This window comes from Trichosurus vulpecula, chromosome 9 (assembly GCF_011100635.1).
Source record: "Trichosurus vulpecula isolate mTriVul1 chromosome 9, mTriVul1.pri, whole genome shotgun sequence".
Classification (NCBI taxonomy): domain Eukaryota; kingdom Metazoa; phylum Chordata; class Mammalia; order Diprotodontia; family Phalangeridae; genus Trichosurus; species Trichosurus vulpecula.
This window is the reverse complement of record NC_050581.1, coordinates 35698375-35962862: the sequence shown is the minus strand read 5'-3', so window position 1 is coordinate 35962862 and position 264488 is coordinate 35698375. Positions and strand designations below refer to the sequence as shown.

The window sequence follows — 264488 nt, the reverse complement described above, 5'->3', positions numbered from 1 at the left end:
TATTTTTTGAAATATTGGCTCAACACTTTTATGCTACAGTGGTTCAGAGATCAGGCTCTAAATTCATTGCCCAGAGAACTGAGATGCTATGGAAAGAACCACCTGAAAAGTGAATAGATCTTTTACTGTTGCTATCACTTCTCTTGGATGTACAATGTACAGTAAGACAACTAGTTAAAAGTATAAATAGCTAAAGAACAGTTTTTTCTCTTTTTTAATGAATTCTTTTAAGGTTACAGGAATTACATAAATATACTCATTTATTTTTGAGAAACTTGAGATATGGAGAGTACGACCTCTTGATTAGAAGCTACATACTGACCACCAAGAGGTCAGATCCTTCTGTTTCTGTTGGCATCTGTCTTAGAGTCTTCACACACACACACACACACATTCTTACCATTATTTCTTACATATGCATTATTATTGTTATTTTATTATTAATTTTCCTCATTCTGATATGTTGGCTAATGACTATGAAGGAAATTGAGGGAGGTGGGGTGTTGACCAATTCTTTATAAGCATTTGTATTGAATTGAACAGAATTCCTATTGTTTTCTTTTTCACATCTGAGTGACAGCTGCTACTTGCTTCAGCCCACAGCCTTCTTTTTCTATGAGTACCCATCCCTGCCTGTCTTCCCTGCCATTGTGGGATCATCCAAGCTTGAATCAGTGACCCAGAGGTGAGTAGGTAGCAGGAGGAAGGTATTGATGAGTTAGAACAGGGATGGGGAACGTTGAGGCCACATGTGGCCTTCTAGGTCCTTGGGTTGAGTCTTTTGATTGAGTCCAAGTTTTACAGAACAAATCCTTTTATTAAGAGGATTTGTTCTGTAAAGTTTGGATTCAGTCAAAGGGCTGCACTTGAGGACCTAGTGGGACACACGTGGCCTCAAGGCTGCAGGTTCTCCACCCCTGAGCTAGAAGAATACAATGAAACTAGAAAGCATGAAAAGCCAAGAAAAAAACTGGAAATAGTTACATGGCCTAGAGTACAGTTAGGTGGCACAATGGATAGAGTTCTGACCCTTGAGTCAGGAGGACCTGAGTTCAAATCTGTAAGAGCAAGTCAATATCCAATTTCAGACATTTACTAGCTGTATGATCCCGGGCAAGCCACTTAACCCTGTTTGCTTCAGTCCCTCATCAGTAAAATGAGTTGTGGCAAAGCACTCCAGTATCTTTGCCAAGAAATCCCCAAATGGGGTTGTGGAGAGTTGGACATGACCAAAATGATTCAGCAACATCAAGATGGCCCAGCAGATGGAGTGCTGGACCTGAAGTCAGAGAGACCTAAGTTCAAATCTGGCCTCGTACACTTAATAGCTATGTGACCCTGGGAAAGTCACTTAACCTCTATCCTCCTCATTTTCTTCATCTGTAAATGGGGATAATATAGTACCTACTTTCCAGTGTTATGAGGATAAAATGAAATTCCAAAGTTTAAAGCCCTTTATAAATGATAGCTTAAATAGCTAATAATGATAATAGCCATTATTACTAAAATTGGGAGAAGTAACCCCTCCAAGGCTGCTGGTGGCTAGTTTGAGTGCTGCTTTCTCCATGGCTTCAACTCTGCAGCTGCAGAGACACTGAGAAACAAGATCATCTCATCCTTGAACTCGGGTCTAGGAGTGTAGATTCAGTTACTAGTAGGTATTGCTGCTTGACAGAAATCCCCCAGCCACTAGAATACTTATAACTGAGACCTGGGCACACACTGGCACCATTGGGAAAATTTCTTTCTCATTCCTATTGTACAGGCACTCACCCCACGCCCCAACCCCTGTTCATCTTGTGACCATTGTGGCAAACCTACTGAAGGGAGTAGTGGGGTTGGTTTTGAGTTGTGAGGGTAGGATATAATCCATCTTCAGATTGGCTTGTCCCACAAAGTGCACCAACTTGGGTCATCTCATGCATCTCTTGGGGTATGTACATTTCACTTGGGAGACCACTATTCTAAGCTGATGGAGTCACAGGTAAGATTCCCTGCCTCCTACCCCAAAAAGAAGGGATAGCAGAGTCTTTCCCAAATGAAAGAACATCAGAGTTTTATGTAGTACTTCATTTTGGTACATATTTGAAACAATGAAAAAGAATTTTCAAATAATGATTAACTCATTACTAGAGGTGAGAAGGTAGAGGGAGTTTTCATTTTATGAGAGGAGATAAAGAAAACAAGGTTACATGACATTTGCTGTGTCTCACACAGTATTAGCTTTAGAGCCAGAAGGGGCACCAAGATCTCTTGAAAGTGCTATTAAGCACTGTCATCCAGACCAGATTCTTCCTTTACTGTCCAATTAGTTAGGGTCCCTTAATTTCTAAGAACAGCACCCAACTGACTTGAAACAGAACTGTGTCAGTACTGTGGAGGAGTCTTGGGTGCTAAATGGCTGCTGCTAATTGGAAGGAGCCTAATTGACTGCACTTCAGAGATCCCAGTTCTGATGGTGCCTCTTCCCTCTAGTCCCTGCTGTGCTCTGATTCTCTGCCAGGCTCAGTTCTCTGCAGCATGCATGGTGATTTGGGGTTTCATAAACACGCACTGCTGCAATTATACTCACACACATGTCCAAGAGAAGGAAGTCTAGAAATTACAAAGGAAGGAAAATGGGAATTTGTAGGGTGAAGGAAGGATGTGTTTTTAGGACAAAATTAGTTTCATCAAACTTGTTTCCAATGAAGCAGTAAGATAATACACTTGCTTCCCTTTTTTGCAGAGGAGGGGGATCTATGGGTAAGTAACATTGCATACACTGTAAAACTTGGTTGAAGATGACATAAAAACAAGAGGAACCAATAAAAATTTTCAAACACTAGCTTGGTCAAACATGCAAAGTAATCTGTCCCATGATTCTGGGTTCTATGTAAAGAAATGATAGTCCTTGACTCAACCATTCAAATGGATCTGTCATCTCATTATGCTCTTGAACAATGGAAGCTAAAACTCACCCAGATCTACCCAACCTGGGCAACTCTTGTTTTCTGTTGTCATGTGTTGTCATCAAGATGATACTAGTGGAGCCTAGAGACTGGGCATCACTCATATACCCCTCTGTAGTCCATTGTTAGTTCCCTTATTGATTCTAAGTCCAGCCCTATCCACTGCATCACACTGCTTCCAACACTTACGGTGCCTGGCACATAGTAAGCACTTAATAAATGCTTGTTGACTAACCAAATTTAGCTAAAAGCATTGGTTCAATGATCATAGGAAGGAAAGCAGGGAATTTCTTCCAGCAGTGCCAACTCTCTGCTCATCTCTGCCAATTAAAATCCTATCCATCCTGTCTGTCTAGTATCCTCCTTTAAATTTTAAATGCCCTGAGGGAAAAGTCTATGCTTTCTATAGCCCCATACGGTGCCCAGTCTAGTGGCATGTAAACAGACAATTAGCTTGCAGTAAACATCTTTATTTATATGATGATGAGCATAATGACAGAGTACAGCATCTTTTTTAAAACTTAATTTCAGATCGCAATGGTATTTTTGATGGAAAAAAGAAGAGAGTTTGGGAAAAGAGCTCTTGAGGGATAAGATGACCTCCACAGATGTTCTTTTAGACATCATAGAAGACTTAGGTGAAAGTGTCCTCTTAAAATAACAGAGTTCAATCTGGAGAGCTTCTGCCTTAACACTTGAATTTTCTGAGAGTTTTATGTTTTACAATTGCATGGGAAAATTTGCTTTTTAAATCTTTGATTTGCTTTGTAGACAAAACGAAATCTATTATTTGGATGGAGACTATTCTAGATAGTCTAGAACTATAGAAGAGATTTGACATTAAAGATATTCTACGTGCTTTTTGTCTAAGACTCACCTTTTAATCACTGTTATCATTATCAACTGTTCCTTATAGATATATAGTAGATGATTAAATGTTTGCTAAAATGAATTGACCTGTGGAATTAACCATCTACTTTATCTTAATTAATCTATAAAGTTTATAAAAGGTTAACATCTGTGCTAGGCATGAATTAGTTAGATAATATAATATAGTTAATTATCCAAATTCAGATGACAGGCAGTGTAGAGTTTCAATCACAATTCTGCTAATTACTAGCTACGTGACTTAAGGGAAACTACCTTTCCTTTCTAAACTCATTTTTCTTCAACTAGAAAATATGAGTAATGATATTTTTCACTACCTACCTCTCAGGGATAGTGCGAGGCTCAAAGGAGATAATACAATGATTTATCTATAAACTATCTTAATATCAAGTATCATCTACCTCTACAGTCTTATCCTTATATGGTTCCCCTACACACAATATATGTCTCCATGCATGTGTTGATATCATTGGCCATGCATGGAATACCCTTCTTCCATTTATGTCTTTTGGCCTGCATTAAATACCATACTCTTCCATAAAGTCTTCACTACTCCCTCCAGGTGGAAATGATACTCCCTTCTTTCAGTTCTTATTGTGCTTTGTGTCTCACTATTTTCAATACTTTAAAGATCTGTGGTCTCCCCTAGTCAATCAACTGCTGTAGCTTCCTATGACCTCTAGATTTACATCTAAACTCCTGTGTTTAGTTTTTAAAGCCCAACACACTCTACCCCTACCTATCTTTCCAGAATAATTGAATATCACTTCCCGTCCTACATTCTGCAAACCAGTCAAACTAGTCTTCTCTTAGTTTCGCATACAGGACACTCCATCTCCTGTCTCCATGACTTTGCTTTGGTGGTCTCATATGCCTAGAATGCATTCCCTCCATACCTCTGAACCAAAAGGTCCTTCTCTTCCTTTAGGAAACAATTCAACCATCATCTTTTGCACAAAGCTTTTCCTGTTGTCCCCAACTGCTAGAGTCCTCTCTCCCACTCTAACCTGTATTTAACTACTTTGTATAAATTTGCATTTATTTGTTATATAATTATGCTCTGTGTGTGTGTGTGTGTGTGTGTGTGTATGTGTGTGTATTTGTACTCTTCCTCCAGTAGACTGTAAACCCCTTGGAAATAGGGATTGTTTCATTCTTGGTATTTGTATGCCTAACACAATGCCTGTACTTTGTAACTGCTTAATAAATACTTATTGGTGGATGAATGGATTGATTCATCATTGTGAAGGTATGTCTGCACTGATATAGATCACACATTTTTCACGAAATCACCTGGTTCTTAGACCATCTATAAACATTAACATTTTTAATTTTACCTGTTTAAGTTAAGATCTTTTCTCAATGAGCAAATGAATACATTACTGGAGGAACTGAACCATGCCCCTGTTTATATTCTCATTATAAGTAAAATCAGAAAGCCTAAAAAAAATTGTACTACATGGAAAAAATTCCTTCATCAGTGAATAAAACAGATGGCAGTTAGTTTAAATGGATGCTTCTGTCAGCACTCTGGACAGAGGAAATGAGGCCATTGTTCAGTCATTTCTAATTCTTTGTGACTCCATTTGGGGTTTTCTTGGAAAAGATACTAGAGTGGTTTTCCATTTCCTTTTGTGGCACATTTTACAGATGAGGAAATTGAGGCAAACAGGGTTAAGTGACTTGCCCAGAGTCACACAGCTATGTGTGCGTGTCTGAAACCAAATTTGAATTCTATCCATGGACACCTAACTGCCCTATGATGAGGCCATTAAGAGCTGTCAAATATGTTAGTACTCGCAAGGGAGGGTTGAGTCCTCAACTGGGTAGCATCTCACCATCATTGTGGGTGTGTGGGTGTATTTCTTCTCAGTAGGAGAAGAAACAAGTTAAGGAATAAGAAGAGCAGATTTTCCTTCCTCCAGCCAGCACCAAGAGGCTTGCTACTATCATGAAGCTCGATAGTTGTTTTGGCTGTCTTTAGAAGCTGTGGCGGACTCAGGTAAGTTTATGGAGTTCATGAAACTTACACTGCCAGAAACCCCAGGAAATTTCCCTGATATGAGTATGCTACTGGATGACTTCTAACCAGAGACTGGCCCCCTGTGCCTATCTACCCTAGCTTGGGCATGTTGTGTGCTGTGCTATGCTTGGTTTTTCTATTGGTTGGAGATCAGTCTTCTAACATTAAGTGAGTATGTAGTGATAATAAGGCCTTTATGAAACAGTTCAGGGATGAAATTCTAATGCTATAGCTAAGACTCTGCTCCGTCAACCTTGGGGAGTAGGTTGAGAGTTCCAAACACAACAATTCAAAAGCAAATCAAAAAAAGCAAGCAAGCAAACAAAAAGCTCCATGGGACATGATTTTATGAGGACATGAGTCATCTTCAGTGTTCATCATGATGAAAAGCAAAAAGACCAACATGGAAATATTCGCAGTTGCTATGCCAACATCTGATTACAGGAAGAAGAAAGAGAAATAAACTATAAAGACATTGACAGGATCCTCCAAAATAAGGCAACGTACATCTGAATATTTGATGGCTTGAGTTCAATCTTTGATCCTATTACTACCTGTGGCCTTAAACAGATCCTTTTACTTTGGGTCTTAGGTCTCTCATCTGTAAAATAGGGAGGAGGTGCATTAGATGATCTCTCTGGTTCCTTCCCACTCTACATCATCTGAAAAGGGACAAAGAATGGGGACACCTACTTCAATGAGAAGGTGGAATGAGGTGGAAATGGTGAAAAATGTTTTAGAACAATGAAATGAAAGAGACCAATGGATTGAAAATTCCTCAGAGACACAAGAGTCTATGTCATGCTTACGTAGGTGGTACAGTGGATAGAATGCAAGGCCTGGAGTTGAAATTCAAATTCTGAATTCAGATCTGGCCTCAGACACTTACTAGCCATGTGACCTTGAGCAAGTCACTCGACGGCTATTTGCCTCAGTTTCCTCATCTGTAAAATGGAGTTATAATAGCACCTACCTCCCAGGGTTGTTGTGGGGATCAGGTGAGATAATAAATGTAAAAGTGCTTAGCATAGTGCCAGGAACGTAGTAAGCACGATATAAATGTTAGTTGTTATTACGTAGCAAGTCTCAGACAACACTACAAAAGATGAAACTCTCTCTTAACAAATAGGAAGTGGATGGTGACCAAAAGGGGAGCAACTTCAGAATAAGCTCTGTGTAAGTAAGATCACTGCCTGCTTAGAGAAGAGATTCTTAACCTTTTGGTGTGTCATGAACCCCTCTGGCAATGTGGTGAAGCCTATGAACCCCTTTTCAGAATAATGTTTTTAAATTCATAAAATACATAGGATTAGAAAGAAAACCAATTATCCTAAAAATACAGCTAGCAGAATATTTTTTAAAAACAACTTCATAGACTTCAGATTAAGGACCCTTAAGTTAGAGGAAAGGTCCAAATGAATTCTACATTAGGAAAAGGGTTACATATAAGGAGAAACTTCATTCACTGACTGGGGCTCTAACCAACTGTCAGCTTATTTAAACAAGCTATTATTAACTGTGAAAAACAGGAAATGGACCATGATTCCTGAGAGAAATTGAACCAATACAAAGCATTTCTCACAATACATTGATTAAAATAAACAAAAAACCCCTCCAGAAGCCATCTCAGTCAGCAGACATTTCATCTTCTTGCCAAGAAACATGGCAGCAAAGAGCCATGCCTTTAGGAATATAAAATCTTTTGCAAAGATTATGGAAGTTTGGGGCAGCTAGGTGACACGGGATAGAGCAGGGCTCTGGAGTCAAGAGGACCTTAGTTCAAATATGACTTCAGACACTCGACATTTACTAGCTGTGTGACCCTGGGCAAGTCACTTAACCCTAATTGCCTTGTGTACACACAATTTTTTTTTAAAGATTATGGAAGCTTTTGAATAGCATTATAGTGAAAGCAATAAAGAGAAGAGAGTCCTACAGAAAACTTGGGGGGATCCCCAGCTAAACCATGTCATCCTCCAATCACTTGCGGATTAAATTGGAAGGAGGCTGACAAATAGATTTGAAATGAGAGAGATATGCCAATGTTTCCAAAGTGACCTATTATAGTCATATTTGATTAGAGTGAAAGAATCACATTTGGACTCCATTATTGCCTCGGTACCTGATGTGCTATGTGAGAAAGGGGAAATGATATTTAATAAGAGAAGTCCAGCAGAACAGCTGGACTGGAACACAGAGAACATACAAATGAAACATGAGCTGAAGGTGACACTTTTAAAAGCACTCTGGCTCTTTGCCAAAAGAATGCAACCAACCTCCTGACAAAGAGGTTGGGACACATTTTTAGATGTGGCCAATTTGTTTTGCTTGACTAGGAATATTTATTACTAGGGTTTTGTTTTGTTTTTCTTTTTCCATTGGGGATGGAGGAGGGACAGAAAATAAATGCTTGTTAATTAAAAAATAATGATTAAAAAATTAAAGCACTCTGAGATAGAATTTTCAAGATGCCTCAAAGAAGGGAGACTATTTCAAAAGTATAAAAAATATGGATGGTATTTATTAACCAAAAAAGTAATCAGCAACTATTAATCCATAAATCTCTTTTCTAATCTCTAAAATCTTTATAATATAAATGCTCACATTTATATTGCTTTTTAAAGATTGCAATGTACTTTGCAAATATTACATTATTTTATCCTCACAACAACTCTGAGGAGTAGGTGCTATTATTATCTATCCCCACTTTATAGATGGAGCAAATGAGGCTTGTAAGAGGTTAAGTGACTTGCCTGGAGCCATACTGCTAGAAAGTGTCTGAGATAAGATTTAAACTTGGCCTTCCTGACTCCCCAAGTTCACTACCATATCCACTGTACCACTTGTCTGCCTGGAATAATCTATGCTCAGAATCCTCTTGCTGACACTTATTAGTTATATCACTGTGCACAGACAACTCAACTTTGCTGAGCCCCAGCTGTCTCATCTGTGAAATGGAGGACATCATTTATGCTAGCTTACCCTACCTCACAAGGTTATTGTAGGGAAAACTCTGGATAAACCTTAAGACAATTTATAAATGTGAAGGATGTTGATAATTTAGCAAGCATTATCTTTATTTTCTTCAAGAAAAACAAAACAGGTGGGCTGCTAGGTGGCGCAATGAGTAGAGCACCGACCCCAGAGTCAGGAGGACCTAAGTTCAAATCTGGCCTCAGACATTTGACACACTTACTAGCTGTGTGACCTTGAGCAAATTACTTAACGCCAGTTGCCCTGCTTTCCTCCCTCCAAAAATAAAAGTAAAACAAAACTAAGTATTTTGGTTGAGGATATGAAAGCATTTTTTTTTTGTTGTTTTTGAGTCATTTCAGTTGTGCTTGACTCTTTCTGACTCCATTTGGGGTGTTCTTGGCAAAGATAGGGAGCAGTTTGCCATTTCTTTCTCTGGTTCATTTTACAGATGAGGAAACTGTGGCAAATAGGGTTAAGTGACTTGCCCAGGGTCACAAAGCTAGTAAGTGTTTGAGGCTGGATTTGAACTAAAGGAGATGGGTCTTCCTGACTTTAGGCCTGGCTCTCTATCCACTGTGCCACCTAGCTGCCCTATGTGAAGGCATAGTCCAAACCAAACTCAGGTTTCTACTTTCCCAGTATGTCTCAGAACAATAATCGTATAAAGATTTTGAAAATCAAGAGAGCTAGAGTCATTGAGATGACCTCAAATCTGAAAATCCTTTCTCTTACGAGCTAGTAAATGTCTGTTGGATCTTGGACCCCCATCTGCTTCTGTTCAAGTATGACTGCCTGCACCAAACTGATCTCTCCAGTGCGGGTATATGACAAAACAATGTTGGATCATGGCCTTTGCAGTATCAATAATTTTTACGTTAGATGGTGAAAAGCACAAAGCAGTGGAGTTAGAAGAGGAGGGAGGGATGCTCTAGGAGTTCAGCAGTGTCCATTGGTCTACCTTCAGTCTCTCTCTTCCTGAATCCTCCTTCCACATGGCTGCTGAAATAATCTCTCTAATGAACAAGTTTGACCATGTCAACCTTCAATGGCTCCCTATTGTGACTAGGATAAAATTCAAACTCCTTAGCCAGATCCTTCATGATTTGGCTGCAATCTACTATTTCAAACCTAATATCTCCCCTTTCATTAACTCTACCTTTCAGTCTATTTATTCTTTATTTAATCTCCCTTTCAGCATTAGAAGGGAAGAATTAGAGATCCCTCAGAGACACAAGACTATAAAGGTCATTGTTATATAGGTAGTTAGAGTGCAAGGCCTAGAGTCCGGAGGACCTGGGTTCAAATCCATCCTCAGACACTCATCACCTATGTGACTTTAAGCAAGTCACTCAACCCTGCATGCCTCAGTTTCCTCATCTGTAAAATGAGCTAGAGAAGGAAATGGAAAAGCACTCCACTATCTTTGACAAGAGAACCCCAAATGGGATCATGAAAAGACAGAAATGACTGTACAGCAACAGACCTTATAGTCAGAATCTCCATGGGCAGCATCAGATTCAGGATATGTACAATCTAATGTGTTTGTTGCTACTTGTACTCTCACAAATTACTCTTACATTTTTCAGGGGGAAAAAAAACCAACCAGACTTGTTTTCTTACCATATAATGACACCTTCTGTCTCTAAGCTCACGCAGGTGACTTAGAATGTTCTTGTCCCTCATTTTGGCCTACTGAAATCCAATTCAATTTAACAACTATTTATTAAGTGACTACTAGGTAGTACAGTAGGGGCCAAATGCACATAGGGAAAGTCCCCAGAAAAGCAATGGACAAATTGCAGATAGAGCCAGTTTAGGCAAAATGCCTTACTGAGTTTAACTATACCCAATGTGTGTAGTTCTCTTTTGGGCGGGGGGAAGGGGGGTGTAACTTTACATTTTGTCAATAGAAAACCTGTATCCAGTTAATTTGTCATTTTTTTCCAAGTTACTAGTATTCAGCTCAATTAAATCAGTCTGCTCTGATGCCACCTGGTGGAGAAAAGAAGTAAGTGCAGGTTATAAAGATTTGAAAATCTTTCTAAACCACCCTAAGCGACCCAAGTCATCCTGCTTGCTTTCAGGGAACACACTGAAGCTGAAATCAGCGATTATATTAATTTAGGCAACTTGCAATATGAGACTAGTTGCTTCTTGGATCCTACCATATACCACCATCATGCTCTCCGAAAGATATTAATGGAGGCCAGTGGGGCAGAGCAGGAAGGGAGCTAGTTTTAGAGTAGTAAGATAGGATCAAATCCAGGCTCCATTGCTGTCAACCTGTGTGACACTGGACAAGTTGGTTTACCTCTCTGGGCCTTATGTTTCCTATTTCTTTTTTCCCGTAACATTAATAAAAAAAGATGATTGCACACAAAACTGCAAATCTATTATGTGCAACTTGCCATTCCTTTTAAATATATACTAATGTTATCATGTAAATTTCTTTTTTTCCTCTCCTCCCCTCCCCCACCCTAGAGATGGCTACCATTAGACAAAAATAGGCATATGTATGTAAAATTATTCTATACACACTTCTATTTATCAGTCCTTTCTCTGGATGCAGCTAGTATCTTTCTTTGAAGTAGGTTAGGCTAGATAATTGCTGAGGTCCCTTCTAACTCTGAATCTTGTATGATTGCCTTTTGTTCCCTAGTTCTAACCGTAAGCAGGTTGCACCATAATGACTTGTGTACAAGGAATGGTACAGAGAGCAGCGTAAAGAGTATGTACAACCAACACAAGTAAGCTGGTCAATATTGTAAGACCCAATGATTCATGTAAGGAAGAAAGTGTTATAAAATGAATAAAGGACAGGTGATGGGATGGAGGGGGAAAGGAGAAAGGAATATCTGCATGTGCTTAGGAGTTTTAGTGAACGTTATAGAAGTCCTTACAAGGATTAACAAAGTTATGCTGGGCTTAAAGAATGCACTGACCTACTCCTTTGGTGGCCCACACATCAAAAGTGACCAATAAGACTGCTAAATGCTCAAATGATTTATGGAAAGACAGGGATAAGAGGGTCACCTGTAGGGTTGCAATCGACGTTGACAGAAGGTGTATTCTTACTGATTAGAGATGGATCTACCAAAACATTTGAGTGAGAACTTGGAAGTATGATGTTGGTGTTTGACCCAATAATTAAAGTATTGTCTAGAGTTTATCAAAAGGCTGTGTTCCTAATGTACATTTATAAGATGCTACTTGGAATGAGGAAGATTTAAGTTCCAATCCTGCCTTGAACACTTGCTAGCGTCTGTTTCTTCATCTGTAAAACGGTAATTATAAAAGCACCTACTTAACAGGGTTATTAGCAGGGTCAAATGAGATAATGTATAAAGCACCTGGTGAAGCTTAAAGTGCTATGTAAATGCTAGCTATTATTATTATTAGCTATTATGAGTCAGTTGTATACAACTCAGCACTCATTTACCCACTTAAATAATGAATATATCAGGTCTTAGACCTGACCATAGATGCCTAGGTAGGATCTTCATGCACAGAAGGTGCTTTAATATATGGTTGTTGTTTTTTAAATTGTATTGAATATGGCTTAAGTATAGGTCTACTTCAGCTAAAGTCAAAGATGCCACAAAGACAGTGATTCTGTTGAGGGGAAGGAAATGGGAGGACTGTGATGGCTAACTCACAGGATAGATATTCCAATAATTTATCAAGTCTCAACAGTTGGATTACATAACTAACTCATTTGCATCAGAGATCACAACTCCTTGGTCAACGATTCCTCAGTATTCTGAATTAGGGAATAAAAGGTAATAAGAGGTGGGGCGGAGAGGGGAGAACTTTGTTCCCCCCAGACTGATGCCTAGTAAGCATTGCTTCAGCAAAATACAGAAATTGACAATGGTGGAATCATGTCAAGAAATTTCAATGGCTCAACAAAAGTATTGTTGAAAAATGTTATGAGGAGCAAAGACATGGATCCAGAGGTGAATTACCAAGATTTCACAATACATTTGAAGGAGAAGTTGTTGGGGCATTCATTTACCTGAAAGACAGAGAGGAAAATGAAGAAATATAAAGAGATGAGCTCATAAGGATGTCAGTCTGTTGGCAAACAGTCCTTTGCAAAAACACACAAAGGGGAGAGGCATCATGGTAAGAGGATAAAGGGTGATTAGAGTCAGGACCAGGTGGGTTCAAGTTCCAGCACACATGCTGTCTGTATGACCATGGGCAAATCACTTAAACTCTCAGTGATCCAAGCAACAATCTAAAATTCTAAGTTACAGAACAGTTTCCAATCCAAACTGGAAAAAGTAATGCTCAGGGGCAGCTAGGTGACCCAGTGGATAGAACATGGGCCCTGGAGTCAGGAGGATTGGAGTTCAAATCCGATATCAGACACTTACTAGCTGGGCAAGACACTGGGCAAGTCACTTAACTGAGATTTCCTCCAAAAAATATCCCTCATTGGGAGCTCCTCTACCCATAAAAATATAGATCTAGACCAAGCCACATATACACAAAAACAGCTCACAATAAAGTTTAACATCTTTCTCCCTTAAACTATTATGTGCATTCTAACATAATAATTTTTATTGTTACAAATTGATCAACAAGTATTTTTTGAGTTCATACTATATTGCCAGGCACTGTGTAGAAACTATGTATTACAAATAGGAAAAAAAGAAAAAAAGAAAGCAAAAAACAGAAAAGAAAAAATTGTTCCTGCCCTCAAGGAAATTATACCCTAATAGAAGCTACTAAAGTCTGTAAACATTTTTACTGAAACACCCTGGATTGTAGGTGTGTGTGTGTGTGTGTGTGTGTATAAATTTCAAACTACGAGGAAATTATACTTTATCCGACAAAAATGACAAACATTTAGTATGAAAAAATATTATTTTATTATTCTTCCAACATTTTTTAAATAAAATTTTATTTTTCATATACTTTTTTCTGACTGAAGAAATATTTGGTGAAAGAATTCATGCAGTTATTATTTTTAATCATACAACACTGAATCCTTCTTATTAAATTTCAATGAAAAAGACTATTCCTGGGTTATAACTATATACCATGTACTATGGCTTGACATACTATGAACCCCTATTTCATTTGTAGCCCTGTGCTGCCTTACAGCTTAACATCAATAGGCAAGAATAAAATGACTTAATTAATGTAATTTGTTTGCTTTTCTTAAAGCAATAAATCAATAGTTCGTTCTGGCACATTCTTGGTAATTATTCACAAGCTATTGTGTTTCAAAAGAAGTCTTTGTGACCTTTCTTTCTCCTGGGACTGAATTCTTCATTCTTCTGTATCATGATGATTTGGGGTAAAGAATGTTGAAAAGTTACTGTGAAATCTTTATTAAAGCTGATCCTGGTTCTCATGAAATGGAAAATGAGGAATGTTTCACTCTATTTCCATCTTAGGAAAAGATAATCCTCAATGTCATTGCTTCTTTTGTTTGGCTCTCCATTCTTAGTAGCATATTTAAAATCTCTATTCTCCAATGGCATTTAGCTCATATGATAAGCCCCAAGAGTCCATTTCTAAAACCCAAATTCATTTTTTAGCATGTTTTTAAAAAGTGTACTTAATGAGAAGCTAATGGATAAAGGAGGAGCTCCTTTAGCCTCTTACGGCAAAACCTGTAAGAATGCTGCCCTCCCCTCCCCAAAAGATAAAAACCAAACCCTCCTAAAACCAGCGATGACTACAAGAGGCGAGGAATAGACCGGCAGGTACAACCATTGCCCAGGACTCTAATGGAGAGTGCACCCAGAGGTGGGCTGTGGCAAAGAAGTAGGGGTGAAGTATGTGGGGAATGAGGGTGGGAGGTGGGAGATCTACAGAGATACCAGCAACAGCAGTGCATGGGGAGCAGTAGGAGCAGTGGTACCTCACAGCAGGTTATAGGCCTGAAGAATTACTACCTATTCACCTTGATTTCCATGGCATAGGGCAGGAAAATATAGACAGGTTCTGCTCTCATCTCTTAGATTACAGGACTCATTTTACACCCAAGGTCACCTGACCTTTAAGGTATTAAATAAAAGGGGGGATCCATAAAGAAAGGGTAAAGACACATCCGATAAAATTCAGGGCTTCTTAAATTTTTCCCACTCGCGACCCCTTTCATTACTTCTTAAACTGTGGGTCTCTACCCAATAGATAATGACCAGGTTAAAGAAAAACTCTAATTCGTTTAAGGAAAATCCATACTATAGCAAAATCAAGGGATAAAACATAAAATCAAAAATGTACTATGAATTAGCACTGAAGTGCTAAGAATTTTACCAATATTATCTCATTTGATTCTCACAAGAAGCCTGGGAGGTAGTCCTATTATTATCACCCCCATTTTGTTATTGTTGTTCATCCTTCATTCTGGGAGAGGACCAGCGACATCACGAATGTGATGTCTTGACTTGGTGTCCCCATTTTAAAGTTGAGAAAACTGAGGCAGATGGCAGTAAAGTGACTTGTCCATGGATACACAGCTGTTAAGTGTCTGAGGATTTGAATTCAAGTCTTTCTGATTCCAAAGCCTGCTCTCTATATCACACTGCCCCTGATATTAAAAACATTAGAGAAAATTTCACCAATGGTCAAAAGCAAGCATCACTTTATAAGGGGAAGAATCATATAACCTCAGAAGAAGCTAAAAATCCATGCCTCTGAGACACATGTCAATTTATAAAAACAAACAGCACATTTTAAAGAATGAGGAATTACATACCATAAAATTACAAGCCAGCCTCTGAGTCAGGAAGATCTGTCTACTTCCGCCATATACTGGCTACTGGCCAGACAGGTCATTTAACCTCTCCATGCTCTAGGAAACTCTCTAAACTATAAACTTGCAAAGAAGGTGCCAACCATATCGGTTGAGGGAGTTTCCTTTATCAATGAAGTCGTAGATCCAGCCACAGTCTCTAAAATTATGATTTTGCTAGTTTGCTCAAAGGACTGCGAGGAAAAGGCTGAAAACTTGGCCTCCTTTTTTCTTTCTTATTAATAAAGAGTGTAGAAGTATAAATCTAACATTCAGGTATCACTTTAACTCAGGGATCATTAATTTGGAATTTTTTTTAAAAGTATTTTTGAAACTGTATTTCAATATAATTGGTTTCTTTTGTAATCCTATGAATTTTGTTTTATGCATTAGTTTTTTTTTTCTTCCAGAAGGGCTCCATATGCTTCCCCAGACTTTCAAAGGTGTCCAAGACACAAAGAAGATGAAAAATTCTTGCTTTCAATGTGCCATCTGGATAAGCTTTGGTTTATCCTGGTACCTCAAGGAGCACCTGAGGCTAGAGGGTGCTACTAGACTGCTTCTCCCTTTCTATGTTTTTCCTACTGGACAAAAATAAACACAAGTCTTAAAAGTAAGGGACTGAATTTGAAAGTTGCCTACCTTGCACATTGTATGATTTATTTTCAGGCAGAAGGCCATCTAAGAGCAATAAGCCCTCAAATAGACAAATGTCTAACACATGAACAGATCTCTACTTATGCTCAAGGACAGACTTCAAGAGAGCAAGAGAGTCTCAACATAAAACCTTAATACTTTAGGCCTGTAGTTATCTATAGTTAAAATAGTACTCTTTTTCTTTAGGGTTCTTTTATTATTATTTTGCTTTATTAAAACAAATACATAATCAGAAAAAACAGTAAAATTATAAACTTAAATGTTAAACTTAATTATAAAATAAGAAAAAAAGTCATATGCACAGCATAACATAGGAGAGGATTCAGAATATACAGCAATAACTTTTTATTTCTTGAAAGCCTAGGTATTAAATACTCTTCATTATGTTGAATAGTACTCTTTGTAAAAAGAAAACATTTGTAAGGGAAATCAAAGCATTAAGATCTGAGATAAAAATGTGTATTAGAAATTAGTGACTAGAAGAATAGGACCTGAATATATTTAAATATGCAAATTAAAAAAGGTTTTAAAACGGGAAAGAATACTTTTAAACGGAGGTAAGAGAAAAACGAGCTTGTTAAGCCGTAAGCAGAATTTCTCCCTTTAACAAAAAGCTGGGTGGGCTAGGCCACAGAATCAGTAGTCAACAGGACAAAATTTTAGTTCACTTCAATAATTAATTTCAATAACAGAAAAAATTAGAATAAAATACATTTTCTTTTTCTTTAGTCAATATTAACACAAAACAGAAAACATAAAATGACAGATTATCAGTCCAAGTTAAAATTCATAACATTAATAAAAAAAAATATCTTTTTAATACCCCAAATTTTCCAGTGATACTATGTACGCATGGCTGTGAATCATGGTATACCAAAATATCCAGTCAAAATTATGGTTCATTCGAAAGGGTAATTTGAGAGTTGTATGGTAAATATGAAGTCTGCAGCATATTATCAACGATTACTTGTATGCAGAAAGTGGCATAAAATGCATCATCCCATAGGTACATGACTAGAAAAGGAAATAGGCTAGTTATATCATGAAAGGAAAGGATTACAGACGGATACTTTTATGCTACTGGTATTCAGGCAATGCTAATATTCCTGGATGTATGCTCCTTCCTGAGGATTTATGGGGACACAGGGACAAGTTCAAGTTCACATAGGATGAGAGGGCACCAAGAGGAACTGATTTGCATTGTTGAAAGGAGTATTTTCTTAGAGAGATCACAGATCTACTGAAGTAATATTAAATGCGAATAATTATATTTCCCCATTAAAAGCAGGAGAGATGCAGAACAGATTCTGAAATATCTACATATTGCTCAGAGGAAAATATTGTTGCAAATGTATATAATATATGGATGTATATGATATTGATCTAAAATGTATTAGACAACTGCAAGCTCAGAGAAAAGCAGTAGTGGCAGTAATAATACTGGGTAAACAATAATTTAACCAGAAAATAGCAAGAGTCAAATAGAAATGTCATATAATGTTGATGTTGTTCAGCCATGTCCGACTCTTCATGACCCCATTTGGTGTTTTCTTTTCAAAGATACTGGAGTGTTTTGCCATTTCCTTCTCCATCTGATTTTATAGATGAGGAAACTGAGGCAAACAGGGTTAAATGACTCACCCAGGGTCACACAGGTAGTAAGCACCTGAGGCCTTATTTGAAATCAGGTCTTCCTGACTCCAGGCCAGGAGCTCTATCTTACTGTACCACCTAGCTGCCCCTAACCTAGCTGCCCCTATAATGTTGAAAGGGGTATTAAATAAGGAAAAAAAAGAATGTTTCATTTATGTGCATCAAATAATTAAATAAATTCTTAGTTTAGTTTTTAGTTCAATAATTCTTTCAATTCTTTCTTCAATAATTCTTTATTGAAAACTATACAAAGAGATAGTAAGGTACTGTCCTACTCCATTATCAGAATATCACACATCTAGTAAAAAGACTTAAAGATATTATAGATACGATTTGCATATAACAAGTATGAATGAAGAACAAGTTAACAATACAAAGGTAGTCAGAAAGAGATGATAAAGATCAGAACCAAAACAATTAGAGGAGGATATGAAAAATCGTGGAACTGACAAATAAAATAAGCACTGTTTTAAGACCAATAAATTAATAATCATTAAAAATTTAATTTTAAAAAATGAGAAAAAATACAAAACCATCAGCATTAGAAATCAAAACAAGAGGTCATAACAAATACTAAGAACATTAAGAATATTATATGGTTATAGGCTAATATGAGGATTTGAAAAAAAGAGATTTGTGAAAATATAAATGACCAAAATGGACAGACACAACAGCAAATAAATAACTTAAACGGACTCGGTTCAGAGAAAGAAATGATGAATCATTAGAGACAATGCAGTGCAACAGAAAGAACACTAAACTTAGAGTCATAAGACCAGAGTTTCAGTATCAGACTGAATCTGAGACTTAAAGTTGACCTTCAATAAATCACTTGGGCTCTGTAGGATTCAGTTTCTTCATCTGTAAAACAGAGGGCGTGGACTAGAGGCTCTCTAAGGCCCCCTATAACTCTAGATCTATGATTATATTATCAATGAATGATCCTACAAAATAACACTTGGCCCCAATTGGGGCCAAGACTTCAAATAATGATTCTTATATGAAATAGACTCTTTCTAAATACTGAGAAAGATTTTAAACTACCTAATTCTTTTTATTAGGGAAATGTGGTCTTGATTCTAAAACCCAGTAGAGACAAGACTAAAGAAGGAAATGATAGGTCAAAATTTCATTATCAAATATTCTGAAATGCTAAAAATGTATATGTAAATAGACTATAGTAAGTCAACTCCCCCCAAAATAATTTATCACAGCCAAGCATGATTTATACTAGGAATGTAAAATAGATTCAGTTTTGGAAAATGACCAACACAGCATCCCAAGAAGTTGCGTCTTCCAATGCCTCCCCATGTGGCATGTGGGTGTCTCTGACCTCTTGAAAGCTATATCAGTGATCTAAGATGAGCAAGGAGTCAAGGTGGTCAGAGTACAGTCCGGGGGACAGATTGAGCCTGTTATCTGAAGAACAGCCTAAATAATTAAGGAGAGGTTCCTCACCAGCAGGCTGGCCCTCTAAGTGAGGAATTCTTTGGCCAGGGTTACTCTTTCTTGTTGATACTTCAAGGCATCAAAGTGTAAATATAAAAATCACAAGACATCATTAGAGGTAGGAAAGTCTTGATAAAATACAGCATCCATATGCAAAGAAAACATTAAAGAGAATAGGAATAAAGGAAGGAATCTTCCTTCAACATAAAAACCATATTCTTGAAACACAAAATCAACAATCCAGTGTCCCAAAAGTCTTGGTGGAGTTTTAAACAATTAAAAAACTTAAATTTTCACTAAAACTAAAATTTTAAATTTTACTTAAAAAGGCTTAAAATTTCACTAAGACTTTTAATTCTTAGTAATAGGAAAAATATTAGAATAGAAATTATTAGAAGCAATATTACCAAAATCAGGCACAAAACAAGGATTGGAGGGTAAAAGATATGAACACACAGATAATAAATCCAATTTAACATTTATAATAGTATGCGTATAAATGGAAAAAAGTCTCCATTTACCACTTCTTTGACGTAGTATTTAAAATGCTAATAATTGCAACAAGACAGTAAATGGAAAGGGGCAGCTCAGTGGCTCAGTGAATAGAGTGCCAGGCCTGGAGTCAGAACATCATCTTTCTGACTTTCAAATCTAGACTTGGACACTTACTAGCTGTGTGAACCTGGGCTAGTCACTTCACCCTGTTTTCCTCAATTCCTCATCTGTAAAATGAGCTGGAGAAGGAAATGGCAAAACATTTCAGTATCTTTGCCAAGAAAATTCCAAATGGGGACATGGAGAGCCAGACATGATTGAAAAACTACTCAGCTAAGTAGAGAAGTAAGGAGTAATTAATGTAGGAGAGGGAGAATTGAAAATAACATTATTTGCAGATGACAAACATGATTATTTAACTAAACAATTATATGAGCTAAAAATAAATTAAGACAATAACAGTAAGGGTGCAGAATGGAGGCTAAACCCAGAAAACATCATTTGCATTCTTGCATACCACCACAAAAAAGAGCCAGAACCCATTATTTAAAAAACAATCAGCCATTTATAACAAGAATTTTAAAAAGCCCATTAAAAATTTGGCAATTAACTTACCTGGATACATGTGACCATCATAAAGATAAATATGAAATTACCTTGGCAATTTAAACAACTGAAAGAAAATTCAGTGCTGGTGCATGATTTGAATCAATATATTAAAAATGAGAATACTCTCTAAATTAATTTACAAATTTAATGCAACACCAATCAAAATAACAATAGTCTCCTGTGTAGAACTGAACAAAATCATAATGAAATATATATAGAATTATTACTGGGGAATAGCAAGAGTTAATTTGAAGAAGGGGAAAGAAGCTGATGAAAGAGAACTTGAAAATGTATAATAAAGCAATTATTATTATAATCACTCCCAAAACCGATGAAAAAAAAAGAAAAGAAAAACAGTCCAATAGAATAATCTGAAGATAAAAAAATAGGTTGTGAAAATAAAAGCTGGGGAAAAGGTTTTTTTTAACTTAATAGATGTTGAAAAAGCACTATGATAAAAAATAAACTCAGATCCTTCCTTCATACCATATATCATAACAAATCCCAATTGATTCTCATACTTAAACATAAAAAAGAACTATAAAAATGTCAGCGAATGGAATGGATGAGATGCAAGGTAGGATGGATTTGATAACATAAAAATAAAAAGGTTTTATAAAATAGAGCCATTTTATCAAAATAAAAAGAAAGATGAAATGTATAAGAAACTACTTAAATAGTCAAGGGCAAACCCCATCCCCACTTGATAAGTGTTCAAACAATATAAATAAGACAATTTGCAAAAAGGGTACACAATATTTTTTAAATCACTTGAAAAAGTCATGGAAATGCAAATCAAAATAATTTCTGGGTACTATTTCAAGAAAAAAAAGCATTTATTAAGCATGTACTGTGTACTATGCAAGGTACTGAGCATTAGGGTTACAAAGAAAGGCAAAACCAGTTCCTGCCCTCAAGGAGCTCACATTCATATGAGGAGAGATGGCATATCAATAACCAGACATGTACAAGACATATAAAGAGTAGAGGAGAAGCAATTTCAGTTGGGAAGGAAGTAGAAGCTGTGAGGATGAGAGAGATTCTCCTACAGAAGACGGGATTTAAGCTGAAATTTGAAGGAAGCCAGGAAAACTGAGGGAGTGGTAAGGAGGGAGAACATTCTAAGAATGAGGGACAGTTGGTGCAAATTCACAGAATGTCCTATGTGAGCAACCACAACAATCAATAACAATAATAATACTAAACATTTGTTAAGTGCAAACAAGCCAGTGTAGGCTGTGTGGAGGCTAGTAAAAGGTAAGAAGACTGAAAAAGGTAAGAGAGGGTCAGATAATGAAGGTCTTTAAATGCTAAGCAGAGAGGTTTATATTTGATCCTGGAAGGAACAGAACTGCTGGAGTTTATTGAGTTGGGGGTGGGGAGGGTGACATGGTCAGACCTACTTTTTAAGAATATCCAGCTGAAAAAGTAAGTAAAAGTGACAAAAAGCTTCTCAATTGTTTTCATACATTGTTGGTGGAATTGCAAATTGGTAGAATTTATCTGATGAGCAATCTGGCAAGGTATAACAGCAGCCACAAAATATCATGCACTTTGACCCAATGACCTCATTATATCAAATATATCTTAAGAATACTATTAAAAAGCTATCTAGTTTTTTTGAAGATATATGTGGCATCATTGTTTATAACTGTAAACAATCTAAATGACAAAGTGAATGGCTGAAAAAATGTGACATTTGTATATTATATTGTCTTACAATATGGCACACTATTATAGTGCAGTTTTTAAAAATTCTGTTTAGCTTTCAAAGTCATATACATATATATAAATATATATATATATATATATATATATATATATATATATATATATATATATAGTTCATCCCCAACTTATCTTTCTAGCAATATTGGGTTTTATTCCCAACCCTCATCCTCCTTTCCCCTTTGCATGCTGCAATCTAGCTAAACTGGCATTCTCTCTGTTTCTCATATGCAGCATTGCATCTCCTCGCTTCTTGCCTTTGCCCTGGTCAACCTCCATGCATAAAGGCACTCCTTCCTTATCTCAGGTGCATTGAGTATGTCTCTTTCTTTAAGATGGTGGTTCCCACTTAATGGCTCAAGAATCCTCTGTGCTTTCATGATGATGGGCCAGGGGATATGTGCTAAAAGTTCTTTAATGGTGCCTTAAGCAGTATATAATTGCAGAATATTATGTCTAGTATATCAAGTTACCCTGGAATTCATAACATATTTTTTGTTGTTATTCTAAAGGGGTTTGAGAAACCAAAAATGTTGGGAATAACTGCTTTGAAACAGAGTTCAGGCAACATCTTCCGCATGAAGCTTTTCCTGATCCCCCTTCCCCCAATTACTAGTACCTTTCCTCATAAACTACTTTGGATTTTACTATATTGTATATATTTTTATTTATTCACTTTATATTCATGCTGTAATATATTTGTATTGTGTAACTTATCTCCTCTATTAGAATGGAATCTCCTTGAGAGTAGGGATTTTCCATTCTTTGCTCTCATATCCCCAGTGCCTATACATAAAGAGTAAATGGGAGGTAATTTCAGAGGAAAAGGAAGTAGAAGCTGGGGCCATGAAGAAATGGGAAAGATGGGATTTGAGCTGAGATGTTAAGGAAGCCAGGGAAGCTCAGAAGTGGAAGAGCAAGGAGGGAGGGCATTCAGAGCTGGGGGTGGGGATTGTAGATGCTTAATAAATATTTATTGAATGATTGATTAAAATGGTAACTATGAAGATTTGCATGAAATCTTCATGCCAGTGTGTGAAATCTTCAAGACCAGTGTAAAGAGTGACTACAACTTTGTAAAAAAGAAAATTCATCCAAAAATAGAGATGTTTAAGAACAAATTATGGGGACAGAAGGGGACATAGAAGGAATAAATAATAAGCTATTGTGGCCATTTTATAAGATGGATTTAATTTAAAATACAAATAGTTGTAAATGTATATTTAATATTTAATAATTTTTTTTCCAGTATAAATTCCTAACTGGAGCACTTTACCCTAAATATTCATTTAAGTAACCCACCTGCAGGATGGGCTACCCATGATACTCTTTTCCCTAAAAAGACCATAAATGCTAAACATATGACACAGAACCTCTTTCTAGTAGTCAAGTGGTACATATATATGGGAATGAGTGTACAGGTTGGGACAAGGAGACAAGAGTTCTGGGCTTACACAGTACCAATAATAGCCCTTTAACATTTCTGCTTAGTCAAAATGGCAGGGCCCACATTTCTCATTTACATCTACTTCCATGGTTGATTCTATGGCAATAAACATTTGAGAGCAGGTGGCTCGCCTGGGGGAAAATTGACTTGGAGTATTTTAGAAAAGTCAAAACATGAGAGAGGCTACTCATCAGCAAAGCAGAAATCTTATCTTTTCCACAGTAGGACGGCTGGGTCTTCCTTTAAAAAAATGGCAGGTCCGGTGAATGCCTCAAGGGAGCACAAAAATTTCTGTTGAGTTTAAAGAAATGTTGACTCATTTTTCCAGTTATGGCTGCTAATGGCCACCCTCAGGATAGCTAGAGCTGAACAGGCTGACTTAGCTGTACTGTGAGTTTGTGTTTGGGGGAGACCCCAGCAGGGGGTCGGAGAGGTTTGGGGATGGAGAGGCTCCATGTTGTGATATTATGTATTGGATGTTTTACTGCTCTGATAGATTCAGCAAATGGCTTGTGGGATATGGTTCTCTGGTGTCTGAATAAATGGTTCACTTCTACCTTCTATGTGGAGAGTCTCCTATACTTTGCGACACAGAACTACATAGGCATTTTGACAATTATCATCTACATGGTTATTATTGCCTTACTGATACAGAGGGTTGGCTGAGGCACTGAGAGGTGTCTCCTCACATATATCAGATTGGCAGAGATGGAAAAAAAAACAACTGGAAAATGGCAGGGTTGTGGGAGGACAACTACACTAATTCACTATTGGTAGGGACATAAATTCTCCAATAATTCTGAAAAATAATTTGGAACTATACTTAAACAGAAATTGGAACATAGATTTAGAGCTGGGAGGGATCTTAGAGACCATCAAATCCAACCTCTTCAACGTACAGATCAGGAAACTGACACATAGAGAGGCTTATAGGAGGAGGGATACGAAATCAGGTCTTATTAATTCTAAGTCTGGTTTGGCACCATGATGCTTTTCAAGGCATATACTTCAAAGAAGTCAAATATATCTCATATCGCATTAATGATACACCATCTAGTTTAAATCCCTCACTTTATAGATGGGGAAAAGGAGGCCCAGAAATGTGAATGTAACTCCCCTCACAGGTAGTAAGTGGCAGAGTTAGGATTTGAACTAGGTGGCCCAATGGATAGAGTGCCAGGCCTGGAGTCAGGAAGATTCATCTTCATGAGTTCAAATCTAGCCTAAGCTGGGTGATCCTAAGCAAGTCACTTAGCCCTGTTTGCTCCAGTTTCCTCATCTATTTAATGAGCTGGAGAAGGAAATGGCAAACCACTCCAGTATCTTTGCCAAGAAAACCCAAATGAGGTCACAAAGAGTTGGACCCAACTGAAACGACTGAATAACAACAAACTCATGACTCCACATCTGGCGTTGTTTCTATTGCATTTTACTTTACTGACAGAGGGAGCACCAATCCTGATGAAATTATGCATCTTTGAAATAAGTGGGTGATGTTTTTACAATGAAAAGTAATAGAAAATATTTTTATAACACTGGTAATTAAAAAAATTAATAAAAGATAAGATTATTTTTAGGATTCTCCCCAATCTTAAGTACTGGTACTTGTAGAAAAACTGTTTCAGCCTGGTGGATTGGTACATGCTGAGGCTGAGATCTCTTGAGCTCAGAAGTTCTGAGCTGCAGTACTTTAAAACAATCACATGTCTGTACTAAGACCAGCACCAAGATGGTGAGTCCTTAGGTGCAACGGGTGCAGCTTCAGGCTGCCTACAATTAGTCAAATCAATCTAGGTCAGAAACAGAGCAGGTTAAAAATTTTGTACCATTTAGAGTGGAATCGGGCTCATGAGTGGCCCCTATATTTCTATCCTGGGCAAGATAGGGAGTCCTAGCCTTTAAAAAAAGGAAAAGAAAAACCAGAAAGCCTGGTTTAACTAGAAGAAGATGAGAAACTACATGGAGATTTCTATGAAGATTTTAAAGAGGACTTCTGGGCATTTCTAGAATGATTAGAGGTTAATGGCACTGTTCCTTTATTATATCTAGTTTCATTTAGAAGCTTAAGGCTTACCTTTTCTTTGATACATTAGCATTACCAGCCAAGATTAGACTCTTTTTAAAAAAAATCACAACAAATCACAATGGAACAAAGATAAGGTGAGAAAGACAGATTTTCCTGAGAGAACAAGGCAAAAGTGGAAAGAGAAAGGAAGAGAGGGGAGGGCTTAGAAGAGTGTATGTGTATGTGCGGAAAAAGAGATCACCTGAGGAGCTTAGGATGCTACAGTGCTACAGAAAAAGCCAATACTGGTGTTGCTCCTTGAACAGGACTATCTCTTCCCCACTTTTCTCCATTTTGGAGGTAGCTATAAGGGGGCACATGAATGCAGTCTTGCAGGGAGTTGTAAACATGTAAGGAAAAAATCTGGGTGTTGGCAGAGGTGGTTTTGAGGTCAGTCAGAGCTATTCAGAGGCAGTAGTGTGGAAAGAGAGGTAATAGCTTCAGTGAGGGGGCAGTTAGGTGGTGAAGTAGATAGAGTGCCACATGACTGATGTTCCTGAGTTCCAATCTGGCCTAAGACACTTACTAGATGTGTGACCCTGGGCAAGTTGCAACTGTTTGCCTCAGTTTCCTCATCTATAAAACGAGCTGGAGAAAGAAATGGCAAACCACTCCAGTACCTTTGCCAGAAAAACCCCAAATGGGTCATGAAGAGTTAGACATGATTGAAATGACTGAATAACAACAATAAGTTTCAGTGAGAATACACTCAAGAATGGCCTAAGGGAGGAAGTGCTTTTTTTGAGTTGGCTTGCTTATCTACTGTATTTCACAGCATAATCATTGCAGATTTTATGCCAATATTTTTATAAAAAAGTAGGGTGTGGCCATTATGTGAAGCTTTAAAAATGTGCAGTATTACTTAAAAATAATTTATTACTAAGCTATTTTTGGAGCAAGATTAGGATGCATGGAATATTTGTGAATATACGTTAAAATTGAATACTAACAACGCCCATGTGCTGAGGATTCAAGATTTCTGGCTCAGCAATATGCAAGAGGTAAATGGGTATCCATATGCCACTGGCGAATGCATTGCTGCTCTGTTTACCTTTTAAGTGGTGTGATGAATAGAATTGTACTATGCAATTATTATGTGATAAAAGGTTATAAACCAATTTTTGGACTGAAAAGAAAAAAACACACAAAACCAGGGAGTGACGATTATGCAATGGCGATCTATCTATCTATCTATCTATCTATCTATCTATCTATCTATCTATCTCTGGCTGTCTGTCTATCCATCCATCCATCCATCCATCCATGTATCCATTTATCTGTCCGTTTATCTATCTATCTAACTGCGGTTTTGGAGGGGACACAGCATGAAAGCTGAGCATGTGTGCCTTCATAAGATAGATTTAAAGAGTCTTTAGTGATATCTGGTCTTTAATGCCTTTATTTTGCAAATGACTTACAGAGAAGTGAAGGAACTTGTCCAAAGTCACACAGGAAACATCAGAGCCAGAAAGTGAGCCAATGTCCCTCTGACATGGAATGTAACCATCACTCTTTTCACTGTATCATGCTACTTCCTATCCTACTCAGTTTCAAGAGTGGTTTAAAGAGTAAAAAGTTGAGAGGGAATGAGCTCCACAGAAAGCTGGAAGCCCTTTGCTCTCATCTGTTCTCACTTTCACCTGTCAGACTACTTCTGAAACCTAGCAACCCAAGACTCTCCTAAAAGGCACAAATCCTGCTTCTACCATTCTGACTTTCCCACAGCCAGCCTCTAACCACATCAAAGCCACCTGCTCCAGCACCCTGGCTATTTTGTTCTCCTATCCATCCTCCACACAGCTGCCAAAGTTATCTTTCTAAAGCACAGGTCTGACCATGTGACTACCCTGCTCAAGAAGCTTCCCTATTATCTCTAGGATAAAATACAAAAACTCTTCTGTTTGGCATTTGAATCTCATCACCATCTGGCTCCAGCCTACCTTTCTAGACTTACAGCAAATTACTCCCTTTCACATAATCTTTCATCTACCCACTGTCCCTCAAACAAGATGTTCCATGTCTCCATGTCTCTGCTCAGTCTGTACCCCATACTTGGAGTGCGCTCGCTTTTCCCTTCTCCTCCTCAGAATTCCTATACTCCTTCAAAGCTCAGCTCAAGCACCACTTCCTATATGAAGATTTTCTTGATCTCCTTCTTCCCTGGTTCCTTTGCACTTACAATATATATATTTTGTATCCCCTCGTTGTGCCCCTGCTGTTAGCCTCAGTAGAATGTACAGGTATCCCTTCCATATCACTACTCTCCCCATCACGGTTTCAATGTATCATGGATAGGCATAAGAAATTAAATGAGAAGTTTGGAGGGAGTTTTGCGGAAGCCATAGATGACATACAAAGGCCAGCAGACAATGGGGAGCCTTATGACCAAATATTTAACCCAAATTTTACAATAAGGTACTGTAAACAAAAGAAAAAAGAAAAAATTCAGACTTCTCTGCTATGGAAGGTCAAAAAATTTTACATGGATTTTCTAGACTGCAGGAGTACTGTACTCCCAACCCCCACGATGCAGAAAAGACAACTGTAAGCTCCTTGGAGGGAGGGGCTGTTCTGTTTTTGTCTCAGTATCCTCAGTGCCTAGCACATAGGGTGTTTGATAAATGTTTATTCAATTGAATACCATAATAGACAATACATTCTTGATGATTAGCTGACGATAAAATTCTCCTCTTCAGAATGGGGTACTCCTCCATTTAATTACCACTAAGGTAAAACACATGATATGTACCTAGTTTTACAGAAAGATGTTGGAGAAGAAGAATGGCTAAATCAGGTCTTAACATAAATTGTTATGAGGAAACGTTTTTGAGAGCGGTTATCTGTCATACAATTCTATAGAAAAGAAAGAAAATTAGCCCCACATTTGTCTAAAATGTTCTCAAGAGCAGAAACTAATAGTGTTAACACTTGAAGCTTGAAAAAGTGTACCCCATAGGAGATGATATAGGTCAATGGGTCCCCTAAATCATCCACCAGGTGGTGATGCCAAACTAGAACAGTTTGGTTGTTAAATGATTATTGAACTCATAGATATAGAGCTGAAAACAATGTCAGAGGCCATCCGGTCCAACCCCTGCATCTTTCAGATGAGGAAAATAGGAACAAGTATGATGAAGTGACTTGTCCAAAGTAACACAGGTTGCAGAATTAGCATTCAAGCCAAGGTCCTCTGATTCAAAATCCACTGCCTTTTTTTTTTTTACTACATCACCCTGTCTTCATTAGTTGAATGGATGAATCTTGGGGGTTAGTAATGTCAGGTAATAGGGGAAGCTGGCAGGCACTTACTTTGGACATATAGGACTCTGAAAAAGTGTTCTTAACTCAAGTTGAGGAATCATTGTTTCTTTTTTCCTTATCTGACTCAGTGTGTTAGAAGGAATAAATGAAAAGCATTGATTAAATGCTTATTATGCCAAGCACTAGGGTCACAAACATTAAAAAGTGAGATTGTCTCTGTCCTTAAGAACTTACATTTTAGCAGGAGGAGACAACACATAGTGGGGAATGTCATCCAGGGGAAAGTGTTTTGGTCTAGGAAGTCAAAGGGAAGATAAATGAAGCCAAAGGATAAATCAATTAACAGGCCCTTTCTGGAAGCATTGGTGGTGTCGATCTGATTAAACAACTGTTTGGCTCAAGGGCAGACATTCCAAAATGGAATTGATTAAGTCCCCCAGGAGGATTGGCACCACTGATCCAAAAGACAGAACTTTATTTATCTTTTTCCTCATAGGTGTGTTCTATGTGTATAAAATCAAGACATCTTGCCCCTTCTAAAAATAGAAATTTGAAGATCGTGGGAAAATGAACACATTCGACTTTGAATATGGTACCATAGGAAGAGTATTGGATTTAGAATCAGAAAACTTGGGTTCAAGTCCTGACTCTAACGCTTACTAGGTGGGTGACCTTAGACACATTGCTTGACCTTTGACCATAGTCGCATCATCTTCAAAACAGAAACTACTGCTCCCCCAAATTACTTCACTGGTTTGTTATGAGAAAGTGTGCCTTGCAAACTGTAATAAGGGCTATATAAATGCAAGTGATTATTATTGTCTGTGTGAGAGCTTCACAAATCTAAAGGGAAGAGATGAATTTGCAAAACCTAACAATTTTTTCTCCATAAATGACAGTGCATTCAAAGAAAATTGTGGGCATCCAGAAATCAGTGTAACTGTTGAATCTCACACAGAAACTCCTTCCTGAATTTCAAAGCCACTAGTAACTGTTTAAAATGACAACTGCAGATAATGTTAATCAACAAGATATTTACTTTAAAAGGTGAAGCACTTATATATAAGAACCAATTCAATCAGGAGCCATGAAATAACTGTCCAAAAATGGAATAGTCTTAATCAGAGGTAAATAGCAGAATTATCTGAATAGTAACAGTATTTATAAAACTCAGCAGACCTAGAAAGATAAAGGGCTCTCAAGGGTACTTCATTCTACCTCCCACTCCTTCATAAACAAAACCACCCCCATCTTTTTTTGAAGGGCTGGGTTCTTAACAGTTTGACATAGGCTACAGGTTCACTCAACTCAAGGTAATCCAACCAGCATTTATTAAATGAGGCGCAGTGGGTTCAGCACCAGCCCTGGGGTCAGGAGTACAACTCTGGCCTCAGACACTTACTAGCTACGTGACCCCGGGCAAGTCATTCAACCCTGTTTGCCTCAGTTTTGTCATTTGTAAAATGAGCTGGAGAAGGAAATGGCAAACCACTCTAGCGTCTTTGCCAAGAAAGCCCCAAATAAGGGCACAAAGAGTTGGACGTGACTGAAGCAACCGCGTTAATGTGCAAGGCAGTGGGTTAGAAGCTTGATATTCAAGGACAAGAAAGAGTCCCTACCCTCAAGGAGTTTACAGGTTGACAGTGACTCCCCTGACAATTTAAGACAGTGAATTTTGATGCGTTTATGGAATTAAATGAGGGTCTACTATGTGCAGATCTGACCGTGCCACTCTTTGCCCAATAAACTCTAATCACTTCCTATTACCTCCAGGATCAAATATAAAAATGTTCTGTTTGACATTTATAGCCTTTTGAAATCTGGGCCCTTCCTCCCTTTCCAGTTTTGTTATACTTTACCCCCTGTACCTACTTACCTTACGATCCAGCAACATCTGCCTTCTTGCACATCATACACTTCATCTCCCCTCTCATGCTTTTCCACTGCCTGGAATGCTTTCCTTTTTCATTTCTACCCACTTCTCTGGCTTCTTGCAAGACTTAGCTCAAACTCTACCTTCTGCAAAAGGCCTTTCTGGGTCTTTACTCACCCATACCCTCCCCATCCCATTCTCTGAGATGACCTTCCAGGTATTATGTGTATATCATACATATACATTGTTGCTTGCATGTTGTCCCTCCCCACAACCCCCCCCCCCCATTATAATGTGAGCTCCTTGAGGGCAGAACCAACTTTTTTTTTCTTTTGGCCTTTCTTTATATCCTCAGCACTTATTACAATCCCCAGTACATATTAAGCATATAATAAATGCTTGTTGACTGACTAATTGAAATTGTGATCCTGTAACTCCTGGTTTAGAAGCATGTCAATTAACTATTAAAGGCTACCTACATTTGGGAATAGCTACAGATACCTAGCCTGTGTGGTAGTTTTAATATATTTTATTCCTTCTGGGACAAATAAAGACCTCTAGGATTATTTTGTTAAACACAGTGTGTGAGATCAATTCCATTATGTAATGCTATTGTGATTGAATGGAAAAATAGCATAAAGGGAAGAGGAAGTGTTTTCCCAGTGGATGGGGGCTAAGCCAAGAGAATACCTAGATAAATCCTCATGGGTACACCTAGATTAAGGTGCCAAGAACTGCCATCCACAAAAGGGTGCAGCTGAGGGACAGAAGTAGCTAGCTCTCAAGGGACCATTCTCTAGTATTGGGTAGAGTATATAATTATCAAAATGAGATTGCTAGTGCCTATCGTTGAAGAGGATTGGGCAAATGGCCAATAGTGACTCCTGGTGGCTTAATATAAAAATCATACTACAAATATATATATATATATATATATATATATATATATATATATATATATATATATATATAATGTGTGTGTGTGTATGTGATGGTGAAAAACATGATGATAGCCCTGTCACTAAAGATATAATTATCAGACCTTAGTCTACTTCCATCAGCCACTTGTCAGATGCTTAAATACAATACCACAATGATATCTCTAATATACAGTTTTCATATAGCTTCCACCAAGTGACTTAATGTGGAATCAAAAGATTTTAGCATTTCTTTTTATTCTTAAAAATAAAATTATTTTGATGATGACACTTTTCTACTGTTTCTTAATGAGATAATCTTGAAAAGAAAGTGTAAAGGATGCCACTGAAAAAAAAATTTATACTACAAAGAGACCACCTGGCATAGTGTATAGAAAACTGACTTCAAAGCCAGAAAGATCTGGGTTTTAGTCTTTCCTCTGACACATAATGGCTGTCTGACTTTGGGCAAGTCTCTTAGTCTCTCTGTGCACAAAATTACTCTCTAAGACTAGAAATAGCAGAGAAGGTGCCAACCAGCATTTGTAGAGGGCGTTTCCTCACTTGGAATTTCCTTATACAATGAAATCACTGATCTTGTCCCTAACTCTATGTGTTATAATTGTCACAGGGAAAGGGCTACAGATGAATATTATTTTCTGTTTATTTTGATTCAGTATCAGGGACATCTGCATGAAAACAAGACTGCTTAGGTTTAAGATTTCTTAAGGACTTGTTTGTTTATGTCTCTGCTCACAATGATAATTCATGGTATCATCAATAGATGATTATACTTTTGACAGACACAACCCCAGCAAGAGTTGGTAAAGGAGGAAGAATGATTTTGATTCATGCAAGTATTCTAAGTAGACATCTTGGTTAAATAAAATATGACCGATATGGAAAACATGACTGAAAGCCTGAAAATACAGGATTTAGAGCCAGAAAGGACCTTAGAGATCATTTAGTTGAACCCCTGTATTTTACAGATGAGGAAAGTGAGGTTTCAGGTAGGTCAGTCAGTCAACAGTCAGTTATCAAGCATTTATTAAGGGCATGCTATGTGCCAGGTACTGGGAAGGTAGATAAATCGACTAGCACAAAATCACCCCAATAGTAAATAGTAGAATCAGCCAATTCTCTGACCTGAATTTTGGGGCTCTTCCTCCTGTGCCCCACTTGCTTCATATCCTTCTATATCAATAAAAGCAACCAAAAGGAGACTTACTATAGGTGAAAAAAACGCTCTGCATACACTCGGAGACATACATATTTGCTTTGCTTGTTGTATAGCTAATGCTTATGAATTTAGCTTCCATTGCATAGCCTTCTGTGGCATGGGTAAGTGCCTTTCCTGAATTTGCAAATAGTCCATTAAGTTGAAAAACCCAATTAGAACAATGCAATTTACACATGTATCTTATTCTCTCCACTCTGATTCTCTTTGGAAAATATTCAAGCAAATGTTAACAATACTATTGATTCTGTGATTATTACATACTGAGAAACTTAGAATATCCTGAAAAAGAATTATCTTCCATTTGGTGATGTTTCTGTCTGTAGATACCTTAAATTTTCTGGATATTTTCTTCAGCCAAGCTGTCTACTTGGCACACTTATGTGACATCAGAATCTGCATACTTCCTCAGCTCTTACTATTTTTTTAACCAAAGCAATAATCATCTATTTGTAACATTGTGAATTATCATTTGTAAATAGAAATTTGTAAACAGATGAGCCCTTGAGAAATTTTAATGTTAAGAGATCTTGTCTTCATGCAGATGTCCATGCTACTGAATTGAAATAAAAATAGACTTTTCCATGTAAACACTATAATACATTCTTTAAGATAAAATTAAAGCAGCACCTGCAGCTCTCTATCTACACCTTCTTTTAAGTTTGTTTTAATTGTCCTAGACAGATTAGTGTTAAACTTCAATACTACAATGTCAAAGAAAACATTCCTGGAAAATGACAAGAATTAAGACATATATGACATCAGGGAAATTGGAATATGATACACAAATTTACAATCACAGACTCAGAATAATCTACCCAGATCTGAAGGCAAGAGTTGTACATTTGCAAATTATATGGATTTTTAGGAGTTCACTCAAATGCATAACTAGAAGATGTTGAAAATCATTCAGGTGTTTAAGTTAAAATGATAAGAATTGAAAGAAATTAACTTTATTTTAAAAAAACCAAGTTAAACCCATTACTATCTAAATGCAAGAACCTTCAATGTAATAATAATAATAATAGCATTTATATAATACTTTAAGACTTGCAAAGCACTGTACATATTATCTCACTGTATTAGGGAAACTGCTAAGTACTTCAGAAGTTGCTTCAGATAAACAAAGGGGGAAGAAAAGAATTCAGAAGAGGAAGTTGTAAGTAATTCCAAAGAAAATTCCTCTTTTTAAAGGGGGACTCCAGAGATCAGGAAACTTCATAATTAGTAGTAAAGCATTTTGTCTTGGGTAGATTTGCTTTGTCTTAGTTAACAACACTAACAGTGAAAATAAGAAAGATTGCATTAGCTTCCACCAAATCAAATAATATTTCAACAAAAAAAGCATAAGAAAAGATAAATTTGATAATTACTATGCCCAATATAATGAAAGTAAGGCCTACAGAATGAATTAAAAAGCAAAAACCAACAAATATTTTTATAGGAAATACATTTAATCTGGAAAGATTTTGATGGATTTTTAATTGAAGGTTAGACTAAAATTTATCATGCTACAGCTAATTTGTGAAAGAAAGAAATAGTTTTGATTGTATTGAAAAAATTAAGTTCAAGCTAGAAAACATTCAAAACTATATAGTCAATGCCATATTATGTTAAAAGTTTTGGGTCAACATGAGATCATAAGAATTTCCACTGCATATAGACAAATAATTTCACAATCAAATGTATATACCTAAAGCTCATAGTCTTGAAAGAAGAATTAGATGACACATTATAAAGAGTCAGAAAAAATATAAAAATTTCAAGAAAAAGATAAAAGTTAAATAAACATGAAACTGTACAACTAAACAGGGTATGGAATCAACTACATTTATTAGATACATGAAGAAAACTCAATGGAAGAAGTAAAGCATACACTTTTCAAAAAGTTCACTAAGAACATATAAAATACTGATCACATACCAAGCAGTTGGAAAAGCTGGACTTTTGTATAATACAGTTATGGATCATTTTTCAATAAAGCTAATTATTGAATATCTACATTGAACTAAAAAAGGGTTCATTAAATAATTCTCAGATGAAAGAAGAAATGAAAAACGAGAGATTATACAAATGATGAAGGCAATTCAGACACATATCAAAATCTATGATATGCTGTTAAAATAGTATTTAGAGTCAAAATTAGAGCACAAAATATCTACATTAATAGGAAAGAGGAACTTAGTGAATTGAGTTTCCACTCGAAAACCTTCAGATAGAAAGAAATCAAGATGTAAACAGAAGAAAAAAACAGAAATAGCTAAGACATTAACAGAATTATTCTCACAGAATCTCGGAATTTTAGGGAACCTCAGAAATCATCTAGTTCAACCTAATCCATACCTAACAAGAGATCATCTCGCTATCCTCAACTTGAAGAACTCTAGTGAAGGGGAACTCATTACCTCCCAAGGTGGCTCATTTTACATTTGAATAGGTCAAATTGTTGGGTAATTTTTTTCCTACAGTCAAATCATAATTTGCTTCTTTGTAGCCTTCAGCTCTTGATTCTAATTCTGCCTTCTAGAGCCAAGCAATATAAAATAAAAACCTTCTCAAATGACGGCCCTTAAAATACATTAAGCCATCTAATTCCCCCCAAGATTTTATTCCTCTAGGCTAAACGTCTGCATATCCTTTACCCAACAATCTATAATATTGTTTCTAAGCTGCCTTCCTCTGGACACTCTCTAAATTATTAATATCCTTCCTAAAACATGGTACCCATAATTCAACATTATACTTCCATACATGTGATAGATTACTGTTTGAAACAGCTGGTAGTGACAGAGACATTTGAACTTGAGTTCAAATCCTCAATCTGCTATTTAAAATCAGTGTAACATTGGACAAGCTACTTAACCTTTGGGCCTAAGTGTCCTCATCTGTAAAATCAGAGGGATGGGGGCGGAGCCAAGATGGCGGCTGGTAAGCACGGACTAGAGTGAGCTCCGTACCCGAGTCCCTCCAAAAACCTATAAAAATGGCTCTGAACCAATTCTAGAACGGCAGAACCCACAGAACAGCAGAGGGAAGCAGGGCTCCAGCCTGGATGGTCTCTGGGTGAGGTCTATTCCACACGGAGCTGGGAGCTGGGAGCTGGGAACGGAGTGGAGCAGAGCCCAGCCTGAGCGGCGTGGATGATCCAGACCAGAAGCCGGGCGGAGGGGGCCCTAGCGCCCTGAATATGTGAGCTGCGGCAGTTACCAGACCCCTCGACCCAGAAACACCAAAGACTGCGGAGAAGGTTAGTGGGAAAAGCTGCGGGAGTGGAAGGAGTTCGCAGTTCAGCTTCCAGCCCCGGGGGCAGCGGAGGTGGGGCAGCTATGGCTGTTGTTACTTCTGGCTCCAGGCCCACCTGGTGGGAGGAATTAAGTGGCGGATCAAAGCAGGAGTGCAACAGCCTGCTGAAGATCTAAGCCCAGTCTGGACTGGAGGTCCTTGGGGAAGGAGGAGTGCGGCTCTGACAGAGCTGGCACCTCCCCCCCAAACGTAGAACATAGAACTCGTTAGTCTACAAGCAGTCATACCCCACTGAAAAACTCAAGGGTCAAGTTAGTTGGTTGGGAATATGGCCAGGCAGCGAAAAACATGCCCAGATTCAGTCTCAGACTTTGGATTCTTTCTTTGGTGACAAAGAAGACCAAAACATACAGCCTAAAGAAGACAACAAAGTCATAGAGCCTACAACCAAAGCCTCCAAGAAAAACATGAACTGGCCCCAGGCCATAGAAGAACTCAAAAAGGATTTGGAAAAGCAAGTTAGAGAAGTAGAGGAAAAATTGGGAAGAGAAATGAGAAGGATGCGAGAAAACCATGAAAAACAAGTCAATGACTTGCTAAAGGAGACCCAAAAAAATACTGAAAAATACACTGAAGAAAACAACACCTTAAAAAACAGACTAACTCAAATGGCAAAAGAGCTCCAAAAAGCCAATGAGGAGAAGAATGCCTTGAAAGGCAGAATTAGCCAAATGGAAAAGGAGGTCCAAAAGACCACTGAAGAAAATACTACTTTAAAAATTAGATTGGAGCAAGTGGAAACTAGTGACTTTATGAGAAACCAGGATATTATAAAACAGAACCAGAGGAATGAAAAAATGGAAGACAATGTGAAATATCTCCTTGGAAAAACCACTGACCTGGAAAATAGATCCAGGAGAGATAATTTAAAAATTATTGGACTACCTGAAAGCCATGATCAAAAAAAGAGCCTAGATACCATCTTTCAGGAAATTATCAAGGAGAACTGCCCTGATATTCTAGAGCCACAGGGCAAAATAGTAATTGAAAGAATCCATCGATCGCCTCCTCAAATAGATCCAAAAAAGAAATCTCCTAGGAATATTGTTGCCAAATTCCAGAGCTCCCAGATCAAGGAGAAAATACTACAAGCAGCCAGAAAGAAACAATTTGAGTATTGTGGAAACCCAATCAGAATAACCCAAGATCTGGCAGCTTCTACATTAAGAGATCGAAGGGCTTGGAATGCGATATTCCGGAGGTCAATGGAGCTAGGATTAAAACCTAGAATCACCTACCCAGCAAAACTGAGTATCATGTTCCAAGGCAAAATATGGAGTTTCAATAAAATAGAGGACTTTCAAGCTTTCTCAGTAAAAGACCAGAACTGAATAGAAAATTTGACTTTCAAACACAAGAATCAAGAGAAGCATGAAAAGGTAATCAAGAAATGGAAATTGCAAGGGACTTACTAAAGTTGAACTGTTTTGTTTACATTCCTACATGGAAAGATGATGAGTATGATTCATGAGACCTCAGTATTAGGGTAGTTGAAGGGAATATGCATATATATATATATATGTATATATATGTTTATGTATATATATAAGTGAATGTGTATGTATGTATATATCTATGTGTATATGTATGTATGTGTATATATATATATATATGTGTTTATATATATATATATATGTAAAAGAGAGAGAGCAGACACAGGGTGAGTTGAAGATGAAGGGAAGATATCTAAAAGAAATAAAATGAAATTAAGGGATGAGATAGTAACATACTGAGAGAGGGAGATAGGGAGAGATAGAATGGGGTGGATTATCTCGTGTAAAGGTGGCAAGAGGAAGCAGTTCTATGGGAGGAGGGGAGAGGGCAGGTGAGGGGGGAATGAGTGAACCTTGCTCTCATCAGATTTGGCCTGAGGGGGAATACCATACATACTCAGTTGGGTATCTTACCCCACAGGAAAGAAGAGGGAGGAAGATAAAAAAAAAATAAAAGGCGGGGGGATGATGGCGGGGAGGGCAGATGGGGGTGGAGGTAATCAAAACAAACACTTTGGAAAGGGGACAGGGTCAAGGGAGAAAATTCAATAAAGCGGGATGGGTTGGGAAGGAGCAAAATGTAGTTAGCCTTTCACAACATGAGTATTGTGGAAGGGTTATACATAATAATACATGTGTGGCCTAGGTTGAATTGCTCAACTTCTTAGTCAGGGTGGGTGGGAAGGGAAGAGGGAAGAGAATTTGGAACTCAAAGTTTTAAAATCAGATGTTCAAAAAAAAAAGTTTTTGTATGCAACTAAAAAATAAGATACACAGGCAATGGGGCATAGAAATTTATCTTGCCCTACAAGAAAGGAAGGGAAAAGGGGATGAGAGGGGAGGGGGGTGATAGAGGGGAGGGCTGACTGGGGAACAGGGAAACCAGAATATAAGCCATCTTGGAGTGGGGGGGGAGGGTAGAAATGGGGAGAAAATTTGTAATTCAAAATGTTGTGAAAATCAATGCTGAAAACCAAATATGTTAAATAAATAAATTGCATTTAAAAAAAAATAAAATAAAAAAAATCAGAGGGATGAACTAGATGACCCTCAAAGTCCTTTCCTGCTCTAGACCTATGACCCTATGACTTAAACAGATAGTTGAAAGATATGAGAATGGAATAAAATGCAATAAAAACTGTTAGGAAAAACTGGATAGCTGTATAGTGGGAAATGGGTTTAGATACTTACTCCGTAACATATATGGCAATAATTTCTAACAATTTAATCTCAGATTTGTAATTAAAATAGAGAAAACAGACCCATATGTACAAAAATATTTATAGCGGCTCTCTTTGTGGTAGCCAAGAATTGGAAATCAAAGGGATGCCCATCAATTGGGGAATGGCCGAACAAGCTGTGGTATATGAAGGTGATGGAATACTATTGTGCCATAAGAAATGGGGATGATGCAGACTTCGTAACAACCTGGAAGAACCTACACGACATAATGCTGAGTGAGCGGAGCAGAGCCAGGAGAACATTGTACACAACCACAGATATATGGATTCCGTGAGGACCAACCCTGACATACTTCGCTATTCTCAGCAACCTAAGGTGCAAGGACAACTCCAGGGGACTCACGATGGAGAATGCTATCTTCATCCAGAGAAAGAACTATGAAGTTTGAATACAGATTGAGGCGCACTACTTGCTTGCTTTTTTTGCTTCTCTTTTGTTTTTGTTTTTGGGTTTTTTTTTGTTTTTTTTGTTTTTTTTTTTGGTTCTGTTTCTTCTTTCTCATGAGTCATTCCATTGATCATAATTCTTCTCCACAACTTGACTAGTGTATAAATTAATTCAATGCAAAGTTATACATGGTAGTTATATGAGATTCCATGCCGTCTTGGGGAGGGAGGGGGGAGGGAAGGGAGAAAATCTGGAACTCAAAACTATGTAGAACTGTGTGTGGTAAACTAAAATAAATAAATAAATTAAAAAAAAGAAAAAAATAGAGAAAACAGAGAAGGGGGAGGAAGAGGAGGAGGAGGAGAACAAAAAGAGGAGGAGGAAGGAGAAAACATGACAAAAAAGAGTTATTCATTTTTGTAATTGTGGAAAAGAGAACTTTTTTATCAATCAAATGAAAAAACTAATGGGGACAAAATGGATGAGATTTTTAAAGTAGGAGAAAACATGATGGAAAAGCAGTATCTATAAAGCGAATGGAAAAAGAAAGAAATTGAGAGAAATATTTGGAGATAAAGTTCTAACATCTTGATTTTATAAAGAATTTAGATAGATCTATCAGATTTTCAATTATCATTTCTATGTAGATGATTCTGAGATATTCTAGTCCTGCCCTTACCTGTTGACCTCCACCTTCATATTCCTAACTGCTTATTAGACATCTTGGACTAGATGTCTATAGCTATCTTAAATTCAGCATATCCAAAACTGAACCCATAATGTTCCCCTCCACACCTTCCCCTTTTCCTAACTTCTCTATTATAGTTGAGGGTATCACTATCCTTCTAATCACACTGGCTTACACCCTTGGTAAGACTCCTCATTCTCACCCCCATATCCACTCATTTCTCAAGTCCTGCCACTTCTACCTTCATAACATTTCTCATATATTCCCTTTTCCCCTCTGACACTGCTACCACCCTGACAGAAGCTTTTATCTCTTCAAGCCTGGACTATTGCATGCACAAGCTGGTTGGTTTCCTGTCTCAAGTCTCTCTCCATTCCAATCCAACCTCCATTCATCTGACAAATTGATCTTCCTAAAATGCAGGTCTGACCATATCACTCCTTATTCCATAAATTCCAGTGGTTTCCTATCACCTCCAGAATCAAATATAAAATCCCCTGTTTGGCTTTTAAAGCCCTTCATAATCTAGCCTCTTCCTACCTTTGCAGTCTTCTTATACCTTACTCCTCTCCAAGTATTCTGTGATCCATTGACCAGCCTCCTTGCTGTTCCTTGAACACAACACTCCATCTCCCATTTATGAGGATTTTCATGGTTCTCTCCCTGGAACCCTCTTCCTCTTCATTTGTCTCCCTTCAAATATCAGCTAAAATCCCACTTTCTCCAAGAAACCTCTCCCAGTCCTCCTTAATCTGAGGGCTTTTTCTCTGAGACTAATCCCCCCAATTTATCCTGCATTTTGTATATTTTTGTACTCTTTGGGGCTCAGTGAACCATGGTATGCCAGGTCCTTATACTTTCCACTATCTCTCAAAGTCTGTCCAAGTTCATGTTTATTGTTTCTATGACACTATCTATCCATCTCATCCTCTGCCATCGCCTTTTCCTTAGCTCTTCACATGCTGCTGCCACAATTTGACTGTGAGCTCTCTGAGAGCAGAAACCAGGATGTTTGCCTTTCTTTGCATCCCTGGTGCTTAGCACAGGGCCTGGCACATAGTAGGCATTTAATAAAATACACACTCCATAATGTGGCATCAAAAGATCTGGACACATTTTGAAGGAGGAAAAACACATTATTAATAATTGGTCAAAAGATATTAAAACTCCTTAATAATCATAGAAATACAAATTAAGATAGCATTGAGTTCACTTTAAATGGCTTCTTTCTTCTCTTGCACTAAGTGCTCTGATGCCCAAGGCAAGTGTGTACATCAAAGGAGCAGTTCACAGACTCTTAGACTTAAGAGTCAAAAGGGTCCATAAATATTATTTAGACTAGCATTCTCTTTTTACATATGAGATACACAAGGCCCAAAGAGCTGGAGTGATTTATCCACATTCTGCCACTCATTACCTGCAGGATTTTGGACAAATCCCTTAATTTCTCTAGGTTTCAGTTTTCTCATTTATAAAAGGAAGAGAGTCGGATCATCGGGCGTGGGGAACCTGCGGCCTCGAGGCCAAATGTGGCCCTCTAGGTCCTCCAGTGCCACCCTTTGACTGAATCAAAACTTCACAGAACAAATCTCTTTAATAAAAGGATAATAATAAAATAATAAAAGGACTGAATCCAAACTTCACAGAACAAATCCCTTTAATAAAAGGATAATAATGAAACAGTAAAAGGATTAATAAAAGGATTTGTTCTGTGAAGTTTGGATTCAGTCAAAGGGTGGCACTTGAGGACCTAGAGGGCCTCATGTGGCCTGGAGGCTGCAGGTTCTCCACCCCTGAACCAGATGATCCTTAAAGTTACTTCCAGCTTTAAATCTAAGATTTTGGGTCCTAAGGTAAGGTCTCACACGGAGAAAGGCAGAGCCAAATTCTAACTCCAAATCTAGGGCTATGATTATTAATTGTAGAGAAGAGCCTTAAAATACTTTATTCCTGAAAAAGTTTGTTGTTGTCCAATCACTTCAGCTGTGTCCCACTCTTTACGACCCCATTTGAGGTTTTCTTGGCTTATCCTAGAGCAGTTTGCCATTTCTGTCTCCAGCTCATTTTACAGGTAAAGAAACGGAGGCAAACAGCGTTAAGTGACTTGCCCAGGGTCAAACAGCTAGTAAGTGTCTGAGGCTGATTTGAACTTAGGAGGAAGAGTCTTCCTGATTCCAGGCTCAGCACTCTATCCGCCGCATCACCTATTGCTCATCCAACATCAGCATGTCAGAAAACATTTGCTGAGCACTACGTGTGCTAGGCCCCATGCTAAGTGCTGGGGACATAAAGACAACCAAAAATTCAAACAGCCCCTATCCTGAAGGAGTTTGCATTCTGCTGGATACTTCACTGTGGTTTCCCTCATCAGAGTGCTTCCTCAACTGCCACAGATTGCTACCCTTCTGTCCATTAGTGTTCTATTATTAGACCATTAGTATAATGATAAAGTAGCGCACATTTACATATAGCTTTAAGGTTTACAGAATGCTCACATATATGAGTTCATTTGATCTTTACAACAACCAGAAAGGTAGGTGCTATTGTCATCCCTTTTTTACAGATAAGGAAACTAAAGTAGGCAGAGGTTAAGTGATTTGCCCTGTCCTCACCTGTAAAATGAGCTGGAGAAGGAAACGGCAAACCACTGCAGTATCTCTGCCAAGAAAACCCCAAATGGGGTCACGGAGAGTTGGACACGACTGAAACAACAGCAAAAAAATAGGTGGTAATTTTGTCTGAGACCAGATATGAACTCAGGTCTTCCTGACTTCCAGTCCAGCACACTCTCCGTGGTGCCACCTGCCTGCTGGACTTGCTGTTCTGGTTTCTGGAGTGGCTGTGGCCAAAATCTGGAGATGGGGCTCTTTGAGTTTGGCTAAGCTAGCTGTTTGAGAACCCAGGGTCACCTCAATATTACAGTGAGGCAGCAGAGTAGGAAATTAGCGGAGCTGACATTTATACAGCGATTTTTATGGCTTACCCCAGATTAGGCAGCTTGTAAGCATCAGAGGCAGATTCAAATCCACGTCTCTCCTGATTCCCAGCCTTGAATTCTCTCCAGCACCACGGTGTTCAGTTCATTCACGGGCAGGGCAATAAGACCCACCAACCGCAGCAGATGCAACTCAGTCTATGGTGCAAAAAAGAAATATCATTGACACTTCTATTTCTCTGAGTCTTTCTCAACGTGATGTAAACCAAAAGCCCTATTGGTTCCAATCAGCTTTGGTGAACAAGGAGCCTGAGGAGCAAGGTTGGAGCCCAGCGCATTACTTAGGGAGCATGAAGAAACAGCTAACAAAAGAGACTAATGTCTGACTCATCCAGTTACAGAGGAGAAGGGAAATTAGCACACATTCAGCTAAATTGTTCTCAAGGGCAGACATTCATAATGATAAATTGAAACATTCCAAGCCTAAAAGAGGTTACCTGTAGAAAACTGCACAGATCAGTTTAGGGATCACTGCTTTTTATTAGTTATACAAATGGCCTAAAAATGCTACTGAATGTAAAATTCCCAGGTCAGCAGAGGGCACAAAACCCAGGACACAGAGAGATACAACAAAATGAGAGACAAGAACGAATGAACCAAACATAAGGGACTTGATTAGCTCATGGGCAAAAACCAAAAAGCTAGAAGAACATAAGAATGCTACCAAGACTAGGGTATATTTGAAAGACAAGGAAGAAGGAATAGGGATTGGGAGTGGAAAAAGGATGATGTCTTTCTGAGGCTGCTCAAGAATCAAGGTGGTGCAGTGGATTGGGCAATAGCTTTAGAAGAAAAAAGGACCTAGATTTGAGTCCTTCCTCTCCTACTGATTACACATGTAATCTTGAGCAAGTCGTTTAACTTCTCTGGATCTCAGTTTCCTCATTTGTAAAATGAGGCAGTGAGATTAGAAGACCTCCAAAAAAGTCCCTTCCAGACCTAAATCAATAATATCAAGAGTCAAATCCAACTCAACTTTTTTTCATAGAATATTGGGGCTGCATAGCCTCTCACAGACATTCATCTTCTTGTCTTTGGGCACTGTACATTTAGATCATCTCCAAAAAGACATCCGCCAACCAATCTATTTTCCACTACCCTCAGAAAATGATGTCCCATAGCCTCAACAAAATAACAGATATTCTCCCTTTATGAATGTTAGACACATTTTAGATCAGCTTTCAACGGCATATAGTAGGTGCTTATAAATGCTGACTGATTGACTTCGATGACCTGAAAACAAGGATGACTAAAACTTTAGATATTACCCAAACCTCACATTCTCTCACAACTTCAGCTCTTCTCTCATAAAACTTCAGCTGTAACTAGTGGAGGAAGAGTGGGGAAACTGAGGCTTCATCCCCAGGGTCCCAAATTTAGTGGGTATTGACAGCCCTTGCAGTCCTTCAGCAACCTAGAAGCAATATCCATGGGCTGTGTCACCATACCTAGAATGGACTCCTACCTCAACACTGCTCTTCAAATATCTTGTTTCTGTCAAAGCCCTACTCAAGGGTCACTTTCCAAAGGAACCTTTTCTTGATTCCCCTCAACCCACCATAATTTACCTTGTATTTATTTTGCAAATATTTATTTACATACATGTCATCTTCCTCAGTAGAAGGTAAGCTCCTTGAGGGTAGGAACTATTTCACTTTGTCTTTGTATCCCCAGCATCCAATACAGGGACTGAGGCAGAAGAGGCACTTAATGAACACTTGTTCGTTGAATGATTGGTTGAGATAGTTATCTAGAATAATTAATGAATATAGGAGGCTGTGTTGAGCTCACCCCCAATTCCTGTATAGTGGCTTCTCAGTACTAGCCTCATCACACCAATGTTGCAGGGTCCATTTCCATGTCCTATGCAACCCACTCTCCTCAAATGAAGGTGTGGTTTAAATGTAGTTAGTAATATTTGCCCTAAGCACAAAAAAATTCCTAGTTACAGCTATGACCAGACCTTTCCCAGAAATGCTAAAGAACAGCAACGTTGATGGGCCTGCTTTATCCCAGACTGTAAATGTCAATCATGAGATCACACTCAGCCTCTCAACAAGATTAAAATATAATTGGAAAATATTTAACAGAGTGACTATAAATACAATAGAACATAAATAATATTAATATGAGGTTTTCTATGTCAATATGCTACCCACGGGGATCTTTATGTAAGGTTTAACGGTTGCTGTTTCTATCTGAGTTTGACACCACTGATGCAGACATTACTCAACCAACCAAGGAAGTCAACAACAAGGATTAGTAAGACCCTACTATGTGCTTAGCACTGAGGTGAGTACAAAAATGAATCAGTGTATGCTCTCAAGGAGTTCAATGTTTGATTGGGGAAAACAACACATACATGTAAGAGCAAATGCAAAATATGTTGCAATTATGATACATTGTAATACAAAATATAAAGTAAATATAAAGTTATTTCAGAAGGAGTGAGGGGGCAATAGTATCTGGGGGCAGGGCCAGGGAATAGGATCAGGAAAGTCTTCCTGTAGGAGGTAGCACTTGAGATGAGCTTTAAGAGGGTTGTAAGAGGCAAAGAAGGAATGCACTCCAGGCACGGGGAAGCAGTCTGTGCACAGTGAGTATGCCAGTTTGGTTGGGCTGAAGAGTGCACAAAGTGGAGTGATATATAATGAAGCTGGAAAAGTGGGGGGGGCGGTTTTAATGTAAAACAGGGAAGTTTGTGTTTTGTCTGAGAGGCAACAGTGAGCCATTATAGCTCTTTGAGCTGGGGAATGATGTGGTCAGATCTGTGTTTTAAGGATATTACTTTGGCAGCTGAATGGAAAATGGATTGGAAAGGAGACCAGTTAGGAGGTTATTGTAGTGCTCCAGGTGAGTGATGATGGGGACCTCAACTGAGATGGTGGCTCTGTGAGTGGAGAGAAGGGAATGTATGTGAAAACTTTTTGGAGGTAGAATGGACAATACTTGGGACCCAATTACATATGGAGCATGAGGAAGAGTAAAGAGTTGAGGATGACTCCAAGATCGTGAATTTGGGTGACCAGAAGGATGGTGGTATCCTCTACAGAAACAGGGAATTTGGAGATTGAGTAGATTTGGGGGGAAAGAAACTGTTTTGGACATGATGAATTATGATGCCTATGTGATATTCAGAGGAAACTGTCCAATACACAGGACTTTTTTGTTGTTCAATTGTGTCCAACTCTTCATGACCCCATTTGGGGTTTTCTTGGCAAAGATAGTGGTTCACCATTTCCTTCTCCAGCTCATTTTACAGGTGAGGAAACTGAGGCAAACAGGGTTAAGTGATTTGCTCAGGGTCACACAGCTAGTATCTGAGGCTAGATTGGAACTCAGGTCTTCCCGACTCCAGGCTCGGCACCCCATAGAATAGAGAGGGATAGATATATAGATCTGAAAGCCTGCATAGAGATGAGGGGGCAGAAGAACAGAGAAGCGGGCTCAAGACAGAGCTATGGAATATACCCACATATATGGGGATGAGAAATTGATCATTCAGCAAAGGAGACTGGGAAGGCTGAAACTGTCAAAAGGTAGCCAACCAGAAAGAAAAGAAACAGAAGCCAAGATAATCTAAAAATTGGAAAATCAGTTTCTGAATAGCCATGTAGTATTCTGCCTCTGACACTTATTACTTAGGCAAGACACAACTTCCTTGGGCCTCAGTTTCTTCATCTTCAAAATGAGAAAGTTGGAATTGATGGCTTAGGAGTTCCTTTCTAGATCTATGTACTTATTGTTCATGATTACAAATAATCCTTAATCAGTATAGGTGAATTATGCTACTTAAGAATAAAATTTCTAGTAAAGGGAATTTCACATTAAAATCACAATGGTAAGACATATTCCACATCTATGGATGAGTTATTTTAAGGAGAGAATTACTAATGAACTAATATGTGCTAATGAAGCAACTAGGTGGCACAGTGGATAGAGTGGCAATCCTGGAGTCAGGAAGACTCATCTTCCTGAGTTCAAATCCAGCCTCAGACACTTACTAGCTGTGTCACCCTGGGCAAGTCACTTAACCCTGTGGCCTCAATTTCTTCAGCCACAAAATGAGCTGGAAGAGTATTTCCAGTATCTTTGCAAACAAAAAAAAACCAAAAGGGGTCATGAAGAGCTGGACATGACTGAAAAGACTGATCAGCAACAATATCATGAGCTAATAAAGCTTTATATCCATTTAACATCAGAATTTCCCAGTCAAGGTTTGGAGGAAGGTGAGAATATGGAATAACAGATGCTCAGTCCATGGGCTGCAGCAGTACCCACATAGTATCAAAGACCTAGAGGAAAACCTGCAGCATTTATGGAGGGCACAGACAAGAAGACGAGAGGGTATCAACGGGCTGCAGTCTGTTCCATTGCAGAGAGTACCCTCAACTATGAGCTCACAGTTGCACTAAGCACAACATTCAACATTCAACAACATGTAAGTGCAACATTTAGAGATGGAAGGTATCTTATAGATGATCTAATTCAACTTCCTCTTTTACAAATGAGAATTTAAAGCCATGCACTCTGATTATAGTATCAGTGCCCTTTTCATTATAATAATAATAGCTAATATTTGTATAGAATTTACTACATGTGAGACACAATGCCAAATGCCTTACAATTACTGTCTCATTTGATCCTCGTAATAGCCCTTTGTTCCCATTTTATAGGTGAAGGAACTGAGTCAAACAGGGGTTAGATCATTTGCCTAGGGTTATACAGATAGTGTTTGAGGCAGGATTTGGACTCTAGTCTTCTTGATTCCAGGTCCCAATTCTCTATCCACGGCACCATCAAGCTACCTCTCTTCTCCATTCATATATGGATGAACATATACCATAAGTAGCATACGTAGAATAAGGAGCATAATTCACCTATACTGATTCAGGATTATTTGTAACCATATCACCAACAATAGGAGCATAGATCTAGAAGGGACCTCCTAGGTGATCTATGCCAACCTTGTCATTTTGAAGACGAGGAAACTGAGACCCAAGGAAATGTCTTGCCTAAGTAATGAGCGTCAGAGGCAGGATACTACATCGTCGTTCAGAAACTGACTTTCCAATTTTTGCATTATCTTGGCTTCTGTTTCTTTTCTTTCTGGTTGTCTACCTTTCAGCTGTTTTAGTCTTCCAAATACCCTTGGCTAGATGACCAATTGGGTATTTATACATGTGGATATATTTACACACACATGCATAGCTACACGGCACAGTGGATAGAGCAGTGGACCTGAAGTCAGGAAGACCAGATTTCAAATCCTGCCTCAAACACTTACTACCTGTGACCCTGGCTGGACAAGGCATTTATCCTCTGTCTGCCTCAGTTTCCTCATCAGTAAAAGAGAGATAATAATAGCAGCTCCCTCCCAGGGTTGTTGTGAAGATCAATTGAGATAATATTTGTAAAGCTTTTTGTAAATCTTAAAGTTATATAAATTCTAGCTATTATTATTATTATTATGATACATGAATGTGAGAATGTATAAAAATTAACTTAGTAATTTGATGTGATTTCATCAGACCTAAATTTAGCAACCCAAATTCTCTCTTGAATGGAGACCTAAAAAAAATCCAAATTTCAGATTTAAGCCATTATTCTTATAGAAGTTGGTAAAAACGGTGCATTTTTCCCTGCCCAGTTTTCACTGTTTCAGTGGGGGAAAGAAACATTTTTTTTCTTCTTTCCCATCTTAATGAACCTTGAAATTAATAGATTTTTGCTGATCACATCTTTTCTCCACTCTCACCAGCTTTACTGATTTTAGTAGATTACCTCTCTGGAATGTTTACAAATTAAAAGTTGCTAAAAAAATTAGTGTCAACTCCATTCCCATATTCCATTTCATACTCTAACCTGGAGGCTCTATCTTTTATTCTTGTGGACAGAGACGTGCAATATTTTAAAGACCTTGCTTTAAAAAAAACATAAGATATGCTGAAACTCCAACCAACATTTATCTCTGCTACTTTATTTAATCTTAAATGTTGACAAAAATACAGTGGGCTCATACTGTTACTAGTTGGCTACTCAAGAAGTAACTGAAGGAGGAAAATAATGAAAACATCTGTTAGACAAAGGCCCGTGTTTACACTACGATTCCATTTACCTTAAAAGAACCATCCCCTTTTAGAACAACCTTTCCGGTCCCTGCCAATCAGATGGGTCATTCTCTCCAAAACATTAGAACAGTAGGACTTTGGCTTGACCAAATACTATCAGAGAGCTCGATTTATTTCCATAGCACCCACTGACTTTTGTTAGTGCAAAAGTCACAGGGATAAAATGTCAAGAAACACAAGCTACCCTTCTGGAAAAACAAACACTGCAGCTTCTCCTCCACCTTGACTCCTGATAAGTTTTGTATTGTGGCATTCACTTAACAGAGAGAGACCATTTTCCTGTGGCGGTGTTCTATTCCCAGTGACATTATCTCTTCCCTAAAGCGAAGCTACCAAAACCTACTGAATTCCAGGGGCGCCTTCCCAAGTATTTGCCCACTCTTGATTTCTGCTCTTCTAATAACCAGCCTCCTCTCTGTTTCTGCAGCATAGGGCTTGCAGATGAACGAAAGAACTCGTGCCCTCATGCAATTAATCTGAAGAGTCCTGGAAATGCTGAGGCAATTTAATTTCATCGGTGGTGCTTTGAAACCCAGTGACAACCTTAACGACTTTAATACTAAAGGACAATCTCCTTTAGAGAGCTTTATTAATATTAATATAGTGATCTCAGAGCAATATTTAAAAACAAAGAGTATGTCCCCACTTTCGATTTTTAAATCACCCAATCATAAAAGCTCAGGCTTTCCATCATTTTCCCTGATTAAGGATGTGGACTCCAATAAAGCCAGATTGAAATCTGATTCTGCCACTGAGTGGAGGCTGGTAGGATGTTTTTCAGTATTATGCTGCTCAGTAGTTGAAAGAAATGAAACTGGTGATTTTAATAAATCAGTTATTTAACAAACATAATACTATGTTAGATTGGGGGAGTGATGCCAAAGATTATAATAATTGGCTTCGATCCTCAAGGAGCTTATAAACTATATCTAGGACAGAGAAGACTAATAAATATAAAACAACCAAATCACACAACACATGATGCACATATACATATATAAACATACACATATATGCATATATATGCCTATACATTAAAATATTCCTGGGGACAAAGTCTAACAATAGCTCAAATCTACAGTGGTATAGTAGATAGAATGCTGGGCTTGGAGTTAGGAAGACCTGGGTTCAAATCTTACTTATGACATTTATTAGTTGAGTTGAAACTAATTGTCATGCAACTTGCCCTAGAGAAGCCATTTCACCTCTGCAAACTGCTTATGACTCATCTTCAAAGTCATAGACACCTTGCATTGGTGGAGGGAGTTCCAATATTGGGAGTTCTGCCTGCTGTTGAAATAATAGGTCCTTTAAGTACTGAATAATGGTTCACTTCAATAAGTCCACAGTTTTAGCATAAACTTTGTAGTTTATAAAGTACTTGCTTCACAACAACTCTGTAAAGTGTGTGTTTTTTGTATTCCTAGTATGTAGTACAGTGCATGACATATAGTAAGTGCTTAATAAATATTTGGTGACTGCATGTAATGAACATAATATTATCTTTCTTGTACCAATAAGGAAGTTGAAGTACAGACAGGTGCAGTGATTTACCCATTATCCTATCCTAAGTATCAGAGCTGAGCAAATTCTGCCTCTGACACTTATCAGCTGAGACTGTGGACAAGTCACCTAACATCTATCTGCCTCAGTTTCCTCATCTGTAAAATGGAGATAATATTTATGAATGTAAATAAATTGCATGAAGGAGTCTAGGGCTCTTGCAACTACACCATTCTGTGCTCTGCACATCTCTGACTTGGGTAGACAATTGTCCTTTAACACTTAAATGACACGATGCATGTAAAAATACTTTGTAAACCTTGAAATGTTATATAAATGGGAAGTATTATTACCCTGTTTGGAGAAGAAAGAATATTTGTATTTAAATTTCTGGAGGCAGGGTTTGCTCTATTCAGAGTACAAAGAAAATGAATGAAAGCACACCATCCTTAATTCCTCAGCATAAGAGCTGAATGTTAGACCAAGATAACTGGCCTGAGGCACTTCTTCTGGACCAGATATGAGAAATATATATGCAGATTGAAAGTTTACAGTCTGGACCACTAAATTCAACATTCTGGGGGAATGGTTAGAAGAAGCTTTGCAGGAAAAAAAGATTTAGCTCATTTCTCATTTTAGAGAACATCTTCTCCAGGATTCTGTTCTCTCTGCCCAGATCTGGAATGGATGGCTGAGGGGTGGGGGTGGACCCCATCCTCCCCAAGGTGAGAAGCTGCCTCTACTTCCAGTCTTCAGCTTTCATTTTCAGTGTGCATGCCTGTAGTTTGCAGTACCCAATCAGGATACACAGTGGCTTTAGTGACGGTCCTCACAGGCTCAGAGATACAGAGCTGGAAGGGACCTTAGGGCTTATTTAATTCAATCTCTTCATTTTACAGTTGAAGAAACTGATGCCTAGCAAGATAAGTGATTTATCCACGGTCACAAGAGTAGTGAGTGGTAGAGTCAGAATTTGAACCTAGGTCCTTTGACTCTAAATTTAGCACTCTTTCTGCTATACATCTGAGTGGGGAAGCTCTCTTCAAAAGGTCATCTAGTTCACACTTTTGCCTCCTGAAAAGGGTAGAAATTATGCACAATAGTACAATGATGTCCGACTTTGTAAATACATACCAACCAACACTTACAGTCCTCTGTCATGGCCCTTGAGAATTCTGGGTCACCTCCAAACTACAATGAAGCATCACAGTAGAAACTCTACCTTTTTCTTTTCTCATGTGTATAATCCACATGATATCATTTTCTCATCAGAAGGGGGACTTATGCTCCATTCAAACAGAACTTTTTTTCCATACAATTTCACAATACAGTTTAAGCATATTGTTTCTTGTTCTTTCTTTGGTGGAAATGGGAAAAAAGCTAGTCATTATCTGTAACAAATCATCTTTCATATAATCCATGGTTATTAAATTAATTTTAAATTTTTTCTCTGTAGTAAATCATTCCACTTCCTTTAATTTATACACTCAGGAACTATTCCTTCACTACGATGCTATATTAGTTTTTTAGATTTTTTATTTTTAGTTTACAACACTCAGTTCCACAATTTTTTGAGTTCCAAATTTTCTTTCCCTTCCCTTCCCCTCCCCCAAGACAGCATGGAATTCAATATATGTTCTACGTATACCTTCTCATTAAACTTATTGACACAATAGTCAAATTGTAAAGAAGAATTATGACCAATGGAATGAATCATGAGAAAGAAGAAACAAAACCAAAAAAGAAGAGAAAGGGAGCAGATAGTTTGCCTCCATCTGCATTCAGACTGCATAATTCTTTTTCTGGATGTAGATCTTTCCATATGATGCTATAAATTGAGCCTCTAAAAGTGTTGATACCATCCATAGCAATGGGCTCTGGGAAGTATAAGTTTTGATTCCCTGAGCTATTCAAATAGGACCAAATGGTTATCCTATAGTTAATCATATCAGAGTCGTTGGGGATTTGGAAGACTCATTCCTCATTACCAGTGAAGTAAAGCAAGGCGTTATAATGGTTTTAATGCTATTAAATTAATTTTATGAAGGCATGTTTGAGGGCACATGAACGGACTTGATGAAACTGAAGTTTAAACATAATTGCAGGGAATGGGAACTCAAATATTTTTTGCTTGGGGATGGGGGTATCTCCACACTCTCACTGATTTGTTTGTAGTAGATGGAAAGGTACTGGGGGAGGTCAGAGCAACTATTTCCCTCTTCTACTTTGCTTACTACCACGTTGGGGCAGGGAAGTAAAGGAACTGGATCACATTAGCAAAGACAGACCCAACAATCCCTAAGGTAAGATCTAAATCTGCCTCTAGATGTTTGGGAAACCTACTTCAGCAGATTAGCAATACCATGAAAAGTTCTTGGGACAGTCATTCTGTAGTTATGTGTGTGATAACTGTGTTCCTCAATAACACTTATGCAGTGCTTTAAAGTTTATGAAGCACTTTATCATCTTGTTGAACCCTACCTTCTCAATTACCCTGTGAGGTAGGTAGTCAGTCAATAAGCATTTATAAAGCACCAACCATGTGCCAGGCACCGTGCTAAACACTGGAGACACAAAGAGAGGCAAAAGTACAGTCCCTGATCTCAAATTGCTCACAGACTAATGGGGGAGAGAAGACACAAACAATTATGCACAAATAAGATAAATACAGGATAAATCAAGGTTAATCTCTGAGAGTTAGGCACTAAGATGGAAGACTGAGAAAGGTTTCTTGTAGATGAGACTTAAGTTTAAACTTGAAGGAAGCCAGGGGGTAGAAATGAGGAGGGGGAGAATTATAGGCATGGGAGACAGCCAGGAAATTGAATGTCTTGTATGAGGAACAAACAGCCAGGAGGCCAGGGTCACTGGATCTCACAGTACTTGGAGGGAAATAAGATGTAAGGAGATTGGGAAAGTAGGAGGAGGCTAGTTTATGAAGGGCTTTAAAAGCCAGAGGTTTTTATAGTTGATCCTGGAGATAATAGGGAGACACTGAAGTTAGTAGGACAGGGAGTGGGGAAAAGGAAGAGAGGGACAGGTTCAAATCTGTTCTTTAGAAAGCACAGGTTTTGACAGCACTTGACAGTGGAGTGGAGGGTGGATTGCAGTGGGGAGAGATTTGTGGCAAGCAGGGAGACCAATCACCAAACTTTGCAATAGTGTAGGAGTGAAGCAGCTAGGTGGCTCAGTGGAGAGAGCACTGGGCCTGGAGTCAGGAAGACCTGAGTTCAGATCTGGCCTCAGACATTTAATAGCTGTGGGATCCTGGACAAGTCCGTTAACTTCTGCCATAATCCTCTGGAGAAGGAAATGGCAAACTGGTATCTTTGCCAAAAAAACCTGTTGGCCATTAAAGGTGTGCTATGGCCCCGTGAGATCATGAAGAGTTGGACATGACTGAATTACTGAATAAGTGATGAAGGTCCGTTCCAGGGTGGTGGCAGTCTCAGAGGAGGAGAGGGGGCAGATGGCAGAAATGACAAGATTTAACAACTGTTTGGCTATAGGGGATGAGAGAGTGAGAGGGGTGGAGGATGACCCCTACATTATAGCTTGGGTAACTGGGAGAATGGTAGTGCTTTTGACAGTAACAGGGAAATTAGGAAGAGGGGAAAGTTTTTGGGAGAGATAATGAGCGTTTACATGACCTCTAATTCAAGATGCCCAAAAGACAGTTGGAGATGCGAGACTAGAGATCAGGAGAAAGAGTAGGGCTGGACAAGTCAATCTGAGAATCATTCGCATAGAGATGATAATTGAATCCATGGGAGATGGTCAGCAAGCAAAACAGTATAAAGGAAGAGGAGGAGAAAGACAGTGCTGGAGGTTCAGGAAGGTTGGGATTTGCTTATACATAGCCACACAGCCACTAAGTGGGAGGCTTTGAACTCAGGCCTTCCTAAGCCTAAACTGTTCGTCAGGGAAGCCACTGCTTCACACCACTACTCTGGAGAACGGATATAAAAACACGATGGACCATTATGTATTCAGTGAATATCTGTCATGTACAAGTTGCACAGGACACAAAGATGTGCAGAACAAGGTCCCAGCCCTCATAGATCTTAGTGTTCTCAACCGTTAGTAAATATGAAGAAGGCTGGGAAATACTACGTACTGCCCGATGATTTAATTAGCAACTTTGGCCTGGTCTTTTATGGGTAATACATAAATAGTTCCCAATCTAGTGATAACAATTATAAATGTTTATGCTCTATTTATGTGGTACCTCATAGTTACGACAATGACACAAATAATAAAAATAGCATTTATGTAAGTACTTAAGTAAGCACTTTGCAAAGCACTTACAAATGTCATCTTATTTGAACCTCACAACAACCCTGCGAGGTAGGTGCTATTATTATCCCTATTTTTACAGATGAGGAAACTGAGGCTCAGAGAGGTTAAGAAACTTGCTGTAACAACGTTGCAAGCAGCTGTTGTGGGGGTGAAAGACCAACAACACCAGCACACAGGAGGGCTGCTAGCACAGGTCCTTTGATCTGCTTTTCTAAGGAAAGCAACTTTGAGGGGTTAACAATCTTACTTTAAACATACACATGCCATTCACTTAGTTCACGGGAAAAGTCAGCACTCTGAACTTCAGAGCAAATACAGAGATTACAGAGAAAATATAAACAGAGCAAATAATGCAAATCAACAGACAGGCTTTAACTGATCAAGACATCACATACCTAGTTACCAAAAAGAAAAGCACCAACATCTTGGTTTTCAAAGCCGGTGGGGCTCTTAACAACAGCTACCCAGAGTCTCATCTGGTCAAATCACACAACACTCTTCCAGTGAGTGACAGCCCCAAAACAAAACACCAACCTCAGATCTTATATACCCTTCCCAGGATCAGAGGGCGTCACAACCATGGGACTCAAACCTATGTGAACTAGGCTTTCTTATTTCTTAAGCAGGTCAATGACTCTTGATTCAATCAAAGAAACAAAAGACAACAAAAAGTCCACTTTGCTTGCCATTACATTTGAAAGGCAAGATTTATCAAAGGTACTTGATTACCTTAGCATTCTAAAAGAGAAAACAAAAAAGTCCCACCCTAATTACCCACAACACTTGCCCAAGGTAGCATAGCTAGTAAGTGGTCTGAAGCAGAATTTGAATTTAGGTCCTCCTGACTCCATGACCAGTATTCTATTCATAAACAGAAGTATAAATTGTCTTATTTCATCCATCATGAAGAGGCAGTATGGACAGAGTGGATAGAGAGGTAGATTTAGAGTCAGTAAGATCTAAGTTCCAATTCTGCCTCAGATATTTATTAGCTATGTAACCTTGCGCAGCAGCTACGTGGTGGAGCAGAGAGAGTTGGGCCTCAAGGATGGCCTAAGTTCAAATCTGGCTTCAGATACTTACTAGCTCTGTGACCCTGGCAAAGTCACTTAAACCTCTGTTTGCCTCAGTTTCCTCAACTGTAAAATGAGACAGAAAAGGAAATGGCAAACCACTCTATTATCTTTGCCAAGAAGAGTCGGATATGACTGAAATGAATGAACAACAAAGATGTAACTCTGAGCAAGTAACTTAAACTTTCTAAACCTCAGTTTCATCATCCATACAATAAAGTACAGATTGGACATGATGACTTCTAAGGCCCTTTTCAGTATTAAATCTATAATCCTAACAACAATGTTGGGAGGTAGTTTATGTAAGTATTACTATATCCTTTTTTATAGATGAGGAAAATGGGGTGGGCTCAGAGAGATTATATGACTAATTCAAAGCCTTGTGGTTGTTATTCAGTTGTGTCCAACTCTTCATGACCCATTTTGGCTTTTCTTGGCAACGACACTGGAGTGGTTTGCCATTTCCTTCTCCAGATTCTTTTACAGATGAGGAAACTGAGGCAAACAGGGTGAAGTGACTTGCCCAGGATCACACTCCAGGACCAGCACTCTACCCACTGTTCCACCTAGTCACTCAATTACTATACTTCAGGTTTGGGACTTAGCACTGTAGAATTTAGTCTTTAGAGATAATTTAGTCCAACTCTCATTGTGCAGATGAGAAAAAACAGGCCCAGAGAACTGAAGAGACTTGTTCCAAGTCATGGGGCAGGAGCAGAGCAGAGCCTGGAGTCTTCTGACCCTGAACTACGCTCTTTCCACGAGACCACAAGGCATCTGATTGGCACAGAAATAACAACACTGATGAAGAGGATAATGACAGTGATGATGAGGGGGAAGATCATACTGATAATGATAGAACAGTGGACCTGGAGTCAGGAAGGTCTGAGTTCAAGTCCTGCTTCTGACATTTAATAGCTGTGTGACCCTGGGCAAGTCACTTAACCTCTACCCACTTCCTCATCTATAAAATACATATAATAATAGCCCCTATTTCACAAGGTTGTCATGAGGATAAAATGAGATATCTGTAAAGCACTTTGCAAAACTTATAAAGCTGAATAAATGCCAGTTTTAAAAAAATAATGACGATAACTGACATTTATAACACTGTAAGGTTTTATAAAGTGCTTAACACCCATGATGTAATCTGATTCTCAGAACAACCCTCCAGATAGGTCCTCCAGGTATTATTGGCTCCATGTTGCAACTAAATAAATCAAGACTCACAGAGAGGTTCAAGAGCCTTGCCCATGGTCACATGGTTGGAAGGTATTAGCTGGCAAGAAACAAACCAAAAATAAAGTTAGCCAAGCTATTCTTTGGAAGTCTCAGAGATTACCATGACTCTGATCAAACTGAAAATCTGCAATGTGGTCGTCATTGCCGACCTTTAATTAATTAATTGTTGGGTTTGGATTTGTGATTTCATCAATATGGAAATCTGCCATTATGGATACTTACTCCTCTGATGATCGCTGGCAAATTTTTTTGAGGGCTTTCTGGTGAGACTTAGAGGTTAAATAATTCACCAATAGCTATCATGTGTCAGAGGTGGGACTACAAAAACAACAATAACAGTGACGGTAATGATAGCTAGCACTTATACAATGCCCACTATGTGCCGGGCACTGTGCCAAGGGTGGGAAACCTGCAACCTCGAGGCCACATGTGGCCTTCTAGGTCCTCAAGCACAGCTCTTTGACCGAATTGTTTGGATTCCATCAACGGACTGCACTTGAGGATCTAGGAGTCCACATGTGGCCTCGAGGCCACAGGTTCCCCACCGTTGCACTGTGCTTACAAAGATTACCTCATTTGATCCTCACAACAACCCTGGGAGGTAGGTGCTATTTCTTCATTTTACAGTTGAAGAAACTGAGGCAGACAAAGGTTAAGTGACTTGAGATCACACAGATGGTAAATGTCCGAGGCTACATCTGAACTCAGATCTTCCTGACTCCACCAAGGTCTACCTGATTTTAAAATGGATTTAGGTTTTTAAACTGGATTTGGATTTAGGTAACCTGGATTTCAATTTGGCTCTGCTCTTCACTATCTGTGTGACCTTGGGTAAGTCATCAAAAGAAATATGGTTCAGACACTTAGTAGCTATGTTATCATACATACATGGATGGAATGCTGGCCATGGAGTCAGGAAGACCTAAATTCAAATCCTGCTTCCAACACTTACTAGCTATGTTACCTTCAGCAAGTCTCTTAATCTCCCAAGCCTTAATTTCTTCTTCTGTAAAAATGGGGATAATGATAGTACCTGCCTCGCAGAGTTGTTGTGAGGATCAGACAAGATATTTGTAAAACGCTCTGCACACCTTAAGTGTTAACATAAATGCTATTTTTGTTATTTGTATCATCGTCTAAACTATAAGGTATCATGTAAATAGAGCATAAACATTTATAATTATTATCACTAGATCGGGAACTATTTAGGTATTACCCATAAGAGACTAGGCCAAGGTTGCTAGTTAAATCATTGGGCATTATGTAGTATTTTCTAGCCTTCTTCATATTTATTGATTGCAGAACAATTTATGGTACAAAGATAAAAAGTTCTAAATCAAAGACTCTGGTACCCAAGTTTTCAAAATTGCATGAGTTTGAGGGCAGTTGAGGAGGCAGGCAAAGCATAGCACATTCCTGCCTGCTAGAGGTTTAATAACTTTCAACTATGGAGCATATAAGAAAAACTGATGGGTAGGGTATGATATGAGCTAAATCAATTAGCTGTGTGACCTTGGGGAAGTCCTTTTTTCTCTCTTGACTTCACTTTTGTCACCTATTAATGAAGGGGTTGTATTAAAGGATCTCTGTGATCCTTTCCAGCTCAGATTTCTGGTATCTTTTGGTAGATTATCGGGTATGAAAGGGACAGGAGCAAAGAATGGACAGCTCCCAGGGTTCTGAAAGTAAAAAGGGTGATAAAGATAACAGCCATTACTCGGTGTCATCAGGCCATTTCCCCATCCTCTATATAACACCTCTCTATTGAATAAGCAGTTTGATCCATCATGGGGCTTACTCTCTGAAGAGAAAGGTCAGCTTTACAGAGAGTCTAAATTTTCCCTTGTGGTCCAGCTTAATGAAAAAATAATCACCAGTGGAAAATTATCCATAAAAAGGTGAGCCCCCTTTGCAAGAAACTAGAGCCAAGCAGAGGGTTGCCAAGATTCTATTAGAGCTTAAGATAAAAGAAGTTAAATATCAATAGGTTAATTAAAATGAAAAGCAAAGGATACTATTGTTTATATCTGCTTGACTTCTTTACGCAAATAATTGAAGATGATTGAGGGTGACACCTGAAATTCAACTAATGTGAAGAAAAAGAATCATTACCCAACAGTGTAAATACCCTTGTTAATTGGTATAAAACTGCCATGGAGGCCGTTGCCAAGTTCCAAGGATGGCAATAAACTGCCTTCTCCTGCCACCACACTGGTTCCAAAGGCAGCCAAGCATATTTTGGAGGTTGCACTGTTTTCCCCCTTCCTAGGCAGATAAGAGCAGCTGGGATACAGCTCCATCAATAATGAAATCAAACTACTGGGCATGCATTCTTAATTGTGTGTGACATTGTAAATTCTTGTTTCACTGCCAGTTAAGTCAGAACTGAGAGAGCTTTCGATGAATACTGAGATATGGAATCAAAGAATATTAGGGATTCAAAGGAAACCAGAGAGGTCATTTAATCTACTCCAATCCTTTTAAGTAGAAACATACTTAAGCCATCCCATACAGATGGGAATCTATTTTATTTTCGAGGACTTAGAGTCTGAAGGGCATTTTGGGAAGTGGAAAACACACTAGACCTACCATCAAGAGAGAACTGGGTTGAATTCTGGCTTTGACTCATATTAGTTGTGTGCCTATGGGCAGACCACCAAACCTGAGTTTTTTCATCTGTGAAACTGGGGTAATAAATGCTGTTGTTCCTACTTCGGAGACTTGTGGGGATTAAAGAAAATAATATGGCAAGGGCTGTAAACATGTCAGCAATAACTATTCTTCAAATTCCTCCATTAATCTTTTCTTTGTTCAATAATCTCTTCATGAAAAAAATACAGTAGAATTTTGGTTTAAAATTATATTTTATTGCCATAATCTTGGAATTCTTTTAAATCTCATTTCTGATTTATTTTTAATCGGCAATAGTTCTGTTAAGTTTCTCTGTGAATCATCAGCTTCTTAGTCATTTGACAGTTGATGATTTGTAAATGAATATTTAAACGTATTAAGAAAAGTGTTCCTTAGAGGAAACCTGAGTCAGTTGTTTTCTAATGGGAATTGCCACTCCTTAATTTATTTTTTCTAAGTCTAGACTGCTATCTATACATTTCTTTAGAGGTGGGATGGCTCAAATTTATCATTGTCAGGCAATTTTCCTTATTTCTATCTCATCTATATCCCTCTCACTGTAACTTAAACTCACTTCTCTAGAGTGAAGCTCTTAAATTTACCTACCTGCTACATTGATGGTATTGAACTGAGAAGAAAGCCACCATCTCTATCACCATTTGACAGAACAAAAAACAGATGATGTTCTGTCTACACAAGTGTCCTATGTACTCTCTAAGGCAAATATCAGTCACCACAAATGCCTATCTATGCTGTAAGGCAAATATCAGATGCTAAAAAAGTCCCTGAAACTTGAGGGTAGTGGTACTGAAATATTACCATGATAGGTCTTCACTTCTCTTTATTTCTTCTCTTGTTATCATTCCTGAATTAGTAAAAATAAAATAAAATAAATTTATATATATATACATCAGGCTTGTAGATTATAGACCTCTCTCATCGAGGCTGTCTTCCACTGCTCTGGGCACTCCATGAGAGAACTGGTCCTAGGCTAATTTCTTAAGCTATGTAGCGCACACTTTGGATACAAAGATAAAAATTTTTGTCTTTGTCCTCAAGGAGTTTGCATTCTACTGGCAGTGGAATTTCATGATACCTCTACTCTCTTGTATCCTAGAATCTCTCTGGATGGTGAGGACCCCCCGCTTTGGAGTCCTACTCTGGTCTACTATCTCCAGGCCCTGTCCCCTGCTCCAAAAATTTCCCTCTTGCTTTCCTTCCACTCTATTCCATTAAAATTTCCATTCCCTTAGGGTAGGAAATATCAGCCTTATAGTGGGAGGAAAGTATCACATTGAATTAATTTATACTAAGGTGTGAAAGACTGAAAGAAGCTTCATGCAGTAATCTTTTAGAGGCATTGACAATTTTTAAAAGCAACTTGGTAACTCAAGGAAGTGAAAATTCTGTGACAGAAGGTATGGTTGAGCAGGAAATAAGGGTTTTTTCTGCTGTCATACTACATCTACCCTGCCTAAGGGCAACACTGCAAGGTCAGTCCTGTATTCCCTACTTAGCCTAGGCCTTTGCAAATGAGTACATTAAAAATACCATAAATTAAACAAAATGTTATTATCATAGGCTCCAGCCACGAAAAGCCTTCGATAAGAATCTCATTTTCTCTTCTTCTTTTTATGGTTTATTATCTTGTTCAGCAGAAATATAAGCTTAGACTTAATAAATCAACATTATCAATATCAGCATAATAAAAAGAGTGTCTTCTGGTTTTTATTACCCCATGACAAAGTAATTTTCAGAATTAAGAAGCAGAGATGTGAGTTGGATCCAAAATGTTGTCACTAAGGCAGTACTCCATCAACCACTGTACTGCACTGAAGAGTTTCTTGCTTGACAAGCCCAGAGAATTCATTGCATCCATAATTATCCAAGATTTCCCTAACAAACTTTGCACTTTTCAAAGGGCAGAAACATCATTTGGAGTTTTTATTCATTCATTCATCTATCTATCTATTTATCCATCCATCCATTGATCCATCCATCCAGCTAGCTATTGGGATGGCAAATTTGCATAACAAACCCTAAAGTACCTTTGTTGTTTTTTCCTCTAGAAATCACATAAAATGCAATCTACCAGGTGCTAGGGATAGGAATTAGACCTATGACTCATTTCATCAGCATAGGGAATTCCTGAATGATACAAAGATAACATAAGACACAGATTCTACCCTCAAGGAGCTTACAATCTGGTAGGAGAAATAAGACATAGGATGACAAATTTAAACTTGGAAAGGACCTTGGAAGTCATAGGATCCTAAATGTAAAACTGGAGGGTGCTTCTGATGTCATCTACCCCAACTCTGTCATTCTATAGATGAGGAAACTGAGGCCCAGAGAAACTGAGTGATTGGGTCAAAGTCACAAAGGTAGTAGGTGGCAACATCAGAATTTAAACCCAGATCTTTGGACCATAAATGTAGCATTCTTTCCACTATAACATATTGCCTCCTCCTCGTGTATAATGAACTATATTTCCAAGTATTGAGGGATTCAGAGGGAAAGAAAGAGGGAAATAGAGATGGGGGAGGGGGTGTGGAGTGGGGGTAGAGAGAGGACAGAAGGAAAGAAACAGGGGAGGAGGAAGGGAGTGAGAGAGGGAAAGACAGGGTTGAGAAAGAGAGAGAGAGACATGGGAGTAGGAGAGAGAGAGAGAGGGACAGAGAGAAAGAGAGAGAGAAGGACAGAGAGAAAGAGAGGGATGACAGAGATTGCTTGGAAGACCATGGAAGACACTCTAGAAAAGAGGTAGTTGGTGTGCTGAAAAGGGAAAGATTTAAATAAACATATATGTGTGTGCATGTATGTGCACGTGCATACATGTGTGTGTGCACGCGTGCGTGCGTGTGTGTATGTGTGTGTGTGTGTGTGTGTGTGTGTGTGTGTGTGTGTGTGTAGGGGAAATGCATTCTAGACAAGGGGATATAATTATATGGTTATCTCCCATTACGGTATTACAGTGTAGCATTTCACATTTTAGGAAGATTATATCATTTGATCCATCCTTGCAACAATCTTCTGATAGATATTATCATCACTGTTTTATAAATGAGGAAACTGGGACTCCAAGATGTTCAGTGACTCATCCAAGGACAAAAAGCTAAAAAGTGACCCAGAGAGAAGTTCCATTGCATTGTTCTATCCATTATGCTACGTCATTGATTGCCCCTCCTCCTAGATACTCGATTCTCTCTGGGTGTCCATGATACTGCTCTTTCCTGGTTCTCTTTCTACTTTTCTGACCATGTCTCCTCAGTCTCTCTTTTACTGGTTCTCTGTCAGTGTCACGTACACTAACCATGGGTGTCTCCAAAGGCTCTGGTGTGGGCCCTATTCTCTTTTCCCTTGATGTTATCTTGCGTTGTCATTTCATTAGTTCTTCTGGGTTCAATTTTCATCCCTATGCAGATAATTCTCAAATCTATATATCTAGCCCTAGTCTTTCTTCTTCACTCCAGGCTCTTGTCACCAACTAACCTTTGGACATTTTGGGTTTTTTTTTGTTTTTGGAGGGCGGAAGTCAGGGCAATTGGGGTTAAGTGACTTGCCCAAGGTCACACAGCTGGTAAGTGTCAAGTGTCTGAGGCACATTTGAACTCAGGTCCTCCTGACTCCAGGGTCAGTGCTCTAACTTTTGGATATTTTGAACCAGAAATACTGTAGGAATCTCAAGCCAACAGGTCCAAAACAGAACTTATCATCTCCCCCTTCCAACTCTCTCTCCTCTTTCCAACCCCTTTATTACTCCTTTTTTACCACTATCATGCCAGTCATCCAGGCTTGAAACCTCAGTGTCATCCTAAACCACTCACTCACATGCATGCCACATATGCATTCTGTCATCAAATCTTACCTACTTTATTTTTCCTTAATTTATAATATTCCCCCCCATTACATGTTAAAATATTTTTTTAAAGTTTTGAGTTCCAAGTTCTTTCCCTGCTTCCTTCCCTCCCTTCTCCTTTCCTTGACACAGTAAACAATCCAATATATGTTATACATGTACAATCATGTTAAACCTTTCCATATTAGTCATTTTGTACAAGAGGATGAATAGAAGAAAGAGAGGAAAGAAAGAAAGAAAGAGAACAGTCTGTATTCATACAGTATCAATACTTTCTCTGGAGGCTGATAGCATGCTTCATCGTGAGTTCTTTGGGATTGTCTTGGATCCTTGTTTTGCTGAGAATTAAGTCAATCACAGTTGATCATCACACAATGTTGCTGTTCCTGAGTACAACATCTTCCTAGTTTTACTCACCTCACTATGCATCAGTTCATGTAAGTCTTTCCAGGTTTTTCTGAAACCATCCTGCTTGTCATTTCTTATGCCATAATAATATTCCATCACGATCAACCATAATATTTTCCCCCCAATTACATGTTAAAATATTTTTTAAAGTTTTGAGTTCCAAGTTCTTTCCCTCCTTCCTTACCTCCCTTCTCTGCTCCTTAAGACAGTAAACAATCCAATATATGCTATACATGTACAATCATGTAAAACCTTTCCATGTTAGTCATTTTGTACAAGAGGATGAATAGAAGAAAGAAAGAAAAGAAAGGAAGAGAACAATAGTATGTTTCAGTCTGTACGGGCATCTGCTCAATTTCCAATTCTTAGCCACCACAAAAAGAGCTGCTATAAATATTTTTATAAAATGGGTCGTTCCCCCTTACCTTTTTTATGTCTTTGGGATATATATCTAGCAGTGGTATTGTTAGATCAAAGAGTATGCATAGCTTTATAGCCCTTTGGGCATAGTTACAAATTGCTCTCCAGAGTGGTTGAATCAGTTCACAACTCCACCAACAATGCATCAGTGTCCCAGTTTCTTATCTACTTTTACATCCCTTTTCTCCTCTCACACACTGACCACCCCAGTTCAGACTCTTCGCCTGGGCTACTGCAACAGCCTTCTTCAAGAGACGAGCTGGTGGTTCAGCTTATAGACACTGGGTCTGGAGACAGGCAGTTGTTGCTGTTGTAATTCAATCATTTCAGTCATTCCCAATCCTTCATGATCCTATTTGGGGTTTTCTTGGAAAGGATACATGAGTGGTTTGCAGTGCCCTTATCCAGCTCATTTTACAGATGAGAAACTGAGACAAACAGGGGTAATTGACTTGCCCAAGGTCACACAGCTAGTAAGTGTCTGAGGCTGAATTTGAACTCACAAACATGGGTCTTCCTGACTCCAGTACTCTATCCACTGTGCCACCCAATTGCCCCGGAGACAGGCAGAACTGAATTCAAGTCTGGCCGTAGACATTTACAAAGGTGTGTGATTTTGTACAAGTCACTAAACCTCAGCTTCCTCAACCATAAAACAGAGATAATAATAGCACGTACCTCCGAGAGTTGTAGTGAAGACCAAATGAGACAATATTTGTGAAAAGTGCTTAAGACAGTGGCTGGTACGTACTAGGCTCTATATGGATATATATTCCCTTCACTTTCCACTTCTTGTATTGTGTTGTATTTTATTTTATTTTCAGTTTCAAGTTCTCTCCCTTACTCATTGAGAGGGTAAGAAAAACAAAACCAATTACAAATATGTATAGTCAAGCAAAACAAATTCCTACGTTATGTCCAAAAAAAGGAAGAAGAAAATATACTTCAATACTGAAACTGCCATCTAATTGTCTTGCTGTCTTCAGGTTTTCCTCACTCCGATCCATTCTCTACTCAGTAGCTAAATTGATTTTCCTAAATCATAGGTCTGATCCTGTCACTCCCTATTCCTTAGAATGCAGTGGCTCCCTGTTATCTCCAGGATAAAATATTAAGTCCTCTGGTTAGCAGTTAAAGCTCTTCATAACTTGCTCCTTTCCTACCTGTCCAGTCCTTACTCCCCTCTAGTAATCCTGTTATCCAGCTACCTCAGCCTACTTGCTTCTACTCCCACATTACACCCCTTCTGGTTCCATCCCTTTGCACCGGCCATGCCCCATACCTGAAAGCCCCTGTCTTCTAACCTCAGTCTCTTAGTTTCCCTGACTCTTTGTGACCCAATTTGGGGTTCCCTTGGCAAAGATACTGGAGTGATTTGCCATTTCCTTCTCCAGCTCATTTTACAGATGAGGAAACTGAGACAAACAGGGTTAAGTGACTTGCCTAAGATCACACAGCTAGTGTCTGAAGCCGGATTTGAACTCAGGTCTTCCTGATTCTAGGACCGTGCTCCATCCACTATGTGACCTAGCTGCCCCTTAGTTTCCCTGGCTTCCTTTAAGTCTTAATTCAATTCTGCCCCTCTACTGTAGGCCTTTCCCAGTCTCTCTACCTACCTTCTAGCGCCTTCCTCTCTGAAATTATGCATGTACTTATTTACATACTGCATTCTCCACCTTAGAACATGAGCTCCTTGGCAGCAAGGAATGGTCGTTGTGTTTTTTTTTAAACCTCATCATTTAGCACAGTGCCTGGTATGCAGTAAGGACTTAATAAATGGTTATTTTTAAAAATTTGATTTGCTTTACTTCTCCCACTCAATCGTGCCTTTTTGTTTGTTATTTTCTCCTTAGTTGTGACATTTTTACTTCAATAGCACAATCTGTTATCAAGGAAGTGGTTTGTCACTATTCCTTAAACAAAACCTTCTACCTTCCAAAGATGAGGATTGAACTATAGATTTGTTACCATGGACCAGGAACTTGATGAGTTTCCTCATCTGTAGGATGGAAATGATAATACAATAGAGTTATTGTGCAGAGTTTAGCAAAATTTGCCACATCACGCACAGGTAAGTTATTATTTTCATTGCTCATTAATTAGAAATCAGGTCTGGATTTCCTGCATCCTTTTTTGAAAAGTAAATTTACCATTTTAGCAAGTCAAGAATTGATTGACTATTCTGGTTTTGGTAGAGAGAGCTCCAGCAGTGCTCCTTAGGTTAAATAAGCTATGTTCCATTCCTTCATGCAGAAGATGGATGGTCACTCCTCTGGAATGTTGTAGGAAGGGAGTCTTAATCAGATACAAACTGGACTAGATGACCTAGGAAGTATCTTCTAATTCTGTGATTTAATAATTCAAATGAGTAGAATAAATAAAAACAGGGAGGCAACGTGGCATTGTGCCTGATGTCAAACTCAAATGGAAATGTGGGCCACTAATCCATACATAAGGATTCCTATGGGCTGTATACTGGCTTAATTTTAAAATGTCATGTTATATTTTTATTTATTTTGTTTAATATTTCCCAGTGCCATTTTAATCTGATTCAGGCCCGTCTGGGGCCCACTGACCTGGTATTTGACACCTCTAATGAAGACCTGGAGTCAAGTTATATCTCTGAGCCATATTAACTTTGTGACATTGTGCAAGCCACTTAACCTTTGAGTGCCCCAGACTAGAAGTTACAGATAAATGGCTGATTTGCATACCAGGTGTCCCATACACAGTTGAAGTTACAGGTCTAAACCTCACCCCTCCTGAAAAATGAAAGTTGTTACAGTCCAGTGGACTAAATCGAGGCACTTGAACTTTTTCAATACTAATCTGAGGCCAGTATCTCAGTTGTTGCGCAACCTGAATTAATCAGCTAAGAGCTTTTGCTAGTCTGTTCATTTCTGAAATGGACTTAGTTTTGAATTCCCTCACAGGAATATGTTTGGGTTATTTACAAATGGCTGTATTATGATACTGACAGGAACCTTTTCAAATTTGAATAATGATTCTCCAGACTTATCCATGCAGATGTCCTGATAAACCTGAAAATAAATATATATACGTATACATACATATATATATATACATGTACATACACATGCATCCACACATACATATACATACACACAGACGTGTGTGTGTGTGTGTGTGTGTGTGTGTATCACTAACACCTGAGTGGTGGCTGGCTTTGGCCACAGCCCTATGCAATATAAAGAAAGTACATGTCTTTGTGTCTGCAGAGGCAACTAGGTGGCCCAGTGGATAGAGCACTGGGCCTGGAGTCAGGAAGACTGGAGTTCAAATCTGGCCTCAAACACTTACTAGTTGTGTAAGATCCTGGGCAAGTTACTTAGCCCTGTTGTCTCAGTTCCTCTTCTGTAAAATGGGCTGGAGAAGGAAAGGGCAAACTGTTCCACTATCTTTGCCAAGAAAATCCCAAAAGGGGTCACAAAAAGTCAGACACACCTGAAAATGTTGTTGACTGAACAATAGCAAATGTCTGCAGAGACCACAGACATAGCTATGAAACAAACAATTGTGAAAAGCAGCACGAGGTTTTAAAAATGAAAGGGGGATTCCACAGCCAAAGATATTTAGCAGAGTTAGATTTTAATATGATCTTCACTTCCCTCCTTTATCCTCCTTCCTCTTCTCTACTTCCTTGCTCAAGACATTTATTTCCTTTCCTTAAAAATAAAATTTTGAGACAGCTAGGTGGCAGCAGTGTAAAGAGAGCACCGGCCTCAGAGTTAAGAGGACCTGAGTTCAAATCCAGCCTCAGACACTGGACACTTAATAGCTGTGTGACCTTGGGCAAGTCACTTAACTCCAATTGCCTCATCTCTCCCCTTCAAAAATAAAAAAAATAAGTAAATAAAAATAAGTAAATTTTATCAGAACTTTGTTTTTATATCACCTACAATGATCACTGCATCTCCACTCTACCTCCAAAGAACCATCCCTTTAACCAAGAAAGGGAAAGAAAAAAATCTTTAGCAAAACTAATCAATACACGAAAAAGTATCAAATTATATGTAGTGTTCAAGGTCTCAACCTCTGCAAAGAAGTAGGATGAGGTGTCTTCTCATAGCTCTTTCAGGACAAAACTTGAGACATTTATTTTCAACCCTCATAATGAATTACATACCAAATAAATATTCTAGTCCCAAAACTGAAACTGTCCCTTAAAATTCCATCAAAAAATGCCCTCAATGTTGGAATGGTTTCCTGAGAGAGGCAGCTAAATCTCTTTCCACAGAGAGATTAAGCCTAGGACAGATATATATCTTTCTATTCACTAGGAATCCTAGGAATGAAGGAGAACAATGTTTCACACCTGGTGTGTTACCAGTGTAGTGTGAAGAATTAATGGGATCGCGACAATCTAGAGGCAACTAGTCGGTTCAGTGGATAGAGCTCAGAGCCTGGAGTCAAGAAGACAGACCTAAGTTCTGATCTGACCTCAATAGCTGTGTGAACCTGGACAAATCACTTAACCTGTGCCTGTCTCATGTTCCTCAAAGCATGCTGGGATGTCTCTGATACAGTGCATATGCAACCCAGACAAGCATTGGAATGGTGCACACTAGGAAAGTCTCCCAAGTGACTCTTCAAACACTTTACCTTCCACGGTTTGTAGTGGAGCTAAAATAAAGAGCTGAGTCTAATTGTTAAGAGAGTCTAGGCCCTAGAGGAAAACTAGAAAACATCAGTTACACCTTGTTTCTCTAGAAACTTAAGAAATTAAATTGTGGTTGTCCAGGTGTTCAGTTGTGTCTGATTCTTCATGACCCCATGGACCTTTTTAGCCAAAGCACAACTGGATGCTCCAAATTGCAGAAGGAAGGAGGCAAATGATGTCCAACGCAGCATAAAGAACTCTCATCTTCTACAGTCCTTACTGTATCATCACTTCGCCACACTTACGCCATTGATTTTCATAACTAAAGTTTTCTAAGCTCATGGACTACACCAAACACAGTATCTGCCAGCCTGAATCCTCTAGTTGTCTTACTACAGGTATGTCTAGATAGAAGTTATGAAGCCATACCCTCTTACAAGAATTTAGGGAACATGATGCTGGCTTTAGGGCCACTCTTCAAAGCCAACTCATTGCTCACCTCTTCCATGACACTCTCTCTGATTGCCTCTGGCTTCATGGACACGCCTGTAGTCAGAACCATGCACTTGGGCACTTCTTCTTTCTCTAATTGCTTCTTACTCCAATCAACTCAACTAGATCGAAAAATAAGCAACTCGGGGGCAGAGAACATGTCTTATACTTCCACATCTCCTACCCATCCAACCCAGTTTGGTAGGCACATAGAACCAACCCTCAGCATGTGCTTTGTGATGAAAGAGGGAAAGAGAGAGTATGGGGGAGGGAGAAGAGGGCAAATTAAGTAATGTGGTTTTTGAGGCAGCACAATTCAAAACTATTCAGTTCTTTCTTGTTGGGCAGATCTCTATGAATCCATCTAGCCATGATAATGTCTTTTATGGGTGTGCACTCCCAGTCACTGCCTGATTTCAACCCATAAATATGGCAATCTGTACCTACAAACAATACTTTCTGCCCTTCTCAAAAACACACACACACACCCTGGAGTCATAGCCTTTGTGGCATCTAGGGCAACTAACTGACTTGGACTGGGAGTTAGGAGACAAGTCTGAACCTTCCCTCAGACACTTACAAGCTTCATAACTGATCGAATCACTTAACTTGTCTTATCTTCCTTTTGTGTGTTTTTTTTCCCCTTTACATTGTAAACTCCTTGAGGTCAGGGACTGCCTTTCTTTTTCATTAAAAAAAATTCCTAAAACTTAGCACAGTGCCTGGCACTTAGTAGGTGCATAACAAATGTTTATTGACTGACTGGCTGATGTAATTAGCTCCCTTCCAGTATATGATGGCCTCTCACATATAAGAGGGGCTAGATTAACTCTTCTTGGCCCCAGAGGGCAGAATAAAGCACCGGTAGAAATCAGAAACAGGAAGATTTAGGTTTGAAATAATGAAAAACTTGGTAACAATCAGAGTTACCTAAAAGTAGAATGGTTATCTCAGGCGGCAATGCTCCCCCTTACTGGAAGTCTTCAAGCAAAGTCTGGTAGGCCATTTACTGAGAACAATTTGTGGGTTGTTTTTGTTCAAATACAGAATAGATTAGATGAGATACCTTTTTATACAGTACTTTGTTCCCTTTCATGTATTCTATGATTCAGAGGCACCAGCCTCTTTGCTGTTCCCTGCACAAGACACTCCTTCCTTCCTTCCCTCCTTCCCTCTCTCCTTCCCTCCTTCCTTCCCTCCTTCCTTCCTTCCTTCCGTCCTTCCTTTGAAGACAATCCCCAAGTTACCTTGTAAATATCTTGTTTCTATATAGTTGTCTGTATGTTGTCTCCACTGGATTGTGAGCTCTTTGAGAGCAGGGACTGTTTTTTGCCTTTTTTAAAAAATTATCTCCAGCACTTAGCATTGTGCCTGGCACATAGCAGGTACTTAATAAATGCTTAGGACTTGATCTGAGATCCTTTCAAACTCAGATCCTGCAATCTATTGGGAGAACAGGGGCAAAGGAAGCCAAGATCTATATAAGGGTTAGAAAAGCAAAAATTCATATGCTAATATTCAGGACCAGGCCCGTTGGTTGGCATTTCCCAAATCTATTGGCATTCGTTGGCATCCTAAATCCCACGATTAGCCTAGCAAAGCTCCAATTCAACCCCCAAATGGTACAACTGTTTTTGATTAGGCAAGACTCTCTGGGAAATGAAAGCACATCACAGCTATTCCCCACCCCTCCACCCCCTCTTAGGAAACTTGCCGACAGGCCTCATTTGAAAAAGCCAAAGCGTGAAATGCTTTTCACTCCACTGAAAGGTGTTCCCCATGACCCAGAATGTAGCAACACATACTGATTGCATTGACAGAAATCTGTGCACTGTATAAAAGGACTTCAGGCTTCCACAACAAGGCCTCAACACTCTTACCATTTTGCTCTGGGAATTTCTATTTGCTTTTTTTCTCTGAAAGATAAGTAAAATGAAGAGCCATTTCCAGCTGAATGTCTAACCCTAACTGGAAAATGGAATTATTTATCCAGACACGTGATGAACCCCTTGACCTGGATGTATGGTGGACAAACTTCCTTATCCTAGCCTCTCCCGCTGGTGCCGTTGACAATTTGCTTTGTTTATAGTCACCCTTTCAAAGAGCAGTGAGTGACAAGAGAACTCAGACATGGCCCTGGTTAGAATTCGACAAAAAACAGCCTACAAACTGCATTATTTCAAGGCACCCTTTTCTTACATTTTAACTTTCTGGTAAATTTGCCCTAAATCAAATACAGGCACACAATAAGGCACATAAATGGCATCAGTCAAGGACAGAATGTCAAACCATATTTTCACTTCATCAGGTCTCACAATTTCTTCCCCACTGGATAATATGTTACTCTGGCCACAGTTATTATTTTTATAATGAGTAAAAATGTACCCAAAGGGTATATTGAAGAAAAGCATTTATTTTATTGCAAAAGAAAAAATCTTTCGCTTATCAAAATCTCTTGCAAGATAAAGAAACATCTGCAAATTCCTTGAGGAAAGTTAAATAATACAATGAAACCCTTCCCTGAAAAAAATATAATTTTCCTTTACCAGTGTAGATTTTGATCTCTCCATTACTGTCTTAAACAGTAATTTCATGAATTACTATAGAAAAGAAAATCATTATCTGATGGCACCGGGGGATGAGCTTCTTAGAATTTAACTAAAGGTCTCATCAGGCAACAGAGAATTTCACCTCTACATCAAGATGAGGCAATCAAGTTCTACTTTATAATAAGGCAAATGATCCCCTAAAGGAAAGCTAATTATTGGGGAAAGTAGGTATGTATTCTGTAGCTGTATTATTCAACAGCAAGCACTGGGGATACAAATATGAAGAATACAATGAACCCTGCTTTCAATGAGTTTAAATTCTAATGAGGGAAACAAGAAGTACATATACATATGTGTCAAGTTAATAAATACATATATCCACAAGGTAGTTAAGTACAAAGTACTGTGGGAGAGAGAGAGATACAGAGAGGAGAAGAAAGAGATAGGGAGAAGAAAGAGAAGGGGGAGAGAGAGAGAGAGAGAGAGAGAGAGAGAGAGAAAGAGAGCGAGACAGAAACAGAGAGACAGAGAGAAAGGGACAGAGATGGAGAGACAGAGAGAAACAGAGAAAAACCAGTGTTGGGAAGGATCAGGAAAGTCTTCATGAAGAAGATGGCGCAAGATCTGAATCTGTAAGAAAATGAGGGACTCTATGAGACAGAGGAGTGTATTTCATGCATGAGAGACAACTGGTGCTAAGGCACTGTACTACCTCAAGTTTAACATCTCTCAATTAAAAGGAAAGAAGCATATGTACATGATAAAATTCCCTATATTAACCCCACTAACTTCGGGGGGAGGGGTTGGACCTCTAAGATCCATTCCAGTTAAAAATCTTCCGATACTCCAAACTCCTCACAGAGTTCACAAACTTGAATGTGGCTCTGCCTTCTACACACCAGTGTCCGGAGAAGTAAACAAAGTTGTTAGAATATTCCTCTGTGGCATTGCATCTGGGAACAGAGCTTTTATTATAGTTGGGTCAAGAGGAAATGCAAAAGGATTCATTTCCCAGAGGAATCTAAAAATGATTATACAAAGGGTCAAGGAAGGGAAGAATCTCCATTTTTATTTTGGGGAAGCAAATTAATGTGTCTTGACAAGGGCACTGAACCCCTAATCCAATAGATCTATGAAAGCCATGATTTTTTTTTATGAACAGGAACTAGTGTGGAAAAATACAGGCAAATATAACAAAAGTTAATTTTATAAGTAGCAGCAGGCTCATCACCCACTAACATAAATGCTTAAGTCCGCAAGCAGGATTTATTGGAAAAAAAATGTTACATTACTAATACCATATGTACTTTGCCAATCTGGGTTACACTGTACTTCACAGAAATCTTTTAATATTATACCTTTGTAGGTGGTGTGACAACAGATAGCCAAACAACACAATTACTGGAACCAAACAAGGTGCAAAATGGGAATTTTAAAAAGATTTTAGGCAAACATCACAGATTGTAGTCTGAATGTGCCTACCCCGAACCAAGCTACTTCACCCCTTTTCCATCCTCTTACCTTCTTCTGTGCTGTTTAATTTCTCTGTGCCCATTCTCCTTGGCTCTGCATGGATCATTTCATTCTTTGTACTTGTACCCCTAGTGCCTAGCTCAGTGCCTGGCATGCAATAGGAGCTTAAAAAACACTTGTTTACTTCACTGTGCTTGACTTGACTCTGCCTTGGTCCCAGTTCACCATCTCATTACCTGATTCTCTGACTTCTGGCTCTAGACTGGAACTAGGTGGCTCTATCAAGCATTGGTCTTGGAACTGGGCATGAACCTGGGTGAGCAATTTATCCTGTCTGCCTCAATTTCCTTATCTGTAAAATATCTGTAAAAACCTACCTCCCAGTCTTGTTGTGAGGGTCAAAAGAGATAATATTTGTAAGGTGCTTAGCACAGTGCCTGGCATATAGTAGGCACTTAATAAATAGTAGGTGCTTAATAGATGCTTGTTCTCTTCACCACCCCCTTTCACCCCCATCCTACCCCAGTAGTACCTATTTTATCTGAGACTAGTCCTCTGACTTTTTCCCTTGAGCCTATATCTAAAACAGCCTTCAGTTGTTGTGAAGACTCTGAATTTGAGGAAATAGGTTTTGAAACTGTTACTCTATGGCAAAACCATTTTGTATTGATCAAATGCCTTTTCTGAGAATTCCACGTTAATCTTTTACATCGGAAGTAATTACCATAAAACAGTATTATTAAAGCAGAATAGACAGGCAAGAAAATTGTCTTGCAAATGAATGGGATTTTAAAAAATATATATATATATATATATATATATATATATTCAAAGAGACTTTTAATTACTCTAAGGTTTTTTTTTAATCACCTGGGCTCCTTTCCCAATCACACCCCATCTTTCCAAAAGAAATGCAGAGAATCAGTGCCATCTTTAATGACAACATCGCCTTAACAAATTTTCTTTAGGAAGCTCATCTTTCTTTTTGGACTTTGAAAAGTGTTGCATCAAATCAGCCAGGGGAACCTGGCTTAACTTCATAAACTTCCCAACAGTGATGAATCACGTCTCCCTTTTGCGCATTTGTTAAATAAACCTTACAAAATGCTACCAACTTCTGCCTTCAAAAGACAACACTAGATATCCTAGGACAAACTTCAGAGAATATTGCATTTACTTGGTAACTCTTTTACTTTTGGTGCAAATATAGATGAAAAACATCACTGTATGTTTTAAAGGCATTTTAGATTTTAAATTTCGATTTTAAAACAGGTTTTCACTTATGTCATTATTACGCCTCCTTATATTACTTGAGGTATCTGGGACTCATCCTTCTCCCTTACCCTCCATATTGGATCAATCACCACATCCTGTTGATTTTAGCCCATTTCTGTCCCCTCCTCTCCATTCACACAGATGCCTCCCTGCTTCAGGCTTTTGACAATCTCACCTAGACTATTATAATAGCCTCTTAAATAGTTTCTTCCAATTTTGGAATGGTTGAAGGAAGGAAGATTCTGAGATTGATCTGAAACTTTCAGTTCGGTAATCCCATGGAGTTTGTTTGGTCTGTGTGTGATGTAATGGAAACAACACTGACTTGGGAGTCATAGAATCTGGGTTCAGATCCTACCTCCAATGTTGACTATCTGCGTAACCTTGGGCAAGTCACTTAACTTCCCCAAGCCTCGGTTTCCTTATCTTTAAAATAAATGGGGGCTGACGGGAAAGGGAGCAGTTAAATTAGATGGCCTCTGCTGTCCCTTCATCCAGATCTATGGTCCTAAGACAGAGTCTTATTGAACCTTGTCCCTGACCAGCCCCAGAATCATCCAGTTTGCATAGGTAGTCAATCAATAAGTCAGGCACTGTGCTAAGTGCTGAGGGTACAAAGAGAAGCAAAAGACAGTTCTTGTTCTTAGGAGCTCACTCTAAATGCTCAAATCAGTACCCTGCCTTGGTTTAAATGCTCTGAATTGGCTCAAAACTGGCCTAGGTTCTAAGGCAGGGGCTTAGAACCTTTTATGAGTCATGGACCCTTGGAGCCTGGTGATTCACTGCCGACACAGCATTACAGAAGAGGGCTTTTATGAAAAAGATGGGCTTCTGTGGCAGCAAATTATTTTGGATTATTGACTGAACTTCATGATTTCCAAAATGCTACGCTGCCTGATCTCTTCCTATCATTCAATTCTGGGCTCAGGGCTTTATTTTAAAGATGAGGAAATCAAGACCTAAGGGGGTTAAATGATTTTCCCCAAAACACACAAGTGGTGAACATTAGGGGAAGAGAATAAGCATTTTTATAACACCCACACTACACCAGACACTGTGCTAAGTATTTTTACACATATCTCATTTTATCTTTTCATTTTTTTTGAGGGAGGAAGGGCAGGGCAATTGGGGTTAAGTGACTTGCCCAAGGTCACATAGCTAGTAAGTGCGTCAAGTGTCTGAGGCCACATCTGAACTCAGGTCCTCCTGACTCCAGAGCCGGTACTCTACTCACTGTGCCACCTAGCTGCCCCTATCTTTTCATTTTTTTAAGGCAATTGGGGTTAAGTGACTTGTCCAAAGTCAAATAGCCAGTATCTAAGCCAGATTTAAACTCAGGTCTTCCTAATTCAAGGGTCAGCGCTCTATCTGTAGAGCCACCTAGCTGCCCTTCATTTTGATCATTAGGGGCAGGATTTGAAGTCAGGTCCTTCCTCCAACTCCAGAGCTAGTGTCATTTCCACTGCGTCACATGTTCTTCAGACCTAACAACCTCTGTAAAATCACCAAACCTCCAAATTGGTGTCAGAACCTGTGGACAGATGCAGATGATACAAAACAGCTACAGAAAAAGTACATAACCAGACTACTTCAACAAGATGTCCATCCAGCCACAGTCAGTGTAATACACATTTTTCATTTGCTTTGCCAAGGTGGGAACCTAGAATGATCTATTGCTTTGGATTTCCTTGAGGCAGGGTTTTGCGGTGTTCCAAGACTATTCCATCAGAATAATGTTACCTTTACATAAGGTCATTTTTAGAACCTCACTGTTAGACCCTAGGAACATTCAACTTGAAAAATAGACAGCCGTATGCAGAAAGACAAAGCAATCCATAACTGGTAATGATTCCCCAGGCTATAAGACAGGATCGAGGCAGACTCTTGACGTTGTGATCTTTTTTGTGGTGGCAGTGAGAAAACTGAGCTTTGGAGTGGTTACTGAGTGAGTGAATGATAGTAATAATCGCTGATGCTCAGAACTTGGAGGGTTCAAAAATTCTTTACATATACTGTCTCATATGAAAACGAGTAAAGTCAAATGAGGGTGGAAGGGAAATTAATAAGAATTTATTAAACACCTACTGTGTACCACATATTGTGCTAGGTGCTGGGGATACAAAAACAAAGAAAAAAAGGAACATGCCAGAAGGGAATTCATAGACTATCAGAGAATGAGTGTGAAGGATGCAGCATCACACCTTGGGGAAAGCCCTCTTTTTGGAGTGAAGAGTTCATAGGGTCAAATCCATGCCTTGTGAATTACTGTCTGTATAACCTCTGGCAGGTACCTTAATCTATCTGAGCCTATAAATTGGACTCAATGACTTGTAATGTCCTTTCTAGCTTTAAATCTATGATCCTCTAATCTGAAGGAAACAAGGATTTATTAAGCAATGCCAAACACCATGCTAAATACATGCTAGATATTACCTCATTTGATTCTCACAACAACCCTGGGTGGAAAGTTCTATTATTATCCCCATTTTACAGTTGAAGAAACTGAGGAAGACTGGATAAGTGACTTGCTCAGGGTTACACAGCTAGAGTCTAAGATCATATTTGAACTCAGGCCCCTCTGACTTCAGGCTGATGCTCTATCTGCTTTGCCATCCAGCTATCATCTGAAGAAGGATAATAGCAGAACCTTAGAAATGATTTTGTGTTCTGAGTGAGTAAGTGAGCCTTGAGTTGTAGATGCATGGGAAGAGCTAGGCTATACATTCCCCGTCTGGGAACTTGTTTGGGTCAAGGTCCTAGTGCTGATACCCACAGACCAAATCTAGCAATTGGGGACAGTAATGACCAGTCCTGACAAACATCGAGATGTACAAATGACACAGTACTGAGATTCTAGGAATCTCCACAATGGAAAAGAGAATTTGGGGGAAGAAACTGAGATGTGAACACAATAGTGACCTGTGTGTGAGTGTATCACTTTGATAGGGAATATTTTTTTTCTTTTTCTTCCAGGATTCTGCCTAAGATATCTTCTATGACACTATCTCTTAGACCCTACCTCTCCCTCTTTTACAACTTGCTTGATGTTAGTACTTAGTGGATCACAGAAAAAGTCACATCTCTCATGGATTATGTGATGTCAGTGTATACATAGGGGACCACTTGAAAAGAATTTAAAACTGCATCTTGTTCTATAGAGTTATATACTTAAATTTTTTTCAACAAAAAATAGACATGGTATAGTTAAGCATTCCGCATCTCTAAAAGCAAAGGAATGCTAGAGAAAATAATCTGAAAAGTCTTGCCTGTCTCCTTCCTGTTTTCATCTGGATGTCTGTGCATGTATAAAGTAATCTAGTAAAGATTTTACAGCGATAAGACTGCAAACATATGGATTAGTAATTGGTCTTTGTCTTCTTGGTCGCTTCTCCCTTCGAGGAATACACACCCTATTCGCTTTCATCCCTTGGAATCCTCATCTTTCTTCAAGGCTCAGCTCAGATGTCACTGCCTACATGAAGCCTTCCCTGATAGCCTATCTTTCTCTCCTCAGCTTCTCTCATCTTTACCTACTTGTATACACGTGAGATCCTCCTCTAGAGTACAAGCCTCTTTGGAGCCCAGGAGTTATTTTAGGTTTTGTCTTTATATTCCTAGTGCCTTGCATATACTAAGCTTTTTAAATTTAAATTTTTATTTATATTTTTTGTTTTTACATTATAGACATTGTTTAATGTATCCTACCTTCTCCCCCCTCCCAAAGAGCTATCCCTCTTAACAAAGAATTAAAAAGAGGGATTTTTTTTTCTTTCAGAAAAACTAACCACCATATCAAAAAAGTCTGATATTATATGTAGAGTTTCATATTCACAGTGCCCCATCTCTGCAAAGAAGTTGGGAAGATTGCTTCTCAAATCTTTTCTTTAGGGCTAAGCTTGGTCCTTATAATTTTTCACTATTCTATTTCAGATGTTTTCTCCTTGTTATTTTTTTTATTTATATGCACACTTTTTTTGAAAAAGTACCATTCATGATCTTTTTTCATTCCTGTGTGATCTTCCCCCCTGTGAGATATCTTAAGAACCAATTTCTTGAGAGCCTTTAAAATTCTGTCTGCTCCAGGATGCACATTTCCTGCCACTATTTGTTCAAGGTTCTTTTCCTATGTGGTAGCTAATTCAGCTGTCGATTCCTTAAAGTACAATGAAGGATGGGGGTGGGGGAGTGGGGATTCAAATATGGCGGCTGCCAAAGAAAATAAGGTAAATCTGTTCTTTTTTTGTTGTCCTTATGTTTTCAGCTACAAATGCTTCTGAGATCATCTGACCTAGCTCAAATGATCAAGTGAAAGAATGCATGCAATGTGTTTTGTAAACCTTAAAGTGATAAACTAGTATCAGTGACTAATATCGTTGCATTATTTTTCATCCCCCACCAAGATCTCAGTGGGCTCAATTTCTCTTCACCTGCTTTTGGTTGTTTTATGAGATGCTGCCCTTCGTACTTTGCAAAAGAGAAGCAAGACAAACCAGTACTGACCTTGGTTATCATGTCTCTCCATTCAGCAAAGAATCACAGCACCGCAGAATCTCAGCCTAAAGTCAGGTTAGATTTTGTTTTTGCTAACTCTATCATACTGTTGGTGTGTATTTCAAATTAATTAATATACGTAAACTGCTTTGCAAACCTTAAAGCATTACATAAAATTAGCTATTATTATTATCATTTTCTTGTTCAGTTATTTTTCAATAGTGTCTGACTCTTCATGGCCCCATTTGGGGTTTTCTTGGCAAAGATACAAGAGTGGTTTGCCATTTCCTTGCTCATTTTACAGATGAAGAAACTGAGGCAAAGATGGTTGAGTGAGGTCTTAAAGCTAGTAAGTGTCTGAGGACAGATTGAACTCAGGAAGATGAGTCTTCCTGACTCCAGCCCTGGCACTACATCTACTGTGCCACCTAGATGCCCCTCTTTCATTTAGTGATTTCTAATCAGATTTTCCCAAGTCCTCAACTGTTGCATTAGTCTCTGAATATCCAAGTAATATTTAGAGGATCCCAAGTTCATAAACTGAGAGCTGGGACAAACCTTAGGGACCATCAAATCCAACCCTCCTCATTTTACAGATGAAGAAACCAAGGGCCAGAGAGATTTAGTGATTTTCCTAGGTTTATATATTCTAAGGTAGGATTTGAACCCAGGTCTTCCTGTCATTATTTAGAGAACTTCTCTACCTCTTCAACAAATACTATAAACTGGAATTATTCTCATGGCAATTATTTTGCTTATGCTTATTACAAGTAATATAAGGTGAGATGACCAACAATCCCTAGGAAATGATATAGTAGGAATGGTACTTGTTAATATATTTTAATAGGGAGTAAGAAGACCTGTCAATCTTCAGTTGCCCCAAGGGACTAAAGCTTGAATTCTTTCACCATGCCTCTCCCCTTCCATGGTTCCCTATTGCCTGTAGGGTAAGACAGAAACTCCACCAGCTTGGCATTTAAAGACCTTCACAATCTGTCTTCAGTTTACCTTTTCAAGCTACCTGTACATCATTCTCCTTTATATACTCTTATGTTCCAGTGAAATTGGCCTTCTGATTGTTCATTGAAATATGGAATTTGTTTCCTGAGCTCAGCATTCACCTTTCGCCTTACTGTCTCCTACACTTACATTGTACTTCTTCCTTACCTCCACCTCATGGAGTCCCTGGTTTCCTTCAAGGTAAATTTCAGGGGTCATCTCCAGTGGGAAATCCCTTTATGATTCCTCCACCTTTTGGTACTTTCCAAATTCTCCACCTTAAGTTATCACTTGTATTCTGTTTACAATGTGTTTACATCTTGTATCTCCCCAACAGAATTTAAAGTCCTAGAAGGTTTTATTTTGTTGTTGTATCTCCAGAGTCTGGCACAGTGCTTTACACATAAAAGATGTTTAATATATACTTATTGGATTAAATGTGAATAAAGGATCAGCTCAAGTCCTTCTCTCTCTGTAAAGTTATCTCTGCATATATCCCTATATGTAGTCACAGCCATCTATCTTAATTTGAACTCCGAAGACATTTATTTCTACATCACCATCATCCTAGTGCTTGTCAAATATTGCCTTATATTCTTAACCATTGTTTTAGTTGTATATATCAGGTACTGTGGTGTCATGGAAAGAATAGTCTACTATTGCAATAATCAGGAGAAACCTGGGTTTGAATCCAGCTTCCATCACTTATTAGTTGTGTGGCCTTGGGCAAGTCATTTGCTGTCCCAAACTGAACTCACTATCTTTTCCCCCAAACTCTCCTCCCTTCCAAACTTCCCTCTCACTTGCATGCCCCACTGTCCTTTCTCTTAGCTAGGCTCTCAATCCAGGGGTCAACCTCAACCCCTCATTCTTTCTTACCCCACCCCACCCTGTATACAATCTGTTTGTATCCTTTGTAATATCTCTCTTAAATGACTCCTCTCCTCTGACATTGCCACCACCCCTGTCTAGGCCCTCATTACCTCATACCTAGAATATCTTGATAGTCTGCTGGTTTTCCTCTCTGCCTCAAAACTCTTGTGACTCCACTCCATCTTCCACTAAGTTGTCAAACCAGTCCTCCTAAAGTGAATGTCTAGCCATGTCATCTCCATTCAATGAATTCCAATGATACCCTACCACCATCATAATCCTTTTGCATAGTCTCCTTATACCTTCCCACACTCATATACTCTTTGAGCCAGTGACTCTGACCTTGCTGTTAAACTCACACACACACACACACACACACACACACACACACACACACACACACATATGAGAAAGAGAGACACTCTATCTCCCAACTCTTCCAATTTCCACTGGCTGTTCCCTCCTCATCTCTGCTTCCTGGCTTCCCAGGCTTCCTTCAAGTCCTGGCTAAAACCCCACCTTCTACAGAAGCCTATCCTGATCTCTCTTAATTCTAGTACCTTCCCTCTGTTACTTGTTCCCAAATTATTCTGGATCTATATTGTTTGTAGATGGTTGTTTGCATGTTGTCTTCCCCACTACTGACTGCTCCTTGAGAGCAGGGACTATCTTTTGCATTTCTTTGTATCCTTAGCACATAAAAGGTACTTAACAAATATTTTCTGACTGACTTGATCTGTTTCCAAATCTGTAAAATGAGTATAATAAGATCCATAGGACCATCTCGCAGGTTTCTATGAAAATCGAAGACATATTATATATGAAGTGTTTTGTACAACTCAGCTCAACGTGTAAGCCATGTGTTTATAATGCCCCGAGCTATATTGTAAATTCCTTGGGGTTAGGGATCAAGTCTTAGGCTTCTTTTTATTTGCCTTTCTGTTTAGGATGGTCCTTCGCACAAAGCAGGTGCTTAATAAATTTTTTTGGGTTGATGCCATATCTTATGGGAAAAGGACAAATTCAACCTAAGACTAGTTACCAGATGCTGAGAGTTTTTCATTTTTATTATGTTTTCAAATCCCTGTATTTTCCCTTCCTTATAACAGATTTAGGTTTTAAGGTTTGATATACTTTTACTTCACTGAATCCAACAATTCTGCAACGTAAGTGCTGTTATATTCCCATTTTACAGATAAGTGATAATACTTTTTAACTTCCCATGGGTGCCTATTTCTATCATCACATATATACAATTATATTCTATTCGATTGAATTCAACAAACATATATTAAGCACCCACTGTGTGCTAGGCACTTTGCGAGATCATTGAGGATACAAAGACAAAATGGAAATAGTCACCATCTTTAAAGTCTTTCTTTACATTATAATGAGGAGGGGGGGATATAACATACACATAGAAATGTCAATAAAAGGCAAATAAATTATCTATTCAGTCTATGGTGGAGGTAACATCAGAATCAGATCACAGAATTATGGCATGTTATTCTTCTAGTGCCTTGGCTAGTCTCTGGTTGTCATTTGGGAATTTGCAATAAAATATCTTCTGGTGCATTAAAACAGAGGTTCCCCAAGGTGACCTGTGGCCTTAAAAGAGTTCAGGCAGATTCCAAAGGGCCCTCCCTAAGTTTTTAATATGGAGTTAGCTGAATCACTGGGTAAACTAGACTCATTAAACACCATCAGATGTGCTGTCTGGTCTAGGCATTTGTTTCTCACTACACTTCATGTCCATGTTCCAGAAGGGAAAGGAAGGATAGACATCATGGTATAGTAGATAGAATGTAGGACTTAGAGTCAGGAAGACAAGAGTTTGAATCCTACCTCTGACACTTACCAGCTGTTTGACACTAGGAAAGCCATTGAACCTATCTGGGCCTCAGTTCCCTCATCTATAAAATGAGGAGGTTGGACTTGGTAACCTTCAGGGTTTCTTCCAGCTCTAAATCTATGATTTTCTGAGTCAGGTTCTTACCTCTCCTTCTAATCCATACCACTGAGGAAATAACATGTTACCTCCCCTGTGGGAGATGAGGACAGTATTACTTCCCAGAGACAGACTGTAGAAAATTGGGCAAGGCACAGAAAGGAGAATAATAGTGGAAAAGAATACAGAAAGAAATTGTGCCTATAGAATGGGAAGGCATTGAGACCAACGTATTCAAGCAAAATGAGTCAACCCCAGGCCTTTAGTGTTGATGATAATTCACTGATTTGACAAAATCGCTCTCACCAATAGATCTCAAAGGGTTCTTAATCACAATCAAGTAGAAATAATTACCCTTATCTTGTAGATAGAGGATTGCATTCAAAACACTTGTTAATTATTTTGGTTTCCTTTTTTTTCCTGAATAAATGAATGCATTGTATTTTGTTCTGGCTTCTTGCCCTCTTTCCCTTTCCGTGGCGCAGAGGGGGTGTGTGCCCACGTGATTGTGTGCATAAAAGAAAGCAGGCTTGTGTTCACACTGGCAAATAGTCTAGGCAGCTAAGGAAGTACTATCAACATTCTTCATATTTTAACCTTAAAAGCTGGCTCAAAAATAAAGACGAAAACTAAAATGACCTTAGAAGGACATAGCAAATGTAGAGGGAAAATTGCCGATGTCATGGCATCAACACAAACAGAGCTGGGATGGACACTCTCTAAACACTCTGCTACAATTCCAAGAGAAATCCTATTACCTCTGCCCAAATTTTGAGATCTAAAATAAGGGGAGAAGGAGGACAATGTAAAATTCAGTTAAGTGCCACATGTCTGAGATAGCAAATGAAAATTAAAGGAGAGCCTGAATAAATTACATAGATAAATCTACAGTTTTACGGAACACTTTCAAGTTAGACCTTCAACTGTGTTACTCTTGTGGCTTCTTACACTTTCCCATTTTTTTCTTAGAACATTAATAAAAATGACTTTATGTAGCACCTTAAAGTTTACAAAGCCTTTCACTTGAAAGATAAGTGCCTGTTATAGGCATGATTATTCCCATTTTTTTTGGACTAGACTTGTAATTCCATTGGTATAGGAAACTCCTTCTATTGGGGTAGAATGGCACCTGCTTTGAAATTTAGAGCCTTGTAGAGTCGACTGAGGCTCTGAGAAATTAAGCAATTTGCCCAGACGTCACACAACCAGCATCTGTCAGATTGAGGAATGTAACTCTGAGGCCAAGTTACTGTTCTATCCACTAGGCTGGGCTTCCTCTCATCTCCATTTTACAAAGGAAGGAATTAAGGCTTTTAAAGCATAAGTGACTTGAACCTGGGTTTTCCTGATTTCAAATCCAATACTCTCTCCTGTGTACCAGTAGTTCTCAAAATATGGTCCAGGGACTCTTTCAGGGGATACATGAAGTCAAAACAACTTTCATAATCATACCAAGACATTTTAATGTCTAATATGGCAAGTATCAATAGATATAACTCACCTAAACAAAAGCTCTTTAGGGTCATCAATGATTCTTAAGACTTTAAAAGGGTCCTAAGACCAAAAAGTTTGAGGACTGCTACCCAATACCATTCTGACTTTTTGTAGTAGTGATTTTTTCCTGTGGATTCCACCCCCCCCCCTCCGCCCCGATCATAAAATTCTTCTTTCTCAAGAATAACAACATGTGAACTGATCCAACCAGTCTGGAGAACAATTTGGAACTATGCCCAAAGGACTATAATACTGTCCATACCCTTTGATCCAGCAATACTACTACTAGATCTGTATCCCAAGAGATCAGAAAAGGGAAAAAAACTTATTTGTACAAAAATATTTATGGCAGCTCTTTTTGTGGTGGCTAAGAACTGTAGATTGAGGGGATGCTCATCAATTGGAGAACAAGTTGTGGTATATGAGTACAATGGAATATTATTGTGCTATAAGAAATAACAAGGAGGATAATTTCAGAAAAACTTGGAAAGACTTATATGAACTGATACAAAGTGAAATAAGCAGAACCAGGAGAACATTATACATAGGAATAGCAATATTGTACAATGAACAACTGTGAATGACTTAGCTATTCTCAGTAATACAATGATCCAAGACAATCCCAAAGGATTCATGATGAAAAATATTATCCACTTCCAGAGAAAGAACTGATGTTGTCTGAATATAGGCCAAAACATACTTTTTTTCCTCTTTCTTTCTTTGGTTCAAGTTTTATTGTACAAAATGACCAATATGAAATGTTTTACCTGATTGCAGATTTATAACCTATATCAGATGGCTTACCATTTCAGAGATGGAGGGAAGGGAGAGATGAACAGAATTTGGAACTCAAAACAAACAAAAAAAGGTTAAAATTGTTTTTACATGTAATTGGGGAAATTTTTTTTAAAAAGTAAGTGACAAATATGCAATTAACCAAAATAAAGATGTAGTTGGACTTTCAAATATATTGGATATAATGTAATTATTGCCTCATTGATTCATCTATATGCGTACCATAGATACTTTAGGAAAGGGCTATATATTTTCCACTTTTCTTGTCTCCATAGGTGGAATTAGGACGGTATTCTCTCCAGCAAACATTTATCAATCAGTGCTCAAAGAATTCTTATTGAATGGATTGGATCTGAGATGATGGGCATGTTTAAAGGACTAGAGGTAAAGAAGGGTGAAGCCAATATGGCAGAGAGAAGCCAGGAAGTTGCCTGAGCTCTCCTGTTTCCCTCAGAAATGTTCAATCAAGCCTCTAGATGGATTTTGGAGTGACAGAACTCACAAAAAGATGCAGTGAAACAATTTTCCAGCTTAAGATAACTTAGAAGGACCTCAGGAAAGGTCTGTCTCATTTGGGTAAAAGGAGAATGCAGCCCGGCGCAGACAGTATCCAGGCAAGCCAGCGGAAGGCTCTTAGCCATAACACAGATCAGCAACTGATGCCCCTCAGTCTTGCCTCAGCAGGCTAGTGGCACAGCAGACCGGCTGTAAGGCCTTCAGCCCCAGTGCAGAAGGCAAATTGCCAGCCCCGGAACCCCAGCCCAACAGATGCAACTAGGCTGGGCCACCCCAGTGCACTACTGGGGCAAGCCACCAGTACCACAGGTTCCAGGGCAGAAAGCCAGAGACCAGGCCCTTGCACCTCCCCCCCAGCACAGGAAGCTTGGGACAGTGTCCCCTGTGCCCCAGGAGCAGAGACCAACTTTTAGAAATGAGCATAAAACCAAAAGGAACCCTGACCATAGAAAGCTACTATGGCTATAGGGAAGATCAAAACACAAACTCAGAAGAGAACAACAATGTCAAAATGCCTACATGTGAAGCCTCAAAAGGGACTACAAATTGATCTCAAGCCCAAAAAAGGCCTCTTAGAAGAGCTCAAAAAGGATTTTAAAAATCAAGTAAGAGAGGTAGAAGAAAAATTCAGAAAAGAAATGAGACTTTTTCACGAGAATTATGAAAAAAGAGTCAACAGCCTGGAAAAGGAAGCAAAAAAAATTGACTGAAGGAAACAACTCCTTTAAAAGTAGAAATGGAAAACTAGGTACAAAGAAAATAATTCCTTAAAAATTAGAATTGGGCAAGTGGAAGCTAATGACTCTATGAGGCATCAAGAATGAGTCAAACAAAGTCAGAAAAATGAAAAAATTGGACTCATTGGACTACCTAAAAGCCATGATCAAAAAAAGAGCCTGGACAGCACATTTCAAGAAATTAGCAAGGAAAACTTCCCTGATATCCTAGAACCAAAGGGTAAAATTGTAATTGAAAGAATTAGAAAGATATCACAAAATGAAAACTCCCAGGAATATTGTAGCCAAATTCCAAAATTATCAGGTCAAGGAGAAAATATTGCGAACAGCCAGAAAAGAAACAATTCACAACAGTGAGGATTACACAGGACGTAGCAGCTTCTACATTAAGGAACTGAAGGGCTTGGAATATGATATTGTGGAAGACAAAAAAACTTGAATTACAACCAAGCATCAACTATCCAGCAAAATTGAGCATAACCTTACAGGGGAAAAGATAGATATTTAATGAAATGGGAGACTTTCAAACTTTCCTGATGAAAAGATCAGAGTTAAACAGAAAATTTGATTTTCAAATATGACTAAAGAGAAGCATAAAAATGTAAACAGGAAATAAAAAAATGTTATTCAATAAAATTAAACCGTTTACATCCCTACACAGGAAGATGACACTTGTAACTCTTGAGAACTGTATCTCTATATCCCATTGCCTGTATATCTCATTTCCCAGTTGCATGTAAAAACAATTTTTTAAGCATTTCTTTTTAGAACTTTGAGTTCCAAATTCTCTCCCTTCTTCCCTCCCTACCCACTTTCCTTGAGAAGGCAAGCAATTCAATATAGGCCACACATGTATCATTATGCAAAACACTTCCATAATAGTCATGTTGTGAAAGACTAACTATATTTCCCTCCATCCTATCTTGTCACCCTTTATTCAATTTTCTCCCTTGACCCTGACACTTTTCAAAAGTATTTGCTTTTCATTTCCTCCTCCCCAAATCTTCCCTCCCTTCTATCATCCCCCCTCTCATCCCCTTCCCTCTACCTTCCTTTGGGGTAAGAAACCCAATTGTGTGTGTATGTTATTCCCTCCTTAACTCAAATCCCATTAGAGCAAGATTCACTCATTCCCTTTCACCTGCCCCCTCTTCCCTTCCAATAGAACTGCTTTTTCTTTCCACTTTTATGTGAGGTAATTTACCCCATTCTATCTCCCCCTTTCTCCTTCTCCTGATATATTCCTCTCTCACCGCTTAATACAGCATGCAGTCTGACATAGATTCTGTATAAACCTTCACACTAAACTTATTTACAAAACAGTCACGTTGTATAGAAGAATTATGACCAATGAAATGAATCATGAGAGAGAAGAAACAAAACCAAAAAAGAATAGAAAAAAGAGAGAGAGCAAATAGTTTGCCTCAATCTGCATTCAAAATCCACAGTTCTTTTTATGGATGTAGCTAGCTTTTTCCATCATGAGTCCTATCTTTGAGCATTGTATTGCTGAGGAGAGCCAGGTCTATCAGTTAGTCATCACAGAATCAATATGTCTGTGGTTGTGTACAATGTTCTCCTGGTTCTGCTCTGCTCACTCAGCATCAGATCATGTAGGTCTTTCCAGGTTATTATGAAGACTGTATGTTACCCATTTCTTATAGCACAATACTATTCCATTATGTTCATATAACACAACTTGTTCAGCAATTCCCCAATTGATGGGCATCCCCTCAATTTCCAATTCTTTGCCACCACAAAAAGAGATGCTATAAATATTTTTGTACATACAAGTCCCTTTCCCACTTGTGTGATCTCTTTGGGATATAGCCCTAGGAGTGGGTCAAAGGGTATGCACATTTTTATAGCCCTTTGGGCATAGTTCCAAATTGCTCTCCAAAATGGCTGGATCTGTTCACAACTCCACCAACAATGTATTCACGTTCCAATTTTCCCACATCCTCTCCAGCATTTATCATTTTCCTGTTTTGTCATGTTAGCCAATCTGACAAGAGAGATGTGGTACCTAAGAGTTCTTTTGATTTGCATTTCTCTAATCAATAGTGATTTAGAGAATTTTTCATGTGCCTATAGATATCTTTAATTTCTTCCTCTGAAAACTGCCTGTTCATATCCTTTGACCATTTCTCAATTGGGGAATGACTTGTATTCCTATAAATTTGGCTCAGTTCCCTGTATATTTTAGAGATGAGGCCTTTATCAGAGACACTGGTTGTAAAGATTTTCTCCCAATTTTCTGCTTCCCTCTTAACTTTTATTGCATTGGCTTTGTTTATAGAAAAAGTTTTCAATTTAACATTATCAAAATTATCCATTTTGCATTTTGTAATGCTCTCTATTTCTTGTTGTGAATTCTTCCCTTTCCCATAGATCTGATAGGTAAACTATTCCCTGCTCTCCCAAATTGTTTATAACATCAGCCTTTAGGGGGCAGAGTGAAGATGGCGGCTGGAAAGCAGGGACTAGTGTGAGCTTCCCGTCGAGTCCCTCCAAAAACCTATAAAAAATGGCTCTGAACCAATTCTAGAACTGCAGAACCCACAAAACAGCAGAGGGAAGCAGGGCTCCAGCCCAGGACAGCCTGGATGGTCTCTGGGTGAGGTCTATCCCGCATGGAGCTGGGAGCAGAGAGGAGCGGAGCAGAGCCCAGCATGAGTGGCGCAGACCAACCAGATCAGGAGCCGGGTGGAGCACACCCTAGCACCCTGAATCAGTGAGCTGCAGCAGTTACCAGACTTCTCAACCCACAAACACCAAAGACAACAGAGAAGGTTAGTGGGAAAAGCTGCAGGAGTGGAAGGAGTTCATGGTTCAGCTACTGCCCTGGGGGCAGCAAAGGTGGGGCAGCTACAGAACTAAAGCTGCAGTTGCTTCCAGCCCCAGGCCCACCTGGTGGGAGGAATTAAGTGGCAGAGCAGAGCAGGAGTGGAGAGCCTGCTGAAGATCTAAGTCCAGTCTGGGTTGGGGTTCTTGGGGAAGGAGGAGTGCTGGTGTGGCAGAGCTGGCAAATCCCCCCAAGCTTGGAACACAGTTCTCTAAACTCTACAAGCAGTCATACCCCACTGAAAAACTCAAGGGTCAAGTAAGTTGGCTGGGAATATGGCCAGGCAGCGAAAACACATCCAGATTCAGTCTCAGACTTTGGATTCTTTCTTTGGTGACAAAGAAGATCAAAACATATAGCCAGAAGAAGTTAACAAAGTCAAAGAGCCTAGAACAAAAGCCTCCAAGAAAAACGTGAATTGGTCCCAGGCCATGGAAGAGCTCAAAATGGATTTGGAAAAGCAAGTTAGAGAAGTAGAGGAAAAATTGGGAAGAGAAATGAGAAGGATGCAAGAAAACCATGAAAAACAAGTCAATGACTTGCTAAAGGAGACCCCCAAAATACTGAAAAATATACTGGAAAACAACACCTTAAAAAATAGACTAACTCAAATGGCAAAAGAGCTCCAAAAAGCCGATGAGGAGAAGAATGCCTTGAAAGGCAGAATTAGCCAAATGGAAAAGGAGGTCCAAAAGACCACTGAAGAAAACACTACCTTAAAAAAAAGGCTAGTGACTTTATGAGAAATCAAGATATTATAAAACAGAACCAAAGGAATGAAAAAATGGAAGACAATGTGAAATATCTCATTGGAAAAACCACTGACCTGGAAAATAGATCCAGGAGAGATCATTTAAAAATTATTGGACTACCTGAAAGCCATGATCAAAAAAAGAGCCTAGATATCATCTTTCAAGAAATTATCAAGGAGAACTGCCCTGACATTCTAGAGCCACAGGGCAAAAGAGAAATTGAAAGAATCCACAGATCACCTCCTCAAATAGATCCCAAAAAGAAATCTCCTAGGAATATTGTCGCCAAATTCCAGAGCTCCCAGATCAAGGAGAAAATACTGCAAGCAGCCAGAAAGAAACAATTTGAGTATTGTGGAAACCCAATCAGAATAATCCAAGATCTGGTAGCTTCTACATTAAGAGATCGAAGGGCTTGGAATACAATATTCTGGAGGTCAATGGAGCTAGGATTAAAACCAAGAATCACCTACCCAGCAAAACTGAGTATCATGTTCCAAGGCAAAATATGGATTTTCGATAAAATAGAGGACTTTCAAGCTTTCTCAGTGAAAAGACCAGAGCTGAATAGAAAATTTGACTTTCAAACACAAGAATCAAGAGAAGCATGAAAAGGTAATCAAGAAAAAGAACAAGAAAAAGAAATTGAAAGGGACTTACTAAAGTTGAACTGTTTTGTTTACATTCCTACATGGAAAGATGATGTGTATGATTCATGAGACTTCAGTATTAGGGTAGCTGAAGGGAATATGCATATATATATATATATACACATACATATATATATGTTTATGTATATATATACACACATATATATATGTTTATGTATATATATATATATGTATAAGTGAGGTTCCCCCACCAGTATTGTTTTGCTGTCTATTTCTTTCTGTAACTCCCTCAACTTCTCATAATAACTATACTGTTCTCAAGATTGACAAATATATATGTATATACATATATATATATATATAAACATATATAAAACAATATTATCCTATAGAAGGATGTAAACAATTTGTCCTTATTGATTAACAAGTTTTGTGGGTTTTTTCCCCTTGTTTACCTTTTTATGTCTCTCTTGAGTTTTGTATTTGAAGTTCAAATTTTCCATTGAGCTCTGGCCTTTTCATCAGGAAGTTCTGGAATTCCCTTATTTCATTGAATGTCCATCTCCTTGTCTGAAAAATTATGCTCAATTTTGCTGGGTAGTTAATCCTTGGTTTTAGTCCAAGCTCTTTTGCCTTTCAGAATATCATATTCCAATTTCTCCTGTCATTTAAGGTAGAAGCTGAAAGATCCTGTGTTATCCTGACTGTATTTTCATGATATATGAATTTTTTCTTTTTGGCTGCTTGCAGTATTTTTTCCTTGACTTGATAATTCTGAAATTTGGCTATAATATTTCTTGGAGTTTTCAATTTGGGATCTCTTTCAGGTGGTGATCAGTGAATTCTTTTGATGACTATTTCCCCCTCTGTTTCTAGGACCTCAGGACAGTTTTCCTTGAGGATTTCTTGGAAGATACTGTCCAGGCTCTTTTTTCATCATGGCTTTCCCGTAGAACAGTAATTCTTAAATTGTCTCTCCTGGATCTATTTTTGAGGTCATTTGTTTTTCCAATCAGCTATTTCATATTTTCTTCTTCTTTTTCATTCTTTACATTTTGTTTGACTACTTCTTGTTGCTTCATAGTCATTAGCTTCCACTTGCTCAATTGTAATTTTTAATGAATTGCTCTCTTCATTTTGCTTTTGAGTCTCCTTTTCCAGTTGGTAGATTTTACCTTTCAGGGTGTCATTTTCTCTAATTAGATTATGAATCTCCTTAGCCATTTCACCAATTTTACTTTTTAAAAATTTGTTCTCATCAGTGATTTTTTTCCCCTTTTTCCTTTTATCTCCCTAATTTGGTTTTTTAAATCCTCCTTTAGCTCTTCTAGGAATGATTTTTGGGCTTGAGACCAGTTCACATTCCCTTTTGAGGTGTCAGATGTGGGTGTAGTGTCAATGCTGTCCTCTTCTGAATTGGTATTTCGATCTTCCCTGTCTCCATAAAAAGAGTCAATGGTCCTCGGTTTTTTCATGTTCTTCTTCATGTTGGTTAGCTTTTTCCTGGCTTTAAAGTGGATTTATGCTTTTGGGGCTCAGGGAGCTCTGTCCCTCCCTCCCTGTTCTTGTTCTGGGAATTGTGAGCCTAGTTACTGACTTTGTGTATTATGGCCTCTGGTTTTCTAAGGTGTGGGGGAGGGGTCGTCTGACTGCTGGAAGTCTCCTCTTCCCTGGGGCTGCTCTCCAGCACAGGTGGCCTCAGCTGTTGTCTGTGCTGGTGTCTGTCACTTCCCTTAGCTGTGCAAAGGCATGTCTGGGTTCCTGGTGTTGACCCTCCACCCTTCTGGGACTCAGGAATTCTCACTGTTACTGAAGTCCCACTTCTGGCTCCTCCATTCTAGGGTTTTTCCCGAAGTATTCTCTGGGTCAAGGAGGGAGGGAGGGATGAGAATCATTTACCTGGCCATTATGACTCCCGGAAGTTCAAGAAGGCGAGTTTCAAACCTTTGGGCTGCAAGCCTCAGTAGATGTCTCACAGCCTCAGGTGCTGCACTGCTGCCTCCTGTCGCTTGGACAGACTCCCATCCTGTGCTGGGAGGCCTGGGGATCTCTCCAGTTTCGTGTGCCCAGCTTTCTCCCAGCCTGGATTGCTGGCTGGTTTCCACAGCTGCTTCTGTTTTGGTGTGGTCTGGTGCAGCTCCTCGGCCAGGTGCTCTCCCAGCCTACAGATCCATCCTGTCAACCTTGTGGACTCTCCTGGTTTGGAAATTTTCCCCACTCAGTCTACTAGTGCCTTCTAACAGAGGTATCTGACAGAACTTGTGAAAGCTAAGTCAAGACACCATTTTCATGTGGCCATCTTGGCTCCTCAGAGCTGTTTTTCACAGGTGTTTGGAGGGATTTGGGGGAGAGCTTAAGCAAGTTCCTGTTTTCCAGCTGCCCCTGCTCATTCCTATTAAAAGCACTAGAGAGCACAGGAATAAATGGAGGTTTCCTTAAAATGATAAGCAGTAGATATCTATCTAAAGCCATTAGTAAGCAATATACATATATATATATATATATATACATACATACATACACACACACATATATATACATACACACACACACACACACACACACACACACACACACGAGATAAACTAGAAGCATTCCCAATAAGATTGGGGGTGAAACAAGGATACCCATTATTATTATCACTATTATTCAATATTGTACTAGAAATGCTAGCTTTAGCAATAAGATGGGGAAAAAAAGAAATTGAAGGAATTAGAATAGGCAATGAGGAAACAAAACTACCACTCTTTGCAGATGATATGGTATACTTAGAGAATCCTAGAGAATAAACTAAAACTACTTGAAACAATGAATAACTTTAGCAAAGTTGCAGGACATGAAATAAACCCACATAAATCATCAGCATTTCTATATATTACCAACAAAGTCCAGTAGCAAGAGACCAAAAGAGAAATTCCATTTAAAATAATTGTAGGCATTATAAAATATATGGTAGTCTACCTGCCAAGACAAACCCAGGAACCATATGAACACAATTACAAAACACTTCACACAAATAAAATCAGATCTAAACAACTGGTAAAATATCAATTGTTCATGGGTAGGCCGAGCTAATATAATAAAAAATGACAATTCTACCTAAACTAATTTACTTATTCAGTGCCATACCAATTAAACTGACAAAAATTTATTTTATAGATCTAGAAAAAATAATAAGAAAATTCATCTGGAAGAATAAAAGGTCAAGAATATCAAGGCAATTAATGAAAAAATGTAAAGGAAGATGTCTTAGTAGTTGTACTAGATCTAAAACTATATATAAAGCAGCAATCATCAAAACTATTTGCTACTGGCTAAGAAATAGAGTGGTGGGTCAGTGGAACAGGTTAGGTACACAAGACATAGTAGCAAATGACTAAAGTAATCTACTGATTGATAAACCCCCAAACTCTAGTTTCTGGGATAAGAACTCACTATTTGACAAAACTACTGGGAAAACTGGAAAATAGTGTGGCAGAAACTAGGCATAGACTAACATCTCACACCCTATACCAAGATAAGGTCAAAATGGGTACATGATTTACACATAAAGGATGATACCATAAACCAGGGATGGGGAACCTATACCCTGGAGGCCATGTGTGGCTCTCTAGGTACTGAAGTGTGGCCCTTTGACTGAATCCAAACTTCACAGAACAAATCTCCTTAATAAAAGGATGTGTTCTGTAAAACTTGGACTCAGTCAAAAAGCTGCACCCAAGGACCTAGAACGCCATATGTGGCCTTGAGTCCACAGGTTCCCCACCTTTGCAAGCAAATTAGGAGGGCAGGGAATAGTTTACTGTCAGATCTGTGGAGAAAGGAAGAATTTATGACCAGACAAGAGATAGAAAACATTATGAAATGCAGAATGGATAATTTTGATTACATTAAATGTAAACGTTTTTGCACAAACTAAAGCCAATGCAACCAAAATTAGAAGGAAAGCAGAAAGCTGGGTAACAATTTTTACAGCCAGTGTTTCTGACAAAGGCCTCATTTCTCAAATGTATAGAGAGCTGAGTAAAATTTACAAGAATGCAAGTCATTCCTCAATTAGTAAATGGTCAAAGGATGTGAACAGGCAGTTTTCAGATGATTAAAGTTATCTATAGTCGTATGAAAAAATGATCTAAATCATTATTGATTAGAGAAATGCAACTCAAAACAACTCTGACGTATTGTCTCACACCTATCTGATTGGCTCATATGACAGAAAAGGAAAATGATAAATGTTGAAGAAGACATGGGAAAATTGGAATACTAATGCATTGTTGGTGGAGCTGCGAACTGATCCAACCTTTCTGAAGAGCAATTTGGAACTATGCCCAAAGGGCTATAAAACTGTGCATACTCTTTGATCCAGTAACACCACTATTAGATCTATATCTCAAAAAGATAATAAAATTAGGAAAAGGACCCACATGTTCAAAGACATTTATAGTGACTTTTTTTTGCCATAACAAAGAATTGGAACTTGAGGGGATGCCCATCGATTGGGGAATGCCTGAACAAGTTGTGGTATATGAATATATTAGAATACTATTGTTCTATAAGAAATGATGAGCAGGTGGATCTCAGAAAAACCTGGAAAGATTTTCATGAACTGATGCTGAATGATGTGAGCAGAACCAGGAGAACATTGTACATAGTAACAGCAACATTGTGCAATGATCAACTATGAACGATCAACTATGAATGACTTAGTTCTCCTCAGCAATACAATGATCCAAGACAACTCCAAAAGACTCATGATGGAAAATACTATTCACATTCAGAGAAAGAACTACGGAGTGTGAGTGCAGATCAAAGCATACCATTTTCACTTTTTTTGTTTTTTTCTATATTTTTCTTTTTTTACTTTTGTTCTTATTCTTCTTTCACAACATGACTAATGTGGAAATATGTTTAACATGATTGTACATGCATAGCCTACATCAGATTGCTTGCCATGTTAGGGCAGGTGGAGGGAGGGGAGAGAGGGAGAAAAATTTAGAACTCAAAATCTTACAAAAACGACTGTTGAAAACTATCTTTACATATAATTTGAAAAAATAAAATACTATCGAGTGCACAAAAAGATAAAATGAAGACAAAAAGAATAAATTAAGGACTAGACCTCTGGTCCACAGCTTCTTATGGTGAGCAATGTTCCAAGAGTCTCCTGATCATGAGAACCTGGGTAAAATGATTGCTTTTTGGAGATGTATCAATTGTTATTGTTATTATCATTAGTAATATTAACTGCCAATAATATCATCATGTCAACATCATTAATCATTTATATTCATATAGGACTTTACAATTTATAAAGTGCTTCTTTTACCATAACCCTAAGGGGTAGAAAGAGCAGGTATTCTTATCCAATAGTGAATATTATCACTTGGATGACCAGAAAATTATTTAATTAAATGACTATTTTTCAGGACACTGAATAAAACATAGAAGAACTCCCCTACCTACTTTTCAGGAGCCTGAATAAAATATAGAAGAATCCGCCTATCCACTTGTCCCTGGTGATGGTTATGGCATTTTATAACACAAAGTCTCCCTCTCTCTCTCTCTCTCTCTCTCTCTCTCTTTCTCTCTCAGCAATTGGGGTCAAGTGACTTGCCCAGGGTCACAAAACTAGTAAGCGTCTGAGGCTGGATTTGAACTCCTGGAATCTTCCTGACTCCAGGGCTAGTGCTCTATCCACTGTGCCACCTAGCTGCCCCTTCCTGTTCTTTTTTTTCTTTCATTTTCTTTCATTTATCCCACCTAAAGTATTTCTGAAATAGTTTTTCCTTGTCTTGCGAATGTAAGACAGCTTTTTAAACAGTGGGAAATTGCAAATATTGTCCATACTGCAATATAGTTATTATATAGCTATTCTATATCAAAAAAGGTAAAATTCCTAATATTGTCAATACTGCAATATAGACAGTATTATAAATATAGTTAATACATTTCCCAAATGCCACAGTGTTTCATTTCCTTTAAATATAGAGAAATTAATAAAAAAATTTATTAAAAAAATCTGCCAGTATGAAGTGCTACCCAAATATTCAGTAATCTTATCAGCTATCAAAGGAGTACATATAAACTTATATTGTTATTAGAAACTAGTTTCTCTTTTCTGGCATAAGAAATTTACTCTTCTTGTGTGATATTTCTAAAGATCAGAAGATCACAGATTGCGAGTGGAAAGGATCTCTGATGTCATATGATCTAATCCTGTAATTTTACTCAAATGGATTTGTGATCCATCAATGTGGACATTCTCTCCAACTTCCAAGAAGGCGGATGGTGGGAGAGGAGATGGTTTGTTATCCTGCCCACTAGTGGTGAGCGATGGCTATAGATGAGGGCGGAGAGGGCCTCTCCTTACACCTGCTCTGTGGAGGCTGGAACATCACTCAGCCTTTGATGCAGCCATCCCAGTTGCCTCTTCAAGGGGACTAACTGTGGCTCCTTGGGACCATCGGTCAATCAGTCAACAAGAATTTATCATGACTACAATGTGTTAGGCACTGGACTAAGTTGGGGGGTGTAATAAAAAAAGGCAAAGACAGCCCCTGCTCTCAAGGAGCTCACAGTCTAAAGGGGAAGACTGAATAAAAACAACTATGTACATTTCTATCTATCTATCTATCTATCTATCTATCTATCTATCTATCTATCTATCTATGTGTGTATATACACATGCATATATACACATATACATATATGCACATACACACATACATACACATATAGATATATAATAAAGTGTGTGTGTGTGTGTGTGTGTGTGTGTGTGTGTGTGTGATAAATTGCTGTGAGGGCAGCAGCAGACCAGGAGCAGGTAGTGACAAGAATGGCCAGCACTGTACCACAAGTCCAGCTGCAACAGGGAGGCAATAAAACCCACTGTGAATGAACAACTTCCTCTTCAACAATGAGGTCATTAGCAAAGTGGACATCTTGGTGGACAAATGGATGAACTCAAAATCTTGCCATTTGCTTATATCTATTTCCTATAGACTAGTGGGCATTGCCATCTGCCCTGCTACTGTGCCTTCTGGACCCAGGGCCTTGTTATTCACCCTCCTCCCGTACCTTCTAGCCTTCCAGGTCTTACTGTTGGCCCTGCAGATGAACCCTCCCACATGTGTTATCTCCCTCACTAGGAGTTGAGTTCCTGGCGATCAAGGGCTGTTTCAGTCTTCTATTTGTATCCTCAGCACTTAGCTCTTGATGAATGCTTTTTTGCATTCATTCATTCATTCATATATTGCAACCTCATTTTACAAATGTGGAAATTGAGAGCTAGAGAGATGACTTTCCCAAGGTCACACAAGGAATAACAAAATAATTCCAAATCATTTACATTCTTAAACAGCGAGGAATAAAGAAGTTTCATATGCAACATACATGAAAGTATGTTTATATAAGTACGCATATACGTATATATGTAGGAATTCGCATATGTAGATATATGTGTATTTTTTTAGTTTTACATAATCTCATAGAGGATGAGCACCCTCTTTTCTTGTTCTGATGCCTAAAGCAGCAACCACACTTCGGTGTATATGTGAAATGAGATTTTAGATAAGTAAAGCACAGCTTATAGCTTTGTTATTGCTGTCATTTTTAACTAATGTCTCCACATTGCTTTGTGGTTTACAAAATGCTTTACACCCATATCTCATTGAATCTTTATGGAAGCAGAATGGAATAGTGTTGACCTGGAGAAAGGAAGAAGACCTATGTTCAAATGCTGCCTCAGACACAGGGATACTGTGCAATTCACTTAACTATTATGTGCCTCAGTTTCCTCATCTGTAAAGGGAGTGGGTTAGACTTAATGTCCTCTAAGGTCACTTCCAGCTTTAACTATGACCCCATGAACAGTCCTGTGAAGTAGTCAGTGTAGCCATTATCCCTGTTTTAAAGATAAAAAAGCTTGTCGGGCTCAAGAAGGTGAGTCAAGCTGCCCAAGGCTTGGACAAGACTCAGAGCTAGGTTCTCTGACTCTGAGTGCCCTCTCCTGGATTCTGTTCTGCATTCAGAACTGCTTCTCTTGACTTGATTGTGTTTAGAAATCTTTTGCGATATTTTGGAGATGGTCATTTTCTAAGAATTAGTGAATCATGATTAGGAATAAAGGTAATCTTTGAATCAGTTTGCTTGAATACATCCATCTCAACTGCCTTCTCTTTCTGAATACACAAATTCTTTTATTCTCTTTTTCATGGTTGTTCTCCCTGGGTTTTGCTAACTTCAAATCAAAGAATAATATAATCAAAGAATTATAACCATGGAATTATTACAATTCAAGTAAATAGCAGCCAAAAGGCAAAATGGATATGGAGGAAAAGCTATGAGGGAGATAAGTGGAGGTCCTGCATAAACAAAATCCAGGTGTATTTATTATGTTGATCATATAATCACAGCAGGTTAAAATTGCAAGGGCATATCTGAGGCACAATCATTATTTTATGTGCTCATTTGTAAAATGCATGAGAAAATAAAAGTTTGATGCAAAGTACACAAAGAGTCACCATATTGGTTATAAGGAAAAATTACGTTGGGAATTCTCTCATTCCTATTAGCTCTAATTAAAGCACTTAAATCCAGGAACATGCGAGGTAGACAACCAAAATTTTAAAAATAAATTTACAAAAGCAAATAAAAACAAAATACATTATGTTTTAAAATGTAGTCTTTTGTTTTTAATTCTTTTCATCCTGGGCCTAACAGAGTCTAACAGAAATTAATTCAAGTAGCTTCTTCTTTATAATCTACTTTGTAAAAAAAAAAATCTTTCTTTTGATTTCTTCAGACATTGTCCACTTAACCTTATCGATTAAAAAATTTAAATACTAGATTATATGGTACTGAGAGAAAGTCTTGGCAGCTTTTGAAATTCCCTCCCTAAGGCTTACCATGTCACCAAAATGGTGATCTAGGCTATCTTCCCTATTGGTTTGACCCATCTTACTCTACTGTATGAAGTCATGCATGGCACATGTTTGCCAGAAACAGTGGTAATCCCACCCACACCAGTTTTTGGTTACTTAATGGAAACAGACTTTTAGAGGTAGTTATATAGCTATTCTTCATTTCCAAAGAAGCCATTCCTGATGGTGTTTATGTAGGAGAATGGTTGAAAAATATAATATTCAAGGAAGCATCACAGTGAAATCTTCTTTTGATAAACTTAGCACTGATGTCTATGACTGTCATCTTAAATCTACAATCTATTCAAGCCTTTGCTTAAAAAAAATCTACCTCCTTCCTGATTCTCTCATTGGTGAGCATATCCAGGAGCCTCCATTTTGTGGAGGAGCCCAGACTGACTAGCCTTCATTACCCTCTCATCTCTGCTTCTGACTTTCCAGCTTTCAAAACCATGCCTCAGTTGCTGTTTGATCCTGGAATGTCCCTTAGTAGGTGGGGTCTCCTTGTCCTAGAATATACAAGCCCTCTAACCCTCTTCTAGGTTGGCCTACTCCCCCCATTAGTTAGTTCTTCCCGGGACCTCCATTTTGTGAAAGGGCCAAGGCTAGCCACCTTCCATTTCCTTTCCAGCTCTGGTTTGACATTCTGGACCTGAGAATCATGCCCCTGGATAGCAGGGACACCCTTCCCTTGCCACAAAGCTATAGGGGCTGATGGATGTTCTAGAGTAAGGAAGCGTCAAGCTCTGAGGGAGGCTCTAGGAGGAGAGGCTGCAGAGACATGTTGTTGAAATCTGGAAAGTCAGAAATATAGATAGTAAATGAATGAAGACTTCCCAGACTGGGCCTCACCTCAAAATAAAAATCCTAGGAAAAGCTCACCAGTGGGAGAAGGGAGAAGAGGGCCATCATGGTCAATGGCAAAATGAGAGTATGGGATGGATTTGAAAGATGTTATAGATCCATAGAACTTGGTAACTGACTTGAATGGATGGGAGATGTGAGTAAGAGGAAAAGGTCAGAAAGTGAATGGCACTTCATGAAAATAACAAAGTTGGAAGGAGAAACATGATTCAGGGGAAAAGATAATAAGCTTAGTTTTCAACACATTGAGTTTAAGATAATGGTAATTATTGGTGAACTTAGCAACCAGAAATGTGGACCTCAAGACAGGGGTTTGGATGTTATATGCAGAGATGGTAGAGGAAGTTATAGAAGTAAATATTGTTATCAAAGAAAAGAAGGCACCAAAAGACACTCTACCTTCCAACATTCAATGGCTATATTCTTAGATCTCAAATTTACACACAATCCTAACTTGACTGACTTAGTCTGTGCATGATTCCATACTTCTGCCATGGAGCAAAGTGCATGGGTTTAGTGACAACTATTTTCTCAATGTTTAGAAACCTTTCTGCTTACTTTTAGGTTAAGGGTTGTGTTCTATATCACTGAGGCCATTACCTTCTACCTTCCAGAGAAGTAAAATAATTTTTAGGAGGGGAAGGAGATCCAGACATGCAATTTCATCAGCATGGGGAAATCTTAGTGTTTAACTCTTTTTACCAATGCAAATCAGAAGCTCATTCGTAACTTACAGACTTAGCGTTGCATCTAAAATTTATAATCTCTAAGAGTAAGGTGTTCAAGATGCAGTAGTCAATGACTATGGCAATCTACTCTTTGATAAACCCAAAGAATCCAGCTTCTGGGCTAAGAATTCACTATTTCACAAAAACTGCTGGGAAAATTGGGAAATGGTGGGGCAGAAACTGGGCATAGACCAATATCTCACACCATATACCAAAATAAAGTCAAGATGGGTTCATGATTTAGGAATAAAGGCTGATACTATAAGCAATTTGGGAGAGCAAGGAATAGTTTACCTGTCAGATTTATGGGAAAGGGAAGAATTCATAATCCAACAAGAGATAGAGAGCATTACAAAATGCAAAATGGATCATTTTGATTATGTTAAATTGAAAAGTTTTGTACAAACAAAGCCAATGCAAGCAAGATTAGGAGGGAAGCAGAAAATTGGGAGAAAATCTTTACACCAGTATCTCTGATAAAGGCCTCATCTCTAAAATATGCAGGGAACTGAGTCAAATTTATAGGAATACAAGTCATTCCCCAATTGAGAAATGGTCAAAGGATATGAACAGGCAGTTTTCAGAGGAAGAAATTAAAGATATCTATAGGCATATGAAAAAATGGTCTAAATCACTACTGATTAGAGAAATGCAAATCAAAAGAACTCTCCTGTTAGATTGGCTAAAAGGACAAAACAAGAAAATGATAAATGCTGGAGAAGTTGTGAGAAAATTGGAACACTGTTTCATTGTTGGTGGACTTGTGAACTGATCCAGCCATTCTGGAGAACAATTTGGAACTATGATTAAAGGGCTATAAAAATGTGCATATCCTTTGTCCCAGCAATACCACTTCTAGGGCTGTATCCCAAAGAGATCACACAAGTGGGAAAGGGACTGGTATGTGCAAAAATATTTATAGCAGCTCTTTTTGTGGTAGCAAAGAATTGGAAATGAAGGGGGTGCCCTTCAATTGGGGAATGACTAAACAAGTTGTGGTATATGAATGTAATGGAATACTATTGTGCTATAAGAAATGGGGAAGATAAGGACTTCATAACAACCTGGAAAGACCTACATGATCTGATGCTGAGTGAGCAAAGCAGAACCAGGACAACATTGTACACAACCACAAACATATTGCTTCTGTGATGACTAACTTTGATAGACTTGGTTCTTCTCAGCAATACAAGGTTGAAAGACAGCTCCAAAGGACTCATGATGGAAAGAGCTATCTACATCCAGAGAAAGAATTACAGAGTCTGAATGCAGATTGAGGCAAACTTTTTGCTCTCTCTTTTTCTCTTCTTTTTTGGTTTTGTTTCTTTTTTCTTATGATTCATTCCATTGGTTATAATTCTTCTTTACAACTTGATTATTATGTAAATAGGTTTAATGTGAAAGTATATGTAGAACATATATCAGATTCCATGCCATCTTGGGGGGCAGGAGGGAGGGGAAAGAAGGGGAGAAAATTTGGAACTCAAAAACTTGTGTAAACTAAAAATAAAAATTTTGTTTAATTAAAAAAAAGAAAAAAAGAGTAAGGTTTTATTCTCTAGTATAAATTAAATAATGCTTGTTGCAACCTAGCTTTATTGGGCTGATTATTCATGAGGAAAGAAGGTGGCCAGAAAGAATGGTTTAGCTATTTCAAAGAGTACTAGGGCAATAAAGTTCACCTAGCCCAACTTCTCACTTTACATGTGCTTCATTTTTCTCGTCTGTATTCATCCACAATCAGAGCTTAGAATTAGACTTAGAATTATGTGTAAATTATAATTTAACAAGGTTGTTTAGCTGGTTTTCTCCTTGGTTTTTAGAACAAGGATCATAGTCCTAGAGGTAGAAGGGACCTCAGAGGTCATCATGAGAAGATTAGAAGAGAAAAATAAGGAGAGTGGGGAAGAGATGAAGCTGACGTACTGGGAAGTGACTATCCAGCACAGTCCTTGTTAACAGTCTGTGTTCAGCCATTCAACCCAGAGGCAGGCAGCCCTAAATCCTTAGAGGCTAACAGCTAAATATAACCTTGAGTCATCATGGAAAGGTTAAATTATGCTCCATATATTCTGTTTAAGAAGCCAATGAAGTGTGTAATACATTTTAGAAATATTTCACTTTTTAAAAAAATTAGGTAAAAATTAAAGGCTATAACTCAATTAAATTTAACAAAAAAAAAATTATGTCCCTGCTACGTGTAATGCATTGTACAAAGTGGTGGAGTAAGCTTCAGTAACCTGGAAAATTCATTTACCTGGAACATTTTTCCATTCCCTCCCCCCCTCCCCAGGATGCTGAATAAATGAGGTGTCATTGTAATTGGGAAAAAGAGGAAGCATAGTTCAGACATGAGGCCTTTCAGGGCCTTGAACGGATTCTATGATTTAAGACTATTGGTATTCCATGACTGCTGACTACCAAGGTTCCATAACCTCTGACCCCTCTACCCCCAAAAGAATAGTAGAGAACTCCAAAGGTTGTGGGGTCACAGGAGTCAGAGCTGGAAGAGAACTGAGAATGCATCATATTTTCAGGGATATAGCTGTCACTGACCTTGTGTCACTACCAAGCCTTTAGTGTATTCTTTGCCTAATACCTTAAGCAGCTTACAGCACAGTCCAAAGAACAAGATTTTCCCCAGGGAAATACACGACACGAGGGAGCATAAACCTGTCCCTGTGTGACTATACAAGGAAAGCCTCCCAGGTAACTATACCCCTCCTCCCAAATTACACTACTTTACCATTACTGCTTTACCATCTTTTGGCTCTCTTGCTCTCTCTCTGACCAATATGTGCAGCTCTGGACTATGTAGCAGTCCAAAGGCCTGAGCTCTCTCTGCTTTTATTTGCTACCTTTGGTCAGATGAGATGGCAAAAGTCTAGCATCCTTATTAGGTCCTAAGCAACAGTCAATGCCTTCCTGCCTCACCCATCAATAGCTCTGCTTCCTCAGTTGTGATCATAAAGCCCTGCTTGGAAAATAACAGGTAACATGGCATTGGAAGCCAGCTTATCCAGCAAGGAGAATCTTCATGAGGAAGAGGAGATGAAAATTGAAGGGTTGATGTTAGAGTTGGATGTAAAACTCACCTTCAGCTCCCAAAATGGAGGAAGTATAAGAAAGGGCAAATGAGGAGCTCAGTGTCCAGAGTAGCCCAACAGGAAGTGGCTTCAGACCTATAAGTACACACAGACAAAAAAATGCATTTCAATTTACATGGGAAGACAAAATGTGGGTATTCATCTTTTTTTCCCCCAAAACAATTATATTTCAAATTCACTATCAGCTTATTTTTCCTTCATTGTTATGATTACAATGATTAGATTTCAATAGTTTTTAATAGTCCTTTACCTCTAATATTAATCTAAAAATTTTATATAGTACCAAGGGAAAAGATCTCATCTGAAGCTCAATCACTACCAACTATAAACTACTTTAAAATATTTTGAAAATAAAGTAAATGTTTATTTTATAATAAAAATATATTTAACAATATTTTATATTTTAAAATAAACTAAAATCTTATTTTATGATAAAATAAATATATTTAATTATATTTCATATTTTAAAATAAACTAAATTTTTATCTATAAATATTTATGACTATTTGTAACTTTATAACTATTTGAGCTGGGAGGTACATGGCATAGTAGCCAAAGCCAGCCTCAGAATCAGGATGTCCTGGGTTCAGGTCTTATCTCTGACAAATATTGACTCTGGAGGAGACCTTTGACCTCTCAGAGTACCAGGCAACTCTCTAAGATAATACATTACAGAACAGTTGATGATGTCCTAGAGGCAGTTTCTTCACTGAAAGTTCCCAATATCACTGAAATTAAGTCCAGAGCAAGAAAAGCCCCAAACAATAGCCATAGAATGCATTCATAAAGGAGAGTAGAAGGAATAAGGCTGTAAAGGTAGGTTGGAAGTTGATGGTGTAGCACTTAAATACACAAGTACAGGACTTAAATACATAAGAGGTTGATTGTGTCGGACTTAGATATATAAGAAAGCATAGAAAGTTTTTAAGTAGAAAATTCACACCTCCCAAACCTACCAACCCATAAACATTTTCGCCAGAACAAACCTATTACAGTCTTTAAAAGCTTCAGTTACACTGCCAATTCAACTCAATTTAATAAACATTAAGCTGTAATGAATGGTGAGTCTCCCGATTAGAACATAAGCTCTTTCAGAGAGGAGGCTATCTCCCTTTTCTCTTGGTACCCCCAGCACTTATAATTGTGTTTGATACTTAGTGAGTACTTAATAGGTGATTTTTATTCATTGATTTATTGATTCATTCATTCATTCACTCACTCACCTATCACATGGAACTACTGTGCTAGTCAGTGAGGGAAATATGAATATGGAAATGAACACAGTCCCTGCCCTTAAGGAGCTTACAATCTAATGCAAGAATAAGAGAACTACATAAATTACTCAAATACAAAAGAGTAAGACAAGTGCATAAATGATTCATAAGCAAAATACTATGAGAGTTCAAAGGAGAGACCAATCACAAACACTCAAACCACTTCCAATTGTGACCCAGTTGTTCAACACAACCACTTTAACAACCACTTCAACTTCAAGACTGCCAGGTCCTAAGGAGTCATAAACCCAATGCCTTTTCTTACTGACTGCAATAATTTGGGCCCAGAGATGAAGAGGAGGAATATGTATGAAGGTTGATTCTAGGTCTAAACGTGCATGGACACAGAGAAACATGGGAAGACTTATATGGATTGATACAAAGTGAAATAAGCAGAACCAAGAAAAATATTCACAATGACTATAACAAATGAAAAAAACCCAAAATGTTTGAACCTGAATGTTTCAACATACACTATGTACTATGTGTGACGCATTATATAAAATCTAATATGTTATATAAAACATAATGCCCAAGCTTGGCCTCAAAGAGGAAATATGAGAAAGTAGCTCCTCCCCCACTTCTTTGAAGTTATGGGGAGCCTATAGGTTTAGAACACTGTTTTCAACGTCAGACTTTTTCCTCTTTTTTCTTCTTTCATTATAGTGGAAAAGAGAGGAATACAAATACACTGGGAAATACAAATGATGGAAAAGCAGAAGATCTCAGAAAATTATATTTTTTAAAAATGCAAGGACAGCCCTAGTAGTGGGCTAAGTCTGAAAGGAGTGTCAGTTTTCCAATTTTAAATTTTGTTAAGCATTATACTGGAATTAAAAGAGAACAGGCTGAACTCTCCCCTCCAGTGGGGAAGGGACTGTCTTGCTTACCACTGCAGACATATCCTTTTACATTTTCTCTCAAAGGCAATGACCTTGGCACCAATTTCTATAGCAGCAATAGCTTTAATGATACTACCTTGGTGCTTTTTAAACTTCTGCCTAATTTTATTAGAGGCAGGGCTGGTTATTTATTCACCTTTGGCAAGAAGGCAATTTTTATGGTGTCAAAAGAGCTTTTAACTGGCCAGAGAAATTAAGCTAGTATCTACCTGTTCCAGGTCTAAAAGCAATCAGGGTGACTATAGGGTAATTTATATTAAATATTCATCTGACCTTCTGTTGCCTAACCTGCCTCTCCCTTCTTTTCTGTCACAGATTTACTTTCCATGGGACCCGAGAATATGCTTGTTGCAAGGTAAGCCTTGTGCTCTCTTAGGTTACGGCTTACTAGAGTGCAGTAGCAGAAGAATAAGGATAGCCAACAAAGCCAGAAAGGTAGCATTGGTCAATTAAATTAGGGCCAATGAAACTTCTTAGGGGCCTAATGGTTTTAGACAGCCACCTTCAAACTACTGCAACTAATACTAACTCATCTAACTTTTAAATTTCAGTATTAAGGGGGAATCTCCCTTTAGTGACATTCTCATTAACAGCTTAGCCAACTATAACTCTTAACTTTATGTTTAAGAGACAAGATCAAAGGTCAGAAGCATAATTAACCTTGGGGTTTATTGCTGAGCAGCAGCTGCAACTACACTTGCTTCATCTAACCTGCTGATTACCTTTTAACGGCCAGGAAACATTAGAAATGACATGATTTGAACTGCATCAAGACTTGGCCTTCCCATAGCAAAGAACTGGAAACAAAGAAGATGCCCATAAACTGGGGAATGGCTACAAAAATTGTGGTAAGGGAACAGAATGGAATGGTATTGATCCATGAGAAAGGATTAATAAGATTACAACAGGGAAGCATGGGAAAGTATATGAACTAATGTAATGCAAAGTAACCAGAAGTTAGAAAATAATATATGCCACAACTAAAAAAATGGAAAGCACACAAAAAACAGAAAATGAACACTGTGTAATTATAACAAACAAGCTGGTCCTTAAAGAAGAAACAGGAAAATTCACTTCTTTGCAGAGATGTAGATGTGGATGGGGAAACTATGATATGTCACATCTATTATCAGATTTGGTTGATGGGTTGGGAGTACAGAACTATTCCCCTCCCACCCTGGCTTTTTCTTTTTTCTTCTGTGTTATAAGGGATGGTTCTCCAAATGAAGGTGTGAAAACAAAAGCTGGAAATAAAAATTTTTAATGCAAATTTTATTTAAAAAAACTATACTGGGCACTCTTGTAAACTTCCACTATTTACTACAGAAATATTCATGAAATAGAAAAGGGACAGTTGTCACTGAATGTTGCTACTGAATGTTAGTTTGTTTTTTTAGGGTCAGAAATACTATTAATGTATTAAGCTAAAACAGAATTATCATTAGGATTTGACAATATATGGGAGGGAGGGTGTATTAGAGCCTTCTGTTACAATGCAATACAACTAACATGTTATAAGCAAGAGAGTTATTCATCCTTCAGAAGAAAAAAAATTCTAATATAATGAAGATGAATGAAAAGGACTAGAAACAAAATGTCTCAAACAGCATTCTTAATTACAAGACCAGTTGTCCCTGGTTTTTCTGAATATAATTCCTCCTTAATAATAATGATAATAATAATATTAATGATGAATTTAATGTACATGTCACTTTGAGATTTTTTTTAAAAGCATAGGATGCTTCCATATCTGTTTTTCAGAATGTAAGAAAGTAAACAAAGTAAAAAATAACCAGTTTTCAGAAGAGTACTTCAGGGTTGCATGATAAATTGGACACAATATTCTAGCAAAACCATTCCCACACATAACTTGCCTCTGTGGATTCAACAATAATAATGTCTGTATCTAAACACTAACAGCTTCCCTGTGACTCAATTACATGATTTCTAACATATTGATTCTCCCCAAATTAGATGTCCTATACAGCCAAATGTTTTTGTTGATGGCACTACTTTGACAAGGGCCTTTGAACTCTTGTTCACTACCCTCCTATACATGGTATGGTAGCAACATAAAGCCAATCTATGCCAAACAGGAACGAATTACAGTCATAGAGTTTTCTAGTTATGAGATAAGGTGAAGAATTGAAATCCGTGGAAAATGCCCTAAACTAGAAGAAATTTCTGCACCACCCAACCTTTTACCAAGGTAGCAAAATTGATGAATATGGTTCACCTCCCTTTCTCCAAAGCAGATCCTTCCATAAAACAAAACAACCAGAGTGCAGGTGGCAAGAAAAGGAATGAGCAGGAGGTAGCGATCTAGGTAATAGACAAATGGGATTAATGTCCCTTGAATAACACAGAACTGGCCTGGCTTGTTTACTTATATTTATCTTCTGAGTGCTTAGGACAGTGCCCGGCACACAGTGGGTGCTTAATAAATGCTTTGTCTGTCAGTCTCTCTGTCTTTTTGTGTCTGTCTTTGCCTCTCTTTCTCTCCCTCTTCCCCTGTCACACTATCCTTTATGTCACCTCAAGATTTTTCCAATATACTGTAGTAAGGAGAGTTTCAGACCTCAATAATAGGTCAATATACAAAGATTGAATATAAAAATACGTGTTTGAACAATTCAGATGGAGGCAAAGCCATACTACAAGAAGGAAAAATATAAAATTTTCTAGATAATGAAAGCTTTCCAAATCCAAGCCTATTGTGACAGAATTTCCTTTGGTATTCTAAGTGACCTGTAATTTCATGAATATGGGTATTTTCTCCACTGATGTGAATTGCAACCTTGCCTGACAAACCTTCTTATCCTGGGCTGCTTGGGTGTTTTTTTTTTGGCTGTTGTTTGTTTTGGTGGAGGGGTGGGGGGATAGGTCACACACACTAATTTCAACCAATATTCATCATAATAAGATTTTCCTAAAAGTAACTTGGGTAATCTCCCTGTAATGGGATCAGACCTCTTCCACACAATTTTTTAAAATGTAAAATTTTATATATTTAATCAATCTGTAGTAGCTTCCCTCTATCATCTCTAGAACAGGCTATAACATTATAATATTATAATATAGTACTGTTCTTAGGGAATGCATTACAAATACTGCTACAATATGTAATCACTCTATACCCATCTACATGGGCGCTTTCCAAATTTCTAAATTTAAACTCAGTCTGCAATTGAAGGGAAAATCTCTAAGTTTAATCCAGGCCCCAAATGAAAAGTAAACATAGACAGGCAGCTTCCCTCACAGAGTGAATCTGGGGAGGGAGCAGAGCCTTCTGCCGGTTCTAGTAACACCAAAAAAGCTTGGGAGGAGCTTTCGCTCAAGCAGCTTGGTGGTTATTATTTAGTGCTTCCCGCGTATGTACAAGGTGCCACAAATACAGAGAGCTGTTTGAAAACAAATCCCACAGTCTGTGCTCAAAGGAACTTGTGATCAAGAGAACTCTGAAATGAAGAATACAAGCTGGGATAGTCAAGATTACAGGCTGAGCCTTATAATGATGGATTTTGGGTAATGCTTATCTGCGTTGGATGTGTTTTCTTTTCAAAGGAATACAGGTGAAGATTTAATTCAATCATGAATTAAGAAAACTCCAAAATAAGAGTGCAAACTGGGTAGACAAGATTACAGGCTGGCCCTTTTTCATGAGTTTTATGTCTGTGCCTGGTGTTGGGTGTGTTTCTTTTCTTTTAAAAGGAATAAAGGTGAAGATTTAGTTCAATCATGAATTACATAAAAGAAGGGATAATGCACAAAAATCATCAACATTCCTATATAGTACAAACAAAGACCTGGAAAATGATAATAAAAGAAATGTCATTAAAAATAACTATAAAATGCATAAAATATTTCAGAATTAATCTGCCAGAATATTCTTAATATTTATGTATATACAACTATGAAATAGTCTGCATAAAAATTAAGGAAGACATAACTGTGGAGATAGTTTAGCACTTGTGAACATGTGGGTGGTGCCAATTTAATAAAAATGACAATATTGCCAAAATTAATTGAGAGACTTAGTACTACATAAATCAAATTACCAAGAAAATATGCTTTAGAATCAGACGAAATGATGACAAATTTCATTTGGAGGAGCAAAAGGTCTAGAATTGCATTGTAAAGAGGGGGGACATGTAGAAGTGAAGGGAGTGTAGCATTACCAGACATAAAACATAAAGCTGTAATCAACAAAACTATTTGTTACTGATTAAAACATAGGAAAAAACCTTCATAGAACAGATTACATAAGAAGGAACCAAAAGAAATCAAAAGTAATAGATCAGTATTGAAAACCCCCCACAATAAACTACTGGGGAAAGGTTTCCCCTTTTGACCACCCCCCCAAACAAACAAAATTAAAACCAAAAAACAACTTCTAGTAAAGGGGAAAAGCAGTTTGTAAGAAATTAGAGCTAGATCAGGCTTTTACATCATATTACACAAGAAGCTTGAAATGGATGTCACCTAAATACAAAATGCCATTTCATTAAAAAAAATTAGATAGTGGAAAGAAGTAATGTTCACCACCATGGATGGGAGGGAAGACTCTTGACCAAATTAAGTTAAGATAATAAATCTGAATAAGGGGATCTTAGATTTCTTCTAGCCCAACCCCCTTCTTACAGGCAACACAAAATAATTCCAATTACATAAAATTAAAATTATTTTGCCTAAACAAAGTCAGTGTAGATAGAAGAAGAGAAACTGTCAAGTGGGAAAAAAAACCTTTGGATCAACTATTAATGACAGAAGTCTAATATCCAGTGTATAAAGCACCTGACACAAATAAAGCTAAGAGTCATTCCCCCATGAATGTAGATAAAAGAACATAAGCAGTTTTCAAAAGAAAAATTACAAATTATTAAGGATTATATGAAATCATACTGTATCACTAATAAGATTTCAAATTAAAATCATGAAGTTCTTTTTTTTTTCATCCTGCAGATTGTCAAAGATGACAAAAAATGGAAATAGTCAATGTTGGAGGGGCTGTGGGAAGCCAGGCATATTAATATATTGTTGGTGGAGCTGTGAATTTGTCCAGTTGTTCTGGGTAAGAATTTAAAATTATATAAGAAAAATGACTAGGGTATTTATATCCTTTGACCCAATGATCCATTAATGTGCATATACCCCAAGGAAGTCAAGGACAGGAATAAAGTTTTAATATATGCCAAATAATTATTGCAGGATTTTTTTTGCTGTAGAAAGGAACTGGAAGCAAAATGAATACTCGTTTATTAAGGATTGACTGAACAAATTGTGGTATTTATTGGCATATTATTATTCATGAAGAATGTAAGGAATTCAGAGAAACATGGGAAGATTTGTATGAACTAAGGCATATGCATAAAAAGTGTGGTATCAATAAATCATAATGTTCTAAAACATATTTTAGAAAGTGAATGAGAAAGAGCTGAGAATAGGTAAAATATAAAGGAGGGCTCAGGATTACTTGTCAACACAGATATTTATACTATTTCTTAATTCATCTCCATGACCTTACTAATAGCTCAAGAACACAGTCAGACTTAGGCTAGCCACTTGATTTTCTGAAGCACCTGGGGCAAAGCAGAGAGTACTCAGGATTTTTTGGTATCTGGAAGACTTATATTTGAATCCTGAGTATTAGCTTTGTAACCCTGGGCAAGCCATATAAACTCTCTGAGTCTCAGTTTCCTTAATTGTAAAATGAGGATAATAGCATCTACCTCAAGGGGGTGTTGAAAAGATCAAACAAGATATAGGTAAAGTGCTTTGCACTTTTGAAATGTCAATTATTATTATTCTAAAGAATTACGGACCATAGATACATCATTCAGGATAATCAGTGCTAGTCCAAAAGTATTATCTAATGCTTCAACCAAAATAATCTCTCTCCAGAGCTGTCCGAGTAGCTGGGATGTCATTCCTTCTAACCCAGGTAGATCAAGAGAATGAAAAGAGTCTGCTAATCTATCCGATGTTTCATCAGAACGGACTAGTCTGATTAGATAACCAATGTCTGGGATACAGAGAGAAACCAGGGTGGGGGGGTGGGGAAGAGGAGCAGAATGAGAACAAAATATAAACTACACAACAGTTCATGTTCTCAAAGCAAGGAGGAGAATGCAAAAATAAATATTACATGGTCCTTTTCATTTTTGAAATACATGACTGAGATTCTTTACAGGTAGAGAAAAGTTTTGCCACATTTTTATTCTCTTTGAGGGCAAAAAGTCCATCTCCTTGTTTCTCTGCAATTACTCCTTGTGGATCTAAAAAAGGAAAACACCCAAGAACCCACTTCACAGGCTTAGGAATTAATGGAAAATCAATACATCTTGACCCCATTATCATACATCATGGTTACTTCACAAACCAAGGCTAATCTCTCTGCTGATACAAGTTTTTATCTAACCCTGAAGTTGAATTTGTCAAATAAAACCATTTGTACTTTTTCACCAAATATTTTGTCCCACTCTTTTGATTAATAATATGAAACAGTGAGAAAAATTATGTCCTGCCTATGCCACCAATCAGATTCCACCTAGGAGGCATTAAAGAGCTAAGCTAATATCATTTGATAACATCGTTTGATTGAAAATTCCACAACCAATTCATTTTATTGATAGTTTTGGTCAATAGAGGCAGGTGTGGTAAAAGAACCAGTCTCAGAATCAGAAACATCTGGGGTCAAGTCCTGCTTTGACACTCACTGGCTTTGCTACCCTGGCCAAATCTCTTAATCTCTTCAGTGCTCCTGGCTACTCTGTAGGATTACAAATTGCACAATAGATGCACATCTACATTGGTTGAAAGAGTTATCTTATTGGGAGTTCCCTATACCAATGAAATAATAGGTCAGATGTTTTTGAAAAAAAGGAATATCATCATGGTATGTCATCAAAAGGGCAATAGGTGGCAAAGCAGATTGAACACCGGGTCTGGAGTCAGGAAGACCTGAGTTCAAATCTGGCTTACCTTAGAGTCAGGAAGACCTGAGTTTGAATCACAGACGTACTAGGTGTTTGACCTTTAACACATTTGCCTCAGTTTCCTCATCTATAAAATGAGCTGAAGAGGGAAATGACAAACTATTCCAGTAAATTGCCAAGAAAACCCCAAATGGGGTCATGAAGAGTTAGACCCGACTAAAAAATGACTAAAAACAACAAATGTCATCAAAGGCATTTCACACAATACACTGTTCTACATCCCACCATAAAAACAGTAATCTCCCAAGAACATAACCAATTTGAGAAAAACCTCAAAACTTTAAAATGATTTGGTGAATACCACTGGCAATTAATTTAATATGAAAAAGGAGTATTTTAAAAATGATGTTAGTGTTAAAAACATTTTCTAAACCGATGAAATAATGTGTCCACATAAGATCGAGAATATTTAATCTGATTATTCCCTTTCTGTCTTTTTTAACATTGCAAAAGAGTTTCTGAAGGGGAAAAAAGCATTTTTATTTGTTTGTTTACACTTTTGTTCCTTCAAAAGCTCCTTTTTTATGTAAAATTCTGTCTTGACTACTGGGTAAGAAGTGTGAAATGTCCTAGAAAATAGGGACAATCAAAGATTTGGGGGCACAGAAATAATACGTATATTGTGTGAAAGAGGAAGAGGGATAGAGATGGAATCTTGATGACGTATGTACCATTTGCTGTGGTGACAGAGTAAAGGGAATATAAGCCATTTAGATTTTGACTCAAGGACCTCGTAATTATCTCCCTTCTCATTTGCATTCTCCCACTCTACTTTTATTTTTCTTTAAAATATATTTTATTAGTATCTTTTGTTTTTACGTTACCTACGTTTCCTAGAATATCTTTCTCCTACTCTCCTTCCCAGAAAGCCATCTCTTAAAATAAATAACAAAACGGGGGAAAATTCAGCAAAACTGGCCAACATATTGAAATAATCTGATATTAAATACAATGTTCCACCCATAGTCCCTCAACTCTGAAAAAAGCAGGGAGAGGAGTCTTCTCATACCTATTCTGTGGGGCTAAGCTTGGGCATTATAATTTCTCAGCACTTAGTTTCAATCGTTTATGGTTCTTTCCATTTCCATTGCTGTAGCCATTGTGTATATGGTTTTCCTGGTTTTGCTTATTTAGCTTTACATCAGTTCATATAAATCTTCCCATGCTTCTCTACATTCATCATAGTCATCATTACTTATAGTACGGTAATATTTTACTACTTTCATGGGCCACAATTTGTTTAGCAATTCCCCAATCAATGCAGCCCTACTTTTCTAAAATCAGTTATTAGGGGCAGCTAGGTGGTACAGTAGATAGAGCACCAGCCCCAGAGTCAGAGGGACCTGAGTTCAGATCTGACCTTAGGTACTTGACACTTACTAGCTGTATGATCCTGGGCAAGTCACTTAACTACATTGCCTTGTCAAAAAAAAATCAGTGATTGACATATCCCATGCAGCAATGTGTGTTATGCTGGAATTTAAAATAATTCTGTCTCCAACAATTTTTTTTTAGCCTTCCCTAATGTTTTATTTTTTTATTTATTTAGTGAGTTTTCAGCATTGATTTTCACAAGAGTTTGAACTACAAATTTTCTCCCCATTTCTACCCTCCCTCCCCACTCCAAGATGGCATATAGTCTGATTGCCCTGTTCCCTAGTCAGCCCTCCCTTTTGTCACCCCACTCCCCTTCCATCCCCTTTACCCTTCCTTTTTTGTAGGGCAAGATAAATTTCTATGCCCCATTGCCTGTATATCTTATTTTCTAGTTGCATGCAAAAAACTTTTTTTTGTTTGTTTTTGAACATCTGTTTTTAAAACTTTGAGTTCCAAATTCTCTCCCCTCTTCCTTTCCCACCCACCCTCCCTAAGAAGTCAAGCAATTCAACATAGGCCACATGCGTATCATTATGTATAACCCTTCCACAATACTCATGTTGTGAAAGACTCACTATGTTTTGCTCCTTCCTAACCTATCCCCCTTTATTGAATTTTCTCCCTTGGCCCTGTCCCCTTTCGAAAGTGTTTGTTTTTGACTACCTCCACCCCCATCTGCCCTCCCTTCTATCATCCCCCCCTTTTTTATCTTCTTCCTCCTTTTTTCTTGTGGGGTAAGATACCCAAATGAGTATGTATGGTATTCCCTCCTCAGGTCAAATTTGTCAACTTTAGTAAGTCCCTTGCAATTTCTTTTTCTTGATTACCTTTTCATGCTTCTCTTGATTCTTGTGTTTGAAAGTCAAATTTTCTATTCAGCTCTGGTCTTTTCACTGAGAAAGCTTGAAAGTCTTCTATTTTATTAAAAATCCATATTTTGCCTTGGAGCATGATACTCAGTTTTGGTGGGTAGGTGAGTCTTGGTTTTAATCCTAGCTCCATTGACCTCCAGAATATCATATTCCAAGCCCTTCGATCTCTTAATGTAGAAGCTGCTAGATCTTAGATTATTCTGATTGTGTTTCCACAATACTCAAATTGTTTCTTTCTGGCTGCTTGCAGTATTTTCTCCTTGATCTGGGAGCTCTGGAATTTGGCGACAATATTCCTAGGAAATTTCTTTTTGGGATCTATTTGAGGAGGCGATTGGTGGATTCTTTCAATTTCTATTTTACCCTGTGGGTCTAGAATATCAGGGCAGTTCTCCTTGATAATTTCTTGAAAGATGATATCTAGGCTCTTTTTTTGATCCTGGCTTTCAGGTAGTCCAATAATTTTTAAATTATCTCTCCTGGATCTATTTTCCAGGTCAGTGGTTTTTCCAAGGAGATATTTCACATTGTCTTCCATTTTTTCATTCCTTTGGTTCTGTTTTATAATATCTTGATTTCTCATAAAGTCACTAGCTTCCACTTGCTCCAATCTAATTTTTAAGGTAGTATTTTCTTCAGTGGTCTTTTGGACCTCCTTTTCCATTTGGCTAATTCTGCCTTTCAAGGCATTCTTCTCCTCATTGACTTTTTGGAGCTCTTTCACCATTTGAGTTAGTCTATTTTTTAAGGTGTTGTTTTCTTCAGTATATTTTTCAGTACTTTCTTTGGGTCTGCTTTAGCCAGTCATTGACTTGTTTTTCATGGTTTTCTTGCATCCTTCTCATTTCTCTTCCCAATTTTTCCTCTACTTCTCTAACTTGCTTTTCCAAATTCTTTTTGAGCTCTTCCATGGCCTGAGATTAGTTCATGTTTTTCTTGGAGGCTTTTGTTGTAGGCTCTTTGACTTTGTTGACTTCTTCTGGCTGTATGTTTTGGTCTTCTTTGTCACCAAAGAAAGATTCCAAAGTCTGAGGCTGAATCTGCGTGCGTTTTCACTGCCTGGCCATATTCTCAGCCAACTTACTTGACCCTTGAGTTTTTCAGTGGGGTATGACTGCTTGTAGCGTTAAGAGAACTATGTTCCAAGCCTGGGGGGATGTGCCAGCTCTGCCACACCAGCACTCCTCCTTCCCCAAGAACCCCCAACCCGGACTGGACTTAGATCTTCAGCAGGCTCTCCACTCCTGCTCTGATCTGCCACTTAATTCCTCCCACCAGGTGGGCCTGGGGCTGGAAGCAACTGCAGCTCTAGTTCTGTAGCTGCCCCACCTTCTCTGCCCCTGGGTCGGTGGCCGAACCCGAACTCCTTCTTACACTCTGTCCCCAGCAGCTTTTCCCACTAACCTTCTCTGTTGTCTTTGGTGTTTGTGGGTTGAGAAGTCTGGTAACTGCTGCAGCTCACTGATTCAGGGCGCTAGGGCATGCTCCTCCTGGCTCCTGGTCTGGTTGGTCCGCGCTGTCCACACTGGGCTCTGCTCTGCTCCACTCCCAGCTCCGTGCAGGATAGACCTCACCCAGAGACCATCCAGGCTGTCCTGGGCTGGAGCCCTGCTTCCCTCTGCTGTTTTCTGGGTTCTGCAGTTCTAGAATTGGTTCAGAGCCATTTTTTATAGGTTTTTGGAGGGGCTCGGCGGGGAGCTCATGCTAGTCACTGCTTTCCAGCTGCCATCTTGGCTCCGCCCCCCCTCCACCAATTTTTTAGTCCATTTTGGCAATATGTGGGAGTGAGAGAGTTACATGGTTGCTATGTATTCATATTCCAAATCACTGGTTACTGAGTAATCCCACCCATACTAGACTGTCCTCTCCCTTACCAACAAATATTCCAGGAATCCATGTATCGCTTACTTTCTACCTGACTAAAATCTAATACTCAAATAAGGCAAAACTAACATATGGTCCTCCAGGACCTTAGAGTCTGGGCCAAAGAAGGGGATCCAGTTCAGGCACTCTTTCTGATGTAACTAGCCTGGTGAACTTAGAAAAGTCCTCACTGTCCTCGAGATATGTAAGCACTGGATATGGCACATTGGAAACCACGTCATAACTTACCAATCGACAGCAGCAGAGAAAATACACAGCCAAATTCAACAAATGATTCGGAAGTCACTATTTAAGTCTCTATAACTAAATAAATTCTTTACATTTTTAAGAATTTCCTGTTTATGAAGGCATGCTCATGTGGGTATGTTCTATAGCTGTACACTGTGGACGGCATTTGAATCTAACCAAACAATATGTATTGAACTGAGCAAAGATTGTTTTAGTTGCTCTGGGAAAGCAAGACACAGAGCCCCAGTTTTTGCCCTCTAGGAGTTTGCAATTCAGTGGGGGAAGCTAGGACAAAGCAAATTATAAAAGCGGAGGACAGGAAAAAGCCAAGCCAAAAAAACACAGGAACTCATAAATTAGCTTATAATTAGATGCTACTTAACTAATTACAGTACAGCTGCATATAAGAATTAAGAGAGTTGCTGGAAAAACCGCTGTATTTTCTGTAGCATTAAAAACAGCACAAGGTAATTTGGAACTAGGCCCAAAAAGCTGCTTACCAAACCTTGCATACCCTTTGATCCAGTGATATTGCTACTAGACCTTTAGACTCACCATCGGATCAAAGGAACAAGAAGAAAAGTATGCCTATGTATAAAAATATTTATAGCACCTATTTTTATGGTGGAAAAGAACTGGAAACTAATGGGGTGCCCGTCAGTTATTAGATGGCTAAACAAATTATGGGTATGTGAATGTAATGGGATACAATGCATTGTTCTGTAAGAAATTATAAAAAGGATGGTTTCAGTAAAATCATAAGTATAAACCAAGGCAGAATGAAGGGAGCAGACCTAGGAGAAAATTTGATGAAATAACAACACTGTAAAAATTAAAAAAAAAACTTTTAAAGACTTTAAATCTCTGATCAATACAACAATCAACCATGATTCCAGAGGACTGTTGAGGAAGCTTACTATCCACCTCCTGAAGAGAAGTGATGGATGCAGGGTGTGGAATATATTTGGGGGCACAGCCAATGCAGATATTTGTTTTGTTAGATTAGTCATACTTATTATAAGAATTGTTTTTTTCTTTTCTTTTTCCTTTCTTTTCCAATGGGAAGGGATAGATTAAAGGGAGACAAAAATCAACTTTTATTCACTTTTAAAAAAATTTAATTCAAAAAACAGCACAAGGCAATACTGAGTAACGTCTGCAATTCTTAGAGCAAGTTTCTTAAAATAGATTTTTAGAGCAAATTCACATTCAAGATGAAGTGTCTAAAGAAGCTTTTTTAAAAAAATTCATTTCAATATCTCTATTTGATCATGTAATCAACCCATGAGAAATTTCTCTATTACTGAAATGCCCATTTTTCTCTCTCTGCTGCAATCACCAAAAAACCCCAGTGGAATTGTGTATTGCTTCACAAAGTAAAGTACCTTGAACAAAATAGCATGAATGAGTTCATACCTTTCAAAATCAGAGCTATCTTGAACCCAAGCCTTTAGTGGCAGTGTTGTACCCTGACCTAATCATTCAGATTGACCGTGTTACTCAAGCTGGCCTCTTATGCACACTCATCCAAAGAGGAACACAATAAAGCTGCATTATGTTCTGTTGAGCAGAATAAGCTTTACCACTCATGGTGCAAATAGCCACTAAAAGGCCTTTTAGAAAAAAAAAAGAATATTAAACAACTTTGGATCATTGTGATTACAAAAAGGTTATTGGCATTTCCTGTAACATAAAAAGAAAATAAGCCTTCAGGCTCATGGCATTCAAAAATAAACAACTAAAGGAAACTGTAACTTCTCTCCCGCAAACATTTCAGCTCTCAAAGCCCAGACCATCTTTGGGAGAAGCTAATTCCTATTTACAAAGATTGCTTCTTCCTTGCTCTTCTCAAATTAGATCTGGCTATTAGTGCCGCTGTCTGTATGATTTCTCCTGAGGATGCTCTGTGTTTTACAAACAACTACAAGGCTTACAACAATTCCTAACCCTGTTTCTCTGAAAGTTGGCATTATCTTATTATATGAAAGATTATTTCTTAGCAAAGAAATAAGTTTGTAACATAAGGTCTAGGCTGAGAAGATGTGAAGCACTCAGCAAAGAAACAATGATAGGGAGGGGATGATGGGAAAGTAATACTGTATATTAAAAAGATAAAGCATAGTGTTGTATAATTTCTTAGAGTCTCTTGATCAGGACTGAAAATAAGCTGGACAGAATATATTAATGAACATTGAACATATTGATAGTACTTATTTTTTTTTAAATTTTTGTTCATTTTGAACAAAAAGACAAAAAAATTCCATGTATACAGCACAAAATAAAAGGAAGATTCAATATAAAATGACGCATTTCCATTTCACACCGTTTACTTAAAAAAAACTATGTAGTAAATAGTATACATCATTTTCAAAGCTACCCTGCTTTTCTGTGCTTCCTTTTAAGTTTTCTTTTGTTCTGTGGTGTGCCCTTTTTATTTTTTTCTCTCTCCCTCCTTCCCCATCCTGCACTACAGAAGGCTACCATTAGACACAAAAAACACAAAAATGTATGTGTGTGTGTGTGTGTGTGTGTGTGTGTGTGTGGGGACAGAATCTTCCTTCATAGGTCCTTCGCGGTTGATTTGAATATTTATACTACTCAGAATGACGATCATTGAAAGTGGTTCTCAGAACCGTATTGCTATTACTGTGTACAACGTTCTCTCGGTTCCGCTCATTTCACTCTTCATGATTTCATGAAAGTGTTTCCATGTTTTTCTAAAATCAACCCAGCTCATCATTTCTTATAGCACAATAGTATTCCCTCACAATCATGTACCACAACTTGTTTAGCCACTCTCCAACTGATGGGCATTCCCTCAGTTTCCTGTTCTTTGCCACCACAAAGAGAGTAAGTGTGGTAGTACTTAATTCAAAACTTCAAGAATCTATGACTTTGTGACTTTGTCATTGTGTGTTTTCCTTCCATAGAAGCAGATCTACAATTTACTGATGGTCTTCAACATCTTCCATAAGGTGTCAATGTAGGACTTTTCAGTGGAAGACTAATAAAGTGACATTTATACACGCATTAAAGTTTGAAATGCCCTTCACCTGTGTTACTTTGTATGCATAATAGTAGACATAAGACCCAATGGAACCTAAAGCACCCTTTCCCACTAAAGGGCCTAACTCTGGACTCAGGCAATCCTGGATCTTTGGAGGCCAGTTCCCTCCAGCCCTGAATTAGGTCTACCTGAACCCAGAGTTCAGCCCTTTAGTGGGAAAGATTGCTTTAGGTTCCATTGACCTACAGGTCTTTACACATCATAAATGGCCTGGTCTCTCAGAGGCTTCCCTTCTGTCCCCTGAGGCCTGCTCTGGCCTGTGCCAGCGAGGCCCACGATGGACTGTGCTCTCCTCTCAGACTAGTGCAACAGACCTCCCCTGTTGACCTTCCAGGTGGTCTTGGGCTGGAAATTTGTTTCACTTTGTCATTTTATGGGTTCTGCTGCTCTAGAATTTATTTAGAGAATTTCTACAGGTATTTAGAAGGGTTTGAAGGAGAGCTCAAGCAAGTCCCTGCTTTTACTCAGACATCTTGGTTCCACCCTGTGGCTTCCCTTCTGTAAAGAAAGTCCAGCCTCTTCTGGAGTCTAGAGTGTTGCCATCCATGACAATCCATTTTGTCATGCAGCCCTCCTAAGTTTTCTTTGGGGCTAAACAGGTTCTACGGCTATCCTGTCTTCTTCATGTGCAATGAGGAGATTTCTCCTGTTGCAACTAAAATCATGTCATTTCCAGGTGAGTAATTGTATTAGCAAGCACCCTAGCACACCCAGGATGGCCTGCTAGCACAGGTTCTTTGATCTGCTTTCCTAAAGGAAAGACAGCTTCAAAAGGGTCAACAATCTTACTTTAATACAGATAAGTAAAAAGAAATGAGTATCTAAGAAAGAATGCAATGGACAGGGCTCCAACTGTCTAAACAAAGTAATAGATACATAATCACCAGACCAGGGAGCACCAACATCTGGGTTCACAAAGCCAGGGGTGGGAGGTGCTCCCTAACAATGGCTACCCAGAGTCTCCTCTGGCCAAATCACAAAGACCTTAGGTGAACATTCTTCCCATGAGTGAGCCCCAAAGCAAAAGCTCACCTCAGAATATATATACACTTTTGGCTAATAGGTTCAGAGCCAGAAGGCATCACAACCCTCATGATTCACTGCCTAATTAGCTTAGTGCCAAAAGATGTGAAAGCCTTCCTGCAAGCAAGCCTCCCTGTAAGCAAGCTTCCCCTTAGCAAGCCACTTAGGCAAGTTCCTCTCCCAATGGGGTCTATGTGACTCAGGATGCATCACAGCTGTGAACTGGGCCAGAGCTCAAAGCAGCAAGACATCTGTGATTGAAATACCTGTGTACCTTTAGACCTGGGAACAGGCTTCTGTTCCAAGGAAAAAGGGAACACATGTGGTCACATAGGCTTATTAATAGACAGGGAAGATCTTATATTCCATTAACCCTACAGTAGTTCAAAGGACTGCAACCTCTTGCTCATATAGTGCTACTTTTCTCAACCATTATTACTTGCAAAATCATACTAGCACAGTGTGAGAGAGTGAGAAAGAGTGAATAATAGAGGATAACCAATGTAAGCACCATGGCTTCACTGAGATCCATGCAACATCAAGGGATCTAGAGATGACTTCCCAGTGAGATGACTAGATCCCCTGCAAAGTATTTATGGGAAGGCATGAAAAAGAATTATACAGAATGAGAAGGTATAGATGGGTCATGATCTGTAGCTGTACCCACACTGATGAGATCACAGACCCCTTGAAGTTTCAGAGTATTGTGCTGTTGTAGCAATGACAGTTCCCCAGGAACCCTGCCATAAAAGACTGGTTTTTCATTTTGTTTTTTCCTAATTTTGTGTCAAATTTATCTTGTCTGATGACAACAGGGCCCTGAGGTTCTGGGTGTCAGACAGATATCAGAAAGTAAACAAACCCACACTCTTTTTGGGCAAAACTACACCCAACCACGTGATTAAAGGAAGTGGAACTAGTTGTCACCATAAGAGACCAGGAGTCAGAGTAAGAGTCAATAAGCTTTTATTAAGTGCCTACTATGTTCTAGGCACTGGAGGTACAACAAAAGGCATACGACAGGCCCTTCCCTTAAGGAACCTCCAATGCAGTGGAGGAAGACAACATATAAAAACAAGCTGAAAAGGTGGAAAGGGGCTGTAATTTCACTCAGGGGCATGATGACGTCCTGCAGCCAACAAGAACAATGATCTGAGGAGGTGTCAGTTACAGAGCTGGCTTCATCTCGCAGGATGATGAGTTTCTAGAGATCATGAAGTCCAAGGAGAGCACCCAGGTGATGAGGTGAACGCCCCCTGAAATGGTAGAGGTTATGAAAGGAGCTCTCCAACGTCCACTCTCCACTCTCTTCAGACAGGGAGGGAGGGATCCCAGGAATAGGGGGTGCTGAGGAGGTATGAATTTCAGAGTTGATGTCATCTTCCAAAATGATGAGGTTTTTTTTTTTTAAATCCTCAAATCCAAGAAAGCAGCTGTGTGGGAAATGATGAAAGGTGGAAAGAGTGAGGGTGCAGGTGTGTGACAAGGAGAAAACCACAACGTAGGCAGAACACCTGGAACCACATCCTAATTAGCAGCTGCCCCCCTTGATAGCAATTATCCTTTGACTGAATGATGGATTACATCGGGTCTCTAAGTATTAACATCAGGGACACATCTACTGTTGGCAACTGATTGGCTGCCTTTCTTGGCTTCAGGACAGGAATTATTTTAGGGCAGGGACTCTGTGATTTCATACTAAAATGAAGTAATATTTATTAAGTCCTTCGCAAGTGCTATATCCATGCAAGCTATTATCATACTGGTAAACTCATACAGAGGGCAGCAGTAGATAGAGAGCTTGGCCAGGAATAAGGAGGACCTGAGTGCAAATCCAGCCTCAGACACTTACTAGCTATAGACCCTGGCCAAGTCATTTAACCTGTGTTTGTTCTGTTTCTTCATCTGTAAATTGGGGATAATAACACCCACTTCCCAGGATTATTATGAAGATCAAATAAGATAATTCTTGTAAAAAGTATTTAGTATATAATAGGCACTATTTGAATGTTTAATCTTTTCCCCTTCTTTAGCAAGAAGGAATCAGGGAGAGCTAATCAGATTGCCAGAGATGATGGCCCTATTGGGAACAAGACCTGGAGAAAACTATCTCCCGTTTCCTCTGTCTCTATTGTCAGGAGACAAGAGCTGGGGAAGAACATACTCTCTCACTTTGGCCTAGCTCCTTCCTTTCCCTCAAGGCTATAATCATGAGTTTAGGTGTTCTAGTCCTTAAATTTCTATTTAACAGCGTATCAGCTGGTGACAACACTGATCCTTGGTGCTGTCTTGTAGTTTAATAGGGACAAATATAGGTCAGAGTTAGACTCAGCGGTTTTGACAACCTGAGTTTCCAGTTTCTATGAATGCATTAGATTAGGGATATGGAGTTCCAGATGCAGTGTATTGGAAATTTGTATTTGACTTCGCATTGTCTGGATTCATAGCACTAAACTGTACAAACTATTGTCTAACATGATAACTTAAGAAATGTTGTGTCTGAGAAAAACATGTTTAGCATGAAAGAATAATTTCATTGTAGATGTTTGACCTAGAAAGTTATCTCTGGAAAATGAGAAATAATAATACAAACTAGATATAATATATAGGCTTTAATAATCAAATATTTAGCATTTCTATGCATACTTTTCACCAATAAGTAGTAATATGGGTTCATTGATATGAATGAAAAAGCATTTATTCTTTCCTTTTTAAAAAAATTAAAAGTATATTTTTTCAATGAGCAAAAATTCAAATTTCCTCCCTCTCACCATCCTCCCAATTGAGATCATTAACACATAACAGAACCACCCCCAGATCTTCTGTCTAATTAGACTCCTTCTATGACCCCTCATAATGATAGGGTTCAGGAGACACATATATCATCTCAAATTAGAATGTGAGCAGTTTATACTTATTTAGTCCTTCATCATTGTTCTTTCATTATATCTTTTTATGTTTCAGCTTTTGTTTTTTAACTTCAAAGTTTCTACATAGCTCTATTATTTTTCACCAGGAATGCCTGGAAGTCCTCTTTTTCATTAAAGGTCTATTTCTCCCCACACCAACCCTGTATAAATATATTCAGTTTTGCTGGGTAAGCTATTCTTGCATATAAGTGGAAAATCATATTCCAAGCTCTCCTCTTCTTTATAGTGATGGCTGCAAAATTATGTGTAATCAAGATGGTAACTCTATGGTACTTGAATTCTTTCTTTCTGGCTGCTTGCAAAATTGTTTCTTTGACTTTAAAGCTCTAGATTTAGACTTCAATATTCCTGAGAGTTTTCTTTTTTTCCAGGAGATTACTGGTAGAATCTTTCTATTTCCACTTTATCCTCTGGTTCTAGGAGATGTGGGCAATTTTCTTTAATAAGTTCTTAAAATATTATGTCTAAGCTCTTTTCTTGGTTGTGCCTTTCAGGCAGTCAAATGATAATTTTTTTCCTCCTCAATCTGTTTTCCAGGTTTTTTTTCTATGAGATAACTTATATTTTCTTCTTATATTTTAATATTTCTTTTTATCTCATGGAGTCAATAGCTTCAATTTGCTCCACTCTAATTTTCAAGGAGTTTGTTGCTTCAGCAAAGTTTTTATATTTCTTGTTAAAAGCTGTTAATTCTCTTTCCAATTCTTTCTTCTTTAGCTCTCATTTTTCCCCTTTTTTCCTGGCTCTTTGATTTCATTTTTAAACTCTTAATAAAAACATCTTGCTGTCTCTTCTAAGAAATCTACCTGAATTTGTGCCCAATCTGTGGTTTTGGGGGGGGGGACTTTGCTTCTAAAGATGTTTCAGAGTCATTCTTTTTTGGGTTTGTGTCTTAAGCACCTCTGTCACCATAATAGCTTTTAATGGTGGAATTCTTGTTTGTTTGTTTGATTGATCATACTTTCAGACTATTTTCTGACTTTGGATTTTATTAAGAGTGAGCCAGGGATGGGGAACCTGCAGGCTTGGAGCCACGTGTGGCCCTGTAGGTTCTTTATTGTCCTGAAGTTTGGATTCAGTCGAAGGGCCACACTTGAGGACTTAGAGAGCCACATGTGGTCCCGTAGCCACAGGTTTCCCACCCCTGGGCTAAACTTTGTCCATTTCTAGAGGGAGAGTCTGGGCTAACCATGTTGCTTTCTTGGGGTATTAAATGTTGTGTTATTCCCGGATCTCAAAGGTAGCTCAGGCTAAGGACCTATAAGTTTTCAGTGCTCCCAAAGTCTGATTCAGGGCAAAGTCTGATCACTGCTCCCGTGGTCTGAGCTCTGCAAATTCATGGCCTGGGTTTGGTTCTGAACAATAGACTGCTGCTAGACTAAGCCCCCATCAGCCAGCTGGAAAGTTCTGCTGGTTGAATGACAGAACTGTAGGTTTCCCTTTAATCTGAGATGCTTCCCCTCTGTATTATTCTTCTGTAGGCTTCAGATTGGGTTAAAAGCTGAAACTGAGACTCTGCTCTATTCCTTGGGTAAAAGCCACATTGTGACTGCTTTAGTGACTGCAGGGTTCTTTCTCAGTCTTCCCTGGATCTGTGACCTAGAACTGGGCAGAGGGTGACAAAGCTGTCACTTGACAACTGTTCCTGCACCTTGTGCTCTCCATAGGTCTGAGATCTCAGTCCCTGGGTGCTGGAATGCCCCCCACACCACAAACTACTGGTCAATCCCCTTCCCTAGTATGTGCAGAGCTCTCTGTCTCTTTCCTTATATTGATTAGGGCTGAAAAAGTGATTCATTGTGATTTTTTTCCTTAAATTTCCTGATCAGGATTTAATCTGGTGCATTCTACAGATCTGTTTGAAGAAGGTTTTGGGAGGGGGGAGAAGGGGGTTACCTCACTGTACTTCTTCCTATTTGCCTCTATCCCCCACTCATTTTTTAAAAGGCATACATAATAGGATCATAGTTTTAGCTACAATCTCATGTTTCTGTTCTTATTTGAATACAGAAATATTCACATTTGCTGATATTTGTCAAGTTCAAAATAAAAACACTTACGAAACTGTTTATTTTTTAAAAATTTGGCAGTTATCAAGTGTTTATTATGTGCCAGGCATCTACAAAATACAAAAATGGAGACAGTCCCTGCCCTCAAGGAGTTTATATTCTAATAGCTTATATTCCCATGTAGTGACATGTATTTTTGACAGCATTGAAGACATATTATCAAGCACCCTTGAACAAATTCTGTTTTGTTCAAATAATTCTTCTAAGAAGCAACAGTAAGTAGTAGAAATGCATTTTCCTTTACCAGTCATCACCAATACCTTTTGGTTGATGTCTCCTCTTTAACATCAGCCTTCTCTAACCCTCATAGAGATGGAACCTTCTCTTGTAACAAAGAGAGCGAATCAAACAAAAAATATCCAACACAGAACTGTGTCGGATAACAGCTGTGCCATTCTGTCCTAGTAGCCCTCTATCTATCTGCTGTAAGGGAGGATATATGCTTCAGTTTCTCTTCCACCTGAACCTTGGATGGTTTTTCTATTAGGTACAGTTTGACTTCCTTTCAGTGATCTTTTGGTTTATGTTGGTTTAATTGTATGTATCATTTACTTTTTTCAACCTATGGAAATCAGTTCATCCCAATCTTTCTAGGTTTGTCTGAATTTCTCATTCATCATTTTTCACTGGAGAATAATATTCATGACATTTATATGGCGTATTTTCCTAGCTATCCTCAACTGATGGCCACCCCTTTACTTTTATTTCCTTACTGCCACGAATAGTGCTACTATGAATACTTTAGCACATATTATATCTTTATTCCTGTTTTTTACTTTCTTGGGGTATAGGCCTAGTAGTGGGATAGCTCAGTTAAAGGGTATGGACAATTTACTTACTTCTCTTACATAATTCCAAACTGAAATCCAGAATGGTTAGGTCAGTTCACAGGTCCACTAACCGTGCATCAGTGTGCCTGTTTTTCCATAGCACCTCCAATACCCATTGTTCTCATCTATGGTCATCTTTACCCATTTTGATAGTATGAGATAAAACTTCAGTTGTTTAAATGTGTATTTCTCTTACTATTCATGATTTGGAGCATGTTTTCATGTGACTATTTACCATTTACTTATCTTCTTTTGAAGTTTTTTTGTTTTAACCTTTAATCACTTTTTAAAGTCTATTAGCCTCAGCAGTGGCTTTGTCAACTGCAACACTCTAAGTAGATGGAAAAGCCTTGTTTTCTTTGTCTGGTTAGCACAAAGTAACTATTTTTTCTTTACAATAATGACCTAATGCTCCAAATGTCCATCCACACCCAGAGCCTTGGCAAGGTTAGATGTCCTCTCTAAGGCCTATTCTAAGAGGTCCCAGTTGGGGAGATAAAGACAAGAATTTATCAGACTAGAGTTTAATATGGCCTTTGGCTTATATCTGGACAGAGCCAATTGTGTTTTAAAAGCCGGAGAAACAGCTGGCTCAGTAGAGGAAGACAAAAGCCCAACCCAGAAACCTAAGTTATCAGTTTAAAGTTGAATTTTGTGTCTTGTGAGCATTTGTAGGGTTTTTGCGTATTAACAAGTTCCCTTGTTCACTCTACTGGATGGTCTTGTGCTCAAGTAAAGAAGCTAGCATGGATTTGCTTCATAGATTCCCAATGCCTTCCATTATTTCAAAATACCTTTCATTATTTGAATATTACAGTTTTCTTCCTTTAGCTTAATAAGACTTTGCTTCTTATTAAAAATCTTCTCTCACTCTCCCTGCCCCAAATTCCCATATGCCCAAAAAATGAGCAAGAGAAAACATTTTAAGTTACTGTTGGTCACAACTTAGTGTCAACATATTTCACAACCTTACTTAAGAGTGGGCTTCAACAAGTACTCTCATCCATTCCCTTATTGCCACTCAAATGGCCATCAGCCTAGTTTAAGCTTGCCCTTCCTATGGATTCTTCATAATTGTTTCCCAACTGATCTCCCTGCTTCCAGTCTTTCCTCTCTCCAATCCATCATCCACACAATTACCAAAGCAACCATCCTAAAGCATTGGGCTGATACTCAACTCCTGCTCATAAAATTTCAGAGGCTCCAAATCCCTAAACCTGATATTTAAGTCCTTCCCACATCCTAGATCCTAACTATCTTTCTAGATTTATTTCATACTCTGATGCTTTATCATGGTGTAGGGCTGACCATGGGTTCTTAACCACTATTTCCCAGAGCACTAACTCATTCAGACTCTACCATCCCGGTGTAACAGACCCCCATCAAAGGGTGAATTGTAAAGATCCTAGGGATTGTATTTCTCCTCAGCCTTGGAAGAGAAGAAGCTAACTCAAGATCAGAGCTAGAGAATAGTTGTATTTTTTTAAATTTTTCTTTATAGCCAGTAGGAGTTTTTGATAATCTCTTGAGAAATAGAGAAGGGGGAGGAGGGAGGACCTTCCTCACACACAGGAAGCAGCTGAACTATCATGGCGGCCAATGGTAGCAACATCCCTAGTTGTCTTTTTTCAATTCCAAACATCCGTGAATGACCATGAGGGGTGACATCTAAATGGAGAAGTGAAGAAGTATGTGACTGTGGAGCTTTTGGACTGTTGTTGTTTTTGTAAGTTATATGAATACTGAGACATAAAATAACAGCAACAGACATTTGTGGTCCCCCTAGGTCACTGTTAGGTTCATGTGGTGAGGGGTGCTGAAGCCAACCCCAACAGCCAATTGTTAAATTTTCAATGTAAGCATTTACACCTAAGAATTCAACAAACGCTATAAATACCAAGGCTTCATTTATTGTTTTTGTTGATTGTCTAGACTTAAGAGAAGTAATGGAGAAAATGTTGATAAGGCAGATTAAACTTAAAAGTGTGTGATGTGTACATTTTTTTCAGAGTTGTTAAACATTTACCAGCACATACCCATGTCTGATTTTAAAGTATCCCAAGTTCATAGTAATTCTGCCTTCAGAAGTATAGTTGTGGAATATATAAATGGCTCCTGATTATGACCTCAGAGCTAAAAACTCTCTAACAATGGGTTGAGGGGTTGAGACTGCAGGCATGCAATCAGTGAGTCAATGAACCAGCACCATGCTAAGAGCCGAGAACAGATACGTAGAATGGCAAAGCCAGTCTTTGAAGGCTCTCAAGGATCTCAGTCTAAAGAGAGAGAGAGAGAGAGAGAGAGAGAGAGAGAGAGAGAGAACATGCAAACACCTGTGTTTAAACATAATACATACAGGAGAGACTGGAGATAATCAGGGGAAGGCACTAGCCTTAAAGGGGATTGAGAAAGGCTTCCCTGAGAAGGTGAAACTGTATCTGAGATGGGAAGGAAGTCAGGGAAACTAGAAAGTGAGGAGGAAGAGGGAGAGTTCCAGGACAGGAGCCAGTGAAAATGCTCAGAGAGGGAGTGTTCCCAGTACTAGGAAAGGTCACTTTTCTTTGTGTTCCCTGGAGCTGTCCCACACCCTCATGCTATGATTAAGGAGACAAAAGGAAAGGCCAGGATAAGATCAACCACAGGTGTTCCTGAGAAATAAAATTAGAACACCACTTACCTCCTGTCTAGACATAAAATTCAGAAAGAGGTATGCGATTTTGGACATGGCCAATTAGGGGATTTGCTTTGCTAGATTAGACTTGTTTGTGGCACCTAGTTGGTGCAGTGCATAGAGTACTTACCGGTCCTGGAGTCAGGAAGACCTGAATTCAAATTCACCCTCAGATACTTCCTAGCTGTGTGACCTTGGGTAGTTATTTAACCCCTGTTTGCCTCAGTTTCCTAGACTGCAAAAAGGGGATAATAATAAGGACCTTCATGCCAAGGTTGTTGTGAGGATTGAATGAGATAATGTGTGTAAAGTGCTGGCACATAGTATAACTATATAAATGCTCATTCCCTTCTCTCTCTCTCTTTTTTTTGGTGGGGGTGGAGGGGGGAGCTAATTGTTCAAAAAGGGACGGCAGTGAGAGGGTAAGATAATAAATTTTTGTAAAAATAGATATTTTTTAAAGTGGGAAAAAGAAATAAGATTAGATCAGATACACTTTAACAAAATAAAGGATATGATTAGGCACAGATGCACGTTTCAATCATCTGAAATAAAGGAGGGTGTGAGGGTGTTAAACTCTCAACGTAGAGGAAAAACCTCACCAACTAGTCCTGATCTCATATTAATTTCCTTTCTTTGAAAGATGAGAAGAAATACAAATCTCAGAGTCTTTGTAGCCAGCCCAAGCCTTTCCTGTTCAACTATAAAGATTTCTAGTACAACCCTGGCAGTAGACTAAGTCTGCTTTCTAAGGGCTATCCTAGCTAACTGTGAAAAGGCTTTCACCAATCAATTGGCTACCTGGTGATAAATTTTCTTTGGCCATGGCAACCCATGAAATACAGAAAAATATGAAGTGTCTCTCAGTCCAGCTCTACCCCTTTCTACTTCTTCAGCAACAGGAAAAGAGTGGGACAAAAGGGGGCGGAGTGTGCTAAGAATCACACAGCTTTTATAGAATATCTAGAAGCATTAACTCAGCTATCCGCACCTTGTCCAGAAACCAACAAGTCCCCATACTACTGAAGGAACTGAATCATGCAAATCTTGACATCCTCGTTATAAACTAAACCAGAGGACAGAAAGAAGACACAGTTCAATGAACCAACCGTTCAAACATTCTTCCCAGAGAGGTAAATATAGGAGCTCTCGGATTTGGTCTCATCATGGGTCCAGAGATAACAAGAAATGTTATTTCATGGGATGTTAGGTAATCCCATTTTGCAGAGCTCTTGTAAAAAGAGCACTGTGAAAATAACTGCAGCTGTGTCTCACTATCTGTTACAGAGGAATTGGATGAAAATTTGTTAAAGACCCTCCAAATGAACTTGTCATATGCTCTGAGATTCAATGACTTAAATGCAAAGGTAGGAATTGGTAGAAGGGTGAAAATTACATGGGAAAATATGGTTCAAGAGTAAGGAATGGGACAGGCCAAATACTTGTAGACTTCACTGAAGCCTGATGCCTGTATGATTTGAATAATAGTAATAATTAGTGTTTATATGGTGTTTTAAGGTTTACAGAGAACCATAAATATGTTGCCATTTGATCTTCACAAGAAAATTGAGGAAGAGGGTAAGTGACTCGTCCAGGGTCACACAGCTAGTTGAGTGTCTGAGGCAGAATTTTAACGCAAATCTTCTAGACTCCATGTTCCATACTTTCTCCACTGTCCACCATGCCAAAATATTTTGAGAAAAGAATAAGAAAGTACTAGACATGATGAATGCAGAATAGCACTACAAAAAAGGGGAAAGTGATTATGTCTTAAAACACAGGAAAAAGATTCCCTACTAATGTGGGGAATCATTTCTGAATTTGCTGTCTGAGTACCTTAAACAACTTACTTGTTAGAGCAAAGATAAAAATTAATATAAAGTTAGAAAAATAAAAATTCAAAAAAGAAATGGTGTACAATAAAAATAACTTTAACCTGTCCTACTTAAGCAACTATTACTAACAAATGGGAAATGGATAGAGTAAAAGACATCGACACCAATTTACAGCAATTTCATATAGAAATCTAATGAACATTAAATAGCCACCATAAAAAAGGAGGCTAGAAGAGAATAAAAATGATCTTATTCAGCAAAAATGGCTTATCAGAAAAATATGGCAGCCAAAGAAAAATAAATGGTGAATGTTCCCTAAAGGTGTTTGCACATGACATTGTGCTGGTTGAATTAAGCCTTGGAATACTATAGAGCCTCTTGGAAAACATCTATAATAAGATGAGAAAAGACCAAGAAAGACCAAGTAGATAATAATGCTTGCACATATTACAAAATACAGTGGAATGGATAACCTAGAGCTCTCATTCAACATCATGCATATGTATACAGATGTCTATATATGTGTATAGAGCACAGCTAGGAGGTTCAATGGATAGAGCACCAGACATGGAGTCAAAAAGACCTGAGTTCAAATCTGGCCTCAGATACTTAATAGCTGGGTGACACTGGGCAAGTCATTTAACCTCTGTTTGTCTTAATCCACTGGAGGAAGAAATGGCAAACCACTCCAATATCTTTGCCAAGAAAACCTCACAGGCAGTATAGTCCATGGGTGTGTGTGTGTGTGTGTGTGTGTGTATGTACGTATGTATGTATACACACATATGTGTATATATGTGTAAATGTATATATACATATAGACACATACATATATGTATGTGTGTATGTATATATCTAAGCTATTGTTATCATGATTATTATTTTAACGATGCCAAGCTTTGCTCTGTAACAAGGGCCAGTCTTTTAAATCTAGGATTCTTCTGTATCTCATGATGACAATGACGGCATTTGTATAGTATACATTTTGCAGTCTTTAAACATATGATTTCATTTGAACCTCGCAACAACTCTGTGAAGTAGGTGCTATTATTATAACCTATTTTGTAAATGAAGAAATTGAAGCTGAGAGGTTAAATCGGTTAGTAGGTCAAATAAAGCATTTATTAAGTACTTGCTATGTGCCAGGCACTGTGCACTGGGGATACAAAGAAAGGCGACACAGTTCCTGCCCTTGAAGGGCTTATAAGCTAATGGTTAAATGACATTAAGAAAGTCCAGAGCTGAATAACTAGTAAGTGTCTGAGAGAGGATTTGAAATTATTTTCCAGCGTGCTTACAAGTAGTGGAAGGATATAAGCTCTGAAGAATTGAAATTTAGATCAGCCCGAGCTCGGGTCATGGAAAGTTGCACTGTAAGTGTGAATACTTTAATAAAACATGAATACAAAGGAGAAATAGGAAATGTGTACATATAAGTGAAGATTCTTAGTGGAGAGAATTGTTGTTGTTTGTCCATTTTTGAAGATGACCAATGATACCACGGGGTGAAATTTTAATTTGTGGGTGAATTGGATTAAAGTGAGGCAGAGAGGAGCAAGCAGAGGACCACCTGTGTCCTCCACTGATATGCTAATGATGTGAGAGAAATCAAGGGAGGGCCCCAACACATTGGGTGGGTTCCCCTTGGAGAATTTATGGGACAAGAGAGACTCAAGAAAGCCAGTTGTGATCTGCACCGTAGAAGGGAAGCCCAAATCAACAAAATTCTCTTTTATCTTTAAAAGAACTTAAGTATCGTCCTAAAATGAGGACTAAATAGTACTCTTGGTTGCTGGAATTTGGCTGTAAGTCTGACACAATACATGATGCAGTGGAAAGAATGCTGAATTTAGCATCAGAGCATCTTGGCTGTACCACTCACAACCTATGTGACCTTGGGCAAGTCCCTTATCCTGTTTAGGATTCAGTTTCATCATCTGTAAAACGAGGTTATTGGACTACCCCAAGCTCCTTCTAGTTCTACATCTATTATCACCTATTTCCCCCCTCCAGAGCAAAAAGACCTAGATCCTAAAGTGGTTAAAATGAAAACCTCCTAACAGCTTCAGAATAAGAAAATGAGCTCTTCTACCAGGAACATTTCAGAAAACCACTCAACATTTTCTGCTATTCATTCTGAGTTTGAAGATTTGAGCCAAATTTCCTGGAGAGAAAGGGAAAAAAGCACATAAGCTTTCAAACCAAAAGGAAAAAAAAGGGATTATGTTTTTCATTCTACATCCTAAGGCATACTGTTCAGCCAATAAAGGAACACAGTCTTTTCTCAGATTTATTATCTACTAATGCCCTGTTTCAAGTTCCCAAAGTTTGTAATCCTGGGATCACTAGGGGAAAATTGTACTTATAGGAACATCTTAGTTAAATTTAGAAGTATCACTGTAGATAATGCCTTATCTTTCTGCAGATTTCCACCTCAATAATTCTAGACATCAGTACTTAACAGCAGCTTCTTTGCTATTCAAAACTGCACCAACTCTTACTCTGCCCGCCTATTCATTATTCTGAAATACTAATGGACTCTGTGGGGGCATTTCTTCAAGCACTTCTAAAGCAAGTAATTAGTAAGGATGTAAACAGAAACGTGCTCCACAATAATTACATTTCCACAAACAAACAAAACGGGCATTTTAGGTGTGAGAAGATTTTTAAAAGTGCTTTACCATCTCTATTTTCTTTAAATTTTTTTAACGTAAAGGGCCATTTACCAATTTGTTTTCTGCTTGGCAACTAACATGTCTTCAAGTTAGTCATAGTCCAATCCTGTTAAACTCACTCTAGGGCCCCCCTTCCAATTTTCCTCCTTCCTCCTCTCTCCCCCTTCTCTTCTCTCTCTCTCTCTTCCTCCCTCTCTTCCTCTCTCTCTCTCTCTCTCTCTCTCTCTCTCTCTCTCTCTCTCTCTCTCTCTCTCTCTCTCTCTCGCCCCCCTTCTCTTTCCACCCCCCCCCCCCACCCCATATACACAATCTCTTTCTCCTCTTCCACAGAATCACATATTTAATAAAACATTTCTTGCATGAATTAGGACTCAGGGGAACGCACCCTTCTGGAGTCAGTCTTGTATGTATGCCCAGTTCTAATTTCATACACGGAATCATGGAATTTTAAAGTTAGACGTGACCTTAGGAGTCATCTAGCCCAACCCCCTCACTCTCTAGTCCCCACCCTCCAAACACTGAAGGACCTCCTCCAGCGGTGCTGGTTGTTCAGTCATTTCAGTCTTCAGAGAGAGTCAGACTCTTTGTGACCCCATTTGGGGGTTTTCTTGGGAAAGTGGTTTGCCATTTCCTTCTCCAGATCATTTACAGATAAAGAAACTGAGGCAAACAATTGTCCAGGGTCACACAGCTGGAAAGCAACTGACACCATGATGTCAAACTCAGAAATGAGGCCACTGAGCCATACCTAAGGATTCCTGTGGGCCTTTTGTGACTTAGTTTTAAAATGTAATATTTTCTATATTTTATTGTATTCCTATTTATTTTGTTCAATATTTTCCGATTGCGTTTTAATCTGGTTCCCCCTGGATATGGTGTATTTGACACCTCTGTTGTATAGCATTAATGATGTAGTTTGTTGAAACTAAAACTCACTAAATGAGATGTCAACTGGAAACTTTGCTAATCCTATATATGAAATACCAGATAAAGATGGCACAAGAAGACTGACCGATTCACAATCACTCTTAACCTTCCTGGATCACATTTTTCTTTATGATTTACCCCCAAATTACATACCTACCTGTAGGATCACACCAGCTGTACTAGAGCTAAGGAGAAAGAAGTGATTGCTGTTCTTCCAGTGCCCTCACGTTGCTGGCTGACTTCCTCTTATTTGTACTCCAGAACACTCTGCCAATTGCCCTCCATTGAATTCTAGCCACTTTTCTCCACAGTTTTTCTGTAAGGTCAACTAGACTTTATTACATACAGTATTAAATTAATGTGAGTACTCCCTCCACCAATGTGAATCACAACCCTCCATACCTTTTCATATCATATCTTGCCCATGTTTTATGACAAGTACTCCATAAAGAAACCTCCCAGTGTTGTTAAGGTTCTTTTGTCCTTTTTGTTTATTTGTTTTTGATATCTTAAGGCTGGGGCTGTCCAAAATTCGGCCTGCCTACGAGCATAGAAATTTACATAAATGCTTTAGTAAACGAAGCCAAGCTATGGCAGAGCTCTCACTAAAATGGCAAATCAAAATACATTGTCTATTGTTTCAATAAAAACCTAAGGTTGGACTGTCTTAAGGCTATCAAAATATCACGTAGGTTGTCAAAGAATCACAAGCTTTAAAGTTGGAAGGGTCCTTAAACTACTTCATCTTGTTCAACCCTAAAATTTTACAAATAGGGTAAATTGAGGCCCAGAAAGGTTAAAGTGACTTTCCAAGGGCACGCAGCATATAAGTAGCGAAACCATGATCCATCCTGTGTCTCTCATCCATGGGATATAACCGGCCCACATTCTTTTCTAGTTACACACACCCGCAGTGATAGTTTTCATTAAACTTCTTACGTATCATCTTCAATGGTAACTCACTGAAACCCATCCCACTCACTGCCTTCTGAGCTATTTTGTAATTTTTGTTCTTCTGATAATGCCATATTCCATAGCTAGCGGACATTCCAAGTGTCACAGAGAGAACAATGATGTTAAAAAAAAGACAGGTACTATAATCCTACCTTGCCAGCTGCCTATCGGACATTTCAAGCTGGATGCTTTAGAGACATATCAAGCTCGACGTGTACAAAACAGACTCATTATCTCTCCCCCAAACCCACCTGATTTCTGGAGAGGACACTGACATCCTTCCAGCCACCCAATTTTATGACCTTGGAGGCGCCCTTGACTTTTCGTTCACGCTCTCTCCATATATACAGTAATTGCCGGCTGGGTCTTGTTGATTCTGCCTCCATAAAATCTCTCACATCCATCCCCTTCTCTTTCCTTACACGATCACTGCCCTGGACCGGGCTCTTATCGCCTCTTGCTTGTACTATTGCAACAGTCTCCTAATCGGTCTCCTGGCTTCCAGTGTGTACGACTTCCAAAGTCATACTCATTAATCACCAGTCTGACTACATCATTCCCTAGTTCAGGGAACTCCAGTGGCTCCCTATTACCTCTACAAACAAATACAAACCCTCCTATTTGGCATACAAAGCCCCTGACTACAACCTACCTTTCCAGACTTGCACGCACGCACACACACACACATTATTCCCCTTCACACATTCATTGGTCCAACCAAACTGGCCCTCTGGTTTTTCTTCACAGATGACATTCCATCACCTATTTCCATGCCTTTCCAGGCTATTCCTCAGTCCCTGAAACTCACTCCCCGTCCCTCACCTCTGCTTCTTATAATCTGTAGCTTGCTTTAAGGGTCAGCTCACATGCCATCTCCTACTTAAGGCCTTGCTAATTCTTCCAGTTTCTAGTGCCTCCCTTACAAAATTATCTTATATTTTACACTTTAGTATATATATATATGCATATTTTATATGTTACCTCCTCCTATAGAACGTAAATGCCTTGAGGAGAGTACTTTCCTTTTTTTGTTTAGTATCCTCAAAACAATGCCTGGCACACAGTAGGCACTTTATAAATGCTTGTTGATTGAGTGATAATAGCTAAGGCAGCTAGGTGGTGCAGTGGATGGAGTGCTGGACCTGGAGTCAGCAAGGCCTGAGTTCGGATCCAACCTTAGACACTTACTAGTTGTGTGACCCTAGGTATGTTAACCCTGTTTGCCTCAGTTTCCTCATCTGTAAAAAGAGATGGAGAAGAAAATGGCAAACCAGTCTAGTATCTTTGCCAAGAAAACCCCCAAATGGGCCGATGTAACTGAAAACAACTAAACGACAACAGCTAAAATTTATACAGAGCTTACTATGTATAATTATTTTATTTGATCCTCACAATGCCCCTGGGACATAGGTGCTATTTTACTACCCCCATGTCACAGATGAGGAAATTAAGGCAAACAGGTTAAGTGACTTGTCCAGGTCACACGTATCTAAGGCTAGATTTTAACTCAGGTCTTCCTGATTCCAGGTCCAGCAATCACTATGCTGCACCACCTCGCTACTTATCAATCTTTGTTTAACACCTAAACTGCCAAGCATTCAAACTCTACTGCAGAAACTGAAACTCTGATTATGGGGCACGTCGTACAAATGCCAAACGTACGCTTGCCTAAAAGACTATTTTACAGAGAACTCACGCAAGGCAAGTGCTCACATGGTGGTCAGAAGAAGAGACACAAGGACACTCCCAAGGTCTCTGCGAAGAACTTTGGAATTGATTATGTGACACGTGAGACGTTGGCCCATCGCGGCAGGCGCTCATCACAGAAACTGCACGGTGCTCTATGAACAAAGCAGAATTGAAGTCGCTCAAAAGAAACTCGAGATGTGCAAGTTTAGAGAATCCAGCCCAAATGTTCACACGGCCTCTTTGTGCCTGCCCTGTGGTACAGCACTGATCCGCTACAGTCGGACACGCTGTGACTTGACTCTTAACGTAGTGATGTCATTTGGTCCTCTTTGAGAACGAAGGACACGAATCAGTCAATCACAATTCACAATTGTCACAGGGGGACAATTCACAATCAACAATGTTGAGAACTAAAGCTGCTATAGAAAAGCCTATTTTTAAGTTAGCTATTGAGACTGACAATCTTATATTATGAAGGGCAAAGAATTATCACAATTATATTAGTGGCCGACCTCTGATTAATCAACCTTAACAACACTAATTGGTTAATGTCCAATGTACCCAACGTTTATATAGCATTTTATAGTTTACGAAGCATTTTCACATATGTTATCTCATTTGATCCCCACAACAGCCACGAGAGGGACACATAAAATGTATCACGGTTCCTATTTTATACATAAGGAAACTGAGGCCTGATGAAGTTGGGCAGGGCCATACAAGTGAGGGGCAAAGCCAAGACTTAATTAAACCGAGTCTTTTGACTCTACACCTTTTTCTACTACATGCTGAGGTTTCATGTTTAGCCATCAACCAAACCCTTGATTCTTGATAATATTATCCAGCAAGGATTTAAAGGGGAAGATTTTTTGGTTTGTTTTGCCCCTGTAAATTGAGGTTCTGGACTGGTCATTTTAGTTTATGCTGTGATTAAGCAGCTAGCGTTATCATTTATTCTCTTCCAGCCTTTGGCTATGACACATCAAAGATTCATTATTAAATATCATTTGTTGAGTCCATAAAAATAATAATAATAATGACTAGCATTTGCATAGTGATTTAGGGTTTGTGAAGCACTGGGTGCTATTATTCCCTCCAATATACAAATGAGGAAACTGAGGCTGAAAGAGATTAAGGTACAGTTAATTACTATAACCTGGATTTTGGAAAATGTGAATTTATTCCGATGCAACTGATATATTAGGAAAGACTTCGAGCGTAACTTGAATTTTGGGTCTCCTTCTAAGGAAATTCTTCCATGAGAAACAGCAAGAGAACTAAAAAAAAAAAAAAAAAACCATACCACTTCACAATTACTCACAAGCAGCAACGCTGCCTATGCCCACTTCCATGAGCAAGCTTCAGGGGTCTGTCAAGGTGAAATGCCCTGTTTATTGTGGATCTTCTGGTGCAGGCCTCCCTGAGGCCAGAGAGGGGCTGCTCATCCTTTTCCCCCTTCCCCTTCGGCCATGGCCTCAGCCCCGGGAGTTGGGGAGCCCATCTTAGTTACGCAGCCCAAGGCCTCAGACAGCGCAATTATTTATTGGGGTATTTGTGTATTTCTTAATCTTTTAGCAGGGATAAAACTGTGCTACCTTTCTTATTGGATGTGTCATTGACGAAGGTTCAAGCATCACTCTCCTAACCCCAATTATGTGACTTCTCATAGCACTCTTTGGGAGTGCATGTCTTGTATTTCTGCTAAAACACTAACTTCTGCTAAAGCGCCTATACTTGGGGCAGCTAGGTGGCACCGGTCCTGGAGTCAGGAGGATCTGAGTTCAAATCCGGCCTCAGACACTTGACACACTTACTAGCTGTGTGACCTTGGGCAAGTCACTTAACCCCAATTGCCCTGCCAAAAAAACAAAAAAAGTATCTATACTTGCCCCAGGCACACATGGTGGTTAAGCGTTTAGGGCAGGATTTGAACTCAGATCACACAGACTCCAAATCAGTCAGTCAACAATCTGTCAACAAGCATTTATTAAGGGCTTACTTTGTGCCAGGCACTGTGCTAAGTGCTAAGAATACAAATACTAGGAAAAAGAAAGCTAATCCCTGGTTTTATGGGGCTTACCTTCTTTTTTTATTAATTAATTAATTTATTTTTAGTTTACAACATTCAGTTCCACAAGCTTTTGAGTTCCAAATTTTCTTCCTTTCCTTCCCCTCCCCCCCAAGACCACATACAATCTGATATAAGCTGTACATATATATTAACATTAAACATATTTTCACATTAGTCATGTTGCAAAGAAGAATTATAACCAATGGAATGAACCATGAGAAAGAAGAAACAAAACAGAGAGACAGCAAATAGTATGCTTGAAACTGCTTTTAGACTTCGTAATTCTTTCTCTGGATGTAGACAGCATTTTCCATCACGAGCCTTTTGGAGATGTCTTAGAACCTTGCGTTGCTGAGAAGAGCCAAATCTATCAGAGTTAGTCATCACACGATGTGGCTGTTACTATGTAGAGTGTTCTCCTGGTTCCTCTCCCTTCACTCAGCATCAGTTCATGTAAGTCTTTCCAGGTTTTTCTGAAGTCCACCTGATCATCATTTCTTATAGCAAAACAGTATTCCATTACAGTCATATACCACAACTTGTTCAGCCATTCCCCAATTGATGGGCGTCCCCTCAATTTCCAGTTCTTTGCCACCACAAAAAGAGCTGCTATAAATAGTTTTGTAGATATGTAACCTTTCCCCCCTTGCATGATCTCTTTGGGATACAGCCCTAGAAGTGGTATTGCTGGGTCAAAGAGTATGCACATTTTTATGGGCTTACATTCTAATAATGGAGGAAGACAACAAAGGAAAGGAAGCTGCGGGGAGGGGAGCGTGGAGACGAGGGAGATGATATCTGCATAGAAGCATGGTAGGTACATTGGGAATATAGCCCAGTGAGGAAATAAAGATATGACTGGCAGTGAGATGGTTTCAGAAGAACCTGGGAAGACTTATATGAACTGATGCAAAGGGAAATGAGCAGAACCAGGAGAACATTGATTATGATCAGAATTCTCAAGTCTTTCAAAGTTATTTGTCTTTACTAAATTGTTGTTGCACAAATTTTTCTTCTCTTCTGCTCAATTCACTCTACATCATTTCAAACAGATTTTTTCCAGGTTTCAATAAAACTATATATGTCATCATTTTGTATGGCACAATAATGTTCAATTACATTAATATGCTATAATTTGTTTAGCCATTCTCTAACAGACCGGAAACCTCTTAGTTTCTAGTTTTTTGTTACTACAAAAAGAGCTGCTGTGAATATTTTTTGTCTTTTTCCTTTTTTCAAAATCTCTTTGGGGTATAAAATTGCCAATGTTATCTTCAACAGGCCTGCTCTTACCATTTACTACGTAAGCATATTTCTTTATATAATAAATATTTCCTGAAAAAATATGTTTAAAGTTAAATTTGTAAATCAGCTTGTAAATCAGCTTGTAAATCAATCAAACCTTTTGGTCTCAGGACCCCTTTATACTCTTAAAAATTATTGAGAACCTCCCCAAGAGCTTTTCTTAATGTGGGTCATAGCTATCAATATTTACTATATTTGGAATTTTAAAACCTTAGTATTATTATGAAAATAGTTTTGATCTTGCAGACCTTCTGAAAGGGTGTCAGGAGCCCCTAGGGGTCCCTGTACCACACTTTGAAAATCATTGTATTAGAGGAAGTTGCTCTTTTCAAGGATCAAAACCAAGAACGTTATGACCAACTAAACTAATTTTATTTTTAGACTATTATTATTAGACTAATAGCTTATTAGCTTATTATATGAACAGATCACAGAAATGCCCTGGACACAGAGTAAGTCGATCTCAATAATAATCATACATGATAAATGTTGAATGGAAGTAATCATAATAAGAATTCATATTTATGTAGCACTTTCAAGTTGGCATAGCACTTTTCTCACAACAATCCTGTGGAGTTGCTATTAAAATCTCCATTTTACAGATAAAGAAACAGGCTCAGAGGGGGTTACCATATTCCCATAGCTTGTAGGAAGCAGGAAATAAAGGTCTCAAACCGAGCTCTCTTGCCCCCATGTTTTAGCCACTACACAATACCACCTCTCCATGGTGAAAGAGGTGGCTTTCAGTGGACTGAACAATAATATTCTGATAATATTCTTCTTTAGTAGTATTTAGTAGTGTTTATTCCAGAGCTCTGTACCTAGCCCTCCACTGGACATCTTTTTTGGCGGGGGAAGGGTGAGGGGGGAGACAACACCTTTATCAAAATCACAAATGGCTTGAGGCTGAATAGTAATTTCCTGAGAATCAGGAACCAAAAGGATCTTACAGGCTGGAATAAAACTCACCAGATGAAATTTAGTAAGGCTAAATGTGGGGTCCCATTCTGAGGTTAGAAAAATCAACAACACAAGAAAAGGGTAAGGGAATCATGGCTTAAAAGAAGTTCATTTAAAAACGATTTGGAGGTTTTAGTTGACCAAAAGATTAATGCATGTTTTGACTCTCCCAGTGCTAAAGCAATCTTGATCTATACTGATATACCATCCAGCTGGGTGTGATGGCACGTGCCTGGATAGTTCCTGGGGAGGCCAAAGCTGGTAGATAGAGTCCTGAGCTGCACAATCTAATGGGGAAGACAATATGCAAACACCTGTGTACAAACAAACTATATATACAGGATAAATTTGAAATAATCAGTAGAAAGAGGGCATCAGAAATAAGAGGAATCAGGAAAGGCTTCCTACAGACAGCAGGAATTCAGCCAGGACTTGAATGAAACCAGGAAATGGAGATAAGGAGGAAGAACATTTCAGGCATGGTGGATAGCCAATGAAAAGAGTAACTTGTTTGAGAACCAGCAAGGAGAACAGTCACTAAATCACAACGTACATGGTGGGTGGGAGTTGGGGAGAGTGGATATAAGACAAAAGAAAATGAGAACCATGGGGTGGGAGTGGGACAGGTTATGAAGGGCTTTGAATGCCAAAGAGAGGATTTTATATTTGATCCTGGAGGCAAATGGGGGAGGTTATTGAATGGGGAATGGGAGGTTGAGGGTGGAATGATCACACCTATGCTTTAGGAGGATCATTCTGACAGCTTAGTGGATAATGGACCAGAGTAGGGAGAGACTTGTGGCAGTCAGACCCACTAGCAGGCTATTGAAACAGTCCAGGTGTGAGATAACCAGGGTTGTGGTGGTGTCAGAGAAGAGAGGACACCAACAAGAGCTGTTAAAAGGTAAAATTGATAAGCCTTGAAAACAGATTGGATTTGGGGATGGGGATGAGACAGAGTAAGGAGTAGAGGATGAAATAACCTTAGCTTGGGTTTCAGAGAACCTGAATTCTGGTGTATATTACCTGTTTGATTTTGGGCAACTCATTTAATCTGTCTGAGCTTCAATGTCTACAGCTGTAAAATGAGGGTGATATGGTCTCTAAAGTCCCTACCAATTCTGAATCCATGTTATTTATCTTTATTCTGATTCAAGTGAATCCTTGGTAATTCAAATCTGTTAAATGATTTGAAAAGAAAAAAATTGGGGGTGACCTGTCCCTACTTCCCTTTTTCTCGTGATAAAAATCCACATTTTCACTCATACTCTGAGTATTTCCTGCTTGAAACAAAGGTCAACAGAGCTTTATTTGTAGTGTGACATATTGCCTATACAAAAGGCAAAGAAAAGGATTGTAACCCCAAATATTTTATGAAAGAATGAAATGCCTCTGAGTCATAAAACTAAGACACCAGCGTCAGAAATATTTTAAAACATGATCTAGGAAACTCACTGCATGTACACTTAGGTCAAATACAAATCTCTCTAAGGTCATCTGGTCCTTTCTGCTCTTGCCATCTTTACTGACCTTCTATCCAAGTAAAATGTTATCCCCTCTGACAATGTGCAGAATTCAGGAATTGCTAATACTAGACTTCCTCGATGATCAGAGCTTTCTCACACCTGAATTCAATCTGCCAAACCTTTCTCACTCCAGTGCCTTTACGGATAAGCTCAAACACAAGCTTCTCTAGCAGCACTTCACTGTTTCCTATCCTCCTCCTTGGAATATATGCCAAAAGATATATATCCTAGAGAGTTACCCTGGTAACAGCAAAGTCAGCTGTTAGAATGCCCCAGGGCTGAAGGATCTTAATTATAACCAGAGACATAATGTTAGTAATACAGTTGTCAACTCGTTTCTTTACCATTTGAACTAATCATTAATTGGCAAGTGGATCTTTAAAGAGTGCATTGCTTATAGTATTGCTTCATAAATATTTGTTGCTTGATTTGTTGATAAATAAATGTCCCCTTAGCTCAAGTGACAGAATACTATTCAAAAACAAAGCAGCAGACACATGCTAAAGAACGATGCTAATGAGGATCAAGGTAGAGATCCAGAACGAAGTTTACACAGAAGCTGTGTTTGATTTTCATTCCATTTTCTCCACAATTTAATGTAGCCATACATAAAAATTTTCACACATAAAAGGAGCCCCATAGAGCATTCTAGAACAGGTACAATTAGCTTAAAAATGAAACATTAACATCTTTGATATCAAATAATTTTAAATGGTTTTAAATCCCTATAATTAAGAATAAATGATTTTCTAAGCTACTAATATGGAATAGGAATGATAATTAAAAGTGGGAAAAATATCTAGCAAAGTAAGGTTGTACCCTTGCTGTTCAAGCTTGCCTAGAGTTTCTGAATCCTATGTAATATTCACAAGTACTTTTGTAGAGAATTCTCAACTGTGGGTAAGATTAGTCATTTTTGCTAAGAAAATGATATGTGGGTTGGTTTGCTCTACAGCATAGATAAGAGTTGTATTTCTATTTATATAGGAGACACATTCCTCAAGAGCTAAATATAAATCAAATTATTATTAAGAAAATAATGTTTTCCCTACGTCAATAGTTTCAAACATCTGAAGTGAAGATTTTTTTTAAGTGAATAATGCTTTCCTTTCAATTTGTGTTTTATATTAGATAACTTTCTGTGCAGATTAAGCAATATTTCAGGTTAAAAGTCTGCAAAGATATTTTCAAAGGGATTAACAGCAAATCAAGGAACTGTTTAGAATAGAAGATCTCTACTTGGACTTAAGTAAATGTATAAGAAGTTGCTATCCAGAGGTCTCATTGGTCATCCATGCACGTAACATAAAAAGATGCAAGTGATAAATTTTAATGTGCTCATGAAGGGTTACCATGCAAATAATAGCCCAATACAAGGCTGTCTAGGGCAGGGAGGGTTCTCAGGTAATAATTCATGCACATTTCCTATCATCTGGGTAGCAGATTAAAAAAAATGAATAAGGGTAAGGAAACCAAATGTAATATGGGAAAGAGGTAGAAAAAACAAAAATGGAAGGAGGGTAAAAAGAAGCTAGCATTACAGGAGAATACTATAGACATCCCTCTTGCCCCCTCCACAGACCAGGCTGTTCCAGAACCCATATGGAGCCTCTGGAAGATGCACCACTACCAATGGAGCCCTTCTCTGCTTGACTTTCCCATTTGCCTCCTCTAAGTACTATCCTTGGGCTTTGCCATCTGCTTTGCTGCTGAATCCTTAGGATTTCCAGGCTTTTACTTCTGTCCTGTTGCTGAACTTTCATATATGTGATTTCCCCCAATTACAGTGAAAGTTGGGACTGTCTAGCTTTAGCACGTAGTACAGTGATTAGCACATAGTAAGTGCTTAATAAATTCATTCATTCATTCATTCATAGTTTAATTAGAATTCACATGCTGCTAGCTAATAGATTAGACGAGATTAACTTTGACCTGTTTGAATGACCAGACTCAAAGATTGCCACATTTTGAGAGCAACCTAGAAAATGGTTCTAATGAACATGAAGCCTGGATCTGTGCTGGGTCCCATGCTATATGATATTTTTAGCAATGACTTGGATGAAGGCGCAGCTTTGGCTGACAAGACTAGAAGAAATGGTTAATATACTGAGCAACAGAGTCAAGATACAAAAAGGTCTTTACAAGCTACCATGAGGGGCTAAATTGAATAAGATGATATTGCAGACATAAATGTAAAATACTGTACTAAGGTTCAAAAATCAACTTCACAGGTATAGGATAGGGGAGGAATGACTAGACATTCTGCTTATGTCAGGAAGATTTGGAGTTTTGGTGAACTGTCAAGTTCAGTATGAGTCAAGGTACTGAATGTGACATGGCAGTCAAATTAATTGATTAATTAGCTAATTAATGCCATTTGAGCCTCAATTAAGAAAGGTGCAATGTCCAGAAAAGAGGTGGCCATAGCCCTGTAGCACTCTGCTTTGGCCAGACCACATCTGGAGTACTGTGTCCTGTTGTGAGCACAACATTTTGGGAAGGTTGTCAAGATGTAGGAAAAACAAAGAATGGTAATCAGGATGATGAGGGACCTCAAGATGGTACCCTGTGAGATACAGATGATGGAACTGGGCATCATTAAACTTTACACAGAGTATCAGCATAAGTAGAGGCAGCTAGATAGCACAATGGATAAAGTATTGAGCTTGGAGTTAGGAAGATTCATTTTCATGGGTTGAAATCTGGCCTCAGGTACTTACTAGCTATGTGATCCTAGGCAAGTCACTTAACCCCTTTGGCCTCAGTTTCCTCATCTGTAAAATGAGCTGGAGAAAGAAATGACAAACCCCTCCAGTATCTTTGCCAAGAAAACTCCAAATGGGATCCCAAAGTCGGACACAACTGAAATGACTGAACAACTATGAGCAGAGTATTACTATAATAGGAAAATCACAAAAATTAGCACAGGACATGGATACACTACTAAATGGGCTCTCTGGGGGAAAAAAGGTATCCATGTACACTTCTTAAGTATAGACCAGGGCTGTTCAAAAGGCCCACACTGCAGTTTATGCAGCCGGCCTTACAAGCGTAGAAATTTACATAAATGCTTTAGTAAACGAAGCCGAGCTACTGCAGAGCTCTCACTGAAATGGCAAATCAAAATATATTGTCTATTGTTTCAATAAAAACCTAAGGTTGGACAGCCCTGGTATAGACAATTAGCAAAATAATGAATCAAGCCTTAATTTGTAGAAATTAAGGATTTCTGAAGTTGAAATGGTCATGAAAAAAATTTAACACTGAACTCCCAAATGAGGTTTAGTGATGGCTCCAGCACACATTTGGCACAAGCCTTCATCCAAGTCATTGGTAAAAATATTATACAGTATGAGACCCAGCACAGATCAAAGGTTCATCTTCACCAGGGACAACCTTACTGGTGGCTATCAAGATGGATCATTGTCTGGTCATTCAAATAGGTCAAATGTATCTTATCTAGTCTATTACCTAGCTAATACTGCCCCTGGGTCCACAAGAGGACATGTGAATGCTAGGTAAACTATGAATGAATGACTTAAGAAGGAAAGATAAAAAGGAGGACTCATTCAAAGTTGAACGGGTTGTAGAGAGTGACCATTCCCCAACAAATGAAAAGACCCAGGCCAGGTCTTACCTCCCAGGGATCTTCCCGACCCCATCAACCTATAGATGACTTTCCTTCTCTTACCTCTGATAGCATTTGTTAATCCCTCTCGGCACTTATCATAAAATTATTTGCACTAGTTAGCCTTTCATACATGTATTCCTTCTTTGTACATTTAAACTGTAAAGTCCTTGAGGGCAGGAAACATGGTTCATTCTTTGTAGCTCCCAATGTACTTAGCATAGGTTTTGCACATAAGTGGATGTGTAACGACTGGTTGATTGTTTTATGCAAAGGAGCCTCAAACCCTTACACTGAAAATGGATAAATGGATGGATATCTGTCTTTGAAAACAGAATAGGATGTACAAATGTACTTCCATAAGCACAGGGGAGTTATTTTCAATATTTATTATAACCCACTGAAGAAATTTATGTGCAGGGACTCTCTGATAATACTCATCATCTCTAGTTGGTACACAGGGACTTTTGATTTACTTTTATGTCTTTGGGCAACTCAAAGACATTTAATGCATTGTTCTTGACAGAAATTTTGTTTGTTTTTTTTTTCCTTTTCTTCCTCTATGAGTAAGACCAGGAGACAGTATATGTTTCTTGTTCAGTACCACACATCCTTTGGGGTATTATCAGCTCCAACTGCAAGCCCCCTATGCTACTGCTTACCAGACAAGTACATGATTAATTTTTAAAATGCCTTTATGGGGCTCAGTGCTTTATTAATAACAATGTGATTCCTTTTTCTATCAAACTAAATTCCCTAAGCTGGGGACTTTGATTTCATAATCTGCAAGATATTTTAATAGACTGATTTTACTTTGACACTATGGAGGATCCATGATCCCCCATATAATCGGTGGGAATAGTCACTCCATCAAAGCAAATCCCACGGTAGAGTTGGAAGATCACATCGTAGGGACTCCATAAATGTTTACTCACTGACTATTGATTGCTTCCTCATCTGTAAAATGAGGGGGTTAGGCTGGATGACTTCAGAATTCCCTCCTGGCTCTAAATCTTTGATCCCTCCACAGCTTCTCATCTTGTGTGTTTCTCGCCCAAATCGTTCCAAAAATCCTCCATTGAAGCTCAAATTGATGTATGCCCATCTGTTGTCTCATTCTCACTTCATGACTAGCCCACCTCCTTTTCTAGTCTTATGTATTCTTCACAACATCTTTTGTGCTACTTTTCATATACAAGTCATTGTGAGCAACAGACTACAACCTACTTACACCCACCCTTATCACTGCTTACCTGGATATCTGTAAGGGCCTCCTAATTGGCCTCCCAGACTCCCTATCCACTTCCCTATCCAATTCTCCACACAATCTGAACATGTCATTCCCTTGCTCGAGAAACTCCACTGACTCCCTATGACCTCTGGGATCAAATGCAAACTGTTGTGTTTGGACCCAATCTGGCTCCAACCTACATATCCAGGCTTGTGAACCATTATTCTCCCCAGAGGTGCCTAGATAGTGCAGTAGACAGATTATGGAAGTCAGGAAGACTTGAGTTACTCACTGTGTGATCCTGGGCAAGTCACTTAATTTCAGTCTACCTCAGTTTCCTCAACTGTAAAATGATTGTTTTTCTGGCTGTCCCCTATGCCTGGAATGCTCTCCCTTCTCCACTCTGACTCCTGACATCCCTGGCTTCCTTTAAGACCCAACTAAAATCCTACCTTCTATAGGAAGTCTTCCCTAACCCCCCCTTAATTCTAGCACTTTCTCTCTTTTAATTATTTCTTGTTTATCCTGTGCCTAGCTTGCTTCGTACATTATTTGTTTACATGTTGTCTTCCCCATTAGATTATAAGCTCCTTGAAGGAAGGGACTATCTTTTGCCTCTTTTTGTATCCAAAACACTTAGCATAGTGCCTGGTACATAACAGGAGCTTAATAAATTTTATTGAATTGAATTAAAATAGGGGTACTAATAGCACCACCTCCCAAGGCTGTTGTGAGGATCAGTGCCTGGCAACAGAAGGTGTTTAATAAATTTTGTTTGCTTCCTTTCCTTCCTTCGCATATTATACAACCCAATTATGCATGTGCATGTGTGTGTATATGTGTACATATATACACTGACACAGAATGTTCCAAAAGTCTTAGTGCGAGTTTAAGCTTCAATACTTTTGGAAGTGTAAATGCTATAAATGTGCAAATAACAACATTTCAAAGTTTAATTATTTAAATTTGTTTTATACTTAGCTTGTGAATTTTGAATAATAAGTTTTAATTTTAATAATCAGTTTCTGGATGACACTATCTCAGATGGGTATGTGTAGAGGAGGTCCTCTTGCTTGGCCATCTCAGTCACCCAATCTATCTCTATTAAACATTTTTTTGGGGGCTACAACTGTCATTTATGCATCAAAACCTTATTCTTTGGATGATCCTAAGGCTAGTATTACAAATGAAATCCTTTCAGTCGTTGAGTACCAGCTGAAGAAGGTTATTACCAAATTCAAAAATTGACTAGAGCACTATACAGCCCAAAATGGTGTTTATGTTGAATTTTAATAAGAAATCCATCAATTCTTTTTTAAAAAAATTAAATAATTAACCTGTCAAATGTTGTTTTTTTGCAGGTTTGTAGTATTTATACTTCCAAAGTTATCAAAACTTAAAACCAAATTACTACTTTTGGACAGTGTGTTATGTTTGGCATATACATATACGTGTATATTCTGTCTTGCCAGTTAGAATATTAACTCTTTGAAGGCAGGGACTGTTTTATCTCTGTTTTTGTATTCCAGCACCTAGAATACTGGTTGCACCTAGTAAGAACTCAATTGTTGATTAATTGACCATCAGTCTTTCCATTTCCTTTTGGGTTATTTGTAATCTTGATTCTTCTGTGGTTGCGGTATTCCAAGATTCACAGCCACATGGCATCATGAGGAAAACATGAGTGCTAACTATAATGGGGATTATACCCCATAAAATCAGTGTCTATTTGTCTTAACCTCATCTACCACAAGAAATCATAAAATCATAAAAAAGAAAATCATAAATCCCCAGCTCTGCAGCTGGTCTTCTCCCATTTTATTATTCCTAGCTCACTCACATAAGGTACCACAGCTTCATAAATCAATCCTATTAAAACCACCTTAGCAAAAACATAATAAGACCTCCTGAGTGATTATCAGCATTCACAAAGTAGTTTCCTCTGAGCAAGGCATGTGTTTCAAAAACCACAACTAAGCTGCAAGCCAACCACCCAATATTACACTTAATCCCTGCACTGTAGCCTCCAGAATAAACAATGATCAAAATCATAATCACTCCTTGCTATGGTTTCCTGACGATATTATTCTCAAATATGCTGGAAGATTTGAAGTTCCAAAACAATATTATTTAATATCACTTGGTTAAAAAACAACAACTAAAACTAAATCCTACCAAACACCATACCTTAGAATAGAGGTTCTTAATCATTTTTGTGTCATGGACCTCTTTGGCAGACTGACAAAGCCTTTGGATCCCTTCTTAGAATAATCTTTTTAAATGCATAAAATAAAATACAGAAGATTACAAATGAAACAGTTATTTTAAAATAATTATCAACTTTTTGTGGTGGCAAAAAATTGGAAACTGAAGGGATGCCCATCAGTTGGAGAATGGCTGAACAACTTGTGATATAGGAATGTAATGGAATACTATTGTACCATAAGAAATGACAAGCAGGCATATTTCAGAAAAACCTGGAAAGACTTACATGAACTGATGCAAAGTAAAGTGAACAGAACTAGGAGAACATTGTATACGGTAATAACAACATTGTATAATGATCAACTATGAATGACTTAGCTCTTCTCAGAAATACAATGATCCAAGACAATTCCAAAAGACTCATGATGGAAAATGCTATCCACATCCAGAGAAATAACTGATGAAGTATGAATGCAAATTGAAGCATACTATTTTCATTTTTAAATTTTTTGTAGTTTTTCCTTTTGTTCTGTTTCTTCTTTCACAACATGAATAATATAGAAATATGTTTTACATAACTGCATATATAGCCTATGTCAAACTGTTTACCATCTCAGGGAGGAGGAAGGGGAGGAAAGGAGAGAGAAAATTTGGAATTCAAAATTTTATTTAAAAATGAATGCTAAAATTATCTTTACATGTAGTTGGGAAAAAAATGAAATACTATTTAAAACAAAAAAATAAAATCTTCCCACCCCCCAAAATTATTAAAATATTTTTTAAAGTATATAGATTCCAGGTTAAGAACTCCTATCTTACAACTTATTTTTGTGTATTGCTTCTGTAAAGCAACTATCAAAGGATATGAACAGGCAGTTTTCCAATGAAGAAATCAAAATAATTTATAGTCATATGAAAAAATGCTCTAAATCATTATTGATTAGAGAAATGCAAATTAAAAGAACTTTGAGATATCATTTTATACCCACCAGATGGGCTAAAATGATAAAAGGACAAAGTGACAAATACTAGTGGGGATGTGGAAAAATTGGGACACTAATTCATTGTTGGTGGAATTGAGAACTGATCCAACCATTTTGGAGAACAATCTGGAATTATATCCAAAGAGTTATTAAACTATCTATACCCTTTGACCCAGCAATACCACGGTCTATTTCTAAAGATGATTCGGGAAAAAGGAAAAGAACCTATATGTTATAAAATGTTTATAGCAGTTTTCCTTGTGGTGGCAAAGAACTGGAAATTGCAGGGATGCCCATCAATTGGGGAATGGCTGAACAAGTTGTGGTATGTGATTGTGATGGAATACTACTGTGCTATCAGAAATGATAAGCTCAATGATCTTAGAAAAACACGGAAAGACTTGCACCAAGTAATGAAGAGTGAAATGAACAGAACCAAGAGAACATTGTATACAGTAACAGTAATATTGTTTTAAGAACAACTTTGAGCAAATAAGTTATTTTTGCTATTATAAATACCTAAATTGACTATAAAGGACACATGAAGACAGATGCTACAGAGGTAGGTATAGAACAATTTTACATACATATATATAAAATATATATACATATATATACCTATTTCTGTCTAATGATAGCCATCTCTAGGGTGGGGGAAGGGAAAAAAGGAAAAAAAGATTTACATGATAATTTAGTTGTATATTTGAAAAAATAACAAGTGCATAGTAGATTTGCAGCTTCATGTGCAGTCATCTTTTTTATTGTACTATGTTATGGAAATGCTTGTTTTATTCCATAAATTAAAATAAAATAAAGCTGATAAACTTCATGCTTAATAAAGCAACTCTCTTCTCCTGCCCCCTTTGCTCCCTGACATCTATAAGGATTAATAAGACCTTATAGCCACAACCTTTAGCCACAGCATTTTTAACAATATTGTTTCCAAGGTAAATTAAGAAAAACGGGGTTTAACTTATGAAGTTGAGCCCAAGCAATTTTATGTAAACGTAGAGGTTGTTTTCTGAGCTTTATTATTCTGTTTCAAGTACTGCCCACTTCGTGCAGACTTTGTCTAACTTGTCCCTTTCAGCATCTACCAAAAAGCCCTTAATTCCATGAAAACAAGCCCAACTTGCCCTCTCTGAGAGGAAGCAAAGACAGAGCAACAGCTCCTTCCACTGTGTACCGTTCTTACTCTAATCCCTGCTGTACAGACTAGATACCATATAGCTTTGGTCACAAATGAAATCCAAGAGCTATTTCTAGCTTTCAGCTTAGTTTTAAAGCTGAAAATTGCATTGGACGCAGGGCTTAAAGACCCTTGATCCAATGTACTTTTTTCGTTATTTTCTCTGGTGGACTATATTCCTAAAGAATCACAGGCAGGGACCTCAGGTCATCCAGTCCAACCCTCTGCTCCACACAGTTACAATATTCCTGACAGGCAGCTATCCATCTTCTGTTCCAATATGTCCAATTGTGTGGAACTTATTGCCTTATAAGGCAGTACATTCTATCGTCACACAGCTCTAATTATTAAGTTCTCTGCCTTATGTATTGTTGAATTCTGTTGGTCCTAGTTTTCCCCTTGGGAATGGGGCAGAATCAATCATTCTTCATCCACATGACAAGCCCTTCAAATATTTGAAGACAATTCAATTAATTTCTATCAGAACACCATCAGAGTTTTTAATACATGTGATCAAAGTGATAGAAAGCTTCTTTGGTACTTCCACATTTCACTGCGATTTGAAATTGACCTGTGACCTGTGATTTCACTGACGTGGGTGCTCCAGGCCTTGACTCAGATCACAATTCCCCAACAACTTAATAGAAAGTCTTCAACACTCTGTCATGGCCAAAACATTCATCACTCTAGGGACGATCTGTGATGAACTTACATGAACCTCAGTTGTTTATGGTCTGTACTATCGCCTGTACTAGAGAGCGTTTGAGTTTGATAAGACCTGGCAGAACCCCAGCTCCCCGGGGTCCATTTCAGGAATTCAAGGTCACCTCCATGCCACAATGAGCCATCAGAGCAAGGCATTAGTGGGGAAAACAATTGCAAAAACACTAAAGACCAGTGATTTTGTCAGCATAGGAACTTCTTGTATGGAAACTCCCTCTGCCTACGCAGAACATAACCCAGCTATTATTTAGTAGATAAATCCTGAGGAGTTGCTTTAGTCTCAGAAATGTGAAGTGATTTGCCCAAGTCTATAGAAATAGAGGTGTCAAGAGGTGGCACTTGACCCCTGGTCTGGAATTCCTTTCTCCAAACTGAATACTCTATTCATTACAAATGGGTAAAACCACTTGATGTGGGCAAATACAGTAAAATGGAAAGGGTGTTTGCTCTGGAATCAGGGGACCTGGGCGTAAAGGCTACCTCCGCCCTTGTGACATTGGACCAGTCACTTAACCTCCCGAGGTATCAGTTTCCTCATCTATAAATTAAGGGGGTTGGACCAGATTTTCTCAAAGCTTCCTTCCAGTTATATCTAATATAATCCAATGAAAACAACATTAAAAAGTCATCTGAACTCAGATTAAATTCGGTGCTCAATATTGGTTCCAGAGGACAGTTGAAACATATCTCCCTCCTCTTAGTAGAGGTTAGGGATTACGGATGATGAATGTTGCATAATAGAACAGATGTAGCCACTGTGTTTGGTTGGTTTTGCTAAATTGCTTTTTTTGTTACGAGGTAGTATTGAGAAAAAAACATTAGCAAAGCTTTTTTAGATACCCAACCATCTGGAAGAAGAACGAGAAATCACAGATCAAAATGTATACAATCACTTCAGATAACCAGAGCTCAGCTATCTGATAAACTTACCTATCCAGAACAGAGTTGGAAACCAGCAAGGAAGCAAAAAAGGACTCAAAGCAGCCAATATAGATTGAACAACAACCATGCACTAAATCTCAGTCCTTTCCTCATAGGAGGAGCCCTCTGGTCCTCACCCAGAGCTTTTCTACAGTGTTCCCTCCCTGCCTCTCTATCAACAACCTTGTGGGATTCTGAGATTTTTGTCATTGGTGGTTTTGCCCTAGGTTCAAGAATTTCTAGTTTTGTAGATAAGTACAGGGCAACAACTTGGAACCTACACTATGAAAAGCCTACAATAATGGGTAAAAAATTTAGACTTCCTTGTAGGCAATAGGGAGCCATGCATGGAAAGGTTTTGAGCAAAGGGGTAATGCCATCAAATGAGTGCTTTAGGAAGTTTCATGTGGCAGTGGCTTGCAGGAGTGAGGAAATACAAGTTAGGGGCAAGGAGTCAAGTTAGAAGACTATTGCAATACTCTAGGCAAGGAACAATAAGGGCCTGATGTAGGACCATAGGTTTTAATTTGTTTTTGGTTTGCTTCTTTTTTAAGTCTCTATGATTTCATTCCAGTGGGCAAACTTTTACTGATTGTGGAACCACAGGACTAGAGGTGGACGGTCATTGAGTCCATCTCTTTCATTCTGCAGATGAGGAAACTTAGAGGTGAGGATAAGTGAAGTGCCCTCTTGTCCAAGGTAGCACTGATAACGAGTGACAGAACCAGGATTCTAACTCAGTTTCTGTGACTGAATTCGGCACTCTTTCCGCTTAAACCATGCTAACTCTTTATGGCAGTGGGAATGGAAAGGACAGTATAAATGTAAGAGATATTCAAAAAGAGTAACTCATGGGACTTGACAACTAATTGGACAAGGGGGACAAGCAATCAGGAAGGGTTTTGAACCTCAGTTATTAGGAGAATGATGAGAATGTTGTTAACAGAAACAGGGAAGCCAGAAGGAAGAGCTTAGGGGTGGGGGAGATAGGAGAGGAAAGAAGCTCTCTCTCTCTCTCTGTCTCTCTCTCTCTGTCTCTCTCTTCCCTCCTCTCTCTTTCAGAGGAAGAAATATGAAATAGACGAGGAATATGTTTTGGGACAGGTGGCAGCAAGATACCTAAATAGAAACATCCAGCAGATCCTTTCAATTGACCTGAAAATCAGGACTGCAGAGAGTTAGTTATATTTTAAGCTGTGGTAGTAAATGTAGACCACTAAGGAAAGGAATTCAGAGAGATAAGGGAGCCCTGAGTATATAATCTTGGGGCTCATGGGGCTTGAGAGGGGGCAGCAACAAGAGCCAAAGTGAAGGAAATAGAAAAAAGAAAAAGTCAGATAAATAAGAAAACCACAATTCTGCATTGTCATAGAAGCTGAAGAAGAGCAGAAAAAAGGTAGTCAAAGATATCACAGAAAGATCAAAGAGAATGTGAATGAAGAAAAGGCCTCTGGATATGGCAATTAGAAATCATCAATGCAATTTGACAAATATTCATTCAGGGCCTGATATGTGCAAAGTGAGACTAAAAGTCACTAGATAGCCTGGATGATAGCCCTAAGGTACTAGAGGTACATAGAGCTTTAAGGTTTATGATGCACTTTTCTTAACAACAGTTCCATTAGGTAGGCTGGTGAGGAATTATCCCCATTTTACAGATGAGGAAATCAAGGTTCAAAGTATTTAAATAGGATTAATGGGAAAATGCAGGTATGTATCAAATAAGATGTAAAATATGTAAATATGTAAATATGTAAAAAATATGTAAAAAGGTCAAAATCTGCATTGGTGGAGGAAATAAAGTACTTTATCTACTTACATAAAAATCACTACTTGCATATGAAAATGTGCGGAAACTTATTAATATCATCAAAGACACTGATTAGACCAGGAATTCCTAACTCATTTTTGTGTGTCATGAACTCCTTTGGCAATTACATGAAGTCTATGGACTCCTTCTTGGAACAATATTTTTAAATGTATAAAATAATATACATCAGATTACAAAGGAAACTAAAGATGTATTTTTTTCCTATCCAAGTTCACACACTCTGAAATCTCTTCATGGACCCACTGGGCATTTGTGGACCTCATGGATTAAGAACTCTAGACTAGGGTTAAGAACCTTTAGTCCAGACATTATTTTAAAAAATTGTCTCTAGCCCTGTAGGCCATTATGATCTAAAATAGACAACACTGATGCAGACATGATATCAAGGGATGCAACAGACATTGTCTCAAGTGAGGTTCAGGAGCAACTCAGTTTTCTGAAATGGTCATGGAATACTTGAAGCATTTGCTCATTTTTTAGGTAGCTGAGCACTAATCCTCCAAGAATTCAGGTTTGGGGATTTTAACTATCTTTATTTAAATCCTTATAAAAATAAACCTGCCTGCCTTAATTAACAGTATTTTGAACAGAATTCAAACTGTTTTGATGAGTCAATTATCTTTACAAACTCCATTTGTTATATAGCAGATGCCCTTTTTGTGCTCTTTAGGTCTTCTTGGGGGCAGCTAGGAGGTACAGTGTATAGAGTGCCAGGCCTGCAGTCAGGAAGACTCATCTTTGTGAGTTTAAATCTGGACTCAGGCACTAGCTGTGCGACCCCAGGCAAGTAACTTAACCCTGTTTGCCTCAGTTTCTCCATGTGTTAAATGAGCTGAAGAAGGAAATGGCAAACTACTACAGTATCTCTGCCAAGAAAACTCCAAATGGGGTCAAGAAGAGTCGGACACAATCGAAAAATAACTGGAAAACAACGGGTTTTCTTGTTTCCATACCAAATGTCTCTGCATTGCTGTGCTTTTCCAGTTAGATATTCCTCTTTCTCTAATTAATAGTCACCCACGTTCTTCCCTTCTTATAACTGTACAAAGGAAGTAAGTCTGCTTTTCACCTTCCTCCTCCACTTCTCTCTTTTTTTAATTACCTTTTCACTGTTGCTTCTGCTATTCATGGCTCCCAGAATCCTATACTTTGAAGTGACCTTATAGAGGATCTTCACCATTATCTTGCTTGAGAATGGACATCTCCTTTGAAACACTTTGACAATATCCACTTGATGTTGCAGACGACATCCACTCAAGAACACTTTCAGGGCTGCAGTCTGTCTCATTTTCATACTTTAAACAAAATGTAACTGATCTTTTTTTAAATACCATTTTCATTCATTTCTAATTGTTAAAAAAGTTCTTTATTATATTAAGCCAAATCTGCCTTCTCGTAACTTTTATCCATTTGGTCTAGTCTGGCTCTCAGGAGCTACAGAGAATTTCAGATATCTGAAGGTGACAATCATGTCCCCTCTCTGTCTTCTCTTTTCTAGTTCCTTCAACCATTCTTCATACTGCATCATTTAAAGTCCTCTCACTATCCTTCCTGGTTGTTTGACCCTGGACACTCTAACCCTATTAAAATGTCATGCCCAAAACTATAAACAATGCCATGCTAACTGATACGAGGGACCCTCCCTAATTTTAGATACCATATCCTAAGTTTTTGTGTGGTTGCTGCTGTTTAGTTATTTCAATTGTGTCTGACTCTTCCTGACCCTATTTGGGGTTTCCTTGGCAGAGGTACTGGAGCAGTTTGCCATTTCCTTCTCCAGCTCATTTTACAGATGAGGAAACTGAGGCAAACAGAGGTTAAGTGACTTGCCCAGGGTGACACTGCGGGTAAGTGTCTGAGGCCAGATTTGAGTCTTCTTGACTTTAGGCCTGGCACTCCCACCACTGTGCCACCTGGCTACCCTCATATCATAAGGAGTACACTGTAATTATGCATGAGCTTTTTAGGAAATCACAGTACTCTAGTGACTAATTCTGAACTTGCAGTGAACTTAAAGCCCTAAATATTTTTCTCACATGAATATACTGTAAACACATTTTCTCCGTACTGTACACATACTATTGAATTTTTTTAATCTAAGTGCAGAGCTTTGCCTTTATCCCCTTTAAAATTCAATCACCAGTCGATCAGTAAATGTTTATTAATCTTCTACTAAGTGCCAGCCAGTGTGCTAAGCCCTGGGGATACAAAAAAGAAAAAGAAATGCCCTGCCCTCAAGGAGCATGTAATCTAACGGGATACAAATACATACAGATCAAACTATACAATTTACCTCCTTACATTTAGTTCATCATTCCTGCCGTCAAGATCTCTTTGGTTCTTCATTCTGTTCCCCCAACATATATTGTCAGTCCCTTTCGGCTTCATATTATCTGCATAATTGTATCCCATAGGCCTTCATCCAAATCATTGATAAGATGTTGAACAAGATGGGACTGAGGACAGAGCCCCTAAGCATAATACCAGGCTATTCCTCAATCAGCCACCAGCTACAAATGGACAGGTTCATCCAGCCTGCATCTTTCTACCTTTTTCTTAAGGATATGAGAGATTTTTATCAAATGCCTTGCTGAAATCCACATATACCATAATGTCTACATCTTTCTGATCGACTGAACTAATTAACCCCATCAGAAAATAAAAACAAAAACCTTCTTTGAAACAGTACAATGCTATTAACGTGCATTAATTTTCTCTTCATCTCACCTCCCCCTGGGGAAAAAAAAAAACTATTGTACCAAATATGTATAGTCAGACAAAACAAATTGCTACGTTGGCCACATCCAAAAATGTTATATCTCGAATCCATCCTATCTGATATACATTTATATAATTCATCGCTTTAGTAGCTTAGCATTTGCAATCTCCCCATCCACTGGGGTCTGAAAGCCTAAGATGGTTACATCAAAGAAGCCCCAAAGTTGCTCAGGAAATGATATATGAATACAAAACTTTAATGGTACAAATGTGTGCAGAATTATTTTACATAAGAAAATAAAGTAGCACCATGTAATCTTTTAAGCACATCTTCAAAAAAATATGAAAGACAGAAAGGGCATCTATATTTCACTTCCCTTGTTCTTTTCTTTTTTAGGCAATTGAGATTAAGTGACTTGCCTGGGGTCACAAAGCTAGTAAGTGTCTGAGGCTAGATTTGAACTTCGGCCCTTCTGCTTCCAGGATGGTTGTTCTATCTACTACTTCCCAAATTCTTAAGCAGAACTCCATGCAACTGGATGTCTTGCTTTCTCCTTCTCTGAGTGGCCTGTTTTGACCTGCAACTTGTTCTAGGGTACCCAATCAGGAAGTTCTTCCTTGAACCTCTTTCAAATCCCTTCTAGTGCAACTAAATACTAGACAATCCTAAAACACAGAGGCCTCCAAAACAACTCAGGGGAGATATGATGGGGTAGGCAGAGAAGGAAGATTCTCTTTCCAAGTCCTAGATCTAAAACCCAGAATTGCTTTTTTTTTATTATGTACAGACAGCAAGTACTTACAGAATTCACATTTCAGTTCTGGGCTGGAGCTGTTTTGCTGCTCTGGGTAAATTTTCCATTGGGTCTTCTCTATTGTTAAGTCCATCCATGGTACTAGTGTTTAAGTGGTGGTTATGGCTAACTTTACTAGGTAGTCAATGATTCAATAAGCATTAATTATGAACCTACTACATGCCAGGCACTGTGCTAAAAAGAGAAGCAAAAGATAATAGCTCCTCTCAAGGTGCTCACATGTCTAATGGGGGAAACACCATTCATACAATTATGTACAAACAAGATATAGACAGGATAAATTGGAGATAAGCAATAGACAGAGGGCATTAGCATTAAGGGTGATCAGCAAAGGCTTTTCATACAATATGGGATTTTAGATGGAATTTGAAGGAAGCCAGGGAACCCAGGGGGTGGAGATAAAGAAGGTGAGTATTTCAAGGATGGGAAACAGCCAATGAAAAAACCTGGAGTCCAGAGAGGGAGTGTTTTGTGTGAGGAACAGCAAAGAGACCAGTATCACTGCATCATAGATTTTGTAGAGGTGTGTAAGAAGATTGGAAAGGTAGGAGGGGGCTAAGTTGTGAAGGATTTTGAATGCCTAACAGATGATTTTATATTTGATCCTGGAGGTGGGCATTTAACTCCTGCTAAAAAGGAGTTAAGTTTTTATTTTTTTCACCCCAAGAGAGACCAAAAAATGTAATTATACTGGAGGGCAGAAATAGCTAGACTTTTCATACTACATAACACTATGGGAAAATTCCATCTATGGAATAAATTCTAACTTGCCTATTACAATATTCCCATGGTGTTTGTTTGGAAAATAATCTGTAATCTTCAAGTAGTTGGGAGAGCAAAAATCCTAACTGGGAGGTAAGAACTATTTTTAAGTAGTGGAAATAAATACGTCACTTAGAATATTGATTCTCTTCAATCTCACAAGTCGTGAAGAAATGAGTGTATCAGGTTGATATTCAGTTGAAAAGAGTACAAATATCAGTGCTCTTTTCCACTAAGCTGTACTCCAATGGGGAATGGGGGTGACTTTGGCTATATTAATGGAGAATAAGTTTTGGTTGGTCCTACCAAGGTGGAAAGGTTTTGAGTCTAAACTAGGAAAGCAAAACAAAATTAAATGAAACAACTTCTTTTTACCACTGTTAAATGGGCACATATATGGAGGGAACACATCTAGTGAAGGGTTATGTGCCTGTAGTCTGAAGCCCTTCCTAGCTAAGCTCTGAAAGGCTTACCACCATCCTGGCTGCTGGGTGAGGAATTCCTCAGTCACAGCAACTCTCTGAAGACCACCTACTGAGTTACAGAGGAGCTTTCATAAGAGTCGGTGGAAAAAGCAGTCACACCAACAAAATCACAGATCCCTGAAATTCTGAAGACACACCAGAACTCTTAGGTATTTTGAGGGAGAGGTTTGAAAGCAGGGAGGACAGAGAAGAGGAAGAAGAATTTTCCCAGGACACTGACCAGACTAGCGGATAATCTTGCAGGGAAAGAGGTAAGAATACAGTAACTTGACATATTTAAAATGAAACTACTAGAATTAGAATATATACTCAGAATGATTCCTGGAAGAAAGTCAACTGGTGGTTTCATTCATTCATTCTATGCCACTTCTCTAATTCTCTAACTCACCCATAGAAGGGGAAAAGAAATTCATACTCAAAAAGAAAATTCTCACTCCGGCTTAATGTGGCTTAAAAGGCAAAATCATATACCACCACATATCCAAATACGCAACAATCAGGGATAATCAGAAAACTTACACTGATTTCATTTAGACTCCTGCCCTTAAGCATCCTTTCCAAGGAGAAGAATGCGATACTGCTGTGCTCCACTTTAAGGAAATAAAACTTAAAAGTCCAACTTTAGCAAACAAATAAATTAGGAGGAATTTATTCTTGTTACAAAAAGGTTGGATACAGTTCTTTGAAGAGCAACTTCTACTGGAGCATTTTAAATGCTGATTTGGTTTACAAAAATGTTAGTTGTAGGCAACTTTTCACAAAGTGAGGCACACCTTCTGATGAAGGTAGAATGTTCCCATGATCGTGAAAAACTTTAAAAAATAGGACAAATAAATGATTGCATTTCTATGAAAGTGACCTATCAATACTATGTTTTCACAGCAACATCATAAACGCTAAATTTTCATGAAATAAAAAGACCTAAATAGTTCTTAAATTCCAAGGGGAGATATAAGATCTTGCATCTCAGATAGAAAATTTTTAAAAATGAAAAATAAATTCTTAGTAATATTAATGGTTTAATGAACTCTCAGATGTAAAGACATTTAGCAACAATTCCCTTGCTTCTCATAAATGAATTCACCATCATGCCTACATATTACGTAGGCTATATGTAAAAATTAATTCACCATCATGCCTAGACATTATGTCCTCTTTGGGAACAGTAGTCTCCAGGAATTAAGGTACAAAGGTACCTTAATCTCATCCCTTGCATTTGAATTTTTGCTCTGAAGACTGGGAAATTCTTGATGGATGCATCACCACTGACCATCGGTCAGGGTTTCCTACCTAATATATAGTGGTCATTGGAAAGCTTTCTATATTGTTACCAAATAATATTAGCAATTGTTCTCGGCAGTCCTTAACCAAGTGCATACAATAGTATGCGTGAAGGGTAGGGGGGAAGTCATATTGTTATAATGACATCCAGTTCAATACATAATGCCATTGCATTTACCAGACCCATTAACTCAGCTCCAACATCCCAGCTTCCATGCTATGACACACATCACTCCTCTATCTCTCCAGTGTGAAACCACAAACAATTATCTCATGAAAGCCAGTGCTGAAGATCTATAAGATGTGCTTTTTCCTCCCTAATCTTTAAATGACATTAATAAGTGAAGTGAAATGGGGAAAATTATTTTCATCATTCAGCATCTAATAGCAATTCTCTGGTAAAGACAATGGAACACATCGCAATTCAATGTCCAGTTTGTAAATGGGAAGATATCCAAGTAGTTTATCTTTTTAGCTTGGATATATTGACTAGGTTCAGCTCACTGAAAATCAACCTCACGCTTCAGTGTAAAAGCATACTTTGATATCATATGTGTTCTTGTCATACAAGAAAAGATCTCATCTTTTTACACATCCTTTTACTTTATTGTTTTCATTCAGTTTTACTAAAGTCAAAATACCACATGAGAATAAGTTCACAGAATATATTAGACACTGAAGAGCCTCTGGCTTGATCAGTTTTTAAACTGAATACCTTTCTCTCTCCATGAAGTTGATAAAGTAAGGGTTGGCTATATTCCATAACATTATATGACAGCTGTTTCAAAAAATCACTTAAACTATTGTGAAACTGGAGTTCACTTTTACTTTCCTAGCATAAAATCCTTTGCTTTTATTTCCATAAAACATCACAAATATTTACTATAGAATAAAAGTCAAAATAAAATATTGACATTTTTCTATATAACCAGCCCAATCAGCAAATGATTTTCTCTTACAAGTATTTTAAAGAATCAACTTGGGTTTTTTTTGAGCTGAATAACAGTGAAAACAGCATTAATGATACTGGAAGTGAAGGAAATGCATCCATGCAAAACAAATGGATTGCTGCAGGCTACCACAAGAACTATTACAACTTACTACAATGAATTACAAAATTCAAGTTGTATCATTAGCCATACCTTATGCAATTAAAAAAAATCTATTCCTCTCTAAACATTATATATGATGTTTTATTAAACATAATCATATTTATGTTATAAGTGACATTCAATCAACATAGTTACCAATTCCCTTAGCCAAACCCAGGTTATCTCTGGATAACTCAATAGGAATATAAACTTTCTTGGAAAATATGCTGCTTTTGTTTATTGAACAAGCTTGAATTTTACTGGGCATCTTTGTTTACTTCCAAATATAGAGGTTTTTTTTTAAAAAAAATATTTTTCCCACATAGAATCGGTAAGAAAACCCTCTGAAAGACTTCAAAATTCAGTTAACTACTTATCAGAAAAAGATTCTACACAAATCACAAGAGATTATGTACCAAAATCAGTAAACATGTTTTTTCCCAAAAAATTATCCCCAATTCTTCAAAGAGTTAGAACAACCTCAAATTGAAATTTTAAAGGCTCAAAAAGAAAACAATAATAAAACTAGGCATTATATTGACTTTTTCAAGAAAGCCTGATCCTTATATTTTGTTAATGAACAAAATACATTTAACAATTGCTATATATCATAAAAGGTAGGTATAAGTGACTCTGATTCTTATTAAGTATAAACTGCAATGTAAAAACAATAAAAATACAATCTTTAAAAAAAACAGCCCTGCGAACCCTGTGATAACAATGTGTTACATATTTGTTTGTGTAGGTATAATAGCTATGGTCTTAAAAGGGGGAAAAAGACAAGGCAGCCAGTTTGGATTCTGACAGCAATGCAGTAGAATTTAAAATATTGTGACTAGAATATTTCAGAGCAGGCTAAGCTAGCCATACAATGTGTTAACAAAGAAATACCAAGGTGTTTAGTATAAAGATAAATACTTCTTTCTCTCTAAACAGAAAGACATGTGTACCAAGGATTCAAATTAAATTGTACATGCCTGGTTGCTCTTAACTACAGTTATATCATTATTTATAGACATAGTTTTTCGTGTGTGTGTGTGTGTGTGTGTGTGTGTGTGTGTGTAGTGTCTCATACATAAGCTATATGTGTTTCACACTCCTACTATGCAGAATCAACCCAACAATAACCCTTTTGTTTGTCCATCTCCATGACCCTTGGCTTTGATTCAGCTGGCTATGACCAGACCTGAAACTCCCCACAACAGCAAAGCATAAGGTAAAAGGGCATATGACTTTTCAGCAAACACACTTCTATCCCTTTGGTCCCTGGGAGACTTCAATACAGCACCCATTAGTGAAAACTAGGAAAGCTTCTTTCATTGGTGCTAAGAAAGAAGATATCATTTTCTTAAACATTCATAAAAATACTAATGCACCATTTTTTCTCCCTCTTTTTGGGGGGTAACTCTTCTCCCAAATAAATGCTGTTTAGAAAAAAAACTAAGGGAAAATAGCACTTCTCGGTGGTTCTCAGTACTTTAACAAAAGCTGGAGTTACTACATTGGTAGTAGCAGGAGATAGAGTCCTTGACATTTAAGGGATTGGAGGCTGGGGAGTTGAGGGGAGAGGAGATGGTAGGGCAGACATGGGAAAGGTTTTCTTTCTACTGGTCAGAAATGAGACAAACAATAGGAACTGCATCGTCAGGGAGGAGACTAGACCAATGCAGAAACTAGGCAAAAAGAAGTGCCACCTGCATGGTGCTACGTACAGAAGCAGGATGAGCAGGGACAACCAGCACTTCCAGAAGGTGTGACCATCATCCTATTACAAGGCCATGTGCTCAGGCGCTACATCTTTACTTCCTCTCCTACATTCCAACATAAGGAGATCGGGGCACGGAGAAAACCCACTCACCGATTCCAAAACACAGGGGCACTATCAGAAATCATACAGTTTCAGGGCGAAAATCTCCCACAATGTCCCACAGTGTTGCCTGTTGTTAATGAGGCTGTTGACAGCAAGCAGGGCGCTAACAAGACCCCTGTGTGTGACCGTGCAGCTTGAGGATTAGAGATTCAATCACACGCGCCCCTAGCTCACGCGAGGGCACACACACACACACACACACACACACACACACACACACTCTCACAGTGTCCTACAAATCTTCCTGTGCTCTCCCCTTCCCCAAGTCCCTTCATCCAGCAAGTGCATACAGCGCAAACCACGGTCTAGTCTCTTTCCATCACTCTTTCTCATGAATCTTCAACTGAGGGGAGATCCTTCTAGGGGCTCCTGAAAATGTCATCCTACGATGGAGAGCCTCCTCCCCCTTGCTATACACACACACACCACTCACAATGTCCTGCTACCGCCGTTCCTGTCTCCAGGCCCTTCTGCTTCTGCAAAAGCCCTGATTTCTCAGCGTGCATCTCCCCAGAGATCCAGCTGTACACTTCTCCTTTAAACCCCCTTCCTGTTCCGCTGTCTTAGCACCGTATCTCACCACTGGACAGCCAGTCTAAGGCATCCCCTCTTCCCTTCATTTGGGGGTGGAGGCGGGGGGCGAGGGATGTGTTATGCTAACCACCACCATCAGCATCATTATTGTTATTCAGTAACCCCCCACCGTCCTCCCAGGACCGTCTACGCTCCCCATCCCTTCCCGGGCTGCAGGAGAGGCATCCGTCTGAGGTTGGAGCGTCATCCCTCCCCACCCACTCCCCACCTCCCTCCCTCTCTCTACCAGTACCTCGTAGCCTGACAGCTGGGGTCTGGCCGGGCCCACGTTAGCAGGCGGCGCGGGGGTAATGACAGGGTGGGCGACCAGCCTGGGCACGAGCCTTCCCTCCGGCCGCTGCTGCCTCCAGCTCCACCATCTTCCTCCCCCTCTCCGTCCTGGTCCTCCTCCGCCTCTGGCTGGGGCTGCCCCTAGCTCGCCCCAGCAGCAGCACCCGCAGCCCAGCGGCAGCAGCAGCAGCAGCGGCGCCTGTTCCTGCTCTCCTCTCCCGGATCCCCGGGCCCCACCTCCCTTCTCTTTCCCCTCCCAGCTCCGCGTGACGTTCTGCCGCGCGAGCCGGGGTTGGACTGCGTGTGTTTGTGTGTGTGAGTGTGTGTATGTGTGTAATGTGTGTCCGTGCGCGTGCGCACCCTTGCCTCTGTGTGTGTGTGCCACTTTACACACTGCGGGCGCACGCACCCTCGCGAGGGAGAGGCCTGGGTCCCCAAGCCCAGGAGCCAGCAGCGACCCCTTCCCCTCCAGCCTCCTCGCAGAGGCAGCGCAAGCGGAGCGCCGGCAGCCCTGGCACCCCCCTCTCCGGCCAGGGGCTGCGGGTGGGATGTGTTGCCGGGGTCTCCAGACCATTCAGGTCTCTCCGCTCCCTGGTGGCAACACCAAGCAGCAATTCAGGGTGATGCGCTGGAGTCGGGCAGCCCTCTGCTTTTAGCAAACCATAAGCCTGTATGTTTGCACAGTAACAAGAGCGAACTGCGGCCCCTCGCGCGGCCAGCTGCACTCTTTTCCCCGAAATCTAAGAAGCTGTCATTGTACAGTTTTTCTTCCTCTTTCCTAGTTTCTACCTCTTAGCTTCGCCCCCTACCCTTCCTCTTTCCACGCCCTCTCGGTACTGCTAGCCTTTCCTGGACAGGACGCTATTCGGGGATTCTAAGGAGAGAGGTTTTGCAGTTCTTACTGAAATATGTTGCAATAAAATCTTTAGACGCAAGGGGGAAGAGTCTTAATAATTGCTTATGGATGAAAGACTTGGCAAATTTGCATCTCCTAAGGGGAAACTGCTCAGTCCCCCAAGAGGGGAAAAACAGCTCCAAAGACTCTTGAATCTAATGCTTGGAAATAAGTTTCATTGTTGTTCTGCCATTCTCTTCTTTTAGCTAATTAAAACTTTGAAAAAATGCACTTGATGATGCTTTAAAGAACTTGCTTCAAACCAGAGAGGAAACAGCTAGCTTGTAATGAATAAAGTGCTGTATTGGGAGCCAGAAAGACCTGGAATCCAATCCCGCCTCGCCCCCCCCAAGCCCCTCCTAGTTGTGTCACTCTGGGCACTTTATTTAAACATTCTGGACCTCAGTTTTCTCATCTGTAAAAGGAGGGGCTTGGACTTGATGGTCGTCAAGGTTCATTTCGGGCTCTAAAACTATGAGCTGATAAGTAAGGACTAAGAAGAAGACAGTAGCATAACGTTAGCTGAACCTCAAGAATACCCCAGATACTTGGGTAAGGACTCACAAACGACAAAAGCTAGAAAGCAGCATGGCAGAAATTAGGTTCAGACCAAAACTTGGCACCATTTACCAAGAATGGCTCCAAATGGACACATGACTTAGATCCGGTGGATGTCCTTCATTCTCAAAGAGGACCAAAACGACATCACTATGTTGAGGTCAAGGTACAGGGTGTCTCACTGTGGCTGATCAGACCAATGTGAGCTTGGTAGGCTCTACCACAAGTTTGGCACAAATAGTCCATATGAACATTTGGAATGGTGATGGCTCTAAGTTTGTGCATTCTTTTGAGCTACGGAAATTCTCCTGTGCTCATAGGTCATAGCATATTCTTTGATGTGGGCATGCCGTGCTGAGTGGACCTGTGCCAGTGTCTCCCATGTCTCCCATTCAATTCCAAAGTTCTTCAGAGAAACCGTGAGTGTCCTTGTTCTTCTGACCTTCATGTGAGCACTTGCCTTGTGACGTAGATATAAGATAGCACAGTGGATAAAGTACCAGGCCTGGAGTCAGGAAGATTCATCTTCTTGAGCTTAAATTTGGTCTCCCACAGTTACTAGCTAGGCAAGTCACTTAACTTTGCCTCAGTTTCCTCATCTGTAAAATGAGCTGGAGAAGGAAATGATAAACACTCCAGCATCTTTGCCAAGGTCATGAAGAGTCAGATAGTACTGAGCAACAACAGAATCATAAACAAATTAGGGAATAAAAAAGAAATTTCCTTTTAGATCTGCGGATGGGAAGAGAGCTCATGACAAAACACAAGGTAAGATGGACAAATTTCATTATATAAAGCTGAAGTTTTGCATAAACAAAACCAATGCAACTAAAATTAGAAAGCAACAGTAAAGTAGGAAAAAATCTTTGCAGCAATTTCTTTGATAAAGATCTCATTTCCAATATGTAGCTAATAACAGCACTATTGAAGTCGAAGGATTTGCAAAGCGCTTCACAAATATCATCTCATGTTATCCTCACAACAACCCTATTACTATCCCCATTTTACAGCTGAGGAACCTGAGGCTGACAGAGGTTAAAGTGACTCGTCCAGGGCAACACAGCCAGAAAATGTATGAGGGTGGATTTTAACTCAGGTCTTCCTGATTCCAGTCCAGTGTCTATCCATTGTGCCCCTTAGAAATTAATTCAAATTTGCAAGAATAAGAGACATTACCCAATTGATAAATGTTCAAAAGATATGAACAGGAAGGAAAACAGCTAAGCTTTCAATAACCTCATGGACAAAAAAAAAAAACCGCTCCTAGTCAGTAATGATTAGAGAGATGCCTGTTAAAGCAACTCTGAGATTCTACCTCATGCCCATCAGATTGGCAAAGACACAAAAATAGTAAAATGACAAAATGGTGGAGGGGCCGTAGGAAAACAGGCACATTTGATTGGTGTGCTATTGGCGGAATTATAAATTAATACTGCTGAAAAGAAATTTGGAACTATGCCCCAAAAGTCATTAAATTATTCACATCCTTTCATCGAGTGATACTTCCACTAGACCTTTGCCCAAAGAGATCAAAGGAAGAGGAAAAAGACAAATATAAATATTTATAACATCTTTTTCGTAGTGGCAAAAAAACTGGAAACTAATGTGTGGCCCGTCAGTTCGGGAATGGCTGAAGAAATTATGGTAAATGAATATAATATGAAAATAATGAAAGGGATAGGTTTAGAGAAAGCTGTGAAGACTTGGAAAAAACCGACGTAGAAGGAAGTGAGCAGAACCAGAGACAATTCACACAATAATGATAACATTATAAACACAAACAATTTTGGGAGACTTTAGCTCTCTGGTCAATACAATGACCAGTCCAGAGGACCAATGATGATCTGTGTGTGCCTCCTACTTCCTGACAGACAGAGAGGTGACAGGTTCAAGATGTAGAATAAGACATACGTTTTTAGACACGGCCAAAGTGGGAATTACAGGTACTTGATAGAAGGGTTTTGTTTTTCTTTCTTTTTCTTCTTTTAAATTGCAGGGTTGGGTGGGAAGGAGATAAAATAAATATTATTTGAAAAGCAAAGAAATGAAGAATAAAGAAATTAAATGTTTAACCTGAAAAAAAATTAAAGCAATGCAATAGGATGACAACTTTACATAGTCCTTTAGAAAGTAGCCTCTGAGTCCCAGAAATGAGGCTAAGCCCAACCTCAAGGCATGGCAGATTTTAAAAACCTTCTCTCACACAGGGAATGTGTTCTTAGAACTTTTTTGGAGAGTGAGAGGTCTTTTTAACAGGTAAAACCTGAAGATGCTGGGCTTTAATAAAACAATTCAATTTCTTAGAGCAAGTATATTGAAATTCTGATAGCAATGTGCAGTACCCCAATCCCCTCGATGTGACACAATTGTCAGCCATAATCAGATTTTTTCAAACCTATAAACTCACCAGCTCCCACCATTTTTTTTAACCAGATCATACCAGATGACCATGAATTAAAAACTAAGACATCTCATGAAACAGACTAGCCCAAACCAAGTAATTGAAAAAGTACTAAACTTTCTCACACCCATTCCCAAATGACCAATGCCTTCACATGTTGTTGTTTTTTGTCCTTCATTCTTGAAGAGGACCAGGACATCAGCAAGAAAATGCCATGACTTGCAAATGAATCGGATTTAAGTGAGGAAGGGCTGTGCAAGGTCACCAGCCTTACTTTCTCCTCCAGAGCCATCTGGATCCAGTAGCAAGATATAGATCAGGATGACTGGAGATGGCCCCAGATGCAGTGGGAAACCTTGGCCTTTTTAAGCTAAGATCTTTCCAATTTCTCACTTTGACTGAGGCAATGCTCATTCAGTGATTAAGGCTAGTTAAAAAATGAGCCAAGGAATGGCCCCTTTTATCGAACCAAACCCCTCCACCCCAAAAAAAATCAATCTGGGAGAGGAAGATCCTCGGGATTTCTGGTCAAAACAGAAACCATTCCTATTTACATTCACTTTGAGCCATCAGGGCCCAAACAATGACCACTAAGTTGGCCAATCAATGACAGCCAGAGCTAATGAGGTTTAAGGCATTGTCTTTAAGAAAGAAGTCTAGGGGCAGCTGGGTGGCGTAGTGAGTAGAGCACTGGCCCTGCAGTCAGGAGGACCTGAGTTCAAATCTGATCTCAGACACTTGACACACTTACCAGCTGTGTGATTGGGCAAGTCACTTAACCCCAAGTGCCCTGCATTCCCCTCTCTAAAAAACAAACAAAAAGAAAGAAGTCTAGCCAGTAAACCCCAAGATACCTCATTAGGTTTCAGCAAATCAAAATTTATATATTTTTAGGCAGAACACCAGAAGGTAAGGACATGATACCCCACATGGACAGAGGGAATGGAAGAGAGATGAGAGAAGAGGAGAGGAAGCGAGAGGAGGGAAGGGGAAAGGGAGGAGGGGAGTGGAGTTGCCCAACTGGAACTGGCCAGTTGGGTCCCCAGTGGGGCAACTTGGACTACTCACAGGTTGTTGTTTGTCCTTTGTTCTTGAAGACGACCATGATATCAGCAAGATCATGCCATGGCTTGCAAATGAGTTGGATTTAAGTGAGGGAGGGCTGTGCAAGGTCAGCAGCCTCACTTTCTCCTCCAGAGCCATCTAGGTCCAGTGGCCAGATACTGGAGATGGCCCTGCAATGTTCACATATATTCCATGGGGAGCACTTTCTCCCATTAACCACTCTGTCTCCCCAAAAGGAAGAGAATACATCAATTACTCCCCTAAAGCTGCTAAAGTACTGCTGATACTGTAACTTGAAAGTGTTGGACTTTTCTGCACAGGAAATAGGATGATCACTGACATGTTGGACATGCCTTTAGACTGTTGCTTCTCAATAATGGAACCAACCAGCTATCCACCCTCCCTCCTCCTCCAGTTTTTGAAATCCAATCTTCCTTCAGGAAACTTCCTTCCTGGGTCTTTGTAGATGGGTTGTGTCATTTTTTTGGTCCTTGCATCCCCTGCACCTAGCTGAATGCCTTATGCAAAATGGGTGTTTCCTATGAATATGAATGTTACATTATTAATATTAATATGAATGTTGTATTAAGTTGAACTTAAAACTGGACACAACTATCCAGGCATAGAATATGCTCCTCTTTGTTATCGGAAGTGAGTATGCATGAACTTTGAGGTAATTGAGGAACTTTGTTTCCCATTATTTCAGATTCTCAAATGAGCAAGCTGCTTGCTAAATGAAGTTTTGCCCTTAAAACTCACTGTCATGAGGCTGAAGGCAGTTAGATGGATAAAGCACCGTACCTGAAGTCAGGAAGACATGAGTTCAAATCTTGCATCCTTGTTAGCTGTGTGACCTCGGGCAAGTCATTTAACCTCTGTCTGCCTCAGTTTCCTCAACTATAAAATGTGGGTAGTAATAGCACCAGTTTCCCAGGGTTGTAGTGATCAAATAAGATATTTGTAAAGAGATGTTAAAACTTTTGCTACCTATTATTAATATAAATCAATATTACATTGTTTGCGCATCTGTTGCTGCCTAAATATTGTGGAATAGAGGAAAGAATGCCAGATTTGGAATCAGATGTCTAGGTCTGGTACTTACTGCCTGTGTAACTTTGGGCAAGTTATCTCATCTATTTGGGCCTGCTCTGAAATAAAGGGGTCGGCCTAGGTGATTTCTAAGGTCTTTTCCAGCTCTGAATACTATTACCAATGTTATATGTCTAACCATGTGAAGCAAAGTAGCATTTCTGATTCAGTTACACCCTATATGACATGGAATAGTTTCACCTTAAGGACCCCAAACTTTCAATGTGATTATGGTTTCTAGGCTCAGGATCTTCATAAAGTCCTTTCAGAATCTTTTTTTTCTCCTTTCATGTACTAACTTTAGCTGTAGCTATGATTTTTAAAAAGATACAGTTACTGTGTAAGGGGAAGTAAATTTTCTTCTTCCAGATAATGTGAACTTTAATTCAGCTGACACATAGTTTGCCTTCTCAATCATAAATCTTTTTTGTTTGTTTTTATGTCACAGAATCTGAAATAAAAATGTTGTGTAAAGTTGGTTAACGTGGTTGTTCTAAACTTTAGTACAATTGCTTTTAAGTGCTGCATCCTTTTATCTCTATATGCTTCCAGGTGGTGGAGCCTACCATGGCATGGGTCCCATGATGGGCTTCTTCCTTTTCCTTCTCCGGGCACTTTCCCTATCTTTATCTAACCTCTCTGTGTTCTCTATGCCCCAAGACTCCCATAAACACGTTCTATGTTAAGAGGTCTGTTTGTTGTTATACTCTATGGTATTTACTGCTCTGTTCATACCATATCTCCCTTTGTGCAATATCTTAGAACACATTCTCATGCTTCCAATATTATTTCTGCCACTGGTAATGACTTTTTCATACTCAGTCCATCAACAAAAATTTATTAAGTTCCTACCATGTGCCACACATTTTGCTAGGTGCTGGGATATGTCTTTGGGACCCTGAAATGCACCCAGTGGAAATAGAGAGATTACTTAATAAAAACCACAGAACAGAAAGCAAATGATTGAATTGGGATTCAGTTCAGGAATACTTTCCTTTTCACTAAATTTCATAAGAGTTATCTGCCTCTGTGATTCCTTTGTGATTAACAGGCTCATTCTTTCAATCTAAACGAACATAAGGTGAGCAAGGAAAATATACCACCCCTTGTGTGGCTTATTTGTGGAGGGATGATTATCTTGGGGGAGATGTTGGAGGGAAGTGACGCTTTGTTGGGAAAGGCAGAACAAAATAATGTTCTTGTCCTCACTGGTGGTTCTGAAGAGGTAATAGCACAGTTTGCCTCCTTCATACATACAACCACTCCTTTGACAATGTCTCCCAGAGACGTATAGCTCAGCCCACTTGGAGTAGGGCCCTGTGGGCTGGGCCACAGTAACCTAAAAGTTGATCCTGGCTGATAGGTATGCTCTCGAATAGGTAAAGCACCCTATCTGAGTGCCTTTCTAAGGGAAAGATTAAAGGTGGATGAAATTGCAAATCTCGTGGTACAAAATACCAGCATGGCTAGGCTATATAAAAACTCCATGATACTATTAATAATGACAGTAACAGCTAGCGCTTTAAGGTTTTCAGTGTTCTTTACATGGGTTACCTCATTTGATAACAAATAAGTGAACACTTTGCGGATAAAAATATTCATTTTGTCATAAATGATAACAAGTCACATCTACAGCGCTTTAATGTTTGCGGAGTGCCTTGTACACATTATTTCATTGGATCCTCATAATAACATCAGTGCTATTATTATCCCTATTTTACTGATCAAGAAACTGAGACTTCCGGAGTTTCAGTGACTTGTCTAGGACCAAATAACTAGTATATGAGATGGCTATAGCTCAAGATAATTGTTTCTGCAATATTTTAATACGTGAAGCCAATTACTGGAAAGCAGCAACTTGACACCCAACCCAAACACTACTAAGTGTTAGCAAAATATACATGTGAATATGTTGGAGAGAGTAAGACACCCCAACCTTTTAATTTCTATCACCCTACCTCCCCAGCCCAGTTGATATGATTACATAAAGGAAGGGGCAGATAATAGAGGTGACCAGATGTTAACATCTAAACAAAGTGCTAAGACATGTCTATGTCCTGTTACCCCTTTATAAGGTGCGACGTTTTCCATCATGAAATTGGAGGGCTGCTGGAAAAAGGTTGGTTGCATTCCTGGTGTCCTATTATGCCAGCTCTAGCGAGAGAATCGAAGCAGAATTCTGCATAGCTAAATAATGGATTCATCCACAACCTAAGCCTGATTCAATGAGATATGATGATCCCAAAAGCTGGGAGGAAAGGACTCAAGATCTTTGACTTTCCCCGTCAAACAGAAAACTGATTCAAAAAGACACAGTTAAACTAGACTAAAAAAAGAATCCAGGAGGGAAAAAATAAACACAGCTTTTTTTCACCTTTTGTTTTATTCCTCAAAGAGATTATCCCTCACTACTCATCCCTCACCTCTTTGTTGACTTCAGCTATGAGAGTATCTCCTAAGCTAGGTCAGTTTTGCCACAGATGAATGAGTTTTGAAAGCACATTTTAATTTCTGCATTCATTCTGGCACAGCTAAATTGAATAGGCCGTGTTCACGAGAACTGCAGGAACTGAGACGGAACCAAGAAATCTGTTTCTTGAGAAACCTTTTGAGAGGTGACAGATTTTGAGTCACTCTAAATAAGGTCTGTTAGGTTAAAGAATAAGATGTTCAGGGATTCAGGAAAGCACTTTTCTGCCTTCTTCTCCCCCCCGCCACCATTTCCTTCTTCCCCCCTCCCACTATTGGGGGATTATTTTCATCCTCATACTCTCTTCTATTCACCTATCAAAAAGTTTGAAGTGTAACTCAATTGGAAATAGTCTCAATGAAGTGTGTAGCATAAATCTGAAACCTGAACCACAGGGAAATGTTCTTGACGAGAAAGTAGATAGGTGTGTACTTCTAGCACGCTACTCATCAGAGACTGAATACCGCAGTCTGAACCCATTTCCATAGTCCAAAGAGTAATCCCTGAGGTCTCAATACATTCAGTGTGTTTAGGGGGGAAAGTGACAAGAGTTGAAAGATTTGGAACTTCAGAGCCACTTGATTAATATGGAATTGTAACTTAATGGAAAAGCTAAAACCGTTTAGGGGAGTGGTAGGTGAGATGCTGGCAATGGCTTGTGGGGCATCAACTGCCTAGTCATGTGTCGCCTACCCTGCCACAGTATGTGCTGATCAGAGTAGAGGGCTCTCGAAGGATGCTGGTCAAACACTTCAATGCATCATGAAAGGTAACACTTTGTGATTTGAGGTCTTAGTGATTTAAAGAATCTGCCCTTGAAAGTGTGCCTTCAGCTGTGTTGACTTCTTTCCAGGGGATGACCATAATTGGGAACACTCACTTCATTTATTCTGACCGTATACACCACAGCGTGTGATGATGCTCCCTTAACAAAGTAAAACACTGCCCATTTTTCCCTCTTGCTCTCCCTGTAAAAGGGCAGAGTGTGTTCAGTGAAAGGCAAAATTATCTACAGGCAGCTAACTTCCTCTTAAGTCTATCTTAGGAAGATACTTAATAGTCATTTTCTCTCACTTTCCCCTTATGGATCCAGTCACATTTTTGGCCTTATTTAATAGAGGAAGTTCACGTCTTGAATTTAAATCAAGTGCTAGTTCCATGTATGGGATTATGAAGTCATGCATGGAGCTTTATGGCACTGTAACAGCACAGAATGGTCAAGGGAGCCCAGGTATAAATGCACTCAATTTATTCTACTTATCGAGAAATAAAGATGGAGCACTGTTTAGTAGACCACTAGCATCAAACTCCAATAGAAACAGGGCCACTGAACCAAACCTAAATATCCCAACAGGGCTGCATATTGATTTAGCAAATCATATATGTTTGTATATTACTTTTTTATTAACACATCAACACATTAAAATCAGAGAAGAACTACATTTTAATCTGGTTTGGACCACACTTGGGAGCAGCCCACAGGCTGTGTGTTTAACACTTCTGCAGTAAACCATACCCGCTGTGACTTGGGCATGTTACTGAACCATCCATTAGTTTTCTTTGGTTATCTAAGCATGATAACAGAGACCGGTGAGTCATCTTGGAAGAAGAGTTAATAGACAGCTACCATATTGCTGAGAGGTGATAAATTATAGGCATGTACAATATATTCCTCTACAGACAAGGCATCAAATTTTTGTGGCTTTGTTAGTATGGGAACCCCTTCTATCTGACATAGATTACAATCTGTCTGTTACTTACCAGGTAAATCTGAGAGTTACCTGAGCCTCAGAAAAGTCAAGTGACTTGCCCATAGTCACAACACAAGTAAATATGAGAGCAGGGATCTGATCGAAGGTCTTTCTGATTCTTGGTCCAGTACTCTACCCACCACTCCAATCTGGCTCACAAAAAATCAAGTTATTTTCCAAAAAAGACAATGCATCCAAATGTCATGCTTTTCACAACTATAAATTGTCAAGAAGGGGAACCAGTTTTCTCCTTCCCATTCCTCTCTATCCTTTACAGCAGGGTCACATGAAAGAAGAGATTGACTCATCCCTGGACTAACGAGGCTGAGTAGACTTCTTCAGTTGGAAACTAGAAAACAGAGAGCGCAGAGCTATTCAAGTTGAATTTTAAATTCAGGCATGACTGTCATTGTTCCACTCAAGAATCTTTAGTGGCTCCCCACTGCCATTAGGATGAAATACAAACTCCTCTGTCATCAATAGCCTGTCACAATCTGGCCTCAATCTATCTTTCCAGGCTGATTACACACTTTTTTTTCTATTCACATACTCAAACTTATCTGTTGTTGTTGTTCAAAGATGCTGGAGTGGTTTACCATTTCCTTCTCCAGTTCATTTTACAGATGAGGAACTGAGGCAAACAGGGTTAAGTGACTTGCCCAGGGTCACACAGCTAGTTAGTGTTCGAGGAAGAATTTGAGCTCAGGTCTTCCCAACTCTAGGTGCGCTGTGCCACCTACCGACCCCAAATTCATCTACTTAATGCTCTTATAAAATATCATCTCGAGTCCATGCTTTCTCACAGGCTGTGTCCTAGGTCTGGAATTCTCTCATTTTTCACCTCCTGGAATTCCTAGCTCTTTTGGCTCAAGTTTCAAGAGGGCTTTTCCTGATTGAGTTCTTAGTGTCCCAAATCATTTTACTTTGTATTTATCTGTGAACTAACTATATCCCTCCAGTGGAATGTATACTCCTTGAAGCCAAGGGTTATCTCATTTTTGTATTCTGTACAATAACAGATTTATGGATTTAGAATTGGAAGAACCTCAGTCAGTCAATAAGTATTTATTAAATGCCTGCTATGTGCCAGGCGCTGTGCTAAAGAAAGGAAAAAGAGTCCTTACCCTCAAGCTCACAGTCTATTGGAGGAGACAACATGCAAGCAGCTATGTACAAAGAAGACATAAACAAGAGAAAATGGAGATAACCAAGAAAGGGAAGGCATTAGCATTAAGGGGGATCAGGAAAGGCTTCTTGTAGGAGGTGGGATTTTAGCTGGGACTTGAAGCCAGAAAAGCCAGGGGAGTCAGAATGCAGATGAGGACAGAGAATATTCCAGGCATGGGAAACAGCCAACAGAAATGGCCAGAGTCTGGAGAGAGAGTGTCTTGTGTCACTGATTCACAGTGTCGGAGAGTAAGCTGTAAAAATACTGAAAGGAGGAGCAGCTAGGTGGCACAGGGAGTAGAACACTGACCAGGAGGTCAGGAGGACCAGAGTTCAAATCTGACCTCAGACATTTGACATACTTAATAGCTGCGTGACCTTGGGCAAGTCACTTAAGCCTAATCACCTTGCCTTCCCCCTTCCAAATAATAATAATAATTTTAAAAATACTGAAAAGGTAGGAGGGAGAGCTAGGTTGTAAAGAAGCTTTGCGGGGTAGGGGTATAGGAGTGATGACATGGAGGTGGAAATGACAAGATCCAGCAAGAATCCAACTCCCTTACTTTATAGGTGAAGAAACTGAAGAACAGGCAGGTGAAGTGACTTGGCTGGAATCACATAGCAAGTGTCTAAGGTGGGATTATAGCCCTTTTCACTCCTAGCCCCTACCTACTATGGTGTTCTGGGAGGTGTGAGGGCTGCTCACCCACCTTTGGTGGCTACCTTTCACTCAGAAGCTACAGCATGCACAGCAGCCGCACCCTCGTAAAACTGTCTCAGATGACAGGCTAAACCAGATTGAGCATCACCAATAGGCCTCAAACCCAACAGTGAGTTAGGAGGACATCTGCCCCAAGTGTATGAAGACTTTGGTGGAATGGGTGGACAAGAGCAACTTCTCCCAAAGGCCATGAAGGCGACTGAAGCAGGTGCTGTGTGGCACTTAGAGTTTGGTTAGACATCGAAGATGCCAAGGTCATCCATTGCATCTGGGGCCATTGCCGGTCATCTTCCCTTTTGTTCTGCCATTAAATTTCAATGACTCTGGAAGAGAGTGAGGCTGATGGCTTTGTGCAGCTCTGCCTGGCTTAAATCCAGCTCCAGCATGAGTGAAGACAGAACCCCATGATGTCACTGGCCCTCTACAAAACAAAGGATGACCACCAACAGCAGTCTCTAGCACATAGTACAACTTTAACAAATGTTTGCTGATTCAACAATTATGTGCAAGGTACCAGGTGACTGGGATATAAATACAAAAAGAAAACAGTCTGTGCCCTCAAGGAACTTATATCCTACTCAGAGAAATATAACAAACACATTTAAATATAGTACAAGGAAAATTGAAGAGGCAAAGAGCATTTAACTATGTATGCAGCAACCAAATATTGATGGAGAAGAGGTTGTTAGAAAGGTTGATTCATTTTTGTTTTACATCACGATCTTTAAATAAGATTAATTGTAGATAAAACTGCAGTTTCTCAGAATACCATGGTGAGAACTGACCGAATGTCTAATGATATGTCTCCACAAATTAAATTCTATGTGTATCTTTCCATGTTAATGGATGAGAAGTCAGATTCTATTAATGTTAAAGCTGAGTACAGTGAACCTTTTGTATTAGTTGGAAGATACAACTCATGCTTGTTACATAGACTTTAGCATATTATATAAAGCTCTCAGTACATGCAACAACACATGATTTATGTGACCTTTAATATATACAAATCAGCAGCATGTAGACGTTTCAGAGACTATTATACTTGTCAGATAATTTTGGATAGAATTCCAGCTTGGCCACTTGATATGGCTTTAGGCCAATCCCTTTTTTTTTCTTTTTTTCCCAGGGGCTAGGGGGAGTCAGGTAGGGAGGCAACAGGGTTAAGTGACTTGCCCAGGGTCACACAGATAGTAAGTGTCTGAGGAAAGATTTGAACTTGAGTCCAGGGATGGTGTTTTATCCACTCTGCCACCTAGCTGCCCCAGGCCAATTCCTTAATCCCTATGAACTTTATATTCCACAACTGGAAAATGAGAATGATATTTTCAATACTTTCCTCAGAGCTGATGTAAGGAAAACGGTCAGTAAAATGGAAAGTACTATATATACACGGCAAGTCAATATTATTATCATTACATAAGATTCCTACATCAGTGTGGATTAACGGATTACTTGGTTATGGTCCGATCTTAGTGTAATGGCAGAGACTTCCCTATAATAATTACGACTTATTTTGTATATACTTATAAGTCTACATGTTGTCTTCCCCAATAGAATGTAAGCTGCTTGAAGGCAGGGCCCACTGCATTTTTGTCTTTGTATCCCAAGTGCCTCATATAGTGCCTAGCACATAGTTGGCAATTTAAAAATATTTGTTGTTTAATCAATTGATTTATTGATGAGATGCTACAGTAGAAATGATACCTGGGTTCTAGTCCCAGCTCAGACATAATACAACTGTTACTATAGGCGAGTCATTTAACCAGTTCAGGCCTTGATTTCTTTCTTTGGGGAATGATCCCAGGTAGTAATCAGATCTTTTCCCTTTTCCTATGATCAAGGAATTAAAATATATATTTTTTTTCATTGATCAGAAAATATATTGATTGAAAAATCAAAAGATTGAGAAATATTTCTCCACTGCTCTGTAATCATAAGTACGGTTGCAAATTCCCGTGTTTGCATGTTATAACAGGGGTGTACTTTATTCTAATTACGTTGTTATTGTTGCTGCTCAGTTGTTTCAGTCATCTCCAGGTCTTCATGATTCATCCTGTTTGAGGTTTCCTCGGCAAGGACACTAGAGCGCTTCCTTCTCCACTTCATTTTAGAGATGAGGAACTGAGGCAAACAGAGTTAAGTGACTTGCCTGGGTCACATAGCTTAGGGTGAGACCAGATTTGTGCTTGGGAAGATGTCTGCCTGACTTCAGGCCCAGCCCTCTATCCATTGTGCCACCTACTTGCCCATTTCTAATTATGAATATGTACATTAATTTTTATATAGGGCATTGTGATGTGATGGAAAGAGTAAAACCTGTGAAGTCAGAGGACGTGGGTTTGAATTCTGACTTTTTTACTTACTACTTTAGGGAAAGTAATTTAATATCTCTAGACCTGCTTCCTCATCTACAAAACAATGGGATTGGACTACATGACCTTTCTACTTAAATCTATACTACCGACTTTCAGTACTGCAAATTGTCTTGGTATCAAGTTATTTCAAACTTTTGAGCAGCATTTCCCAGCAGCCTAATATGCAGACTGACCACTAGTCCACAGCACATTTTTACTGGTCTGCAAAATATTTCTACTAACTGATATCCTTACATTTAAAAACCTATAAACCCAAACAAAACAAAACAAAACCCAAAACTGCTTGGTGAAAAAGGTGAATGATACTCCATTTTGATGTAGTCGCTGAGAACAAGGCTTAACAAAACTCACGTTTCTTGGGCTGGAAGTTTGAGGTGACCATTCGACAATGGAAGGGATTATTTGTTTTTCTCTGGGTACTATAGTATCTATTTATAATCAACAAGTATTTATTATCATCTACTTATGTGCCAGGCAAATCACCATCACCAACAACCACCATGTCCCTTCAAACCCTAGTGGGCATAGTCTAGGACCTTGAACCTGCCCTCCCCATCACTGGTCCATCCTTCTAGTCCAGCCCTTGTGGCCATTTTCTTGGGGAGCAAGCCCAGTGCAGATGCAGCATAGCAAATGATTCAGAGGATGCTTCAGTCATAGCTAGTGAGGATGTAGAAATGAAAGTTCTTGCCAATTAAGTCCCTGGCACAGTCAAATGCTTCAACATCAGAAACTGCTATGATTTATTTGGTGGAAATAACAATAAAGTTGGTACGTTACTATTTTGCCACTGCACTCTAAGGATCGGGGAATCTTTCCATCTGACTTATAGCTGAAATCTCTTACATATGTAGTCTCCATCAGAATGTGCATTCCTTGAGAGCAGGGACCATGTTTCTATTTGGATTCAATGCTTAATATAGTGTTTTTCACATAGTAACACCTAATAAATGTTTTTTCTTTCATTAATGAATTCGTCCATTCATTCAGGAAGAATAGTTAAAAGGCTATTATAATAGTTTGGGAAGAGGTGATGAGACCCTCAAGTTGAGTTGGGGCTGTATGAGAAGAGAGAAGAAGACTCAAGAAATGACAAGCTTTGGCAATTCATTGGTTATATGGGGTAACTGAGAGTAAGGAGTTGAAGATAACACTGAGGTAGCTAGGTCTGGTAGCAAAATGGGTTTTGCGACAAAAGATGAGCTCTGTTTTCGACATGTTGAGTTTAAGCTGTCTCTGGATCATCTAGTTTTAAATATCCAATAGGCAGCTGTTGATGTGGGACTGCAGTTCTGTAAAGAAAGTGGGGCTGGATCTATGAGTAATCAGCACAGAGATGTGATTGAATCCATGGGAATTGAAAGATGAGAGAGAGAGGGAGAGAGAGAGAGAGAGAGAGAGAGAGAGAGAGAGAGAGAGAGAGAGAGAGCAAGAAAAAGAGAGACAGACAGACAGAAACAGAGAGACAGAGACAGATAGATAAAGAGAGAAGGGTCCAGGATAAAGGCTTAGAGAATGCCCACAGTTAGGGGGCATGATATAGATGATCAACCAGCAGAAGAGACTGAGAATGTTAGCAGTCAGGGTAAAGAAAAAATCAAGAGAAAGTATGGTTGTAGGAAATATTTTCTTATGGCATGAAACAGAATATTTATATATTCTATCAGTCTATCACTAAACATTTATTAAGCATCTACCATGTGCCAGGCTCTGTGCTAGTCAGTGGGGATACAAAGATAAAAATAAAACAATTCTTGGCTTCAAAAAGCTTACATTCTTATATTTAAAGATTTGTTTCATGTGTTGCCTGGGTTCCTTGCCAAGCCTGGGACTTTAAAATTTTTTTTTTCAGTTAACAGATGTTTATTTTCTCTTCTCACATTCTTTCCCATTCTCCAAATGAGAAAATAAAAAAATTGTAATAAATATACATAGGCAAGCAAAACAATTTCCTACAAACGTCATATCCAAAAAAAATGTTTGTCTTATTCTAAATATTTAGCCTATTGCCTCTCTCATCAAGACATGAGTAACATTCTTCACCACCAGTCCATTGAAAATGTGTTTGGTCATTGCATTGATCAGAGTTCTAAAGCCTATCAATGCTGTTTTTTTTAACAATGTTGTTGTTACTGTATAGACTGTTCTCCTGGTTCTGCTTACTTCACTCTGTATCAATTCATATAAATCTTCCCAAGTTTCTCTGAAACCATCTATTTCATCATTTCTTACAGCACATACTACTACGTGACATTCATGTGTAACGTAATTTATATAGCCATTCTCCAATTGTTGGGGACTTTGTCAGTTTCCAATTCTTTGTCACTGCAAAAAAAGAGCTGCTACATTTTTGTACATAAAGGTACTTTTATATCTTAATTTAATGTCTTTGGGGTTTAAGCCTACTATTGGTATCCCTGGCATAAAATCCCCCTGAGGGATTCTGCATGAGGTCCTCCTAATTGTCAGAGAGAATGCTGACAAGACTAAATGAGAGAAGGAATTAGTTTGTGAGAGAATCTTGATCCACATGTGGCCTCTCTTTTTATTTTCTTGAGGGGGGAAGGCAGGGCAATTGGGGTTAAGTGACTTGCCCAAGGTCACACAGCTATTAAGTGTATCAAGTGTCTGAGGCCGGATTTGAACTCAGGTCCTTCTGACTCCTGGGCTGGTGCTCTACTCACTGGGCCACCTAGCTACCCCATGTGGCCTCTCTTAAAGAAGAAAAAGGTCTTTTCTCTCCAAAGGTCTTGTACCAACTCCTCCCCTCACACAGGCAATGTCTCATCAGCATTTTCTATTTTTTAAGGTGTTGTTTTCTTCAGTATATTTTTCAGTATTTTTTGGGTCTCCTTTAGCAAGACTTGTTTGTCATGGTTTTCTCGCATCCTTCTCATTTCTCTTCCCAATTTTTCCTCTACTTTTCTAACTTGCTTTTCCAAATCCTTTTTGAGCTCTTCCATGGCCTGAGACCAGTTCATGTTTTTCTTGGAGGCTTTGCTTGTAGGCTCTTTGACTTTGTTGACTTCTTCTGGCTGTATGTTTTGGTCTTCTTTGTCACCAAAGAAAGATTCCAAAGTCTGAGACTGAATCTGGGTACGTTTTTGCTGCCTGGTCATGTTCCCAGCCAACTTACCTGACCCTTAAGTTTTTCAGTGGGGTATGACTGCTTGTAAAGAGAACTATGTTCCAAGCTTGGGGGGATGCGCCAGCTCTGCCACACCAGCACTCCTCCTTCCCCAGGAATGCCCTACCCAGACTGGACTTAGATCTTCAGCAGGCTCTTCACTCCTGCTCTGATCCACCAGTAAATTCCTCCCACCAGGTGGGCCTGGGGCTGGAAGCAACTGCAGCCATAGTTCTGTAGCTGCCCCACCTCCGCTGTCCTCGGGGCGGTGGGCGAACCTCGAACTCCTTCTTTCACTCTGTCCCCAGCAGCTTTTCCCACCAATCTTCTCTGCTATCTTTGGTGTTTGTGGGTTGAGAAGTCTGGCAACTGCCACAGCTCACTGATTCAGGGCACTAAGGCCCGGAGCGCCCGGCTCCTGGTCTGGTTGGTCCGCACGGCCCACACTGGGCTCTGCTCCGCTCCCAGCTCCGTGTGCAAAAGACCTTACCCAGCAACCATCGAGGCTGTCCTGGGCTGGAGCCCTGCTTCCCTCTGCTGTTTTGTGGGTTCTGCAGTTCTAGAATTGGTTCAGAGCCATTTTTTATAGGCTTTTGGAGGGACTTGGTGGGGAGCTCACGCTAGTCACTGCTTTCCAGCTGCCATCTCGGCTCTGCCCTCATCAGCATTTTCTACACTGATTAGGAGGGCCTCGTAATATGTTCTGGGCTTTGCTATAATTCCATTTTACATTATTTTTAGTCAACAAAAATACTAATGAAACATAAGGGAAATTTTGTAATGAGGAGAAAATGGCAAGAGACATTGTTTGGTTTTCCTAGAAAAAAAGAGTGAATCAGATACTTCAGATGTGTCTGTGGCTACCACTAAAAATGAAGTAGAGCCTGACTGCCCCTTTGGGGGGAAAAAAAGAATTTTGTCCAACAAGTATAAAGCTGATTGATTATTTAAAACTAGATCTGTTGTATAGTCTAGGTCAGAAGATTGCTCACCAAGATTGCAGTTGAACTGCTTTGTTAAAACAAAGCCCCAAGTCAGCAAAGCTTTCCTGACATGGAAAGACAGAACATTTAGAATGAGAAAGTCAGTGGATCAATCTTTCTTAAATCTAAAATCTCTTTAAAATGAATTGCCAAAGGAATTCTTTTAACTAGGGTTTTAGTTGGAAATACCACACATGAAAGCTTTGTATTTAATTGTTCTCTGAATTTGTCAGCAAGAAACCATTTTTATGCTTGCATTTGCTCTATATTTTACATGTGACATGTTTCTTTCTATGGGCAGAAAAATTAGGGAGAAAAGTTAGATCTGATTGCTTTTTCCATTTTTTGCATTATTGCATGTATTTTACATATGTTATGTAGCTACAATAAATATAACTTCCTAATGCAGATTTGCTTTCTTTCAATGATAAAATAAATAGGTGCAAAATTTAAACTTTACAAAGTTACTGTTTAAGAATTAGACATAATGGATACTTGATAGGTATTTGCTGATTATTTATCAAGTCTAGCTAGCACTGATGAGGGCTCTCCTTCATCGAACCTGGATCAGCTTCCTAACTATGGGACAAGTAGCAATGACTTTGCTGTATAGAATTGTCTTCCTTTGTAAAGTAGGATCTACTGTATTCAGTTATAATTTTCTGGAGAAGAAAAAACTTGTGATTTCATCTGTGAAGGTAATTCCCAAAGTGGAAGCTCTCCCCTAATGCAGATTGGCAATTATTCTTCAGTTTAATAGATTTAGAAAGTAGCTTGGGAGACTTGAGAGATTAAGTGACTTGTCCAGGGTCAAATATTTAAGTGTATGTCTGAGGCAGGATTTGAACTCACATTTTCTAAACTCCAAGGACTCTCTCTTTCGGTATATAAATCACCAAGCTTAAAATCAGCAACACTGGGGATTTTGTTAAATTCTACCTCTCCTCTCTCCACTCAGGATAGGAAATTAGGGTAAATAAGGGTGTATATCTTAGTTTCAATTGATAAAGCTGTCCATAATTTCCTAAAGAATGGCTATTTACTTGGGTTTTTTTATGAGTGAAAGTTATATATTACAGTTATACATTATATAATAATAAATAAAAATACTATTATATTTCTGGTTCCTCATATGAAATTCAATTTCCCATGTGCACTTCCACTCCCCATCCTCCATGTTTGGAATACACTCTCCTCACCTCTGCTTCTTAGAATTCCTAATTTCCTTCAAAACTCATCTCATATATAATATAAATCCCCTCTCCCAATATGGAGGTGCCTTCTCTTCCCAAATTATAATGTATTTCTTTTGTATTCATTTTTGTATGTATATGATGTTTCTCCCAATAGAATGCAAAATCCTTGGGGCCGGGGAGGTAATTTTTTTCTTTGTAGCCTCAGTGTCCAGCATAGTGCCTGATACCTAGTAGATCCTTTAAAAAGTCAAGTTAACGTGTATCTATTCTGTAGCCATAGAAATGTTAGCTATTATTAACTGTAGACCATAATCAAGCTTTAAACAAGTGAGGTCCGAGAAAGTTGAATGACCTAAATTTGGACACATTTATAACTATATTTATATATAGTTGGATGTAAACTGGTATGCTACTAGATGCCATGCCCTGTGCTAAGTGCTGGGGATACAAGGAGAGGCAAAAGCCAGTCTCTCCTCTCGAGGAGTTCACAGTCTAATGGATGAGACACCATACATATAACTGCATACAAACAAAACAAGATAAATCGGAGACAGAAGGCACTAGCATTAAGGGGGATCAGGGAAGGCTTCTTGTAGAATATGGGATTTTAGTTGGGCCTTGAAAGACGCTAGAAAAGCCAGGAGAGCCAGGAGGCACAGATGAAGGGGGAGAGATCCAGCATGAGGGACAACTAGTGAAAATGCCCAGAATTAGGAGCGTCAGGTATATGAATCACAAGCAGTTCAGTGTTACAGGGTCAGAGTATACAGGAGGAAGTAAGGGATAAAGACTGGAAACGTAGGCGGCCAGGTTAAGGAGGATTTTATATTTGATCCTTGAGGTAATAGGGAGCCACTGGAGTTTACTGAATGGTGGCAGTGGTGGTAGCAAGGTGTCCTAGTCAGACCTGCATGTTAGGAAGATCAATTTGATAGCTGAGTGGAGGATGGTCTTGTTGTCTGACCGGCCACATTTTTGTTCAAGGCTTACTAGTTTGACCTGAGATAAAAGCAGTAACACTGAACTACAGAATCCTCTGAAGCTGACAGGCAGTGACACACGGCTAATAGTTTATTTAGGATCAGGAGCTGAATGAGATTTTCAAGATTGTTTGGTCCAGCAACCTCATTTTATAGTTGAGAAAATCAAGGTCACACAGCTAAAGCGAGGATTTGAACTCAAGTGCTCCATCTCCAAATCTAGCATTCTCACTTATACCCTTTAATATGTACATATACATATATATATGTATATATAGGTTGTCAATGGAAACAGTGCTCATTTCCATTTCTACCCTTTCTTATGGGTCCTCCCTGAGGAGTAGAGACTACTTAAAAGATAAAAAACTAGTTCAGGGATTTTCTTTTCTTACACATTACCAACACCTTAATAACCTCAAAAAAATAAGTCTTCAGGGAAAAGACAGTCTTTTCCCAACTCTGCCGAATTCTGAGCTAAATACAAAACTAAAATTGTTATTAAGTGCTCCCACTAGATCACTTTAAGTGTCTGCTTAAAGTTAGATCAGAGAACAGTGGTAGTGATATGTTTCTTCACAAATAACATTCTTTTGAAATAGTCTAAAATGTTCAGTTTCAGTGATGCAGATGTTTAACTTTAACCTGTTTGTCCCTTCATATACTGAGAATGGCAGACTGAAATTTCACAAACAGAAGAATTATTCCAATTAGAATGCAAAATCTTAAAGAACAGTGAATTTTCTTTCAGGAAGACACCATCTGCATCCAGAGAAAGAAATGATAAAGAGAAGTACATATAGAATGGTTTTATACACACACACACACACACACACACACACATCTGAGTCTATTGATAACCACCTGAAGGGTGAGGGGAGGAGGGGAGGAGTGGACAGAGGGAAGGAAAAAAGGAAAAAAAGTAAAGTTACATAATAACTTTATTATATATTTAAAAGGAATAGCAAGTTGTACGTAACAGATTTACAGTTTCATGTACAATCATCTTTTCCCCCTTATCCTACTATGTTATGGAAATGCCTGTTTTAAGTTCAGAATAAAATAAATAAAAAATTTTAAAAAGAACAGTGCATTTTATCAGTGCATTCAGATTTGACTTTTTTGGGAAAAAAAACCAAAATTTTTGATTATATCGAACTCCTTCCACTATTACAGATGACTACCCTTCTGTGACTTAGAAGATAACATCTAATATAGCAGTTCTTAACTTAGGGACCATACACTCATCAGTGGAGAGATTTCATGCGCTCTGTGAACTTGGATAGGAAATGACATCTTTATTTTCACTAACCTCTCATTTCCTTTGTAATCCCATGTGTTGTCTTTTATGCATTTAAAAACATTATTCTGAATCCCCAGGCTTCACCAGACTGCCAAAGAAGTACATGCCACAAAGTTAAGAAGTAGGAATTGCCTGAATACACAGAGGTTAAATGACTCGCCCTGTGTCACACTGCTAGTGAATGTCAGAAGTCAGGTTTGAACATAGAGTTTTCTGAATCCAAGACCAGAATGCATCCACTAGGCTGCTCTCTCTATATATTTTGAAAAGAAAAAAAGCAACAGTTTTCTTCAATATACATTTGTGAACCAATTTTTTTTCCTACAACAAATTTTGTTATAAACTAGAGCTCCAGATAGAAAGATAACCCTTTCCCTAGTTTTCTCTAGAATTCAAGATCATAACAAATATAAAACAGTATGATCAGAGCAATTAGGTTCAGAAGCCTCATGAAAATACTTGTAGTTTTATTAAAGTTCACTGCTTTTCAATTCAGCAAGCATTTATTCAGGGATACAAAAACAAGAATGAAAACAGCTCCTTGCCAAGGAGTTTATATCTAACTATATTAGTCCAAATATAGGTCATACAACTTTCCCAGGTCTCACTTTTTTAAAACTTGATTATGGCCTAGTTAATAATAGCTAACATTTCTACAGATTTTCCAATCCTTCCTATTGTTAGTGTTTTCCCTCTGAGATTATATCTCATTTACACAACATATACCTTTTATGTACATAATAATTTTTGTTGTCTCCATTGGAATATGAGCTCCTCTAGGATAGGTACCATGTTTTTGCTTTTCTCTGTATCTCCAGAACTTGATATGGGGACTGTCACACAGTAAAGGCTGAATAAATGATTGCTGACAATACCAGTAATGCACTTTTAGAAGATTTTTCCCTAGTGTTGATTTGTTCTTGCCACATGGACCTTCCCTCCCTTCCAGTTATATCCTTCCAGGGGTGGGGAATCTGCAGCCTCAAGGCCACATGTGGCCTTCTAGATCCTTGGGTGTAGCCGTTTGAGTCCAAGTTTTACAGAACAAATCCTTTTATTAAGGGAATTTGTTCTGTAAAGTTTGGATTCAGTCAAAGGGCCACACTTAAGGACCTAGAGGGCTACATGAGGCCTCCAGGCTGCAGGTTTCCCACCCCTGGAAGGATATAAATGTGGGAGGAAAGGTTCACATGGCAAGAGCAAATGTGAAAAAGGACTTCAAGCCTATTGAGTAGAACCTCTGCAGAGGATTTGGACAAGATTGGACAAAATGGACAAGAATCATAGGATGAGAAGGCAGGAGTGTTTTTTTATTCATATTATTAGTGGGGAAATACAACGCTTGATGAGATGACATACCTGTTGAAGTATCATTAAAAAGGATGGTCATTACGGTCATTACCTATACAGTCTTAAAGTTGAGATAAAATCGCTGACAGCTGGCAGCTCATACTCAAATATGGTACTGACTTCATCAATTCAGGAATTCCTTCCAATGGTGCAGATTTTTTTTTTTTAAAAAAAGCAGCATTTTTTCCAATTACACATAAAGACAATTTTTAACGTTTTTTTTAACAAAATTTTGAGTTTCAAATTTTTATCTCTCCCTTCCCTCCTTTTTTAAAATTGATACAGGTTATATATGTGCAATTGTGTAAAACATATTTCCATATTATACATGCTGTGAAAGAAGAAACAGACCAAAAGGAAAAAAAAACACAAAAAAAGTGAAACTAGTATGCTTCAATTTGCATTCTGACTCCATCAGTTCCTTTTCTGGTTGTGGACAGCATAAAATCCTTTGAAATTGTCTTGGACCATTGTATTGGTAAGGAAAGCTAAGTCGTTCATAGTTGATCATTGCACAATGTTGCTATTACTGTGTACAATGTTCTCCTGGTTCTGTTCATTTCACTTGGCATCAGTTCATGTAAGTCTTTCCAGATTTTTCTGAAATCCATCTGTTCATCATTTCTTATAGCACAAGGGTATTCCATTATATGTACCACAACTTGCTCAGCCATTTCCCAACTGATTTCCAACAATTTCCCAACAATTTCCAATATTTTGCCACCACAAAGAGCTGCTATAAATATCTTTGTACATGTAGGTCCTTTCCCCTTTGTTATGATCTCTTTGGATACAGACCTAGTATCCCGAAGTATTAATATTGCTGGATCAAAGGGTATGCACAATTTGATTCCCCTTGAGACATAGTTCCAAATTGCTCTCTAGAATGGCTGGATCAATTCACAACTCCACCAACAGGTTATTAGTGTTCCAATTTTCTCACATCCTCTCCAACATTTATCATTTTCCTTTTCGGTCACATTAGCCATTCTGATAGGTGAGGCAGTACCTCAGTTTTAATTGCATTTCTCTAATCGATAGTGATTTAGAGCATTTTTTCGTATGACTATAGTTCACTTAGATTTATCTGAAAATTTTTCATATTCTTTGACCATTTATCAACTGGGGAATGATTTGTATTCTTACAAATGGTGATTCAGTTCTCTATACATCTGAATAATGAGGCCTTTATTACAGACACTTGCTGTAAAAGTTGTTTCCCAGCTTTCTGCTTCCTTTCTAATCTTAGATGCACTGGTTTTGTTTATGCAAAACCTTTTTAATATAACCAACATGATTCATTTTACATCTCATAATGCTGTCACTTAGCTTAGTCAAAAATTCTTCCCTTCTCCATAGATCTATAACTATTCTTTGCTCTCCTAATGTGCTTATGGTATCACTCTTTCTGTCTAAATCATGTACCCATTTTGACCTTATTTTGGTGTATGGTCAAAGATGCTGATCTACACCTAGTTTCTGCCATACTGTTTTCCAGGTTTCCCAGCAGTTGTTGTTAAACAGTGAGTTCTTATCCCAGAAAATGGGATCTCTGGGTTTAACAAACACTAGATTACTATGGTCATTTACGTCTTGTGTACCTAACCTACTCCACTGATCCACCACTCTATTTCTTAGCCAACTGCAGATAGTTTTGATGACTGCTGCTTTATAACATAGTTTGAGATATGTTCAGGCCAGGCCACCAATACTGCAGATCATAACCCATGTATATCCACCCATCCTAGGTGACTCTGGTCCATCTTCTCTCAACAGTTCATCATGGAGAGTATAACTGATGTGCCGGATGCCTTCTTCACTTTCTCTCAACATCAAGAGGAAGAAGTGAGCAGTCAGAGCATTTCAGGCATAGGGGATAGCCAATGCAAAGACAGTGAGAGACGAGATAGAGATGTCAGATTTGGCAAGTAGGCCAATATAGTGGCATTAGACTTCATGGAAGGGAGTAAAGTATAAATAGACAATTGTTCTTTATAAGGCATCAGTAAGGAAATTTAAGAATATGAGTTATTGTTATTGTTGTTTAAACTGGAAGGGACTTTACAGGTCACCTAACCTCTTCATAAATAGAGAGGAGATGGAAGCCCAGATAGATTAAGTGACTTAAGTAAAGTTGGTAGAAACAGTAAATGGAAAGTCGTAATCTTAGCACACTTCCTCAGAGCAAATCTGACCCATCTCACTGTTATTACGCTGCTATATTCTTTTTTTGGGTGGAGGAAGGTAAGAGGGGTTTCATTGACTCAGATAGGAGGAGAAAGCATTCAAGGGTTACAGAAAAGTCAAAACCAATTTAGGTCTTTTTTCTTGGGGGAGAGGGAAAAGAGGAACCATATTTAACTTACCCTTCCTCCAACTTCTCCCCCCCCCCCCAATCTCCAGCTAGACAAAGCCTCCTTATATTATCTCACATTTATGTAATACTTTAGGGCTTACAAACTGTTTTCCTCACAAAGATGTGTAAAGTTATACAAGTAGTATTACTTCCATTTCACAGAGGAGGAAATTGAGGTGCATTGCAATGAAGCCAGTTTTCCAGTCATACAACTAAAAAGGCAAAGAGCATATGGGTGGCTTGAGCTTCCTGGCTTCTTCAGGCCCTTCTTTGGGCTTGTTTAGACTAAAGTTACAAGTTGAAAACCAGCTTTCTGTAGGAATCAGGATGATTGTTTCAGATTTTTATCTTAGTAGACTTTAATTTTAAAGCTCACTTTGTGAATGAGATGACATTATGCCACAGATCAGATGTAGGGCACTGTCCCAAAGCTCACTAGATTAACCATTAAGTCAAGTCTCAATGGGGACACAGGCTGAAAAGACATCATTACTGAAGAGGATGCCTCAAGAGTAGGAACGCTATCTATAAAACATGGGCAACCTGCGTTGCAACAACACTTACTCCTTACTTGAGGTTCCCCTCAAAGAAATATGCCAAAATTTCTGGCAACAGCCAGGAATCAGTGTGCAAGAAAATGGAAAAATTACCCAGGAAGAGATTCCCCAACTTTACTACCTTCTTCAGGCCTCACAGACCCGGATTCTTTCACCAGTTTTAATATCCATTTCCTTTCCCATAATTATCATATACCTCCTGTATTTTCATGATCTGTGGAAAGCCAATGATGGAACTTCCTGGGCCAGCAGGAGGGGGAAGGAAAGGGAAGGTGAGTGGCCAGGGTGGTAATTCCAGACTCATCAAGAAGGCAATATGGATGAGGTTAAGATAAATGATAAGAAAGAACAATCACTTTCTCCCTCATATCCAGCGTTCCTCCATCTCTTCTCTAGACAAAAAAGGCTCTCCCCCCACCTCACTAGAAAGTTAAAAGTATGGTACTTACACTACTGTAGAGCAATTGTACATTTCCCTAAATGGAAAATTAGACATTTCTTATTTGAAATAAGGGTAGTAAACACTGTGATTATTATGTATTGATATGGGCCTGAGGGTCATGGGCCTTGCATTTGTTTTTTTTAAACATATTTTTTTCTTATTTCCTAAGGATATGTAAAAACATTACATATTTCAGCTTCCACCACACACTTTGCAAAATGAAGACCCATGAACATGTTACATTAATTTAGTAAGTGTGACTGGCTAGTATCACCATCCTTCATCTAATATTATTGTTTGCCTTTTATTTCAAGCAGTACCCTATTAGGCAAAGCAATTTCCCAGAGAAGCACTTTGCTAATATCAATTGCACATGCAAATTATTAATGCTGTGAAACCCCTTATCTAATTTGCTTTCTCTTCCAAACTGAAAGACAGTTTTCACTCAGCAATTACTGTTCTTTAGTTCATCAGAGTTGGTAAATAGTGTCACTCTGGCTTTAAACAGTAACACTTTAACATAATTCAGAACAAACTATTTCCAGTCTAAAATAGTCACTGGTAATGAAGGGATGTTGTTAAAAAATATATATAACTCCATAAATAGTCATGATTTTAGGAAAATACCCAACCATTAGACAAAAATGTGACCAAGAATCTCTAAATTTACATGTTATCTGTTCTCCCTATAAATCTGTAAGAAATGATATCCTTCTTTGCATCCCCAGTGCCTAGCACAATGCCCAGCACCATAATAGGAGCACAATAAATGTTTGTTGGCTGATTTATCATTTTACTGACCCATTTATACACCACTGTATATTGCTGCATACTCATTATATATAGTAATTAAACTTAGGATTTAGAAAACATTGGGGAGGAAACCCAAACCTACCTTTACCTCTACCATGATATTTTTCACTATAACTGTCTAAAAAATGTGAATGGACCTTCCACTGCCACAGTAATTAGTAAGTCTATTTAACTATATATAGATTATGTATTTTTAAAAAAACTAATGGCAGTCTACCTTTTTGTCTTTGGAATGCATTTATGAGCTATTTCAGGCAAGTCTTGGGGAACTGACATTTTTTTATTTCTCCCATGCTGTGTATAATCAAATTACTGGTTTCACTAGGAACATAATTTTCTTCCACAAGCTGCAATTAAACTGGGCAACAAAGGAGACTAATATCAGTGTAAAAAATACACACCAACTCCATGACACTTTTTTTAGGAGATGAAAAGTTTATTTTAAAACTGACAACATTTAGCAAAGAAAAAAAGATACACTATTTTCCTTTTCTACAGAAATACAATTTATGGCTGTGCTTAGTATACTCTGTTGCTAAAACATGTAAAACCAAATTAAATGGAAAAACAAAGGATAGCCCAGTCTACTTTTCTGCCATTCATAATCACTTACATTGTACCATTAAGTACTGGAAGACAGCTGAATAGAAAGATTAGAACTCTAGGGCTGGTTGTTAATACGTATTGTATTATTAGAATAAAAGGAAAATAAAATGTGTATACATATATAATTAACATGCAACATTAACTATTATTTATGGAAACAGCATAATTTAGTGTACACAATTTAAAAACAATGGCAGGGTATTAGTCTAATCAGATATCAGAGTATCATGGCATTTCACATGGCATGGAATTTCCTCTCCCTTATAAAATAAATCGTGGCAAAATTTGGCCAGTTGCTCTAAAATGTGTATGTACTATAATGAAGATGAAGGAAAAATGAGAAGATATCATAAGTTTGCCTCCATCATTAATTTCTCCCAATTAAAAAAAATTATTATGACCAACACACTATAAACAAAAAACATTATATTAGCCTTGGAATTTAGCATCAGTTGTTAGGAGGGGTTTTGAGGTGAGGTATGAAATACAGATAACATATACCCTTAGTATTCATACTTTGTGTTAAGGTTTTTATCTTTTTATGATGTCTATGATGTGAGAGTGAAATACCATTTACATAATTGGAAATTATGTAATTTAGTTGCTAAAATGACTTCGAGATGAATAATGAAAAAAAAGATTTGTGCAGTTTGTTTTAATGGGGGAAAATCACCAGTGCAATTTATGAAAATATTAGTGCAGCAAATGAACTTAATATCTTTAATAAGAAAAGTTAATCAAACTTGTCTAATGCCCCAAATAACACCTCGTACCACAGGTATTCTATACATTTAAACATGAACTGTTTAATGCCATCTTAAAACAATCTCAAATTTGAACTGCAATTTACCTAATTTTAAACACTTGGAAAATCTTCAGGCAACATATAATTAACACAGGTAGTAAATTCTAATAACGAAAACATGTGAGCAATAGTAACACTAAGAGGGTTCCAAATTCCAGGTGACCACATCACTGACTAGTAATGAAAAGATTTATCTATTTATTTTTAAGTGTTTCAATTTGATTTTCATTGTAATAATCATTTGTCTTTTTCCCCCCTCTCTCCCTGTTATAGTAAAAGGAAGAAAACAATTGCTACATTTTGACAATCTTTAATTTTTAGTTTGTCAACTCAAAAGGATAAATCAATCTCAGTTTGAGTTTTCTCTTTTAGATGACAGTATATGCATAAACAATATTTATAATCATTTTGTTGCTTTGAAACCTGAAGTATAGCCATGACACACAATCTTAACTGCCATCTCTCATGCTGCTTTCACCTATTTATTAGGAGCCCAGGAAAATTCTCTCAAAAATCTTTTTAAAGGTTTGTAATTCTCAATCTTATTCATAAACTTTCATGTTCTTGGTTTATTATTTGTGAAGGGTAGTGGATTTTATCCTAGGAAAGGTGCCCCTAAAAGCCATTCTACAAATAGATAAATATTTATGCTAATTTCACATTTTATTCATTACCATTAAGAAAAGTATACTGGAAAGCAACAGCAATTTAGGAGGAAATGAATGGCACCTAAGCTAAACAATACCTACATCAAAATATAATCTGGGTAGCTTCTAAGACTACAACAGTCTTCTCAAAACAATTTAATGCTAAATCTAATGAATAATTATGATTATGCACTGGGGAATATCAGCTAAATTTTTGCAATTTCTATTTCTTTACCATATTCTAAGTAAATATTATTCCTAACACACTTTTAAAAAAGGAAGTCAAAATAATTCATCTCAATATAACTTTAAAATGTCAAAATGTAAAACAATTTCACTCAATTCTATTCAAAGAATGGGGGACAACATTCGCCTTCATTATGTAAGGTTTATTGTCAGTTTGATTGACACAGTGACTTTGCCAATAAGTATTTACTGAACATCGATTATGCGCATTTTTACTTAGCCTGCACTCAACTTTTATTAAATAAGAACATACCTGTAGCAAATGCAAGGTAATGAGATTTTAGGGAAATAAATGAATACTTAATAAATACGAATATGCATAAGAATGATTTTAAATTGCTCATATGTCCTTTTCAAGATATGAAAAAAATCTCATCTGATATAAATTACTTTATATAATGTAAAAAGTAAACATTTCTGCACGATACTGCATAGTACTTAGAGAAAGTGATTGCCATGCTCCCACATTAAGGCTGACTATAATGGTAGTCATGGAAAGCTCCAGAGTATCCTGGTTCCCTATTCCCCTTAATGGGAGCAATACCCAAAGGAGAGTAGAAGGTTGACACAATTATCTGATTAATTCAGGCACATGTGGGCTTGGGTCAACCTTCCATCTCAGTTGTAGAGGGGAGACCTTTTTTAATCAGAAAGACTGTATTTAGCAACACTGCATGAAGAAAGGTCTTGCCAAAATTTGGATGTGATAATGTAAAACAAAACGCTTTTTGAAATCCATCAAATAAATCTAAATTCCAAGTTTCATTTCATCTTGTATTTATATTCTATGGAGCAGAATAATCTAAATTTTATTTATTATGCTTATGCAGCTAGAGAGTCACAATGTTCATTTACAATAGTGTCCCCCACAAAGAGATAATTTGCTTCTCCATAATAATGCTCTATCAAAATTCTATTGCATAAAATATTTCTTCCAATTCTTACATACCTGAAGTGCCAAATAATAAACTAAGACAATTTTAACCATAGTCTTTAACAATTTAGTTTTCCACACTTAACTACAGATGGCATGGACATAAACACTGTCTAGCGGATAGACATCTTATGAGGCAAAACATTTGTTAAGTCTGTGTACCTCTAGTGTTCATTCTCTTCAAATTTTCAAACTTGTTCATTCTATAGCAACCAAAAGTACAAAACAGATACATTCTCTCCTGCCTTCCCTGAAACATGGAGAAGATGGAAATATATAAATAATTTTCATCTAAGATACATAGTAAAGTATGCTCACGATACATACTATGGGGATGGGAGCAGCATCGATGCACAAGGCAGTCTCAAAGCAGGTTACCAGCTCCTATATTAACTAGTGATTTATATAAAATACTATCTAGTCTAAAAATGTTGAGAGCTAGTAATATATTAGGCAATTATGCCTTTATCTTTTTTTTGCCACTGACTATAAAAAGTTTATCCTAAATTTACTAAGTATCCTATACCCTGAGAGGTAATTACACACTAATAAAGGAAATGTCAGGGTTAGCATCACTGACTATACTAATATTTGGAAAGCATAAAATGTTTATACTTAATATTCTTGGAAGCACAGGATTTCTTGAGCAGACTACGCTACCTCATTATTATAATTTATGTTTCTGAGTAAAGAGTTTGGTTTCTGGTAGTGCTAAGAAGGAAGTGAGCCTGAGCCGGCTTAATTAATAGTACCAAAGGCTGGTATGGGAGGCAGGCTCAAAGGACTAGTCTCCCAGAATCACAACTTATCCAATGTCTGCCTAGCCTGCAAAACATACTGTGTGTTGGCGGTTCTAATATTTCTCTGTAAAGCACTTTGGGATCTTAGGTAAGAAAAGTGTTATGAAGCCACAAAGTATCACTTTAAATGTTTTTCTTCTACTATTTGCACCTTTTTATTCTGAATAATTTTGTCATATTTTTCAGTTGTTTTGTGTCAAGCCTGAAATTCTGACAACTCAGGCTTTGAATACACCAAGACAAAGGATTCACTTAAAATAACGTCTGTTCTTTCTTTTAGGGGGCAATACCACAATTCTGTTACAAAAAGGCTGCATGGCAACCCTTAAAAATAAATGGGCAGCCTTTTAAATGGGCTACCTCAAACAGGAAAAAAAAAATTGGTTGTAAGAAAATAATAACCAATTCTTGGTAAAGTGCTTGGAAATCTTAATTATTAAATTAAAATATAAACCAAAACATCCTATCTGTCCATGTCAACAACCTCTAACACAACAAACGACAATCTCTTCATTAAGAAGTCTACTGAAATCAAGAGTTACTACTATCCAGCAGTTAACATCTGAATGACTTCTTGGGTACTTGATATAGCTGTCAGTATTCTTCAAATTGTTTTTGGTTTCTGCCTCCAAAATTAGAATTAGATAATTATAATCCTGCTTCAAAGAATATAGGCACTCTAATAAACAAAAATTATGTAAAAAGTTGTATGTTTTAAATCTTAAAAAAACAAAACAGAATTGATAGGCTATAGAGAGAAAGAAGCAACTTAAGAGTCAATCATTCAGTCCAAGCCCCTTATTTAAACAAATAAAGAAAATGAGGCCCAGAAGTTAAGTGACTTGCCCAAGGTCACACAGGTAGTAAACTAGGAAAACTAAGGTATGAGGCTTGAAATCCAGGGCTCTTTTCACTATATCTTTCCATGGGTCTGATCATGGCTTTCTTCTTCACAACTTAAATGGATGTTAGATTTTTCCAGTGATTCCTGTCTCAACTCCCTCCTCCATAAAATAGGACTCTAGAGCACATTATACTTTGGGGATGGGGCGCTGTAAGGTGCTAATGGATGTAGAGTATATCCATCTGGGAACCTCATATGTAAAATAAAATGGTACAATTATTAAAAAGTATTTAAATTCACTCACAAAATTTGCTTTTTGGAAAATTTTTTTTTTAAATTTAAGGACAACATAACACAAGTAGATTTGAAACATCTTTTGGGGGAAAAGATTATGTAATACTTCTATTGGCAAAACTTCACCACTTTCCTCTAGAAAATGAGGAAACTGAAGCACAGGGGACAAAACTGTCACCCAACAAGTTTAGGATTAGATTACATCCATTACTTGGCCTCTTACACCACACTCTTACATCAAGTGGGGAAAAAAGGGAATAAGAAATTACCTTTCTCGAGTCACAATGCATTTTAAAAATAACAATACAAAAGCATATATTTATGTGTACACATACGTAAATACATACACATTCACATGTATGTACAGACGTGTGTGCACGAACGTATCTCTGGTCAGCTGGAAGTAAGCCAAAGGTGTCACACATGAGCTGAACTTGAGGACACCCAACCATCTGACCTGGGTATTTCTAGGAGCAAACACATAAAGCCACAGTAGAAAGGTTACTGTTTCTTATCTGTTAATGATTTTTGGAATAGATCAGTATGAACAAAAATCCTTATTTTAACACTAAGGTAGCACTCCATATCAGTTATTTTATTTTTACTTTCTCTGATTATAACCTCATGGGGCCTTGAACTAAATTTGCAAAGCAGGAATGAGAAAAGAGGATTTTCAAAGTGTAGGTCAGCTTCCCTAATGACTCAGTACGGAGTTTTAAGAATTATCTCAAAAGGTGGATTTCACTGTTCAGAAGCTGGGAAAAAAAGCAGACACACCTATCCAATATACATCTCAACAAACAGATAAACCCCATAGGTAAAAAAATATTGCACTCTTAAAGTCTGATTCCAATACCTTAAAATGGTCAAAGGAATGATCTTAATGTAGCGGAACTGGCTTCAGAATTCTCAGCCAATGTTCATACCACCTTTTTCAAATGGGATGTTAAACCAGCACCTAAATGAGCATTTCCAGTTGTGAAAGATATTTTTAAATACGTAGATATATGCACACATATACACACACACATATATTGCTGGAATGAATTGTTTCGTTATCATCTTTGAGAGGCAAAGTAGCAGTGGATAGAGAGCTGACCTCAAAACCAGGAAGACCTGGATTCATGTCCTGCCTCAATCACATATTGGCCTTGTGATCCCTGGCAAGTCACCTAAATTTTCAGTGGTCTAGGCAACTATCTAAGGTTCTAATTTGAAGAAAAGGTGCCTACCTGAACTGACAGAGGGTGTTTCCTCAATCTGCTGGTAGTTCCCTAGATCAATAAAATCGCAAGTCCAGTCACTATTTCTTACACTCTTTTGAGCACTGCAAGGCACACAGCATAGTTTGCAAATACTGCATTCGAAAAGTAGGAAACCTTGAGGCGGTAAAAAAAGTTAAGACTTACAAGGATAGTTTGATTTCATTTACCATAGGATCACTCTGAATTCCAGACTGAGGGGGCTACTTGACTGCATCTTTTGTCATGAGGATGGGGCAGTCTTTCAATATGGAGAATAGCCAATTTGCTTACAGACCTTTTCCCCCTTGACTTTTCCAGAAAAAAAAAAAGGACCTTTAACACTCATACAACCTTCTACTACATAGGGCCTTACTTATTCCTACTTCTCTAACACTGTCTCCTATCAGAGTTATTTGTACTATGCTACTAGAGTTGGTAAGAATCAATGCCATTATACAATTAAAATTGCTTTCGTTTTGTTTTTTTTTGCAGGGGAACCCCTTGGATTCATACATATCCTAACTTTTTTCTGTTAAATGAACGTAACACCTGTTGATTTTAGGAAAAATTTAGCACAGAAATTTCTGATGCCAAGCACATCCTCCTCTCCAACTACTAATTATCACTTATTGCTCTGACCTTGGTAAGAGAGGAGACCAATGTGGATTCAAGAACTGAATTATTTCAATTAGGGGCATGACATAGCCTTGAAAGACCTAAAGGCTGTACATACGGAAATGCAAGTTGTTCTAGAGAAGGTATAAGAAGGTCCTAAATTCATAAGAACATTGTTAAGAGTGGAAAAACTGGACCAAAAAGTTTCGATTTACTACTGAAAACATTCCAACAGCTTTTCTCAAATAGAAAAATCATGAAAATGTGAGAAGTCTATTATTGAGGATATTTAAAACTAAGCTTAGAAAAGAAACTGAAATTAATATTGTATGGAGGCAATGGTTGGCTATGTACACTAGCAGGATGAATTGGACCTGCTCTTTCTTCTCCACTTCTATGTAACCACTAAGAAAGAATCCCAGGCTAATGACTAATCACAGAGGTTCCAGACCCTGAGGTATTAGATTCAGGAACTTCTGCTGAAAAGGGCTCTGTATATCAGGGCACAGGACTATATTCACAAGGATAAGAATATAGATTGAAAGGTTTGCTAAACAGTCACTTTTGCCCCAAGGAAGAAGCCCAGCAGCAGCTGGTCATACATTTAAGGTCTCTAGGTCCACTGGGCCAGGCTGGCCAATTTTTCCTGGGATCCTGTTAAGGCTCACTGTCTGATTGTCACTAAACAGAACTATGATGCCAAAGTAACAGGTAAATTTTGCATTCCCTTGAGAGAAACCTCTTTAAATTATGGGATCATAGGCTTTACAGCTGGAAAAGATCAATTATCTCATTTCATGGGTGGAAAAAAAAAAACTGAGGTCCAAGAGGTAAAGTGACTTGCCCAAAGTTACCCAGGTAATAAGTAGCAAAGATGGGATTTGAAATCATGCTGTTTAAATCCAAAATCAAGGACTTTTTCCAGTATCCTATACTGCCTTAAAGTTCAAGTTAATCTGGGGTTTTCATAAGAGTGAAATAGCAAAAAATCTATCTTTCTCCTGGGTCCTATCCCCCTACTCCCCACAATTAAAAAGTGAAACTTGGAAGCACAGGAGGTAGGGTGATGTTGCATCTCTACTTCTACTGCTCATATCCCTCCCCGAGAGCCAGGGATTTGAAAGTACTCTCATTTTGGTCAGCAATTTCTGCCAATTTGGTATTACTAGGACTGGTCATACGTTATACATCCTTCCTGGCCCTTTTTTTTGAGACAAGAAAAAAAGGTGGGGTACTTTTTGCTGAAGGAATACAGAAAGGAAAACAATATACAAACAACAAAGGATAAGTGACAAGAAATAACAAAGGGATATGGTGGAAAAGGACAGATAATGAGGAGGGAGAAAACTATGGGTGGACACAATTAGCAAAAGAAAACACAGGGAGAGCAGTATCTCCCTTTACTATTTTCAACCCTTGGGGTTCAAGGAAAACAAGAGAGAAACCCTGGGATTGAACCCTTGGTTTCAAAATATCTATAGCGTCTTTGATAATGGATATATGGATATAAAGTAGATTGTTGAGTCTTCAGTCTGGACAATTTCAGTACCAAAATGTAAATGTTTTTAACCTATTTCTTAAGGTTCCCCCACATTTATTTCTCCCCAAAATCTTTAATATTCATCTCTTTAGAATTCTGTAGTATACTTCATAAATTTTCAGAAATATAAGCAAGATAATGGTCTGCTGATCTGGTAAATCAATAAAATATAGGTGAACTTTTTACAAACAAAGTTCAATGTTTCATTAATCTGATTCCCCAATCCAACAAATCTGTGAAGGAAGACAGTAAGAATTTAAAAAAAAAAACTTGGTACAAAAGATCCCGATTGCATAGGGTTTAAGTTTGGTATTTGTAGCCTGTGCCAATTTAAAGGAAAAATAATCAGAATGTATAATTAAAATAATTTTCCAGTACTGCAGTAACATAACCTCATGAAGTTAGCATTTAAAATTATAATCCTTTGATAAACTGGTAATCTCTTAAGAGAGTTTTATGCTTGAAACCCGACTCTACTGACTTTGGTGAGTTCATTCTACAGGTAGAGCACATTAGGGTCAGTATTTATTTTTATTTTCCCATATCTGTATTTGTTTCCTAAACCAAAAAGTAGATCAAGTCATTTAATGTTAGTCATTAGAAATGTATTATGTTTGAAAGGTGTTTTTTTAATAACAGCAAGTTAACAAGTAAACTTCCCCCCCCCAAAAAAGGGAAAAAAGTGATGAGAACAAAATATGAAGCTGCCCAAAGTAGAAATGCAAAGGATATGAAGTTTTTTTCCTCAAAATTTAAGACTCACTATATACTAGGAAAATGTTTTTGTTTTTCTACAAAAGAATTGCCTGTTCCTAACAAAATAAATGATACAAGAGTCTTCCTCCAAACCCTAAAATTGATCCTAAAGGGTGAAGAACCAATACTAGAACCAGTACATGCAGCTGCGTAAGAAAGGAAAAGGAATTAATATTGCACTAAAAATAAACCCTGAAGGAATTCTCCATCGCTTTCACTGACTCAAAGTAGCCAGCCACTTCCTGTAAGCATTAGCAAACCGGGCTTGTTCTACATTTCGGCAGGTGGACAAAATCTGTTCAATAAACCTGTGTTCCATTTCTATGCCAAGGGAGTCCTGAGCTGGTGTCCGTTTTAGTCGTTTAGTTTCTTGGGAATAGCCTTGCTTGTTAGAGTCATTTAAGCCATCCACATCCATGGCCTGAGTCATATGAGTGACTGCTGGGCTGAGATTTAAGTCATTTAGAGTCCCACCACTGCTGTCCACGGGTGATAGTCGCATCAGGCTGTGAGGAAGCTTACTGTTTAAGTGGTGCTGAAGGTAGAACACATGCCGCCTTTGTAAAAGAAGAGGCCAGGAATTGAGAAGAAAACATAAAATAAGATATAATAAAAGTTAGGTCAGGCAACATTGAAAAAAAGCATCAAGTTGGTGCTTTCAAACACAAGGCCCAAGTCCAAATCAATATACTTATTCCTTTACAACAGATGCTTACGTGTGGGGGGAAGAGCAGTTCCTTAAGAAATGTGCAACACTACACAGTCTTGTAGCCCCTAGTTTACTTGTTAGACTGTTAGGTTTTTGTACTCAAGTTTTTGTACTCACACAAGACTCTGAAACTGATGATGATACTTTAGGTTTGTTACTAAATGAAAATCAGAATATCACATTTAAGCAAAGGAGAATGATATCACCTAAACTGTTGCTTTGGGCAGTATTTTTAAAAAAATCAATCTAACCAGCCTGATCAAAAATGAAGAATTCAGGAATCAGAGGAACTAAACACCTTTCCTTTGTGCTTAGGTCATGGCTTCTACCAAGGTCTTCCTTTAGAAGTACAACTTTATTAGTACAATTACTGTAGTCTGTCTCATAATCCAGAAATCACATGAACATTTCTCCTGAACTTAATCACTAATTCATGAGTTGCTGTCACCAAAATAATCCATCACTTGGAGGGCAACTGTGATGATGAACCTCTCTATCCTTTATGAGGCTGGCACTCAAATAAGAGACACACACAGCTTATCATGAGGGACCTGTATTTGAACCTTTCTTCAAAGCTTGCATTTCTCTAGCATAACAGACAAGACCCTAGGGTTGCCTCCAGGTCTGACACATCACAGTAGTACATCATTCACATGCACAAAGTCCTACTGTGCCGTGCCCTCCCCCCGCCACCTCCTGAAAGCTAAATGGATGTGGTCCCTTCCCCATCCCTTAAAGTTTATACTACAAATCACTTATGGTCATTTCTTCCCATGTGGTTAACATTCAGTAGAAAAAACACATTATATTAGAAAAAATCCTCCCTTGTCCTCCAAACCAAACCCCAAAGCTTTTTAGTTTGATGGGACACATTAGAACATTATTTGCTTTAGAAAAATGATGGACTGGAGTACTCTTTTAAATAACAAATTATTCCGACAGTATTTCAAATTTAATTGAATTTTGAAAAATTATGCTGTATATACAACTTCTCAGGAATATATCTATGGCAGAAAATGATATGCACTTCCATAACCGTCAAGTTCTACTGCAATAGCTCTAAGCCCTTTAGTAAAGTTTATTTCGTTTATCTTTCTAACATACCTCAAAAGCCTTAATTTATGTAGAATGTGCCACAGCATGAACTTTGCTGATACAACCTTAAAGAACCCACAGATATCTCCATGCCAAGATAAAGCACTGGAATAGGATTTTCTTGAAAGTGTAACACATTATCTAATCTGCTATCTAACATATCTCTTCATATTATGTATAAACTTTACAGGAAAGGGAGTGTAAAGGACAAATCCCCTCATCACCTATTTATGGCTTGGAAGGCTTCTTTTGCTATTATTTAAAGTATTATTTACTTTCTTCAGTAATAACAATTTTCCCAACCACTCAAAAGCTTAATTTTGTTTTCTGCCTTGATGTGGCCTAAGTTAAAAAAGAGTAATAAAGTACTATATAAATAATCCCAAGGGGAGATAAATCTATTAATCCTCTTAATTTTACCTAGTGGAGCAGTAGCAGAGGAAATGTTCCAAAAGCATGAAACCTTGAGCAGGCTGGGAAAGGGAACACCTCCAATAATTTAACAATAAATAAATAAAAAATAAGGCTTTAATTTATCTTACTGCCTGAGTAAGTCATTCACATAGAGTCAGCTTTCCTGATTACACATGGAACTCATTCATCTATCTAAAATGTATTTATTAAATATCTCTTAAGTGCCAGGCTCTTTACAAGGTGCTAAGGATGAAAAAACAAAAACAGAACAGTCTCTGCCATACAAGAGCTACATTCTATTGAGAGGAAATCAACATGAAGACAAAGTTACATATAAAACATACACAAAACAATTATGAAAGCTAACGTACCACTGATGTTTATAGTGACAAGATATTGTCCCAAGTGAAAGAGAGTGAGGTAAATGAGCTGTGTCAGATGTGGAATTTTGGGGTATGTATTTCAACCATAGTACATGATATATTTCAGAAGGAAATGTTCTCTCATACCAAGTTTTACACTTATTCAGATCTGAGGACAAACGAGATATATTATAAATGTTTTGCAAACCTTAGAATGTTATATAAATATTAGTTTATTATTTTCTGGGATTGTTAGCAAGTTGCCTTCTCTTCTGAAAATTCATTAATTTAATAAACACTGATTAAGTGCCTATTATGTGCTAGGCACTATGCTAAGTGCTTTGAATACGAAAAGAAAAGCAAACAAAATTTCAAGAGAAGGATTGAGAAAAGCAAACAGGTAACTTAGTCTATGGACATGAAAAAGTTTGAGGAGTCACATAAAATATTAGCTCCTTGATGGCAGGGACTCTAATGTTTTTGTCTTGTACCCTCAGTGCGTGGCATGAAGCAGGTCCTTACTAAATGCCTAGTGAACTGAACTGATACAACAAACTAACCATGGATTCTCTTTGGTAAAAATCATTGTGGGGCAAAATTACTAATATGGCAATGTTTTACATGACTGCACATGTATAACCTATATCAGACTGCTTACCAACTCAGGGAGTGGGGAGGGGAGGAAGGGAGGGATAGAATTCGGAACTCAAAACTGAAAAACAAAACAAAACAGAAAAAAATGAATGTTAAAAATTGTTTCTGCTTGATTGGGGAAAAATAAAATATTTTTTAAAATGAAATAAACTGATTCTAAATATTATAGAAACCTTTTAAAAAATCATTGTTGGGGCTGGCTTAAGATAACTTCAAAGATTAGTGGAACCTTGTGAACACTAACAAAAGTACAATCACCTGGCTACCCCTAGGGCTTTTAAATTCTCTATGGGAATGTGTCTGGCAGTTCTCAGTCGAGGAAAAGTTCAATTACAACATCTACCTGAGATGCAGATAAGACAAATTTGTCAACGCTCTGTGAACCCCTCTGCTCCAGAGGAGCAGCCATGAAGCTTCAGGCTTCGGAAATAGGTTTCTCTTACCTATGACACCAGAGTGTTTCATGTCCTGGATAGTTATCAATGAGATCCGTGCAGAGTTCAACTTCTTCCTCTAGAAGACGGGAAAGATCCACTGCCCTGTGGTGCTCTCCTGATGTGTCGTCTTCATCATCATCTTTTGGAAGATCTGGGATTTGCTCACTTACCAAAGGGCTCTGTTCCAATGTAGCACTGTCGGTCACAGTTTGGCTTATCAAAGACTTTAATAAGAACTGGCGGTAGTGAAATCCACTGTGATCTGAAACATGCATGGATGCCCAATGTTTGGTGGAAGACAGTTCATCAAGAAGAATCTTGAGTGGTGAAAGGTAGAAGGGATAAAGAATTAAAAAAAAACCAAATAAGTATGAGTTTCCACACATTTTCCTTTTCTTCACTATGCCTCAGATTTATTTGTGACCAACCCTATCACGATCATACTGATTTCCACTCTAAACAGAAAGTGCATTAAAAACAACACAATTCAAAAGGTCCATTTTAATTAATATGCTTTCCCAGGAGCTTAATTAATCCCACATAGAACCAAACTCCCAAAGTAAAGACAAATTTAAAATGACCAAGATTTAGTAAAATGCATAAATATAAATACTGAGTTTTTATAGTCAGTCAGATGTAAGTTTAACATATCTTTGAAATAAAGACCTTAAAAACTCAACCAAACATTAAGCTTTTTTCTCCAATTTTCCTCAATGCACAAAAAGAAAAATGATCACTTTCAAAAAAGGGAAGTACCTTACATAGTTGCACTATTACTCAAGTAAATAAAAACAATCAATCTAGGAGAGGATGTTGTATGGGTAATTAGGTTGGGACTTTTTTTTTTTCCTCTTTTAGAATGCTAAAGTAATCAAGTGCCTTTGATTAAATCTTGCTAGGTGCTAAGCCCCAGGCCCACACACTTTTGCTGATTAGATGTGAAGCCTTAGGGCCCTAAGAAGGGGATATAAACTCAGAGGTTAGCATTCTGTTCTCACTCAATGGAAGAGTGTTGTGTGATTTGGCCAGAAGAGATTCTGCGTAGCTGTTGTTAAGGAGCAGAGTGCCGCCTACCCCCACCTGAAAACCTGAATGTTGGTGCTTCCTTGGTAATCATGTACTGAGATATTGGACAGAAAGCTAGAAGCCTGTCTACTGGTTTGTGTTATTTGATCTATTCAAATTTTCTGTTTTTAATTTCTGTTTCTATTTGCTCTGAATTTCAGGGTGCTGGCTTTCCCTCCTGAACCACGTAAATTATATATTTATGTTCGATTACAGTGAGATTGTTATCCCCTTAAGATTACTTTCCTTAGAAAAGCAGATCAAAGAACCTGTGCTGGCAGCTCTTCTGTGTGCTGGTGTTGTTGGCCTTACATAGCCACAGTAGCAAGAAGCAGCACTGTTGTTACAGAAGTGTGTGTGTGTGTGAGAATGTGTTTGTATATGTATTGGAGGTGGACTACATAACCCACAGTACAAATAATAATGAGAACTACAGCTCCCAACTGCACTAAAGATGGGAGAACAGTTTGATGTGACAAAATAAATGTCTCTTTAGGTTTCCCTAAGCAATTTCTCAGGTACCTACTTACATGTGGGCATAAATAAAAAATTCATTGAGTACCTACACTATGAATAGGGCACGGAGCTAAGAGCTGTGGGTAACATAGGATGTATGTATAAGACATGGACCCTACCTTCAAAGAGACAAGATGTGCACAAAGGAACAGTTAGCCAATAATACAAAGGCAGCAGTAATGGCCGGTACAGAGTAGTAGAGAGAGTAAAAAATCATAGGCACTCAGAACACAGTTTTAGCTGGAATAAACGATATAGGTAAAAAAAATGCTTCATTTTAGGGGAATTATTATTATCTGCATGAGCTTGTTTCAGATGTCACACAGATGGATATTCTCTTTGGAAAATAAGACCATTCCTGCAATCAATCAACTTGATGAAAATAAGTAAGCAAAAGAACACTTGCTCCTAAAGAAAGCCAATTTTAAAATCAGTACATTTGTGGAATAACTAATTCAAAGGACAGCTTAGCTGTAACCTAACAGCTTTTTCTGGTTTTGTCTTGTTATGTAGGTTAAATACTCTTGTGTGAAAGGAATTTACTCAACAAGAAAAACCCTTAGATAACTAACTCCCTTCCTGAAACATGCTTAAATGAAGTGAAAAAAAATGAAATTTTTACTAGTTATCTCTCTTCCAAAACAACCATTAAATAAATAAAAAGGTTTGTGACAATCTCAATTTAATTGACTTAAAAAACAGTTATTTCTCAGACTGAAAAAAGAAATGCTTATCATGTTGTTGTTCTACAAATACCTAGTCATGTGCTACAGAAGAATCTTTAATCATTTAAAAGTATAGAGTATAGAGCCAGGGGTGGGGAACCTGTGGCCCTCTAGGTTCTCAAGTGTGGCCCTCTGACTGAATCCAAACTTCACAGAACAAACCGCAGTCAAAGGGCTGCACTTGAGGCCCTAGAGGGCCATATGTGGACTCGAGGGCACATGTTCCCCACCCCGGTATAAACTTTTATAAGAATGGAAAAGCTTCTATAACATTTTTTTTTGCGGGGAGGGGGGAAGGCAGGGCAATTGGGGTTAAGTGACTTGCCCAAGGTCACATAGCTAGGAAGCGTGCCAAGTGTCTGAGGCCGCATTTGAACTCAGCTCCTCCTGACTCCACGGCCAGTGTTCTACTCACTGTGCCACCTAACTGCCCCAGAAAAGCTTCCATAAAGTCAGACAATTATTTTCTTTTATATAGAAAGAAAATGAAGAAAGGCAGGGATTAAATGTAAAGTAGGGGTTTAAGGCATAACCTGGACACAGTGTTTCTCTTTTAAAAAAAAGGGGGGGTGTTAAGAATTTTAAAAATCACTAAGTCCCCCCTCAAAAATTAATAAGAAAGAAAACAATGATGCTGCTCTCAGTAATATCAAATGATTGAAAAAAACAGATGGAAGCTGTATTTAAAAGAGAAACCCACTAGATTTCTACAAAGCTCTCATATATCTGAAAATAAGAATTCTTACAGACATTTTAAAATAATCTTCAGAGCTACAGAACCTCTACAGAACCACAATATTTTTACCAGCTATTTCATACAGCTTTTAAAATCTGTAGCCTTAAAAGAACAGGTTACTGATGCTACATTTTCATTTACTAAAATTATTTACTTTAAGGTCTAGCCTGATTTCTTTTAGTCTCTAGAGAAGTCTCTGAAACTTTAGTCTCTGAGAGAAAACACTACACAAAGATGCTGCTGCTAATCACTGTCAGAAGTAAAAATGTACTTTGAATTGTTTTTTTCTAATAGTACTAAGGAAGACTGTGGTAAGTAATTTGCAACACAGAGGTTCATTATAATCACCTCCCTTACACAGAGACTGAATTTCATGACTTTGGCCTCAATAATATCATGTATAAATACATGTACTTCATTATTTCAGCAATCTGTTTCCATTGGTGTAAATACAGTTTCTACCATCACAGATGACAACCCTACCACACCAATGAGTTGTCATGGCCAAAAAAATTCATCACCTCATAGCTAATCTTTTGGTCAGGAGTCTCTTTGAACTTGAAGCCCAGTCCTCAGACAAAAGACACACAATATATCACTAGGTCCACATCTGAAATTTCAGCTTGGTTGGACTTGTCAGGGTTCACACTAAGATCACTTCTATACCGTTATGAGAAGCTGGAAAAGGGCAATAGTAAACACAGAATTTTTTACTTCAGTACATTTTACTTCAATATGTGCACATACAAGTAGCTCAAAGAAATGTTTTACTAGTGACCAGCTAGCAAAATATATAAAATATTTCATTCTCCCAGAATTTTTGTTTTCTAGCTTTGGTTTTAGAAGACATATAAAAGTATAGACAGATGACACAGGATATCATTAGCACCCATAAAAAGTTTTTTTTTTTTATAAAGCCAGCCATTCTAGTAGCAGATCAATAATATGGAGAACTATTCTAGCTTTCTGAAATGTATTCATTCAAGGTCTGCTGACTGTCCTCCTGGTCTGAACTCTGCAAATTCTTGAGCCAGGTTTGGGTGCGTTGGCTTATTCTCGCTTGGGAGTTTCAGCAGACTGCTGCTGGACTCAAGTCACTAATTTAGGTTCTGCAGTTTCAGAGTCAATGAACTGCTGGCTCCTCTTGGGTTTGGGACCCCTGACCTTGTTATTGTACTATAGACTTACACTTGGGGTGAAGGCATGAACTGGCCAGAGCCACAGCTACTTTCTGGAACCTGTTCCTTCCTTAGTACATAGCTGGGGCCCATGCATGTGACTTCTCCTCTCCACCATGGTTCTGTGACCCAAAACTGGTAGTGGAAAACAGAGCTGCCAGATGGCACCTGTTCCTGCACACAGCTGAGGGATCCCTTGAGATCTCCCCCTGCCCTGGTGCTCTGGGAGCTAGAATGCTCCATGCTGTGCATACTTCTAGCCAAGCCCCATACCCAATGTCTGCAGACCTCTCAGGCTCCCTAAGCAGTCTTGGGCTGAAAAAAATGACTCACTGTTTGACTTTTTCTATACCTTCCCAATCAGAATTCAGTCTGATGCAATTTCCACAGTTGCAGAGAAGGGATTATAAGGAGCTATACTGCTTCCTCTTCCTCTGCCATTTTGACTTCACCTACCCTAGGTTAGTCATTTAACCTCTCTGTGCCTCAGTTTTCTTATCTGTCAAATGAGAGGACTTGATAGCCTTTGTCCTTTCTAGTTCTAAATCTATCATCCAATGAATGTCTATTAATAGTTTGTCACCTATGCTGTTATATGAAATTAGGTAACCTAAAATGATCCTCCTCTCATACAACTTAAACAGCTGTAGTGATGCTTTTGGAAGGAGCATTATGAAGGGGTCCAAATGATTGCTCTGATACTTTCTACTTACAGGACTTTGGACAAGTCACTCCACAACCAAGCTTGCTGAGCACGTGGGCCAGATCAGCTTATCTCCTGAGGTCCCTTCTGGCTCCATATCTGTGATCCTTAACCTGTAGACCTTCATGGATATGGGAATATGACTGCTACTACACCTCAAAGTTGTGATCGGTGCAGATAACCTAGCACAGAGACCTCTAACTCATTTACCTAAATGTGTATGCTTACTAAAATAGTGCTATGTTTGAATTATAGCAAGGCAGGGAAGATTAAAATGGAGCTATGTTGATTGGCAAGAGTTTAGATTAATTATGGAGAGAAAACTAACAGTTGAATTTTTGGCCTACAAAGTCTGAAAAACGGAGATTCTAAGACAGGCCTAAACTAGCACTTATTTTTTGTCTTTACATTATGTGGTTAAAAAAGATTTTGCTAGATTTGCTATAGTGAATTGTTATTATTTGCATATATACAGTATATAATATTCAAAATGATAACCTACAGTCTTCTGAATTTAACAAAAAACTATGCTTACGATAGTTTTAATGTTCAGTGTATACCTTATTTTCTAATCCTATGAAATCTGATAATCCACTTATAGCATATATAACAATTTTCTATTAATCACCAAGTTTCATTAGCCAGAGAGTGCCATTTCCCAACCATATAAGGTAAGAGGGAACACACTGTATTTTATGTCAGTGTTGTGTTATTAAAATATAACGTGAAGGCAAATTGGCTCCAAAGGCTGACAGACTACCAAAGCTTCTGCATCCCCTGATTCAGTTATCATTCTTTGTGTTTGCTGAGTGCTCCATTCCTATCTAGATGAGGACCAAAGAGTTTAATGGGCAGGCAGTGTGAACAGTGCAAAGAGTATTAGACTTGACAGATCTGCACTGAAATCCAGGCTCAGACACTAACCTCAGCCAAGTCCCTTAGCCTCTCTGAGCTTCTCTTTCTCTACTTGTAAAATCAGGCTCCACCTTATGATGACTACCCTTCTAATAAGTCTGTTGTGAGTAAAGACTTTTTGTAATCCATACAATACTGTATAAATGTGAGCTATTATCATTAGGTTGTGTGTGCCCAGACACATGCTTAATTAGCGCCATGCATGGCATATAGAAGGTGCTTAACAGTGCTTTGACTTCATCTGCCACCCCCAGACAAATGAAGAACTGAGTGCTTAAAGAAGCCTTATTATGAATTACTGATCTGAATAGTTCACACAAAAGTATTGGGGGGATTTGCTTTATGTGAATAAATTACCTCTACTCTTCACTCTGCATGTATATTTATAGGTTTTGCACTAATTCGCTGTCATTATCTTCTTTACTAACAGGTATCTTACAAAATATTTCTTCTTGGTATTTAGGTGGGTAAACTATGTGTGTGCAATACTAAATGCTCAGCTGAACATGGTCACCGTTTGGGCCTATTTTGTTTAACTGTTTTTCTTTGTCATGAGAAGGGCTCTGGACTGTGAGTCATTAGTACACGACTTTGGTGTTAAAATGGAATTATCTTTTTAAGGTTAAAATGTTCAGCCTTAATGTTTTATTGAGAGACACAATGTTTTTGAAGAACACAACAGCAGAGAATGTGAACTGACCTCAAATGATACTTTAAAAAATACCCCACAAACCAAGGACTAGGTAACAAAACCAAATTTGAACGGGGTACATCATTGGTTTAAATCAGTAAATCAGTCAATATAGATTAAGCACTTACCATGTGCCAAGCACTGTGCTACATGCTGGGGAAACAGAAAGGTCAAATCAAAGTCTCTACCCTCAAGGAGCTCACGTTCTAATGCATATAATAACATGCAAATAAATAACTGTGCATGAAAGATCTACATAGTGCAGATGGAAGTTAGTCTCAAAGAGAAGATATTTGACATGGTCATCCCCATGGATGGAGGGATGTGAGCAGAGACTTCGAAGAAGCCAGAAGGTAGAGGTGAGGAGGGGGAGAATTCCAAGTAGGGGGACAACCAGTTGAAATGGTACTTCCTTAACCTCTCTTTCCAAAATAAGAGAAGAGACAATGCCTCTTTCTTGATAAGGATTCCCAACGGGCCACACATTTCTCTTCTACCACCTTCTTTCTCCCCTATGTCCCAAAGCATTCCTATTCCATCCTTCTCCTATGCTCCTGCACTTCCCTCAATCTTCTGAATGCCATTGAGGCTCGTTCCCAGAAGTTGCTTCATAATTACATTATTAGAAATTTTTGCTTCGGCCACTATGAAGTCCAGAGCAGTCCTCCAATGTCTTTAAGTGCATTTAAATAAGCAAATTTAAATACCTATATACTTGGTTACTTTACATGTGTATGAAGAAAAAACCAGGTCAGAAATCACAAGAGTATGCACCTTTTAAAAACATTCCCTGACAGTGACAGGCAGATGTGTATTCTTATTCATTACTTTAAAGGCTTTCTCAAATGCACACATACAACCCATGTGGAAAAGGCAAGGTAGTTTTTTTTCCCACTGTGCTCCCAAGTGAAAAAAGACAGAGCAAGGGCTTATTAGGACAGCAGGTAGATCGCAAATCAGACTTTTCTCCCTTCTCATATTTTTTTTCTCTGAGTCTGGTGATATGTGTTCCCCCCCACCCCTGGTTTTTTTTTTTATTTTTTTAAATTTATTTAATATTTTTAGTTTTCAACATTGATTTCCACAAGATTTTGAGTAACAAATTTTTTCTGCATCTCTATCACCCACTCCATCTTAAATTCCGATTGCCTCTTTCCCCCGTCTGCCTTCCCTTCTATCATCCCACGCCCCCCACCCTTCTCCCCTTTCCCCTTACTTTCTTATAGGGCAAGATAGATTTCTATACCCCATTGCCTGCATATCTTATTTCCCAGTTGTATGTAAAAGCAACTTTTTAAAAAATATTTGTTTTTAGAACTTTAAGTTCCAAATTCTCTCCCTTCTTCCCTCCCCACTCACCCTCCTTGAGAAGGCAATTCAACATAGGCCACACATGTATCATTATGCAAACACTTCCATGACTACTTCCACAACAGTCATGTTGTAAAGGACTAACTGTATTTCCCTCCATCCTATTCCTGTCCCCCTTTAACTGATTTTCTCCCTTGACCCTGTCCCTTTTCAAAAGTGTTTGCTTTTGACTACCTCCTCCCCCAATCTGTCCTCCCTTCTATCATCTCTCCCTTATCTCCTTCCCCCCTACTTTCCTGTAGGATAAGATACCCAACTGAGTGTGTATATTACTCCCTCCTTAAGACAAATCTGATGAAAGCAAGATTCACTCATTCCCCTTCACCTCCCCCTTCTTCCCTTCCCTTACAACAGCTTTTTCTTGTCACTCTTATGTGAGATAATTTACCCCATTCTATCTCTCCTTTTCTCCTTCTCCCAATATATTCCTCTCACACCTTAATTTTTTTAAGAAACTGAAAGAATCCACTGATTGCCTCCTAAAAAATATCCCAAAAAGAGAACTCCTAGGAATATTGTTGCAAAATTCCAGAGCTCCCAGAGCAAGGAGAAAATACTGCAAGCAGCCAGAAAGAAACAATTTGAGTACTGTGGAAACACAATCAAGATAACCCAAGATCTAGCAGCTTCTACATTAAGAGATCGAAGGGCTTGGAATATAATATTCCAGAGGTCAATGGAACTAGGATCAAAACCAAGAATCACCTACCCAGCAAAACTGAGTATCATGCTCCAAGGCAAAATATGGATTTTCAATAAAATAGAGGACTTTCAAGCTTTCTCAATGAAAAGACCAGAGCTGAGTAGAAAATTTGACTTTCAAACACAAGAATCAAGAGAAGCATGAAAAGGTAAACAAGAAAGAGAAATCGTAAGAGTCTTACTAAAGTTGAACTATTTTGTTCACATTCCTACATGGAAAGATGATGTGTATAATTTATGAGACCTCAGTATTAGGGTAGCTGAAGGGAATATGAATGTGTGTGTGTGTGTGTGTGTGTGTGTGTGTGTGTGTATGTATATGCCCCTCAACTACCCTACTGAGAAAGGTCTCATGAGCAGAGATATCATTTTTTCATGTAGGAATGTAAACAAAACAGTTCAACTTAGTACGTCCCTTATGATTTCTCTTTCTTGTTTACCTTTTCATGCTTCTCTTGATTCTTGTGTTTGAAAGTCAAATTTTCTATTCAGCTCTGGTCTTTTCATCAAGAATGCTGGAAAGATCTCCATTTTATAGAAAGTCCATATTTTGCCTTGGAGTATTATACTCAGTTTAGCTGGGTAGGTGATTCTTGGTTTTAATCCTAGCTCCTTTGATCTCCAAAATATCATATTCCAAGCCCTTTGATCTCTTAATGTACAAGCTGTTAGATCTTGTGTTATCATGATTGTGTTTCTATAATACTCAAATTGTTTCTTTCTGGCTCCTTGCAATATTTTATCCTTGACCTGGGAATTCTGGAATTTGGTTACAATATTCCTAGAGAGTTTTTTTCTGGGATCTTTTTCAAGAGGTGATCGGTGGACTCTTTCAATTCCTATTTTAACCCTCTGGTTGTAGAATATCAGGGCAGTTTTCCTTGACAATTTCTTCAGAGATGATGTGTAGGCATTTTTTTGATCAGTGTTCAGGTAGTCCATTAATTTTTAAATTATCTCTCCTGGATCTATTTTCCAGGTCAGTGGCTTTTCCAATGAGATATTTCACATTGTCTTTCATTTTTTTCATTCTTTAGGTTCTGTTTTATAATTTCCTGATTTCTCATAAAGTCACTAGCTTCCACTTGCTCCATGCTAATTTTTAAGGCAGTATTTTCTTCAATGGTCTTTTGGACCTCTTCTTCCATTTGGCTAATTCTGGCTTTCATGGCATTCTTCTCCCCATTGGCTTTTTGGAGATGTTCTGCCATTTGTGTTAGTCTATTTTTTAAGGTGTTATTTTCTTCAGTATTTTTTGAGTCTCCTTTAGCAAGTAATCGACTTGTTTTTCATGATTTTCTTGCATCACTCTCATTTCTCTTCTCAATTTTTCCTCTATTTCTCTTACTTGCTTTTCCAAATACTTTTTGAGCTCTTCCATGGCCTGAGATCAATTCATATTTTTCTTGGAGGCTTCTGATGTAGGCTCTTTGACTTTGTTGACTTCTGGCTCTGTGTTTTGATCTTCTTTGTCACTAAAGAAAGATTCTATAGTCTTAGTCCTTTTTTGCTGCTTGCTCATTTTTCCAGCCAATTACTTGACTTTGGAGCTTTCTGTGAGGGTATGACTGCTTTCAGAGTGGAGAGTGCTTTGTCCCAAGCTTCAGGAGTTTTAGGCTGCTGTTTTCAGAGCTACTTCTATTCTGTGGTGGTACGATGCACCACAAAGCTCTACCACACCAGCACTCCTCCTCCCCCAAGAACTGCCAACAAGGACCGCAACCCAGATCCAAGCAGGGCAAAACGAGAGAACCTTGCCTCAGCGCCAGCAGACCAATCTCTGCACCTGCTCTGATCAGCCTCTTGATTACTCCCACTGTGTGGGCCTGGGGCCGGAAGCAGCAGCCCCACTGTTGTTGCAGTCACCTCTGCTGCCCTGGGGCTGCGGCCAGACACTTCCCTCATCCAGATCCAACAGTTTTCCCACTGACCTCCTCCGTTGTCTTTGGTGTTTGTGGGTTGAGAAGTCTGGTAACTTCCACAGTTCAGTGATTCATGGCCCTGAGGACTGCCCCACCTGATCTACTCCACCCCTGGTCTGTACTGGTGCAGCCAGTGTTGGGCTGCGCTCCGCTCCCAGCATGGTGCAACTAGACCCTTCCCAGTGACCATGCAGCCCGTCCTGGGCTGGAGACTTTTTTCCCTCTGTTATTTCATGGGTTCTGCAGCTCTAGAATTTAGTTAGGGTCATGTTTTACAGGGGTTTGGAGGGATTTGGGGGAGAACTTAAGCAAGTATCTGTTTTTTAAGCTGCCATCTTTGCCCCACCTGATGATGTGTTTTTAAAATATATACAGATGTTTTCTTTTGCAACATGGTTAATACGGAAATTAGTTTTGCTTAACTTCATATGTATAATCGATATCATATTGTTTGCCTCCTCAGGGAGAGGGAGGAAAGGAGAAAATTTGAAACTCAAAATTTTAAAAAATGTTAAAAGTATCTTTACATGTAATTGGGAAACAGTTAATGAAATAAATAAAAATCTATTAAAAGTAAAATAGATATACAGCATCAACCCTTGATTATGGAATACTGGTGGAAAGAGACTGCGCTTGATGTCTGTGATATTTTTCTTTGGCTTTATTTTTAAACTGCTATAGTTTTTGCTGGGCTCAGGGTGGCATCCTAAAATGGATAAAATGATAAAAAGTGTTCTACAGACTTCTTAGCTGGCAGTAATAGGTCTCTTCCTTTCAAAAGGTGAAGAAAAATTAAAGCACACCTAGGGCAGCCATGATGCTAGTAACGATGAAATAATGTAGAGTCAGGAATAACAGCTGGGAAAGGTCAATAAATATGTCAACGCAACAAAGAAGCTGATACTACTTAGCAGCTGAGAAAACATTAAAAAAAAAGTCAGGAACTTACTTCCTCTTACATACAACATACATGCCCTCTAATCCCTTTCACATTTTGCCCCATGAGAAGGCCCTAGGCATGGCAAGAAAAATTTCCCTATGATTCAAAAGAGCTAAAAGGACAAACTGGTTATCTCGATTTATCCCCAAATTTCTCCCTCACATCTAATGCTTATTGCTTGTGGAACCTTGAATAGGTCAGCTATCCTCCTTGGGTCCCTATTTCTTCTCCATAAAGTGAGTGGGTACGACTAGGTGGCCTCTGAGTTCCCTCCAATCATACTTTCCAGCAGCTTCCCCCCAGAAATAAATCTCCTCTTGCACTCTTCACTGTTCTATTTCTGTGGGAAATGTTGCCAATTCTCTTTCTTTACAAAGGTGGGAAAGAATTTTCCCAAATTAGTTGTTGTAGCACCCATCACCTGAATAAATGGTATATATCCAGATATATCATCTTGTATAAAGTAGGATGAATCCATTCAATACAAAATACACTACATTCAGGGAATGAAGGGCAAGTAGTATTAGGAAAAACTGTTTCACCTTCACAACAAATGTAGACTTATATGTCAGGGAGAGGTATGAAGGAAGACATCCGCAGTGTCCCCCCTTTCCTCACTGCCCTCCTCCCTTCTGCCCCAATTCTGAGAACAAAAAAGACAATAGGGGTACTTTGATCTTTGCCTTGTTGGCCCTCATTTCCATGGATGGAGCCCCATCTATACATACCTCAACTCCCATTTCCAACTATGGAAAACTCAAAAAAAGGTAGATACCCACTTTAATTTTAGCACACAAAGTGTTTTTATCTGAAGTTGTCATAATGTACAGGGAACGTTTTGCTACAGAGTTAGTGGAGTTAAACACCGAAGTTGGGTTAGACAATAGGCTCAGCACACACAGAAAACATCAAGGCATTAGAATGCTAGATTCTGTAAAGTTACATAACCCATTATTATTTATGGCCAAAGGGAGTACACACAGATTTTCACTTCCCACCAAAAGATCAATTAAACCTGCCTTTTCTTTATCAAGACATAGTCTAATGGAATGAAAGCTACACTACCAAAGATCGCAGTAAAGCCTTATAAGATCACTGTTTTACTGATCGTTGGAAGACAGCAGCTGCACCAACTCTCTCAGGGCTGCTTGGACCCTTAGGTTCCTCTACTATCTTACAGCTCTCCCAAGTACTAGCTGACATTACAAGGCTTAAAGTATAAGCATTCTGGACAAAATGACTGACATACCTTGATATCAAGCTTTGCCAAGTATTGCAAGACCCAGATGCGATGAGACCACGCATTGTAGTTACTTGGATATCTCCCAGCAGCTTCACCACAGACCTCGATCTCCTCCTGCACTATTCGTTGTACTCTTTCTGTCGGAAATGTTGCCAAGTTCTCTTTCTTCACGAAAGTGGGTAAGGAGTTTTCCTGAATTAGTTGTTGTAGCACCCATCGCCTGGATCAATGGCATAGAGGAGGAAAGTTTGGAAGTAATTAAGCCAGAAGATTGGGGGTAGGGGACGGTGGGAAAAAATACTTTTTTGTGGACACTAATTTATCAAGACAGCTGAAAAAGAAATAAAACCATTTACACATAAATACTTAAAGAACCTATGATTTTGTCAGCATCAGTACTGCTCTCCCTCTGAGTCCTTAATGTATGGTACCGCTGGAAAAAAAAATCATCACTGGATGGCCAACCTGCTGGTGATAAGCCTATCTACACTCAGCTAGGCTTGGATAACAAACATACAAATCCATTACTGATTCTGCATTCAAGACTTTTTCAGATGAGTAAACAACCAGCTGTTTGCACTATATGCTAGTATACCTTTCAAGAATTCATAAAGATGCCATTAATTCTGCAAAAATTGTGAGTATTTTTCAGAATTAAGTGTGATAAAAACAGGCAGGAAAATGGCTGAATTGTACGCTGAGAGGAGAAAGGTACTGGGAAGGGGCCTCTATCTGCCTACATGTCACACACTATACACTCTCTTTGTTCTTACTTAGTATATCCTGTTAGATATTTTTAAAAGAGAAAGCTAAGTCCATAATTGCCTACATTAAACACAACTTCTAACCTGTCCTATCTTACTACATATAAGTAGGCAGGAAAATGAATATTAGTTAAATCATCCAGAAGATTTAAAATGTTTTCCTTCAATTTTGCCCCCAAAGACTTTGCTTTTCTATTTATAATCTGTGTTAAACTCTCCCTTCCCAAAAAAAAATAAAAGGTATATCTGATTAGTTGATATTTTCAATGTTTTCTAAAATGAACTGTTCTTTCAGGCTAAAATTTCCTATCCTTAGGAACGCAAACAGATATTGAATTTAGCAAGGAATTACATTTTGCTATGTTGTAACAGTAATTAAGGTGGGACTTTTTGCTGTTGACCTTTAATGATTCTGGCCTTTGTTTGAATGGGATAGGATAAAGTGGAATGTTTTTGCATTTCTCAGCACTGAGACAATTGGGAGCCACTGATTTGTTCCTGATATGATATTGGGAGTGGAGAACTTTTTCCATGCCCAGCCTGGATGAGGTCGGGCCAGGGCCCTGTACAGGATATATAAGCACAGAGGTTGGCATTCTCTCTCGGAGCTCTTAGCCACGGCAAGAGTGGTGTGTGACTCTGGCCCAGCCGTTGTAATGAGCTCCCCGGCTGAACACTCACATGTTGATAACTACCAATTGTATTTGGTCTGTAATTCAGGGTGCTGTTTTTTTCCCCTGAACTAGGTGGATGTTATTTGTATGTTGGATTAAAGTAAGACTGTTAACCCCTTAATGTTGCTTTACTTAGTAAAATAGATCAAAAGGACCTGGGCTTGCAGCATTCCGTGAGCTGGTTGTTGCTGGTTTTACACTCTCACAGCAGCTGCTAGCTGGACTGTTGAAACACATGTTTAAATCAAGAAACTTGTCAGTATTTGTCCTGCATTAAAAATGTGGCCTTTTTAAATAAGTTTAGCAAAACTAATAAATGGATGTAACCTGAGTTCTAGGTGGCAGGACTGTTATTTCATGCTCCCACTGTTATGCAGTCAAACATGCGGACTGCACTACCAAGTGGAAAGGGTATCTCTGGGTTCAGAGAATAAAAGAACTAAAGCTAAAGGGTATTAAGACACCATTCAGTGCAGCTACTCTTTTTACTAATGAGGAAAACAGAGGCCCAGAAATGTTAAGTAACTTTTCCAAAGCTTAACAAAGTGAGTGACGAGGGAGAATTTGGACCCTGGTCCTCTCACTCCAGATACAGTGCTCTTTCTACTCTTACTTCTAGCAGGAAAGAATGAAAACACCTAAGTGATAAAATTGGAGGGGTTTTATTTGCAAAGCTAGGCCTAAGTTACCTACAAAACCTGGGGTAGGACAGTAGCAATGCAAATTAGGATAGGTCTTCTCCAAAGCATTTCCTTATGGACACCTACCAGTAAGCTTAGATCTTGCCCTAGAGTGGGGAAATTTGAGACATAAAAATAGGCAGATGCCCAGGATTCTAAAACCTAAGAATGTGCCTCCATGACCTCTAGCTCCATGCCTTTATTCTGTAAGTGCTCCTCTCTCTTCAATTCTGGCTTTTTCAGCTTAACAACCTTCCACTCCCAAATCCGTAACTTCTCATTTATTATTACAGTGAAATGAATTCAGGGCCCCTAGTCTTGTCTCTCAATATTAGACTCACCATTAAGCCCCCTTATCCCATCCACACTTTGGGCCCCTAAAGTAGACACATGTTCCTAGGACTGACTAAGAAAGTGCTCACTGTGAGTAAAGTACTGTGGGAATCCCTGGGGATACAAATAAAAAATAAGAGTTCCTGCTTTCAAGAGGTTTACATGCTATTAAGGAAAGATGACACACATAGAAGGTTGCTCAGCCAATCCGAAGGAAAGACCTCGTGGTACATAAGGTACAGTGGCAAAGTAGATGGAAATACATCTTCTTCAATACCATTTCCAAGGTGGAGAAAACTTTCTTTTTCAGATCTTCATCAGGCTGCTGAGAAGGCAGGGACTGGAGCACTTGTAGAGGAAGTGGTCAGGTCTTATCTCCACAAGGGCTAACATCCTCCGTGGTGGCTTTGGGGGCTGGCTGGATGTAGAGTCAGTGGTCTGAGGGATACCATTACTCCCAGGGTTCTGAGGCTCAGGATATTAGACTTGTCTACATTACGGTTTGAGGAAACATGGTATGAGGTGGTGGTTTGACCTCCCTGGCCCATGCTGCTTTCTGTCTCAGGTTGTTTTACTGCTTCTACTACACTGGCTTGCCTGCCCTGCCAATGGTGGTTGGAAGGGAGAGATGGCCCCTTGGAGTTGCTCCCCCAGAAGATGGCTTGAGGGCTGAGCTAGAATCAGGGTAAATGATCTGGGGACTCTGCTATTCTTGTGGTTCTTAGGCTTATCTGCCTGCTGTTGGAAGTTGGTCAGCGGCTTGTGTAGGTGTTGGCAAGAATGAAAAGACTATTATTGATAAGGGCTACTCCCCTCCATGACTACTACAGGGGACAGGGTAGAAGCAGGGACAAGGATCTGTGAGGCACTGCTATTCCCAAGGCCTCTGGGCTCAGAGTCCTAGGTTGTCTCCATAAAAGTCTGAAAGGAAGTGATTGAGATGGTGACAATGGTTTGGCTTGTCTGGCACGTGCCACATCCCATCTTCCTCAGGGTGCACTGATGTTTCTTTATCTAAGCAGATAATTCTTAAATATATATCCTTTATGTCCAATTTGCTTGTTGTCTCTTCTGGCAACTACTATTATTAGTCAGTTAGAAATTTTAAATTAGTTATTTTCAAGACATGGAAAAGAATTATAATAGTTAAGCAAAATGAAAGAAGAGTATAACAGGTGAATATGAAGTTGGAAGACATTCCTTTTGTATAAACTAGAATTCAAGAATGAAAGAATAAAGTGCAAAGAACTCAGTTGTCAAGGAAAAGGATGGCTGTTTTGTGAGATATGGAAAAGGTTTAAAAAGCCAAGGAGCAAAGAACATTCATTTTGATGCATGTTACTTTTAAAAAAATATCTGTACAATTATACAAAAAAATGGAAACTTAAGCATGTTTTTCTTTTGAATCAACTTCTGATAAATCTCCTAGGGGTTTTCTATTTTCCAAAAGGTCTGGTACCACTACACTTCTATCCCTGGCCCATATTCTCTGGAAAATTCTACATCTTCATACAACATCACATTTTTTTTGCATGTGGAAATTGTAGACTGCATATTAGAATATGAATACAAACTTTTACCATAAAATACATTCTGTTTCACATCAGTACCTTATACAAATTCTAAAAATGATATATTGTCAGGAAAAATGTAGTTTTGTATACCTGAATATTATATTGTCCACCATAATAAAGAATCTTTTAGTTGATTTTACTTTATTTCTCAAGTAACAAGAAATATGGACACTGAAAACATAATTATCAATAAAGCAATTAGACCTGAGGAAAGCCAGCTAATCTGGCTATTCCCTAAAAGCTTTCTTTTATCTTACATTCCTCTTGTGTTCCTATAGAGTCTATACAGGAATCCAGACCAAGTTATATTCATAAGAGAACAAGATTATTTGCCTAATGAAAAAAAATTAATCTGATGGCTATTTCCTGGGTCTGAATAAGCCCTAATAAAATCTCCCAGTGTGGGAAAGCTGCATTTCTTTCAGTGTCCATATATTTGTTATATAAACTAACTTTATTTGAAATACATTTTAGCCAGATGTATTTAATAGCTCAATTGCTAAGCCTAACAATAGCTAGGCTTCTACTACTTCCCTTTCTATCCATCCCTTAAATAGCAAGAATAAAAGTACTTGGATCTTAACTTAGTCAGACCTGTGAATCCATGTTTCTGGACTCTTTGGAAACTTAGTTAAGGCCAGTTTTCCCAGATGCAAGTCCTTAATTGGATTTAAAGTGCCAGACAGGATTAGCTCTTTCCTATAAAAACAAAACAAAACAACAAAACCATTATTGAAACCCCCTGCTGAAAAGCTGCAATGGCCATAACGCAAGCGCAGAAAGAAATGCATTACCCCATTAAAAAAAATTAACAATAGTAGCACCCTCTCAATATCACAATGACCAAAAAGCACATTGCTATGCCTTTAAAAAATAGCTCACATTTATTACCGTTTGCAAAGTCCTTTCTTCTTGTCATACTTTGCTCCTTCCTTTCCACCTTCACCTCCCTCAAACTCTTTTTCCCTTCACAAAAGCCTTGTTCCAATGCTGTGTTGTGGTGTAAAGGTAACCTAGGGTTTTCAAAGTTTGTGCAATAAGTGCTGGCAGGTTTTCCTAAGTTGGAAAGACTTCAAGTACTGGCCTGATGATGGATCCAAGAAACAGCCTTAGCTCAAAGAGGCATTAACAGAAGGTGAATGACCAATGTTTTTGGAGGGGGAGGGCCACAAAACTCATGAAGCTAAATCTTAAGGTGGGGAGGGACTGTAAACTGTGCCAGTGAAGAGGGTATCCACATTAATGAAATAATGGAGCTTTGGAAGTATTGAAGGTACTTTCTAGATATAGAAGAATCTTAATAGCAATGGAAAAATAATGCAAGCATTATTCCCAGATTACAGATGAGGAAACAGAATGATATGCCTAGTCTATAGATTCTATGTGGAAGAGCTAAGACAAAGTCCAATGTTCTTTCTACCATACCACACTGCCTCTTAAACAGGCTAATGCTTGTAAGTGGAATGTTTCACCACTATAAATCTACTATAAAACCTCAATTAACTGGTATACACTGTCTGATGTGTGCATTTGACCATGGTCAGGGATACCGACAGGTGATAACTGTGAGGGATCTCAAACGAGAGATTTTAGAAGACTCTGGATGGGGCTGACTACATATAAAATACACATATACCCACAGACCAATGGTGAGCTGCAAACTGAGATCACTGTTTGACTAGACACCTATCATTGGCCAGGTGTTAATGGTTCTCATTGGTTACTCATACTCATTTATGATTCCTGGTTTGGACCCTGCATAAGCTTCAGAGTCCTCTTCCACTTCAGGCTCTTTCAGTTCCTTCTGACTTATACACAATGAAGGCGTGACTCCTATCTATGCTGTCACTTCTCTACTACAACTTTCTGTTCCATTCCCAAACTAAGGAGGATTCATTCAGAATCACAGTTCACCAAGATGAATACTTTGATGAAGAGAGGAGACAATACAAAAATAGAGGTCACTGGGTATTCTAGTCAGTCAGCCATTCCAAACTCACCTAGATAACTACCTTTACTATACCCAGGAGAAAGCCAGTTATTACTCAAGTACTGCTTGGGCCCTGCACTACAGAATTTCATGTTTTTCTCTGATGAGTACCTAAGAATGATGGAAATAAGGTCTTAGTAACAAAACAAAATTTTAAACTCATATACCAAACATCATCAATAAAATAAAAATTCCAAGTAATTCTGATGTTTCTTTAAAGAATAAAATTTAGTGCTACTAAATAGCCCTCCCAATTAATTTTGCATTTAAACAACTATTTTTCTATATTGAGGTTAAGTGACCTATCTTGTAATCTCTGATACCCCCTTTGAGAAAAAGATTAATAATATTTTTTAATAAGGAAAACTCTAAAGTAGATTCCATGTCAATATTAACACTTTTGGCTTACAGCCTGATTCATTTTTCTATAATGCTGTAATGGCAATTTAAATTTGAAGATCCTTCCTATCCATTAATAGGCTCATGTAACCTGCTTGTCACAGGAAGCCCAAGTCACATGTGGTGGGAGGACCTTGCTGAATGAGAGGAACTGGAAGGTGGAACACGCAATTCTCAGAGTGGTTAGAGCTGAGGGAGAGAGCAGACTGGGCTGGTTGTGCTGTGAGTGATGTCAGTGGCAAGGCCCCAGCAGGGGGCGGGGAGGTTATGGAACAGAATCGTTCTCTACTGCGATAATGTGTATTAATTTCTTTGCTGCTGTGATGGGTTGGGCTTATTGGTTTTGGGATCTCGTTCTATAGTGTCTGAATAAATGGTTTACTACTTCTACATTCTATATGGAGAGTCTCTTATATTTTGCAATACAGAATTACATAGGTATATTTATAATTACTGTCTATATTGTGATTATTCCCTTGCTAATACAAATGCAGACAGATACAGAACTAGACTTTCTAAATAAGATAGGCATTTTCCCCTCTAAAATCTATGAGCATTTCTAAAATTCCACTGATTAAGTGGAGGAAAATAACTTTCTTTTTTAAAGAAAAACATTAATGCTCAGTTCCACCTTTTAAAATCGGTAACTGCCTTGCAAAAAACTGTTTTTAAAAAAACAGCAGCACTGACGAGTAGGATTCACTAACTTTTGTTCATACAGACGAGAGAGCGGCAGCTAGACCTTGTGGTCTTTCTATTCATAAATTTAGCTAGCCCGGAAGCAAAGCAGGATAAAAAACTCGCTTTTATATGGACCTCGCAACTTCTCAGCACAGAAATCATTTCATTAAGGCATTATTCTAGCTCTCTCAAAACTGACAAATTGTCCTCTACTTGCCTATTATTTAAATTGCTGATTACTACAATGGTTAAAGAAAATCACAGAACTGTATAGGTAAAAAGAACCTTGGCAATTACCTCATCCAGCTCCCTTGTTTACCAAAGAGAAAACTGAGGCTAAGAGGTACAGTGACCAGTGCCAGGTCATGAGGTGCCTGAGGAAGCAGGTCTCCTGCCTTAGTCTGGTGCTCCTTTCACTATACCATATTAACTCAAAAGTACTATTTAATACATCATGATCAAATTTAATGAGTTACATCATACTATAAGAAAAGGGAAAAATAGGGTAATAGGGATTTACAACTGAAAGAGATTTTAGAATATCATCTAGCCCAATTTCCTGATTTTGCAGGTAAGGAAACTGAGGTCCAAAAAGACCAAGTGACCTGCCTAAGACTATGAGCATAAAAAAATACATCAAACACATCTCAATGTAAAATGGAAATTCTATTTCAAGAACAGTTTTTTTAAAATAAGATAAACGTGTGATACTGTAGATTCTGCATGCCAGTATTCTAGTGCTTGGTGATCACTACAGAAAGTGGTGAGAAGGGGGAAATCTGAAAAACACTATGGCTGACTTAGTTTGAATTTAAGAAAAAAAATCCTGGGGCTCACGTGACTTCGGAAATCTGGTCAAACTCTTGATGCAGGTGCCATACCTCACGTTCCATGCAGTGGTAAAGTCTGGGTTTAGAAGCAGCAGGGTACACGTGACATCTATCAATTCTAAAAGGAAGAAGAATCCCATTAAAAATGAACAGTGCTACTACTTGACTTCTCTTTCTTTTAATGCTTCATAACATGACATCTACATATTTACATTGACAATCTAGCTACTCGAAGTATATAAAGCAAGATGTCAGGTTTTAAATTGTTGGGGGGGCGTGATGACGGTTTAATTTTCCTCTTAATATAACGAACAAATTTAAAAGGAGAAAAAATAAATGCCTTTGTTAGATATTACTCCATTCATCTTACTAAGATTTTAAAACTCAATAATTAAAAGAGTACCAATCTATGGCATAGGATGAAATCAGAGCAATTTCTTTGTATTTGATAATACAAAATTTGATAATAAAACCTCATAAAAAATCTGATAAACCTCAACTTTTGGGAGGAAAATAATAAAATAGTTAGAATAGATATTAGGAGAATTGTGTTTTAAAAAGTCTAAAAGTAATGAAATGAAGGTTTTTTTTTTTAATTATTTGTTCCATCTCTCTTCATTCTTTTGACCTTTAAACGTAAAGATTCTTCAAAGGTTGGTCCTTGGTTCTCCCTCCTCTCCAACCTTGGTCCTTTAGAGAGACCTCATGTAGTCAAATGCTCATAGGGTCACAGAGTAACAGGCTGGGAGACAAGAGCCATATAAGACCATGTAATTCAATCCCCTCATTTTACAGATGAGGTAACTGAGTCCCAGGAAGATGAAATATCCTGCCCAAAGTCCTAGGTGAGATATAAAGTCCAATGGCCCCAGCTATTAATTCCAAGTGAATGTCCTCGGGGCCTCTGTCTCCAGCCTTGAACACTTTCCTACATTTTCTACTTATTCATTCAATGAGTATTTATTAAGGGTCTAACTAGATGCCAGACACTATGCTCAGGACTAGAGATACAAAGACAAAAATCTTCAAGGAGCTCACACTGTACCAAGTAGAAAACAACATATTCAAAGAAAACAAAATACAAAATTTATACAAAATAATTTTTGAGGGAAGAATACTAGAGATATCATAACACATCAGCTTTTTTTTAAACAAAGGATGTCATAGTAATAATCACTAAACAACTGTCTAGTCAGAATGGGGGGAGGGTGAGGAGAAACAGGCATGGTGAAGAGACAAAAAGGTTTCTGGAGATGCTGCAGTAATAAAGAACAGCAGGCAAAAGCTCATCATTCCCTACTGTTGCCGAATTCCAGAGCTCCCAGATCAAGGAGAAAATACTGCAAGCAGCCAGAAAGAAACAATTTGAGTACTGTGGAAACACAATCAGGATAACAAAAGACCTAGTAGCTTCTACATTAAGAGATCAAAAGGCTTGGAATATGATATTCTGGAGGTCAATGGAGCTAGGATTAAAACCAAGAATCACCTACCCAGCAAATCATGCTCCAAGGCAAAATATGGACTTTCAATAAAATAGAGGACTTTCAAGCTTTCTCAGTGATAAGACCAGAGCTGAATAGAAAATTTGACTTTCAAACACAAGAATCAAGAGAAGCATGAGAAGGTAAACAAGAGAAATCATAAGGGACTTACTAAAGTTGCACTGTTTTGTTTACATTCCAACATGGAAAGATGATGTGTGTAATTCATGAGACCTCAGTATTAGGGTAGTTGAAGGCACAGGGCGAGTTGAATATAAAGGGATGATATCTAAAGAAATAAAATTAAGGGGTGAGAGAGGAATACATTGGGAGAAGGAGAAAGGGAGAGATAGAATGGGGTGAATTATCTCATATAAAAGTGACAAGAAAAAGCAATTCTATTGGAAGGGAAGAGGGGAGAGGTGAAAGGGAATGAGTGAATCTTGCTCACACTGGATTTGACTTAAGGAGGGAATAACATACACACTCAATTGGATAGCTTAGGGTGGCTGAAGGGAATATACATATATATAGACAGAGGGCACAGGGTGGGTTGAATATGAAGGGATGATATCTAAAAAAATAAAATCAAATTAAGGGATGAGAGAGGAATATATTGAGAGAGGGAAAAAGGGAGAGATAGAATGGGGTAAATTATCTCACATAAAAGTGGCAAGAAAAAGTGGTTCTGTAGGAAGGGAAGAGGGGGCAGGTGAGGGGGAATGAGTGAATCTTGCTCTCACTGGATTTGACCTGAGGAGGGGATAACATACACACTCAAATGGGTATCTTACCCCACAGGAAAGAAGGAGGAAGAAGATAAAAAAGGGGGGATGATAGAAGGGAGGGCAGATAGGGGGAGGAGGTAATCAAAAGCAAACACTTTTGAAAAGGAACAGTGTCAAGGGAGAAAACTGCATAAAGGGAGACAGGATAGGATGGAGGGAAATATAGTTAGTCTTTCACAACATGACTATTATGGAAGCATTTTACATAATGATACGTGTGTGGCCTATGTTGAATTGCCTGAATTCCCAAGGAGGGTAGGCGAGGAGGGAAGGGAGAGAATTTGGAACTCAAAGTTCTAAAAAAAATGTTCAAAAAAAAGTTGTTTTTACATGCAACTGGGAAATAAGACATACAGGCAATGGGGTATAGAAATCTATCTTGCCCTACAAGAAAGGGGATGGGGGAGGGGGTATTGGGGTGACAAAAGGGAGGGCAGACTGGGGAAAGGTGCAATCAGAATATATGCCATCTTGGAGTGGAGGGAGGGTAGAAATGGGGAGAAAATTTGTAACTCAAAATCTTGTGGAAATCAATATTGAAAACTAAAAATATTGAATAATAAAAATATGAAAAAATTTTAAAAATAATCTTTCATTAAAAAAAGCTCATCATTCCCAATGCTTACTCTTTTTCCATGTCAGCAAGAATTCTTTCTTGTTCTAGAAATTCTTTTAATCAAACAATTCCTGTTAAAGCCCTGAAATTTCCCATCTTCATCCACAAATCAGTGACTTCTGACTACTAACTAGAAGAAGAACCTAAGTCAAATGTGAAAACACAGTTTCTTAGACTGACTGAAAAAGGACTATCACTAGGGATATTTTCCTCCTCATCTAAGTAATCTCAGGAGTAAAAAAAAAAATAACAACAAAAACAATCCTCTAACAGATATGCCATGAAAGTGGTCAATATACATCCATATGCTGTGGATACTCAAAAAAACATAAACTGATCACGACTGAGATGTTATTGCAATTGCTCAACTCACCTCTTGATTTTAAACAGATGAATACACCAAGGCACAGTTTAATAAGGAAAAAAGTTTAAAACTGCTTACACCTATATGGCCTTTTACATTTATTATTCCGTTTCATCTTTAAAACAAAACTGTGAGGTGGGTCTTTCAAGTACCACTGTCCACCTTTACAGATGTGGAAACTGAAGTTCAGTGTGGTTAAGGACCTTGCAAAGGCTCTCTAATTTGGATATCTGTCCTGGATAGGAGCATGGCATAATGGAAAAAACAGTGGACCTGGAGATCAAAAGACCTAGGTTTTAATCCTGGCCCCACCACATACTCACTTTACGAACTTAAGCAAGTAACTTTAATGAAAATTCAATTCAACTAACATTTATTAAGCACCTATTATGTACAAGACATAAAACAAAGTGATAAAAAGCTATAAGCCATTATAATTATGGGTAATTAAATTAAAGTAAGTGTTAAGCCCATTACCAGCTACATTCAGGTTTTTTCAGTCTCTGAAAATTAGGCCAGATCATTCATACTGATAAATGGCTTAAAAAAATAAACAAAAAGTGCCCCTCCCTTGTAACACCTTTCTCAAGCTACCAGAGCCAAAAAATTTCTCTTTCTAAATGTCACTGATCATAATCGAGATTCTCCTCCCTCAAGCATTGTGAAAAACCCTGTTGTATAACCTAGAGGAATAATATAATAGACAAATTAGTTTTTAACAATAATAAAAAAAAAAAAACTCTCCCTCACAGCACAAAAAAACAACAGACAAAGCAAAGCAAATAAGCAGAAGAAAGAAAACAACTAAAAGAAAGTGAGCAGGGAACTTTCCTGACAAGGATTCTCAAAGGTTTCTGTTGGCTTGGAATACAGCTAGCACTGGGAGAAAAGCAGAGTATCAGCTCAGGTATGCTAATTACTGACTGTACACAATCATTAGGAGATGAAAAGGAATATCAAGATCATTTATTCCAGTGGTTCAAAGAGAAAGAGGAGCCACTAACTTATACATGAAGATCCCTACTGGGCCACATACTGACTTAGTTTTAAAATGAAATATTATCTATGTTTTATTGTATTTTTGCTTATTTAGTTAAATATTTCTCAAATACATTTTAATCAGGCTTGGGCCACACTCGGAAGTACTGCAGAGATATCTAACACCTGTGACTTATTTCAATGCCCTCATATTACTGGTTCAAAGAGTAATGACTTGCCGAAGATCACACAATTAAGTTGGAGAACCAGGACTTGAACTTCTGACACTGTGTTCAATCGATCAAGTATTTATTAAGTTCATACTATATAGCAGGTTCTAGGGAATTAAAGACAGAAACAAAAGTTTCTGCCCTCAAGAAATGTCCATGTTATTAGAAAAGATGGCATACATATGCATTACACACAAAAACATGCATTTATGAGTGTATACAGATATATATATGTAGACACACACACACACATATAAATTTGGGAGGCACTACGAGGTTAGCAAGATCAAGAAAGTTTTCACATAAAAAGTATTACCTGAGCTGAGCTTTGAAGGAAATACAGATTCTGAGAGGTGGAGGTGAAGAAAGGAAAACATTCGAGCCATGAAAGGCCACTTGTGCAAAGGTAAAGCTATGGAGGAAAAAGTGTCATGGTGGGAGAACCAGTACCAATTTGGTTGGAAAGTTAGGTTGGAGACAAATTGTGAAGATCTTCCGAGTCAAAGGTTTGTATTTGATCCTAGAGGTAAGAGAGTCTCTCTAGTTCACGAAGAAGGTTCAGATTTGTGCTTCAGTATTAACGCTTAGGAAGCTATGTGGAGGATGAACTGGAGAGGCGAGAAACTTGACATTGCAATAGTACAGGCAAGAGAGGTAATTAGGATCTGAAAAAAAAAGTGATTAAGAGCAGAGACGGAAATGGATGTGAGAGACGCTATGGAAACAGAATCAACAAGATTGGGCAACAGAATGGATGTGCAGGTTGAAGGAAGAGCAATGGATGAAGGGTAACAGCAAGGTTGCACACGTGGGTGACTGGAAGAAGATGGTGGTGTTCTCGGCACTTCAATATAGGGAAATTTGGAAGACAGCCACATCTGGGGAAAAACATAATGAATTCTGTTTTGGACATGCCCAGTTGTCTTTTCCACTATACTTCCCTGGGAGAAGAGTAGAAGAGAGCAAGCTACCTATTTTTCTTAATTCTTTTTTTTTTAATTTAATTTATTTAATATATTTAGTTTTCAGCATTGATTTTCACAAGAGTTTGAATTACAAATTTTCTCCCCATTTCTACCCTCCCCCCAACTCCAAGATGGCGTGTATTCTGGTTGCCCCATTCCCCAGTCAGCCCTCCCATCTGTCACCCCACTCCCCTCCCATCCCCCTTTCCCTTCTTCTCTTGTAGAGCAAGATAAATTTCTATGCCCCAGTACCTGTGTATCTTATTTCCTAGTTGCATGAAAAAACCTTTTTTTTGTTTTTGAACATCTGTTTTTAAAACTTTGAGTTCCAGATTCTCTCCTCTCTTCCCTCCCCCCACCCACGTTCCCTAAGAGGGCAAGCAATTCAACACAGGCCACATGTGTATCATTATGTAAAATGCTTCCACAATACTCATGTTGTGAAAGACTAATTATATTCTGCTCCTTCTTAACCTATCCCCCTTTACTGAATTTTCTCCCTTGACCCTGTACCTTTTTGAAAGTGTTTGTTTTTGATTACCTCCTCCCCCTATCTGCCCTCCCTTCTATCATCCCCCCTTTTTTATCTTCCTCCTCCTTCTTTCCTGTGGGGTAAGATACCCAATTGAGTATTCCCTCCTCAGGTCAAATCCGATGAGAGCAAGATTCACTCATTCCCCCTCACCTACCCCCTCTTTCCTTCCTACAGAACCACTTTTTCACGAGATAATTTACCTCATTCTATCTCTCCCTTTCTCCCTCTCTCAATATATTCCTCTTATCCCTTAATTTGATTTTATTTTTTTAGATATCATCCCTTCGTATTCAACTCACCGTGTGCCCTCTGTGTGTGTGTGTATATATATATACACATACATACACATATATACACCTACATATATACATACATAGACACACACATATGTGTATATACACACACACACACATATCTCCATATTCCTTTCAGCTACTATGATATTGAGGTCTCACGAATCATACAGATCATCTTTCCATGTAGGAATGTAAACAACACAGTTCAACTTTAGTAAGTCCTTTATGATTTCTCTTTCTTGTTTACCTTTTCATGCTTCTCTTGATTCTTGTGTTTGAAAGTCAAATTTTCTATTCAGCTCTGCTCTTTTCACTGAGAAAGCTTGAAAGTCCTCTATTTTATTGAAAATCCATATTTTGCCTTGGAGCATGATACTCCATTTTGCTGGGTAGGTGATTCTTGGTTTTAATCCTAGCTCCTTTGATCTCCAAAATATCATATTCCAAGTCCTTTGGTCCCTTAATGTGGAAGCTGCCAGATCCTGTGTTATCCTGATTGTTTTTCCACAATACTCAAACTGTTTCTTTCTAGCTGCTTGCAGTATTTTCTCCTTGACCTGGGAGCTCTGGAATTTTGCAACAATATTCCTAGGAGATTTCCTTTGGGGATCTTTTTGAGGAGGAGAGCAGTGGATTCTTTCCATTTCTATTTTACCCTCTGGCTCTAGGATATCAGGACAGTTCTCCTTGATAATTTCTTGAAAGATGATATCTAGGCTCTTTTTTTGATCATGGTTTTCAGGTAGTCCAATAATTTTTAAATTATCTCTCCTGCATTTATTTACCAGGTCAGTGGTTTTTCCAATGAGATATTTCACATTGTCTTCCACTTTTTCATTCCTTTCGTTCTGTTTTATAATATCTTGATTTCTCATAAAGTCACTAGCTTCCACTTGCTCCAATCTCATTTTTAAGGTAGTACTTTCTTCAGTGGTCTTTTGGACCTCCTTTTCCATTTGGCTAATTTTGCTTTTCAAGGCATTCTTCTCCTCATTGGCTTTTTGGAGCTCTTTTGCCATTTGAGTTAGTCTATTTTTTAAAGTGTTGTTTTCTTCAATATTTTTTCAGTATTTTTTTTTGTCTCCTTTAGCAAGCCATTGACTTGTTTTTCATGGTTTTCTCGCATCCTTCTCATTTCTCTTCCCAATTTTTCCTCTACTTCTCTAACTTGCTTTTCCAAATCCTTTTTGAGCTCTTCCATGGCCTGAGACCAGTTCACATTTTTCTTTGAGGCTTTTGATGTAGGCTCTTTGACTTTGCTGACTTCTTCAGGCTGTATGTTTCTGATTCTGAATCTGAGTCCATTTTCGCTGCCTGGCCATGTTCCCAGCCAACTTACTTGACCCTTGAGTTTTTCATTGGGGCATGACTGCTTGTAGAGCAAAGAGTACTTTGTTCTAAGCTTGAGGGGACGCACTGTTGATTTCAGAGCTATTTCTATACAGCCAGCTCTGCCACACCAGCACTCCTCCTTCCTCAAGAATCCCCAACCCGGACCTGACACAAATCTTAAGCAGGCTCTGCACTCCTGCTCTGATCCACCCCTTAATTCCTCCCACCAGGTGGGCCTGGGGCTGGAAGTAACTGCAGCTGTAGTACTGTAGCTGCACCTCCCCCACTGCCCCTGGGGCAGTGGCTAAACCCCGAACTCTGTCTCCGGCAGCTTTTCCCACTCACCTTCTCTGTTGTCTTTGGTGTTTGTGGGTTGAGAAGTCTGGTACCTGCCACAGTTCACTGATTCAGGGCCCTAGGGCCTGTTCTGCCAGGCTCCTGGTCTGGTTGGTCCTGCCGCCACCCACACTGGGCTCTGCTCTGCTCCCCTCTGCTCCATGCGCGATAAGACCTCATCCAGCAACCATCCAGGCTATCCTGGGCTGGACCCCTGCTTCCCTCTGCTATTGTGTGTGTTCTGCAGTTCTAGAATTTGTTCAGAGCCACTTGTTATAGGTTTTTGGAGGGACGTGGTGGGGAGCTCACTCAAGTCCCTGCTTTCCAGCCGCCATCTTGCCTCCACCCCTCAAGCTACCTATTTTCTTGCAGCAAGGGTGGTTGGAATAAGCCACAAACATCTCCCCTACCCAATAAATTCCAACAATTTTTTTATTGTCTCTAGGATAAAACAAACACTGGAGTTTTAAAGCCCTTCACAAGTTGACCCCAACCTACCAGTTTCATTATACATATTCCCCTTCTCAAACTCTAGTCAGCCTTCTCTCTGCTGCTGATACGTAGGATCCAGCTCTCATCTTGATGCCTTTGCACCAGGTCCTCTCCCAGCCTAGGATGCACTCCTACCTCAGAATCCGTCCCTTCCTTCATGACACAACAGCTCAAGCTTCACTTTCTACACAAAGATCCTACCCAACTGGTAATGCTCTCCCTTCCCCAACTACTGTGGATTTATTCTGTATTTCTTTACATGAGCATTCCAGGCAAATCTGGATTAGGGTCAGAAGATAGAATGTCTTGTGCAAAGAACAGTAAGGTGGATCATACATGATTCTATAACAATATGTAAAAAGAACTCGTATCTAAAATAGAATTTTTTATACTACAAAATGAAGCTACCATCTGGACACTTACTACAAAAACGTTTTATGCATACTAGGTTAGGAATCTATTTTGGACAGGAAACGGCTCCTTTGTACCTTAAGAATCCTCTCTTTCAAAAATGGTAAAAATTCCCAAATTATTGCTGAGTTTTGCCTTATACACAAAGTGGATAACAGAAAAACATAGAAAATTAGAATCACAACAAAATTAAGTTCAATCAACTTTCAACAATTTGGTAATTATCTAGTTTGTAGATTGTTTTGATCCCTTTTCTTCCTTTTAAGTCAAGATGACTAATTAAAAAAAATGTTAGCATTTTAAAATCGCTAACAAAAGAGAATTTCGTAGGGAGCAGCAGATTTAGAAAAAAGGAAGAAGTTATAGCAACTGGGTGATATGAAATTTATGAATTAACCGTCAAACTTATTTATTTCTGCTACCTCTTTCTCCTACTAGCATGAAAAACTGCAAATAGAAATGGGAGCACTAATTACTGAAGACATTACACTTCTGAAACTAATCAAGCACTCTCTGGTTAAAAGCATAATGTCCTTAACTACACACAGTCAGATACAAGACCAATTCAATTTGGGATTATGAAGGATAAAGAAGAAGAAAAGAGAAGGAAAAGAAGTTACTGTTTAGTGGGAAAGAAGCTAAATGTAATAAACAGGTCTAAGAGCAGAAATTAACAATTTTTTAAAAATACTAGTTTGATAAGCAGCTGCACTGAGGCTAAAGTGATGGCAAAGAAAGAAAGTAGGAGGAAATCAATATGCTTTCTTTGAGAAGTGGACAGCAGGAATGTTGCACTGAACAATAACGAGGACCTGGGGTTAGCAAACATATTGTCATGTTCACTGGATCTGACAATTTGTCTCTGGAAGAGAATTTTTTCATCACATCTAGAAATAAATGTACTGTCCATGAAAAAAGTGAATTTTTGCTCCCTAGGTGTTATATACCTGCAAAACATTCAAATTAAGATGGGAAAAAGACTTACGATCTCTTGGCAAAACAAATACTAAGGATTTCCCAGGAAAGATCTGTTTATCATTGAAATACTTAACTAATTTACACTAACCTAATTAAAGAACTCTCTTAATTTCTAAAGCATTTCCACATTATCAATAATAAGCAAGATTTTATGGCTTACATATAGCTAATTTTTATACAAAATTTTACGGAGGAAAAGATTTTCCAAGAAACACAGTGTGTTGAAAGGGTTCCTGGATTTCAAATACATTAGACATGGTTTTAAATGCTATCTTTGCTACTTATGACCTATGTGACCCCAGGAAAACCATGCCTAAATTTTCTCATCTATAAAATGGAAGGAATGAAGAGGATAGGGAGACAGGAAGTGGGGACTAAACAACCTCAAAGGTTGTATATCTAGACAATCTTTAAGGTCTCTGACACCTCTAAATAGCATGAACAAAACATATTATCTCATTGATTTTCCTAACAACTTTGTGAGGGACACAGTACAGGCATCATTCCCATTTTAAAGATGAGGAAATGGAAGTCCAGAGAAGCTGGATGATGTGCCCACAATTATAGGGCTAATAAGCAGTATTTGGGATTCAAACCTAGATTTCTCTGCTCCAAATCGAGCATTCCTCCTACTATGCCATGCTGCATCAGATCTCAACAAGATCTTGTTATTTAGCTTGCCATGACATGTACCTTACAAAAGTCACACTTTTATTCATGCTATTCCCCTCTTTTGTTCTTGGGCCTGCAGGATCTTGGATTTAGAATAGTACTCTTCACGGAGTGGGCACACAATGTCGAAGATTAATTTATTGTAATGTAGTAGGCTTGATTATTGCATGCCAACTCTACTCTGCCAAAAGATGGGTCATCGGCTTCACTTGCTTTTGTTGTTATGGGTTTCTCTTTACAGTAAAACATCAAAATTTCATGAACTAGGGCTATCATCTCCTTTGGCCAAGAGCTAAGAAAGAAAACTGAATGTGGATTTTAAAACAGTAGACATTTCCTAAAAATAAGTCTTTCACAAAGCAATTTAACATGCCCACTTTCAGGGTTTAAGTATGCCGAGAATAACACCAATGATAATAATGGCACAAGGCTAGGTTGCTTAACATTAAAAAAAAATATGACAGGTATAAATGGCACCTGAAGATGTTGACGATACTTCATTAGAATCACAAAATCTCTATGTCTGTTGAGTAATTCTTTCAAACAACAGCTCAAACAAGCTATCACCTAGCCTTAGAGATGCCACCAAATTATTATATATCTTGGACTGTTGAAGCTGTTCTTTAACTATATATTCCATGGTTTGTTTTTCCTTAATCACTATAAAATATTTATGTTTAATTGCACAAGCATATTTTCTGGGTAAGTATTGATTTTTCTGCTTCTGCTTCACTGACTACCTTAAAAGCCTTTAATTGTGCAGATCACAACAAAATGTGGCAAGTCCTCAAAGAGATGAAAGTACCAGATCATCTTACTTGTCTCTTGAGGAACCTGCAAGATGGCCAACAGGCAACAGTTAGAATGGAACATGGAATAGCTGACTGAATTAAGACAAAGGAGTACAAGGCTGTATATTGCCACCTTATTTAACTTATATGCAGAGTACATCATGCAAAATGACAGACTGGACAAATCAAAAGCCAGAATTAAGGTTGCTTGGAGAAATATCAACAATCTTAGATGTGCAAACACCACTCTTGACGGCAGAAAGGGAAGAAGAATTAAGACGTTCTTGATGAGCGTAAAAGAGGCGAGTGTAAAAGCTGGCTTGAAGCTTAACATTAAAAAAAAAAAAAAAAGATCATGGCAACTGGTCCCATGACTTCCTGGCAAAGAGAAGGAGAAGAAATGGAAGCACTGTCACATTTTATATTCTTGGGCTCAAATATCACTGCAGACAGTGACTGCAGCTGTAAAATTAAAAGCTTGCTCCTTGGAAGAAAAAGCTATGGCAAATCTAGACAGTGTGCTAAATAGTAGAGACATCACCTTGCCCACAAAGGTCCAAATCGTCAACATTACGGTTTTTCCAGTAGTAATGTGTGGCTGTGAGAGTTGGATTGTAAGGAAAGCTGAGCACTGCCGAACTCTTAATTTCGAATTGTGGTGCTGGAGAAAACTTTTGAGAGCCTTCTGGACAGCAAGGAAATCAAATCAGTCAATGCTTACAGAAATTAATTCAGACTATTCGTTGAGAGGACAAATACTGAAGCTAAAGTCTGTACACTTTGGCCGCATAACGAGAAGACAGGATTCATGACTCTGAAGCTGGGAAAGATCGAAGGCAAAGGGAGAAGGAGATGGCTGAAGATGAGATAGTGTCAAGGAAGCAAGAACATGAGGTTGGACAGACCTCGGAAGACAATGAATCACAGAAGGACCCGGCATCCTACGGTCTATGGGGTCACCAAGAGTTGGATGACTGAACGAATGGACAACTGATTTTTCTAGTTAACTTTTATAATTTTCTAGTGACACTCATTAAATGTTCCAGTGACTCTAAATCATTAAAACGAATTTGATAAGGTGTCTTTATAATTAATCAACCTATTTAACCAACTTCTCCTCATCAGAAATTTGCTTCTTTTTTAAAGAATTTAAATTTAATTTCTTTTAGAAATTCCACAGCATCACATCATGTTAGGCAGTTAGTATGTGGCAACACAAGGTATAAAAAATCCTTATCAAGACACAAATAATCCAGATTCAGACATTTTAAACCATGTAATCAAGGGTATCTGTTTCACCATATACTACTACGGGTAAGCTTATGAATGTGATAAAATATGAAAGTTCATCCTGAAAATATATAAAAATCCACTGAAATTCAAAGTCTGAACACTAGCCTTTGGTGTGAGTAAGCCTATTTAACCTCCTCTCATAACAGTAAGTTTGGGATCTCTTAAATCCCAAGCCAGGGTTGGGGAACCTATAGCCTCAAGGACACATGTGGCCTCTAGGTCCTTAAATGCGGCCCTTTGAATCCAAATTTTCCAGAACAAACGCCCTTAATAAAAGGATTTGTACTGTAAAACTTGGACTCAGTCAAAAGGCCGCACCCAAGGACCTAGGCCACATGTGGCTTCAAGGCTGCGGATTCTCCACCCCTGGCCTAAGCAATCCAACTACATGCATCAACATGAAAGAAGGAAAGGGATGAAGCTGAGGAGTAAAGCAAGGTTTAAAGGATGTGTTTCATCATACCCAGAGATAATTTGAGGGTGAGCCAATAAGGCAAGGAGTGATTGGAAATTTTGTCATGTTAGGATAAAAGGATTTTAAAAAAAGACTAAAGATATGAAATAACTGTAGCAATTGACTTATTTTTAACTATTTGCTTCTTCTTTAGTGAAGATTATTTTGTCTTCCCACAACACATGAAATTCTGTATTTTCTCAATTAGCTATTTCTGTACACTGGCATATACAATACAATTTTGGCAAGAAAATAAGATGATTCATCAGGTGACACAGGGGTAAGGTAGTAAGTAGACCAACATAGGCTGTTCTTACAACAAAAAGGATTGCAGGGGGAAAAGGACACACCAAGAAGCAGCCTGAGCTAGTGTAGAGTGCTGAACTCAGACTCTGTAAGACGAAGTGAAATACTACCTTTGACAACTGACTATGTCACTATAGCAAGTTCCTTCACCTCTTAGTACATAAACAGATAATCACACAAAACACTTTGCAAAGCCTCAAATGCAGCTCAGTGGCACAGCACACAGAATGCTGGTCTTAGAATCAGGAAGACTGGAATTCAAATTTACCCTCAGACACTTCCTGGCTGAGCTGTCCTTGGCATGTCACCTAAGTTCTTCCTGCCTCAGTTTCCCCACATGTAAAATGTGGGGATAATGATGGCACTGATCACTGATCACCCAGGATTGTTGTGAAGATCAATAAAATAATCAACTAGCATTTATTAAGCACTTAATGTATGCCAGGTATTGTGCTAAGCACTGGGGATAGAGAAAAAAGAAAAGGAAAAGAACACATGGACAATACATGTAAAGCATCTTAAAAACTTCAAAGTGCCGTGGAAATGCTATTGTTACTATTACTGTTCCGTGTCATATACATGCCAGTTATGATGATGATTATGACAAATCCAACTCAAATAAAACAAGTGCTGTTTTCAGATATTATAATGTTTATTATCAAGGAATCTTAAAGAAACTTGCACTGGTAAAACAGAAACCATCCAAAGCAAATCACCTCCACATGCTCCACAGTCAGAAATAAAGAGTAACAAACATACGGCCAGTGGGAGGAAGAGGAATCTAAGGAGAGCACAATGTCTCTCTTGCCCCAAGAAATTGTTTCTTAATTCACCAGGGATTAAAAATTTGTACAAAAACACGAGTTCAAATCCAGACTCAAGACACTCAGCTGTATAACACCAGGCAAGTCACTCAGCCTCTATAAGCCTTCTTCATCTGTAAAATGGCGATAATAAATAGCACCTACCTCACAGGGTTGTTTTGAAGCTCAGATGACTCTCGTGTACCTTGCTTTGCAAACCTTAAAGAACTATATGCTCATTTTTAAAAAAAGTAATGAACAGGTATTGCTAACTACTTATCATGTACCTAACACAGAAGTAGAAAACTTGTTTTTGAAGACAGTTTCATGAAAGATGAGGGACATGAACCAAATCTTGAAGAAGGTATAGGATTTGCTTATAGAGTGGAAAGGAAGTAGGGCATTTTAGACTAGGGAAAAGAAAAGATATGAGCTCCTTAAATGGCAGGAACCCTTGTTTGTTTCTGTATCCCTTTGCACGCAACAAGTGTTTAATAAATGCTTACTAAAATTAACTGGGGAGAAAAAAGCAAAGAGTAAAGCAGTTAGCATGACTGGAGTGGAAGATTAAAGTGGGGGAGTAATGGACCTTAGCTGAACTTTGTATCTTCCCCAGCACTGTACTGAAGTAATAGATGCTTAATATTGCTAACATCTGAATTCTCTGCGGCCCCTGAGCAGGTGAAGGACATTAAACTATAGACCATAAACTGGATTCCCGTGTGGTGGCACCTTCGTGACTCTGTCACAGCATACCCACCACGGCATTCCTGCAATCCTTCCTTATATCACTTAAGCTGCTACTTCCTGTGGCTTGTCACCCATAAGTATGATGCTCATTCATTATAGATTAAGAAAAAGATATCGTTCAGACTTACCATCTTTGTTTAGTCGCTGCTTTCTTTGTCTGTAGAGGAGAAGCTTGTTGTGGACATATGGCAAAAGAAACTTGACACACCAACTCTCCACACCAAGTTTATTCTCAACCAAGACTATTGGACTCCGGTTGTACCGAGCTTCAGGACAGGGAATTAGTCCTATTTCATCTCTTAACACGAAAAATACATAAGAGAGTTAATGGTATGCTTCAGTTTTATAATTAGAATTGTTTTTAAAAATACAAACACATACCAAGTACAGAAACATTTTCCTCACTTAAAAATACAGCTTATATAATAGCTTGTGATCAATAATATAAAAGCTTAACATGTTATATGATAGATATAACAGCTACATATTAATGATAAAACAAGTTTATTACTTTACAAACACAAAGTAGAAAAGATTGTATATAAAACTGTGAATCTTTATTATGTACTTAAATAAAGATGAATACTAAGTTCCTCCCATTTTCTCCTCATTTCTCCCTTAGTGTATTTTTTACTTCCATTTCTTTACATTCCCTTCTTAAAATCATTAAACTGAACAAAGCCACCTCAGGCTCTGTATTTGTGTTTCTTAAATCCCTCTATGACACCCAAAGACAATAAGACCCTAAAGGGACCCTTGCCTCTTCTCCCCCATTAGGAGAAAGCAGCTTATCCTTATTTAGCCCTGTCTAATTACTCAAATGTATTTGCTTTCCTAGATTTCTTGTCTCCTCTGTTTGTACTTCAAAATCTAGACAATTCTGGTCTTTACATAAAGAATACTTGAAAGTCTTCCATCCTATTAAAGATCCATCTTCCTCCTATAGGATTATACTAGTTTTGCTGGGAAAGTTATTCTTGATTTTATTATCTTTTGTAATATCATATTCTAAGATTTTCTCTCCTTTAAAATATTTGCATCATAGTATTGTGTGATTCAGACTGTAGTTCCTTAATACTAATTTTTTTTTTCTTGGCTCCTTAATTTTTTTGTTTGACCTGGAACTTCTGGATTTTGGCTGTTAACATTCCTGGATGTTTTCAGTTTGGGGTTTCTTTCAAGGAGATTATTGGATTTTTTTCCTATTTCTTCTAGAAACTCTGGGCAGTTTTTATTTATGACATCTTGAAATATGGGGTAAGTAGATTTTTTTGGTTATGGTTTTATGGGAATCTGATAATTCTCAAATTATCTCTACCTAATTTGTTTTGCAGATCAGATTTGTTCTTGACAGTAGATACCTTGTATCTTCTTCTGTTTTCAGTCTTTTGACTTCTAATATTTGTTGTTATCTCATGGAATCACAGAATTCTATTTGCTCTAGATCTTTTTTTCCAATGAGTCCACTTCTTGGATTGGGTTTTCCACTTTTCTCTTCTAAGTTATTTTCCTTCCAATTTTTTTTCCTCAGGAGCTCTAATTTCAATTTTTAAAAAAATCTCTTGCTTCATTTCTTCCAACTGCTTCTAAAGTTCTTGTGGCCAACTCATTCTTTTCTCTAAAGCACTATTTTTCTACGTTGTGAAATTATTTTCTACTTCTGGGTTTATCTCTTGGGCTTCTGGACCCATAGTATTTCTTCACAGTGTTTGTATTTTCTTCTATTTATTCATTATTTCTAGCCTGAGATATTGAATTGGGATGTTGTGCCAGGGTCACATTTTACCTCCCAGCTCCCATAAAGACCCCATAATCTTAGACAGGGAGGGAAGGCCCTATTTGGACCTGATCCCTTTATAATACAGATACCACCAACACTGCTGTTCTGGCTGGTATAGCTCTCACCCTGCCCTACACCACCATCGTGGTTTCTTCCTTTGTCTCTTGGTGGTCCAATGCCGATACTGGCTTCAACTCACCTCTGTCTCCTTTCCCTTACACAATCCCCAACTGGAATGTGCTCTGTGTCCTACTGTGGCCCTAAAAGATTCCATTTACCAAAGTTTGTTCTTGTTGGCATCCTACAGGGGGGTGCATGCTCCCATCAGTCCTCTGCCCCAAAACCTCAGTGCCCCTGGGCTTCTGACCATTTCCTTGTGCAGTGCTGGTAAAGACAGAAGAGGTTACTGATGTTTTTCTTTGGTCATCTTGAGCAATACTTGATCTGATACTCTTTTAGATTATTTTCTTGGGTTAATGTGGTTTCCTCTAGGACCTTTTACACCATGATCTTAACTGTTAAGTCTCACCAGCTATTATGTGATAGTAATCCTAGAAATTTATTACATAGGGAAATATCAAAATGTCTTGCAGAACATTTGCCTTATATAGTAAAATTATCAAATAACCCTAAAAATATTTTGCCTAACCTAGACATATATCAATGTCTTATAGCAAATAAAAATTGAATTTTATTAACTGCATTAAGTTACAGTAAGGAAGGAGGTTGCTTATTGACTTTCTCTAAGAGTATGACCTTCACTTTACCACCATCTACAATCACACCAGTAATCCTTTCCCCCTCAAATATATGCCAATAAAGATCACTGTAGAATTTTGTAAAATAAAAAAAAAATAGGAGTGGGGAAGGAAAAAGAAACTTGAAGAAATATAACCATAAACAAAGAGACCACAGGCCCCAACCCATCTTTCTTTGAGGCTACCTACTCCCGGCTATTTTTTTTTAAAAACATAATTTTGCTATATAAAGTTTTGCCTTATTATTGTTCCCTGGCTAAATAAATAAAATGCCATAGTAATAATTACTAGTTAAACCTTAGAACAGGACCATCTACACAAATGTTCAAATGCATGGCTTTATTCAGCTACTTTATTTTTTTTTGCAAACTAGGCTTATAGCCAGGCACGGTGATATACTCTTATAATCAATAGGCTAAGACAATTGGTGTCCATACTAAGTTGGTCATTAATGTGAGGGCAGGAGTGAAGGAAGAGGAAGACTGGGTTTTCTAAAAAGGGTAAACTGAAACTGCTGTTCAGCTGTTTTTTTGTTCAGTCACTTCCAGTCGTGTCTGACTCTGTGACCCCATTTGGGGTTTTCTTGACAAAGATACTGGAGTGGTTTGCCATGTCCTTCTCCAGATCATTTTACAGAGAAGGAAACAGGCAAATGGGGTTAAGTGACTTGCGCAGGGTCACACAGCTAGTAAGTGTCTGAGGCTGGATTTGAACTGAGGAAGATGAGTCTCCCTAACTTGAGGCCTAGCACTCTGTCCACTGCGTCACCTGGCTGCCCAAACTGAAATAGAACAGATCAAAGTTCTCATGTCCATCAGAGTGGGACTGGGATGATGACTAGACATTATTACATTGTCAGTCTAAGTGAAACAGTCTTAAAGAAATAAAAATACACTTTAAAAACCAGTTTCAAGTTAAAATACCTCTACTTTCCAGTCCAATACACAAAGTATCTGCAGGAACTTCTTTCAGCAGATTGAGTCCTAGGGTGTTATTAGACACATATAGAGGTTAAATGACTTGCCTAGGGTCAAAAAACTAACAAGTGACTCCAAGTTCAGTACTCTCTCCGTGAAATTATTCTCTCTTCTCGTCTAAGCATTATTCACAGTAATGGCTGACGTTTTTTAAGTAGGGTTTTGGTATTTCTAAAGCATTCCATTCAAATTCCAAATTCAAAGCATATTAGCTGTGTGACACTGGGCCACTCTGAGATCTATCTAGTTTCCTCAACTATAACAGGAAATAGTGGCATGCAGAGTATTAACTCATAGGATTTTTAGAAGGCCCAAATGAAATAACTGATGTGAACTGCTTTGCAAACCACCTATTATGATGTCATCCGACCCACCCAGAAATCCTCATTTTCATGACATCATAGATTTAGAGCTATTTAGACCTCATAAGGCAATCACCTTACCACATACATGGAGGATGAAAAAGAAGTTCAGTAAAATCAAGTGATATGCTGAGGACCACACAGCTATTTGCTGGCAGGGCTAGGCCTAGAACACCGGCCTCTAGGATGATGCTCTTTCTACTACAGTGGAGATTACCATGTTGACACAAAGGATACCCCACAAAGTACATTTATCCTAAGTTTCTGGCAATTTAAATCATGGCATTTAGAACTGGAAAGGACCTTAGAGAATGGCTAGTTGGACCAATTCCTCTGTTTTCTAGATGAGGAAAATGGGCCCCAGAAAGGGAAGTAACTTGCTATGATCAACAACAAAGCCTAGCTCTGAACTGGGTCTGACTCCCAATTCACATTACTCAGTCTTTTGGCCAACATTGAAATGACATGAGTCAGGGCTCCGCTTCTTAGAGGTCCTCTAACAGGAACAGGGACATACCCTTTTTGTTACCCATAAAGACAACTAAAAAAGTTCTGCTAATGCAAAATAATATTGGTCATCTATGTAAAACATCCAGCTACATGAAGCAAGTGGAGTAAGTGACATATGACCTTTCCAGTCTGAACCAGCTATCTATTTATCCTCAGGAGCTTCAGGATACATTCTTGATTTTGTTCTTCATATTGTTTAGATGGCTCTTTTTAAAAACGTACTACCATATGAATTCCTTGACTATTCAGAAATGTAGTTCACAAAGGCATTCTCAGGTGTCCCACACACCTAAAATGCAAGAGCTAGAAAAAATAAATAACAAAATTAATCTGGAAAGCAAAAGGTCCAGAACACCAAGGGAATTAATGAAAAAAAATCCAAGAGAAGGTAGCCTGGCTGTACCAGATCTTAAACTGTATTATAAAGCAGCAATCATCAAAACTACTTGGTACTGGCTAAGAAATAAAGAGTGGTGGATCAGTGGAAAAGTTAAGTATGCAAGACATAAGAGTCAATGACTATAGTAATCTACTGTTTGATAAACCCCAAAACTCCAGCTTCTGGGATAAGAACTCACTATTTAACAAAAACTGCTGGGAAAACTGGAAAAGAGTATGGCAGAAACTAGGTATAGACCAACATCTTATACTGTACACCAAGATAAAATCAAAATGAGTACATGATTTAGATATAAAGGCTAATGGTATAAGCAAACTAGGAAAGCAAAGAATAATTTACCTGTCAGATTTATGGAGAGTGGAAGAATCTATGACCGAACAAGAGATAGGGAACATTATGAAATGCAAATGGATGATTCTGATTACATTAAATTGAAAAGTTTTTGCACAAACAAAGCCAATGCAACTAAGATTAGAAGGAAGCAGAAAGCTGGGAAACAATTTTTACAGCCAGTTGTCTCTGATATAGGCCTTATTTCTAAAACACATAGAGAACTGAGTCAAATTTATAAGAGTACAAGTCATTCCCCAATTGATAAATGGCCAAAGGATATGAACAGGCAGCTTTCAGAAGAAATTAAATCTATAGTCATATGAAAAAATGCTCTAAACCACCACTGATTAGAGAAATGCAAATCAAAACAACTCTGAAATACCACCTCGCACCTGTCAGATTGGCTAACATGACAAAACAGGAAAATGTTAAATATTGGAGAAGATGTGGGAAAACTGGAACACTAATGCGTTTGTTCGTGGAGTTGTAAACTGATCGAACCATTCTGGAGAGCAACTTGGAACTATACCCAAAGGGCTATAAAACAGTGCATACCATTCGACCCAGCAATATCACTTCTAGGTCTGTACCCCAAAGAGATCAAAAAAGGGAAAAGGACCCACATGTACAAAAATATTTATAGTGGCTTTTTTTTTTAAATAGTGGCCAAGAAGTGGAAATTGAGTGGATGCTCATCAACTGGAGAACAGTTGAACAAGTTGTGGTATAGGAATATAATAGAATACTATTATGCTATAAGAAATGATGAGCAGGCAGACTTCAGAAAAACCTAGACTGACTTAGATGAACTGGTGCTGAATGAAGTAAGCAGAACCAGAAGAACACTGTACACAGTAACAGCCACATTGTGTGATGACTTTGTTTAGCTCTTCTCAGCAATGCAAGGATCTAAGACAACTCCAAAAGACTCATGATGAAAAATGCTATCTACATCCAGAGAAAGAATTTTGAAGTCTCAATGCATTTGGAAGCATATTATCTGCTCTCTTTTTTCTGTGGTTTTGTTTCTTCTTTCTCTTGGTTCCTCCCATTGGTTCTAATTCTTCTTTACAACATGAGTATTGTGAAAATGTTTAATATGTCTATGTAGAGCCTATATCAGATTGCAAGCTGTCTTGGGAGGGGGGAAGGAAGGAATGGAGAGAAAATTTTAACTCAAAATCTTATGGAAGTGAATGTTGAAAACTAAAAATAAATAAATTTTAAAAAAAAATGAATGTGAAGTTGCAGAAAAGCATGGGAAGGCTCTATTTAGCCAATACAAAGTAAAGTAAGCAGAGCCAGGAAAACCCTTTACACAATGAATACAATAAGGTAAACTGAAAGAATAACAAGTGAAACACCACTGTATTATAAAGATCAAGTATAGTCCCAAAACAGGGAGGAAAATTTGTATCACTCCCAGAAAGAGGGAGGACTGCTGAAAGTACAGAAAAATGCATACTGTCAAATTTGGTTGATGTGATGGTTAGTTTTGCTGAACTGCTTCCCCCACCTACCCCTACTCCTACCTCCTACCCCAACTCCTATACCTTTCTGTTTTCTTTTTTGATATATCTTGAAATGAAAGTGATTTTAAAACATTTAGGTTTGGTTTTTAAAATGAAGGACTGAGCCACTATCCAGTGGATATCAGGAAAAAAAAACAGGATAAATGCTAGTTCACTGAAAAAAAATATAATGTTCTTATGATGTGAAACAGGATATAAAATTATTGTAGCACTTAGGGTATACTATAAACCTAGTCTAATTAATAATTTTTCCTAATTAGGGCTTTCCCAGTCCCAATCCTTACCTAGAACGAGGCGATTATATTTAAAAGAATAATCCTTGTGTGTTGGTGACTAAATTCAAAGATTTCAGAGAACAGATAATCTATCTGAAGTCAGTAAAATCTTTGTATGTCACTGAATTTCTTGCACATATCATAAACTTAAATCTCTTATTCCTAAATCTCTCCACACTTCACCAATAACTTTAACAAACTACAGAAATAAATTTTATGGTCACTATCCCACTCCAGGCCCTTTATTATAATTTGCTTGCACTACTAAAACAGCCTCCTAATTGGTCTTTCAGTTTCTAATACCATCCTTTGCATTCATCCTCCACATTGCCTACCAACAACCTTTTATATCACTTTCCCACTCAAAAGTATTCAATAGCTCCTCATCTAAAGGACAAAAAGTCCAAACTACTTAGTCTAGCAATCAAGGACATCTATTAAGCTTTACCATCACACTTTGCATTATTCCCTCTTAAGAATTTCAGACTCAAGGAAGGCTAGTCTATTCACTGTCCCATGAAGATCATTCAGACAATGAACAAGTATTTATTAAATAATAACTGTGCCACACACTATGCTAAGTATGAGGGGATACACACAGAAATGAAACAGTCCCTGCCTTACGAAGTTTACATTCTAACGAGGAAGACGACATACAAATGAATATGTGACACACACACACACACACACACACACACACATATACACACGTGTGTATATATAAAATATAAAGTATATATGTATATATGATGTGTGTATATACATATATACACATACACACATAAACACACGTTTGTGTGTGCGTGTGTGTGTGTAGAAATGAGACTTAATGGCAGAGGGAAAGGCCCTGGCAGTTGAAGAAAACAGAAAAGGTTGCCTACAAAAGCTGGTATTGAGCCAAGTCCTGAAAGAAGCCAGGGCAACTCAGAGGTAGAGGAGGGGAGGAGGAGCATTCCAGTCAGAGCAGATAGCCAGTGAAAAGGCAGAGATGGAGCATGGAGCGTCATGAGTGAAAACAGCAAATAGGCATATGGTTGGACTGTACAATGTGTGGAGGGGAGTGATATATTAAAATTAGAAAGGCAGAGTGGTGCTAAGTTCTGAAGAGCTTTCAACGCCAAACAAAAGAATTTCTATTTGATTGTAAAGATAATAGTGAACTACTAGAATTTATTTCGTAGGAGAATGATATGGTCAGATCTGTGTTTTGGGAATATCAATTTGACAACTGTACGGATGACTGGGGGGGATAGACAGGAGGCAGGGAGATCAATCTGGAGGCCACTGCAACAACCTAGACAAGAACTGAGAAAAGTCTGAATAAGGTGCTAGCTACGTGAGCAGAGAAGGTGACAGACATGTTGTGGAGCCACGATCAACAAGACTGAGAACTTAGCAGTGAGGAAGAGAGAAGAGTAGACAGACGATGACTGAGGCTGTGAACCTAGTCAGTTAGTAAATTAGCATTTATTAAGCATTTGCTAAGGGTCAGGTATAATGCTAATAAGCTAAGGGCCCACTAAGAAGAACAAAATAAAACAAAACAAAAGGTGGTACAGAGAGGTCTACAAGGCAACAAAACAAAAGGTGACCTCAAGGAGTTCACATTCTAAAGGGAGTACAAAAAAACTGTATTAAAAAAAAAGAAAGAAATGCAAGAAGCAAAAGGGAAAACAGCTGAACAAAGTGGAATATATGATGAGATTATTTCAGAGAATCCTGAGTAGTATGAACTGACGCAGAGTAGTAAAGTAAGCAAAACCAGGAGAACAATTCCTACAAGATCATAAAGACAAAGAACTCTGAAAGACTTATAACTGTAATCAATGCAACGACCATGTCTCCAGAACACCAATGATGAAATATGTTATCCGTCTCCTGAGAGAGAAGATGGACAACAGGTGCAAAAAGAGATGCATTTCGGAGCATGGCCACTGTGTGGATGAGTTTTGCCTAATTATGCTTATTTGTTACAAGGGTCTTTTTTTTCTCCTTTCTTTCGGTTTTCAACTGGAGCTAGGGGGAGGGGCAGGTTAGCAATAGTGATGAAAAAAAAGAGCCACTGAATCATTTTTAAAAACCCATGGAACAGACAAGAAGATGGTTTTAAAAGAAATGTGGTGTGTGTATAGATATACGTATTATGTATATCTATACACATACATACATACATAGAAGCAAGCAGTATGAAACGTAAAGTCATATTCTCATGTAAAATCCTCCTTTTGTGTTCTGCTGTGTATACAGAAATGCTCTTTTCGGTGTTTAAGTTTAGGATTTAAAAAAAAAAAGACTGGAGAAAAATAAGAGCCAGGTTGTAAGGTGCTTTAAAAGTCAAAATGTCAATAGGATTTTATATTTAACTGTAATTTATCAAGTACAGGGATGACATGATCAGACCAGCACTTTATGAAAATTACTTAACAACCAGAAGGCCACTCCAGCGGCACAGACATGTTGTAATGAGGGCCTATGTCAGGTAAGAATTAAACTCATCTTCCTGAAGTGCGGGTCTGACCATGTCAACCCCCCTATTCAATAAACTCCAGTTCCTCCCTATCCACAATCCTTCCACAATCAAAATAGAAGATCCTCAGAAATTAAAGATATCTATAGTCATGAAAAAATGCTCTAAATCACTATTGATTAGAGAAATGCAAATCAAAACAACTCTTAGGTACCTCTCTCCTGTCAGACTGGCTAATATGACAAAACAGGAAAATGATAAATGCCAGAGAGGATGTGGGAAAATTGGAACATTGTTACATTGTTGGTGGAGTTGTGAACTGATCCAGCCATTCTGGAGAGCAATTTGGAACCATGCCCAAAGGGCTATAAAAATGTGCATACCCTTTGACCCAGCAATACCATTTCTACGGCTGTATCCCAAAGAGATCATACAAGTGGCAAAGGAACCCGTATGTACAGAAATATTTATAGCAGCTCTTTTTGTGGTGGCAAAAAATTGGAAATTAAGGGGATGCCCATCAATTCGGGAATGGCTAAACAAATCGTGGTATATGAATATAATGGAAAACTATTGGCTATAAGAAATGAGGAGCAGATGGACTTCACTGTAACCTGGAATGACTTATACGAACTAATGCTGAGTGATGGGAGCAGAACCAGGAGATCATTATACACAATTACAGACACACATTATCTATAAGGGCTAACTTTGATAGACTCGACTCCTCTCATCAATGCAAGGTTCAAAGACAGCTCCAAAAGACTCATGATGGAAAAAGCTATGCACATCCAGAGAAAAAATTATGAAATCTGAATGAAGATCGAGGCAAACTTTTTCCTTTCTCTTTTGGTTTCATTTCTCTTTTCTCATGATTCATTCCATTGTTTATAATTCTTCATTACTAGAGGACTATTATGTAAGTAAGTTCAATGTGAAGGTATATGTAGAACCTACATTGGATTACATGCTGTCTTGGGCGGCTAGGGGGAGGAGAGGGAGGGAGAGAAAATCTGGGACCCAAAAACTTGGGGAACTGAGTGTTGTAAACTAAAAATAAAAAATAAATTTATTAGATGAAAAAAACACAAGATCCTGTTTGGTTTTTAAAAGCCCCTTACACCTTGGCCCATTCTTACCTTTCCAATCTTCATACTTTACTATGATCCAATGACACTGGCCTCCTTTTTATTGGCTGTCCCCTATGCCTGGAATTCACTCCCTCATCCCTCCCTCCTGGCTTCCCCTCCTTTAGGTGCCAAGTACAACGCCTTTTCTTTCAAGAAGCTTCTCCTGGTCCCCCTTACTTCCAATATATCCTGCATATGCCTTGCTTGTACGTAGCCATTTGCATGTTTCCTCTCCCTTGTGAGTTTTCTGAAGGCACACACTCTTTTGGCCTTCCACTGCAACCCCAGTGCTTAGCAAAGTAGTACACAAGAGTGCTTAATTAATAAATGAACGTTTGCTAACTTCGCTGCTGATCGTTTTTTTGAAGAGGACCTGGTGACTTTACTTAAGTAAGGAAAGGGAGACTTAGATATGTTGTGAAGGTAGAAACGAGAAGATTTGGCAACAAAATCGAAGAACACGGTGTTCCACCAAGAATAACGATGACTGAGAGGATGGTGGTACCCTCAATAGTAAAAGAGAAGTTCAAAAGCAGGAAAGGTTCTGGGGGAAAGTCATGTTTTGGGCATGCTGAGATAAAATGCTTTTGGACCTGGAGAAGATTCTTAGCAATTATCCATACTTAAAACCATCATTTTATGGATGAGGAAATTCAGACTCAAAAAGAGATTAAGAGATTTGCCCAACGTCATAAATAATAACTAAAAATTTATATAGCACTCTAAACTTTTTATTACCTCAGTCAACTCACAAAATAACCCTGTTTATTATATTCTATAAGGTACTACTGGACCTATTTTACAGAAGAATAAACTGAGGTTCAAAGTGATTAATTAACCCTTCCACACTGGGGGAGTTAGGGGCATGGTACCCCCACAATCTGGAATATCTGTGTAAAATTTTTTGGGTCTCCCTTCATACCAGAGAAGTCTGAATTATTATGGTGTTAAATAAAAGATAAAATATTGATATTATACAATGTTATACATATTTTTATGCATTTCTGAGTTTCTAAACTTTCCCTGTATTATCTATAGCTTCTACAACCCCCCCAATAATTCCCATTTAATTTCTTATCTAGACCTCCTATATACATTGAAATCACAATGGGGAAAGCAGCAATGTGGAAGGTAACTGTGTATGACTCGTCTAAGGTCAGAAGTAAGATGCTAATCCAGGCCTTCCTGTCCCTCTGTCCACTGTACTAAGAGTACTGGAGACAATCCGGAACAGGAATAAGACTGAACTCCTAGCCCCATGCACTTTCCTAAGGGATGCCTTACACCTTCCCACGCAGACCTTTTATCAGTCTCTACCTACCCAAACCATTTCTATTCTCTGAGAACCAGCTCATCTAATCACTTCCATGAAGTCTGCCCCAACCCAATTTTAGATGTCTCAGAGTACTTACTGTCTGTGTCATTTATCTAACATTATCTTACATGACATCTGTTGTTACTAGGGCCTTTCTTAACACAATGGTAGATTACAGACTCAGCTAGGTGCTTCAGTGGATACAATGCTGGGCGTGGAGTCAGGAAGACCCAAGTTCAAATCCTGCCTCAGGCGTTTCCTGGCCGTGTGATCCTGGGCACGCCACTTAACCTATTTACCTTAATCCACTGGACAAGGAAACAACAAACCACTATGGTATCTTTGCCAAGAAAACCCCATGGACAACACTGGTGTGCTATGCTCCATGGGGTTACCAAGAATCAGATACAACTGAACAAGCTAGATTATAAATTCCTTGAGGGGAAGGCCCATATTTTACATTTCTTTGCCCCATTTTGGCCTAGCATGGTGCCCTGAACATAGGTGATTCAATGAAGCTGATTTAAAAAAAAAAAAAAAAGGATAATTCTGTTGATGTAAGAAGAATAACCAGGGCAGCTAGGTGGTGCAGTAAATAGAGCACCTGGAGTCAGGAGGACCTGAGTTCAAATGCGACCTCAGACACTTGATACTTACTAGCTGTGTGACCTTGGACAAGTCACTTATCCCCAACTGCCCTGCCTCTCCCTCCCCCCTCTCCACCCCCCTTGCCAAAAAACAAAAAAAAGAAGAAGAACTGGTCCAGTTTTGTTCAGAGCTGTCTCCCGTTTACTTCACAGTAACTGACAATGTGCTTCAGCAGGTCAAGTCTTGACTTGACTTTCAAATAGAAAGGATGGACTCCTCTGAAATAAATATGGTGTGGTCTACTATCTTGATGAAGCACCGGACATGGAAAATTTAACAAGCAATCTGTCAGAGAAAGAATGTTTAAACCACATAAACAGCACAATTAATGTAGGGGAAGAATTCCAATAATAAAAATTGACATCTTTCTGGGTATAGGAAAATTGCAAAAGACAAAGGACGGAAATTTTTTTTGTAATAAAAATACAAAGACATAGCTTTCAAGGAAAGCATTCACCTTTTATTTGCATTTATTTATAAATTTAAAAGAATTTATTTGAAATAAGAGAGTTCTGTTTGAATTACTGAAAAGCCCAAATTTATAGAAAAAGTTTAGTGCTGGAAATAATATAAATGAAAATTTAATACTTTTTTTTATAAAAATAATATTAGTTAAAAGAATCGAAAGTCACAATAGACCTAAATTATATTATTCCTTAAGAATGCAAACAAGTTAGCATTTATTTTAAAACACAGTCTGTTTTCCTTATGCTACTTCTAAATTATCACTAAGTTTGAGCTAATAGGGTTCAAATTAAGGAAGTTTTACAATACATCTACATCTACTGACTCGCGGCTGCTTTAGTAAATCTGGAGTTGCCCTAGCGAGCGATGTCATCTCAGGCCACCTCACAAGCTCTGTAAAGAATTTAGAGCAACCTGAGAAGGTAGTTGGATGATTGACTTGCTTTCACCTCCTGCTATTTCTTCAAAGAAAACATACCATTAAAATGTGCCCTTCTATTCTTCGGTTATTCCTGAGGATGTCTATGTCTAATGAAGCTCCCAATTTTAGGACTCAGTAATTGCTATGGTTACTCCTAGACATCAGTCTGACTAATTGTGAAGCGCCAAAAGACAGCTGGGATGGTGGGGAGAGAAGCAGAAAAAGAGAACACTTTGTCTGGATCCCTCCGTTGTCCCCACACTACCTTTTATTCACTTTATCCGTGCAAATATCCTAACCCATAAACAGACTATAAAGTCCTTGACAGCAGGCAGCGTCTGTGTCATTTTTTTTTTTAATTATATTCGTAGTGTCTATCCCTATCCCCATCATGCTGGAGTGACCTCCTCACTCCTGACAAAGGGCAAGGGCACTGAGACCTTTGAAAGAAGAGGGCCTGGGTTCAAATCTTGCTTCTGATCTTGGGCAAGTCCCTGGTACTTGATTTCCTCATCTATAAAACTGTGTGGACTAGACGACTATTGAAGTTTGTTCTGGACTATATTCCTATTCTACCTTGATCTAAATAGGTGATCAGTCCACATTTCCTTCAAAAAAAGAGGAAATCTTCTCTGCTGTGCCAACCTTAAGTAGGTAATGAGGCTGGAATAAAAATAAAGAGAGTCCCATATGGTGTGGGTGATGATTATGACACAGATAAAGCAGTGCTAAAGTTTGATTTGCTTGGGTACTTGAGACGATGGGCACCTATACCACCCACCCCCTTCAAATCTTTCTTTATGGGTGCCCAAACCATTCTTATATCTCTTACGATCGTCCTGGCCAGAGTAAAGTGACACGGAAAGGCACAAACCCAGCTCCTTCATTAAATGGCAGGGCAGTTAAGAAATTCTCCACTCTTCATCATAGCCCACTATAATCTTTGAAAATCTTAAAAAGTTTTTTTTTTTAAATAGGCAATACCCACATAAGAGGGACAGCACAGCATAAAGAACAGAGAACAGGCCCCCCCCAAGCCAAGAACCTGTATTCAAGAATTTAATGCCTGGGGGAAAGAGAGGGAGAGAAAATTTGGAATCCAAAAACTTGTGGAACTGAGTGTTGTAAACTAAAAATAAAAAATAAATTTATAATTTAAAAAAAGAAAACGGCAAAAGAAAATTTTTACGTGTCATTGAGGAAAAATAAAATACTAAATTAAAAAAAGAGAATTTAATGGCTGGGGGACCCTGGGCAAGTGACTTAACTTCTCAGCGCCCTGCAGGCCGGGGCGGGTCTGTAACTGGCGGAGGGAATTCCTCCTGGGAGAGCCGGCTTCTGGTCTAAAACAGCCTGGGCTTGAAACCAGAAAATCTGAGTTTGAGGGGCCCAGCGGCCGTGACCTTGGGCTGGCCGGTCATGCGACCTCTCTGAGCCTCAGTTTCTTCGTCTGTCAATGAGGGTAAGATGCACGGCCTGGAGCGGCGGGAGGACCCGGGTTCAAACGGCCCCTCCGGGCTCACTACCTCTACGCGTCCGTGACCGAGTCCCTTCCCTTCCAGTCTCAGCGTCCCCCCTTGGTCAAAGGAGGGGGATGGCCTGGCCGGCCTCGAGGGCCCCGGCGGCTCTCCGTCTATCCCAGAGTCCCGGAGGAGAGCCCTAAGACAAAGTGGCAAAAAAAAAAAAAAAAAGTAACTTGTTTGGGATGGGGGGAGGGGCGGGGAAAACAAAGGTAAAGAATAAAGAAACCCCTTGGCGTTTCACAAGAACTGCCTTCCGGAGGGCACAAAGGCGGGACCGAGGGGTCGAGCTCAGCCCAAGGACCTTAACTGACGCGGGAGGGGGAGGGGGGAGAGAAAGGAGGAGGAAGGGGAAGGATGAATTGGGAGAGAAGTAAGGAGACCGGAGAAGAGAAGATGGAAGAGGATGAGGAGAAGGAAGGAGGGCCAAAGAGGGGAAGAGAAGGGGACGGGGAAGGGGGGAAGGAGGGAAAGGAAGGAAGAAAGGAGAGAGAGAGGAAGGAAGGGAAGAAGAGGAGGGGAGAGGAGGGAAGGAAGAAGGGAGGGAGGGAGGAAGAAAGGGAAGAAGAGGGGAGGAAGAAAGGGAAGAAGAGGGGAGAAAGAAGGAAGAAAGAAGGAAATGAGAAGGGAAGGGACAGAGAGGGGGAAGGAGGGCTCGTGAGGAAGGGAGGATGGAGTCTCGGCGTCCTCCGGGGCACATAGCGGTCGCCGGCGGCTCTTTGCTGGGAGGAGGGCTACGAGGCCGGGGGCTCGCGCCAAGCGCGGGGTGGCTGGAACCCGTCCTCTGGGCGATGGAGGAAGGAGAGTGACAATCATCCGTCCATCGGTCCGTCCGTCCGTCCCCTCCCCAGACTCGGTCCCCGGCCCCTCGGGCCCCCGCCGGCGCTGGACTCACATGTGCGGATTCCTCTTGAAGGCGTTGTTAATGTCCTTCACCACCCGCTGCACCAGCACCGCCACCTCCTCCGTAGACTCTGCCATTTTTTTCAAATGCGGGGGAGGGGGAGTGCAGCGGCAGCCGCAGAAAGTAAGTCGGCCGGCTGACTCCGTAAAAGCTTGATGTTCCCCGGGGGAGGAGGGGGTAGAGGGTTCCGTGTCCGAGTGTGTATATGTGTGTGTATGTATGTGTGCGTGCGCGCGCGCGCCCGCGTCTTTCTCCGCCGGGCCTCTGAAGAGAGTAGGAGCGCTTCCGGGTCAGCCCACGGGGAGGGGAGGGGGAGGTGTTGGAGCGTTGAAAATTGCGGGCCTCGCTCTTCCCCCCTCCCCCTCTTCACGTGCGCCTGTGCGCACGAGGCCGACCCGACGCCGGGGCGTCCCCGAGCGCCCATTAAAGGGATAGGATCTTGCGCTCCTCTGAGAGGCGAGGGTGAGAACGAGACTGGGGTGGGGGAGGGGCCCTTCCCTCGGCCAGATGCCCTTGCTCGCTGGGGCTTCCCCCGAGCTTCCCGCTTTCTCCCTTGTCTCTTTCCGTCCCCCCCCCCCCCACCCAGTCTTTTCCTTCCTATTCCCCTGGACGTTTGCATCCTCCTGCCTCCCAGCTCTCCCTAGACTCGGGTTGTGAACGTGCTGGTGTTTTCTCTTCTAAGGTTTGCACAACACTTTTACCCACGTCATCTGTGGTTTTTAAACCCCCGGGGAAGATCAGCAGCTAAGCTACACATTGTCCTCCAGGCTGTCCAGTGGCTTACAATTCATGGAATGTAAGCTCCTCGAGGGCAGGATTTTTTTTTTTAATCCCCAGAGCGGGATACGATTTGATAAATAAAACTGTGAACTTGCAGTCCCAAAGACCTGAGTTCAGATCCAGCCTCGGACCTTAGTAGCTGTGTGACCCAGGGCAAATCACCGAATACCTGTCTATCTCGGTTTTCTTTTATATAAAATGGGGGTAATAGGACCTAGACACACCGCACGCCCTCCCCCCCCCCCCATTCAAGGATAATATGAGATAAAATTTGATTGGGTCTCAGTTTAGAATGCCAGAAACTTTTTAAGTGATGTATAAATGCTAGCCATTGTATTGGGGTGTAATAAAAGTTTGTTTGTCGATCGCTTGAGGGCTTGTTTGTTTTCGGGGAATTTGAGATTCGGGAAATCTGTAGATGCTCTTAGCCTTCCCTATGGCTTCACCCACGTGGAATCCCGTCACCTTTGCACATACTGAAGGGTCGTCTTTACCCCTAGAGCTCAGTACCGTTATCAGCGCAAAGGTAAAGGGGAAAAGTTTACAAGCCATCGAAAGGACCTTTGAAGAGTTGGTCCCTAAGATTTTGAAAATATTTTCCCCCTTTTCCCTATCTGGGGAAGGAAAGGAGGTAATGTAACCAGGGCTGTGGTGGATGCCCTCGTTTTGTGGCTTCACCGTGCCTTGTGGCAATCTTTTTGAGAAACTGAAAATAACTGCATTCATCTTACTGAGATGAATAATTTGGAATCAGTTAAAGAGACATTGGTTTCCCAGCGCTTAGCACACAGCACCTGAAACAGAGTAGGTGCTTAATAAATGCTTATTTAATGATATCAAATGATTGATTCCTGAGTTATGGAAACGTAACTCTAGAAACATTTTCTGCACAATGAAACTATCTCTGAAGTCTAAGTTTAAAGTGAATTTTCGTGAACATATTCACATTCCAAATGAAGAAAAATGCAAATCATATAACATGTATCAGAAATTGTTTTCTTCTACAATGAAAGAGGGAGGGGAAAAATCCAGTATGTCTGTAATATATTACAGGAAAATAATCGCTTAGATTTTGAAATTCTAGCATTCTAAATTGATTGTCAATCAAATCCAACAAACATCTATTAAATGCCTTCTGTGTTCCCAGGCTGTGCTAAGCCCTTTAGAAAAAAAAAAAAAACAACCCATTCCCTTAAAGGGATTATATTCTACTGGGAATTTGACACCTAAGAAGTGATAATTGAGATGTACCTTGAGGCTTTTATATTGACTTTTCCTTATTATAAAAACTAAGGAAATTAGAAAAGATTTTCCACAGGAGGTGGCACATGAGCCAGGCTATTGATTCTAGGAGGAAGGGGAAGAGAGGGTATAATCCCAGGTATGGAGGGGAACAGCCTAAGCAAAGGCACAAAGACAGAAAATTGAGTTTCAAGTTAGGGTAATAGCAAACTAACATAGCTTGCTCAGAATGTAGAGTACCTAAAGAAAAGTAATGGGTAGATCTTCATGTCAAAAGTTTGTTTTCAATCAGGCACATTGTTACCTGTATTTTCATCCTACTATTCGATGAAGCACCTATTGTCAATACATGCTTCTCTTGAGAGAAATGGTATGATACAGTAGAAAGAATGCTGGATGCGGACTCACAAATCCTGGCATCCAAACCCACTTCTACCACTTAATACTTTTGTTATTTTGGGCAAGTAACTTACTCTCTTTAGGACTCAGTTTCCTCCCATGTAATAAGGGAGGATAGTGGTGGTGGATGGCATCCGAGTTCTCTCCCAACTCTAAATTTGTGAACCTGTGTGTGAGTTCTTTCTCTTCCTTCGCAGGTCTGTGAGTGAGCAAGCATTTTTACAATCTGCCATGTGCTGAGGAGACAAAGTGATAGTCTTTTCAGATCGTTTGAACCCCACTGAGGGCCAAAGCCTGAACTAATCAACCAAGGATGCTTTGCTTTGCTCTAAAAATGCCTTTTCCTGTGTCAGCAACTTTAAGACCAGATAAAGCTGACTAGGAGTTTTCTTCCTGTTTAAAGCCACTAAAGGACAGGATGCTTAGGACCATATGTCATCTTGAACTTCTCTTTTCTTGGTATCATAAGGACATATGCTATCCAGGGTAAACACAGATATCCTGGGATCATAATTTCAATTGACACTCTGTTAACTGTCTTGTCTTATTGTATTTACAACTTATTCAACTAAGAAACTTCCTTTTTTTTTTACCTTTTTATTTTTTTATTTAATCTTTTATTTTTCAACATTAATTTCCACAAGATTTTGAGTTACAGATTTTCTCCCCATTTCTACCCTCCCCCACATTCCAAGGTGACATATATTCTGATTGCCTCATTCCCCAGTCAGCCCCTCCCTCTTTCAGCCCATTCCACCCCCTTCCACTTTCCCCTTACTTTCTTGTAGGGCAGGATAGATTTCCATGCCCCATTCCCTATAAATCTTGTTTCCCAGCTGCATTAAAAAAATTTTTTTTAAGCATCTACTTTTAGAACTTTGAGTTCCAAATTCTCTCCCCTCTTCCCTTCCCACCCACCCTCCCTAGGAAGGCAAGCAATTCAACATAGATCACACATATGCCATTATGTAAAACACTTGCACAACACTCATGTTGTGAAAGACTAACTATATTTCCTTCCACTGTATCCTGTCCCCCTTTATTCAATTTTCTCCCTTGACCCTGTTGCTTTTCAAATGTGTTTGCTTTTGATTACCTTCTCCCCCATCTGCCCTCCCTTCTATCATCCCCCTTTTTTATCCCCTTCCCCTTACTTTCTTGTGGAGTAAGATACCCAATTGAGTGTGTATGTTATTCCCTCCTCAAGTCAATTCTGCTGAGAGTAAGATTCACTCATTTCCCCTCACCTGCCCCCTCTTCCCTTCTAACAGAACTGCTTTTTCTTGCCACTTTTATGTGAGATAATTTACCCCCATTCTATCTCTCCCCATTCCCTCTCTCAATATATTCCTCTCTCACCCCTTAAATTTATTTCATTGTTTTAGATATCATACCTTCATATTCAACTCATCCTGTGCCCTCTGTCTATATTCACTTCAACTCCCCTAATACTGAGAAAGGTATCATGAATTACACACATCATCTTTCCATGTAGGAATGTAAACATAGCAGTTCATAAGTCGCTTATGAATTCTCTTTTTGTTTACCTTTTCATGCTTCTCTTGATTCTTGTATTTGAAAGTCAAATTTTCTATTCAGCTCTGGTCTTTTCATCAAGAATGCTGGAAAGTGATGCATCAACTGGGGGCAGAGCCAAGATGGTGGATGGAAAGCAGGGACTTGTGTGAGCTCCCTGCCAGGTCCCTCCAAAAACCTATAAAAAATGGCTCTGAACGAATTCTAGAACTGCAGAACCCACAAAATAGCAGAGGGAAGCAGGGCTCCAGCCCAGGACAGCCTGGATGGTCCCTGGGTAAAGTCTATCATGCAGGGAGCTGGGAGCAGAGCGGACCAGAGCCCAGCATGGGCAGTGGCAGGACCAACCAGACCCCAGACCAGGAGCTGGGTGGAGCAGGCCCCAGCGCCCTGAATCAGTGAGCTAAGGCAGTTACCAGACTTCTAAACCCACAAACACCAAAGACAACAGAGAAGGTTAGTGGGAGCAGAGTGGGGACAGAGTTCGCAGTTCAGCCACCTCCCTGGGGGCAGCGGAGGTAGGGCAGCTACAGAACTACAGCTGCAGTTGCTTCTGGCACCAGGCCCACCTGGTGGGAGGAATTAAGTGGCGGATCTGATTAGGACTGCAGAGCCTGCTTAAGATCTGAGTCCAATCCGGGTTGGCAGTTCTTGAGGAAGGAGGAGTGCTGGTGTGGCAGAGCTGGCTGTATAGAAATAGCTCTGAAATCAACAGCGCATCCCCTCAAACTTGGAACAAAGTACTCTCTACTCTACAAGCAGTCATACACCAATGAAAAACTCAAGGGTCAAGTAGTTGGCTGGGAACATGGCCAGGCAGTGAAAACGAACTCAGATTCAGACTCAGACTTTGGATTCTTTCTTTGGTGACTAAAAGACCAAAACATACAGCCAGAAGAAGTCAACAAAGTCAAAGAGCCTACATCAAAAGCTTCCAAGAAAAACATGAACTGGTCTCAGTTCATGGAAGAGCTCAAAAAGGATTTGGAAAAGCAAGTTAGAGAAGTAGAGGAAAAATTGGGAAGAGAAATGAGAAGGATGCGAGAAAACCATGAAAAACAAGTCAATGACTTGCTAAAGGAGACCCAAAAAAACTGAAAAAAATACTGGAGAAAACACCTTAAAAAATAGACTAACTCAAATGGCAAAAGAGCTCCAAAAAGCCAATGAGGAGAAGAATGCCTTGAAAGGCAGAATTAGCCAAATGGAAAAGGAGGT

The 264488-nt window shown here is 38.7% G+C and overlaps 1 protein-coding gene and 1 long non-coding RNA gene across 2 annotated transcripts; both read right to left on the bottom strand.

Annotated features, from left to right (window-relative positions):
• Nucleotides 1–43085: 43085 nt before the first annotated feature.
• On the bottom strand, nt 43086–167517 carry LOC118830823. The gene is made up of 3 exons (XR_005009108.1): nt 167375–167517; nt 104740–104826; nt 43086–43229 (listed from the first exon to the last, which is right to left on the bottom strand). It is a non-coding gene; the product is annotated as an uncharacterized LOC118830823 (long non-coding RNA).
• Nucleotides 167518–196400: 28883 nt separating this feature from the next.
• On the bottom strand, nt 196401–259582 carry PTAR1 (protein prenyltransferase alpha subunit repeat containing 1). The gene is made up of 7 exons (XM_036737957.1): nt 259305–259582; nt 243645–243814; nt 228694–228760; nt 225337–225441; nt 220724–220937; nt 208017–208327; nt 196401–204896 (listed from the first exon to the last, which is right to left on the bottom strand). Exons 1-7 carry the CDS (start codon nt 259388–259390, stop codon nt 204554–204556), a joined length of 1296 nt encoding a protein of 431 aa, XP_036593852.1. The 5' UTR covers nt 259391–259582; the 3' UTR covers nt 196401–204553.
• Nucleotides 259583–264488: the final 4906 nt, after the last annotated feature.

Bases quoted from the DNA above. Each gene is read 5' to 3' on its own strand.
- PTAR1 (XM_036737957.1), bottom strand. From the start codon at position 259,390: ATGGCAGAGTCTACGGAGGAGGTGGCGGTGCTGGTGCAGCGGGTGGTG. The intron at 243,815-259,304 runs GTGAGTCCAGCG...TTTCGTGTTAAG, and splicing joins TTCAAGAGGAATCCGCACAT to AGATGAAATAGGACTAATTC. The intron at 208,328-220,723 runs GTATGTCAGTCA...TCACCACTCAAG, and splicing joins TGGCAAAGCTTGATATCAAG to ATTCTTCTTGATGAACTGTC.